At 41.1% G+C, this 288,358-nt stretch overlaps 1 protein-coding gene across 1 annotated transcript; it reads left to right on the top strand.

Moving 5' to 3' along the window:
• Positions 1-59,974: 59,974 nt before the first annotated feature.
• Positions 59,975-284,719, top strand: PLXND1 (plexin D1). The gene is made up of 36 exons (XM_072989488.2): positions 59,975-61,689; positions 113,583-113,759; positions 120,623-120,754; positions 121,305-121,405; positions 126,116-126,245; positions 141,312-141,486; positions 144,028-144,136; positions 145,998-146,100; positions 174,654-174,758; positions 178,510-178,599; positions 179,448-179,541; positions 183,108-183,271; positions 185,777-185,928; positions 189,842-189,941; positions 192,989-193,128; positions 194,926-195,093; positions 201,375-201,465; positions 203,420-203,686; positions 205,169-205,318; positions 216,483-216,597; positions 218,579-218,686; positions 219,756-219,868; positions 221,772-221,879; positions 228,736-228,866; positions 230,188-230,386; positions 246,080-246,226; positions 250,072-250,228; positions 251,911-252,014; positions 253,660-253,723; positions 263,117-263,151; positions 264,106-264,210; positions 265,604-265,767; positions 272,035-272,182; positions 277,991-278,131; positions 278,626-278,700; positions 282,242-284,719. Exons 1-36 carry the CDS (start codon positions 60,070-60,072, stop codon positions 282,356-282,358), a joined length of 6,099 nt encoding a protein of 2,032 aa, XP_072845589.2. The 5' UTR covers positions 59,975-60,069; the 3' UTR covers positions 282,359-284,719.
• Positions 284,720-288,358: the final 3,639 nt, after the last annotated feature.

Here is a 288,358-nt window from a genome sequence, read left to right as displayed (position 1 = left end):
CGTTGACCTTTTGCACGCTGTATTTTTGAGAGCTGGGAGACAAGTTTTGTTGAGTTTCAAACTTTCCTCTTTTTTGTTGAAGTTCTGCTGGTGCTTGTGGATTTCAATGGCTTCCTTGTGCAGTCTAACGTAATGATTGCTGGTGTTGTCCAGTATTTCAGTATTTTGAAATAGAATTTCATGTCCAGTTTGTTTTAGGGCATGTTCCGCTACTGCAGATTTTTCTGGTTGTTTTAGTCTGCAGTCTCTCATGTTCTTTGATTCTGGTAAACCTTGGTAACACCAATGGGAACACCTTGGTTCTGAAGTAATATTGTCACAGAGGTAGTATCCTATTTCCCCCAGTGAAAAGACAGCACTCGCTTTCTAGTTCTTAATCAAAACATTAATGGATACTGACAAACACTTTTTAGACTAAGGTAGTGTTTATCTAAAACCTTCTGCAAAAAGTAGTAAATGGTTCAATACTGCTTGAAGCATCATGTGAAATGTTAGGAATTGGCTTGTCCGGAGCACTAAAAATAACTTCAAAAAGTAGAATTTGAATTGGCCAGAAAATGACAGATTTTTTAAAAAACTTTTTTTGCAGTAGTTGGCAAGATTAGAAGGAGGAGGAAGAGGGTGGCTTCAAGGACGCAACTGTTAATTTGGGGTTAATGCTGCTTTCGGAACAGCAGGGCTTGTCTGTGGGGGCATTCTTACTTTTTTTACCCACCCAATGCGTACATCTGTAAACAGTCTATTATAACATATATTCTCATGCTTTCTGTAATAAACAATCTTCTTCCTTCCCTTCTCCCAAATGTTAAGAGGGATTGTTCATGCAACCCTCACATGCAGAATCCAGCCCATCATTTGCTTAAGTGCAACAATGTAAGTAAACATGAGTATTTAGGCTGGCAAATTACCCACCAATTGAAATATCCCACAGAAACCCATATTTCCTCCCTCTCTACTAATGTAAATGAGGCCTGATTGTAAACATCTCATGCCTAAATTATACCTTTGAGAATCAACGTAATGCAATTTTCCTTGTCTGAATGATTTCAGTAAAAGCCAGTCAGACAGAGGAGTGCAATTGTCCTGACTTCTTTCCCTCTCTCGCAATTGGGAGTTTGGGTCAGGGGCTGAATGTAAATGAGCACATCCTGTCTCATCGGGTGGCCTTGAAGGAAGCACTGAGAACAAGTAGTCCTGTAAGCAGATCTCTTAGTACCTCTCTCTACCTGCCCATTTTACTGCCAGAATCACTTCTCTATGAGAAGATTCAATGTCAGGCTTTGTGTTGTTTTTATCTGTTTTCTGTCTGACAAACACTCTCTGGACCCTAAAGAGCAAGGAGACATCAATGGCCACGGAGAGCATGAGGAAGAATTCTTCATCTTAGAAGGCAGTTATATTACTCCCTGGAATATAAGTTATATTACTCCCAGTTATATAAGACTCCCTGGAAAAGACCCTGATGTTGGGAAAGTGTGAAGTCAGGAGGAGAAGGGGACGACAGAGGACGAGATGGTTGGACAGTGTCATCAAAACGACCAACATGAATTTGACCCAACTCCGGGAGGCAGCGGAAGACAGGAAGGCCTGGCGTGCTCTGGTCCATGGGGTCACGAAGAGTCGGACACAACTTAATGACTAAACAAACAAACAAAAATATGAGTGAATACATGGCGTACATATAGGTGCAGATTAATTTGACAGCAAATTGTGTTTGTTGGAGTGCGTTTCTTTACTCCTCCACCAGGAGTTTGTTTATTTTAACATGGATGTTGAATTGATTCGTTTAAATTTACTCCCTCTGTGTGACCACCTCTGTCTGAGTTAATTTTTAAGGAGCCCTCCTGTTGGCCAACTCTCACAGCCACTTGTTCCTGCTGTTGTTCTCTTAAAAGTGTGTGTTGGGGGGGAGAGAAGCCTCACCATCAGGGATCCTCCTGCAGGAGCCCCCGCCACTCACTTGCTTGCCCACATCTTCTTCCAGTCCCGGGATGGGGGGGGACGGATGAGGCAAGATCAGTCCAAAGAGGTGTCTCTTTACCAAGCCAGCATGCAAACCCCAGAAATGCCAGCTCAAAGGCAGGCAGGCAGGCAGGCAGACAGGCAGGAAAGCAAAATGCCAAAGTCACCTCTCTCTTCCCCCTCTTCAGCCAGTCAGTTTCAGCCTGTGTCTCCTCCTTCACCCTGACTGTGTGTGTGTGTTTTGTTTGCACATTTGTCTATTGCTACCAGGCTCTCCTGCATGCATCAGTGCTCACAAGGCACCACTGTATGTCTGAAGGCTTTTCTAGCACCAGCTTGTTCGGTTGTTTCCTGTTGCACTTCTCTTCTCCGGGCATGCACACACGTCCGCCCACCTGCCTCTCTCTCTCGCCAGCCTTCAATTGGAGAGAGCGAGAGCATGCAACTGGTGAGGCAGTCCCTTCAAAAATGCCTGCTAAACATTTGTTCCAAACACAAACCGTGATTTAAACACCACATGACTGCCATGTGATTTGGAATTGATTTAATTCACTTTCATTTACACTGACACATATTTCAAATTATTGCTTTAATGTAAAGGAGCCCTTAGCTGGTATTGCATGCTGGAGGCAGCATTTTTCAAAAGACTGCAAAATGTTTGAAAGAGGAAAGGATGCTTGGAATATAAATATCCCTCCCACCCTGACCTGCAGTGTTATTCTTAAAACCTGCAGCTTTTAAAATGGAGATAGCATTGGGATAGCATTGTTTTGTTTAATTGTGTTTTTTACACTACTTTCAAAGCCAACAGCCTTCCCAAAGTGGTTCAGAATTTAAAGCATAAAACCAATTAAAATATAAAAGAGTAACCACACAATGTAATGCAGAGATAAAACAGCAGCAGTTAACATTATAAACTATCAACTGTACCCACTTAAGACCAGACTTGAATAGGCAAGGCTTTAAGGTTCACTTAAAAGGGCAAGAGAGCACTACGTATGTTTGTGTTGGTGCTTTTCGTACTCAACGCATCTGCAATCTTTGTAAAAACAACACTCTACCCCTAGACTGCTTTTGGGGACAGATGCCCAGCCCATAAGAAACAAGCATTTTCTCTGGTGTGTTGTTACATGTCATCACGTCACTTCAGACTTACAACAACACTATGCATTAATGGCCTCCCAATTAGTCTATCGTTAACAGGCCGGCTGAGGCCTTGCAAATTGTACATAATGGCTTTCTTTACGGAGACAATCCATTTCATATTAGGATTTTCCAATTGCCTTACAGCTTTTCCTAGCATTATGGTCTTTTCAAGTGAGGTTTGTCTTCTCATATAGCTAAAGTATGATAGCTCAGCATAGTTGTTTTAGCATGCAGGGAGAGTATGGCCTTGATTTGCTCTAGAACCCACTTACAGTATTTGTTTCTCTAGCATTCTGTGGAGACCACAAACCTCTTTTTCAAGATCACATTTGAATACACTGATATTTTTCCTGTTAGATTTACTCACTGTTCAGTTTTTACATCCACCATAGATGGGTGGGTCCTGGCGTCAGTGGGTTGGGAAGCTCCCTCTCCTTTGGGGGAGTAACTCTCCCCACGAAGAGTGAGGTTCGCAGCTTGGGTATCTGAGTGGACCCGGATCTCACCATGGAAACCCAGGTGGCATCTGTGGTCCGGGCAGCCCATTTCCATCTCTGGAGGATTGCCCAGATGCGTCCCTATCTAGACGTGAGAGCAACCACGACGCTGATTTATGCCCTTATAATCTCAAGAATAGACTACGGCAGTGCTCTCTACGTGGGGCTACCCTTGAAGCTGATGCGGAGGGTTCAACTGGTCCAGAATTCAGTGGCCAGATTAATAACCAGGGTGAAGAAATTTCAGCACATCTCCCCCACTCTGGCTGCCTTTCATTGGCTACCGGTTCATTTGTGCATCGACTTCAAGGTTATGATAATAACATTTAAAAACCTAAACGGTTTAGGACCTGGGTATCTATCAGAATGCCTGCTTCCAGCCAGTTCTGTCCGTAATACCCGTTCCTCACAGGCAGGGTGGTTGAGAGCCTTGACCCTGGAGGAGGCCTGGAGGGAAAGAACTAGAAACTGGGCCTTCTTGGTGGTTGCCCACCCGCCTATGGAACAGCCTGCTGACTGAGATTCATCTGCCACCCTTGTTGGACGGATTCAAAAGAGCATTGAAGACCTGGCTCTTCCACCAGGCTTTCCTAGAACACTAGGATCTTGCCCTCCCTTTTTACCATTCTTTTTGCTATCCTCTCCATCACCCTTTCCACCACCTTACTATTTTAATTTCTGATTTGTAATGTATTAACTTATTTTTATAGTGTTTTTAATTTTTTTCCCTCTCCTTATATTGTTGTTAGCTTTTCAGAGCGGCCTGGTTGCCAGATGGTGTGGGATATAAATTCAATCAATCAATCAATCAATCAATCAATCAATCAATCAATCAATCAATCAATCAATCAATCAATCAATCAATCAATCAATCAATCAATAGAATAGAATAGAATAGAATATTATCATATGAATGATCTTGCCCTTGGTCTCCAGTGATACCTCAGCTGAAATCCCAGTGGGGATAAGACTGTATAAGACTGATTATCTCATTAGCACTGGTGATAATTAGGAAATTGAACACCTCAAACTTCTGTCCCAAAGCTTTCACATAATGTCTTTCATTGTTGTGAACTCATAGAGGCCACTGGAAGGGAGAGGAAAACCTTTAATTCTACAAATCACAGCCTGCAGTAAAATCTTCCCAGTTATAGCAATTTTGGTTGTTGTGGGTTTTTCGGGCTCTTTGGCCGTGTTCTGACGGTTGTTCTTCCTAACGTTTCGCCAGTCTCTGTGGCCGGCATCTTCAGAGGACAGCACTCTGTGCTCTCTGTGGTGTCCTCTGATGATGCTGCTGGCCACAGAGACTGGCGAAACTTTAGGAAGAACAACCTGCAGAACATGGCCAAAGAGCCTGAAAAATCCACAACAACCATTAGATCCCGGCCGTGAAAGCCTTCATGAATACATATGGCAATTTTCTTCAGTTAAAAGCTCCCCCCCCCCCAATTCTGTGGCTCCTATGTCTTCTGAATGAAGGGATTACACAGGAGTCTCTGGAACTTTGGGACAAAAGTGAGAAATGTTTAATTTTCAACAAATCCTCACTGCTGATGATGTCATCAGTCTTACTCAGTATTAGTTATGTGAAAAAAAAATTAGCCATTCTTAGACTTGAGCTTCTGTCATTTCTTCACAGCTGCCCTTCTAAATCTCACTCTCCTTTGGATTTCTTGGTTGCAATCTCCATTTGGATCAGTGATTGAACCAATGCATAGAAAATCTTTTTACAAGTTTTCATTTTATCATTGTCTATATTAATGTAATTGTTCGGTCATCATTATTTATATCTTCTTAATATTCAACTGTAATCCTACTTAGTTTCGCAACCTTCACAAGTTATTTAAGATCACTGCTGTTTTCTGCTGGTCAACACCATTGGCATATCTTAAGTTACTAGTGTTTTTTCCATCAATTTCACTTATCTGAATCTAATTTAGCTCTCCTCTGAACAAAGTCGGTTAAACTTTATCCAGCTAATATTTTTTCCTACAAAAATGTTCTTTGTTCTTAAATGAATTAGTTAACACACACAAAATCGAACCTTAACAGGCTGCTTAACTTTACTTTTGTGGCTGCAAAATGCTTTGTAAAACACAGAGAGAGAGAGAGAGAGAGAGAGAGAGAGGAGGGGTAGTTATAGTTAGGACATTGTATACTCTGCATCAAAACCTAGAAACCAGATGCTGCCATCATAATAATACATGTACTGTACAAGTTAAATCCACCCATCCCCATTATTTATCAAAGAATTTAAGCTTTTGTTCTTACGGCACTGTTTCAAAATCAATGTTATTAAAAATTATTGTTCTTATTTTCCTTTCCTTCTGGTCCGGAAAGTGACACAATTCTTTAGCATGGAATCTACTGAACCTTTCAGACTGCTGACTATTTAAAAAAACCCACTGACAACAAGACTAAACTTCCTACTTTAGATTGAAAAGGAAACCTTGAAAATATGTGAGAAGCTGTCTGCTCAAAGGCACAATTCAAAGGCTCAGAAACCAAAAGGGAAGTGGGTTGTTGGTTTGTCATTGGAACGGAAAGTGACACAACACCTGTATCCTGGATGGCTTTGTGTCCGTCTTTCCATGGGGAGGGGGGAGCACTGTCCTTCTGTACATTCCTCCTTCCCCAACCTGTTAGAAATCCCAATAACAGATTTAAGGTGATAACAAATATTTTGTGATCAGGATAATTTGGTTTTTCTTTCCTTATTTAATGCCATTTTAATTACAACTTTATATAATAAAGTCTCTAAACTGTTAGCTAGCTCTGAAAGTCTGAACAACTAGATGCTAGTAGTGCTGTAATCACATATCTGCAATTAAATGACAGAGGAAAGAGGAACAGGATGTGGAGCTGACTTTTGCTTCCTGCTTCCTGTGCTCAATAGTCTTTGTCAGAAATTTGTCTTGATCTCTGTCCCACAATCTGACTCTAAACCAAAATATTCTGAGAATAACATAAACGGGATCACTTTCTCTATCCTGTTCCTTCTTCACGTCCTGGGCAGATCAGATGTGTTTTGCACTAAGGTGTAATCAGGGCTGTCGTGGCCTAGATTAATTTCTTCCCTAAAGAAGAATCTCACGTTTACTTACACATGTCTGCAACTCCTCTGGGCATTCAATGGAGAGAGAAGGCAGCGGTGAGAGAGGAGACTGCCAGAGAAAGCGGATGAGAAAATGACAGAGTTGAGGAATGATAATAGCAGGAATATATTAATTTTATTTTAAAAAAAACTTCCCCGTGGGTGTTGTAGGGATATAATGCCAGCTGACGGTGCCAGTCTGATGGCCCACGAGGATGAAACCACTCTCTACAGAGTAAAAATGCCACAGGGCCTTACTAGCAGACTGCTGCCAGTGAATATCAGCTGCAACTGCTGGTGTAAAGGGTGGTGGGGGAGGGCGGAAGAGTGTCTGCATAGTCTAAGGATGCAGCACAAGACAAAACTCAGCACCCTGCTTTCCATTTTCTAGTCTGACATCAGTGGCAGTGAGTGCTACCTACTGCTCTGACCGAGAGAAATGTTGCTGTATACACCAAGTTTATTTATTTATTATTTATTTATTTATTTAATTTATATGCCGCCCACTCTACCCAAAGGTCTCTGGGCGGCTTACAACAATTAAAATTCAATGCAATAAAATAAAATGATTAAAATACAGTTAAAATACAATTAAAATACAATTAAAAATACAATTAAAATTGCCATCATTAAGACCCACAGTTCTCCCAATATGCAATGAGAAGTAAACTGGGGAGCAGGCAGATACTACTTCCCTCTACCTTTTCATTGTGTCGTTCAGGACCAAACTAAATGGAATAAGTGCAGCCACATAAAACCATAGTTGTGGGGTCTGTTGCGAGCTGCATATAAGGAGTGCTCACCGCGCTTCTCCCCAACGGCTTTTTATCTACTAGAAGTCCCTTCCAATGTTAGAAGGCAGTGAGGAGGAAAGCACCCACAGGATAGGCTGCTTGGGGGCATGATGTGGGAGGGGAAGGGCTTGCCATTCTTCCCACATATGCTCCCTTTGCTATTAAAGGCCTTTGTATGGTTGAAGAAGGAGAACCATTATTCTATGATTCTACGATATTCAAAGTCATGGAACACCAAATGTAAAAAGTCAGACAAGAAATGTGGGGTTCTAAATTGCTCTTCTGAATTAATACTGGAATGGTCAAAGCACACAAGTAGAGAAGAACACACACAATTTATTTACATTTATTTATTTATTTATTTATTTATTCCATTTATATCCCGCCTATCTAGTCGGTTAGGACCACTCTAGGCGGCTTACAACCAAAATATACCACAATGTAGATAAAAACAATATCATATAAAGAAAAGCTTTCAACTTTCAACAACTAGAACAGACACAAGGGGAAAGGAGAGGAAGGAAAGATCAGGAGTTGATTGAGGGGAAGGCCTGCCGAAACATCAGTGTTTTTAGATCGGATCAAAGTACCATGCTCTCCACAGTAACAAATCAGATCCCAAGAGAAACCCAGAAGAATGATGTGAGGGCGACATTTGTCTCCTCCTATTGCTGGATCCTGCAGCCAAGAAGAATGGAAAAAGACCGGGGGCAGCAATGAATGACTTAGAAAGGGTAATCAAGGATGTGTCACTGGAGACTAAGACCAAGATCATCGACACTCTTGTACTCCTAGTCATCATGCATGGATGTGAAAGCTGGACAATGAAGGAAACTGAGAGGGGGGGGGAAATTGGTTCCTTTGAAATGTGGTGCTGGAGGAGAGCTTTGCAAATACCCTGGACTGCCAAAAAGACAAACAAGTGGGTCCTAGTTCAAATCAAGCCTGGAGGCTCTCCTTTTTTGGGCGCAGCATGAGAAGGCAAAATTTGCTGGAAAAGATGAAGGCAGCAGGAAAACGGGAAGACCAAATATGAAATGGATTGACTCCACAAAATCTTGTGTTTACAGGAGCTGAGCATGGTTGCTATGGTCAGGAAAGGTCACCGTAAGTGAAAAGTGACTTGATGGCATGTAAGAACAATTGCTGTCTAACAGCTAGTAATTCTGAAGCATATTGTCTCTGGACCTGGAGGTAGATATGGGCCTACATCAGTGGGCTTAAGTGCTTAAAACCCTGTGTGTACTATGGCCAATACAGTCTGCAGAGGTTTGGAGGTAGTATTATACAGCTGTCGTTAACTGCAGTGCACATGGTGTCGCCTGCATGTGTGTCCTCTCACAGTCTCTTTCAGGACTGCAGGTTTGCATAATGCTTCTGCCTATACAGTACTCTGGAACACATTTTGAAACAGCCTCGCCCTGCCAAATGTGACACTGCTATTTACCTTTTGGTGTGACAGCTGCAGATCCCGTTTTGAATAGTGCTCATGAAGAGTAACACACTTTTCTCTCCAGCAATGCCCCAAGCAATTCTTACATTTCGAAAACAAACAATTTAATATGTTTTTCAAATGAAATGATTTTTCATTTTTTCATGCATTCATGCAGCTCTTGAAAATAGAAAGGAAGGTAGTGGAGAGTAAAACATCCATTCAAAAAGGATAAAATTGACTAGATCGCAAGCCCCTTGCAATCTTGTCGAGTCAATTTCACATCTACTGAAGATTCCCTTAGGAGTGAGTGGTGTAATTCCAATTAGATCTTAGAAAAAAGAACCCAACAGTCTTCCAGTCCTCTTCAATAGAGGGCCCCTCTATTACATACATGCATTTATCAAGTTTTTACAGCTTGACCGCTGCAGAGACATCATCATCTGTATACAAAGGTTAGGAGTCTCAAGATTAATCACTGTGAATCTGCTTGCATTTATTTTCATTAGGATGGGGTGAATGTCTTTAAAACCCAAGGTGGAAAAAAGTAAAGTGGTAGAATTAAAGGTGGCCGAGCTACAGAGAGCAGTGAATTTCTAGATGGAAAATTCAAGGGAAGCTTGCATTAAAAAAAAGAAGGTGATTTCTGTTAGATTGATTTTCTCCTGTTTGATTTACTTACCCTCCCCCTTATACGTAGATACATAAGGAGCAAGGGGCGATTTCAAGAGTTATACCCTTCTGAGAAGTAAATGGGAAAACCCAGCATTTGCAAAAGTTCTGTGTATGCTCCAGAACACATAATGCTTTTCACTGCTTTAATCATGCTATTTCAAAAGTTCAGCATTGCAACTAGGTTGATTACCAGATTGATTTCTACATCAGAGTCAGCACAGAATTCAAGAGTCAAGGAGTGAGACAGAGTCACCCCAGTGGGAGACTCTAGTAACGGTATAATTTGCTCATACTTGTTATTATTTTAAGGTTTATTTAGTAGAAAATTGTTCCTCAATATATAGAGGATGGTGTGGTGTGCCCAGCCATGTGTTAATTCTATGTTGCATGTTCTAACACAGGATGTTTAGTGGGAAAATGGAAAAGCTGGTGACTGGGCATAGCTCATTTTCCTGTTTTTTAAATGTTGTGAGCTAACTGTTAGTAAAGAGGGTCATCTAATTGGCTGTAAGAATCTTTCTAAAAAATAGATCTGCTTTTGGTAAGAATGAATAATTCATGCAAAAAGGGTTTAAGACCTGACTGGATTTTTTTTTTTCAGAAAAAGAGGTAGTTCACCACCACCACTTTGGTGATCTTTTTTAAAAATATATGATCAAAATGAACAAAAGTATATTTTTAAAAATACATTTCCAGTCTCTTAAAATCTTTTGCAAAGTGCCATCACGTGCCGCTAACACCAACCCTAATAATCTGTTTAAAAAAAGAAACCTGCTTCATAATCACGTTTGTCCCTACTATGAAAGCATAGCATAAGTACTGGGATAGTTGTCGCTAGCATCAAATTATTCCATTATTACAGGTTGCTGAATGGATTAAAAGAGAAACATCTGCATGAGAACAAGAGGACAGATGCATGGAAGCGTCCGATAGCCTTTCTGCTCAAGGCAACTTGATTTTTGCCTCCAGAGATATTGGTGTGTGTGTGTGTGTGTGTGTGTGTGTGTGTGTGTGTGTGTGTGTGTGTGTGTGTGTGTGAGAGAGAGAGAGAGAGAGAGAGAGAGAGAGAGAGAGAGAGAGAGAGAGAGAGTCCACTGCTCTGTGATGCCAGCTTGCTTTGTGCTTACAATCTATTTCCACAAATAAAGATGGTTATGCAGGTTTCCAGCATCGACCAAACAGAGCTGCGCCCTAGCAATTTGCTGCCTTGTAGGAGTGCCTCTTTGCATCCCCCCCCCATGTTTTACTTTAGGTCTTAATCTTTTCATTTTAAGATTCATGAGAACCTCCTAACCCTGGCTCAGCTGCACCACTTCAGTCCAACCAAGAAAGGTCTCTGCATTCACAACATGAAGCAGCTTTTGCAATATCTCCGACTACTCCTCTTGGCTGCAAAGAGTTACAAGAAAGCAGTAACTGGTAAGTGGAGAAGCTAAGACTAAATGGACTATGTGAATATTGAACATTTGTGATTATTTCTCCACGTCTACAAGAGCTCTTCCTTCCAACCAGCTAAGGAGATGCAGAAAGCTGCCAATCAGTACAAACTGGCGTATCTTGCCAAATCCTCACTATTGACATTTCATGTAGCTGTATATTGGACAGTGCCAAACACACTTTGTTAATCAGTAATAACATTCAAGTGCAAAGCATTTGGGGACAGCAGAGTTGATTTTTCCCCCTCTCAAAAACCAGCATTCTCCAGTTTCTCCTGCCAAGGGCATTGATAGGAATAATGATTGCCAACGTAAGGCAAGATATACAATGGCTGGGCTCTCTACATCTCTACTTCTCTTGTTGACCAAATCACTTTTCATCCTTATACACAGATCTAATGTTAACCTAGCAATTTTTAAAAGAACCACCATCTAAATGCTAGTAAAATCAGTCATGATTTGAAGACCCATTTTAAAATCTATCATGCAATCTGAGGAATTCTCAGAACCAGAACACTTCCGACTTTTGCTATTGCTCCTAACTCTCCGGCACTCCTTTTGTTAGTGAGCTCAGCTAGCGAATGCTGAAAAGATTTTAGTCAAAATTCAATCACGAAGAAATAGAAAGGAGATATTTACCTGCTTGGGGAAAATCCTGAGGTTTGCAGAGATATAAAAAAAACTTCCAGCAAGTGTTGATGAGGAAGAGGAAGAGCTGGACTGGGCAAACACAGGGTCCATCATGTGCTGATATGGTACCCACATGCTTTATCGTTTCTATGAGTCACAAACAAGAGTGCCAGGCATGCAGTATGCATGTAAACAGTGAGGTGTTGGTACAGGACATCTGCCAGTAGAGAAAGCAGTATCAGGTCCAGATTTTGGAGAGCATGTGGGTAAGTCCACCCCAGAAGCTCTGCCTACCTATGGGACTCTACTGTCTCACTACCACTATCGCCAGCTGCCATTGCTCCTCCTCCTCATTTTAATCCGTGCTGCCATGTTGTTGTCGTCTGACAGACAAAAGCCAGGAAACAAGCAGACACAGCCAACTTTTATTATTTCTCCCTTCACCAACACAGTGGGCTTTTTTTTTTTGTTTAGTTTTGGTTTTTTGGCAGAGCAAGAGGCAGGTGAACAAGCAGGTTGCAATGCTGAAAACGATGAACAAGAGGTTTTGTCAGTGGGTTGTTGCTCGGCGTGGTCTTCCACAGATGCCCAAACGTGTCTGTTCTTCACACTGGCCCGGATAGAAAGAGCCCACTATTGTCCCCTACAAATGAGGAGCCCCACTTGTTGCTAATTAGCACTACAAAGGCTTTCTAATTTTCCTAAATGAAAAGAAAATTAGGAAACTAAAAATTCCAAAGGAAGGAAAGCCACCTGTTCCTGCCCCTTCCTCCCCCCCCCCCACCACCCAGCAGATGCTCCTGGGGAAGCAGAGTCACCTTTAAAACACATCTACAAAAAAATTAGAATATAAATACTTCTGCCATATTTTGTCTGAAATTGGCCCCTATGTTGAGACAGCAATAATACCACAGAACATCATTAATTCATAGCAGTAAGGCCTTGAGCATCCACACATTTCCTAATGTGTGACATGAACTCTCGGCAGTGCCCTTCAGCTACTCAGCATAGGTCAAACAAGCTATATTCTACGCAGGACAACATGACAAATGAAGAGTTAAATATGACAATACTCATGGCCACATTGCCTAATAAAAGTCTACCATGAAGTTTTGTTTGCATTAAAAAACTGAATGTGAAACACAAGTTTCCCTTATTTTCTCTGGTACCACAACAGAAAGGAATGTTATAATCCGGCCTTGCTCAGTCAGGATCCTTATGAAAATTGCTCCCCTGTTCCACACAATCTTTTTTTTCTTGATGACTTTGTACTCTGTACCACACTAGGTCACCACTTCATGAATCTGATGGAATGACCTCTGGCTTATGAAAGGTTAAGGCGATCGATTTTTAAATTTTTCTTTTCTTAATCTGTGAGGCGTTTTGGTTTGTTGTTTCTGCTGTGACAAACTAGTCCCTTCGGAGCCTATCACTGCTCCAAAACCTCTGCTGCTGTTTTTATTTAATCTCCATGGAAATTACTTCTGTCTAGTTGATAATCCCCCCTCATGGATTGCTGCCTTGTCGTGGCGAAGGGGCTTGAGTAACTCAGAGAAGCTATGGGCTATGCCGTGCAGGGACACCCAAGATGGACAGGACATAGTGGAGAGTTCTGACTAAACACAATCCACCTGTAGTAGGAAATGGCAATGCCACTCCAGTATCTTTGCCAAGAACGCCCCATGATCAGAAACAAAAGGCTAAAAGATATGACACTGGAAGATGGGCCCCTCAGGTCGAAAGGCGTCCAACGTGTTACTGAGGAAGAGCGGAGGACAAGTACAAGTAGCTCCAGAGCTAATGAGGTGGTTGGGCCAAAGCCGAAAGGACGCTCAGCTGTGGACGTGCCTGGAAGTGAAAGGAAAGTCCAATGCTGCAAAGAAAAATACCGCATAGGAACCTGGAATGTAAGATCTATGAACCTTGGGAAGCTGGATGTGGTCAAACAGGAGATGGCAAGAATAAATATCGACATCCTGGGCATTAGTGAACTAAAATGGACAGGAATGGGTGAATTCAACTCAGATGATGATCATGTCTTCTATTCTGGGCAAGAAGCCCACAGAAGGATTGGAGTAGCCCTCATAGTAAAAAAAAGAGTGGGAAAAGCTGTAATGGGATATAATCTCAAAAATGATAGAATGATGTCAATACGAATCCAAGGCAGACCTTTCAACATCACAGTAATCCAGGTTTATGCACCAACCACCAAAGCTGAGGAGACTGAAATTGATCAATTCTATGAAGACTTACAACACCTTCTAGAACTGACACCAAAGAAAGATGTTATTCTCATTCTAGGGGACTGGAATGCTAAAGTAGGGAGTCGAGAGATAAAAGGAACAACAAGGAAGTTTGGCCTTGGAGTTCAGAACAAAGCAGGGCAAAGGCTAATAGAGTTTTGTCAAGAGAACAAGCTGGTCATCAAACACTCTTTTCCAACAACACAAGAGGCGACTCTATACATGGAAATCACCAGATGGGCAATATCGAAATCAGATTGATTATATTCTCTGCAGCCAAAGATGGAGAAGCTCTTTACAGTCAGCAAAAACAAGACCCGGAGCTGACTGCAGCTCTGATCATCAGCTTCTCATATCAAAATTCAACCCTAAACTGAAGAGAGTAGGAATATCCACTGGGCTACTCAGATATAATCTAAACCAAATCCCTTATGAATACACAGTGGAAGTGAAGAACAGATTTGGTGGACAGAGTGCCTGAAGAACTTTGGATAGAGGCTCGTAACATTGTACAGGAGGCAGCAACAAAAACCATCCCAAAGAAAAGGAAATGCAAGAAAGCAAAGTGGCTGTCTAACGAGGCCTTACAAATAGCAGAGAGGAGAAGGGAAACAAAATGCAGGGGAGATAGGGAAAGTTACAGAAAATTGAATGCAGACTTCCAAAGAATAGCAAGGAGAGACAAGAGGGCCTTCTTAAATGAACAATGCAAAGAAACAGAGGAAAATAACAGAAAAGGAAAAACCAGAGATCTGTTTGGGAAAATTGGAGATATCAGAGGAACCTTTTGTGCAAGGATGGACATGATAAAGGACAAAAATTGAAGCGACCTAACAGAAGCAGAAGACATCGAGGAATTATACACAGAGGAATTATATCAGAAAGATTTGGATATCCCGGACAACCCAGGCAATGTAGTTGCTGACCTTGAGCCAGACATCCTGGAGAGTGAAGTCAAGTGGGCCTTAGAAAGCCTGGCTAACAACAAGGCCAGTGGAGGTGATGGCATTCCCAGTTGAACTATTTAAAATCTTGAAAGATGATGCTGTTAAAGTGCTACATTCAATATGCCAGCAAGTTTGGAAAACTCAACAGTGGCCAGAGGACTGGAAAAGATCAGTCTACATCCCAATCCCAAAGAAGGGCAGTGCCAAAGAATGCTCCAACTACCGCACAATTGCACTCATTTCACACGCTATCAAGGTTATGCTCAAAATCCTCCAAGGTAGGCTTCAGCAGTATGTGGACCAAGAACTCCCAGAAATACAAGCTGGATTCCGAAGGGGCAGAGGAACTAGAGACCAAATTGCTAACATGCGCTGGATTATGGAGAAAGCCAGAGAGTTCCAGAAAAATATCTACTTCTGCTTCATTGACTATGCAAAAGCCTTTGACTGTGTGGACCACAGCAAACTATGGCAAGTCCTTAAAGAAATGGGAGTGCCTGACCACCTTATCTATCTCCTGAGAAACCTATATGTGGGACAGGAAGCAACAGTTAGAACTGGATATGGAACAACTGATTGGTTCAAAATTGGGAAAGGAGTACAACAAGGCTGTATATTGTTCCCCGGCTTATTTAACTTATATGCAGAATACATCATGCAGAAGGCTGGACTGGAGGAATCCCAAACTGGAATTAAGATTATCGGAAGAAATATCAACAACCTCCGATATGCAGATGATACCACTCTGATGGCAGAAAGTGAGGGGGAACTAAAGAACTTTGTAATGAGGGTGAAAGAGGAGAGTGCAAAAAACGGTCTGAAACTCAACATCAAAAAAACTAAGATCATGGCCACTGGTCCCATCACCTCCTGGGAAATAGAAGGGGAAGATATGGAGGCAGTGACAGATTTTACTTTCTTGGGCTCCATGATCACTGCAGATGGAGACAGCAGCCCGGAAATTAAAAGACTCCTGCTTCTTGGGAGGAAAGTGATGACAAACCTCAACAGCATCTTAAAAAGCAGAGACATCACCTTGCCGACAAAGGTCCGAATAGTCAAAGCTATGGTTTTTCCAAAAGCTATAGAATTGAGAGTTGGACTAAAAAGAAGGCTGACTGCCGAAGAATTGATGCTTTTGAATTGTGGTGCTGGAGGAGACTCTTGAGAGTCCCCTGGACTGCAAGGAGAACAGACCTATCCATTTTGAAGGAAATCAACCCTGAGTACTCACTGGAAGGACAGATCCTGAAGCTGTGGTTCCAATACTACACAGAAACAAAGAGAAGGGACATGTGTACTGCAAGAGAGCTTTCTGAATTTTGGAGGACTGGTTGATAAAGCTTCACAAATAGAAACATAAATTCTGTGACAAAGAAAGGGACTTTATCCCTTAGGAATGTGAGCTAATCCTTAGCCTTTTGAGAGCCAGGTGTCTAGTGGCTAGAGCACAGGACTTGGGGCCGAAACGTCAGCTTTCTAATCTCATTCAGCTATGAAATTCACTAGGAGACCTTTGTCCATTCACTCTCTCAACCTACAATGATGTCCCAGGGTTATTGTGAGGACTGAGTTAATCAACATCATTGTGTTCATTTGCTTGTCTTATTTATATCTGAGCTTTGTCCCAACAACTCCAGGCAGCTCACATATATAAAAACAATTCAACTTTAAAGAAGTAACAGCCTTAAAGCATTGTTCAGCATAAACCAGTATTCTATTGCTTGTGCAATAGGAATAGTGTCCAGCAGATTGTTCTTGATTAGAGGGTTCATTTAAAAAAATCAGGGTGTGCTCAATTTGCACACAATGAGATGAAATTGTATGTGCCCTGAAACTAAAAAGAAAAAGAAAAAAAGAAACTCTTTAATCCATGGCAATCTGTCACCAATTAATCCCTGTTGCGCTGGTATAGCTATGCAACAGGATACTAGCCATGGTATCATTAAAGTATTCAGTGAATTTTTTAAAAAAATTAAAAGGAAACAAAGAAAGAATTGTAAAAGTACATGTTTCATTAAAACTACTTCCCTAGCAGGTCAGTGGCTGCCTGAAGAGAAACATCTCTATGCCTTCCTAAATTCAAATGAGGATGAACAAAATGCAAATATTAATAACTCCTCTTCTCTCTTAGGAAATCAGCATTTTTAAAAAGAAATTGGTCAAAACTCTCTCAAAAAGCAAGAAGAAACCCTTGAAGAAACCATTTGAAACTGTTTTAAATGATGGGTTTTTTTAAAAAGTTCTTTTGCCTTCATAGGTTAACATGAAATAGAAAGGTTCTAATGGCAGCAGACATAGAATCATAGAATAATCATAGAATAAATGAATTGGAAAGGGGCCTATAAGCCCATTGAGTCCAACTCCCTTCTCAGCGCAAGAATCGAAATCAAAGCAGATCTGACAAATGGTCTCTCGAATGCCTCCAGCAGTGAAGTGTTCACTACCTCACGAGGGAATTGGTTCCATTGTCATACTGCTCTAACAATTAAGGGGTTGTTCCTGATATTCATCTTAAATCTGGCTTCCTGTAGTTTAAACTCATTGTTCCATGTCCTGCACAGATCCTGCTCCTCCTCTGTGTGACTACCTTTCAAGTATTTGAAAAGTGTTATCATATTTCCCTATAGTCCTCTTCTCAGTACTTTCAGTCTTTCCTCATCGGGCTTGGTTTCCAGTCCCCTGATCATCGCCACTGCTCTCTTCTGAACTTGCTTCAGTTTGTTGACATTCTTTTTTCTGTGTGGTGTCCATAACTAGACCAAGTATTCTATATGAGACATAACTAGTGCTGAATAGAGAGGGACTAGTACCTCATGGGATTTGGAGACTATACATCCGTTAATGCATACTAAAATCTCATTTGCCTCTTTTGCAGCCACATCACACTGTTGGCTCATATTCAGCTTTTGATCTACAACAATCCCAAGATGCTTCTCACTCATAATATCACTGAGCCAAGTGTCCCCCATTTTGTAACTGTGGTCTTTTCCCGTAGGTGTAGAGCTTTGCACTTATCCCTGTTAAATTTATCCTGTTGTTTTCAGCCCAACATTCAACCCTATCAGGATCTTTTTGCCTTTTGTTCCTGTCTTCCAAGGTACATTCAGCCTTGGAAATTTGTTGCCTTTGAAATCCTTTGTTTTCAATATCTGAAGAAACCCTAAAACAGTGGTCCTCAACCTTGGGCCTCCAGATGTTCTTGGACTTCAACTCCCAGAAATCCTGGCTGTAGAGGTGGTGGTATAGGCTTCTGGGAGTTGTAGTCCAAGAACATCTGGAGGCCCAAGGTTGGGGACCACTGCCCTAAAATATTATTCTGGTTATTTTTGAACTAAATGTTTGTATTTCTCTTTCAGCAGAATAACACTAACCTTGGAAGCTTCTCACTTGTTTGCTGCCTGAAGTCTACTACTGGTACAAAATACCCTACCCACCGCTTGGGAGGCATTTTTTAAAAGCCTAGGAAAACAAGGGTTTTGTCACACTTTGTCACACTTGGTACAGGGTTAAGCCTTGTGGTATTTGGACAGTGGTAAAAATACCAGTATCATCAGTGAACACAAAGTGCAACAAATGCTCCCTATGCATGAGCCATAAGAGATGTTCTTGTTAATGTATCATGTTTTATAGCATTTAGTACAGTTAAGTACACAATAAAAACTGACTGAGGGTTGCTTTATGTTTAGATAAGCTGCATCAGCAGAATTCACATCTCTCAGATCAAAAGGAACAAGCCATTAACTGCTTCTGGACAGAACTCATTGAGGCCCTGACCAGTGTGGAATGGTTGCTTAGCATTACCATGACAGAAAGGGTGACTTATCCAGGATAGTTTTGGAAGAAGTAGCCATGTTGGTCTGTGCAAGCGTATCAGGCAAAATCCAAAGAAACAAAACAAACTAAAACAAGACAAAAACATGTGACACCTTAAAAACTTACCATTATATTTTAATGCAAGCTTTCGTGGACACGTCCACTTCATCAGACATTAAGAGACAGGATAATACATCACAGTGGTATTTATGACTAAGGCTGTGGCTACTTGGTCAAATACCACAGGATTTGCTCCACTTATAAAATGGGTGTTGTTTTTTTACTGACCACATGGTACAAAGGCTGATTTGAATTGATTCAGCACTTTTGCTCTCAAAGCAACTTTTTTAGAAGTGGGGCTTCTATTTTTTCAACTCAGAACATTTGAACAGGCTTTTCCCCATGTGCTATGTTCTTGTGAAGACAGGGGGCATGTTTATAAGTAGTGTTTTCGTGACATATGCAGTTGGGGTGTGATGTTTAGGACTGGGAGAAACACCCCCCTACATCCTTTCCTCTCATCCAATTGTCCTCTAAATTCTTAATTTTTTTAAAAAAAAATTGTATATATGTGATTAGTGCTAGATCAACCTACCCCCTTATTGCTGGGCCATTGTTATTATTATTTCTCATATTTATGCCCCCATCAGTTTCCCGTCTGATTGCAGATGCAGGACCAGAGGAAGAAAAGATTGGCAGAGGTGGGACCAGAGGAAGGAAAAAAGGGAGGCTGTGGGTTGGAATGTGAACTATATTGCATCCAGTGTGAAAGGGGAATTTCTGAATCGATCCACAGCCTCTGTCTGCGGACTGGCAGGCTGTGAATCAAATCCAGTATAACTGCACCTTAAGTATCTGGTTTGTATGTTTTGCTACCTCAAAGGAATGACCAAAAAAATTTACCACCTACAGTATTGTTCTTAATACTCTTTTTGGAGGCAGTTTCAAGGTTTAAACAACAAGCAGCCATGAAAATGGTCTGTTTCACCATCCTGATAAGAGAAGAGTCCTGTGGGGCAAGCAAGCTGGGCTGAGCAAAGAATGATGATCCTGTTCCCTGTTTAGGAATGGAACATTTTAATACATCCCTGTTCAGGACACATCAGCTGTGCATTACAGGTCTGTGGCTATATCGAGGTTCTTCTAGGGTTTCCCCATATTATCTCCGACCATTTTTAAAAAAAATACTAGGTGGCTTCAAAAAAGAAAAGAAAGGAAAAGAAAGCTTTTTGCAGTTTGAGGTTGGTAGCCTCTGCATCAAAACTCTTAGTAAGGCTCAGGCCTCTGCATGCATGAACTCTTACATATGTATATGCAATTAACTTCTGGATGGCAGTTCTAGTTTAGAAAAGAGAATCAGTCATAAAGAGCAGCAGCACTTCATCCTGGAAACTTCTTTCAGTTGTCATAGAGGCCTCAGCCTACAACAAAATGGATGACACCTAGTAATGCTATGTACACATTAAAGAGCCTCAGGAAAGGTCACCCATCATCACTAGAAACAGTCAAATGCCACAGTGGCAGACAGCTGGATCTTACAAGTAATGGCATGAAGTTGAAATTCATATATTTAAAGAACCAACGATGATCCAAGCTGACGTTTTTTTTTAATATTCATTGATGGTGTTGTTTGCCTTCTCTCATTAGAAGACAATGGGTAGCTGCTGGCAGAGGGCCCCTACCACTCCATTAAAAGGCAATGTGTGGTAATTTGAATTTTTTTTATTTGACAGGTTTTATTTTATAAGAAAAATGAGGGGAGAAACAAAGGGGAATACAGGAAGGGTGTGAATGAAACATGACAATGTTTAACTCCCCTGTAAACTTCAGTGAATGAGACACTATGAGGCCATCATTCAAGTGCAGCTGAGGAGCGTCCAGTTGTACAAACAATAAAGCCAAAGAGTCATTTAAACATTTACAAACTACAAGGGAGTCTTTGAGGACAGGGGTAAGGAACCTCTTACCCCTCAGCACCAAGTCCAGTCCACCAGAGGTCCCTCCGCTGTGGCATCATCATTCTGTGGTTTCCTAGCTTTTGTATAGGTTTCTAAGATATTCCAAGAGAAGAAACTTAAAACAATCTCTACTTCTCCTATCTAGATATAGGAACTTCTTTTTCAAATGTATTGTTTTTTTAAGGGAACACTTTGCATTACTTATTACTAGAGATGGGCATAACTCTTGATATGGAGGTTTGTGCCAGTTTGTATTCGTGGCACCACAAGTGCCACGCATTCCCTCCCTGGCCAAGGGTCCACTAACCTGTCAGAGTGCCCTCCTCTCCTCTTCCTCTTCAGCTGTTTGACCAGTTCCTGGCAGGAGCATGGGTTTGACTGTCCTGCCTCCTTGTCTGAGTGGGCTAACAGCCGAGGGGGCGGGGCAGGGAAACCCGTGTTCCTGTCAGAGACTGGTGGAATAGCCAAAGAGGAGAAGGAGAGGAGTTCTCACGAGCTGGTGAGTGGGGGATCCAGTTGGGGAGGTGGCAGAAGGGAAGCCTCTGAATCGAGAATCAAGCCCATCTCTGCTTATAACTCCAAGGCAACCAGATGGGCACGGTCTTTCTTGTTATTTTGTTAGCAAGAGTATTTTATTATGCTGTTTCTTATTAACCTCTTTCCTTAATCAGCTAGAAAGAACCGTGGAAATTGTCTCCACTTCCCTCTAGTAGCCAGCTTTGATACTGAATTCTGAAAATATATATTTTAATAAACGCATATGGCTCAAAACAAAACAATACAGCATTCATAAGATAATGGCGTAAAAGCCTGTGGCTGAAATCCATTTGCTTAGCAAAGTAAATTTCCATTAGAGTAGGCCTATTGCATCATTAGAAATTTATTGAGTCAACTTTAGTGAGTCAAATTCCATTGATTCAAGTGGGCCTACTCTGGCTGTAGGTTATTACACTAAGCCACAGGATTTCAGCCAGGCTGTACAAAATGTATTTAAATTGCTTTTCAAAATAACTTTTAAAAAACGGGAAAAATTATTTTTTTATACTTGTATTATTTTTTGGAATGTAACTTAATTATACTGCAGTTATGCCCCAAAATAATTTTTATAGGTAACTACAGTATTGTTAAGTAGTTGCTCCCAGTCTCTGTACCTCTTTTCTCCAGAGTCCTAGTGTGTCCTTCTATCCACTATACCACTAATTCATAGGATTGCTTTAAGCTGGAAGTGACTTTAGAGCATATAAGAAGAGTTTTAACCTAAAATATACTGGGACAAGAAAGATCAACAAATTTCAGCTTTTTACTGCCCCTTTTTCCTACGGTCACATTCAACATTGGAAAGTGGCCCCTGAAACCTTATATAAATTTGAATCTGGTCATCAAGCTGATATATTTTCCTCACCTTGATGGGGGGGGAGGGGCAGGAGGGGTATGTTGAAACTAAAAACAGTTCCTTTTGTATGGGAAGTACATGAAGGAGAATGGTTCTTCCTGTTGTGGTAAGCCAGAATTTCCCAAATTGTGTGAGTTGAGAAAAATAAATTAGCTGAAGCCCTCTTATGAGGCCAAAATAGCCATTTGGTGGTTTTCAAGCTACAGTGGGGTCTTGACTTGAGAACTTAATATGTATTGGAAGGCGGTTCTCAAGTCAAAAAGTTCTCAGGTCAAATCTGCATTTCCCATAGGAATGCATTGAAAACCATTTGATCCGTATCTGCTCTTTTCCGTCCATAGAAACCAATGGGAAGCTGCTATTCTGCCTTCGACCACTAGAGGGGGATATTTTGTTTCTTTTTTTTTCTTAGGTCAAGAAAGGTTCAGGGAAGGCTTGGAAAATACAGTCCAGGCAGTACAGTACCAGGCAGTCTGAAGACTGTCTCCCAATCCACTCTCTAAATGCTGGGAGGAGTGAGGAAGCAGACAGGCACCCTTTTCACTGGCCAACAGTTAACTGAAAGTTCAAATTTTGCACTTTCCCTGCCTCCCACATGTTTTTTTCAGTTCTTAACTCAAATCTAAGTATGTAAGTCAAGTCAATATTTTCCTATGAGAGCGGTTCTTAAGTCAAAATGTTCTTAACTCAAGCCGTTCTTAAGTCAAGACCCCACTGTACCAGTTAAGAGGCAGAGCTTAACACCAACATATTTCATAAGAACTGAGCTGAAGATCAGGTAATGTACAAATCTATATATGACTATGGGACGTGGTGGCACTGTGGGCTAAACCGCAGAAGCCTGTGCTGCAGGGTCAGAAGACCAAGCAGTCATAAGATCGAATCCACGTGACGGAGTGAGCTCCCGTCGCCTGTCCCAGCTCCCGCCAACCTAGCGGTTCGAAAGCATGCAAATGCGAGTAGATAAATAGGTACCATCTCGGTGGGAAAGTAAACAGCATTCCGTGTCTAAATCACACTGGCCATGTGACCACGGAAAGATTGTCTTCGGACAAACGCTGGCTCTATGGCTTGAAGAGCGGGATGAGCGCCGCCCCCTAGAGTCGGACACGACTGGACAAAAATTGTCAAGGGGAACCTTTACCTTTACCTTATATATGACTATGGCCTCTTCCAAATAGTTGTGATGTTGTACTTTATTTAACTGCTGTTAAAAATTACAGGGAACTGATCACAGAGCACTGGTTAAACTGCAGTACTGCAATCAAGACTCTGCTCAAGACCTAAGTTTAATTCCAATGGGTTCTGGTAGCTGACTCAAGGTTGCCGCAGCCTGTCATCCATCTGAGGTTGGTAAACTGAGTACTCAGCTTGCTGGCGAAGGGAGCAATGTGTAGCCTTCATAATTACATTGTAAACCACCCAGAGAGTGCTTTAAGTGCTATGGGGTGGTATATAAGCAGCACACTTTCCTTTTGCTTTAAGCATTCCTTTTCAGATTTACAGCTTTTGAAATTTCCTGATGCAACAGTGCCTCTTCTAATATGTGATCCATAGTATATATGCATTGAATACATATGCAGCACATGTGTAGCAAGCCCAGTGTATAAAAGAACCATTATTGAATACAGTTAGCAACCAAAATGGCCAGACCCCCTACTGGAAATCATGTAAACTATGTGTAATATACTGTGGCTAGTTGCAGCTAACTGACGAAGTATGAGGGAGTGTCTTAGTGGTGTGCCTGGCCCTGTGCCTAAACAACCGAAATGTGTCCCATCAATTAGCCAAAGTAAATGTAGCAAATTATGCAAACATCAGAAGATTCTGGCTATTGTTACTAGAAGTACCAGTAACTGGGGCCGGTCTTCATATAGTAGAAAAGCTACAAGTTCAAGGATTTTGGGAACACTGACTTGCTATTTCAGTTTCGTTTTAGATTAGCCAATCATAACTTTCAGCTCTTTTTATACATCAAACCAGGTCATAAGTATATTCAGAGAAACAGCTGTTTTCATATATAGGAGAGAAATATTGGGGGGGGGGAAATTGTCCCTTTTTGTATACCTGTTAAATCTGTGTCTATGGCACTGAATGCATTTGTTATTCATTGATCAGTTGTGTACGCAAGTCATTTTGTTACGTATACATCTGAGATCTTAACCTTATGACTCCTACATTTATAAGTATAATGCCATCTGGCAATGGCTCTTTAATACCTCTCCTATTAATATGCTGGCCGCAAATGTGAATAAATGTGTAAAGCTTGGGCTCCAGATATGACTTTAGCCATTGACTTAATCACAGAGGAGATGTCAAGGAAAAGATCAAGCCATTCAGATCTGTCAAAGAGAAATGCAACATGAGATGACACTCTACAAATGACATTACAATGTGGAACATCTACTACTGTGAATGTAAAACACATGCTGCTTGGGCTTCAAAAGGTCAAGGATTTATCTCAGAGATGGAGATAGTGGTGTCTCTAAGATTAGGAATGAAAACATTTCACATTTCATAGTATAAATAACAGAGGTGCATATATTTCTAACAAGAGGACAGCAAACACAAAAAGATACTAAACATTGTCCATTAATGTTTTGTACATGTCCGCAGCTTTAAAAAAAAAAAGGATTGGTGTAGTGGTTAAACTGCTGTACTGCAGCCAAAACTGTGCTCGTGACCTGGGGTTCAATCCCAGGTAGCGGCTCACAGTTGACTCAGCCTTCTATCCTTCTGAGGTTGATAAAATGAGTACCCAGCTTGCTGGGGAGGCAATGGGTAGCCTGCATAATTAAATTGTAAACTGCCCAGAGAGTGCTTGAAGCGCTATGGGGCGGTATATAAGCAGCACGCTTTGCTTTGCTTTGCTTTTAGAACATTAGAATACTTTAAGGCCATGAGAACACTGGAAGAGCTCTGCTGGATTAACCAAAGGTTCATCTTGTTCCATATCCTGCTTTCCACAATGATCAACTTGATACTTTCTGTGGTAGAGTCAACTCAAAGATGCAGGAATACAGGCATACTCCCATTCCTCAGTAGCCCCTGCCTCCTGCTCATTCAGTCGTCAGTAGGACAGAGCTGGCCTTGCAGAATTCAAATCCTGCCCTGATGCAGATTAACTGGGCAGCTTCAGGCGAGCTACTATAATTCAACCTGAGTTCCCTTGCTGCAGTATAAGGATAATTATGACCAACCTTCTGGAATTGTATTGAAGACAAACACAACCAGGACTTGCAAATTAAATGTGATACAAAAGTAAGTAGCAGAATAATATAAAGGCACTCACAAGAAATGAATGAGGGCCTCTTTCAGGTTTGCCATGTAGTTTATCGTCTTGCAGAGATGGGAGCATCTATAAGTAATTTAATGGGAAGAAATCAAACTTTGTAGTATCAAAAGCGAACCTTGGGCATCCATACATTATTTAATTATTCTTAGCTCTTAATATTAATGAATGAATGCCTGCCAAATCACTCCGCTAGGCAAGCCAGCAGGACAACGTAAAGAAATCAAGAAAGCCAAATTAGTCTGAAGTCATGGTGTACATGAAAAGCATTTAAACTTAAAAAAAATAAAATAAGGCAGCAGTGAAAGCTATAAAAGCCCAGCTTAAAAATTAATGCCTAGTTTGGTTCCTTTTTACATATCTGATTTCAAGTCACATACAATTTAATTTAAATAGATAGATAAAGAAATAAAGAAATACAATTGGAAAAATAGTCATCATGAGAAACATTTGGCTAATGGCTGGAGTTAGAAATTTTCTACGTATTTGCTGAAGAAATATGGAATGCTTGTACTTACAGTACAGCACACAGAGTACACTTCTATTTCTGCCTGCCTATTTAACTATCAAAACCAACTATTTCGCCAATGCATAACTGCATCTACCCATCCTAGAAACATTTATTAATGATGAGTAATCCCACTGGAGTAATTATGAAGTATTTTTAGCAAAGGCACCATGTAATGCAACTTGGCTGACAGCATGATCTGTGGACTTGAAGTGACAGTATTTATAGGGCCAAAGTGGAGTGTGCTCAGAGACAACATCGACAAAATCTAATGTTGCACCACTATAGATGTTTAGGTTGACATTCCAGTAAATGAGAGGTCCCATATCCTATGGAGATACTGCTAAGTTGTGGTGCATTCTTTCGTAGATGAAGGGTTTGAAAATGTTTTTGGAGGTTTAGCCGATATATTTGTAATAATGTTTTAGTTCACTGATGCGTCCTGAGGAGAAATCTGGCACCAATATTATATGCTTCAATATCTTTCCTTCAAGCACCTCAGGGTGGCAGACATAGTTTTTCCTTAATTTCATTTATTCTCACAACAACGTAGGCTTGGCCTAGGAACTATAAGTGCAGTCAGTTGGGCAGTTGTCTTTCTGTTTGGTCCATTGCAATGATGGGCTGGTTCACTACTTTTTCTGGCTTTTTTATTGTCACTAAACAAATAAACAAACAAACAAATAAATAAAATATATCATGTTTTATAGTGTTGCTAGGTGTTTTTGGTTGCTTATTTTTAATAATGTTTTTGTGTGTTTTTCCTATATAGTTTTTTTTAGTTCATTCTTTGAATGTTTATGTCTTCTTTTAAAATTATTTGGCTAGACCAAGTATAAGTCTATCAAATAAATATTAACTAGATTAAAGAAACTGAACTAGCACTATTGTGTCTTTCAGCTTCAAGATTCTGGCAAACATTATGCAAAGTTTTTCACTTTGACAGGATATCAAAGTCAAACATAAATGTTGTAACACAGTGATGGTGAACCTACGGCATGCGTGCCACAGCTCGCATGTAGAGCCTTCCCTGCGGGCACACGAGCCATAAGTCGACGGATTGCTATCCCCGGTAGCCAAACCTGAGGAGGCGGCTGCAGCCGCAGTGCTAGCACCCCGATAGGTGGCGGGCCAGGATCCGGAGCAGGTGGTGCTGGTGGGGTTGGGCACGATTGGAGGCGGATTTAGAGGCACTTCCATGCCCAAGATTCCCCCTTCCACCACCACTTCTGCACCCGCCACCCACTGGGTTGGTTCCCCCCCCCTCCAGTTTGGGCACTCGGGCTCAAACAGGTTAGCCATCACTGTTGTAACAGAATAAATGCTACAGATCAGTCAACTACAGCTAAATGTCTAACTTGTTAATGCAATGACATACAAATTATTTTGTCAGCCACTTATACTTTTGGCTGTAGCTTTGCCCTATATATATGTCTCCCCCCACCCCACTAGTATTTTCACTGACATCCTCCATTATGTTTTTTCATATTCTTTTGTCTGGTTTTCCCCATTCATTCTTTCAGCCACCTTGTTTCTGTGCTGTCTTCTCTCATGCCTGGGATCCTTTCTTACTCAGCATTCTGGTTATCCTCAAACCTGTGTGAAATTTCCATCACACACACTAATTGCCCTTTCATTTTCCTCACATAACATTATCCTATCAACTGTGCCATTCCTTCAGCAAACAGGATGTGGGCAAGTTTTTATGACACAATAGTAATTTGGGCAGCCAGTGTGTGAGTCTTTGGCACATTACCACAAAATCTCCCAGAACACTGAAGTGAAAGTGTAAATCACAAGAGGCAAGTTATACGTGTGCTTTTAATGCTTTTTATTAGAATGGATGCTTCCTTGTAGTCCTTTTGAGGAGATATACTGTGCAAAAGTCTTAGGCCACCATTAGCTTTGTTGTTTTAGCAATGGCATAATAACCATATGTAATTATTTCTCGGTCTCTTTATTAGAACACAACTAGAAAATACAGGAAATTTGTATGCAATACTTGAAAACAGGGAAAAATCAAAGAAAAAACAACTGCTATAGGCTAAGTTGGAAAGTTTTTCGTGTGACCTCCTCTTACACTTGAGCAATAGCAAGTACCTGGCTCTCATAAACCTAAACGGAATGGAACCCTAATTATTGTCATTCCTATATTTGTCCTACTATTTCATGTCAAAATGACTGCTGTGAAAAAGGTCTGTTACACCAGGTTTGTGCAAGACGTACTTGAGCATCACATACACATGTTGTATGAGTTTGATTCATTGGAAGCTTGCTAATAAGACAAACTTTCAATCACATCATTTCATTCCAAATGCTAAAGATCACAGAATCTGACAGACATACGTAAAATCATACTTTTGCATCAGCAAGGCCACTCTCAAAGGAAGATACTGGAATGGTGGAATCCAAGCTGTTATAAAGAAATTTGAAGAATCAGGAGAGGTCAAGGACAAAAAAGGGACTGGAAGGCCAAGAAAACTTCCAAATTCGATGAGAATATTCTCAGAGTTTCTTCTTTGAGAGACTGGAGGAAGTCCAGCAAGGACCTGGCTCAGGACCCGGCAGCGTTGTTGAGATGCCCTTCTACAATCCAAAGAAGCTTGATAAAGAATGTTCTTTCCAGAAGGGTAGCAGCCAAGAAACTACTTTCTCAGAAGGAGAACAGGGTGAAAAGACTAAGCTATGCTATGGCTCACAAAGATTGGAATGAAGATCAGTGGAAAAGAATATTATGGAGTGATGAATCCAAGTTCAAAATGTTTGGGCACAATCATCAATAATATATGCGAAGAAGAGTTGGTGAGAAATGGAAGAATGAGTTCCTACAGACCTCAGTGAAACATGGTGGAGAGTCTGTCCTGGTTTGGGGTTGCCTTTCTGCCAGTGGTGTTGGCGATATTGCCTGTATTGATGGGATCATGAATGCTGAAAAGTATTGACAGGTTTTAATTCGTTCCTTCTGGAAAGCACCTGATTGAGAATGGTTTTATTTTTCAGCACGAGAACAATCCCAGTCACACTGCTAATGCAGTGAAATCATATTTGGTGAGAAAAACAGCTGAGAAACCACTGGACTAGCCTTCACAGAATCCAGATATGAATATTATAGAGACAGTATGGGATCACCAGGAAAGAGAAAGAAATTAAAGACAACCTAATTGGATTCGGCCCTGGATACCTGAAGGACCGCCTCCTTCCATATGACCCTACCCAGCAGTTAAGATCTAGCCAGGGGGCCCTTTTGAAAGAGCCATCCCTCAAGGAGGTCAGAGGGATGGCCTGTAGACAAAGGGCCTTTTCGGCAGCTGCCCCCAGACTATGGAATGCCCTCCCAACTGAAATTCATCTGGCGCCGACGCTGATGACATTTCGGCGCCAGGTCAAAACCTTCCTGTTCCAGAAGGCTTTTAATTGAAATAACATCAACTGTGGGTCCTGATGGCAATCTTAATTTATTTTAATCATTTTATCTTTTATTGTATTTTAATTGAATTTTAATTGTTGTAAGCCGCCCAGAGACCTTTGGGTAGAGTGGGCAGCATATAAATAAATAAATAAATAAATAAATAAATAAATAAATAAATAAATAAATAAATAAATAAATAAATAAATAAATAAATAAATAAATAAATCTAAAGAACAGCTCTGGGAAGTGCTGAAAGAAGCCTCATATAATATACCAGAAGATTACTTCAAAAAAACCTCAGGACAGTCTTCCCAAAAGAGTTCAAGGTGTGCTTAGTGTCAAATAAGGTCACACCAAATACTGACTTTTGCCTGAAGAAGCCATTTTGTTCTGAAAATTGTGGTTTTTTTAAAATGTTGTGTACATGTTTCCTGAATTTTCTGTTTGTATCTTATTGGAGAGCCCAAAAAATAAATGTGGATGTTTATTAAAATTTTGCTAAAACAACAAAGCTGGGTGGGGGCCTAAGACTTTTGCACAGTCATAATCGAGGGCGGAGGGCGGGGAGCAGATCCCATGCCACTCAGTTACCAGATGCTTCTTCTCACTCTCTTTTCCAAATTCTGGGAAACACCTCAATAATCTACAAATCGCAATAATTGGTTTTTTAAAATGCCAAACTAATTAAATCCCCAATTGGCAAATTTTCTTTAGAAAGCAGTAAATTGCTTCTGGCACAAAATATCTATTGAGTGGCATCTTTCAAGGCAGATGTTGCCAAGTTACCCTACTACTCTTCCAACACACACACACACCCAAAAGTACTATGCAAGAAACAATAATCTGGTCTGAACAGAATGTTAGATGACAGTAGCATATTTAGTATCTCTCAGCCTTCCTAACTATGATCTCTTCTTATGAAGGGTCTGTTGGCTTCCTCTGAATAGAGTCAGCTCTGGGTCAGCAAAGAGATTCTTGAATGTTCAAAACAGAGATTGAGAGTTTATTGCTTTTTTTGTGGCCTTTCTTGCTCCCAACTAAATCCAGGGCTGTTCAGGCTGAAACTAACACTTGTACAGCCTGCTGTCTGCAGTTTCTTCTCTATTCCATTCTTAGACAGCATGCAGAGTTGTCTGCTTTACAGGGATGGGGACTTGAGTTGTGGGACTCGCTGTAAAGTCAGACTTAAAGTTGCACCAGTGACTCAACAAAGACTTGACTCAGATTTTTTCCCCCAATGGACAGGTTTTAATTCAAGACTTGGAATCCACACAACCCTCCCTTTTTTCTAATAGGCACTCAGATTTGGGGCTTGGGATTCAGGACTTCAGACCAAAGGCTTGGAATGGAACATGGACCCAAAGACTTGCCAACTCCCTGCTACTTTAACATCATGTTTCCGTAGCCCTGCTTTGCACAGAGATTTTGGTGCATTTTTGGTTGACCTACCCTGTTTCCCCGAAAATAAGACCGAACCTGAAAATAAGCCCTAGTATGATTAGGGCTTATTGTAATATAAGTAATATAAGCCCTACCCCAAAAATAAGCCCTAGTTAAGTGAAACCCTGCCCTCCACCATTGTGCAGGATTGTGCAGCAACCAGAAGATGACATGACTGTATTTGAATAAATGTAGATTGTTGTACATGAAGAAAAAAAAACATCCCCTGAAAATAAACTCTAATGTGTTTTTTGGAGCAAAAATTTTTTTGGGGGGGGAACACGGTAATAACAAGAATTTTAGAATTTTCCAATCCAAAGTGTTCCCTCCATATGTTTTGAACTACAAATCCTATCAGCCTTCTCAGCTTGACTAACAGACAGAGATGATGCAGTTTGAAATTATATAGATAGATAGATAGATAGATAGATAGATAGATAGATAGATAGATAGATAGATAGATAGATAGATAGATAGATAGATAGATAGATAGATAGATAGATAGATAGATATAGATATAGATATAGATATATAGATATATAGATATATAGATATATAGATATTTGTAAGGCTGGAGAAGGCTGCTTTATCATATCAAATCAAACACAAAATAGTTCATGGTTATGAATTTATGCTATTAGTTGTTTACAAAACCTTCACCAATACAAGACTGCCCAGGAAAAATATTTTCATGATAACGATCAATAACAGTGCCATTTTCCCAGCGGTTAACTGCTTCCTTTTAAATGTATGAGAGCACTGCATCCAGGAAGACATGGCTGTGACAGATTCTTGGCAAAAAACAGTTTGTAAGGCTGTAGGTTGCATCAGAAAAGGCTCATCTTTTAAATACAAGGACTTCTGAGGGAAAAACATGATTCTACTCAGAAATCTCCTCAGGGCCCCAATAAATCACCGTCTTGTTCAAAGAAGCACTCGCAGGCTGCCGCCGTAGCACGCCACTGGAACCACATGGATTCTACGTGACTCCTCTGCCCTTGGAGCTCACATCTGCGTGATTTGTTTGTAACAAAGCCCAAGACCATTCTCTGGAATCTGTTTAGATTGAAAACACTCTGGGATAAGCACCCCTGTCTAACACTTACCACTAAGTGCCTTGCATACTACTGGGGCTTTATAAATCATTAATATTGACAACTCATGAAATCTGCCTGATTTAGCTTTGAGTTATCACTCTAACGAAAATTAAGGCTAATAATGCACTAGAATCTCAGACAGCGTTTAGCTGAAGGGCTATAAATCAATCAATCAGACTGTTGCATCTCTTTTATTTCTGCATATCCAGTCTCGGGTAAGAAACTTGCTTTTTCATGAAGGAAAACATAAACAGCCATAAAGCATCTCACTTTTCCAAGTAAAATTCTAATATGTCAGAAGATGTCTAAGATTCTAGAAAAATGTCAGAAAAGATTCATAGGTACTATGTAATTTTTACCCCAGCTTTTGTGAAACAAGATGTAAACATGAACATATAGGTAAAGTTAAAGAAACAGGTATACAACCAAGGTCAGATAACTACTGTTCGTGACTGTGGTAGAAACAAGTCCCTTACTGTCAGTCTAACCACTAATATTGACAGAGAGCCATCTATTAATTAATTAGTTAATTAGTTAAATAAATTAATTAAAAAACATGGATTGGGCTTGATCCAGGCTTTTTCTTTAACTAATGACATTTTGATCTTCTACACATGAGTTATAGTACTTTCTCACAATTATTAGTTTCCATGGTTCAAAAGACAGGACTACATAGGATTTATACTAATAGTGACTTCCTGCCACTATATAGATATAGAAGATATCTCTTCAAGTTTCCTGATATTCACTATACTGGTGTTTCCAAACCTGAGGGCTGTAACCCCCAAAGCGGCTGCAACGTGTTTTCTAGGGAGTCATGGGTCTTCTTATATATATTATTGTTGTTGTTGTTGTTGTTTAGTCATTAAGTCATGTCCAACTCTTTGTGAGCCCATGGACCAGTCATACCAGGCCCTCCTGTCTTCCACTGCCTCCCAGAGTTTGGTCAAATTCATGCTGGTAGCTTCAATGACACCATCAAACTATCTCAACATCTGTCGTCTCCTTCTCTTTCCTTCACACGTTCCTGTATGTGGACAGTATGTGGACCGAGAACTCTCTGAAGTACAAGCGGGATTTCGAAGGGGCAGAGGAACTAGAGACCAAATTGCTAACATGCGCTGGATTATAGAGAAAGCCAGAGAGTTCCAGATAAACATCTAGTTCTGCTTCATTGACTATGCAAAAGCCTTTGACTGTGTCGACCACAACAAACTATGGCAAGTCCTTAAAGAAATGGGAGTGCCTGATCACCTTATCCATCTCCTGAAAAATCTATATGTGGGACAGGAAGCAACAGTTAGAACTGGATATGGAACAACTGATTGGTTCAAAATGGGAAAGGAGTATGACAAGGCTGTATATTGTCCCCCGGCTTATTTAACTTATATGCAGAATACATCATGCAGAAGGCTGGACTGGAGGAATCCCAAGATGGAATTAAGACTGCCAAAAGAAATATCAACAACCTCAGATATGCAGATGATACCAGTCTGATGGAATAAAGCGAGGAGGAATTAAGGAACCTTGTAATGAGGGCGAAAGAGGAGAGTGCAAAAAATGGTCTGATGCTCAACATCAAAAAAACTAAGATCATGGCCACTGGTCCCATCACCTCCTGGCAAATAGAAGGGGAAGATATGGAGGCAGTAACAGATTTTACTTTCTTGGGCTCCATGATCACTGCAGATGGAGACAGCAGCCACAAAAGTAAAAGACACCTTCTTCTTGGGAGGAAAGCAATGACAAACCTCAACAGCATCTTAAAAAGCAGAGACATCACCTTGCCGACAAAGGTCCGAATAGTCAAAGCTATGGTTTTTCCTGTAGTGATGTATGGAAGTGAGAGCTGGACCATAAAGAAAGCTGACCACCGAAGAATTGATGCCTTTGAATTGTGGTGTTGGAGGAGGATCTTGAGAGTCCCCTGGACTGCAAGGAGAACAAACCTATCCATTCTGAAGGAAATCAACCCTGAGTGCTCACTGGAAGGACAGATCCTGAAGCTGAGGCTCCAATACTTTGGCCATCTCATGAGAAGAGGAGACTCCCTGGAAAAGACGCTGATGTTAGGGAAGTGTGAAGACAAGAGAAGGGGACAACAGAGGGCGAGATGGTTGGACAGTGTCATCGAAGCTACGAACATGAATTTGACCCAACTCCGGGAGGCAGTGGAAGACAGGAGGGTCTGGCGTGTTCTGGTCTATGGGGTCACAAAGAGTCGGACAGGACTAAATGAGTAAACAACAACAACAAATCTTGTGGAGTGCCTCCGCCACCCCCTTCTTGAAGCAAACTGTTATACTCAAGCCACTGACATGCTGCCCTTTTCGACATCACTGAATGGATCCTCAGGGTTCAGGGAGAAAGAGGAGTGGCTGACTTTTCGCAGTGTGTTTGCTTAAGTCTCTCTATGACAGCCCTGTGGATTTTGCCCTCAGCTCTCTCAGTTCAATTTGAGAACTTTATCTCCCAGAGGATTTACCCATAGAGGCACATAACACCAGTGTACACAGAAGACAGGAAAATCTCAAGTCTGACATCCCTCAAAGCCATTTAAAGTCGGCCAGGTGAACTGGAAAAGCTGCCGAATTCCCACCCACCCAGGATGACCCGAGCCAGCCCTGTCCCTAGAAATTCTGCCACGCCATCCCAAACCGACTCGTTTCTCTCCATGCTTCCCTTGCAACAGGTAGGAAGGTGAGCAGGAAGGCAGGATGGACAAATGGGGCTCATCTGTCCCTCCCCACCCAGGTGCAAGGCAGTGCTTCACCAAGCGAGGACAGAGACCCAAGAGACCCTTTCCTTCCACCTGATCCACACTCGGTGCTTCCCAAGGGAGAAAGGTGAGACGTGGCAGGCAGAAAGAGCTGGATCGTCTGGCAGCGGGGGCACCAGACCCACTGCCAGCACCACGGCTGCAGCCGCCTTCACTCCAGTGCCCCCTACCACCCCCTTCTGTTCCTTCACCCCCACATCACCCGTTTTCGTTCTACCACCCCCCTGAAAAATGAAATCGGCCCCCGGGGGGGTGTTATCACCGACGTTAAGAACCACTGATTTAAAGGAAAGCATCCTTTAAGAGAAAGGTCATTGTCTACCTGTAGAACGATAGCAAAGAGGGGACCACCCTGTCCGTCAGTGGGAGGGAGTTCCAGAGTCTGGCAGCAGTGACAAAGAAAGCTTTCTTCCATGTCCCCACCAAATGCACCTGTGTGGGGTGGTGGGAATGAGAGAAAGATCTTTCCTTAAAACCAAGAGATACAGTCTTTTAGATAGCTCAGACCAAAGCTGTTTAGGGCTTTATAGGTTAAAACCAGGACTTTGAATTGTGCCCCCAAATGGATCAGCAGCAGACCTGAGTACAGTGGCAGGTCATTACAGTGACCCTCAGACCTCATCCAGGCAGGAGACAAACCACCCCTTTCCAATTACTGGAGGTATAATTTTGCCATACCAACATGGTGCCATGGGAGCACATTGTGGGATACAGGTACATTGATGTTACGGAGATGCCGTATAAGGGCCATGACATTGTAGGGTGTAGGCAGGCTCAGAGAAAAACAAGAAATGTATGCTTAGGATTGCAGCCTTATTCTGCAAGAAAGAAAATGACACATTGTCTGGTGTATGTTGGTTAATAGACATAGTCTAGAGGGGCAGGGTATAAATAAATAAATAAATAAATAAATAAATAAATAAATAAATAAATAAATAAATAAATAAATAAATAAATAAATAAATAAATAAATATTCTGTCCCTGATGTCTCTTAGAACATTTTTCTGGAAAAGCTGCTCTTTCCAACAAAAAAACAAAAGCATTGATACAATGATATTTGATATGGATCATTCTGTATATGAAGTTTGAATGTTTGACAATATTCTGAATCTGAAGTAATAATGATAATAATTGTATGCCATCGAGCCAATTCTGACTTATAGTGACCTTTTCTAGGTAGAGAGTGCTCAGAAATGGTTTACCATTCCCTTCTTCTGGGTGCACAGGACTGTGCAGTTAGAAAACCCTGAAAAGGGTTGCCGTAAAAGTTAAAATTGACTTGATGGCACATAATTTAATAATAATAATTTACCAAACCATAAATTCAAGGATTCCAGAGATGGAACTGTGACAGTTAAAGTGAAGTAAAGCTGCTATAACTACGGTATATAGTGTAGATAGATTTCCTAAGGACCCGACTGCATGTGACATCTACAGGGTGTAAGGGATCCTAATGGTATTCCTTTCTGGAAAGTAATATTGACAGGTAGTGGCTTCTGGCAGAAAAGAAGGCAAGTGGCTGTTTAACTATATCTTGCCTGGCATTTTTCTGTTGCAAGTCAACTGTTCTTGTACTCAGAATTTCAGGTGTAGCTTTTCAAAAGCAATAAAATGCACTTGGAAACTCATGATTAGATGGCAGCTTCGCAGAAGAAATGTTTGGTAGGGATAGGGCAGTAAACGCATGAAATGATGAAGCAGTGCACCCCCATCACTTGGTAACCAATATTCAGCCTTCCTGAAGGTGCTTTCAGATTTATAGTATCCACAATTGGGTGTCCCTTGTCCCTAATATGTGCACATTAAGTAGCTTCAGAAGCACTTGGGCTGAGAACAATGTAGAGCATGGAATGGATTTAAATCAAACTCAGCACTGGGGGCTGTTGTACAGAGATTAGGGCAGTGACAGTGGGGTTCAGAGCACCATGAGATCAGCATGAAGTGGGTCTGCCTAACCCCATCACCCCACAAATTTCACAAATCTTATTTATCTATTTTCCACAAAAATAACGGACTGTTCCATTTTCGGTTTTGGGTTGCTGTCTTTCTTTTCATTCCTAACATTAAAATTAGCTTTTTTAAAGGTGTGTGAAGTCATGTATTGATTGCTCAAATCATTTTAAATTTGGATGTGAAAATGGAAGCCTTTAATGACACAGCATTTAGAAAAAAAACATTTTCAGTGACTGCTTTTTAGGGCTTCCCTTCTCTTCCCTTTGAGGTCCACCGGAGTATTTTCTGAACAGGCATTTGGTTGTTGATGATAAGCAAGAGGTTGCTTTAGCAGATTTTATAAATGTACAAACCACCTTGAGCCTATTGGTTAGGGTCGGGAATACATTTTAGATTAATAAACAGTTCTGTTATGGGAAATTCCAAGGGGCTTTTGAATGCAAGATTCTCTCTCTCTCTCTCTCTCTCTCTATCTATCTGTCTCTGTGTGTGTGTGCGTGCGTGCTCATGCGTGCTAATCACTCAATGTGGAAAGGAGAAATGGGCAAAGTAAAAAAATTGTAGCTTTAGCCACTCCAAACATGCCTTTTAAACTCGCTTGCATGGGTTGGAGAGAGTTCTGTTCTCCCTGATTTAATGCGGCTCATGCTGGTTTTCTTTTCATGAGCATCTAGCAGGACAAAGTAGAGCCAAATTAGGCACTGTTGGTGGGGAGTCGGGAGTTGTTAGTGCTCAGGAGCATAAATGGCTTTCCCCTGCAGAGGTCTGCCCGCCCTTCTTCTGCAGAGCCCAAAATCCAGTGCATATGATCTATGCAAGCTTTGCTACACTCACAGGCTAAGCTGTGTTGCCTTGTCCTCTGGTAATTCAAATGGCAGATGGGGAGAAAGGGCAGACACGAGTGTTTCTGCAACTGGTGCACAGGGAAAGAAACAACAGAGCCCTGTGTGAAAGGCTCCCAGAAGCACTGAGAGGCTACTATAGGCCACACTGCCTTGCATGTTTGCTCCCCACGAAATTCATCATTTTTGCTTAATTTTCCTGTGAAGGCAAACCTGTATCAACCAGATGGGACAGAAGCATATGGACTTCGCTCCCCCTCCCCAGCTTTCCAGATAGCAATCCAGTTTTGTACATACTTATTTAGCATCCCTCCTACACAGAGACACATTAATAGTATTTAAATATGGGAAAGTGCCAGGCATTTCCAGGTAGAGCTTGCATATAAAAAAGGGAGTGGTTGGAGGAGAAAGAATGATGCAAATTTCTGTTTTAAGCTTACCGCATTGAAAACTTTTAGAGAGGATTCTGTTGCAGTTTCGTGTGAAGAAAGTATGATCTTTCTGTATTTAAAAGAGAAAGCTCAAGACATTCACCACATACTTGCCCCTTTCCCTATTAGCCGGGGAGCTAGATTGCCTTCCAACCTATGTGCAAATCAGGGTTTGATCCATTTCTGGATTCTGCAACTGAAATCTAGTTTTCTTGTCCTTTCACGCTGCCTTTGATGGATGTTAGTGCCAGCAAGTATCTTTCCCAGCTGTAGATTTGCTACACATTTTGGCACCTCCAAATAAACACCAGAATTGAAGTCCATGGAATGCCCTATAAACTAAGGATGGAAGCAAAGAAGGTGTGCCAGACAAATCATTTTAGAAAATTGAGAACTTCCATAGACTCAAAGCAAAGTGAACCCATGGTGAATTTCTGTTTTCAGATGCAAACACTGCTACCAGGCTGATAAGGCTTTGAGTACAGCCTTAGAATGGACTGCATGTCTTTAGTTTAAGAACCAGCCTAGCTAAGCAGAGAAGAGCTTATCACAAATGAGTGGCCACCAGCTGAACAGGACCACCTGCAGATCTTTATACTATCTTCAAGGTAATCATGGTAAACATATACTCAAGGTGAATGTATATAATATATTGACCTTATCTAAAGTAACTTTACTTTCACATGTTGTTTTAGTTTGCATTGTTTTGGGGTTTGCACTTTGCTTGTATTGGTTTGGATCCAGACTTAATATTCCTTAGGGAAAACCCAATGACATCAGTGGGAATTGAGTTAGTTGCTGCTCCACTGATTTTAACTAAGCCACCATAAGGATGATTGTCTGGATGTCACATACTGTATATCTATATCAGTGTCAAACTTAGTGTGTATATTTGGAAAAAATGCATGTTGAATGGATGTTAAAATCATTTCAATATATGCCGTATATTGTGAAAAAACAGCATTCATCTACATTAAACCATGGCTTCCTTGAACATGTCCCAACATGTCATCGGCCCCACCCACGTGGGTGGCCATACGTTAGACCTGGCTTTTTCCACCAATTGGAGCAAGTGTGGTCTGGTGGTGACTGACCTTGTGTCGGTCCCCTTGTCATGGTCAGAGCACCACCTAATAAAATATAACCTCTCAGTAGCACTCCCCCCTCGCAGGGAGCAAGGACCTATTTCTATGGTCCAACCTCGAAGGCTACTGGATCCTGTTGGATTCCAGGAGGCCATGAGAGGTGTTTCGGCTGACCTGGCTAGCGCTCCTGTCGAGGCTCTGGTTGACAGCTGGTCCATTGCTGCCACTAGGGCTATAGACACGATCGCGCCTAAATGCCCTCTCCGGCTCAGAGCTCGGCCTGCGCCCTGGTTTAACCAGGAGCTCCGAGCGATGAAGCGACATAGGAGAAGGCTAGAGCGTAGGTGGAGGAAGAACCCGACGGATTATAATTGGATTGCTGTCAGGGTCGCAACTAACCTTTACCTGACTAAGGTAAAGGCTGCATGTAGATCATTCTTTGCTAACTGGATAAGCGAAGCGTCCAACCAGCAGGCAGAGTTATTCCGTATAGTGCGCGACCTATCCGGAACTGGTTCAGGTGATAGGCCTCCCCCTAGTTTTTCCCCTGACCAGTTTGCAGCCTTTTTAAAATCTAAAGTGGAGACCATCCGCCGGGAGCTCTCTCTGTTTTTAAAAACAGTGAGTCGAGCAGAGATGTCCAGCGCTCCGTCTTGCCCGGTGACTTTCGATTCTTTTCAGCCTTTAACGCCTGATTCTGTCACCAGGGTGCTTGATCGCTGTCGAGCCACCACCTCCTCCTTGGTCCCTTGCCCGGCCTGGCTAATCAAAGCAGCCAGGCCGATAACAACAGAATGGGCCACAGTAATAATAAATGGGTCTTTCCTTGAGGGTAGATTTCCATCTGCCCTCAAGGAGAAACTCATTTGGCCCATAAGAAAGAAACCTAGTTTGGCGGCGGACGAAATTGGCAATTATAGGCCCGTTGCTAATGTTTATTCATGAGCAAAGTGGTCGACAGGGTGGTGGCCGATCAGCTTCAGGTTCACCTGGACGAAACAGATGCCCTGGATCCACTTCAGTCGGGCCTCAGGCCGCGCTACGGTATGGAGACGGCATTGGTCTCCCTGCAAGATGACCTGTTGAGGGAGGCCGACAGGGGCAAAATCTCTCTGCTGGTCCTCCTCGACATCTCGGCAGCCTTCGATACTGTCGACCACGGTATCCTCCTGGGGAGGCTCTCCGAGTTGGGAATTGGTGGCTTGGCACTCACCTGGCTCCGTTCCTTCTTGGGGGACCATCCCCAGAGAGTACAGCTTGGAGAGAGCGTCTCGCCTCGTGGAGTCTCAATTGCGGGGTTCCATAGGGGTCGATTACCTCCCCAATGCTGTTTAACATCTATATGAGGCAGCTGGGCGGGGTCATTAGGAGATGTGGGGCTTCGTGTCATCAATATGCCGATGACACCCAGCTCTACATCTCCTTTTCACCAACTGCAGGTGATGCTGTCCTTTCCCTTCAGCGCTGCCTGGGGGCCGTACTGCAATGGATGCAGGAGAATGGGCTGAGGCTGAACCCAGATAAGACGGAGGTTCTGAGGGTAGGTGCCCCCATGGTAGGTGGCTTGGGTGACTCTCTCACGTTTGGGGGGGCCACCTTGGCCGCGAAGAGTGGGGTCTGCAGCCTGGGCATATATTTGGACCCGACGCTCACCATGGAAACCCAGGTGGCGTCGGTAGTCTGCACCACATTTTTCCATCTTTGGTGGATTGCCCGGCTGCGACCCTATCTCGACACGGGGGTGCTCATTACCTTGGTACATGCGCTCGTAATCTCAAGATTAGATCACTGTAACGCGCTCTACGTGGGGCTGCCTTTGAGGCTGACACATAAGCTTCAGGTGGTGCAGAATGCGGCGGCCAGACTCCTTACAGGAGTGAGAAAATACCAACAGATCTCTCCAATGCTGGCCGCATTGCATTGGCTGCCCATCTGTTTCTGTGTCAACTTCAAAGTTTTAATGCTTACTTATAAGGCCCTAAACGGTTTAGGACCTTGATATTTGGTGGAACGCCTCCTCCCACCAAGGTCTACCCGGATCACCCACGCGAGTCTGGAGGTGAGGCTGAGGAGCCGAATGCCAAGAGAGGCCCAGAAGGAGAAGACACGAAACTGGGCCTTCTCAGCGGTGGCTCCTCGCCTCTGGAACAATCTCCCTCCGGAGATTCACGCAGCCCCCACGCTGGGCATCTTTAAAACCCAACTAAAAACATGGCTGTTTATTCAGGCCTTCCCTCCAGCCAATTCTTGATTTCTCTTTTACTTTTCCTTCTTTATTTTACTGTTGTTGTTTGATTATTATGTATTTGCCTATGCTTTTACTATCTGATTTTATATTGGAAGCCACCTAGAGTGGTCCGGTGGGCCAGATAGGCGAGGTATAAATCAAATAAATACATAAATACATAAATACATAAATACATAAATAAATAAATAAATAAATAAATAAATAAATAAATAAATAAATAAATACATACATACATACATACATACATACATACATACATACATACATACATACATACATACATACATACATACATACATACATACATACATACATTAAGCTTCACACCTTTCCTTTTTAAAAAGATGGGTTTTTTCCCTTTTTGATTTAACAAACTATGTAACTTAAATGCTGGACTTTGATCACTGAGTCCTACAATCGTGTAGGAAGCCCATATTTTTTTGCTCAGGATATTTATTGTTACTACAGTAATTTAATAAGCTGTAAAGAGAGCTAATGTGCTGTTGTGGATAGAATGACATACTAGGATTCAGGAGACCTGGATTTTAATTTCTCCTCAGCCATACAAACTCAGGTGGTGGGGAAGCACTGGTACAACCACTTCTTCAACATTTCACATACCTTAAAAATCCTATCAGTGTTGCCATAAGCTGGATGCAACTTGATGGCACACAACAGATAACATAAAGTATCAAAAAACAAAAAGTTCCTTACACAAATGAACCCACAGGTTCCTCTCTCTCTTTCTTTCTTCTCTTGCCTAAACATTTAAGTGGATTACTTGTTTTCTTGGTTTATAGTGCAATTTCTTCCCTTCTTTGTTCTTTTATCTCTTATAAATTATCACTTACAAGGGAATTATCCCTTGACATTCAAACTATGTAAGTCAGAAAGCTCTTATGTCTAATATTCCCCCGCACCAAGGAATACAAAGACATTGTTATTTACTTTGAATCCTTCCTTAGCCTGTAACAAGTTCCTGATAATTTTGTTGTGTTTGCTTTTTTGTACTGTGGCAGCAAACTGCATGGATATCTTCCATGGTTTTCCTTCTGCTCCTTATTTCTGTATTTTTTCCTGTGTAGCATGATGAGATCCAGAACCTACTGATTTATAGATATATTATTTATCCCACTGGTCTCCACCTGGTGGGTCATGACTCACTACTACATTGTATTGTACCCAGACAAAAGGAAGGCCACAGCAATGATATTACAGCCATGCCCTCTATTAAACTGCTTTAACTCTTACACACTAGAAAGGAACATTTTAGTCTCCCAGAGTCATGTTTTCTTCTAGAGTGCATGTCAAACTAGATCTACAGCCCATAGGCGGCTCATGTGCCATTTTGGGGCTCAACATTTTTGGGTGGTGCATCCCTTCCTGAAGTTACAAGATACCTATACAACATTGTCACCTGCACAGTTGTAAAAAATGTTCATCACCAGTCTCTTACCTGTTTTTCTATCTTTTTTTTAACTTTACAAACAGACCAAAAACAACAGGGCTGGAACAAAAAATAATGTCCCAACTCCTTGCCACAGGATGTGGTGATGGCATCTGGCCTAGATGCCTTTAAAGGGGGATTGGACAGATTTCTGGAGGAAAAGCCTGTTGCAGGTTACAAGCCATGATGAGGTAACTTTTTTGTCTCAGCCAGTAGACTGTCTTATGGGAAATTTTTCCAGTGGGATGTCATCCAGCAAAACAGAAAGGAAATGCTGCTATCTGTAAGTTGGCCTCAGTGAGGGAAAACTGAAATTACCAATTGGGAATAAACTGAAATCCATTAAGGTCAAGAAATAAGAAATCTACAATTTATTTTATTTTATCCAATTTTACTCTAACCTCTCTTTTTTGCACAGAGGGTTTAGATTAATTTTGCTACACATTAAAACATTCCTTTGGACAAGGAGCATTTTTATACCGTACAATGCACTAGAATTCTGATTGAGATCAGGAAATAGTCCACAACTCACACATGTGCGCCTTTTATCCTAAAACGTTAGGGTTGAAGACAAGGCAAATGGGAGGCGGATGGGATATTAATGCATTATTTGGCAGTTTCCAACTTCGGATTTCATCTCCTAAATTTGCTCTTCCTTTCATTTCAGAGATATCCTTCTAGAGCACCTCAGAAGGGTAGTTGAGTTTTATAACCCTACATACTCTGCAGTCTTTTGCATTTGGTTACATTAACTACCTCTATCCTCTAGGCTGGTCCTGGTTCTACAAATAATATTATATTGGAGAAATCATTTTTGAAAGCATTAACCTCACAGCAGTTTCTGATGAACAGTGAAAGTGAAATGTTAATTAAGGGTGCCCTACAAACCCCAGTCTTCCTCGACTTGTCTTAATTGCACTTGCTAATCAAAGATCAACTCAGGTCACAAAATTATGAAGTCCTACACTTAGCACAGTAAAAGTCTGCCTTTGCCAAAGTCTATATTAGGCTCAATGGCTTTAAAGTGTTGCATCTAGTTGTCCAGTATTAAAGGACAATACTAGATCAGTTTGGTCTAATTTGCTGCAGCTTGTCCAAGATAGGATATCTTAAAACTAAATCATACACAAGAAGGAAGTCCAAGCTCTTACTGAAAATCTCCAAAACATAAGAGAGGGGGGCAAATTTACAGCATCCCTAGGCACGTGGTTCTAATGCTGAACTGCTTTTACAATTAGGATGTTTTTCCAATTATTTATCTCAAATAAGGCCAGCATTCATTGAGCCAAAATAATTGCCTCTTATCCCTTTCCCACTGGAGAAGTTTTCCTTTCTCTGAAATCTTGTAACTGTAAGCTTCGCAACACACGTTGTTGTTGTTGTTGTTGTTGTTGTTGTTGTTGTTGTTGTTGGTGGTGGTGGTGGTGGTGGTGGTGGTGGTGGTTGTTGTTGTTGTTGTTGTTGTTGTTGTTGTTGTTGTTAATAAAGCGCCATGCAAACTATTGGTGCTATAAGAAAAGCATTAATTATTATTCACATCTGTTTTGGCATCTGTTAGTACCCAAAAATCTAATACTCTGTGTTAATCTGCCAGAAACCATGGGGCAGGCTGTCTTTGGATATGACATGCAAGATCACATGGAAAATGGAGTAAGGGGGGAAACATGGGGAGAAGGTATTGCAGGAGACAAAGGTAAAAGCAAAGAATACAGTAGTGACTTCTGCCCATAGTAGGTGCTTCTTCTACTTACAATATGCTATTTTAGGTCCTAATGATTGCCAACAAAGAAATAAGCAGGGCCTAAAATCACCTGTTCTACATTTGGGCATGGGATTAGTGTCCCAGTGCACAGATCCCTAGACACACAGCAGCAAATGATTGTGCTATGTACTTAACTGCTGATGTAGTGGGACAAGGTGGGGAGTAAAGCAGAAATGTATGTTAAGGCCCTAACATGTTGCTGAGAGGTGATGCTGGCTTTGTCAAATCAGACTTCAAAGGAATCACACTTAAATCCTGAAGACCAATCCCCAAGCAAAGCAAGTTAATTGTATAATCCTGGAAGTAAGAGAAGCTTATGCTACAACACTCAGATGCTCGCATGAAGGCTATCTTTAACATCTGTTTTTGGCCTCTGATTAAGCTTAGGAGAGAGCTCAGTTCACAAAATGTAAGAAGCACTACTTCGCTGTTTTCTTGCATTCAAAGTCATCATCATAGTTTAAATAAGTAATTAGTATCATCTACAGATTCAATAAGTCTACTGTCTGTTTCTAAATGACTTGCAGGAGGAGCTTTCCCCTGCACTGACTCCTCCAAAGTATGGTCAGATATGTCATTACAGTTTTGTATCATTACATTTATGACTTTCTTTTGCATGTGCACCAGACAGAGCAGCAGTACTATTTCCAGTTTACATGCAGTAGATAAGATTGCTACTAAACCATTTTACATTGATGAAGCACAGTGCTATGATGAGTGGAAGAAATGCACCCACATAGCAATGCTCTTGTGTTTTCAAAAAGCTACCACCAGTTAATCTTTACATTATCAAGACTGGACAAGAATGAAGAAACTGGTGCCACTAGGAATTTAAAAAGAGATGGGTAACTAAGTTGGGATCCTCTGATTACCTAGGAATCTTGCTTCCAACAATGTTCTATTGTTATTCTTGCTAAATAGATTACATGATTTAGAATGTTCTTCTGTAATTTATTTGAGAGCCCAAGATAGCTATTTCTTTCATAATAACATAAGAAGAGTCATTTTAATCAGTAAAAAGGCCTGCCTCAGCCATGATCTTGTTCCCACAAAGGCCTACCAGGCACCTACCAGAAGTTCACAAGCAGGATATAAGTAGAATCACACCCTCTCAGTCTTAATCCAAGCAACTGGTACCCAGAGTTATCATGCAAAATATGGTAAGAGGCATTGTTACTAACAGCCATTGTCAGCGTTATCCACCCAACTGCTCTCTCTCTCTCGCTCTCTCTCTCTCTCTCGCTCTCCACCTCAATAGCCACAATAGAGAACAGGAGTCAAATTAATTTGCATCTAACTGTGACATACTATATGGGGTAAATAAACACTAAGCAGGGAGCACAATGTTTATCTTTCAAGACACCTAGCATGGTATGTAATCACTCTGCACATTTAGAGAATTAGGAGGATGCATCTCGGAACATTACTCATCAAACATTTGACACAAATAGAGGGGTTACTTACCTGTAACTCTGGTTCTTTGAGTGGTCCTCTGTGAATTCACACTAATGGGTTAAATCTGTGCCTGTGCAGAGATCTCCAGAATATTTTTGAGCTTTATGCTAATTCTGCGAAGGACCGCCCCCACCCCGCGAGGTCCGCCTGCCCTCACATTTACCTGAAACAGCCCACTGCTGCATCAGTAGATACAAAAGTGACGGACAGAGGGGAGGACAGGCGGGAAGCGTGAATTCACAGAGGTCTACTCGAAGAACCAGAGTTATAGGTAAGTAACCTCTCTTTCTTCGTCGTGGTCTCTGTGAATGCACACTAATGGGTGACTAACCAGCTTACCTCAAAGGTGAAGGGACATCACTGGAAGATTTGAGATAGTACTGCTCTCCCAAAGGATGCATCACTTTTTGCTCTTAGGTTCAGTCCGTAATGTGATGCGAAAGTACACGTTGTAGACCATGTGGCAGCCTTACAAATGTCCGGGATAGGAACTCCACGGAGGAATGCTGCAGAAGTGGCTGTGGCTCTGGTAGAGTGAGCTCAAACACCAACGGATAAAGGCTTCTTGGCAAGTTGATATGCTAGGCTTATTATTGAGACAAGCCACTTAGATACTGTTTGCGATGAAATAAGGCATCCCTTATGAAGAGAATGCGGTGATACAAAGAGTCTTTTGGATTTGTGAAAAGAAGCCATCCTAGATATGTAGTAAGCTATAGCCCTTCTTGTATCCAAAGTGTGTAACAATTCTACCAAGTCTGTAGTGGGTGAGGGGGAGAATGTAGGCAGAATAATAGGCTGTGAAAGATGGTAGTGGGAGACCACCTTAGGCAGGAAGGAAATGTCTGGGAACAAGGTGACCTTGTTTGGATGGATTTGAAGGAATGGTGCATCAATTCTTAATGCTGCAAGTTTGGAAGCTCTACGTGCAGAGGTGATGGCAACAAGGAAGGGCGTTTTTAACTAAAGTAGATGTTCAGACGTGGTGGCAAGAGATTTGAAAGGAGGACAGGAGAGGTGGTGCAGGACCAGAGATACAGACCATTTTGGAGCAGGAGGACGCATATTGGCAATGCCTTGAAGAAACTGTTTTAGCATTGAATGTCAAAAAATCATAGCAGCATCAGAGTCCTGTGGTTGATGAACTATGAGCGCCGAGAGATAGACCTTTAGGGTTGACAGGGATAGCTGTTGATCAAAGAGATATGAGAGAAAATGAAGGACCATTCGTAAATTAGTTGGTCTAGTTGGTAAGTTATGATGATTTGTGAATTAAAAGAATGCCGACCATTTATAGGCATACAATTTTGTCATAGAAGGTTTGCGAGCATGTGTCAGAATGTCCTTCACTGAAGCATGTTTCTCCAGGCAGTCAGGCGAAGGGTTTGCAGATCTGTGTGGTAGGTTTGATGGTGGTATTGTGTGGTGAGGTGAGGGATGAGAGGTAGACGGACATGATTGGTGGTGATGGAATGCAGAGTGGTGAACCATGGTTGTCTTGGCCACCATGGGGCAATAAGTTTTGCATTGGTATGGCCCTGTATGATCTTGGCTATGGTTCATAGAACTAGAGGAATGGGTGGAAATAGATATATGAGATTCTTGGATCATTCTGCCATGATCTCCCAGAGATCTGTGACCAATGCCTGTTCTGGTAAAACAGGTCACACTTTGCATTGTGCTGAGTCATGAACATATCGATCTGGGGTTGTCCCCACCAATCTAGAAATATTGATTGGTCTAGAGACCATTCGTAAGTCTGAGTCAGTTTGCGGCTGAGTTGATCCGCTACCACATTCTCGTGAGTGGCGATGTACACTGCTATAGGGAAGATGTGTTGTTTCATGCACCACTCCCAGAACTGAACTGTTAAGTAGAGAAGTGGGAGGGAGTCATCACCTCCTTGCTTGTTTACATAGAACAACGTGGTTGTGTTGTCCGTTATCAGTTGGACAACACTGCACTGCAGGACTGGCTTGAATGCTCTGAACGCTTTGAACATGGCCAGTAATTCCAGGTTGTTTATGTGAAGACTGGCTTCTGTGCGAGACCAAACATTGTGAATGTAAAGGTTGTTGCAGTGCACACCCCATCCAATGTTGCTTGCATCTGTCGTAACCTGTATCATAGGTTGAAGAGGGGAGAAGGGCCGACCCATGAAGAGGTTGGATGGCTTGTCCCACCAGAGAAGTTGAACTGATAGTTCTGGTGTGACCTTGAGAAGTTTCAATTGATGGTCTGTCATAAGGTCAAATAGGGTGAGATACCAGGACTGAAGAGATCAGAGTTTTAGTCTGGCATGTGAAATGGTGGATGTTGTGGAGGCCATGAGGCCTAGGCATAGGCATCCTTCAGTCTTGAGAGACTATGGTAACATGCTCTGAATCGAGGAGTGTCCTCTCCAGAGCATGAAGCCCGGGTAAGGTAATATGGAGGATAGGCTGTTACCCAAGCAGCAGATCCCCCCTCTCCACATTGCTGAAATGGTCCAATGGAAAGGCAAGAGCCAATACAACTGGTTCCAGCAATGTCGCAGGAGTTGGCAGAACGACACGAGCTGCCTTCGGGACTCCAGTTCCGGATTTTGCCTCGAGGTTAACTCCTGAAGCCTTTTCCATGAGTGGATATAGCCACAAGGCAGTGGAGGTTTGAAATCAGAGTTTTCCTTCTCCTAGATGGGCTGCCTTCCATGGCTGACGAGCCCCACCTACCCGGCCTGCTCTTTAATAGTGCAAAAGTATGATCTGATCCTTAAAACTTTCCTGACTCCCCGGCTTATGCAAATCTAATTGGCTTTCCTATTTACCATATTAAAGGCAGATACAAAATTTGAGAATTTCGCGCGCCTAACGGTGCGCAGTCCTGGGACACATGAGGCCTAACATACACTGTTAACGAATGTGCAGTGACGTAAGCATTTGGATGAAACTTGGTGATGACGGAATGAAGTTTGGTAGCCCTCTCCCAAGGGAGGACTATCCTTGCCTTGGTGGCATCTGGAATGGTGCCTATGTATGTAATACATTGTGTTGGAACAAGAACTGATTTTTGTTTGTTGACTTTCAGACCCAGATCCACAAGGAAGGAGAGAGTAACTCGAACATCTATGATTGCTTGCTGACGAGAATGGGATACTATGAGCCAATCACCTATATATGGGAAGAAGGAGATTCCCATGGTATGAAGATGGGCTGCCACGGGTGCCATACATTTTGTGAAAACTCTTGGTGCTGTGGAAAGGCCGAATGGAAGGGCCTTGAATTCGTAGGCGTGTTGTCCTACGGCGAATCAGAGAAATTTGTGATGATGCTAATGTATGGAATGTGTGTTGCTTAGCTCTATATGTGAACCAATCGCTGTGTTGGAGAATAGGTAAGATTCGTTCTAGTGTAACCATGCAAAATTTTCTTGAAACTATGAAATAATTTAGATCTCGAAGATCGAGGATTGGTCTTAGCCCTCCATCTCTTTTTGGGATGGTAAAGTAGCAGGAGAAAAAACCTGTGTGATGATCTGCAGGCATGATTGGAAATATAGCATCTTTGGAGAGGAGGGATTGGATTTTGTTTAAAAGGGCCATGGATGGTGGTATTCGAATGAATCTTGAAGGTGGTTGGTGAGCAAATTCGATGACATATCTGGTGGCTATGATGGTAAGTACACACTTGTCCATTGTGATGGCTGTTCAGGATGGGAGACAGATTGATAGACGTGTCACTGGTGTGGTAAGAAGTTAAGTATTGCAGATCTGAGGGATGACGAAGTCAAAGGCTCTGCTTTTGCTTCCTGTCAGGATGACGGAAACAGGGTTTTGGCCGCTGACGTTGAACAGCATGTTTAAGTTAGTAAGAAGTGGTTGATTGAGTTGAGAATTTATTTCTATCATAGTATGGTTTTGACTGTTGGTATTGATAAGGACAGTGTCACTGAGAGCGCTGTGGTTTGTAATATTGTTGGGTGTTATATGACTGTGCTATTTTCTTTAATTGTGGCAGATTCTCAAGAATATCGTCTGTCTTGTCATCGAAGAGGCCAGTGCCACTGAAAGGTAAATCTTCGATTCTCATTCTGATGTCTTCTTGGATTTGGGCTGACCTGAGCCATGCTACCGCAGCAACCAATTGTCAGGAAGAGGAGTCAATGATATGTCTAGCTGTGATCCTTTCCTGTTGTGCACAGGCCATTGCTTCTTGATGAAACACTAGCCCATGTGTCTTATACTCTCCCGTGGCTGATTGAAGAGATGGGAGAACTTTATTCCATAGGTAGCGGTGGTATGCTCCCATTGCTGCAATGTAGTTAGCAGCCCAGAGGTAAAATGATGCAAAAGAGTAAACTCTGCATCCTACAATGTCCAGTTTTCTGCCTTCCTTATTATTGGGTATTTTGGATGACCTGTTGCAGTTTCTGCTTTAAGTAGCATTGACAATTAAAGAATTGGGTGGCGGATGCTTGAAAAGGAAAGTAGTGCTGTCTCCATGAGTCTTATAGTAATTTTCTACTTTTTGTGACATTTGAGGAATAGATGAAGGCTTTGTCCATGTTTGTTTAGCAAGTTCCATCAAGGAAGGAATGAAGCTCATAGTGGGTGGTAGAGAGTGATGGTCGTTAACGTCCTCGTAGACCTTTTCTGTTTGTGCTTGTGAAGGTTGTTGAACCTCTAGTTCCATTGCTTTTGCAATCCTGATGATCAATTACGAATATGAAGAAAAATCATCGGATGGGGAAGGTGGATCATGGATGTTACTATCAGAATCAGGTGTATTTAGATTAAGTGGGGATTCCTGAGTTTGGGTAGAATGAGAAGAATATGATAAAGATGAGTGTGAGGAGTGCCCTGGAGAAGTCAGGCAGCCTTGAGGTGGTGTCGATACTAAAGAGGTGTGATGAGGTTTAGGTAAGGTCTGTTGAGGTGGTACCAAGGTGGTCTGTGATACCAACAATGTCTGTTGTTTAGCGAGTTCCCCTTGTAAGCATTTGGTACCAGAAGATTTTGGTTGGGTCAATTTAGTTGACCATACCGAACGTTGAGGCACTGGATGCGCTGGTACCAATGTATGAGACCTCTTGGGTACAATGGGTTGAGCTTTAGATTGTTTATCATGATGTCTCTTACGTGAAGTGTGTTTTGGTACCGGAGAAGATGGTACTGAATCCGGTTCTGACAACGACCATGACTGAAAGCTTCTACGATACCGATGGTGATATTGAGGAGAAAAGGATGAACCAGAGGTGTCGGATTCAAAGTAGTAATAATGTCTTTGCCAACGATGGTCCTGATAATAGTCAAGCTCGGAAGGGTGGTACCAATGTAGTAGAATTAGCATAAAGCTTGAGAATATTCCTGAGATCTCTGCGCAGGTGCAGATTTAACCCATTAGTGTGCATTCACAGAGACCACGATGAAGAATTGACTACTTGTGTGGAATCCTTGACCCTTGCTCTCACGGGTGGATTTTTCTTGCTCCTTCTGAGAAGCCCAGCTTCTTCCTGTAAAATAAACAGCACAGTGGCAATTTCTGTGGGGCAAGGTAGGTGCTGGGGTCTCAAGCTGTTTGATTCTAAGAAAGTGAAAATGCTTGTGTATTTGGCTTGGTGATGCCATGGGGTTATTGTGCTGGACATCCAAGATATCAAAAATGATTCTTAAAGTTATAGGACTTCATATCACATCTTATACTCTGGGGAAATGGGGCTAATAATTCTTCTGTAACTCAGCTGGATATCATAAAGTTTAATTAACTTATACTTACAAATTCCTTTGGCACTTTCCAATAAAAGGTGTTAAACATAAGGTGTTATTATCTTGAAAACACTGATGTTTATTTCCTGCTCATTTGGACTGGAAACACAGAAATTGAACACATAAAATCCTAGCAATTATAAGACTTCCATCGTTTTTAAAAAGTTAAGAACTCTATTAGGAATATGATTAGCATGAACAATGAGATAGACAAGCAGACAGAGCAAAAAGGAAAGAAAATCTGTATTTAATTTAATACACATTTTCTCTGGACTTGAGCTGGCCACTGCTGTTATATATTAATTAGTGATCTGAAGAGAGAGAGAGAGAGAGAGGGCTACAGAGTGGGTGAAGCAAGCTGGCAGGTGTAGAAATAAGATTAGACAACGGCTGAGGTTTTCTCCCCCAACTCCTAAATGCGAGTCATCCAAAATTTCCATTAGCCTGACTTCCATTTTGTACATGTAAAATTAAGCCAGTAACATGAGATTGGGGACAGGCAGAGGGAAGTCTCAGGGGACTGAAAATAAGAGATGGAGTTTGCCAGCACTAGCTTGCTGGTCCTCTGTAAGCATGTGACTTTTTGGTACGATCAAAGCAGCAAGTCCAATGTGGAAAAGGCTTTCATAGAAAAAAGGGTGTTGCCTTACCTGGCATCCCTCAAGAGAATCTAGAAAGACAGTATAGGGGACAAAACATAGGGCAGTATAGATGCCAGTCTCCCAGTCTTCAAAACAACACAAGGACCACCACCAAAAATGACCTTCCCCCAATCTCTTTCCTTTGGTCTGTCATAATAATGGATAGAAAAATGTCCCTCCACTTTTGTTGTGTTCCAGGCTTTCAGTGGATACTACAGTCATCTTATTAACGTTTCAGTCCCATAGAGAACTAAAATACTGCATTAAGGATAAGAACTACTCTTGCCATCAACCACCAGCATTAATAACAAAAACAATAATAGAATTCACATTTTCATGATTCGAGACTGAGTCATAATTTTCAGATTAAGGGCCTTCAAGATTCATGTATAACAAAATCCAGACAAAAACGAAAAAAAGGTCATGGCACTTTGAAGACTAACAGATCATGTCAGGTTTTTCTTTTCTTTCTGTTATACATTCCGAAACAGAGTAACATGGTGGTGTTTGTTTTTTCAAAAGTGCTCAATGGTCATGTGACATCTGATAAAATGCTGGCAAATTCAAGGACACAGCAAGGTTTAGACTGAAAAATGATCCAGTTCTTTCTCATCAGATTGAATCAATCTAGTGAGAAGGCTTGATATTCCAACTAGTAGTCACCTCCCATTTTCTAAAGGGCAGCATTCTGGCCCATTGCCAGGAATTGCTTCTATAGAGACAGAAGCTCACAGAGAAAAAAAATTGCTCTAGAAAATCACAAAGCACTCTTCACACAGGACTGAACTATGAAGGGGCATGGAGTTAGTTCAGGGCAATTCTGGACCAAACCAGATGCTATATAGCAGGCATGTACAACAGTCCCATGATGTATGTTTTAAAAAACAAAAACAAATCAGATGCGGAAGCCTAATTTGATTCTTCAAAAACCCACCAGTTTATGAATTGGGCTATTGTGCTTTTGTATCTATTATCAAAGTACCAGAAAATGGCTTGATATTGCTGTACAATATTGTCCCTGCATTGCAACCGGAAAAAAGGATGTCAAGTTTTACATAGCAAAGGGCAATCTGAGTGTTAACACCAATGGCAGCAGTCAGGATGGTCTACGGATCACCCTTGTCAGTTCACAAAGTGCAACCATGCAAGGGGAAAATCCCAGAAGCTGACTCTTTAAAAAAAATCAGTTAGCCCTTCTCACCCAAACCCAAAGCTATTGTCAGGGTTGTTTTTCAAGAAGTGTATCCTGTAGACCAGGAGTCTCCAAACTACAGCCCATAGGCCACACCTAGCCTACCTTGCCATTTTATTCAGCCCCTTCCCTTCATCCCATGCAGGGGCAGCCAGGGGCGAGTGCATGCATGCATGCATGTGGGTTTGGGTGTGCGAGTGTGGGTGGGGGTCTGTGCGTGTTGGAAATATCTGGTGTGGCCCTCACGGTCAAAAGTTTGGAGACCCCTGCTGTAGACCATTTGGACTGCTGCCATTTCTATTGTCAATATTCAGACAGCCCTTTGCTATGTAAAACTTTGCATCCTTTTTCTTGCTGGCAGTGTAGGCATGGTATTGTGAAGCAATATTGGGTCATTTCCTGACATTTTGAATTGTGGAAACTGAAGCACAATATCCCACATTCATAAATTTGAGGTTTATTGAAGAAATGGTTTTTAAAACTAAAGCTTAATAGATACAAATTCCAGCAGAAACGTGCACTGTGTAGAATTACTCAGTGCTAAAGGATCCCAGAAGTTGAGTACATGATCTGCACTATAGTTATTGGGAGAAGACAGAAGCAAGAACAGCTAGAATGTGGCTGTAATCCTTCCGTGGTAAAATATTTTGAAGGTCTGTTTCTGAAATGGTGAAGCAAAGATGTGAACAAGTGCAACACATGCCACAGAGAAACAAACACTCCCTTCTACCTCTCAAGTAAATGAATGTTGCCATGCCCGCTCCACAGAACGTAGACTAGAAATCCACATTCCAAGTTCCAAACCCTTTCCAACCTGAGGAAGAAGAGCTGTATCAGACCAAAAGCTCTACAAACATGTGGTGTGTATGTTTTCCAAAAGATGTTCCCTCACCCGTAATAATAATAATAATAATAATAATAATAATAATAATAATAATAATAATAATAATAATAATAATAATAATAATAATAATAATAATAATAATGATGATGATGATGATGATGATGATGATGAAGAAGAAGAAGAAGAAGAAGAAGAAGAAGAAGAAGAAGAAGAAGAAGAAGAAGAAGAAGAAGAAGAAGAAGAAGAAGAAGAAGAAGAAGAAGAGGAGGAGGAGGAGGAGGAGGAGAAGATTTGGAATTTACCAAAGATTGTTACTGGAAACCAAGGTCAAAAACCATCCTTACGATGTAAAAGACAGCAAAGAAAGACAGGGACAAAAATTAGCTCATTTCAAATGTGGTAATGGAGGAGAGCCATACGGATACCACAACAGCTAAAAACACAAAAATATTTCAGCCCTTGCAGCTGTATTCCTTCCAAATTAAAAAAAAAAAGTTTATTTGATTTGTTTTAAATCTAGGAACTTTAAAGGTTGCTTGTTTCTGCACAGGGTAAATATTTTTTTCTTTTTAGAAATCATAACTTGAAAATCCCTCACCCAAACTTTCCCAAATTTAGCACAGAGCAAGAGCAGACTGTCCATTACATCTGTGCAAACTCTGGTACTGTTCAAAGTCCAGTACTGAAGGTAGATTTTTTTTTGTTTCGGCTGCCCCCTTGTAGAATGTTGACTTGCTCTGCCAGCAGAATTAACATAACATTTCTGATAGAGGGGCTGCTTAACCCTTTCCTTTCTGGAGAATCATGCCAGCTGGCATTTTTGAAGTTATTGAAAAGTAGCTGGGGAATTTTGAGGAAGGGGAAAGAAAAAAGATAAATGGCTCAGCAACTCCTTGCTCACCATTTCACCAATTAAATCTGCACCCCCCACAGATATTTTTATTTTTAAGATGTGGTCATGATTTTCAAATGTTGAAGTTTCTGTGATCATGGCCATTAAAAAAAAAACTACTATGAGCTGAAAGGTTAACCTTGTGTAATGTATTGTCTGATTATGTTTTCCTATACTAAATAAAGACCTGAAAAGTTACTCAAGGCATGTAATTTCTAGTTTTAAAAAAATGAATGTCTGGGATACTGTAGGCTTGAACAGCTGCTTAATCCTAGTACATTTATTTCCAAATCATTTTTCCAGAGGAATTGGTCAAGTTATTTGATTTGTCAAGAGTGTATCTAAATTATACATTTTTAGCACTTTGAGGCTAAGCCTCCATCTGAAAAAATTATGTGATTTGTAGTTCTGTTTAATACTTAAAATTCTCCCCTGTAGTTCAGAGTAGTACACTATAGCTATGTAGCAGAACATTTTAACAAATCCTAAGATTCCATGGGACGGAGCCACATCAGTTAAAGTGAGGTCAAACGGCTATAGCTGTGTATTGTAGGTACAACCTTTGGGAGAATCCAATTGTCTGCTTTTATGACTCTGTATATGGGCACCAACCAAAAGAAGTCATTGTGGTTCTTTCTGTTTATAACAAGCATTGGCAACACAGATGATTTTCTGCTTCTGCTCTGATGAGAATTGAATTTGCTAAATGTTCTGCTTCAGGAACATCCTCACAGCTTGTAATTTTCCCCATCTATCCACCAACTTTGTTATGAAATCTTTTACCCACTTGCCACATCTCCACCTCCAGACACCCTCCCTCTGCTTTCAAGTTCCCACTTCCTTCTTCCTGTACTATTGGGAGAGGGCTTTAAAAAAAGGAACGTGAAACATGTCCATGGAGAGATAAGCAGATGTAATAATAAAGGTACAGTAGTTGATTTGTTATACTCATGTCTTTGAAGGCTTTCCTGCTGTTGTGCATGTCCAGTAGTTCAATTCTGGTATTCTAAAAGATTTACATAATGTATATTCAAGTTGCTTTTGGACCATCATGCCAGGTTCTACCATGCTGTGCCCTTCTGGGTAGGTCTCATCTCTTTCCTTCATCTTTCTGCACGACTACTGTGGCATAATGCTTTTTCATTACATTACATTTTAGATCGGTTTTGAACCATCATCAGCACCTTGTTCTTCTACCATTCTGATATATACTTGATAATATATATTCATGGTAGGCCCCAGCATGCAGCATCACTCCATCCACTTTTGTCCTTCACTCTCATGGGGTGCCTTGGTTTACTTACTATTCTACCACATTGTCATATGTCTTCAAACACACAGCCACTGATTAACAGCAGGAGCTCACCATACACTGGAACAGACACTAGAAACTGGAATGCCGTAGGTGGAGGAAAGGAAAATATGAATCCAAAAGGTGAACGTTCACAGATGTGTTACATTCCAGCAGAATATAAACCCATTAACATCACAAAATATAATGCAAAGTCTATCTGCAGGGGAAAATGAGGATCATGTAAAAAAAGTGCAAGAAAGCAAACAATTGTCACTGCTCTGTTTAACACTTTCATTACAAAATTGTGTATTCTTGGTTTTGATATCAAGCTGGAAAATATCGGGACAATTTGTCCATCATTTAGATAAGAAGTACTCACTAGTAAGATCCAGCAGTATAAACGGTGAGAAAGAGACTGTCTTGGTTCCTGTTTTGTTTGCTGATGCATACTCTGATACCTGGAACAGAAGAACTTCACCTTACAAGTGAAGCAAATTAATTCTAAGTCTTGGAAGATGGTATAAACGAGTTGAGAACACAGAGAGGGGCAGGGGCGTAGTTAGGCCTGTGCTCACATGCTCCTAGTGCCTGGTGTCCATTGGTCTGGATGCAAGCCTTTTTCTTTATCTTAATTGACTTGTAGGACCCAATTTTCAGTGGGGATTATAGTTGAGGAAGGAACGATTAGTTAACTGTCCCCTTTGTAGCACACTCTCCATGTCAATTAGGCTTAGGAAAAAAAATATACGTTGGCAGCAATTGTATTTTTCCTAATTTTAGTCACCAAAAGGGAGGGAAATTTAAGTTGGGGATGAATATCTACTCTTCAATATTCACTAAGTCCAGTTTCTCTAAGTACAGCCTTGTATTCCTTTATGGTGGGGTTTCCTAGTCTGGTTTGCTTGTGCTTTCTTTCCTCTTTATGTATCTGTGAGGAGATCACCAGCACGTGAAAACAAAACTTCAGAAAATGCAAAACAAAGAGAGGGAGAGAGAGACATCCTTCCACCCACCCCTGCTGTCTCGCCCTTCCTCTGTCCCTCTTCCTGTTTCCTTTTGACTCTTCTAAACTATCCAGTCTTTCCTCCATTCACCCCAAGGTGCCTAATTCTTCCTCCGGTCCAGCTCCCCACGATCTTCTCCCTTCTCCACTCTCCTCTAACTTCTCTGCCTTACATTCTACCCTCCACCCCATAGCTGGCACAGAGAATCCCACAACAGAATTGTGCACCACTTTGTTTTTATTTATGAAGGTAAAGATTGATGACTAGGATAATTAACTGAAAGAGGCTTGCTTACATTTCAGAGTAGGATCTGTGTGGGAATTGGAAAATTAATTGCAAGTGACCCTTGATTTGTCCTTGGCTTGCTTTTGCATTAGCACTCAGTCAAATGTTTGAAACTCCATCTGGGTCCAAACATTGCCATTTTAAGGCGAGTCAGTGTGAGAAAGTGGTCCATGAAAAATATTACCAATATCTTTTTTGCATTTCTCATACTAGATTAATGGCATTTTTGGGAAAAAAAATATTAGTTTGGGATGTTTTGGGGCAGGATGTAAATTTAATTGAATAATCTAGTTTATGAGATTATTTGGATCAGAAATTAATTGGTTAGCTTTGCCTTCTGTGAAAATGAAAACAAATCTTGGTAATTATTTCTAGATATGTAATACATAGACATCTCATACGCAAATTATATGCAGACTTGATGGTGCTGAGGCCTCAATCTTTTAAACATCTGACAATAATACCCTCAGCAACCAGGGCAAGAATTTTAAAGGACATGAGCACCTTCAATCTGTGCCATGTTTATTGTTCATATCTGCATCCCACTAACACTGGTCTGAAAAACTGAGATCTGTGAGCATGTTGTTTTACAAACGTTATCCTCATACAGTAGTAGGAATAATAGGTGGATTAGGCTAAGAGAGTGGCTGCCAAGAAAGCTTTGGGGCAGATTCATGTATGTATTTGGGTCTTCCCCATCAAACTCTTGACTCTTTATCACAGCAGTATTAAAATTGTACAATAAAAGTTGTGACTACCAGGTTAACAAGTGTTTTAAAACTCATGATTGCACACCTTATGCTAGCAGGACTGACCCAAGACAAGGGTCAGGTAAGCAAATAAGTGGTACCCCTCCCGCATTTATCTGCAGAGTACCTTTAATCAGAAAAGTATTTTTAAACCATGAAATCCCACCAGTACCTCTCCTCACCTCGTTGATAAAAATACAATGACAACAAAATAAATAAAAACTGGATGCCCTTCCATGGTCCCCCAGACCTGTTGCCTGAGATAGAGGTGACCTGGCACTAACCAGATCTCGAGCACCTTCCAAAGAACTGCCCCAAAACGTGGTTCTTCCAAGTGCAGGAATTATGAGTGGGTGAAGGCGAAACCAACCTGGGCTGTACCACATCACACCTGGTGGTACAGGGAAGGCGGTCTCTGAGACCATTACCTTGGCAAGGCATAAAGGGTAGTCCAGTTCCTCACCTCCTGAAGTACCTTTCCAAGCGCCCTCCTCTCACTTTGGTGTCAATGACCGAAGAACAAGGGGGGGGCTGGACGAATGCTCTCCTCCCTCCTCTGACATGCTTGGCATACTTGTCCTCTTAATTTATTCCTGACCCCCAAACCCCAGACAGCCTGACCTTCTCTTCTTTGTTATCCTTTCTTGTAAAACCCTTTTTTTATGGGGAGGGCAACACTTCAAGAGGATTGAGAGTTAACTTGTTTTCATTGTGTGGGGCGAAGTGGGGGGGGGAGAAGAGAAGGGAAGGGCGAGAAAGCAGCGACACTGAGAAGGTCGGTTAGCATTGGCTTTGCCTTGAAATTAATGTTGTTTGGTGAGGTTTATTTTTACAACTGATTGCAATGTTGCTTTTATGGCTGGAGGAGAAAAGTTTTCTATCTCCTCGCCTCTCCCGTCTCCTCGTCCAAACGGCGCCCCCCCCCCCTTCGCCCGCTTTTGCACGACTGGAGTCCGACATTCTTCCTTCCCAACATCAAAAAACGCAAAACAGAAGAGTTATTTGTGAGGGAAGGAGCTGAGATCAAGAGCTGCTTCTTTGTGTTTTGGACTGGTGCGGCGGAGATTGCCTTCCAGCTTTTGAGGGGAAACGGCCTTAACTTAATCATATTCACATGACAAACCTTCTCCCAAATAAAGGAGAAGAGGGTGGGTGGTGGATGGGTGTGTGTGTGTATGGGGGGGGGGGGAAGGACCTCGGAGAAGTGGGAGAGCGGCAGCTTGTCCTCAGGCAGAGCGAGCGAGAGAGCGAGCAAGAGAGCGGGCGGAGTGTGTGTGTGTGGGGGGGAACGGAGAGACGAGACGCTGTCAGACTTAGGGGAGGGCGCAGCTTTTTTTTTCCCCCTCAGACGAGCAATTTTAACCCCATCCGAGACGCCGGTCCAGTAAAGAGGCAAAAGGCTGCCAGTTCGTTCTCAACAAAGGATCGGGACTTCCCTCCTGGCGTCACTGGGGAAGCTGAGGCGCGTTAAGTCCTCCTCAGGAAACAGGTTTTCCTCTCTCGCGCTTAGCTCGTTCGCGCTCTCTCTCTCTCTCCCCCCCCCCCCCCCAATCGGGTTTTTTTCTCCTCTCTCTTTTCCTTTTTGGTCCTTGCAAAGCGCCGCTCTGCCGAAGCACCTCATGCTCTGTGCAGCGCAGCCGCCCAGGAGGCAGGATGGTGGCGGCTCCGCGGGATCGGTGCGGCGGCGCTAGTCAGGTGCGGTGCCCGGGTGCCCGCCGTGCCTCCTTCTTTCTCCTGCTGCCGCTCCTCCTCCTGTTGCTGCTCCCGGAGGCCGGGCGCGGGTTGCGAGTGCAGCACAAGTTCGTCTCGCCCACCCTCACCAACAACTTCGCTCTGGATGGGTCCGGGGACAAGATCTACCTGGCGGCCGTCAACCGGCTCTACCAGCTCTCGGGCCCCAACCTGACCCTGGAGGTGGAAGAGCAGGTGGGCCCGAAGGAGGACAACCCCTTGTGCCACGCTCCGCAGCTGCCCCAGGCCACCTGCGAGCACGCCAAGAAGCCGACCGACAACTACAACAAGCTGCTGCAGCCGGACCCGGAGCAAGGCATCCTGGTGGTCTGCGGCTCGGTCTACCAAGGCTTCTGTCAGCTGCGCAGCATGGACAACATCTCGGTGGTGGCCGTCGCCTTCCCGCCGGGGAGCGGGGCCGGGGCCGGGGCCGAGGGGGGCGACCAGGTCACGGTCTTCCCCAGCATGCTGAACGTGGCGGCCAACCACGCCAACGCCTCCACCGTGGGCTTGGTGCTCAGGCAAGGCGGGCAGGACACGAGGCTGCTGGTGGCGGCCACTTACACGGGCTTGGGCAGCCCTTTCTTCCCGCGCAACGCCAGCCTGGAGGACCACCGCTTCGAGAACACGCCCGAGATCGCCATCCGCGCTCTCAACACCCGCGGGGACCTGGCCCGCCTCTTCACCTTCGACATCAACCCCTCCGACGACAACATCTTCAAGATCAAGCAGGGCGCCAAGGAGCGCCACAAGCTCAGCTTCGTCAGCGCCTTCCTCCACCGGGGAGCCCACCCGCCCCCGCCGCCGCCGCCCCCGGGCCCTGAGGGCGGAAAGGTCGCCTCAGGCGGACGGAGCCCCCCGCCGGGCTCTGACGGGTCCCGCCGGCCGTGGGTCGCCCCGAGGGCCAGGAATGGCCGCCTGTCGCCGCCGCCGCCGCCGCCGGGCGCCTTTCCCTTCTTGCCTCAGGACGTCCCGGCCCGGCGCCCTCGGGGCTCCTACGCCTACTTGGCCCTGAACAGCGAGGCGAATGCGCGGGAGAAAGAGAGCCATTCCCACAGCCTCTTGGCTCGCATCTGCTTGGGCGACCCGGCGGAGGCGACCACCCTCAACGGCAGCGGCGGCGGGGAGAGCAAGAAGCTGACCGAGTCCTACATCCAAATGGGGCTGCAGTGTCGCCAGCCCGGGCCCCGAGGGGGGACAACAACCTCGACCGCCGGCGGCGGCGGCGACCTTTTCAACCGGCTGGTGTCGGTGTTTCCCGCCCGCGCCGCCCTGCAGGTCACCTCCGCCAGCCCTGTCCCGCCTCAGCCCGAGGAGTTACTCTTCGGGGTCTTCGAGAAAGCCGCCTCCCCCGGGCATGGCTCGGGCGGCCGGCAGGCGCCTCAGCCCTCGGCGCTGTGCGTCTTCCGCTTCGCGGAGATCGAAGAGGCCATCCGGGTGGCCAGGAACTCGTGCTTCGTGGCGCCCGACGCCCGCCTGGTCACCGTGCTCGACAGCGTGGTGCAAGGCACCGGGCCGGCCTGCGAGAAGAGGAAGATCCAGGTAAGGGAGCAGGACCGGCGGAGGCCAATCTCAGGAAAGAGTAAAGGGCCCCCGGGCGTAGATTTTTCAGGCCCTGGGTCCAACCCATAAACGTGAGGTGTACCATGAAGACGGGGCCTCTGAGCATGTCTAGAGAGCTTCCTTAAGCAAGAGCCAGCATCTTCCACCGCTCTTGGGTTGGGTCTTTCACTTCTAGGAAGATGGGCATGTGAAGAGTTACTTGGGAGCACTTCTGTCTTTACCTATTATAACAAGGCAGGAGTCTACAGAAAGGACTGTATGCACGCACGCACACGTGATCCTGGGGTCTTCGTGTGTAATTAAGTGTAAATTTAGAACCAGAAGAAGAAGAAAGACAAGTTGCTTACCTTTGTGCGCCTAGTGCTGCTTTATGTAGGTTGCCATTGATGTATAGAATTCGCTGACACACAGTGTAAGGATAGTTACTGCTTTAGATGACTTTAGAAGGGAATTATTAGACATATTCACAAAGAAGATGGGCACCAATGACAGCTCCATGTTCAAGACTGGGAGCCTCCCTCTCAAGACCAAATAATGCAGGGTGAGGTGGGAGGGGGGGGTTAAAGAGGAAGAGGAGGCTTGTTGCCTTTAGGCCATGCTTTTGACCTTCCAGAAAAGCACCTGCCTGCTTTTGGAAACAGGGTGCTGGTTTTTCTGATGTCAGATTTTGGTTTACCCTAAGTGGGCAATTATTTTCTTAATGAACATTCCCCTTCCTTTTATGTGTTAGGAAATTAAGCCCTCTGGATTTACACTTTGTAACAGTCATACTGAGTGGTTGACATTGTTGCTCTTATGTGGAGAGCAAGATGTGGATTTCATTCTGGGTTCACTATCTTTTGGAAGACAAATGTCTGACCAAGAGAGTGAAAAAGACTTTAAAAAAAATAAAGAGAGAGAGAGATCTCTATGATAATTGGTGCAAGCCCTAGATATGGAATTTTTGCACTGCCTGGTTATCCATGAACAATTCAGAAATTAGTGTCACATGGAGTATTTGGGTATCCAAAGCAGCATGAAATTAAAAAGCACATAAGGTTGTTATTGTTATACCTTATCCTTCTGACTTAAAAATGATACATGGCATAGCTAAAAACAGCAAAGTGCAAACACAAACAAAGTGACCCATACAAACACATTAATAGAAACAGTGGCCTCTAATCCAGATTAGATGCCAAAGATCTGTTTGGATAAAAAAAAAGTCTGCCTACTGGCAGAAATACAATTGGGGAGGAGGGTTCTGGACTGGCCTCACATGATTAGGAATATCCAAAGGCTCTCTTGTGTTCCTGCCAAGTGTACCTCAAGGGATGCAGGACCAAGAGAAGAGCATCTGCCAAAGAATATAAAGCTCATGCAAGTGCATGAGGGAGAATTTGACTTTTCAAGTACCCGAGGCCCATAGAACATTATAGGTCATAACCAGCATGTTGAATCGTAGCCAGTAAAAACATTGGAATAAAAGGTTCAATGCCCCCCCCCCCAAGTCAACAGGGTGGGCACAATGCCCTAGAGCTGGCAAAGCTTCCAAAAACTTTTGGAAACCCATGTAGGACACATTACAGGAGTCCAGTCAGACTACCGGATCACTCTGGCCAGATCCACTATCTCCAGGAATGGCTGTCATTTGGTGCACCAGCCTTGAATATGCAAAGACACTCACAGTCACAACTGAAACGCAGGCATCTGTGTTCACAGGATACAGGAGTACACCCAAACTGTGTTCCTTGGGACTTCAGAAGTGCAACCCCATCCACCACAAACTCACTCCCTATTCCTTGGTTGACTCGCTGCCTTTCAACAGACCAGCAGAACCTCTCTCTTGTTTGGATTGTCATAAACATACTCCTTCTGTCCAGTTCTTGCCATAAATCATTCAACAAGGAGACCAAAGCAATCTTTGTGCCATAATAAGGTCAAAGAACAGGGCTGCAATAGATCTCTGACTGGCCCCCAATATGTAGGTGAGGAGAACCACTTTTTACTGGTTCTTTAGTACATCCTTCATATTGAAAACAGTGGCATTTTACATACCTGCTGACAGCATTCATTACATGAGTTAACTAAATCAGTATACAGGGTCCAAATATCCCTGAGGTTTAAAGAATTGATTGAGAGCAGGGGTTCCCAAACTTGGGTCCTGATATGTTCTTGGACTACAATTCCTAGAAATCCTGGTCCACACAGTTAATAGTGAATATGTCAGGAAATTTTAGTTCAACAACATTTGGGGACTCAAGTTTGGGAAACACTGATCTATAGCCAAGCATCTTTGATCTTTATTGTTTGATTCTGCCTGCCAATTCTGCAAAAGCTTCTGTGACTATGTACAGCGGCTTCTAATCGCTTTTTAAAAAAGTTATTATTGGCCACATTTGTGCCTCACTTGTTCCCCAGGGAGCTCAGGGTAGTATCCATATTTCTTTCCTTGTCCACTTCTATCTTCACAACACTTCTACAAGGTTGATTAAGTTGGAATCTGAATCTGGGTCTTCTACATCAGCATTATAATAATCATTGTACTACACTTCCTTTTTATGAAAATAGATCTCAGTGCATTTGTTGGAGCATGTCTTAAAAGGAACTGCGATATACTACTTACATCTTTTGTTTGCAATTTAGCCACACTGCAGTCCTGTTCAAACAGTATTTTCTCCAAAGACTTGTAGGTGTGAAAAGATTGCTTATGGACCTCAGGTTGTCATGCTCCCTTCCCCAATCCTAAGGATAGAAGTGAATAATAAGTTTGAAGAGCCCTTATTTATTTGAAGATGGAATCTTCACTAATCCTGCAACCATAAAGGAGGTTTTATCTCCTGGGTCAAGGTCATCCAACATCCGGGTCAAAAACACACCACTGAATCTCCTTGGGTTTGGTCATTTATTTCCTCTATTGAAGGGAAGAGAGAGCTGAGGGAGGAAAGTGAAAGGAAGTTTGCAGGTCCCAGGTATGGTGCAAGGAAGCAGATCCTATCTGAACATGGTCTCTCTTTTTTTGCTTCTTTTTATCTGAAGAATTCAGAAACTAAGTGTGATTTTCATATCTCCATCCATTAAATTTGTTGTCAATTCTCCTAAGGAATAGTTGATTCTCTTCAAGCCACTTTTTACATCAAGCAAGTACACATTGGCATGTACCCCCTTGTAACTCAATATGTTTGGGACGTCTCTCTCTCTCTCTCTCTGTGTGTGTGTCTAATGTATCTTACGGACTTCACAGAAACAGCTTGTGAAGGGCCACAGCACATTCTGGCCCCCGTTCCTACACATATGCTTTTTGTGTGTATGCTTGTGGAAATAAAAAGACATATACACTTGGTATGTTTACAGGCGTATTGTAGGTACAAAGTAAAAGTGCACTGTATGCCTTCAACACATGGAGTGTCTTTTAGGAAAAAAATAGGACCAGTATGGTGAGTATGATAACAATCCGTCCCCACAATGTTTATATTCACACAGGATCATCTACCAACCCTGCATACATTGTGAAAGTCAGCTGGATTTCTTTGCAGTTTTCTGCGAAGCCAAATGTGCAGTGGTTTTTACACACATACACAAAGAATTTGACCCTCCCCTCCAGTTATCAAGAAGTGCTTTCTTCCCATGTTCTCTGTCCCAAGTGGACTAGTGGTGACTCACGGTTTTGTTCCCCCTCCCCCCCCCCCCCACTTTCTGGTTATTTCTCATTGCACAGACGCCGAGGGAAGGCGGCTCTGAGAATGTGCGTTCCATTGCATTTGTTCCCTTCCCACATCCCCTGGCTTGCCTATTCCTGCAGAGAGACAGTGCTGGATGTGTAAAGTTCAGAGCAAAGAGACACAGGCTGCCTTGTTTTACTGCTTTCAGGGTGAAAGTCTGCTCTTGTCATAATTTGTTGAGATAAATATTAATGGCAGTTGAATATCCCTATTTGCCTTTCTAGAAAAGTAAAAATCCAGTGACAGTAGGATTGCCTTGTTTCCTTATCCTCTGAAAAGGGTACACAACACATTGCTACCAGGGATCATAAAACATCTGTTTGATTTCACAGGCAAGATAGACCATGGAAGTTTGTTCTCTCCTGTTTCTTCCTTCCTCAGGCAATGTCAGAGAAGTTTCCTCTGTTAACCGAATTCATTTGGTACGGCAGCGTGAGTGCTCTGCTCTAAAGTTTGTGGCCTTATTGTAATAATTTATAGATATGCTCTGGCAAGGATCAAGTATGAGGTTTAAGCACTCAGGGTCAAGGCATCTGATAATTAGATGGTGATTCAGTTAATTCCGTAAGAGTGAATATGCTAAATATGCAACCATATGCAATCACATGCTCCACTGTAAGTAATTTTTTTCAGGCTGCAGTCCACAATCAGAACTGAAAGAATGTTAATGTTGTAGAGAGGCGATTGAGACTGTCATTTCTAGTTTGTGAAGTTGTATTTCCAACGAATTCTGTACTTAACCAGTCATATTCCCAGAAAAAGCAAGCTAATTTGCATACACCTGGACCTCAGAGAAGCTTCTATGTGACACTTGGATAGTTGGATACATAGTCAATGTGAGTTCTTTACATAGTCACTTGGACACTTGGATACATAGTCAATTTTTTCCATTTCTAATTGCAGGTTATCTAGGACATGTGTTTGCAGCTTCTGATTCTACTCGGCATCTGAACTTTTGGTCAGAACTTCACTTTTTTGCAAGGTGCAACTCTGTTCAGAGTGTTGAAAGCAGCCTAAAGGGGAGGCAGCAGTTAAATGAAATGGGTCTGTGTGTGTTTGTGTTTCTGGACTATTTGACTTGTAACTTTGTAGTACAGTGATTGCTTCTGTAATAAATAATGAAAAATATACTAGTAAGATCGAGAGGGCCGTGTGCATATGAACTGCATGTGCACTCAGTTTTTAAGAAGAATTATTCTGTGAAGATATAAAACCATACTTTTCTTTAGGCTTCCAGTGTTTAAAAAAAATTGGAATTTGATGTCAAACTATTTAAAAATTAGAAATTAGAAGAACTAGCGGGAGCTTACTTCACAAGTATTCCAGACAATATTTTGAACTTGGAGGGATTTAAGCACCAGTGCGGATGGGTATTTTGTCCAGTCCTTCTAAAACAGAAATTCTGAGGGAAAATATGGGTGTCCTTAATCCAGTGTTTTTACAGAACTCCCCAAAGTTGCATGCCTCCATGAAATATGACTTGCCTGTTTTCTACTAATAGGAGGCACCCTGTGTTGATTTTTTAAAAGAAGTAGGCAAGTTGGAAGTGCAGCAAGCTAATGAAAGTATTCTGTCTTTCCTTCCTTAGTCTGCTGTATTGTCATGCACAGTTTCACAGAGGAAGTGTCTCTCTAATCCTCCCTGAGAAAAGCAAAGTGGGTTGATGAAGAAGAAACAGAGCACTTTCTCTGTTTTGCAAGTCTGCTTTGCTCCCACACTGGTTGTGGAGGAAGCAAAACTCTTCATCCATGGCCAGTATGGAAGTGGAGTGAATTAGCAGATGAAAGTTTGCTCTGTTCTTGCTTTACCAGCGTCTTTGGCTTCCGCACTGGTTGAAGCGAAGCCTTCCCTTCGTGGTGAATAAGGTATGCATGCAAGTTGATCTGCCTCTTCTTTTCTAATATTTAGTGATTGCGGAGAAAAGAATTCCATTTCTTTGTTTAACTTCTAATCTGCCTGTAATAGCACAACATTTGACAATGCTGGCAAAAATAAACAAACAACATGGCCGTACCACTCTTTTCCAATGCAGCTTGCTTACCCTAGAGACTAGGTGAATAGTTAGAAAGTAGGCTGTGTGTACTGATGGTATGGATCTTTTTTTCTATTGTTTTCATTTGGCTTTAGCTTTTATTCCCATTATTGTTTCCACGTATCATGTGTATAGGCTTCTCTTCCTTCGGGAATTTCTTTCTGGTGGAATATATTTCTCTGGATATTTTAGTTTGGAAGTTGTAGTTGGTACCCGTTTGTGTCAAAGCAATGTGTGCATATGTAACCTGTATAGACTCTTTGGTTCAGCCCAATGTTGGGGAAAGACTTGAGTTGAGAAAGAGGGAGAGAGCTAGAGAGGCAGGAGCTGCTGTTGCCCTGGAGGATGCTAAGGCTCTTACCACCTCAGTTTAGGTAGTGCAGTTTCTATGTTTTGTGCAGGAAGGGCATTGGAAGGAGAGGTGAATCCATATAGTGATCTTATGTATTTGCATTTGTATTTTATTTTAGGGTATTAGAGACTGTATGTTTGGGGCCGATTTCATTATGTTGTGGATATCCATCTTTGGTTGATAAATACTTGTATATTTGGGACTTTGCTCTTATTTAGCTTCAAGTAGACATTTCTGTTATTCCTTGTTATGCATAGTCAGCTTAGTATCCTTGTGCATCCATAGCCGTCACTTTCCTGGGATTAAAAAAAAGAATGAAAGTCTAAAGTAAAATTTAAAAGTAGCTTGGACTACTCAAATAAAAACAATACACACAGGTCAAAATGAGGATTTATTGTGAGTCAGAATAAATAGGTTATTGAGCATTATTGCAATAAGACAGGGAAAATATTATTAGAAAAGTAAGAAAGAAGTTAATGGAACAAGGAATGGTGCAGAATGTCAGTCCAAACAACCTTAGTGGGCATTGCATAAAGGCAAGTACTTGTTTAAGGGGTACTAGTGTATCGAGAGGCCTGGTATGATTTAGTGGCTCCATACACCCATCCTTTTAACATATTGTCAGCAGTATTTTGTTATTTTAATGATTTATTAATGTAAAATATTTTTACCCCACCTTTCTCCTTAAGAAGGAACCAAGGGGCTTATGTCATTAGAGGACAATATCTGAAGCTAAAAACAATAAGTATGCAAATACTAAAAAGGATCAAACAAAGACCACATTAAAAATGGTAAACAAAATCAACACCAGAAACACACTCAAAGGAGCAAGGTACAACAGTTCATTCAAAAACTCCAGTCAGGCAGCCAGTCACTAAAGGAAAGCTTGTCTAAGAGAAAAGTCTTTCTCTGCTTGCAGAAGGACAGCAAAGATGGGACCAGTTTGTGGGAGGGAGTTCCAAAGTCTGTGAGCAGTGACACAGAGGCTTTTTGGAAGCCACTCAGAGTGGTTGACCAGACCAGATGGGCGGGATATAAATCAAATAAATAAATAAAATAAATAAATTTTTCAACAGGGGTCTTACTGTTGCCTTCTGTTGTCAGGCTGGGATCTTACCCTGTTGCAAGGAGGCATTCACCACTTCTAGCCACTTGGCCATTCCCTTTCTGGCAGCTTTTATAAACCAGGAAAGGAAAGGGTCCAGCGGACATCTGGTAGCCTTCACCTCTCCAAGGGTCTTGACCACATCATCAGGCTGCAGAAACTGAAACTCATCCATCAACACAAAGCAAGCAAGAGCCAACCTTACAGTCACAAGGTCTATATCAGTTACAGCATCCAAGTCAGCTGTACAACTGTACAACTAAATTTGCAGATGGGATTAATTTTTGTACGGCATTGAAAATAGGTAACTGGGATCCACAATTATTGCAGCCTGTTTTCAATGCTGCTTGTAAACTGAAGTGATTCACAAACATGTTAACTGTTTAAAGTACTCTCAAGGATACAATTCTGATGGGGGATATTATCTAGGGTCTTTTTTTTTTAAGGGACTGATTTTGCTGCATTTTTGTCCCCTACTTCCTCTGAGGCACTATCAACAGCTTACACTTTTGTCTCTCCACTCTTTACTCTGCAAGTACTTTACTTAGTGAGATATGTTTGAGATGTAATGATTGGCACAGAGTCATGTAGTAAAGTACTGTAGCTGAGGAGATCTCTGACTGGAGTGGAGGTCTTCTGGTCTCTATCATCACTTCATCTTGACTGCCAAGTTGTTAAACTGCAGCTTATTTTCAGTTACCTAAATGGAAGTTACCTCATCTAGTATTAACTAACCACCTTTAATAACTCTTAGTTGCTTTAAGCTACACTTCAAATATTTGAATTATGGATTTTGCATGTACAGAACAATCTGCTTTTAGAATATCTGTTTGAGGGCTTTGATACACAATTGAATTTGCAGCCAGGATTATTATTTTTTTTATGTGGGAATCTACAATTGGTAACATTATCTTTTCAAAGAGCCAGCTGCTAGTGCAGAACTGGAAAAAGTATTCCCAACTACGCCTATGTCTATGTTGGCACAGTAGAGACATAAGAAGCTTAAGATGCCTGCAGACAGGCAATCACACCCTGCAAGGGATCCACTTGGAGTTTTGGTTTCGATGGTCTAGAAACTGAAGAGCAAAGAGAATCATAAGTCTGCTTTCTACAGTATATATCACGGTGTAGAGAAAAATACAGAAGCCACACCTCTTTTAGCACTACAGTGTCACTAATGATCAAAGCAGATATACTAGCCATGTGATTTGGAAATACATTTAAAACTGGCCACAAGCAGCTGCGTGGATTGAGAATGGGACCAGTGGGAGAGGTTATTTTCTTCATGCTTACATATATACATACAGAACTGTTTCACCCCTGGAAAGCTGGAATAACTTGGTTTTTTTAAAGTCAGGTCAGCAACAGCTTGGGGGAGGAGATAGGCTTTTATGTCCCTCATTCCTTGGGCTTGGGAGGGGCAGTGTTTGAGAAGAAAAACTGCAGGAATGAGAGACAGTTAAACACTTTTCTTCTGTGCATTTCTTGTCATGAAATTCACAGTACTTTGCTGTTGCTTTTTGTCCTTTTCTTTATAAGTAGGAGGAATGCTACTTGCAATTCTGTGACATGTGCTGTTGGGATCTGTATCTAAAGCAGTGAAATATAAGAAAATGGTTAAATGTGTGTGCATATATAAGCTTTTGTGATTAGTTGATTATCTTCAGGAGTATTTTAAAACTCCAGAATGACTAAAGGCATTCTTAAAGTACGTGGGCCATAAATTTTTAGTAGAACCTAGAGCCCCAAGGCTGCTATCCAAAGCGATTTGTTTGAAAGTAGGTTCCATGGATATTAAAGGGACATATTTCCAAGTCAATGTGTTTAGGCGTGGAGTGGAAGTTACTCTGAGGCCTTTGAAAATAACATGCGTAAAATTTAATAGATATAAAAACAGAGCTCTGTATCTCATCTGGTTGTCATAGCAATTAGAAATTATTTGATAATTACACAGTTTTGTATTGTATTCAGCACCTGGCAGAATCCTATGATTAAATATTGCAGAGTTGGAAAAGGTGCAGAAAAGAACAACCAAAATGATCAAGAGATTGGGCCAACAGCGTTAGGTGTCTTTTTTTCTTTCTTTCTTTTTTCCTTCCTTCCGTCCTTTAAAAACCAATGCTTTTAGTCATCTTTGGTAAAGATTGTAAAATTATGTGTGGTGTGGGAAAAGTATGTAAGGAGAAGTCTGTCTTCCTTTCTCATTGTATTAGAACCAAGGATGATTCATTAAAACGGAGTGTTGCAACATGAAGGGTAGACAAAAATATTTCTACACGCAGCACATAGTTAAACTAGGCTGCTATGAGATGTGCTAGGGGCCACCAACCTGGAAACCTTAAAAGGTGGATAAATGTTGGAGGACAAGACAGTCAGTGGCTAGTAGTCATATTTATATGCTCCCTCCAGGATTGGAGGTGTTCTGCCTGGAAAACCAGTTGTGAAGCAACAGTGGGTGAAAGTTGTTTCCTTAATATTCTAGAGGCACCCCCTTGGGCACTTTAGGACAGTATTCCCTGACATTGGGTTCCCAGATGTATAGATCTGTATGATTTTGTAGTATGTGTATGTGTGATGGCATCATTTTCCTAGCTCTAGATAGCCTTGTGGCTAACTCATACAGAAGAAGCTTTTGGAAATGTTCCAGTCTTGACTATTTTTTCTCTTTTTCTATGTCACCAACAAGGTAATTGCAGTGTCTGGGCTTGTGCAAATGTCAATTAATTTGTAGCTATATGAATCTATTCCCTCCTCTTCTGGTTACCATTACCTTCAATCAATACAGGTTTAATTTGTTTGCATATACCCTCTAGAAACATTTTTATTAATCCAAATTGTTTTTATTGAGCCAATCAGTACAACTAATTTTTAAATTGTCTAGATTTATGTCATATTTTAAGTTGCAATCTGTGGGTGCCCTATAAAATTTTAAAAACTAAATGTAAATAGGGGTTAAAATTTCCATTGATACAGCAAAGGGTAATTCCTATTAATTTCGTGGCACAGTGGTTAAACCGCTGTACTGCAGCCAAAACTGTGCTCACGACCTGGGATTCAATCCCAGGTAGCTGGCTCAAGGTTGACTCAGCCTTCTATCCTTCCGAGGTCGGTAAAATGAGTACCCAGCTTGTTGGGGGGGCAATGTGTAGCCTGCATAATTAAATTGTAAACCGCCCAGAGAGTGCTTGAAGCGCTATGGGGCGGTATATAAGCAGCACGCTTTGCTTTTTGCTTTTTAAGGCCCAGCCAGTGTAACATGTTGGAGCACATGTAATTATTGAAAAAAAGGAAAGTATGATACAGAGAAGCAGAAGTGACATACTTCTGGACTATTGAAGAAAGGGCATTGGAGTTCTCAGTGGATTCAGAAATATGATGCGGGTATGATAATCTCCAAATTTAACCACAACCACCACTCTAATGCTAACACTTAACTTGGAATACGTTGGAATTTTCATGGAATCAGAGAATACCTCACAGTCCATTCAAAGCAAGATTTGAGTTTTGGGTTAAAAAAAATCCAGTGAATCATTACTTCCAGTGGTCAGAGAGGAGTGCCAGTCCTTTGGTTGTTATGGAGCCAAAATTGCAGAAAGATGTGTCAGTGAGGGAACTTCAGAAGACCTTTCTCTTCAGGCAAACAATCCCTGAGGTGTTGCTTATGTTTTTTGGCATTGTATTCATGGATCCTTTTAGTATTGTATAGCCATTGTTACTTACTTAAATACTGTCTTTCAATTGTTGTAAGCCACCTTGGGTCATTTTTTAAGGAGAAAGGTGGGTTCAAATATTTTAAACCAATCGATCAATCAATCTGATTTTAAAAAGTGAAATGAAGGGATAAAACACAAATGGACCGATAAAGATTAAACATGCTGAATGTCCAATTCTGCAGAATTCTGACTGCTTCTTGAGGAAGGGAACTGGACGGAAGGGGAAGTGGAGCAACAAATTGTGAAGAATATGACTGTTTGAATGGAACCATAAACAGGAATACTATGTGCTGTAACATTTTGTTGCAAGCTCTTGTTTTATGTTTGTTGCCTGTACTACCAGGTAGGTGGAAACTGAAACGGAAAAGGAATAGTTAAATCCGGGAACGAAGGGACCTATAGGTGATGCTTGAAAATGAGAACTGGCAGCTGAAAGATTCAGAATTGAGGATAGGTTACGTTTTGCCTGTATTCCTCTTGACGATATGGGGAGGATATTCATGCAATGAATGAGCTGGTAGCTTTGTGAAAAGGGGAACTTTCTCCTGTATACTTGCTGCCAATTTTGCTTTCTGTGTAGGATTTCTTCTCTAGATTTACCTTAATAGGACAGGAGTGCTTTTGTGATTGTAGGGCCTTCTTAGAAGTTGCCATCTAGCTAGTTAGAGAACACCCATTTTCCTGCCTTTCTAATGCCAGGTGAAAATCATTTTCTTTTGTAGAATGGCCTATGGAATTAGTTTCTTTTGAAAAAGATGGAATGATCTGTCTTTTATTCCTTGCTTTTGTTGCATTTTTAAAATATGCTACATTACTGTGTTTTAAATTTCATTTTATTGTAAACTGCTCAAAGGGCTTTGTTATGAAACAGTACACAGTGGTGCCCCGCATAGTGACGTTAATCCGTTCCAGGATTAACGTCGCCATCCGGATTCGTCGCTATGCGGGGGGGGGACCCATAGGAATGCATTAAACTCCGTTTAATGCGTTCCTATTGGGGAAAAACTCACCGGTAAGCAAAGATTCCCCCATCCGGCTGCCATTTTTGCTGCCCGGTAAGCGAGGGCAGGGCGCGAAAATGCTGCAGGTGGCCATTTTCTGCACCCGGCGGCCATTTTGGAACCGCCAATCGGCTGTTTTCTAAACATCGCAATGCGAAGATCAGTAAGCGAAACGCTTACTGATCATCGCAATGCGATATTTAGCCTATCTAAACATTGCAATGCGATCGCATTAGCGATCGCAAAAAACACGTCGCTATGCAGATTCGTCGTTAAACGGTGCACTCGTTAGGCGAGGCACCACTTGTATATCAATTCAACAAATATGTAGGGACAGCTACATATACAATAGCTTAATAGGTGCAACATTATGAATTGGCATGGATGGTACAAGTATTTTGTGACTTTTGAAAACTACAGAACATATTTTTACTGAAATTCCATTATGGAAGTCCCATAGAAATACGAATTCCACCTATGTATCCCTCTGAATCTGTTGTTTGGAATTGCATGTATGAACCGCAGTTTAGTGGCTCGGCATGGTTCAACAGTTTGGCTGCACAGCTGTTCTGCAAGCTTCCCTTGCCTCGCCGCCTCCAGCAGGCACCAACACAGAGGCAGCAGTGTGTCTTCCCAGCCCTGCCTCCTCTCGTTCCTGCTCCTGAGTGGCCGCCCACTGAAGGAGGCAGGGCAAGGGAAGCCAGGGCACCTGCAAAACAGCTGTGCACCCAAGCAGCTGAACCACAATTTATGCCCATCTCTGTTCAAAATGAAATTTTTGATAACTTTGAGATAGTGTGAACTTCTGACAGACACCTGACAGACATGGATTTCCAAATAGATAAAGCATCCTCCTCGTCCAGAGAAATATTGTTCTGGCATTAGGACCATGGAGATGCTCTGCATGGTCAAATGACCCACTGGTGGCTTAATGAGCTTCTTAACTTCTCCGTCTATTCCCTGTTTCCCCACTTACTTTTGCTTCTGTACTTTTACGTGGCTCCAGTTGTGCTATTGGATGTTTTGCTGTGTTATCTCTGAGCAGCAGAGCACCAGGTCAGGCAGTGCATGAAAATTACCTACTGCCAAGCAGAGTCACTGGAGGTAACGGAAGCATTTTGGAAGAAGAGCTTTGAAGTTTACATCCTGTGCTACTTAGGGCTATTATAAAATATTCTTTCTCTGCATGCTCTGGTTTTCAAATCTGTTAAAACAGCCATATTATTATTACGAACCATGCCTTGGTGGGTGAAAAGCATCATGTTTTGAAAGTCATTTTATAATTTTGTACTGAAGATTGTGCAATGCTCTCTTTGGAGTATATACTAGTGCTGTTTGCTTTTGCCTATTATTTTAGATTTCATGAATTTGAATTCACATCTTTAGAAATCTTGACCATGTGCTATGGAAATTACCCTTCTGCCATCCATATAAAAGAGGACTTTTTATGCCTTTCCCAATTTTATTTTTAATAATCATAGTTGCCTGTGAACTCACATGCTGCTGTTATTTCTAACTCCTTAGGAAAAAGGGAGATGTAGTGTTCTGTTCCTTCATGCTAAAAATGTTGTAGCAGATTTCACCTTTGAAACTATTAATGTCTAAAATTCACTTTATGTCCTAAGTCCTGAACATACAAGAAAAAGAAGCTGTAATGCTATAGCATCCACCTTTCTATTGTTAAGTGCCACTTTTCAGCAGTTAGTGAGTATTGCTTTGCACACACAGAGTTCAGTTGATTAGGTGTTTTTCATCTACTATGTAGTACTACTGTAGCCTGGTTTATTTGGGCTTTCTTTGTTTGCTTGTTTACATTATTTAGAGCCAGTGTGGTGTAGTTTTCATCAGGTTAGATTAAGGCTAAGGCCGAGCAGGGCAAAGGGCATTCCTCCAGAGGTTACTGAATTGCAGCTACTATCCACAGTAGCCAAGAGACCCAGTGGGAAGGAGGAATGCTAAGAACTGCAGCAAAGAAGTATGGGGAGGGCTGTATTTTGTCTACCTCCAGTCTAGTTCCAATTCATCCATGTACAAGGATGCTCACTGACAGGGCACTCCTAGGTATGCCCACTTAGCTGTAACTTTCATTGAGCCCAGTGGGATATCCTTCTGGTAAATGAAGAGGATTGCAGCATGAATTGCCCAGGCCAAGGGATTATTGCTCATTCCACTCCATCCTATCTTTCAGATTTGCTCAGAAAGTAAAAGTGGTAGAACGAACCATGTACTCTGTACTGATAAAATGACCAGGGGGGAAATGGGGGGGGGGAGAGGAAGATGCTGTTCTCTGCATTATATCATGTGCAGATGACATTTATTTTAGAGGATTGACCATAGCTCTGAGACACAGCAACTGTTTTGCATTCAGAAAGCCCTAGCACAGGACTTGCCATCTGAAGGATCAGCTAGGTGATGGGGAAAATCTCTGCATGAGTATCTGGGAGCTGTTGCCAGGTAAAATAGAGAGTACTAAAATAGATTGACCCATGTCAGCCACCTAATTAATTGACAAAGATCAGTGGACTGATCTGTATCAGATCTGTGTCAAGTTAGGTTAAAGCAGGTAATTCTCAACTTGTGATTAGTGAGTGTTCTGAAATTGGGGGTGGCAGGAAGGAACTGTTTCACTCAAATGCAAGAAGAATGAACAGTTCGTTCTCTTGCTGAAAATCCTTCTTTTTGTTCTATACATGATAGGAAATGTGGGAGAAGTAGGGTACTCATCTTTGTATAACTTGCACAGAGAAATTCAAAGGACAAAACTTTGAATTTGGAGAGATAACTTATTTACCTTGTGTATTGTTAGTCTGTTTGCAGTTAGGCCACTAAGTGGCTAGGTAAGTACTTGAGAAGAAAGGAGTCAATGAGGATGTCTATTCAGAAGTAAATCCTGAGAAAGTAATTTGGACTTACTTGTAGGTGAGCATGTATAGGGCTATAGCACAGATTATCTAAAAGGTCAGTGGTTCTAGAATAAACTCAATGGGAGTTTACCAAGTCAACTCCTCCATAGGTTCTGTTGATTCAAATGCCCCTACTTGTTGCTTACTTACATTGCAATTACTTACTTACTTACTTACGTACTTACTTAAATTTGTATACTGCTCCCCATTAGTGCTGAAGCAGTACTCTGCATGCTTTACAATGGTAAACAAAACAAAACAAGATAAAACTAAAACTATTAAAAACCAATAAAACCAGATGGTGCTAAAGCAACAGAACAAAAAAAAAAAAGGTGGACAAAAGGCAGCCAGCTAGGTCAAGGTGGAAAGCCTCCCTGAAAAGACATGCCTCTAGTTCAGGGGTGGGCAATTCATTTCTATAGGGGGTCCACATGAAAAATCTGAACTCTGTTCGGTGGCCGAACCAACTTTACTTTAAAATAAAAGATAAGCAACTGATCAACTTTAGACAAAAAGCTATAAATTGTTTTGATGTTCAACTTGTTCAGTGAGAGAAATCCAGTCTGTCTTGGGCTTGAACAAGTGCTTGAACACCGGACTGGAGCGACGACCTCAGGCCGCACTTTGCCCAGGTCTGCTCTAGTTGCTTCCTGAATGTTAGAGTAGGGTGATTTGAATCCCTGGAATGTATGAAGGAGTTGACTCACTAAATCCCCATTGATTCAATGGGTCTAACTCTAGAGCAATTTCCTATACTAAGCAATGGGATTTTGGCCACTGGAAATTTGTAGTATATGAAACAAAAATTACATCTTTGGACAATGGTTCTGGTTTAGGAAATACCTTTATGACTAATTTTTAACTTTTTGTTCAAAAGTTTGGTGAAACTTTCCTTTTTTGGTTCAATAAAAGTATTGCCTAACCCATAATTCTGCTTTTATTTTTTTCAGTAGATTATTGTTGTGTCCATATAATTCAGAATTGCATGGTCTCCTTGATCTCTTAGCATTTTCAATAGTGTCTGTCCCACTGCATGGGAGCCTTGCTCCGTGTGCATGAGGGTGAGCGGGGCTTCATTCGAAATGGGAAGTAAACAAACCAGCTGCCCAGGCACAACCCCTACGAAGCTCTGGGCGAGTGTGCACATTCACAGCTTAGAGGGAACCTTGGTGTCCGGTATTTGTACTATTCCTGCATCTAAACAAAAACCTTCATGTTGATCTCACCAGTCTCCTTGTGGTTGGTTGTGTGTCAGTACACATCTAGTGAACATTCAACTTGCCAGAAGGTCATATTGCTTAGATTGGTTGCATTTCGGCGATGTGTCTAATGTGAAAGCAGCACATGGTCTGGCACTTGTACAGACATGATTTAATAGCACATAATACGATATTGTCCCTTGTACAGCATATTCTTTGGTAGAGGAAAATGTATTCCATTGATTTCATAAGTGAACTGGGATAGCTAAAGAAGAATATTGCCACTCCAAACTTTTCTACTTTTGTGGTTTCAGGACAGTGTTTTTGAACATATTTTACTATCCTAAGCCCACTCATCTGGGAATGAACTCAAGCAACCATAATGGTCTTGGCTTGTAGATAAACATTCATAGGATTGTACTTTGGATGCTCAAGTGAAAGGACATATAACAATGGCGGAATTTTATTAGCTTTGAATCTTTTGTCTCTTGTGGCTTCCTATCAGGCCTGGCCTCTAATTTGAAAATAGTGTTTTTGTGATTTGATGACTGGATAGCCAATAGTGACTTCTACAGTAATTAATTGTTAAATAAAGTATATTGCTTCACTAAATTATATAAACATTTTCAATATGTATACATTTGAGTTTGGAACTTGAACTTAACCCAAGAAAATGTTCCCAAAGTAAGAGTTGAATCCACATGAGAATGTAAAAGAGCATCTACTTACTGTCCAAATATACTTAAATGTACTCAGAACTGAAGAGTTTTGAAGAAAGAGTAGTACATTTAAATCCTAATTTATACTAATCTAGAAAATCAAAATTTGAAAGTATTTTTTATCTGTTTCCAGCTGAATTTCTATAAAAGAAAAGTCGAAATTTGTACTTAATGTGAGGTTAAAGCAATAATTCCTGTATAAAATTAGGCTGCACTGTTAAACATACTTACTGAGGAGTAAACTGTAACAAATTAGTGAGGTTTACATTTTAGTAAAGAGGGTTTGGATTGCTTTGTTAGTTTCATGTATTTAATTACGTTGCAGGGTTATGAAAATGTGGCAGACATAGTTTCTTATCATAATAAATGTTAGAGTACTTTCTTTTCAGACAAATAAATATTAGCAGCCCTTGTATAAAATGTATAATATTGAGTTATTCATTTGGTTAGATTAAATTGCAGCAGAAGAAAACTGTCTGAAGAAACATGTCCGTCTAGTTTACATGGGGAATATAAAAAGGAAAAACTAAATTGTAGTATGTGTTAATGAGGTCTGTCATAAAATACTGAGAGACTGTTTCAAAAGAGCTTGTGTTTTGAAACATAATTTCCCTCTATTCAGTTTCAGGAGATAGCCATAAAATTAAAAACATGAGATATTGTATTCTTGCAGAAACTTAAATCTGTGAGATTTATGTTATCTTTCCCTAAAAATGCTTTGAACACAGGGTCAACCAAACTCTGTTCAAAATATAATTCAGTCTGAATTATTGGCTTGCTTCTTGAGTTATTAAATTCCACAAACACTCCATTCAGTCTGATTTTGATGTAAAACCAAAAATTATTTTAAAATAAAATTGTTGTTGTTTAGCCGTTTAGTCGTGTCCAACTCTTCGTGGCCCCATGGACCAGAGCATGCTAGGTCCTCCTGTCTTCCATTGCCTCCTGGAGTCTGGTCAAAGTCATGTTGGTAGCTTCGATGACACTGTCCATCCATCTCATCCTCTGTCTTCCCCTTCTCCTCTTGCCCTCACACTTTCCCAAGGGTCATAGTAAACCTATTAGATTGTTGCGAGGTCTAATCTTCTCTGTCTCAAGTAAGTGGTTCAAATTTTATGCCTAGTATATTCATATTTATGGCACACACTTCTACATATGTGTGCTTAAAATGCATTGTAAGATTCTCAAGAATAGTAGATTATGCATAATATAAATTTGGAGCATTGTGAAGTGAAAGTATGAAAGTAATCTGTGAATATTTTCTGTCTAATTGGTTAAAAAAAGTAGTAATAAGTTTCAGAATAGGGATGAGGAACATCCACTGCTTGGGTCAAATTTACCATGAATTAATACTCTGTAATATGATATGAATTATGGGCAGAACATGAACACTAAACCAAAGTTGTCGAAAGGTACATTGTTAACCTTTCTGATACTTGTGTGACACCGGGAACACACCTACAGACATGTAGCTTCAGGTCAGTCTATTCTGAAATCCCTATTCCAAGGGAGAGCAGGTGGGAAAATTACCGAGCTACAATCCTAAAGTCATTTTACTCAGCCATTACTGTACTTTCCTTGCACAGGGAAGGCAAGGTGCAAATAAAACTGGGTGCACTCAGCTGTACCTCCAGTGATGCGTAAGTCTGGCAGGTCCTTGAAGTAATGCCTGGTCTGCTTTGCTTTTCTGGTTTTCATGTGGTGAAAGCAGATCAAAGCTGGATGCATTTGGGCAGCAGATTTGGTGATTGCTTGTTGTAGGGCTCATTTGCTTTTCCCAAGGTAGAAAAAAGTGGAGTGAATACATACATGCACCTAACAAGATGCTACATGGAGAAGCTCTAACAGGGACACAAATGTGCTGTTCTCCATCCTACCTATTTGCCTCTGAGTGGCTCAGGCAGCTATTTGGTGGTGGCGGTGGTAGTGGTAGTAGCAGTATTAGAGGAGAAGGCAAAAGAGGAGAAGCAGGCGTCTGTGCTTCTGCTAACCTTGAACAAATTCAATAGGTGGAGAAGGAGCAAAAGAGGAACTAGTAGAGAGGTGAGAGTCAGCAGCTACAGGGAACATGCCTTGTACCAGATGCTGGGTCTATAAAGTCAGCTATGTCTCTGCAGGGTTGTTGGATTTTTTAAAAAAAACTGGCCGCTATATTTGTGGCCAATAGCTGCTGCTTCCTCCTTTCCCCCTACACAGGGTTGCTGATGGTACTGCAACTGGGGACCCATTTTCACTTTCTGACCCTCCTGTAAAGAATCCGTGTCCTCGTGGTTACTAGGCCATGTGGTAGCAGCAGCATCCTCTAAAGCTGGAATTCATAAGTTCTCTGCCCTCATAGGCCAGGAGGAAGTGTGTCAGGCAGAGAAACAGGATCAGGTCTTGCAGAACCAGAACTACATAGTCCTCTATGGATGCTATCCAGTCCACAGATGGACCTGGGTGAGTTTGCTCCCCACTCCATGCCTGAAACATTACCCATCTCTGTTCTAGAAAGCATTTTATTTGTAGTTTAATTGATAGAAGAACATCAGTTTCAGTATTTGAATCATTTGCCAAACTCATGTCTAGTCATTTTGTGCAACAAGGAAATAAGAAGCTCAGTAGTACTGGGAATGTGCCAGATACAAAGGTATGTCAGACATCCAAGCAGTAATATGAAGCAGTGTTTGCTGAGCAATGGTTTCAACGTTACTATTTTACCAGCTGGGAATCAACAATTTGAAAATAATTGAAGAAATAAAAAAATCTCTTTGAAATGATCCCTCTCTTTGGGAGACTGATAGAATTTATTGACCTACTTGAGTAAGAAAGAGCAGCATTCATATCAAACATCTGCTTTAGAATGTTGTAGGATTCAGACTGCGTGGCTGTCTGGAATCTCGGGAACTTGGACTTCAGAATGAGCTCACCTGGAGCTGCAAAAGCTGGGTGTATTTCCAGTGAAAGCTGAAGTTGGGTGTTTTTCCAGTGTGAGAGACATATGGTTGAGAAAGGCTGATAATCTCTCTCCCCCCCCCCCCCAGTATTTGTATTCTGCCCATAGTTTACAGCCTGTTGTGAGAAAACTCATTTTAAAATATTTTTATCCCACTTTTCTCCTAAAACAGTGGTTCCCAAACTTTGGTCCTCAGATGTTCCTGGACTACAACTCACGTAAATCCTGGCCAGCACAACTAGTGGTGAAGGTTTCTGGGAATTTTAGTCCAAGAGCATCTGGGGGCCCAAGGTTGGGAACCACTGTCTTAAAAGGACTAATTTGTTGTATAACTGAATCTTAATTGGCAATGAAACCCTGTTGGAAGTAAGCCCAAAATAACTATTTTCATAAGACAAGAGAGTATGTGAATAAATTTCAGGGAAAGGTGATAAATTGTAAAACATAACCAGCTCTGGACTCATTCCCTTACTCTTAAATTGTTGTTAACTATTGGAGTATGTTCAGCATATGGGATATGTACATCCATTCTGACTCTTCTTTAACCTCCATCAGGCTGAGATCAAACAAAACAATAGATCTCGCTATCAGTGTATGTAGGAAAGGCAGGATCTCTGTGATGTTATGTGATCAGGAAGGCCACAGGTCATGCTTAGGGCAGTAGGGAGAAGAAGAATTGGTGGGGATGGAACATGTGAGGGTACACATGGGCAAGCAGGCTCGAGACGCACTTTAACATTTTGGAATTTGTGTACAAAGCCAAACCAGGATTAGAGAGCAAAGCTGCTCTATTCTATGAAACTCATCTGGTTTCCGATACATGCCATCAGGTTGGCTCTGACTGATGTAGACCGTATGTATGACTGACCTCCAAAATGTCCTGTTTGCAGCTTCTTTGCTCAGCTGTTGTGAAACCAAGGCTGTGGCTTCCCTTATGGAGTCAGTCTATCTCATACTTGGTCTTCCTCTTTTCTTGCTGCCATCAGCTTTTCTCAGCTGGCCTACTCTGGGCACAATTTTGATGGTACCAACTTCTTGTTTAGCACTGTCTGCTGCAACCACAGCATATATCAAGTTCTCAACCAAAGAATAATAACATATAATAGGCACAGGCTTGGTACAGCATGGTCTTGACATAGTAAGCTAAGAAGTCTTATCCCCCTGTTGTCAACAATATTTCAATTATATGCACGACATTACCTAACTTTTCTCGCTGTTGTAGGACAAAGATGACTTTTTGTACTAGCAGCATGGTGGGTTAAAGACACTGACTACAAAGGTAGAGTCTGAGCATTCTTTTTTCTTAAACAGCTCTGAATCTTTAACACAATGCAGTTTTCACTTGATGAAGAAAATTATAGTCCAGCTTCACATTTCAGACTTATTTGGTGCTAAATATACCAAGGAAAAGAGTCTTGTCCTCTCTTACTGAGAATACATGTATTTTCTTTTAAATAGCATAAGTAAATGTGATAGAAAATTTGGGTAGAAAAAGAATACCAGGCTTCATTTGGTAAAACTTTCAGTGCTCCATGGCATATGAGCATCCTCAGCAGCATCTGTTAAATGAATTGAACAGGCTATAGGAAAACAACTGAGCCTCCTCTGATAGTGTATTTTGAAGGGTACAGCTAGCAGTTCCTCCTCTGTGTCCATTTTCCTCTGAGTTCCCGTCACTGATGCCCTAGTGATGGCTATGCTTGGTTCTTCTTGATGTGGTCTTTCTCTCCTTCTCACTTGTCTTCTGTCAGCACATGTCACTGAGAGCACCTCTGGGGGATGTAGCATTTCAGTTATTATCATAATGATCTGCAGCCATGATTTACAATGGAACCACTATTTCATTGCAGCATTTGTTTGATCAGTAAACCAATACTGGACAGTGAAGGAACAGTAGCAGGGTACTGTATACTATATGTATACCTAGACCAGTTTTCTGCTTTGCTGCGTGTTGTCCCATTGCCAGCACTGAAGATAGGTTCTTAGATTCATCCTTAGTGAGGCATATTATGGACATTTTCTTGTTTTCATATACCAGGAGCACTATGTTTTTTTCTTCGTGTTCTTTTCGTACGGACATGGCAAACATTGTGTTAAAGGATTCCTGTATAATTCATCAGACGACAGTGTTGGCATTTGATATAACACATTACTCAGCCTGTAGTTTTAATTGTAAGAAGACATTTCAATGTGCAGTTGAGATCTCACGTGACCACTGCTGCATACGATCAGATCAAATAAACATTGCGAAGTCTTGCATATAAAACTGGCATATCAGGGAGAAAAATATGTAGTTTTCTGTATGGAGCAGCATGTAGCTTATCCACCTACTCACCCACCCACGCAGCACGTACCTGCAGTCTGATGTACCGTTCACTTACTGGCTTGAGCTGCTTTGTTATTTTGTCATTTTCTTGTATTTTGGGTGGCTGGCACTTAAAGAATATCATAGAACAACATTCCTTGCTTTACAGTTCTGTGTAGAAAAATGTGTTACGTATTTAAGTGTACATAATTCTGTACAGAAATAGACGTACAGTACCTAGAGATTTGTGCAAGGGGGGAATGTAGCTTGATAACACAGAATTCAACTTCCCAAGAATCTTCTCGTTTTAAAAGACAGAAGATAGTTTCAGTCCTTAGGACTGTTAAAGGAAGCTAGAAATGTTTGAAAGGCAATACTGCTAAAGGGGATCTGGGGAAGTGAAGGTTCCCAGGAGCAAAATTCTTGCCCCTCTTTAAAGAAGTAGTAGAAATAGAATAAGAACAATATAAGGTACAAAGTTCAGTCTGGATATATTTTGTAGAGATTGCAGAATTCATCTCTTCCTGGATATAACATTTTTATTTATTTTTATTTATTTTTAGCATCATTTCTTCAGTGATCAGAGAGGTATCTTCTTTGAAGGAAGGAATATGTTGTTCTTTCATTCCTTTGCATAATACTTCCAACTCTGCTTTGGGTGTCATTTCCTGCTTTCTGCACTAGTTGAGGGTAAGGAGTAGGTTTTTGTTATCACTCATTAAATGTGTTTTCAATAAATTCACATGCTTTTATTCCTCAATCCACCCACTACTAAAACTACAATATCTGTCATTAGGATGAAAAAAAGGATAAGAGCTAATATTTGCATATGAATTAATTTGGAATAAACTTCATATTATAGGAGACTTCCGAAGGAATCCAGATTCTGATCTGTTATGGTTGTTAGAGAAACATGCTGCCAAAAAATCTTGTAGCAAACATTATAAATCTTGCAGCCACAAATCTTGTGGTTTTGGCAGGTAATTTTTTTAACAGAAATGGTCCAGATTTTTGTTTAAAAAAATAATTGTAAGCAAATTCACACACTGCTAGTTTTAATGGAGAAAAATGTGTTTTTATTAAAACATTCACATTTTTAATGTTTTTTTAGCAGTTTAAGCAGATAGATAGTGTTCAATTATATTTTGGAAGCAGAACACCAAAGCTTTCAAACTTTACTCAGTGAATGAAACCAAAGAAACTTTCTGTTTATTGCAGGCAAAATCTACTGAAAAGCAAACATCTGGTTGTCTACCACGGAGATTATCTTATTTTCATGTTTGCATGTTTTACATTTCAAGCATAAATACTGTCTTGAATTGCTCTCTGCAAGGGAAATACCCTTTCAATTTCAGGAAACTTCATTTGAAATGAGTTTGTCTTGAATGATGGAAAAATTATTCAGTCAATTGTTAACCCCCAGTTTCTGATACCTCTGTTCTAAATTATCAAGGAATCCAAAGACTCCAAATGTGTACAAACTAGAAATAGAAATTGGGTGGGGGGGGGACTTCCAAATCCAAACAAAACTCAAATTATGAAATGTTAAATCCAATCCAGCTTCCTTAATACCATGTGAAGTGCTTGCTTGGCTACTTTCTGTTGAAATGTTACAATATTAAGATATTTTACTATTTCCTGTGTTTGTATTCATACTCTCTGTTAATATGACCAAGCATAAGAAGAACCCGTGCTTTTTAATTTTGGATACTGGTGTACGTGTGGACATGTCTATGCGTGTGGGCACCTGTGCTGGTACCGGCATCTCTGTATATATGCAATATCCAGAGGTATTGCAAAGTGACTGGGAATTTGATTTCACGCTGTGCCTACCAGGAGAAGAGCCATCCTACATAGCCATAGGCAAGTTACACAGTCCTAGAGCGCCCTCGGAAGAAGGAAGTGGTGAACCACTTCTGATTACTTAATACCTGGAAAAGCCTGGAAGGGGACACTGAAAGTTGAATTGACTCAATGGCATATAATTATTATCATCAATGAGTGGCTTGGGAAATAAAGGTATATGAGAAGAAAGTGTAACAAAGAGTGTAGTGTATTATGGCATAAATTTTCAGTGCTGCTTTTTTTTAATTAACATTTTTTCAATTAGCAGTTTTCAGTCCATCCCCTTAAAGGTCCCAAGGCTCCTGTGGGATCCCTTTCATCATGGGGAAATCGTTGGGAATGTGGGGAGTCTTTAATAATCAAAATTTGCCACCACTGGGTTAATTTTACCACTAGCTGTGAATTTTTGAAATTAAAGGCTTCTGTGCCTGTCCTGCAGATCCCAGTGTTTTTCCCACGATGAAATGAAGCCCAAGGGAGTCTCAGAACTTTGCAGGGAGGAATTGGAAATATTTAATTTCCAAAAAATGACTGCAGCTGATTATGTCATCAGCTTTACGTGGCATAAAGAGGCACAATAGTAATTCAACTATTGACTAGAGTTTATTTCATCATCTGGATTAAATATTATCCTAAATTGGAAGATGTATACACATATGCCAGGGAGGCTGTTTATGTTAACAGGTCAGAGAGAAACAAAATGTAAAAATTGTTACTAGGGACAATTGCTTTATTAACAATGACCATTCTGAAACACTTGCTGAACTACATCTTTCATTTGTGAGCTGATTAGCACTTGTAGTGTGTTGTCTTTGTTGCTTTTTTAAACGTGTTTCCCTGTTCAGTTGTGGGGGATTCAGCCGGACCACTTAATTCATTGTGTTTCTGATTGCAGTTTATCTTTGTCTACTTGTTGTTGTTTGGAACCGATCATGTTCACGTCAGTAACAAGTGTTCTGGGAGGTTGCGCTGTTATTTCACAGTGTACTGTATTTTAAAATATATATACAGCTGTTTTCGTGTGAGATTTATGGCCATTTATTCCTATGCGTGGAGACTAGGCGGTTTGGCCTGCAGATTTCAAAACATTTATGTCAGATGATGGCATATATGATAACATGCAAGAAGATGAACGAACTGTTGATGAAATGTCACTATTCAATCTTGCTGTAGTTTTGCCAGAGGGTTTTTTCCGGATCTGTCTTCTGTGAATGCATAAAAATCACTGCTGATGATTTTCAAGGTATCCTGCCTTCCCCTGTGTCACAGGTCACCCCAGAAACATGCTCTAATAGTTTCTGTAGCATTTTTAAGAGGCCTTATAAATGCAACTGCCCATTTAACAAAACTTTCCTAAGAGGAGAAACATTTAGATTACGGGTCTCCAAACTATGGCTCATGGGCCATATCCTGCCTGCCTTGTCATTTTATCTGGCCAGTTCACTTTAGCCCACCCATGGGGGGGTGCGTGAGTGCAGGGGACAGGTGGGGGCAGGCGGGCAGGGGTAGGCGGGCATGTGTGTCACTGAGTGTGGGTACGTTCCTGTTCCTTCAGCCCTCAAAAATGTTGAAAATATCCAGTGTGGCCCTCACGGTTAAAAGTTTAGAGACCCCTGGTTTAGATGTTAAGATTTCAATGTAAGGTAGACAGCCAGCTGTAATCATTATCACTTTAGCACCAGAGAAGCGATAGAAAGCTGCAAATCCTATTCCTGCTCTTCTAGAATTAACCCCCGTGAATACGTCTAAATAGGATTGCTCTTTAACCAGGCAATAGTAAAACTTTATGGATGTCAAGAACATTCTTTGAAATCATTGTCTGTGTATCTGTGCTATCTGAATTAAGGCAGGTAGCAACTCAAAAGAAAAAAGATATTTTGAGTTGTCATGGTCCACCAAGATATTCAACCCAAGTAAAGAAGGTCTAGCGTTTTGCTCTGGCTGGATCCATATGCCTCTAAGAGCATCATGAAAAAGTTTAGGAGGTCTCTGTACTTCATGACCAAGCTAAAAGTGTGATGTGTACCTAAGGAAGTTCTTGTTAGAGTCTTTTTACCTCAAAAATGTATAAACTGAAAACAAGATTAATTTGGTATGTTTAACATATATAGTCATTTTGATAACCACTTGTCAGTGAGATGGTCACTCTTTTCTATGATTTAATAAAATTAGTGTTCCTGTACTGTTACATAATTATGAAAATTCTAAAGTTTAGGATGTAGTCTGTAATATGTCTCTTCTCCATCCATAATTTTGTCCTGACTTTTGAATTCTGGCACATGGCACACACTAGATTTTAGGTTTTTTTAAAAATTGTTTCCGACTATTCCAAGAAGCATCTTTTTCTGTAAGCCTTCAAAAGACCAACAGAAATTCTGGAAAAGTGGACTTTTCATAACCTGTCTGCAAACTATAGGCACTGAATTTTACTTTTCTTATTATTTATATAGGTTTGTCCAGACTAAATTATTTACATTGAAATTAAAATTAGTGGGAAGTATTAGTCAAACTGATGTAGATCAGTGGTTCTTAACCTTTGTTACTCGGATGCTTTTGAACTGCAGCTCCCAGAAACCCCAGTCAGGACAGCTGGTGGTGAAGGCTTCTGGGAGTTGCAGTCCAAAACTCCTGAGTAACCCAAGGTTAAGAACCAGTGATGTAGATTACAAAAGATTCACCAGCTGTGTGTTGGATCCAGCTAGGTTAGTCTCACTTAGGTCCTTTAAATTTAATGGAATTCAGTCTTGCTTGCTTTTAGTGCACCCTAGGATTATCTAAGGCAAATTGATTAATATGACTCAATAAAGGAGATGTAGTCCAAATGAAGAAATTTTTAAATGCCATACTCCAAGGTTAATCCAAACATCAGTAATTTTCATAAAAGAACAAATAAAAAAGACAAAAATGTTCTGGCACCTCAAAAACTGTTATATTTTAATGTGAGTTTTTATGGACAAGTCCAATTCCTCAGACATAATAAGAAAGATACATAACTTGACAAATATTTATACATAACATCAGAATACAGAGATTGTGGTTGGTTGGTTGGTTGGTTGGTTGGTTGGTTGGTTGGTTGGTTGGTTGGTTGGTTGGTTGGTTGGTTGGTTGGTTGGTTGCAAGGAAGGAAGGAAGGAAGGAAGGAAGGAAGGAAGGAAGGAAGGAAGGAAGGAAGTGGGTATTTGACAGTGGTGTGATAGCCTCTTTGATATATCTGTAGAAGGAATATAGTTGTAATTACTCATTACTTTTAAAAAGTACTGAAAGAGTGAAAATGATTCCAGGATTTCCCAAGGTTGCCTAGCTCTGCTCTATACACACCCACATAGAAAGTAAACATGATAACAGTCCTGAGCACACGAGAATTGTAATTCATTGTTCTAAGCTCCCATTCCCTTCAGCAAAATGGGTGCAACAGCACTATGTTATATAATACAGCTTGCACAACCTACTGCATCTCAGACACAGCTCTGACTTGTGCACTGTTGGTGTTCTAATCCTAGGTTTTAGCTACATGTTTTGGCAAGGTAATTTTTTGAAATGTTTATAGGGAAGAAGATATAAAGATTTAAAATAAGGCTTTAGCTGCTAACTTCTGCTGCTAATTTTTGTTGTTAGATAAATGTATGACTGTCCAACCACAGCCACACTAAAATCCAGAATATCTGATTATTTTATGCAGTCATTTCTTACTAGAGAAGACAAGACAAATGGCTTTAATTGTACAACCTACCATGTTTCCCTGAAAATAAGACAGGGTCCTATATTAATTTTTGCTCCAAAAATGCATTGGGCCTTATTTTCAGGTATGTTTTTTTTTCATGTACAACAATCTACATTTATTCAAATACAGTCATGCCATCTTCTTCTGGTTGCTGCACAGTGGTGGAGGGAGGGGTTTCACTTAACTGGGGCTTATTTTTGGGGTAGGGCTTATATTACGAGCATCCTGAAAAAATCATACTAGGGCTTATTTTCAGGTTAGGTCTAATTTTTGGCGAAACAGGGTACTGTATAGTCTTAAGTTCCCCTAATGCCAGTCCTTATGTAGAAAAAGTGTCATTCTTCATGCTGAAGAATGTTCTGGTGTTCAGGTTGCAAGTACTGCTGCTCACCTAAATTCATCCCATCAGTGGTGATTTTTGGAAATTAAAGGTTCAGTTCCTGACCCACAGCCCCCAAGGGCTTCCCCAGGTTGAAACGGATCCCAAGGAGCCTCGGAACCTTAGGAGGGGAGAGGGAAAATTAAGAAACTTTTCATTTATGAGAAACAGCCACAGCTAATGTTGATGTCAGGCTAACATGGCATACAGTGGTGTCTCTACTTAAGAACGTCTCTACTTAAGAACAATCCAACTTAAGAACAGCTCCATTTGCTAAATTTTGCTTCTACTTGAGAACAGAAATCCAAGATAAGAACAGGAAAAAAAACCTTTCCTGCTCTTTTTTTAACCTTAGGTCATCTTAGGTTAAAAAAATTCTCCCCCTAGTGGTAGAGTACATATTAACCAGCTTTGCATTAGTTCCTATGGGAACTAATGCTTCAATGTATGAACACACCTCTACATAACAAAAAAACAGCCAGAACAGGTTAATTGGTTTTAAGTCCATTCCTATGGGAAATTTTGCTTCAACTTAAGAACGTTTCAACTTAAGAACACCATTCCAAAATGGATTAAGTTCTTAAGTAGAGGTTCCACTGTAGTTTCTATGGACGGAAAAGAGCAGATACGGATTAAATGGTTTTCAATGCATTCCTATGGGAAATGCAGATTCAACATAAGAACTTTTGAACTTGAGAACCACCTTCCAATACGGATTAAGTTCTTACGTAAGTAGAGACCCCACTGTAATTGGACACTACTAGATTTCAGCCAGTGTAATCATTGTCCCCTGTACCTGTTCCAGTCAGATTGATTCTCTGCAATAAATATATTTTTCTTTATTACCAAAGCTACTAATATATTTGAGATGTTCTGGGGGTTTTTTTGTTGTTGCTGCTCATTTGTTTCTGTCATCATGTAAGGTTGTATGGGTCAAGGAATGATTAAAGGAAGCACAACAATGTCAGTTGTCCACAGTGTTGATAAATGGCACAGTTTGGGCAGGGGTAAAATCCTGTCTTCTTTCCTGTAATTCTGTCTGCTGTGAAAGATTAGCCGGAAAAAGATGTGCAAAGATCCAGCACTTCACTAAACTAAACAGATACATGATTAAGTGCAAGCAAGAAGTAGTCCTAATGACTACAAAGATGTTATTTGAACATGGTTATTTTTCAGAACACAGCTGTACTTTATAGCCTCAGAAGCACTTTGAAGATCAGAGGGACAGTGTATTAGTAGCAGCATTAAGAATATATCCTCCAAGTATAAGAAGCCAAATTTACTGTCAGTCCGAAATTCTGTCCTCTGGGAAAGTTGGGATATTTTGAAGTCTGTTACTAAATCCAAAGCTAAACATAAATGAGAAACACAGCTTGAATGGTAAAAGAGGGATCCTCTTGGGAATAGAGCAGCTAAGAAAATATAGCCTGAATAATATAGTATAGTCTGAATAAATCAGATGACTTATTCCAAACAATTTCAAAAACGACATTTTTAGCTGAGCTTTCTAATTTGGTGGAATGCCCTTGCAAATAGGTGCTTTGACTTATGTCTTCTATCCCAGGAGAACATGGGCAGAAAAATAGCATTTTCTGAGAAGGGTGATTTTAGAGGACACAAAGGATTTTGTTGCTTAAACATATAATATTTTGGCTATAACATCCCCTTTAGAGACTGTTATTCGTTAATCCATCAGCCAGTTCATTGTTCAGGGATTTCATTTCATAATCTTGAATTATTTTATGTAACACAGTATGAAGAATAATCAGCCGGACCAAAGCAGTATAAAGGATGTGCATTGTCTGGAAAAGGAGACATTTTCACAACAGTTTTAGTTATTTGAGTATATTCTGTCTTAGTTACATGGAGATGACCTCCATCCCTCCTGTTCTTTTATAACACAAAACACCTGCCCTTATGCTATGCATAGGTTTAGAGGTGCTGAAAGTATAGACACTTATTACAACGGAACAGAATTATTTTTGAATTTAATAAACATGTGCAATCTTCCTTAACACAAGGAGACAACCCTGCCAAGCACGTCCCTTTTGACTATCAAACTGACATTTGTTTAACTTGTCCTGTTGCTTTCTTCTTTGAAAAGAAATGTTTTAATCCAGAAGAAATGCTGAGGCATCTTTAAATCCCTTAGACCAAAAAGTGCTGATACATTTGTAGTGAGTGTTATTGGCCATGCCAGTTCTGAACTCCCAAATGATGTGTGTATTGTTGACCATTTCATTTTTAAAAAGTGTTTTAAGAACATGCCATTCTAAGTTTCAATGGAACCATTTGTCCACCAGAGCTGTCACTGAAGTATTTCCAGAAGGCTAGCAGTGTTAGAACATTTCAGCAAAACTAAGTCTGGTGGTACCTTTTAAGACTAAAAAAAATAATTTTTGTTAGCTTCTGGGGCCTCCCTGGAAATGTTGAATTAAAACTGCAATCTGAAGCTACCTGTGAAATATTCACAAGTACTTTGATGTAACTGGACTGAAGTATCAGTTAAACTGGGAATCACTGGATTTAAGCTATTGTATTCCTTGGAATATTCTTCATCTTGACTCGTGGCATAATCTGCAATCTGTAAGAGTACTAGTTCAAAAATAACTGAAGAGAATATTTAATGTGATCAAGACTTTTCTTTGTGATGGTTGCTGTGGATTCATTCTTAGTTTTTTACTGAGAAAAAATAAGTGAGGAGGAGATATACAATAATGTAATGTTTAAAAATAGAGAAGGAATAGTTCTTTGTTTTCTTGTGTCAATTGTTCAAACTGTTGAAAAACTGGCACTTTTTTGGTTTAAAGTTAGCTTGTTTCCATTGACCGTAGTCAAGATTAACCGCAGTTTGTCTAGCCAACATGACAAGGGGCAGTTTTCAAAAAGGGAAGTGAAAATCGTCCAAATACTTCTTTGGCATTGCTGCAAGCGAATGGGAGAGAATGCTTTACATCTGAACGGTCCATAAGAAGTTGCTATTTTTCACAACATATACTGATCACCTAGAGCAGTGGTCTGGGAACAGGGGTAAATTACCCCAAATGGGGTAAAAATGAAAATGCTAGGGGTAATGGGCAGAGCCTACCTTGTAGGATTTTGAGCATAAGCTTGCTAGCATGTGAAATGAGTGCAATTGTACAGTAGTTGGAACATTCTTCGGCATTTCCCTTCTTTGGGATTGGGATGTAGACTGATCTTTTCCAATCCTCTGGCCACTGCTGAGGATTGGATAAAATGATGATGATAAAAAAAAATAGTACACTGGTCTTTGATATTGGGCTGTGGAACCAGGGTGGGTGACATGACCTTTAGTCTGGTTTGTTCCTTTTTGCACACCACACAGAGAATGATTAAAGTGGTAGGAAATGCCCTTCCAACTCTTTGTTTGCTGTCTCTAGCAAGCATGTCATTGCTAGCACCATTCTGGAAGCCATTGATGGTGATTAAATCCTCTGAGTTAGCAAAAAATTAATGCAACTTGCTAGGCACGTTGGACACTTTACTACTCCCTATAGCACCCCGTGGCTGGAGTGCAATGTGTTCCAGCAGAAATAGTGCACATCTTTATTAAATTTGGTGCATCCTGCTAGTTTGGTACATAGCCTGGCAGCCATTGATACTTATGATATATGCTGTGTAGATTCAATAATATTTTGAATTCAAATAATGTATGATTTCCTTCCTTTCAAATCAAGGGGGTAATGTCGGCATATATAAATTTTTTGGGGGGGTAAAAGGTAAAAAAGTTCCCTGACCCCTGACCTAGAGTCTGCAGCTGAAATAAAACAAAAGTGTTGATTGAGCTGGAGTTTCAGTTCTATTAGATTTGGAGGGAAATCTGCCTTGTCTCTTGAAGTACCCAATCAAGGACTTCAGTTCCCGCTCCTGGTTGGGCTTTAGTTAAAATGGATACACATCTCTAAAAACCATGCATCCTGTATTAATACTATAGGTTATGTTAGAAGTGTTTGTTGTATTTTTAGAATGTTATTTGATGTTATAATTTAGTATGATGCTTGACATTTACAGTTGGATATCACAAATTGTATGCCATAAAATGTTTAAAGTAAAGAGTTCTCAAATAAAAACAAAACATTGGCCAATATTCCCTTGGGAGCAAGTACAGCATAATGATTCACCCAAGGAGATGGCTTGTTGTAACACTAGTAGAAATCACCTGCTTGAAAGCAACCAGGCGTCTCCTTCCACAGGATGGTACTAAATACACACTTGCACATGCTTTGGAAAACCATTTCAGGGATTGCTGTGTGAGCCATAACAATTGTGTGAACCTGTTCAAAACTGAGAAAAGTCTCTCAATACAATTTGCAGCTCATTTATAACTTGAGTGCAAACAGGCCACCTAGCATAGAAGTAAACTTGATCCCTAGATAATTAATCAATGTTCATTTTCCAGAATTTACAATAGAAAATTGTTTGCTTTTCTGCCGACACAATATTTAAGGTTAATAGTGCAGAGTTAGACACATTTATCTTGTATCCTAGAATTGTGACATATAAAGTAAATACATCAAAAAGTATTCTCAGAGATGGCCTTATGTTATTTTGCAGGAACAATGATATTATGCAGTATTTGAACGCTGACCTTTGGCTTTTCTTTTATTAGGTATAGTGGATTAGGAACAATCTAATAAATGTTTTATGTGTGTATCAGTTACTGTATGCAAAATGTCATCCACAATATTTAAATGAAAAATAAATGTCCCTATTTATGTGGTTCTATGTGGCTATATAGAATGAGTATTGCAAACACAAACATTACAAATACACATACGCATGCGCGTGCGCACATGCACACACACACGGACACGCACACACCAAAACAATAACAAAACAGTGATATAACACAGCCCAGAACTGTGTGGAAACTCGTCAGAGGGAGATCCAATTGGAAATAAGGAGGTATTTCCTGATGTTGAGAACCATTAAGCAGTGGAACAGCTTGCCTCTCTCTTCAAGAGAAGATTGGACAGCCATATGTCTAGGATGGTATGAGGTTTCCTGCCTTGGGCAGGGGGTTGGACTAGAAGATCTCCAAGGTCCCTTCCAACCCTACAACGATAACAAAACTGGATGCTACAATTTGTACCTCTAGGGTCTTTTCATCGGCACCAGAGCTGGAATTACTTGTAAAAGCAAAAAAGAATGCAATTGTCTCTTTGAAGGCAAGTAAAAGCAAAGTCCCAATTATAGTTATCAAGTGTGGTAAGGCATCTACAACATAAGGGAATCAACTCCAAGTATACCATCTCTAAAGTCCTAAACCAAAGTGGCAAGGGTCTTATTAGCATCCATGGGAATAGCAGTTTCTGCCTCCCCAGTTCTCCCACTCTTTCAGGCTGAAATCTTGAAATCACAGCCCCTTCCTATGATTTCCCCACCCATTGGACCCATTAGTCCAGAGGGGTTACACTTAATTTTTAAAAGTGTTACCAACCTGATAAATCTTTCCTCCATGTTAGGCTTCTATGTGTATTATTTTCCTTATTCTAAGTTACTCAACTTATTTTATGACTTATTAAGAATTATGAAGGACCAGAAAAAAGGCATAGTATGTAATTAAGTTATTAAAAAGATTCCTATCAAACCTCTCCTGAAAAGATTTCTATATTACGAACAATTTTAACATAATGCAACTTTTGGTGGCCTACTAATATAGGAAAATAAATTGACTCAACACAGCTTTCTTCCATCAAGCCTTTGATCAAAATTTACTTTCCCGGAAGATCTGTAGTAACATGTAATCTATTTCCCCCTTAATACCAGTTAATACACTTCTACTTTTTGTATTAAAGTATGCTCAGAAAGTAGCTTTTGTAAAGAAGCATATATCATCCTTATTATGTGTCTGTTTTGCATGAGAGGAATATGTACAAAATCCTTTCAAAATATCAGATTAGCTCCCCCACCCCCCCGGATTTGTTCAACTTTGTATTTATGCACTTGCCTGGTAGCCATAGGAGAAAAAATAGCTGTAGAAGATTCAGGAAAATGCAAGAGATGCTACACAGAAACAAGTGAGTGAGCTGGCAAAAAAGCGATGGAGCAATCTGTTCTTTCACTATGCCAGTCATACAAATCAGGGAGACTGCCAGAGAAGGAAGGTCCCCTACAACCAGCTTTCAAATGCAGTAGGCTGTTCTGTCCCTCTTCTTCCAGCTCCCAGCAGGCTAGTAAATATAGTACATATTTTTGTAGACTAATAAATTTTGTACGTGTACTTGCAGGGCTGCATTATTTTGTTCACTAACATTTAAAATGTTTTAGTGTGCATATCATTTTATTTGGCTTTTACATTCTTTGTGGTCTTAGTTACTTATACCTCTGCACAGCCACATCCAGAAACAACTTCTGCTGAGTAGATGTTTTTGGTGGGAATCCCAACCCCACTGTCCCATGCCTCAATGTACCTCAACTTAAGTGCCTCGATTTAATCATTTCTGGTGCCTGAGTGACAGCATTTAGGACGTTCTTCAAAAAAATCTCTGCACACACTGTGTACTATAGTTTGCTTTCTGTTGTTTTTGTTGGCTTTCATTATGTTTTCTGGTTGTTTCACTCCTCCACACCCACCGTTGCCTTTGTGTAAGCCATTGGCTCATTCTTACTGCCTCTAAGGCCCTTTTAAAGAAGTGTACCACATGCAGAAGAAAGGTGCCCTCGCAGGTGGTTGCTCGAGTAAAAAAAAAATTTAATCTTGGGGAGACATCTCGCTTGCCATCCTGTTCTGTTTGTAAAAATTCATGAAACAGGGCCTTAAAACAGGCAGTCTAAATTGAGTCTTTTTATTTGGAAAGAATCCCTAAAAATCTGTAGAGGAGGCTGCCATCAGTTGGCCCCTGCGCAATGCTTCCAAGAGGATATGGAAGGAAACATTCTTCTCACAGGCTTTGGCCTCAGTCCCGTCTCTTGTTTCCTCATCACCATCTTCCATATCTGTAATATCAAAGCCCTTGGTGCTTTCGAATCTTCTGTGTTCTGTATTTCCTTTGGTTTCGACTTTGGCTAGGACACGACTATTCTTCCATGTCTCCCTTCCTTTCTGGTCTGCCTCTGATTCCGCCTAACCTTTGTTTGGTTTGGCAGCTTAGCTTCATTGAAATATTGTCTGTTGGATTTGTATCATCTTTGACTCTTCTCCTCCTTGTCTGCAATCTGTATTTTCTTCTGTCTTTGCCACTGCAGCCCATCACTGCCTCATACAGTGTTGTTACACTTGGTGAACCACATATACTGTACTTTACCACACATACTTTAATCACCATCCATCCATTAAGTGTATGGCATAGAGTGAAAACTCCCTTTCCCCAATAGGAGAATTTTGGTTAACTCATCTATCTTCGGATCTTCAAGAAGGGATTGCTTCAGAGAAAGGGTGGTTTCCCGCCCTTTCTTCCTGCCTTTTTGCACATATCATGGTCTCCCATGGTGGCGGGCAAGCCCTGGGAGACCTCCCTTGGGGTCCTGGCCGCCACGATCGGCACCTTTGGAGCTCTCAAAGGGCTTCCCCCCCGACATCGGAGAAATCCCTTTGAGAGCTCCAAAAGCAAAAAGGCAGGGAGAAAGGGTGGGAAATTGGAATTTCCAGCCCTTTCCTCCTGCCTTTTTGCCTTTTGAAATGCTGGAACAGATTAATTCTGTTCCCATGCATTTCAATGGGAAATGGTACTTCGACGTACGAATGTTGTTCCAAAACGGATTAAGTTCGTAAGTCGAGGTACCACTGTACTGTATTCCTATTGCAATTTAACTGTCCTGTTGTTGATACCTCAGTTTTGCTCTTCGGCATCATTTCTGTGATTTCAAGTATTTCTCTTTGGACTAGCAACTGCCCCCCCCCCCCGTATGTACCAATTACATGGCACTGGTAATACCTTTTTTGTCATCAAGTGGAACAATTGGATTCCAAATTAAAGCTACACAACTGTAATACAGTTTGCTCATTTCCACCTACTCCAGTTTAGGCTCATTTGCACATTCAGTTGGGAACACAAATGCAAGATATGACTTTTGTATCCAATTCTGATAAATCCATGTAGAGAATGTCTCTTCCCATCCTTGCCATGGGAGTTGTTCTTCAGTAGCCTTGTCCATTAATCTCAGTTACCTTCCTTTTTCGGATGGTTACTTCATTGTAAAAGTTTTCAAATTCATCCCGGATGGTCCCAAAAAGACTTTGATGCTTTTCAGCTCCTGGTTGTTCTCTTCAGTATCTAGGTGTCTGAGGTGGTTTCTGCCTTGGAGAAAAATGATCCAAGTTGCAACAGACAACATAACCACCATATAGTACATGAAGAAACAGAACGACATGTGTTTGTCTTTTCTGCTTTGCCAGCCATGTCAGCTGTAATACTCACACATCCCTCTTCATATATGCCCCATAGCCATTCACATGACTGGCTTAGACAATGGCTCAGGCCTCTTTTATCTAATTGCTCCCTTTCCTCTCATCCTTAGTTATCATCAGAGTGAGGGAAGAGCATGTCGGTACAACTCTGATCATCCCACGATGACCATACCGGTCTTGTTTATAGTTCTTCTGCCCTTGTCTGGCTGCCAATTCTATCATCATCCACTCAGGTGGGACTGCCTGACACCACATATTTTCTTATCCAAATTTAACTATAGGGAGGTGAAACTGCTATGTTGTCTTAGGTTTTCTGGGTGCTTATCTTATAAAACCTCATACTTACGTTATAAACCTGCTACTATGTTTAAATAAATTTGCTACTATATTTATATAAACTTTATTTAATTATAAACTTGCTACTACCTTTAAACTTACTACTTGCACCACCTATAAACTTACCTATAAACTTACTACTTGCACCACCTTTAAATGCAGTGCCCAATTTTTGTACCGATGAAGTTTTCATTAAAAGTTTAAAGAGAGGTATTCACAATTTGACTTGAAATTATTGTGACTTTGAAGGGAAATTAAGCACTCTTGTTAATGGAACAAAGGGCATGAAAAAATAAACAGGAGAAAATAAAAGGAATACTTTGAAGTCTGTTTGGCTAATAGAATTCTTTCATCTAGTGCAGTAGCTAGACAGAGCTGATGAAACAGCTATCCATTTTCCTCAGCTAATTCAACTGATATTACTTGATGTCATTGGCTGTTGTACAGTGCAATGCTCATTTGTAAGCACAATGATGATTCATTAGAGGTTGACAGAAGAGATTGGTTAATGATTTTACATAAGCACTTAGGTGTGTAGTCTTCTGACTTTGGTTTGAAATTGTAAGTTTCAATTTTAAGTGTGTGCTAATCAGTTGTTTCTTTTCATAGGAGAATATAGGACCTTTCCAGATACAAACATCTCTTTTCACTTGGATTCTATATGGATTTCAGTGCAGATCTTACTAGCATATTATGAATCACATTCCTAAAGAGCATAACATTATATGGTTTTCATTTCAGCAATGCACTAAACCTCAGTGCAGAGTTTGAACATGTAGCTTTTAGGGATATCAAATTATTTAAGAATGCCGAAAGGATAAATTTTGCTCTACTTGCAGTCTAGGAAACATGGTTTCTTAAAGCATTTTACAATGATTTGTCAAAATTTGGGATTTTAACTATGTATTCTCCTACTCAGAGTGATCCTGTAGATTATGACTGTCGCTTTAATAAAAGCAGTTCCCAAGGGGAAAAGAAAAAACAAAAGAACAAAAGAAGAGTAAAAATGCATTTGAGAACATGCTTGTAGTTTATTTGGACAGGAGGGGAGGTTCTCACTTAACACATTTGAAACATCTATACATTAGTGAAGGTTGATTTATAACGGCTGCCAGTAATATGTGTACTTAGAGAATGCAGGTTATGTTTACTAGAATCATTCCCTATCCTGAACCACTGACTAATCATTTTTTTGAATTAGAAAACCCCCCATCCCAAGGCTTTTTCGAAAAAAGTTACTGCCTGAATTTAATAATTTTCTGTTGTACTTACATCTAGCACAACTAACTAGTCAGTGTTATTTTTATTATAACGTGTCTTTTGTGTAGAAGCTATTGCAGCTATGGAGCACATGAAGAATGTAGCTCATGTAATTCACTTTTGTCCCATGGATCAACAAAAGCATCCTGCCCCCAGGATGAGATATCTCTAAGAACTCTCTACCAAGATATCTCTGAAGATTCTCAGTTATCCAGGAGAGGCCCAGCACAAGAGGGGCAATGGCTCAGGACCACAATTAGCAGTGTTCCTTCATTTGAAGGACAAAGGACAGTCATTTGATGACCAAGATGTACTCATTTTGGACCCAGAAGATAGGTGGTTTGAGAGAGGGTCAGGGAGGCCATACATGTGCATATAGAAAATCCCTCACTCAGCAGGGGTGGAGGCCTTAGATACAATCTGTCTCCTATTATGCTGCCCTTTCATGGTCCCTAGAAAGACTAGGACCACATACATCAGAAAGACCATTGATAACAACCCATGACAATGGCTGGAGAAGGACTGCAGAAGTAGGATTTTCCCTCACCCCAGTCCTTTGTGCTTCTAAAGAGACTGTTCAGACCAGGGGAAAGTAAAACCAGTGTGGAGGATATATCAGGGATCTTCTACCAACTCTCCTCAGACTGAAGAAGCTACTTAGATGAGTAGCAAAACATTTCAACCTAATAAGAAAGAAGTCCAGTTGCCGTGACTCAACTTCCAAATAATCTCTACCAAGATGTGTGAAGAGGGCTAGAAGGGACCTCCTCTGACTAACCTTCGTTACTGTGCTTTTGAGTTTTTTCCAGCAGGCAGGCGGGGGAAGCTTAATAATATAGCAATATTTGTATCTAATTCACATGTGAAAATGCTTACATATGATGTGTCACACCATGTACATACACATTTCAAGTTGGGCAAGACTTGTTTTAAGCTTACAAATTACAGGAAACAAAAAATCTGTTCAATTCATTGTTTTCCTGAATGTTGCTTCACCGCTCCTTTTCCTGTTTTTTCTTCTTCTTTCAGAAATAGACTTCCTGAAAACTTGCAGTCTTTCTTACAACAGTAACTCTGATTAAAGTATTTTTATCTTTTGTTCCATTTCAGAAAATAAAATGTATAGGTCATTGAGAGTTCTGCTGCCCCCACTTCCAGGAGCCCGTTGCCTAAGGAGTCCCCCAGAAAAAAATTCCACAGGTTCCAGCCTGATTTGGTCACTCATGACAGGTTTTATTAAAGGCACAGGGTTAGTCCCTGCTACTCCTTCCCCCACATTCCCAGGGAATTGAATTTCTGGCACTAACTCCCTCAGCATAATGAGTCCGGTTGGGGCCCCAGTGGACTCCGCTGGGGTCCCTGAAAGTTCAGGTTCAGAGAAGCAGACAAGAAATATGAGTCCTGATCTGGGGCACAGTTCTTTCAGGGAGGGCTGGTAAAGGCAACTGATAGGGACTGGGTGTCCTTCCCAGAGCCTCCTTTGCCGCGCCTGTTGCCATTTGTGTGGGTTCAGGTAGAGTGTCATCAGGCAGTGAGGAAGGCAAAGCTAGGCTGATGCCGGATCAGTTTGGGGGGGGGTGTTGCCAGAGCCTCAGGTCCCTAAGTCCTTACATGGCTGAACAGGCTGGGCAGGAGAACGTGGCTCATCCTCTATCCCTACTCGCACATCTGCAGAGGCACAGAAGAAGGGGTCCCAGTGCTCGAATTTTTCTCCCATGTCTCTCCTTCATCTGGCATGGTTGATGACAGCCTTGAGTCCTGCAACTCCTCCCTTGTTATTTCCACTGTGACACCCTTCTCCAGCTGTCCTGAATCCAATAGTGGACCTCACCCATCTGTGGTACAACATTCCTGCTGGCTAGGGGCCTGGGAGGCTCAATCTCTTCCGAGCTCCCCTGGACTTGTGAGGTGGAGCCAGATGGCCTGCTGGGGGCAACTAGAAGTCACTCCGGTCATAAAGAATATATTTTTTAAAAAATGTGGGTTCTATGTCTCCAGTATATCCATCAAAGAAAATGGGATTAAAAGATTTGAGTCAAATTGCCTTTCTTTTTTTACCAAAACAATAATATAATAGTAGTAACGGTACTGTTTTCACTCTCTTATTGCTCGTGCCAAGTTGTATGTATTTACAGTATATCACAGAAGATTACACTGTTATACAAGCTGTATATTCACTGCTTTACATTGCATCCAAATGTCATTTCTTCAATGTTGTCCCATGAAATGATATACTAAAATATTTATGAAATGTGAGGGGGTGTACTCACTTCTGTGATATACTGTACATATATACAAACATGCAGTTCTTTCTTCTGAACTGCGTCTTCTGTTCTCTAGACCCTATACAGCCATGCAGTAGAAGAAATGTGTTCACATCCCTAGGTGCTAACATGGGTTGTTGGAACATCACATTCCTAGGTAATCAGGTTCTTGGGAATTTTGTGGCCCTTTTGTCAGGGATGTAACAGTAGCCCAGTAGGGAGCACTGCGCTGCAACTCTTTTGCTGATCTTCTTTCTCAGCTTCATTAGCAAAGGGATGCTGCAAAATTCTGTAAGTTTAAGATCCTGAACTAGAAAAGCAGGTCAGTGACAAGTCCCAATAATCCGTTCCTCCTGTCATCATCTCCTCAGAGCTTCAAATATATTCCTTTCTTGTCTCCCTTTCCCTTCTTGGATAATAATGGATTATGGAGAAGAAGGCTTCTGCCCTAGAAAGGAATATGAACCATGAAAATGCTTTTTCATAAATGTTGAGGAGTGAAAAAGAAAACACCCTCAAATCAAGGTGAACAAAATAGAGATGACAACAGAAAATGAAAGTTTCTTATTAATGAATAATTGGATTATTATAGTCTGTACAGCTAGGGACGTGGTGGCGCTGTGGGCTAAACCGCAGAAGCCTGTGCTGCAGGGTCAGAAGACCGGCAGTCGTAAGATCGAATCCACACTATGGAGTGAGTGCCTGTTGCTTATCCCAGCTCCCGCTAACCTAGCGGTTCGAAGCATGCAAATGCAAGTAGATAAATAGGGACCACCTCGGTGGGAAGGTAACAGCGTTCCGTGTCTAAGTCGCACTGGCCATGTGACCACGGAAGATTGTCTTCAGACAAATGCTGGCTCTATGGCTTGGAAACGGGGATAAGCGCCGCCCCCTAGAGTCGAACATGACTAGACAAAAAATTGTCAAGGGAAACCTTTATCTTTATCTATAGTCTGTACAAGTTGATAACCACACAAGTTAATGTCATAATTTGTCACCCCTGGTATAGAACAATCCTATCAAACACCCAATATTAGTCATATAATCTTGGACAAAAGTTGAAAACAACCTGTACATCCTGTTACCACTTGAATACCAGCACTGGGCTGTTGTTGTTGTTTAGTCATTTAGTCATGTCCGACTCTTCATGACCCTATGGACCAGAGCACGCCAGGCCCTCCTGTCTTCCACTGCCTCCCAGAGTTGGGTCAAATTCATGTTGGTAGCAGCATTGGGCTAGCCTCATCAAAAAGGCAGTCTTTAGGAAAGTCTCAACTAAATAAATGGCATAGTAATATGGTGGAACTTGCAGTGGGGAAACTCACACCCTTTTACAAAATAAAAATAAAAAATGAAATGAATTCTGAGAAAATAATTACAACATAATTGTTGCTGTTGTTATATGCCATCATGTGGAACACAGCCTATAGCTACCATGATGTCAGGGTACGTGAAATTTTCAAATACAGTTGTGCCTCGCTTAACGATTGCCTCACTTAACGAGGAAATTGCTGTAGGATTAGGTTTTTGCAATCGCTTTTGCGATCGCAAAATAATGGTTTAAATGGGGTTTTTTTTGTTTAACGATGATCGGTTCCCTGCTTCGGGAACCGATTTTCGCTTTACGACGATCAGCAAACAGCTGATTGTTGGGTTTAAAAATGGCCGCTGGCTGAAGAAAATGGCCCCCCACTGTTTTTTAGGACGGATTTCTCGCTTTACAGGGACCGAAAATGGCCGCCATATGGATGATCTTCGCTGGACGAGCAGGTATTCAGTCCACTGGAACGCATTGAACAGTTTTTAGTGAGTTTCAATGGGTTTTTTTATTTCGTTTGACGATGTTTTCACTCTACAGCGATTTTGCTGGAACGAATTAACATCGTCAAGCGAGGCACCACTGTAACAGCTTTACCAGTGCCAGCCCCTGCCCCCCAGTGAGTATCCATGGCCAAGCAGGGATTTGAACCTGGATATCCTGAGGCCTAGTCTTTCACTCTGTCCACTAAACTGGTTCTCAAATATCCACAGATAAATCCACCAGAGAATCAATTAGATGTAAAGCCAAACAATTTTAAATGTATTTATTCTGCCTTATCTATTATCTCAATGTGTTGCCACTTTCATGCATTCCACATGGCAGTCTCTTACCCTTCTTACATTTTCTGTGCTATCTTATGGAGAAGTTAGAAGAGGAAGTCACTGTGCCTTACAGAAAAAAACTTTATCTGTATTGAAAAAGGCACAAGAATATAAACAGCTAAGAGAAGATGACATTTGAAGAAATATGCCAAAAGTCGTATCCCACATATTGTTATCTTTTATATTGTAGATTACTCATGCATTCCACTGCTGTACTTTGTTTTCCCTTGAAGTACATGGCTATTTGTTAAATTATATGCTTTGATTTGGGATAAACGAAAACTTTTCAAATGGATACAAGATTGGGATGTGTGCATTATGCCCCCAGCAGAGAACAGGTTTCCCTCTACTGAAAGTTTTTTCCCAGTGGACCTTTTCCCGTAGGTGTGAGTAGCTACCATTGAGATGGTGAGAGAGTAACATTGCATTGGACAACATTGTGGGGTGGAAACAAACTTGTACTTTGCCCCTAATTCCATATAGTTGAGGTTCAAAGACCTACGTATTTTATACCTTTCTTTGACATCCCTATAAATCATAGAACTTCTCTCTCTCTCTCTCTCCCCAACTCTCTGCCCATATATAAATGAAGACATGCACATATTATTATAGAGATGTTAGTTAAGATCAGGTTTTCTAGCTGTTGATATTTTTATGGAAATGCATTAAAGTTGCAAGCTGTACAGCCAGCGCCCTTCAAAGAATGTATCTAGACCTTCTAGTTCAGGAAACAGTTATTTTCACCAGTAATTGCCAAATTCAGAGCTACTAAATAGAAAAAAGCTGCTGTTTATTATTCTTCCAAAGGTCTTTCCTTACACACATTTTTGAAATAGTCAACGTGCAATTGTTTTCATTTTGTAGTTTGCTTTCTCCATATGCTTTGCCAAGGTAACATTCTTGTTACAGTGATGTTGTTGTTTTTTTCGAGCTATACATCCTCCATTGTTTTAGTCATTGCAGAAGAAAAGGGGTGCAATAATTTAATATGTGCCTCTTGAACTTAGTAAGGCACACACCAATACAAATCAGAAAGTCTGCCATTTCCTAGTAACTATCCTTTCATCTTTCGCACTGCAAGAGCCATTGGCCTGCCATTAAGGGCATTTTTCTCTATATATACCTGTTAAATGCTTTTCTTGTCTGGCTAACAGGTTTCTTCATGTCTGGTGTTTTATTTACACCGGTGTCTTTTGCTTGGTGTACCATCTCATTCATAAGATTCACATAACCTACCTTCAGAGAATAGTGAATGTAGACAAGAATCAACATACCCTTCATATCAGCAGAGGGCCTTTTGCACTCCGTAGTCTCGAACAAATTGCTCAGTCTGATGGTTGTTGTGGGTTTTTCAGGTTCTTTGGTCATGTTCTGAAGGTTGTTCTTCCTGACGTTTCGCCAGTCTCTGTGGCCAGCATCTTCAGAGGACTGGAGTAGGAACTCTGTCCGCGCTCTGTTGCTGTTTGTTGGATAGTTGTATATTTATAGCTGTGGGAACAGCTTTTGTCTTTTTTCAGGAGATAGGGTGATCAGCATGTTTTTTGTTGTGATAAGAGGGGAGAAATTATCTGTCACTGTGATTGATGGGTGTCGTTAGCTGGTCTTTTTTGTGCGGTGATCCATGGTCCTTGTGGCTGGGTAGAGTTCATTGACCTTTTACAGGCTGTATTTTTCAATATTGGGAGCCAGGCAGTGTTTCGTTTTAGGCCTTCCTTTTTGTTGAATGTGGCAAACAGCCCCGCCCGCACCTGTCCGTCACAGCTGAACAGGGGAGTAGGAGCCAATGAGAGGTCAGAAGGTGGAGCCAAGGGGGGAAGGGGCTGGATATAAAGGCTGGTGTATGGAGCCTGAGGGAGATTCTGTGAGTGAGAGACAGTGTGAAACTTAAAAGTGAACTTAGAGTGAGTTAGAGGTCTGTAAGAATGCTGAATGGAACAGAGAGTTGATAGCATTTTAAAGTTAAAGTAGAATTGACTTAGATACAAGTGATTAGCAACCTGTGATTCACCTATTGAGTAATATCCTATATGAACTTCCCTGATCTAATAAATAACTTAAGTTTTAAAAGCACACATGTCTCCTTGATTAAATGGTATTGAAGCAGCAATACCTGGTGGCAGCGAAGAAAGAAGAAGAGCGAGAACCTTGTGAAGACCTGATTGAATAGGGGCTTCAGAGGAGATTGCCACATAGAAGTTCTGTTGATGTTTATGAATTTCAATGGCTTCCTTGTGCAGTCTAACATAATGATTGCTGGTGTTGTCCAGTTCTTCAGTATTTTGAAATAGAATTTCATGTCCAGCTTGTTTTAGGGCATGTTCAGCTACTGCTGATTTTTCCAGTTGAGACTGGCGAAACATCAGGAAGAACAACCTTCAGAACACGGCCAAAGAACCCGAAAAACCCACAACAACCCTCAGATCCCGGCTGTGAAAGCCTTCAAGAATACATTGCTCAGTCTGATGTTTACCTTGTTTTTCCATCTATTTTGAAAGGAGTCAGGTTGTGTTTGCAAAGGCAAGAACCTTGGCTTGATAGACTAACTGTAAACTTTTATAGCCATTTTGCTCCTGTCTTTTGCTGGGGGATATACAAGGCAGGGGATATATAAGGGACGTGGTGGCGCTGTGGGCTAAACCGCAGAAGCCTGTGCTGCAGGGTCAGAAGACCAAGCAGTCGTAAGATCGAATCCACGCGACGGAGTGAGCGCCCGATGCTTGTCCCAGCTCCCGCCAACCTAGCAGTTCGAAAGCATGCAAATGCGAGTAGATAAATAGGTACCATCTCGGTGGGAAGGTAAACAGTGTTCCGTGTCTAAAATCACACTGGCCATGTGACCACGGAAAGATTGTCTTCGGACAAACGCTGGCTCTATGGCTTGAAGAGCGGGATGAGCGCCGCCCCCTAGAGTCGGACACGACTGGACAAAAAATTGTCAAGGGGAACCTTTACCTTTACCTTTATACAAGGCAGGATGAATACTAACTACATTGCATATAAATGTGGGAGTACAGTATTCTTTATTGCACTCACACAAACCAAGATTTGTTAGCCAACAACAAAGCCTAGTTTAAAGCTGGCTTACAGCTCTGGCTTGTCTGGACAGAATAAACCATAATCTGGTATTTGGGTGTAAAGTGAGTATTTCCCCTCTCATTATTTATCAACTTGCATAAAACAATAAGTGAAACAAATATAAATAGAATAAACGTATCAGACCTGGCTTCTTCACGTAGTGGTTGATTAAGCCAGGATTCTTGGCTTGGTACTATATGTTGGAGTTTTTAACAGCCTTGCATGCTGCCTCTAATATGTGTGGCTGGGAAGGACTTTTTTGGGTTGAGGGGACTGCCAATCAATCCAGCAGTAAGCCAGCATTCCCTCCTGCTTCTGACTTCAAGGAGAGCCCCAACTCTCTGCTCTGTCTCTCTTTTCCTCTGTTTAGTTTGTTGAAATCTTCTGCTGAAAGCAGTCCTGTTTGTCAGTTTGCTGTTCTGTAAGTAATGAATGTTTTTATTCCTTCTCTTGCTAATATCTCAGAGTGAATTACTGAGAGTGTAAGTGCCAGTTAATAAGAAAAGGGGTGGGTGACTCTGGGGAACTTGACGCCATTCTGCCCTTTGAATCCTTGCACTTCTGCTGCACAGCTAGAGTAAAATAACCCAAAATTCAAAATCCTGTAAACTATATGAGAATGCTGCATATCAGGTAGTTGAACCAGTAAAGTCCCATAACCAAGGTTCCTTATTAGCCACACATGCACAGCTTTCTTCCTCCTCCACACAGTGATTGTGTTCAACTCCTTTGGTTCCAGTTGCAATGGAACCCTGCATGCAATGGGAGCAGAGTTGTGTATGCATGCAGAGATGAAGTTGTGTGTGAGAGAAAGGTGGAGCCCCACCCAGCAGGGCTGAAAATTAGAGGGCATGTTGCCCAGAACAATGAGTGGAACCTGTCAGTTTAGTCTGGTACTGTACCTGGTTTGGTATCTGTATATTAAGGCATTAATTGTTAAGACTAGATGCTAAATCTTCAGCATGAATAACATGGTGAAAGAGAAATTAAAATATATAAATATTTGGCTAAATTAGGAAGAGATTATTGTGCATAATAAAGGAAATTGTGTTGCCGAGTTACAAAAAGAAATATAAATATTGAGTCAGTGATGGGGATGGCCTTTTTTTTGTCAACTTAAAGAATGTGGAACTGCAAAATATATTTTCCAGAGATCTTCACATTATCTATTCTGTTTGGTCTTTTGTAAACTCTGTCCTACCGTTAAGCTTTTTGGCATTTGTTCTAGTACAAAAGGTTTTTAAATTGGTCTTTTGCATCATGCCTTAGTGTGACTTACAGAGTCAGTTGACTCCTGGCCTAATGCCTAGTGGGATAAGGAAGAAATGAACATTTTTTTTCTCTTTGGATAAAGCACACACTATAGTTAGTATCATAGAATAATGGAATTGGAAGGGGCCTATCAGGCCATTGAGTCCAACCTCATGCTGAATGAAGGAAACCGAATCAAAGTATATCTGTCAGATGACTGTCTAATTCTCTCTTGAATGCTTCCAGCATCAGAGTGATCGCCACCTCCCAAGGTAATTATTTCCATTGTCATACTGCTCTAACAGGAAGCTTTTCTTGATTTAAATGTGACTTCCTGTAACTGAATCCCATTACATATTACATATCATCTTTATCATATCTCTCCTTGGTCATATTTTCTCAAGGCTAAATATGCCCAGTTCTTTCAGTCTTTCCTCATAAGGCTTAGTTTCCAGTCCCCCAATCATCTTTGTTGCCCTCCTCTAAACTGTTGCAGTTTGTTGGCATCCTTCTTAAATTGTGGTGTCTAGAAGTGGACACAGTACTCTAGATGAGGCCTAGGTAAAAGTAAAGGTAAAGATTCACCTTGACATTTATTCCAGCCGTGTCTGACTCTAGGAGGCAGTGCTCATCCCTGTTTCCAAGCTGTAGAGCCAGCGTTTGTCCATGCAGGCCTCTAGTTCTTACTGCATTGTTTTCAAGATGCTTGCAGAGTAACTACTGTATAATCTGCTCCAGAATTTTCTCAGGGATTGATGTCAGTCTGACTGGTCTGTAGTTCCCAGGTTCCTCTGTGTTTTCTTTTTGTTTGTTTGTTCTGTTTTGTTTTTGTTTTTATTTTTTGCTGTTTTTGAAGATTGGGACAACATTAGCCCTCCTCCAGTCATCTGGCAGTTCACCCATCCTCCATGATTTCAAGAGGATAACAGAGGTTTGTTTTTTACCCCATTTGTATTAATGCAGATGGTATCAATGAGACAACAAAGCTCACCTTTATTTTGTGCAGGAGTATATCTGACATGTACTGTGACTTCACCTCATTTTCTATTCTTTCTGTTCTTTTGTAACAACTTATATCCTCCAGTTGCTTTATTCCAGTCATGGGAGTCATTCTGCCAAGTTCCAATAATCCCTATCAAGTCATATTTACTCTCCTGAACTTAGATTTCTAGTTCTTTTGGTTTGTTTCCCATACTCCTGGCATTCGTGTATCGACACTTGATACTGTATGATGTGTGGCCTGTTTTCCTTTGTACATTTTTATGAAGATTGGAGGTGCCCAACCTGGGGTTTCCCTTGTTGTTGTCTTACAGTTGCCACACCATATTCCTTCTGGTTTGTCTAGTACAGGCAAGCAAGAGAATGCTTACAAAACTTAAACAGGTGATATTCTCTTAAAGTTCAGTCCTCTTTGTTGCCTAAGTCCTTGTTCGTGCTGCAGTTCTGTTTGGGTTTTATGATGCGTTAATGCTTCCATCCTTCCCTCCCTTCTTCCCCATAGCCATTCTGTCCATTGCCTCCTAGGCTGCAGCATCCTGCCTCCATGTTCCACTGTCATTTCCCTGTTCCCTGTTCAATTACAGTTAGCACCTCACTAGATATCGTGCTTACTGTTTGCCATGGTACTTGTGGTGTACCATCCCACTTGCGTTGTGTGTGTCACTGCTGGAACACTGTAGGAACAATACTTCTTTTAGGGTGGCTTAGTTTGGCTTGTTGGTTTCCTAGCATAAGTCCCATTTCCAGTAAGTTTGTAACTCTACATAGAACTACACAAATAACATTAAAAAGGTGTATATTTCCTGCTAAGTTCTTCAGTGGGTATCTGTACAATAATGCAGTACACATTCTGACCCCATTTCAAGCCCATTTCAAGCCTGCAGACATCATAAGTAGATTCCCTCTGGGTTGATTGGATACTTGGATCCACGCAAGAGTACAACTTAAGCATATTTCCTCAAAAATTTCATCAAGTTCAATTAACCCTGCTTCAGCATATGGCACCTTGCAGCATTGAAAGGGAAGAGGATTTAATGGATGCTTAAATGCAGTAGGATTGTATTGATATATTTAAAAAGTAGCCAACTGTTTCCAAACATGAAGGGCAGAATATTTACTCACGTCAGAAGACAACAAAAATGCCTGAGCTAGTCCTATAAATAAGACAGAAAACAGCAACAGACTTACACAAAATGACCCATTTAGCCCTTTCCAACTCTCTGTGTGGCATATTGCCCATGAGAACAAGTGCACTTGGTACTGATGAATTGATGTGTAAGGCTTCCTCTTCTTTCTGTGGCACCATGAATTTCCATGAAATCTGAAGTGTTGAAAGACAGATTTATAATGTCACTCTTTAACCAAGAGTATACTGTGAAGTTTTCCCATAACAGTTTTCCCATAAAACCAGAAAAATACTGCTCACTGTAGTTTAAATTTGTGGCTGAAATCACTCTACTGTTAATTACTGTTGCGTTTCTGATTTATTTCTGATATCACTATGCTTCATTTAGTAGAAGAGCAAGATAGAACTATTTTTATTATTATGATTTAGGAGGAAAAAGATGCAGTTTGCCCTGTGTGGCAATAGAATTAATGTATTTTGCTCATCACCTGTGGAAAATACTCCATTGATATAAAGGATCTATCCTATTATGTAGCTTCATAACTATCATCAGTAGCATCGGAACTTTCTTCCCTTCAGCGTTTGGCTGCAACCCCCCAGTGGCTGGAACTATACACCTTTGCAATAATTCAGAATAAAGGTATTTACTGTGGGTTAGCTGCAAAAAGGCATAAACCCAACTGCAACTCATACACTGTTTTTATATGTAGTAATGTGAGGATAAAGAAAGTTGACACTGAAGCTGCTTTCTCCATCCTCTTTCCATAGCAGTGGTGGCAGATGGGAGTTTTACTTGTATCATATTCATTCAAAAATAAGGAAATTCTGCCAGATCCCCAAGACTTCTTTTCTTTCTTTCTTTTAGTTCCTCCGTACTTGCCAGCGATAATCGGCGATGTGACAGCCAGGGGCAAAAACTGTGAACTAGTCATCTTTTTGCAGACTTCTCAATTTCTACTTGCTGCTGTCTGATGGGACTCCCTCTGCTCCTCTGTCTCCCATGCCTTGTAAAAGCCAGAGTAGAAAAATGTGGATTGGGCACCATTTCTAAACTGCAGTAGGGCTTGCATCATGTGCAGCTATAAGAGTGACTGCAGATTCCACCTGGTTTTTCTAGAGTGTATAGTCTCAGCCCATGATATCAGAACCCCTTGGCAGCTCCCCAGAGTAAGTTTTCAGAGTGCACTGAGTATTGCAGTACTTAAGGGCTGCGAGAGAGAAGTAATTGCCAATTTTACTGAAGTGGTAGGTTGTACATTATCCATTTATGACCATTTTTTTCCCTTATAGCAACTGCATCTGGTTATGTTTTCCCTCCTCTTGCAAAACAGCTCACAATATTCTTGTGGTAGATCTTTGAGTCAAAAAGAGGTACTATTAATTATTTCCTAACAGTCTGTGTCATAGAGTCATAGAATTGTATAGCTGGAAAGGAACCTAAGGATAACTTAATCCAGTCCGTGACAAAGCAGGAAATACACAGATGAAACCTCATTTACAGATGCCATCCAGCCTTTTCAAAAAACCTTCTGTAAAGGAGAGCCTACCTTCTTCCAAGATGGCAATTCAATTATAGGCGCACTCTTATTGTCAGAAAAAAAATCCCTGATGTTTAGTCAAAATCTCTTTTCTGGTTGTTTGAATCCAGTACTTTGGGTCCTTGCCATCTGGAATGGCAAGAAACAAGCTTGCTTCATTTTCCATGTGACAGCCCTTCAGATATAGATGGCTGTTCTATAACCTCTGTAAATATTTATATTTTATTATATCTACGGCCTCCACCCCTGTTGAGTGAGGGATTTTCTATATGCACGTGTATGGCCTCCTTAGACCAAGAAGATAGGTGGTTTGAGAGAGGAGTCAGTGAGGTCATACTTGTGCATAAAGAAAATCTTTCCCTCATTAGGGGTGGAGGCCTTAGATACAATCTGTCTCCTATTTATCATGCTTCCTTTTCATCCATCCCCAGAAAGATTAGGACCACGTACACCAGAAAGACCACTGTTAATGACTGTTAATGACCCATGACAATGGGTGGAGAAGGACTGCAGAAGTGGGATTTTCATTTACTCCCAGTCCTTTGTCCATCTAAGGAGCCTATTCAGAGGAAGTGAAACCAATGTATATACAGTGGTGCCTCGCTTAGCGATTGCTCCGTTGAGCGATGAAATCGCTTAGCGATGGGGGTTTGGTCATCGCCAGAGCGATCGCTTAGCGATGGCCCCTATGGGGAAAAATCGCTTTGCGATGATTGCGGGAAAGCGATCATGGCAAAGCGACCCTTTTTGCACAGCTGATCGGCGGTTCCAAAATGGCCGCCGGAAAAACAAAATGGCCACCCACTGTTTTGCCTCGCTTTAGAGGCACCAAAAATGGCCACCCCTATGGAGGATCTTCGCATAAGGTCAGTTTTTAAGCCCATAGGAACACATTAAACACGTTTTAATACGTTTCTATGGGCTTTTTAAAATTGCTTAGCAATTAAATCGCTTAGCAATGTTTTTCCTGGAATGGATTAACGTCGCTAAGCGAGGCACCACAGTATCAGGGATCTCCTACCAACTCTCCTCAGACTGAAGAAGCTACTTGGATGAGTAGCAAAACATTTCAACCTAATAAGAAAGAAGTCTAGTTGCAATGTCTCAACTTCCAGATAAGCTTCACTATATGTATTGGGGCTAGCTTAATATGCTGGTTCAGAAAACCAGCCACCAGGTAATAAATTGAGCACATCAGTGGCATGAAATATATTTTGGTCCATGTCAATGGAGAGATTACCCAATTACATTTCAGTGTGGGGTGCTGTTATTTAAAAAAGAAAAATTATGGGAATGAATATAATTTATTGCTCTATATGTTTAATATAATGATTGTGCTTCAGAGTCATATATCACTCTGTTAGATACAAATGAACATTTAATCTTTCTTAGTTATATGTAGAAGATTATGTCCTTCAGTCATTATCCTGAATTTACAACAAATAATAAAATAATGAAAATGTAAATATAAAGGATTTACAGTAAGCTGTAGTAAGCAGAGCACAGGGATACCAGGTCTGAAATAAAATTCACATACTGTAGGCTGAAAGCAGACACAGAGTCCCAGGAGAGATTCATGAATGTGCTCTTTTTTCCTTTTTAGTTGCAGCCAGAACAGTTGGACTGTGGTGCAGCACATCTCCAGCATCCTCTGTCTATCCTGCAACCTATCAAGGCAAGGCCAGTATTTACCTCGCCAGGCCTCACATCTGTGGCCGTCTCCAGTATCAATAATTACACCGTTGTATTTCTGGGAACAGCCAATGGAAGATTGCTGAAGGTATGAGTAGTAGGATACTAATCGGTTATTGAAGCATGTAAATAATAATAATGATTGTTTTTTCCCCACTGTGTATCCCCTTGCAATAAGTAGCAACACTGACATAATTTGGAAACTGTTAAAAAAGGTTTGCCATTATATAATTATCGTACATTTTTGTCTTTCTGTAGTTTTGTATTTTATCGACAGAATCTGTCTGGCACAATTCCTGAATGGGGAGCTCTATATTCCAGAAGGAGCTGTTTTGATTGTAACCCTTGAGTCCTCATCCCATGCCAGGTTCGATATAGGGGGTTATTTTATTATTCAGTTGTGACTCAAGCTTCCCAATTGTGGTGTTGCTGAGTAGCTGTCTTCCCAAAACACACACAACGGTGGCCTAATGCACAGCATCTCATCTGCGAAATCTGGGTAGGGAGAAGCTGTGCATTCCCGAGTCCTTACAATCATTTCAAAGAGGTCATAAACTCTTTTCTTAAGGGCACACAACTGGGTGCATAGATTTTAGCATCCTCCAGGAGCAGAAATCAACCCTGAGTGCTCACTGGAAGGACAGATCCTGAAGCTGAGGCTCCAATACTTTGGCCATCTCATGAGAGGAAAAGACTCCCTGAAAAAGACGCTGATGTTGGGAAAGTGTGAAGGCAAGAGGAGAAGGGGATGACAGAGGACGAGATGGTTGGACAGTGTCATCGAAGCAACCAACATGAATTTGACCCAACTCCGGGAGGCAGTGGAAGACAGGAGGGCCTGGCGTGCTCTGGTTCATGGGATCACAAAGAGTTGGACACGACTTAACAACTAAACAACAAGGAGCAGAATAAGGTTCCAATAGGTGCACCAGAAAAGATGCAGCAATCAGTGTGTGTCCTTAAAAAAAGAATCTCCAGCAAGTGGCTCTTCAGCTCTGAGCCAGTGAGGGCTGCAAAGCCAGGTGTGATTCAAAGCAGAAAGCTTTCAGCTAATAGCACAACAATCCTTTATTTCAGCTCAATCTCCTCTGTTCTTAACAGCACCTATATTTTTATTCCATTCAACCATGTGACCCCTGTGTTCTAGAGGTTACTTCAGTTGTGCTGAACCCAGCCATACTCTTACAGGGCAAGGATGCTGACACAAGTGAACTAACTCAGCATGCTCTTTAACTTATCCAAGCAGTTACAATAAAACACTATAGCTCTGTGCAATATAGGCATATGAGCATGGTATGCTGGGTTCAAACACTAGGTTCTTCCTGCACTTTCTATTCCTACCACTTGGTGGGGTGTATCCTTTTCTCTATAGCTTTACATAATGGTTCATCTCCGTGTCATTAGATATTGAACTGCTGAAATACTGTTGCTGACGTTTCTTTTGGCATTTATTTTCTTTCTGATCCCAAATTACATGTATTGTATGTTTATCAGACATTATACATAACATATCTAATGCATTTAAGTAGGTTGTGGTACATAAAATCTCATGCTGTCATATATTTATAGTTTTTGCCACAGAACATTAGGAAATGCTATAGGGCAGTCCCATTCTTTGTTGTTTGAATTACTAAAAGTGTGTTTTTTCAGAGCAAATATAAAAAGGCCTGAACGTTTCTGGTTGCTGAAGTTCTCTCAGTGCTTCTCATAAAATTAAAATGGCTAATTCATGCACTTTGACTAATAACATTTTGTAGAACTGTGTTTTTTTCTAAACCACAAAATCCCTAGGCACTTTCTTAGTATGTACAATAATATTTGATTAACTGAACATTTCTGCTAAAAGTTTCAGCTCAACCAAATTTTGGGTACATCTTCCTCCTGCCTGATTCAATATGCTCTCAGTGCTAACCTGTAGATAAACAATGAACCCTGAGCTTATCTGAAACATGAGTTTACTGACATACTGAAGTTCAAACTGTTCATTAATCAAAGTTCTTCTAGGCCCTAGGCATTTGCTTTCTGTGTTCGCTGCTGTCTTTTATCTCATAGAAAACAACAGGCATATTATGAGCCCTTTTGAAATATATTTTAAGTGTTTTAGTCTCTGTGTAACAGGAACTGCAAGATTAAGAAGTGCTTATTTTGTCATTAGCAACCTCACCATTTGTGAAAATTATTGTTTGTGATAGATCTTCTCAGCAACAGTCATGAATGAATCTTGCAGACATTTCAGCTACCATGATGGGCATGTTTGTTGCCTGCCCAGGACAAAAAACTGGATTATTTTAGTACCTGAGGAAGGTCAAAACATTACTCACAATTAGATATGGGGACGGATATAAAAATAAATCAGAATATTCATTAAATATCCCTAATTTGTCAGATATTTGTTGCTTCATCTTCTTGGTGTCCAAAGACCCAAACGAATATGAAGCAACAAATATAGCCCTTTTATATTTGTCCCTTCGTTCCTCAGAGGCATAAGCAGAGAGGGTTTTTTCCTTTGGACGGCTTGCTAAAGTGTGCCCGAAGGGAATCCCACCCCCAGGGCTGGGGGATGGCTTGATTCCCCTTTCCTCCTCTTCCTATGCCCACGCAGCATAAGAAGGGATCAAAGAGGGATCAAAGGGATCCCCTAGCTCATGGCTGTGAGATGGCATTAATCCCTGCTTTCCCTCCTCTTGCTATGCCCCACAGGCCATAGCAAGAGGATGGAAAGCAAAACAAATAACAAAAACAAAACCAATGAATGACAATTTGATTTGTTATTTGTCAGGTCACGGGGGGGGGCAATTGGGTTGCGCTTCGTCCCCATCTCTAATCACAATGCACAGTCTCCCTACAATAAAAAGAGTCTTGTCTTTCAGTCTCGTACTATCAACCTTTCATTTGCTGTTGCTTGGTAAATGCAACTCTGTGGGGATAATGCAGGTCTCCCATTGTTCCCCACATTGTCATAAGATAGCAAAGAGAACCGATGTCTATTCTCAGCAGCTTTTGTTTTTAACTATGGACTGACAGGGAGGTTGATGGTAGGGTTCATTTCAGATATTGTTTGTGCTGACCTCTCATAAACCTCTGTAGCCATCCACCCATTTGAGGATGGATAAAAGGCAGTGCTTCTTATCACTGTGCCTAGTTAGTTAAAGTGTGGAACTCATTGCCACAGGGTTTGCTGATCGCTTCTAATTTGGATGGCTTTATTGGATGAGATAAATATAATGGAAGTTAGAACCACCCAGTAGCTACTAACCAAGATAATTTTGTATTGTCTCCAGCATGAGAGGCACCTGCTGGTGGGGAACATGAGATGGAAGGCATTCGCACTCATCTCCTTCTAGTGGTCTTTCTATAGGCAACTGTATGACTGCTTTGTGAAAATAATGTTGGACTAGATAATTTTTTACTGATGTAGCATATGAATCTGCATTAAAATCTCTCAGAAACTGCACAGGAACAAACTGCACTTACCCACTAATAATATGGGTGATATGAGTCAAAGCATGCTTTTTAGCAAATATGCAGCACATTCGCTATGCATGCAGCGCCTGTTGAGTTGCTTTGCAGTGTGATAGACAGAAAGTGCAGGATTGGCCCAAGCCACACACTCTTCAGTGTTCTGGTTATTCAAGTGTTTATTCACTTCTACAGCTGTTCTACTTTGCAATTCATCCTATGGGCATAGGGGCTCTTCAGCGCGTGACTTACTTGATTGTGCTACTCATGAACAGCTACTTAAGTGATCCTAGTAGTAACTCTGGGCTTCGTTTGGAGGTAAATTAAGTTATCAGGGCAATGTGGATAAAGCTGTGCTGATGCAAGCCACCTGATTACATTGGGAAACAATAAAATCAGAGAATTAATGTCTGACAAATAAAAGGCCGGGAATTTTAATCTATTCATTTTAACAGAAAAAAACAAGAATATTATTTGAAAAGTTCTGCTTGCAGGCTTTCTTTCTTCAACAGGGGACAGCAAGTAGTTGCAGTAAGACATATGTAGTGTTCTATATCTGTTGATTTTCAACCACAGTTTATCACTATACTGTAATGAAAATATTTTTTTAATTTACTGTAGAATAAATGCATATATTTTGTATTGTTTTTTTAGTGTTATAATTTATTGTTGTTTTACTCAGTTTTATAATAACTTGATGGGATGCCTTGGATCCCTTATTTGGAAGAAAGGTGGGACAAAAATGAGAACAAGCAAATAATAATATTCTTTGTTGTAGTCTCCATATATGCACACAGTGGGTTCTGTATTTGCACGAACACAAACTTGGAAAGTTCCAGATCTTTCTGCATAGGCATTTTTTTCTTCCTAGCCTCTAATACTCACGGGCAGTCCACTCTCCTCAATCCTGTTTCATCTGCTGCAGCAACAACACTTTCAGACTGCTTTAGAGCTTCTATTTATCTAAACCTGTAAAAATTTACCTACCTTCTTTGTTTTTTCCTCCCTTCTTGCCTCTTGTCCTATCAATGATGATGATGATAATCATAATAAAATCATTATTATTTCAGAAATAATATCATCAGAGCTACAAAACCCAGCAATACAGTATTTGGAACTGCATATATACTACATTGATATTTAACAGATACTTAGGTTATTGGTTAAAACTTATATCTGTTTATATAATACCCGTCAATGTTTTTATAATTTTGATTGAAATAATAATAATAATAATAATAATAATAATAATAATAATAATAATAATAATAATAATAATAATAATAATAATAATAATAATAATAATAATAATAATAATAATAATAATAATAATAATAATGTTCACCATCCCCCTGTTCATCTTCTTCACTTACCTGCCTTTTTCATTAGCCTTAATGAAACACTGTTCTAGCTGTGACTCTACAGATTACCATGATTAGGGGAATGTCTTTTAATTTGAGCCTGTAAAACTGCAAGGAGTTCACTAAACTAATGCTCAAAAATTGCCAATCTTGTTCACAATCATTTCTGTGAGAAATACAAAGGGATTGTCAGGGTTGTTTTTCAACAAATGTGAATGGCAGTGAGCAGAAGAAAGTATCCTGTAGTAGAACAGAGGTCCCAACCCCCGGTCCATGGCCCAGTGCCAGTCCGTGGCCTGAGCTGGACCAGTCTGCAGAGACAGACCTCCCCCCCCACCCCTGCACACACTCCCCCCACACAGCTCATTTGCACCTGTGAGCATGCGCATGTGCCCACATGAACACTTTACCACCCTTTGCACATGTGCACGAGTGCCCCTGAGCGCTGCGCCATTCTTTGTGCATTTGCATGAGCCCATGCCTGCACGAGCACTGTGCTGCCTTTTTCACAGGCTCACGAGTGCACGTGCACCCGCTGAGAGCACGCATGCTTGTGTGCATGCGCAAAGGGCAGCACAAAGGTTGGGGACCGCTGCTGCAGAAGACCATCTTGACTGCTGCCATTGATGTTGGCAGAACTGAGGCTGCCCTTTGCTATGTAAAGCTTAGCATCCTTTTTCCTGCTGGCCGTGCAGGCACAATATTGTGCAGTATATACCACTTGTTGAAGAAACAAAAGTTTGGCATCGGCTGGTCAGAGTAGGCATGCAGTAGAACTGCTTCAATAGTAAACCTATTAAGTCGATGTCACCCCTTAAGGAAAGACATGACGAGAATCTGCTTTACGTCAGTCTGGAGATAATAACACATAATGTGGCATATTAGATCAGAATAAGATGAGAACAGAAGAGAATCGAATTTCTTTCCCTGTTTTCCAAATGTTCCTAGCCGGACAGTGGACACTCCCAGGTCCTCTGGTTTGAGATTTGCCTGGAGGCTCAGGTTGCAGCACAAAGTGCTGGGCCTCTGAAATCAAGAGTCAACAACACAAGGCAGTGAGTGCAGATACATTCCTCACACAACTTGTGTTCACACAGTAGCAACAGCTCTTCTTCCATTATCATATCAGAAAAGGCTGTCTTATCTGCCGAACATCCATTAGAGAAAGGCTCCTGGCTGCTCTTTGCTGCGGTAATTTGCTCAGATAGCGATAATCTAATTCTACTACACAGCTGCACAACCAGAAGCTTTTTTTTTTTTTAACCTCAGGGGCTCCTTCTTACTTGGCATGAAATACAGAATACTTGGTATGAGTTATAATTCAGGTTTCTCATCCAAGAAAAGACAGTAAAAGAGGCATGAGCAACGTACAGCTGGTTCCCCAAGCAGCAATTATGGCTTCCTATCACATAGGGAATTAATCTGATCTGGTAAATTATAAAGTATACCCCAGAAGGGCATTTCACACGGGCCATTATCTATGTCACATTCAAGAGATTCATTAATGGAAAAAGCAGTATGTAAAGTAACAGCAGTACTTCCAATACTGTGGAAAAGTGCTTGGTAAAAAGACAGATCTCCTTGGCCAAGACACGGTGACGCAATCATGTATTTTTTTTTTTGTTAAGCCTTGCCTAATTATGACACCACATGATCAAATAGTTCCAGGCTAAAAGCACTATGTTTCTTCCACAGTTTCTATCCGATGGCAGCTCCAGCTTAGGCAAAGGAGTGTTAGTCACCAACTCTGCCCTTTTCTCCTAGGCTTCCCACCTTGTCTATTGTTACTGTGATGAAGATTAAAGGAAGTAATCAAGTTAGTTTCTGCTTTCATTTCACAGATGTTAAATTGCATCGCTTCTACAAAATCTAGTCAATGCTATTCCTCTTCTAGTTCCCCAGGAAATGTTCTCTTTATGGAAATGGCTCGCTTTATATTGCTCTCTGTGTGCGTGTGCGTGCACGCATGCTGTAAAATATTATCTTGCAGTGTGAAATAATATAGGCCGACCAATTCATATTTGACTTTAAAGTTTCCAAAATAAATTACTCATTTTCTTCCCCCTTCTTTGTTCTCAAACAAAACAAAACAAAGTTGGTGACCTAATGAAATATATTGCTTCCCTGACAGATTAACCTGAACAGTTCTATGGAGGTGATAAGCAGAGAGTCAGTTACTGTGGCTTACAGTGAACCTGTCCACCCCATCATGCAATTTGATCCTTCTGACTCCAGCTACCTGTATCTCATGACTTCCCATCAGGTAACACATACTTTCTTAATACTATGAGTGGATCAAAAATACTGAAGAATGAAATATGAGGGAGATATGAAGTGGCACAAACTTGTAGAAGTTCACTGTTCCACATAAATTATCAGGTTTTGTTAGTATTCGAAGGGTTAGTGATATCTTTAATAGACCACTGGGGGGAAAAACATAATCATATTATGTTTCAACTCCACACCCATCTTCCTTAAGGTGGGCATTACAGAGCTGCAAGTGATGTAGAAGAAACATAAGAATTCCAGAATCCACAGCCAGCTGCCCAAGACCAGATTTGCTTCTTTAAAGCAAGTTTCAAAATGAGGACGGGACAATCAGCTCAGAGTAGCAAACTTTAAATTACAGCTCTGGCAGTGTAAATTAGAATGCCACTCCCAATCTTGCAAGGCACAGAATTGTCAAACAAGTTCTATACTAATTGAGGTCCAGTCAGTGATTCAATAAGAGCTGTTGTTTAACAGACTAATGCATTTCTGAACATGTTACTCTTTAAAATATATTGTTACCTTTGGTTTTCTTTCTTGTACAGATAGCCCGTGTGAAAGTAGCGGCATGTGATCAATATGCTACATGTACAGAGTGCTTGGCTGCAGCTGATGCTTACTGTGGATGGTGCTCCTTAGAGACCAGGTACAATATTTTCATTCACTACAGCCTGTTAGGATAGACTACTCTGGGCAGAAAAATACTGTCTAATATTAAGGGAAATTACCAGCCCTGTCATTTTCATCACTTTGCTTCTGTTCTTGTGACATTGTTACGGTTGTTGACACAGTCTTCAACAGTCATTTCTAATTTTTGCAGCCTATTTTAAACTAATAATTATCATGGCCGAAACCAATGCATTCAAAAGGAGTTTGAAAAATATTGTTTAGACAATTAACACTTTTTTCATAAGGATATTTTATAACTATAATCGTTTATGAAAAAGCATTTCATAAGCAATTAAAATGGTATATTGTGAAAGAAATAAGCAGTAACAGGCAGCATTCTGTTTGACAAGAATAAAAAAGCGGTACAATCTCTAATTAAAATCAGTATAGAAATGCTTTGTAATCCGTATTTCTATTATTCTACCATAAAACAGAAGATCCATTAAGAGATTTGTCAAGGCCTTTTTGAAGTAGCTTCATTTAAGTCAAAATGATCCTAGGAAAATTTCAGTGATAGCAGTGATTAACTGAAAATTTGGATGATAAAAAGACATTCCACTAGGAAATTTTAGGGGGCAACATGATACCTCACCTGCGAAAGATTATTGTTATGGGCTAAATATCCCAGAACTTCTTAGCCTGATATATACTGTACAGTGGTGCCTCCACTTACGAACCCCCCCACTTACAACCAGAAAAAGGCAGGGGAAAAAGGCGGGTAATTCAAATTTCTAACTGTAAGTGGTGATGAGGCTGCTTCTTTGTAGCTCTTTTGCCCCGGCAGTTAGAGAGTGTGTGTCAAGAAGCTACTTGGATGAGTAGCGAAATGTTTCAGCCTAATAGGAAAGAAGTCCAATTGCCATGACTCAACTTCCAGATAACCTCACCTGGATGACTGAGAATCTTCACAATGTCTTCTTTAGTTTCTGTCAGCCAGGATATTTCAGTCGCCCAGGTTAGCATATGCATACAGCTCCAGACGTACTTTTTCTGAGTTGTCTAGCAAACCAGTGAGCGAAATGATTACATCCTCCCCCCTACCAAATATTGGATCAGATTATTCATGCAGGGATCCAAAGGTTACTGCTTGCCAAAGGATTGCTTTGCCCAATGGTGTGTGTGTGTGGGTACTTTGGTATAGTCTACCAGTGATTTTAGAAGGTCATTGTAAATTATGCTTTTCTTACACAAGAACTCCTGTGATGGGAAAAGTGTGAAATTTACAGAGCTTGGAACTAATGAATTAAATAAGCAAAGTCCCTATAATTTCTTACCTTCTGGCGTAATAAGGGCAGAATAATGCTTCTTCTACAACTAATGTAACAACTGGCAATGTCGTTACTTTTTCGCATGTAATGAAGAGCATTTTCTCTTTACTTTTGTGAAGCTAAAAATGCTTTCTTGGAGCACTTAGCTGTAGGAAGAAGCCTTGAAAGTGATGTCATATTTGTAATGTCTTTTACTTGTTAGCAACCAAAGGATACTGTTGGATCTGCTATACTCCCTTTATTGCCATCAGAATCTTCCTCTGGAATTAAATCTCAAGTGTCCTAGTGGCGTTGGAGGAATTGGTATCAAAAAGAAAGGCCAAATAGCCCAATATTGGCTGCAGTGCAGTCAGAGTGTAACACATTCTAAGTATCACTCAGGCGCTTGGATCTCACTTTGGAGAAGGAGGAGAAAAATGTCTCACCCACCTCCACTTCCAATTGTCTCAGATCACACACATACCATGGGTTTTAATATTTCAAGGCTCTTTGTTTCTCTCCCATGATCTGTATTCTTTAACTACTTTGTAGGTGGTGAGAAGAAATTGGGTGGTTCACAGCAGCAAGTTGCTGACCTCTCTGGCTTTTTGTTCTCTGTATCTTCGCTGGCCTATGAGACAAAGGTTATAAAATAGGAAGAATGCCTTTCCCACTTGGCTAGGTGGCCTAAATGTTATTGCAGTATTATAGGTCCCACTTCAGACTTGTGGTCTTTTGGTAATTCCCCCTTTTAGTTAGTATTAGATTAAAAAAAACGTACAAAAGCAATGGCACCAGAAAAACATGTGTGAGAGGTATCCTAAATTCTCAGTGTTCACCGCATTCACAGCAACTTGTAATTTGCATAATAAAAACATTCTAAAATATCTTAAGGCAACAAAATATTTTTCCTTACAGTTGTGATATTCAGTTACATTCGGAAGTATAAGCGAAAGGAAAAAGAAAGAAACTGCCATCTCAACCATGTGAGAGACTAAATCCACCCTGCTATCCACATAGTCAAGAGCAGAAAAATGTCTGCATTGGTTGGAAATCAAGGAAAGGAAAGAGCAAACAAACAATGGAAGGAATGCAAATAAACAGGAAGAGGGGAGGGGCAAGCCAGAGGCAGGAAAAAGAACTTTGCTAATTGTTTTGTGGGCAAAGATAGTCAGCTTACTTTATGAAAGCTCCCTCCTCTCATTCAAACCCGGTGTTGCATGCAAGGTTGTTATTTTTCCCAACATTACAGCATCCACTGACTAATGTTTATAACCAGAAATAACAGTAACAGTAGCCCAGTCTATTCTTCCAGCCTTGCTACAGGTTCATAAAGTTATTTGTAATGAGACCTCATTTATCCTTTCAACTTAATCCATGACTGAAAATACATGTAAAACAAATTTATAATGTCCTTTGTTATATTCAGCTCCAACTCTTTAATTATGGTTATAACAAGGGCGGGGAACGTATCATAAACAGAGATGAGCATGAACCGCTGGTTCAGTGATCCAGTACAGTACATTTTCTGGCTAAACAGTTGATCTGCAATTTGGTGCCCTGCCCCTTCCAGCAGGCACCCATTCAACCACCGCATCTGGAGGAGATGCTGCTGTTGGATGTGTGCCCACTGGAGGGTCACCCATTTGTGCCCATCTCTCTACTCTCTACCTCAAACAGACAGGCCTTGCAGATGCATATAGCCAAGTCCAGTACATTCTACAGCTGAATAGCTTTTGGTAGGAATTGAAAATAATCTGATGACTCGACAGGTTTTCATCTGCTAAAACACCTCACCTTCAAACATTCAACTATCAAGTAGCAAATCAATACTGAAGGTGTCCAGCTTGGTCCAATTCAAATGCAATCAATTTGAATCCATGGTTGTGAGTAGAGATGGCGGGTGTTCGTATACGAATATCCCTGCACAGGTGGCGTTAACAAGGGTCCAGCCACATGGGGCCGGACGGTCCTCTCACTGATCCAAGGCGGAGGTGGACGGCACAATTCTACAAATAGCTCTGCACCATGCAATCCGTTCACCACTCTTCGACCTTGTAGCAAGACTTATCCTCCCGCCTCCTGCCAAGAGTGGTGAGCGAATCGCATGCTGTGGAGCCATTCGTAGAATTGTGCCGTCCGCATCTGCGGCGGATTGGTGAGTGGACTGTCTGGCCCCATGGATTGAACCTTCTTTAATGCCAACTGTGCGGGCATATTCGTATACAAATATGAACACCCCCATCTCTCGTTGTGAGCCATTTCTGCCATTTAAGATGGCTTTCCTGATTTCTGTTAAAAGAATCAGTAGGGTCAATGGGCCCTTAACTTTATCTAAATTGCAACTCACCTTTCTTGCCCATGCCAAAGATAAAGCAGTCTGATGACTAGACATCACTTTTTTTACCTGAAGATGTCTGTCACATCCACTTAGACCAAGTTGTGAACACTTTTCCTTGTTCTTTCTGAAACCTAAAGAAGATCAGGAAAATGTGCTGCATTTACCGGGCTACTCCTTCATGCAAGACAGTGCAGAAAATGTTTAGAAGACCGATTGCCAATTTACATTATTTGAATGGTGATCTCTGCAGCCATGCAGCTTCCCTTCCACATTGCCAGTACCCCTTACTTTTTAACTACGCTGTTTTGGCTTCACTGGTTAGTCCATTCCACATCTCTCTGAAAGAGACATGAGATCAATATCTTTCTGACTGGAGCTTTAGAAAGTTTTTTAGGGGAAGAATCCAGTTACGAGATTTCACGGATGATTAATGGAAGAACATCTCTTAGAGATGCAAAAGATGTCTCTCTTCTATAAGTATGGTTTTAAATGGATTGAAACCTCACACCAATGTTTAACATCCAAAGGTACAAACTATCACCAGGTTGCCATATTCTGGGAGTAATTTTGGGGGGCTGATGAAATGGAGTCTCTCCATCTCTCTTAGACTCAAAGACATTTCTTGTACTTCCATTTTATACTTAAAATACAGCAGCTTAAGTCTTAAACAAAATATTTATCTAAGAAACAAATCTAAACATAGTAAAGATAATTAAAGCAGAATAATCAATTTACTTTACTAGAATAAGTTTATTTTAAGAGAAAATCAGATAAACATAAATAGACCATTTGAAATAAAAGAAGAAAATTACATAGCTAGCTGGTATACAAGCTGTCTCCTCTGAGCTTGTTAAAAAGTTCAAAAGGTTAACTTCTATTTTCCCCCCACCAACGTAGGAGAAGCATAAATGATGAACTATTCCCTATTTTAATGTATTTCCTTTGATTTTTATCGAAACTAAAATTCTGATGTGGAGTTCACATTGATTACATAAAATAAGTGTTAATAACGTGGCAAATAAAACAGTTGCAGGTTTTTTTCAGGGAAGTATTAATACTTTTAATGATCAGGTACTGTAAGCATTTTTAATTATTTTAGGTGCTCTCTGCAGCATGAATGTGCCAATTCTGATGAGCCTTATTACTGGATAAGCGCAAATGAAGGAGTGCAGCAGTGCCCTTCAATGACCATCATAACCTCAGAAATAAACATTGACAGAGAGAATGAGGTAAGTCAGACGGGATTCACACTATATGTAGATCACATTTCCTAAGGATTTATTCCAAATAATGTTGATATGTTACCATGTTATCAAGAGCCAAGACAAAATTGGCCTCTGTAGTGTGAATATTTTGCTTTATTGGGTTTCTGTCATTTTCCTGAGTGAATGTGATCTTGTCGCCTGTCTCCTACCTCCCTTTCTGTGTCCTTGTTCAAAGAAGTAGACGGTAGACAAAATCCTCAGATAAAACTGGTTTATTGCCCAACATGTTATAAATGTCATTTGTAATTGGCTTGTCTGTTTCTAAATTCAACATCAAATTGTAAGTTAAAACCGGGTAACTCTCCATGATAAGACAATGGTGAAGAACTAGTAACTTCTTGAACCCACTTTGGTTTGGCGGCCAACATTTTTGATGTGTTGTCCATTAGCTCCAACCCTGAGGAGGGTAAACCGAGCCCCATTGAGGCTCCCTCTTTGGCAAGCCTGGGTTCTGCCTCTTCCAGTTCTGTCTCTTCCAGAGCCTGAAATGGCTGGGCCCACGGGATCTCCCAGGGCTCACTAGACATTTCTGCTGTTCCATTCTTTGTTCCTCTCTTTTTACTCAAGCTTTCCTTTCTCTGTCTCCTCTCCTCAGTCTCACCCCAGTAAGGTTGCTTTCTGTAGACCTGTCTTTCCATTCTCTCTCTGCGTACTCACGAGGTACTTGAAATTCCACCCACTCTTGGATCCTCCTGAATCTATTCTACTAGCTCTTTCTACGTTTTCTTCTCCACTCCCCAAAATGTCTCTGCCCCTCTCTCTTCCTCTTCCCCCTATTTATTTTCCCCCTTCCCCGCCTGATTAGTGCCCTCTTCTGTCTTTTCTCTTATTTCTAGTTGTTGTAACCCCCTTTCAATAACTCCTGTCTCTTCTGCTTCCTTCTTGGCCTGAGAGATGGACGGTACACCCTTATGAGCACTGTTGAGGTGACTCTCCACCTTACAGTGAAGCAGCAGGCTCATTTGCAGCCTTTAATCTAAGGAACCAAATAGTCATTCAGAAGAAGTTATGCCATTAAAGTTGTCCCTAACCTGAGACCCTCATTTGGTCCAGCAGGGAGGAACTGGCCTAAAATTCCATTCAGGGCAAGTCTAAAGGCAAAATAGAAAAGATGATGTTTCTAAAACAGCAGCCAGGAGAACAAACCACACACTGAGTCGGTTGCAGACAGGCTTATAACCTAACAACAATAGACGAAGTTGGTCTAGAAATGGCTGATTATATATAAGAGATCATTGTGTGTATTATATATATACACACACACACAGTGATCTCTTATATCAGGTCAAAAACTGGTAGCTGAGGAAGAGTGCATTTTCAAAAACTATCAGTTTAAAAATTCACTCTTCATCTGTAGTTTTCTTCAGCATCGAATCCTAAACAGATATATTTTTTAATGCTCAGAGACAACTGTGTTATCTGCTCCTCTTCAAAATTTCAAGAGAGTTACTCTGAACGTGATTTGGCAAATCCAAAGACCTATACTGATTGCTATTAATCTGTAGAAGATTTGTCTTCAGCTTCCTTCATTAAAATTGCTTTTGAGGTAGAGGATTAGCTTAAAATGAGAACCAGTATAAAAAACTGAACCATATTCCTTATAAACCTCTGATCCTTGGGCTATTAAGTCAACACAAATTAAAAATGTTAATATAATGTTAAAGTAAACCAGCAAGTCTCTGTGAATGCACACAAATGGGTTAAACTGTGCCTGCGCAGGAGTCTTTGGAATATTCTAGAGCTAAAATAACTGCAAGTGAAACGTCTCCCTGTATCGTGCATGCTCTGCCCGCTGGTACCTCAGTTCCTTTTTGCCACTGCTGCAATCAGACTATTTCAAATCGCTTGAGCCAATTCTTGCATAAAAAAATTGTGGTATTGACCTGCGGATTGTTTTTGATAACAATTAAACTGACCCGGACTGTCCTGACCTTCTATTCTCTCTGATTCTGTACTGTTATTACTGTGATTATTAGGAGTTGAACTTGGACTGTTCATTGTGTTGTTTTTGGATTACAATTTGGATTTGTATTATTGGGTTTACTTGATTCTATTTCTCGGACTGATATTTCGGCTTGACTAGGACTGCAATCAAACTATCTGTTAATGTCTCCTGTGAGTTCTTTCGATCATTACTATCTGTCAGGTACCCACCAAATTTTATAGCCTCTTCAGGCCCGTTCAAACAGTGTGCATCTTCAGGCCCGTTCAAACAGTGTGCATCGTGTGCGAATAAAATCCCGTTCACAGACGGCCACGACCACTGCCTCTTTTGTTTGCGGGAAAGACATCAGCCCAGGTCCTGTCAATAGTGTAAAAAGATGACTAAACCAGCCTTAAAACTATGTTTGCAACGACTACGCTCTCATCTGTGGGAAAAGTCATTGAGGCCGTCGGGTCCAACAACCATGGAGCCTACCTTTACATCTACTCCTCCGACTCCTCACCCCAACCCTGCTGCTTCGCCAGCACGGGCTACTCTATCCTCCCAAGGCATCTTCAAAACTTTCTAAGTCAAAGAAATCTTCGGCACCGAGCTCAGCATCTCTATCAAAGGCATCAGTCAAGGACCCTAAAAAGAAGAAAGAAGTTGTCAAAGAAAAGATGCCTAAGCATCCCAAGTTGGTGCAACATACCGAACCTTCTCTGGTTTGAGTAAGTCTGCTCTTGTTTATACTAGAGGAGCCTTCTAGGGAGATCTAGGATTTGACTTCGGAGGAAGAGGGTTTTTGTCCACAACCACGAACACAGGCATCGGTATCGGTGCCGAGCCTGTCTCTGACACAAGGCCATTCTGAGGTTGACATTATTTCCAGCCTGGCCTCAGCCCATTCGAGCCCTATAACTATTGGGTGGGCAGCAGTTGCTCAATTGTCAGAACCGGAGGAGTTGCCACAACATACTTCCCCTCAGAAACATCTGTCGAGGCGTCGGCAAATCTCTCCCGACTGACAGCTCCTTCGACATCGGGAGGTTACTTTGCCCCTGCATCCGTCATGCTTTGGCTGAATATGAAGAGCCGCTGTATGTTGAAATGGACCCACGTGTCAGCCAACATTGATATCAACAATACGACATCAATCCTGCATATGATACCGGGGACTATATTAGACCAAAGAGGGTTAGATACGTGTATGCGTCATCAGAATCATCATTATCGCCCTCACCTCGGCGTCGGCATTGAGCGTATCTCAAGCTTGACCCAATGGCTGCGAAACCTCCGTCCAAGCGACAACATCAGGACCAGCGTGCTTTTCAACCAGAAAAGTGCCCTAGAGCCCCGTTGGTACCTTTACCTCCGGTATCGCATCTTAAAGCACATACTCAGATCCATACATTCCCCCTGAGGTAGAAGTGGCTGCACCTCTTGCACGACCTACAACCTCCATGTCAAGATCCCACCACCACACACCTTCACCACCTCTATCCTTTGGTATAGAATTAAGGAGTTCCTCAGTGTTGTCTGAGTCCGAACAAGACCTCCAATCAGAGGTGTCCAAGGAATCGCACTCAAATACCCACTCCTGACTCGGATGCTGCTGAAATGCATCCTCCCTCTCCTTCTCAGGATTTCACGTCATACTTGCAATTAATCATGCATATGACTAAATCATTGGAATTGAATATAGATCTCCAACCCAAAAACACAAGCTAGTGTTTGAGGATATTAATCAAGAGAGATCACCTCCTCTGAGCTTAGCCTTCATACCGGTGATGCTAGACCTCATTAAAGAATCCCGGGTGCAAGCTCTTTCTTCTCTGCAGATCTCCAGAAGAGTGAAGAACCATTATAAAACACACAGCACTGATACACCCTTCCTCAATAAACACCCTGTACCAAACTCAATAGTTGTATAATCAAACCAGTCCAGAGCAGGAAACCGCTCTAAGGTCACCCCTACCAACAGGAAAGGCCACAAGCTAGATGTCGCCTATATTCCTTGGCATCATTCGTTAGGCGAGTTTCCAACTATCAAGCGGCGATGGGCGCTTATCAGAGGCAGCTGTGGAATAAAATTCTTCCAATTCTCCAAGCTGAGGAGTCTAGAACTACAGCACTAAACACTCACCTGGAAGCGATGACGCTAGCTAAACAACAACAACTAGCGTCGCGCTACACTGTTGATGCAACTTCAAAGGCCATGACATCGGCCATCGCTATGAGGAGGCATGCCTGGTTATGCTCATTGGGTATCAATGATTATGCCAAATCCTGAATTGAAGAACTCCCTTTTGACGATGTCGAACTGTTTAACGAAAAAACAGATGAGGTTATGGAAAATCTATACAAAATTAGGAAAACAGCTCGGTCTTATTATCTCCAACAACCTCAATTTCAACAACAGCAATGGCACAGTCCTTTCACTGCCCATTAGTCATACCAACAATCATGCCAACAACTTTACCAACAAACCTACCGTCAGTATAAACCTCAGGATAGATTAAATATTCCTCCTTCTTCTGTTGCCAAGACTTTCCAACCTCAGCCTTCTGATCAACATTGCCAAAATTTCCGTTGCCCTGCCAAGAAGGCCAAACAATTTCTTTGACTGTCCTCCACTGACTCTTCTGTCCAATCTATCTCACCTTCCCCGGCTAGCCCCCTTTTTCAATAAGTGGACCAACATCACCACAGACACTTGGGTGCTCACCATCATATGTTTGGGTTAACTGCTAGATGTCTTAGATCTTCCTCCACTTGGTCATCTCAAGATCACTTCCTATTCACCTGCTCGAGAGGAAGAAGTCTCTGTTCTTCTTCAGAAGCACGCCATTCACCACGTTTCTTCTCAAGAGGTACTGATGGCTTCTACTCCCAATACTTTACAGTTCCCAAAAAAGGATGGAGACTTACGACCAATTTTGGACCTCAGGTATCTCAACACTTACCTTCCTTAGAGGTGATTCCGCATGGTCACATTAGAAACCATCGTGCCACTTGCACTAGGTGATTGGTTCATTGTTATAGATGGCAGGAGGTTACTTCCGTGTTACCATCTATGAGCATCATTGCAAATATCTCAGATTTATTTTCATGGAATCGGTATACCAATTCTGCACCCTCCTATTCGGCCATGCCACCACCCCAAGCACTTTCACAAAGTGCCTACCTCCAGTAGCAGCCTACCTTCGTCTCAACAACATCATAGTTTTCCCATATATAGACGACTGGTTGATCGTTGCTGGCTCTTATGCCAAGGCACAAGAGGACACGGCTTTCACATTGCAAACACTGACAGAATTAGACCTTCAAGTCAACATTTCAAAGTCCCATCTCATACCGTCACAGACCATGGACTATATAGGCGCAGTTCTGGACTCCAACAGAGCCAGAATCTTTCTTCCAGCCAAAAGGATCCACAAATTACAGTGTGCTATTCATCCTTTTCGACCCAGTGCCAGAGTAACAGCACATCACACTCAACATCTCTTGGGTCTGATGGCTTCTACCACATCTGTGCTTCCACATGCATTGGCTGAAGATGAGCTCTTTGCAGGCGTGGTACATCTCCCAATTCAGTCCTCTGCTAGACAACCCTGCAAGGCTTCTCCAGGTCACCCCAGAATTGGCACGTCAACTAACATGGTGGACCTTTGTGCCTCATCTGCTGATTGGTCAACCTTTCAGGCCCCCTTAATTGACTGTTCAAGTTACAACAGATGTCAGTACAATAGGATGGGGCGCACACTGTGGCGTTCACAAGAGTCATGCCAAGTGGTCCAGCTTGGAGAAGCTGTTGCATATCAATCATCTGGAAATGTTGAGAGTTATCAAAGCCTTCAGAGCTTTCCATCCGTTACTTATCAGTCACAGAGCACAAGTGGTTACCACTTTGCACTACATAAACAAGCAGGGAGGCACTCATTCTTTGTCCCTTGTATACCTGTCGATCCACCTCTGGGAGTGGTGCTACAACCATCACTTATTTCCAATTGCCATCCATGTGGCGACAGAAAACAATAATGTGACTGATTGTCTGAGCCATCTGAGCTCTCAGATGCTCAAATGGACCCTCAGCAACTCGGTATTCAAACACATCTGCAACAGATGGGGCACACCGACCATCGACATTTTTCGCGATGCAGTTCAACACGAAGTGTGAACAGTTTTGCTCCCAAGCAGGCAGAGGCAGGGGATCCTGGGGAGATGCCTTTATGGTGCAGTGGGACGCTGTTCTCTTGTATCTCTTTCCACCCTTCCCACTCATCCAGCGGACAATAATCAAAATTCGCCAACTGAAGGCTGATGCCATTCTGGTGACACCATGGTGGCCTTGACAACCATGGTTCACCACCCTCAAGGCCATAACAACTGATTACCTGAGATTGCCTCCCCAACCATCTCTCCTGACTCAGGACAGAGGCAATATATATCACCCCTATGTTGAGTCTCTCCATCTCCCATTGTGGAGGATTCCCCAGCTATAAAGGAGGTGCTCGAGAAGGCTAGGAAACCATCAACCAAGTTGTTGTACTCCCACAAATTGGCTACCTTTACCAAATTTGCTGAACTAAGAAGTTTTTTTTACGGTTCCTCTCTGAAGACCCTTCTTACTTTTCTATGCCATTTGTTTGATTTGCATTTGGCGCATTCCACACTGAAAGTTTACATTTCAGCCATCTTCTCATATAAACTTGTAGATTTGGATGCTTCTCATTTGTTTTCTCACTCTACTGTAAAGAAATTCCTTCGAGGTCTCTGATATATTTGTCCTCCTGTGTGACCTCCAACTCCTCAATGGTCTCTTCAGATTGTCCTGAAGGTGCTCACACGCTCCCCATTCGAGCCAATGGCTACTGCTTCTATGAAATTATTGTCCTTAAAGACTTTGTTTTTGGTGACCATCACGTCTGCACAAAGGGCAAGTGAATTAGCCGCACGATGGGTTGATGAGTCTTATATTCAATTTTACCCAGAGAAAGTTTTTCTCTATCCTGATGTTTCATCCCTTCCCAAGATTATCTCAGAATTTCATGTTAATCAGCCTTTGATTCTCTCAACATTGTTTGCCAACCCTTCTTCAGATGTTGAGCACATGCTCCATTCCCTCAATGTTTGTCAGGCTGCGGCCTTTTATGTGTCAAGAACTAAAGACTTTCGCAAATCTCCCAGATTGTTTGTCTGTTTTCATGGACCTCGAAAAGCTCATCCAGCTTCTTCTCAATCAATTTCTAGATGGGTGGTTTCTGCCATTGCTTTAGCTAAGTGGTCCCCAACCTTGGGCCTCCAGATGTTCTTGGACTTCAACTCCCAGAAATCTTGGCCAGCTGAGGTGGTGGTGAAGGCTTCTGGGAGTTGCAGTTCAAGAATATCTGGTGGCCCAAGGTTGGGGACCACTGCTTTAGCCTATGACCTGGTTGGCAAGACTCCACCAGAGGTGCTTAAAGTGCATTCCACCAGAGCCATGGCTGCTTCCACTGCATGGCTGCATGGTGTTGAACTCTCTGACATCTGTTGCTCAGCAACCTGGGCTACACCACTGACCTTTGCTAGTCATTATGGCCTGGATGTCAGAGCAAGGAAAGAAGCAAGTTTCGGAAGGACTGTGCTGATTGTGGTTCTACTTTGATGGCCCTCCTTCCGGTAAGTGAGCTTGCTAGTCACCCATTTGTGTGCATTCACAGAGACCACGAAGAAGAAAGAGAGGTTACTTACCTGTAACCATAGTTCTTTGAGTGATCCTCTGTGAATCTACACATCCCGCCCAACCTCCCCACTATCCGTCATGACTGTTTTTGGCATTTAAATTTCAGAGCCATTACAGAGCGGATATTCGGAACTGAGGTACCGGGTGGGCGGAGAATGCGCAATACAGAGAGACGTTTCACTTGTTATTTTAGCACTAGAATATTCCAAGGAGTCCTGCACAGGCGCAGTTTAACCCATTTGTGTGGATTCACAGAGTACCACTCGAAGAACAATGGTTACAGGTAAGTAACCTCTCTTTCCTAGATTTTTGGTGAAAACCATATGAAGAAATGTTTGCCATTGAACATAACTACCTTGTCTTGCCCCTAAATTAGTTCTCATCAATAAAACAGACAATTGTTGTGGAAATCGTTGTTGCTATGTGCCATCAAGTCAGAACCAATGTATAGCGATCCTAATAGGGATTTCAAGGTGAGTGAGATATGTGAGGATTGGTTTTACCAGTTCCATATCCCCAGTAGACTTTCCATTTCTGAGTGGAAATTCAAACCTAGGTCTCTCAAGTCCTAATCCATCATGACAGCACACTGGGGTGGATAAATTCTGAGACTAGAATGTGTACCAGTGGAACTGGTTTATTTTTCATATTGCACCTGGCAAGCCATGCTTGGAAAGGCCTAGCGTTCCATGTTTTCTTCCCTAGCTGTATTAAGCAAGGACAGAGCACATGGCCCAAGAGTAGTGTCCCCTATTATAAAGGGTTTGATCCTTTATTCTTTTGTCCAGGGATCCTAGAGCTCTCTGGTGCAGTTGAGGGAGAGTAGCACAGAGCTAAGTTCCCAATGTCCTTACACTGAATATTCAAACTGTTCTAATCACTCGTATAGATTATGTTTTTAAAGTCTTCAATTTTTCCTTTTTGTATATAATAACATGTTTTTTGCAATAAACTGCTTTTAGTCCTTAACAAAAAGATAGTTTGTAAATTTTAAAATAACTAGGTAATCAATTGGTTCAAATGAATAAGTAAATTTAGAATATTTTGTTCAATGTTCAGTTTCAAAACCGCAATGTCCAAATTAAATCTTAAACTAGATTCAAGATGAGTTCCTTTTTCCACCTATGTCAGTAAAGAATCATGGAGTGCCATAGTATTTGAGGTTACAGATTTCCTCTGGCATCAAACTCTATCAGTTACATTGAAGCTCACTGACACAGTAGACTGTACACAAGGATCAAATCGGATCGGATGCTGTCATACTCCCGATGACCGGTATCTCTCTCTCTCTCTCTCTCTCTCTCTCTCTCTCTCTCTCTCTCTCTCTCTCTCTCTCACACACACACACACACACACACACACACACACACACACACACACACACACACACACACACACACACACACACACACACACACACACACACACACACACACACACAAAGGAAGGAAGCTAATTTGGAAAACTATGGAACAAAAAACTTTGAGGGAATGTACTCCTACGGTTTCTGACCTTTAAGAAATTACACTTATAGTGAGCTCTCTGTAGCATTTAGTTCAGCTGTGAGCATTTTTGCATATGCATATTCAGATGCTGTGTTATCAGATTTAGATTAGCTACTGCTTTTTCCTTCATTTGACACATTTTAGAAAGTAGCTTGTCAGTTATAAAAGTTTGTGCTAAAAGAAAGTTGACCCATAAAGAACTAAGGAGACTGATCCTATGTATATCTACTCAGCAGCATTGACACTGTGTCTTCATTTTTCATTTGATTTACCAAGTATTTACCAAATACTGGATGACTTTTAAATCTGCCCACATATAAAAAGGCCAGGTTTGAAGCTAGGCAGAAACATCCTTATGAGCTGATGCAGCTCAGTGGGTTGGGCAGACTGGGGGCCAGAGATTTCAGGCTAGCTGAAATCACCCAGAACAAACGTGGTTGGTGAGGCTATGTGTCCTGCCACTTGTGTGGCACTGGGCAAACTAATACAGTGGGGTCTCTACTTAAGAACTTAATCCGTATTGGAAGGTGGTTCTCAAGTTGAAAAGTTCTTATGTTGAATCTGCATTTCCCATAGGAATGCATTGAAAACCATTTAATCCATATCTGCTCTTTTCCGTCCATAGAAACTACAGTGGAACCTCTACTTAAGAACTTAATCCGTTTTGGAATGGTGTTCTTAAGTTGAAACGTTCTTAAGTTGAAGCAAAATTTCCCATAGGAATGGACTGAAAACCAATTAATCCGTTCTGGCTGGGTTTTTTTGTTATGTAGAGGTGCGTTCGTACATTGAAGCATTAGTTCCCATAGGAACTAATGCAAAGCTGGTTAATACGTACTCTACCACTAGGGGGAGAATTTTTTTTTAAACTAAGATGACCAAAGGTTAAAAAAAGAGCAGGAAAGGTTTTTTTTTCCTGTTCTTATCTTGGATTTCTGTTCTCAAGTAGAAGCAAAATTTAGCAAATGGAGCTGTTCTTAAGTTGGATTGTTCTTAAGTAGGGACGTTCTTAAGTAGAGACCCCACTGTAGAGGACTAATAGAGGCAGGACCAACAAAATACTTCTGAATACTTTATGCTTATAAAACTCTGGGATTGTCGTTTAGTCGTGTCCAACTCTTCGTGACCCCATGGACCAGAGCACACGGGGCCCTCCTATCTTCCACTGCCCCCCGGAGTTGTGTCAAATTCATTCTGGTGGCTTCGATGACACTGTCCAACCATCTTATCCTCTGTCGTCCCCTTCTCCTCTTGCCTTCACACTTTCCTACCATCAAGGTCTTTTCCAAGTCTTCTCTTCTCATGAGATGGCCAAAGTATTGGAGCCTCAGCTTCAGGATCTGTCCTTCAGGGACTGCTGCCTTGTCATGGCGAAGCGGCTTGAGTAACTCAGGGAAGCTATGGGCTATGCCATGCAGGGACACCCAAGACGGACAGGTCATAGTGGAGAGTTCCGACTAAACGCAATCCATCTGGAGTAGATATTGGCAATGCCACTCCAGTATCTTTGCCAAGAATGCCCCATGATCAGAAACAAAAGGCTAAAACTCTGGGATAGCCACCATAAATTGGAATCAATTAAATGGGACACACAGAATTATCCAGAAGTACAAGCAGGATTTCAAAGGGGCAGAGGAATTAGAGATCAAATTGCTAACATGCACTGTATTATGGAGAAAGCCAGAGAGTTCCGGAAAAACATCTACTTCTGCTTCATTGACTACGCAAAAGCCTTTGACTGTGTGGACCACAGCAAACTATGGCAAGTTCTTAAAGAAATGGGAGTGCCTGACCACCTTATCTATCTCATGAGAAATCTGTATATGGAACTGAAAGCAACAGTTAGAACTGGATATGGAACAACTGATTGGTTCACAAATTGGGAAAGGAGTACAACAAGGCTGCATATTGTCTCTCTTCTTTTTAAACTTATGTGCGGAATACATCATGGGAAAGGCAGGACTGGAGGAATCCCAAGCCGGAATTAAGATTGCCGGAAGAAATATCAACAACCTCCGATATGCAGATGATACCACTCTGATGGCAGAAATTGAGGAGGAATTGAAGAACCTTGTAATGAGGGTGAAAGAGGAGAGCTCAAAAAATGGTCTGAAGATCTGCATGAAAAAAACTAAGATCATGGCCACTGGTCCCATCAGCTCCCGGCAAATAGAAGGGGAAGATATGGTGGCAGTAACAGGTTTTACTTTCTTTGGCTCCCTGATCACTGCAGATCATGACAGCAGCCATAAAATTAAAAGACTCCTGTTTCTTAGGAGGAAAGAGATGACAAACCTAGACAGCATCTTAAAAAGCAGAGACATCACCTTGCCGACAAACGTCGGCATAGTCAAAAATATGGTTTTTTCCAGTAGCGATGTATGGAAGTGAGAGCTGGACCATAAGGAAGGCTGACTGCTGAAGAATTGATGCTTTTTAATTGTGTTGCTAGAGGAGACCCTTGAGAGTCCCCTGGACTGCAAGGAGATGAAACCTGTCCATTCTGAAGGAAATCAACCCTGAGTCCTCGCTCACTGGAAGGACAGATCCTGAAGTTGAAGCTTCAGTACTTTGGCCATCTCATGAGAAGAGAAGACTCCTTGGAAAAGACCCTGATGTTGGGAAAGTGTGAAGGCAAGAGGAGAAGGGGACGACAGAGGATGAGATGGGGACAGTGTCATTGAAGCTACCAACATGAATTTGACACAACTCCGGGAGAGAGTGGAAGACAGGAGGGCCTGGCGTACTCTGGTCCATGGGGTCACTAAGAGTCAGACATGATTTAATGATGAAACAATAGCAACAAATGGGACATAATTATTGGAAGATATCCATATATTTGAAGAAAATAACTGCCTGTTTTATGGATAATGTACACCAGCTGATTTTACTGCTCTGACAGTATATAAAAAATCAAGTTATGGAACCCCAAAGGAATAGCCGGATAATCTGATCTCCATGCAGTCTTTTTCTGTTGACGAGTAGGTTGTATAATGGACCCTTTCACACTGATTTGCCATCTTGTTTACCAGAAATCCTTCGTTTAAATCTGAGGAAACTGTTCCAGTTCTAAATTAGTGTCTGGTGTTAGTAATGGAATGGATTGAACAAAATGAGCTGAAGCTTAATCCAAGCAAAAGAGAAGTGCTCCTGCTAGCTATGAGGCAGATCATGGAATAGGGTTGCACCTATGCTAGATGTGGTTACACTCCCCCTGAATCTACAGGTTCATCACTTGAGTGTGCTCCTGTTTCTGAGCCTGGGTGCCCAGATTTCAATGGTAGTCAGAAGTGCATTTGCACACTTAAAATTAATGGGCCAGATACACCCATTGCTTGAGATGTCTGATCTAGCCATGGTGATATTAGATTAGGCATCCTTCAGTCTCAAGAGACTATGGTAACGTGCACTGTATGAAGGACTTGGAACAGCGTCTGGTGTGACAGAGAAGGCCAATTTGAGAGTGACAATCCTTTCCACACTGAAGACAAATCCACTCTGTCCCCTGTCCAGCTCCCTCGTTTTGCTGCTTTTGTAACTGCCTCTTTGCCTCAGCCTGCTGGACAACGGTCTCTTCAAATTGGGAGAGGCCGTGATGCAACGTCAGCCTCCAGGCTGAATGCTCAGATGTCAGGGTTTCCCATCTGTTGAGGTCTATTTCTAAGGCCTTCAGATCCTGCTTGCGGATGTCCTTGTATCGCAGCTGTGGTCTTCCTCTGGGGCAATTTCCCTGCACTAATTCTCCATACAGGAGATCTTTTGGAATCCAACCATCAGCCATTCTCATAACACGCCCAAGACAACATAGACATCACTGTTTCAGTAATGTATAAATGCTAAAAATTCCAGCTCGTTCTAGGACTACTCTATTTGGAACTTTGTGCTGCCAGGTGACAACGCATATGGAAGGTGTTCAGCTTCGTCTCCTGCTATGCACAAAGGGCCCAGGACTCACTGCAGTACAGGAGTGTGCTCAGGACACAGGCTCTATCGACCTGGATCTTGGTGTATGTCGTCAGCTTCTTATTGAGCCATACTCTCTTTGTGAGTCTTGAGAACATGGTAGGTGCTTTGCCAATTCGTTTATCCAGCTCGACATCTAGAGAGAGTGTGTCAGAGATCGTTGTGCCAAGCTACACAAAGTCATGAACAACTTCCAGTTCTTGCGTGGAGATAGTAACAGAGGGAGGTGAGTCCACGCCCTGGCCCATGACTTGTGTTTTCTTCAGGCTGATTGTTAGTCCAAAGTCCTGGCAGGCCTTGCTAAAATGATTCATGGGTTTTTGGAGGTCTTCAGCAGAATAGGCAACAATTGCTGCATCATTGGCGAACAGGAAGTCCCGCATGCATTTCAGTTGGACTTTGGTCTTTGCTTTCAGTCTGAGAGATTAAAGAGCTTTCCATCTGATCTATTCTGGAGATAGACACCTTCTGTTGCAGTTCCTAAAGCATGCTTCAGCATGACAGCAAAAAAGATCCTAAAAGGTGTTGGTGCGAAGACACAACCCTGTTTCACTCTGCTTTGCATGTCAAGAGGATCTGATGTTGAACCATCAAAAACTACAGAACCCTTCATTCCCTCATGAAAGAACCTGATGATATTAAGGAGTCGAGATGGACATCCAATCTTGGGAAGTATATTAAAAAGACCATCCATACTGACCAAATCAAAGGCCTTTGTGAGACCTATGAAGGCCACAAAGAGTGGCTGTTGTTGTTCCCTACATTTCTCCTGCAACTGTCTGAGAGAAAATACCACGTCAGTGGTGGATCTATTAGCATGAAATCCACACAGTGATAGATTCTGTCTGCAAGCACTTGGAGCCTCTTCAGCACAACACGGGCAAGCAGCTTCCCGAGAATGCTGAGAAGAGCATTGTAGTTATTGCAGTCACCCCTGTCTCCTTTTTACTTGTACAATGTGACTATGTTTGCATCCTTCATGGCGACCTATGGTATGCCTTACATTGCATCCCATGGGAGGTCACGCTGGCCTTCCACAAACAGCCAAAGACCTTTCTCTTAAAAAGTGGTTTTCTTCTGTAACTAACTATGTATGAGGGAACTTTAAAAACACAACTGTTACATATTTTCATTTTTAATGTATTTTTAAAATTTGTTTGAAATTATTTTCAAACAATAGAATGCTGATTTAATTGGTTTTAAATATTGTAATAGTTGTAATTTATTTGACTTTTAGTATTGTCTGTATTACCATTGTAAGCTGCCTTGGGTCATCTTGAGGAGAAAAGTGGCCAGGAGTTCATTTGCCTCTAAGGCCTCTACCCTGTTGGAGTGAGAAATTTTCTATGTGCACATGTAAAAAATCCCTCACTCAGCAGGACTGGAGGCCTTAGATGCAATCTGTCTCTTATTTATCATGCCGCCCTTTCATCTGTCCCCAGAAAGATCAGGACCACACACGCCAGAAAGACTGTTAATTCATGACTGTTAATGACCCATGACAATGGGTGGAGAAGGACTGGAGAAGTGGGATTATCCCTCACCCCCAGTCCTTTGTCCTTCTAACCTGCCTATTCAGACCAGGAGAAAGTAAAACCAATGTGGAAGATGTATCAGGCATCTCCTACCAGGTCTCCTCAGGCTGAAGAAGCTAGTGAAACATTTCAACCTAACAAGAAAAAAATTCCACTTTTTCTGGACTCAACCTCCAGAATATCAGTCAATGTTTTTACAATTTTGATTGACTGTGCCTGGTGTTTTTGAATAATAATAATAATAATTTTTAAAAATAAAATGAATTAAGTGACCACATTTTGCCATCTTGTTTCCTAACCACATTGGTCAATGAGATTTAAACTTCAACAAATCATCTACTTCCCCATTTTTATTATCATTATTTGGTCCACTTTTAGGGCATGATCATCCAAATAAATGGGAATATTCCAAGTCTGAATGGAATGGAGATGTCTTGTGATTATGGAAATAATATCCAGACGGTAGCTAAAGTTGCTGCACAATCTTGGAACCAATTTGTTTACTGCAATTTTCTTCCCAGAGAAAAATATCCACCCTTCCCATCCAATCAAGGTAAGCAACTAGCGAATATTTAATATTTAATTTCATATTTGTAATTTTATTGTATTCTAATTTTCTGTTGAAGAATTTACACGGTCCCTCTCTTAAGCAAAACCATTTACATTCAAAGCTCTTCTCCAATAAAGATTTTCTTTTTTATTAGTAAGTTTGTTGTTTTGAGGGAGTGTATAAACTCATATGCCCCATACAGAGAGCATAACAATAAATAATTATGTTTAACAACACAAATGGGGATAGAGGTTACTTTTACAGTCTTGTTTTTTACATTTATATTTTACATTTAGACTCTTGTTTTAGTACCAGCATATTTATTGATAATATTTGGGGTCATTTGTTTGAAAAAGTAAGAGATGTAATGCTAGCCCATTAACATTCATGTGCTCTTTTTAAGGTCTACCCCTGGTTTTTTGGGTAGAGCCATAGATTTCACATGAGCAGTAAGTTATTGGACAGGTGATATGTCATCATGCATTTCATATAACCTTTACAATTTAACAGTATACAGTTTCATCACTCATATTTGGGTTTTCAAGTAGTGCAAGAACACATTTCTGGTTATCTTGTTTTAAAAGAAAACATTGAAATAACAATGAAATGCCATTTAACTGACAGGTAGGAAAAACAACTTTTCCAACGATCACTATTCTTAGCAAGTTGGTTAGTATTGGTGACCAAAAAGATTTAATTTAAGTTTTAAAATTTGCTTTATAACATTATAGAAGTACATGACAGTTTATAGAATTATGTGGTTATAAATTAAAAAATAATAATTTATGAACATATATTCTGTTTCCTCCATTAACATGCCTGTAAAAAGCCAGTGACTGGAAGAGCATTTTAACACTTTTTGTTAAGTGGTATTTTGCTTTTACATTTCTCCCTTGAATTGCACAGAGCAACATGGTTTTAGTTATACACATTTTTTCCAACTTTATTGGAAAAACATTTCAATAAATAAACTTTTAAAATGTTAAATAAATACTGTCCTGCTATTCGTCTCCAGAAAGTGGCTTGAGAAAGGTGTGTCAGGCTTACCTAGGCCCTGACCCAAATTGCAGCATTGTTGAAGGGAGATGTGAATTTTAATATTTAAAAAACACAGAAACAGTTGAAGATTCCTTTGCACACAAGTCACACGACTTCAAGAAATACAAATGACCACTTCTTAACTAGCAGAGATTCATTGCTGAAATTTACACTCTTGGATTTATGATAGTGGAATTTTTCACCTGCATTTTAGCCAGGCTATGAGAGTGCTAGTTAAAATATTGATTTTAATAAGCCATTGATTTTTTTTAAAATGGAGCTGACTGTAGAGGGTATAGTGAGCCTGAGTTTAAATGTAGTAGCTTCAGTTGCTTCAATTTACTTGGTTTAGTTCAGTGAAATCATTTCTTTTAGAAATAAAAGATGGAACAGAAGGGCAAAGTGTGTTGATTCTGCCCATTTTAAACCTTCATCTATATGTGTCTTTGTAATTAACAGTACCAGGTTTGTATGGGAATAGCTTTATATGCTGGCATGAGTTGCTGCTGGACCACTCTAGTTCAGGGGGAAATCTCGAAACCTGTAGGTTGCAGAATCCTTGGGTCTCCTACTAGCATAGACATTTGTATAAGAAAAATTGTTTCTAAAATTGTGAAATGATATAGTAATGAAATAGTTTTTCAGAGATATATTAATGTTCATACCAAATGTCACCCACAAAATACTGGCCATGTCCAAAGGAAAACATTTCAGCTTTTCTTGCTCTGTAGAGCAGGGGTGGGTACGAGTTGTGGCCCTCCAGAGGCTGTTGGATTGTGATGCCAATCAGCCTGAGATAGCACAGCCTTTGGTGAGGAATACTCAGAATTGCAGTCCAGTATCATGTAGAGCAGTGATTTGAAACCTGGGGTACCTATATGAACCAGGACATTTAGGGGTATGGAAAAAAAAGAAAAAAGAAAAAAAAAGAGAAGAAGAATGGTGGGAAAAGGCACAAACATCACACAGAGTAAAACAAGATACAAGTAAGAAGTTATGAAATTAACTGAATGTTAAGAGGAATGGTGGAGCAGGCTTTAACCTAAAGAAAAGCCCCATTCCCCCGGTTTCTTATTTTGATGAACGGGGAGGAGTTGCCTCCCTAAACAAGGTGTTGTGAAGAGACACTGCTACAGTGCACATGCTTAGCAGTGCACCCATTACAGGCCCAGCTTTCAGTTTCCTCTGCATCATGAACATTAAAGTGCTGTTGCATTGGTACAGTGCATATATAAGCAAGCAATTTAGTCATATTAATTACAAACATTTCATTAATATAAACGGTACAATTTATGGAAATAGGCTGCAATTTCCCATTCCTGACTTGAGCAATTAATTTTTGTAAAGTTTGATGGGGTGGAGGAAAGTAGAGGAGAAACTCTGACAAGCTTTGTCTTATGGGAAAAAAAGAGTTTTAAGTGTTCTTCCCCCTCCAGGCATTTATCTTGTCTTGAAAAATATGAAAACAACTCTCTTGTGACTTGTTTTTTGTTTATATGTTTCCAGACCATGTGATTGTTCAAACTGCTGTTCGGGTCAACGGCAAAAATATTGTGTGGGCCAATTTCACTATCTATGATTGCAAGAGAACTGGAAACATTTATCCAAAGACGGCGTAAGTAAATTACAGTGGAGAGGAGATGGCAGGTGGCTTGACAAATAGTAGCTTGTCTGACTGTGAACTGCATCAGAATCTAGGGTTGGAAAATCCTTTTATTTCTCACCTTCTTTCTCTAAAAGTAGGGGAAATGCTGTGAATTAGGCAAACTTTTTTTAAAAAAACACGTGCATTGATCATATGGAGAAAAAAATATTCTAGAGGGTTAATTAAGCAAAACTACATTGTTATCAACCAGATATTTTGGGGACTGGGTGGGACTTGGCAGGAAAGATGGCACTGCTTGCCAAGGTTTGCAGAGAAAGGGTCTTAGAGCATTTCAGACCATCTGGACATTTTGATGGCTTTTGGCATTTTTTTCCATATACATGTCTAAAACATGAATAATGTTTTTAATCTGAAAGCTTGGTGTTTAACCCTCAGAGTTCTGCTTAATTCTCAGGAGAAAAGCAGCATATATTAGAGAACAGAAGTCAATTTCTGGAGGCTCAGCAAATATGTTGACCTCGGGTGCCACAGCTCATACAGGTCTGTGGAAACTACTTAGACTTTTAGAGATGCTGGTGGTGGCATGTGGGCAAAAAATCTCCAATCTACATTTCACAATTCAGTCTCCCCTCAAGTATAGCAGCCATTACATCAGATCACAAGTTATGGGGTGGCTTTTTATTTCTGCTCCATCCCCTCAATTTTATACCATCTAAACATGGAGAGGAATTCTGGAGAACCCAAACTTTGTCTGGTCTGTACCTTTCTGATGATCCAGTAAAGTTGTTACTCAGCCCAGTGTTACATTTCTATCCATGAATTGCCTAGCTACTTTTGTTTTTCAGTGAGAGATAGTTATAATAAGTGAAATTTAGGTGGAGTGAAAAAGTAATATTAAAGCTGAAAGAAGACCACACTGTTTTTCTATTACATGCATCGTGAGACACAAAACAAGACACTATTTATTCGCTAAGTCTAACCGTCAGGGACAGAAGTTGAGTAGGTTTGACTACCTCATTCAGAATATGTTCAGTTTATGGATTTCAAGAGTTGACACAAATTTCACAGAAACAATAAGAGACACTAGACATATTCTTCCCAAACTGCTTAATGCTTTGGCACTGCACAAGAGTAAATATTTCTTCTAGTTTTAGTAGCAGGGGTTCCATATAGCAACAGAGAGGGTGGTATATACTGTAAACCCAATAAGTAAGCTTGCAAATCTTTCTAATGCCATCGCAGTAGCTATCAATAAGTATAGACACACAGATACACAAAAAAAAACACTTAACAGTAACTTTACCTAGTTAATGTCATGTGACATGAACTGTAAAAGAAAGACACATATTTTATTTATTTACAATATTTTTTATTTACAATATTTTTTAGCCGCACCATTGCCAGTGGCTTCTTTATGATCCATTTTAACAATTTGGACAACTTTGCCATAAAGTTAGAACATTTCTTTGTCTATGAATAAAATAAGCAGTGGAGGAGGCAGCAGTGGGTGGTGTCAGGTATCTACACAAAGCACGTTTTATTGCCTGTCCTTTAAGGGCAAAATTACATCTGTGTACTTGTGAAAGCAGAGTGTTTCCTGTAAAAAAACTCTGAAACAATGGATAAGAAAAGTCACTCAGAAACAGATGTGATAGAGTGTAAGTAGATAGGCAAAAGAACTTCTAGGTTTCCCACCTCACATAAAAATAACAGAGAGGGATTACAAAAAATAAACAAAACCCAGTGTATTGTGAATTAATGGGTCATAAGGACATAATGAAGCATGTGCAAACTTATGCAGTTACAGAAAAGAGCCTGTAAATTACACTTGCATTAATTAGTAAGTGTAGGTACCTTTTGTATGTTTCAGATGTATCAGCTGCCTCTCAGCTAAATGGAAGTGTTACTGGTGTACTAGAAAATACAGCTGTGTCTCCAATGCGAGTGAATGTGAGGATTCCATACTGATGAATGTAAGCCACACAACACCTCTTAATTCATAATACTTGTAAATGTTAATGAAGCCTAATTTATTTCCATTTGGGAAAGTAACTGCTAATAGGGCCATTGACTTTGGTAACATCCTGGAAATGTCAGTATTGCAAATACTTTTCTGATAGAAAAATTTATGGTATATGTACAGTTGCCAACATTTAAGGTATATGTACAGAAGCGACCAACATGAATTTGACACAACTCCAGGAGGCAGTGGAAGATAGGAGGGCCTGGCGTGCTCTGGTCCATGGGGTCACGAAGAGTCGGACACGACTAAACAACAACGACAGTTGCTAGGAAAGCTTTGGGGACCTCATTCATTGGATACAGATTGCTTTTTGTCCCTCATATCACAGTTGGTGATGAAAGGACCAGCAAAGGACTCTGTTGGTCCTTTCATATTCTGGCCTCTATATCCCTACATATACGTGACTGTCTTCAGTGAGAGAAGCTAAATGGACATTTGGTAAGGGTGAACAGTTATGATAACCTACATAGAAAACTGAATTCCTTTTGAAAGTAATGTCTGATCTTGGAGGTCTTTTGTTCATATATTTTTAACCTGATTTTTTTGTTTTGATTAAATCTAGAATGCCTTGTCCTTCTAAGACTCGTATTCCATCTGTGAAAAATAAATATATACTACCTGGTGCTTAAACCTGTATGTGATGTCCACTAATGAAAAGCAACATTCACACAAGCATGCACACGCGCGTGCGCGCGCGCGCGCAAACACACACGCACACACACACACACACACACACACGCACACACACACACACACACACACACACACACACACACACTTGTTCAGGTAAAGAATATTTAGAAATCGGGGCTTAAATAAACCCTAATAATTATTTTGCACAAGTAGCCCACTTTCCTAATCTTTTCTGCACACAGTTTTAATCCCTTGACACTTTATTATCATTCAAAATTGGACCAGTATTTTTATTTCCATGTGCTTTGCAACGCTTGGATTTGAGCAATAAATTAATTCTAGACAAGCTGTGTATGTGTATATATATATATGTGTGTGTGTGTGTGTGTAGTTTTACTGGTCTATTATAAAATGATAGCGGACAAGCTAATAATAGTAAATTCACTAGTTTGAAACAAGAAATCACCTTTATCCAAAATGCTTATCCTAATACCAGGGAAACATGGCATAGTATTACTTCTTACATTTAAATTGGAGTTCATTTAAATAAATTGGACATTTAGCAATCATTTTAATAGGCATTTACATTTCAAATTGAATCCTCTTTTGGCACTCTGGTTCTAAAAATGTAGCCTTTTTCCGAATGTATTCAGCCTGTCCTTACACGTTCCTTGTGTCACACTTTCCACGTTCACTTTCCAGACCCTCTTGCACCTTTAGCACTCCCTCCCTCCCAATTTCAGTTTGTCTCAGTCATATAGACGTGCAAACTATTCTAAAATATTCAATAAGAAAAATGACTTCAGTAAATTCATCAAAGTTGTGGGATCACAGAATGACAGATTTGGAAAGAATCACAAGGGTAATTTTTTCCCCCAATCCATTTTTGATGTAGGAAATCTATAGCTAAAGCATCCTTGATAGATCACCAGCTAACCTTCCTTTAAAACTTGCCAGTGAAGAGTCCGACGCCTTGCACATTCATCAGTTCTACTGGCAGACAGCTCTTAGAATCAGTATAAGAAGTAGCCATGTGATGCATGCTTAGAAGAAAGATTCATAGCTGGGTAGTATCTTTATTTGACCATTTAAAGGTTAGAAATCCTTAGGTCTTCTTTTTTTTAATACTTCAGTAAATATGTTGCCCAACCTAGAACTTTGCTTCTGTGAATGGATAGAACACAGCTACGTTTTGGATTTGCTGTTGAAAATATGATGTGCCTTCTGGAAGAAATTCTGCTGCCATGGCAAGAGGTTTGTGTATGAGATGGAACTCCAGTGGGGATTCCATCTCTTCTGGCTGCTAGGTATGACAGGCAATTTGGCTCTAATTGTTTTTTTTAACCTTGTGCACAACCTAAGTGTATTTTCCTATTTTGCTAAAGACTGACACCAGCTCTGTGGCTTTCTGCTCCAAGCCTACAGCTGAGATCTGTAGCCTTGTCTAAGGCAATGGGCAATTCTAGGGGGAGTAAGGAGCAGAGAGCTTGCAAATTTATATCTTTGTAATCTCTTTCTCACATGAATCTAAAACCCCATTTTGCTGCCCCAGCAGTTTGACTTCATGTGCTGTGGTCCTTACATCTGGCCCCATTTTTGGACTGTTTGCTCCAACTCCATGGTTCTATACCATCTTTGCCTGATGAAACATACATCAACATTCAAAAGCTCATATTATTTCTAACTTTTTAGTGATCAGGGGACGTGGTGGCGCTGCGGGCTAAACCGCAGAAGCGTGTGCTGCAGGGTCAGAAGACCAGCAGTCATAAAATCGAATCCACGTGACGGAGTGAGCTCCCGTCGCTTGTCCCAGCTCCTGTCAACCTAGCGGTTCGAAAGCATGCAAATGCAAGTAGATAAATAGAGACCACCCCGGTGGGAAGGTAACAGCGTTCCGTGTCTAAGTCGCACTGGCCATGTGACCACAGAAAGATTGTCTTCGGACAAATGCTGGCTCTATGACTTGGAAACGGGAATGAGCACTGTTACATATACAGCACTGATGTTACCTGTCTGTCATGGGTTTGGAGGGAAAGTTCCATCCTATGGGGAGTGGAAGGCGGGACATCAGGAGGAGGGGCTGTACTGTATAAATATGTGATGCCTGTGTGGTGAGAGAGAGATGCTGAGACAAACACTGTGAGACACTGGGTTGTGACGAAGCAGCAGCTGGGAAGAAGAAGCTGTTGTGGGAGTCTGTGTGTCAGACAGGGTACTACTGTGTGTCAGAGTACCAACCTGATAGGTTCAGGTGTCTGTTGGTCAGCCAGAACTGATAGGTTCAGGGTCTGTGCTTTAAGTTAAGGGTTCTGTGTGAACCAAACTGTATGCTTGTATGAGTGAGAATAAGCCACGTTACTTTATCCTATTCACCTGATTGTTTATTTTTTCCTTGTGTGTATTTAAATAAACCTTATTCTTTTTATTGTTTAAAAATCCATCCCTGGTCTGTGTGACTTCTTATAGGGAATGGTTGGTGGCAGCTTAGTGTAACTGTGTGACATATCCCAGTAGGTCTGGGTTTGTCACATTGATTGGTGTCCAGCGTGTGGGATACGACTGGTCCAGTTGTCCAGAGGTCCAGCAAAGCCTTGGCAAGTGTGCCCAGAGCAAGGGGGGTCTAGTCAGGGACAGTCTGAGGCGCGTAGGTAATCTTCTAGGTGTACCTCACGGGGAGGTGCGCTAGTAGAAGAACGTGCCAACTGGGGAGACTTAGATTAAGGTGCTCTGAGGCAGCCTAGTTTTGGCGGGAAAACGCTGAGGCAAAACTGCGTAGCAACAGCGAGCTAGCTTGCCAGCTGAGAGGCCCAGCAGAGGGGGGTAGGCTCTGACTCGATACTGTTGCAACTTTAGTGCTGAAGAACAGCAGCAATCTCTAGGGAGAGCTGGTTCTGAGGCAAAAAGGAAAAAAGTGGTCGTTTTATTTTGAGGTTTGACTTTTTAAAGCAGCCTGTTCTGAGGGGGGATTATGCCCTTGACTCGAAGCCAGATAGCAGACATGAGTGAAGTGAAAGACCCCCAGATTGACCAAGGTTCTGAGGATGAATTTGGCTCAGTGCAGGGTGACAGCACAGGAGAGCAGAACCCAGAACTCAGAAAATTGATCCTAGCCCAACAGCATGAACTGAGGGTGAGAGAAATGGAGGAAAGGTTAGAGAGAGAAAGAATGGAGGAAAGAGAGAAACAAAGGCAATTTGAATTAGAGAGAGAGAGAGAGAGAATGGAGAGAGAGGAAAGATTGGAGAGAGAGAGAATGGCGTTTGAATTAAGAAAACTGGAACTGATGAACCAGAACAATAATAATAATAGGGATTCTGAGGGAGGCCAATTGTCTAAGGCTGACCTGAAGAAATTCCCTGTGTACCACAAGGGAGATTGTCCTGAGGTGTTCTTTTCCTTAGTGGAAAGAGCGTTTGTGGACTTCTCAGTGAGGGAAACTGAGAAGATGACCATCATGCGATCTTTAATCAGTGGTAGCCTGGCTGAGGTTTATGCCGAGATGCCTGAGGAACTGATGAAAGATTTTGCAGAGTTTAAAAAATTGGTGTTTGCCAGACATGGGATAAATGCGGAGCAGCTGAGACAAAGATTCAGGTCCCTCACCAAAAAACCAGAACAGACTTTTACCCAAGTGGGGGCCCAATTGGTGAGGCTGCTTGAGAAATGGCTATCGCAGGAGGGAACAGAGACCTATGAGCAGCTTAAAGATTTGATAGCACTGGAACAGTTCTATTCAGTCCTGCAGGGGGAATTGAAATTCCAGGTGAGGGAGAGGAAACCGAAATCTGTGGCAGCAGCCGCAGAGATCGCAGATTTTATTTCCCAAATAAGAAAGCCCTTGGGTGAGGGGAAATCTGTAGGTAAACCCAAAGAAACCTACAGCAAGTACTCTCAGGGACCAGGGAAAAGCCAGCAAGGGGGAGGGGCCCATGGTGAAGGGAAGCCCTCAGACATGAAACTAAGACCTCAGGTTTTGGAGGGAAAACCAAAACAAGATGAGAGAGAATCAAAATACACCAGAAAATGTTATTTCTGTCAGGGAAAGGGTCATCTAATCTCAGAATGTGAGAAATTAAAGCAGCTAAAAGGAATGGGGCCTCAGGAGTCTAGTGGAACCAAGCCAAAAGCTGTGTTCTGTGTCCAGAAAGAGCAAGGCTCAGGGTCACAGAGGGAGCCTGTTGCCATGACTACTCAGTCTGGAACAGCTACCTCTGCTGATCAGGCTGAGGAAAATGGTCCTCTTATAGAGGTAAAGCGCTGCTTGCTGATAAAAACAGATTCTCAGTTGTTTGAGACAGCAGGGGTGGACGTAGGAATACTTGACCGTCAGTATAGGGGGCTGCGGGACACTTGTTCCCAGGTAACCCTGTGCCATCCAGATATCATCCCTAGGGAGTTTATAATCCCAAATGAGAGCATGAAGGTGGCAGGGATTGAGGGGCAGATAATCTCACTGCCAGTAGCAGAGGTACCTGTCAACTTTCAAGGCTGGAGGGGAGTTTGGCGGCTAGCGATTTCATCGACTCTGCCAGCAGCCGTGCTCGTGGGAAATGACCTGGCTGAACATGTGAAACGGGTGCTAGTGATTACACGCTCACAAGCCACCACAGGGACAGTTCAGGGGGGTAATGATGAGCCAGAGACGGAAGCAGAGGGGAGTTCAGAAGCTGTGGTGGAAACCTTAACCACAGACAGCAGATTTGGACAGGAGCAAAAGGCAGACGCCACTCTCCAAAAGTGTTTTGAACAGGTGACTGACGCCCAGCTAACATCTGAAACCCCAGTGAGATTTCTGGAGAAAAAGGGGATTTTATATAGAGAAACCCTGAGGAATATCTCAAAAGGGGGAGATGGGATCAGAAGTCAGCTGGTGGTACCTGAAAAGTATCGCCCCATGATCTTACAAAGGGGTCACTCTGACATGTTTGCTGCACACTTAGGGGTGAAAGGGCCCCTTGATTTGATCAAACAAAATTGGGAGCAGATCACCCAGGATGACCCACAAGACGTTGTGACTTACATAGACACCTTGATGAATGACCTAAAGCGAAATCTAGAGCTGGCAGCAGAAAACCTGCAAGCTCAGAAGGTCAGACAGAAAACATGGTATGACCACAAAGCTAGAGAGAGACACTTTGACCCAGGGGAGGAAGTGCTTTGGCTTAGGCCCTGCAGAGAGAATAAACTGCAGCTCAAATGGGCAGGACCATATAGGGTCATTTTCAAGATGTCAGACCTGAACTACCTAATAGAGCAGGAGGAGAACCAAGCAAGGAGGGTGGTTCATGTGAATGCCCTAAAACCCTACTACAGAGGGGAACAGAGGGTTTTATTCGCGATAAAAGCAGCTGAGAGTGAGGAAGCTGAATTACCCTTCTGGGAGGGTAGAGGGGAAGTAAAATACAACCCAGAGGAGGTAAAGATCAGTCCGGCACTCACCCAAGACCAGCAGCAAGAACTAAAAATGCTGCTTAGTAAATACCAACAGGTGTTTTCCAACAAGCCGGGGATAGTGAAGGGAGTGATGCATCGGATCCACACAGGGGATGCACCCCCGCAGGCAGTATCCCCATACCGAGTAACGGGACCCTATAGGGACAAGGTGCGGAAGGAGCTGGACGAGATGCTTAGGGAGAACATAATCGTCCCCTCTTCTAGTCCTTGGTCCTCTCCGATAGTCCTTGTGGACAAGCCTGATGGGAGCATTAGGTTTTGTGTTGATTACAGGAAATTAAACCGTGTAACCACTCCTGATGCCTACCCAATGCCCAGGCTAGACAACCTGATTGAAACCATAGGGGGTTGTCGGTTCATCTCATCATTGGACCTGGTAAAGGGATATTGGCAATTAAGAATTGATCCCAGGGATCAAGAAAAGACTGCCTTTTGCAGCCCTTTTGGTCTCTATGAGTTTCGAGTCCTGAGCTTTGGTCTCAGAAATGCACCAGCCACATTCCAAAGGCTGATGGACCAGACCTTGGCAGGGCTCAGTGACTTTACAGTGGCCTACATTGACGACATAGGGATCTTCAGTAATACCTGGGAAGATCACCTGATACACCTGGAGTTAGTGCTGCAGAGGTTAAGTGCAGCAGGGCTAACAGTAAAGGCCAGCAAGTGTCAGCTGGGTAGCCCAGAAATAAAATACTTGGGTCACATGGTAGGGGGAGGAGTGATAAAACCCCTGGAGGCCAAAATAGAAGCTGTTCGTGATTGGCCCAGACCCAACACCAAGAAAAAAGTCAAATCATTTCTTGGATTGGTGGGCTACTACAGAAAGTTCATCCCGAGGTTTAGCGAGATTGCGGCTCCGCTGACCGATCTGACGAGGAAGACGGCTGATGACCGCATCCCGTGGACCAGCGACTGTGAGGCGGCGTTCCAGAGGTTGAAGGAGGCGTTAATCAACTATCCTGTCCTGCGTGCTCCAGACTTCGACCGGGAGTTCATAATCTACACCGATGCGTCTAACAGCGGGGTAGGAGCAGTTCTGTGCCAGGAGGATGAGAATGGTGACCAGCATCCAGTGTCCTACCTGAGTAGGAAACTTCAAAAAGGTGAGAGACATTTGGCAACCGTGGAGAAGGAGTGTTTGGCCATAGTCTACGCGATCCAGAAGGCCAAGCCTTACATCTGGGGAAGACATTTTGTTCTGTGCACTGACCATTCACCATTGCAATGGTTAAAGACAATGAAAACCCACAATAGCAAACTTATGAGGTGGGCTTTAAACCTACAGGACTATGACTTTGAAGTGAAGGTGGTCAGAGGGTCAGTGAACTGTGTTGCTGACGCCTTATCAAGAAGACCTGAAGAATGAAGACGGCGAAAGAACATGGACTATGTGTATATAATGATGACAAAAAGTAAAATGTACCTGTTTTTGATTTGGTTTGTATGAATAAAGGTAAATGGATGTAATGTATATGGTAAATGGTTTAACTTAGAATGTAAGTATGAGTAAGTATAATATGGTATGTATAAATGTTGTTGTGTATTTTACCTAGGTTGTTTTTTGGTGAAAAGCACCTTAGCTTTCCCCCTACAAAACAACTTATAAAGAGGGGAGGTGTTACATATACAGCACTGATGTTACCTGTCTGTCATGGGTTTGGAGGGAAAGTTCCATCCTATGGGGAGTGGAAGGCGGGACATCAGGAGGAGGGGCTGTACTGTATAAATATGTGATGCCTGTGTGGTGAGAGAGAGATGCTGAGACAAACACTGTGAGACACTGGGTTGTGACGAAGCAGCAGCTGGGAAGAAGAAGCTGTTGTGGGAGTCTGTGTGTCAGACAGGGTACTACTGTGTGTCAGAGTACCAACCTGATAGGTTCAGGTGTCTGTTGGTCAGCCAGAACTGATAGGTTCAGGGTCTGTGCTTTAAGTTAAGGGTTCTGTGTGAACCAAACTGTATGCTTGTATGAGTGAGAATAAGCCACGTTACTTTATCCTATTCACCTGATTGTTTATTTTTTCCTTGTGTGTATTTAAATAAACCTTATTCTTTTTATTGTTTAAAAATCCATCCCTGGTCTGTGTGACTTCTTAAAGGGAATGGTTGGTGGCAGCTTAGTGTAACTGTGTGACATATCCCAGTAGGTCTGGGTTTGTCACAAGCACCACCCCCTAGAGTCGAACACGACTTGACAAGAAATTGTCAAGGGGAACCTTTACCTTTACCTTTAGTGATCTTAACATTTGTTTTGCCATAAGAACTTTTCTTCTTACTGTCAAGAAGTCCTTTCTCATGTATAGTCAAAATCTCCATTCTTATAAATTGAATCTGTTCATTCCAGTCCTACCATGTGGATCAGCACGAAACGTGCTCCATTTTCTTCATCAAACCTTTCAACAGTTGTATCTTCTCAAAATTTAACACACCATTCTCTCTCAACTATTCCTTATAGGGCTTGGTTTCTTGATTGCCCTCCTCTGGACATGTTCCAGCTTGTCAATATTTTCTTTAATTATTCAGAATGGGGCACAGTATTCCAGGTACAGTGGGGTCTTGACTTACGAATGGCCTGAGTTACGAACATTTTGACTTACGAACCGCTCTCACAGGAAAATATTGACTTGACTTACATACTTAGATTTGAGTTAAGAACTGAAAAAAACCACGTGGGAGGCAGGGAAAGTGCAAAATTTGAACTTTCAGTTAACTGTTGGCCAGTGAAAAGGGTGCCTGTCTGCTTCTTCACTCCTCCCAGCGTTTAGAGAGTGGATTGGGAGACAGTCTTCGGACTGCCTGGTACTGTACTGCCTGGACTGTATTTTCCCTGCCTTCCCTGAACCTTTCTTGACCTAAGAAAAAAAGAAACAAAATATCCCCCTCTAGTGGTCGAAGGCTGAATAGCAGCTTCCCATTAGTTTCTATGGACGGAAAAGAGCAGATACGGATCAAATGGTTTTCAATGCATTCCTATGGGAAATGCAGATTTGACCTGAGAACTTTTTGACTTGAGAACCGCCTTCCAATATGGATTAAGTTCTCAAGTCAAGCCCCCACTGTACGTTCTGACCACAACAGTATAGAGTGGTGTAATTATTCCTTTTATCTGACCACTACTTCTATTGAACCTTAAATATTGTTAATTTTTGTTCTGTTGATTCATGTTTCTTCTGTAGCCTACTAAAACACTAGATCCTTCTTGCATGTACCCACTGCCAAAGCACATGTCAGCCATCCTTCATTTAATTTTCAATTTTTTCCTGCCTACGTATAGAAATTGACTTTTTTCCTGATGAAATTTGTTTTGCTTGTTGTGACATAGTTTTGTAGTCTGTTAACATCATTTTAAAACAGAACCCACCATTTACAGTGTGGTTTCATCTGAAGAATTTATGAGCATCCTTTCTACTCCTTCATTGGAGATATTTGTAAAAATGTTGAATAACACTGGGCCGGAACCCACCAGCATCCCAATTAGATCCAGGATGACAAGGAATTCAGCACTCTTTCAATATGGCTCATCAGCCAAGTATAAGTTCACCTGATGGTCTAGCCCACGTTTTTCCAGCTTGATAACAGAATATAATTTGCCCACCTCCAGTCATCAGGAACTTCATCTGTTCTTCAACAATTTCAGAGTAAAGCTCTGAGACTCCATCTGTTAGTTCTTTTAGTACCCTTGGCTGCAGTTCATGTGGCCTTGGAGATCTGAATTAATTTAAAGTGGTTAAGTGTTCCCATGACACTTCTTCATCTACTTTGAGCAGGATTTCTTCTCTCTGCCTCCCACTTATGCAAGGTTGAGCAAGGTTGAGCACTTTTTTTTTTACTTTTGCAAAAAGAGGCAAGCAAAGTAAGTGTTAAGCAGTTCTACTTTCTCTGCTTCCCACTAACTAGCATTTCTGTTCACTTTGTTCACTGCAGTTTCCTACCTCGCTCTTCTTCCTCTTGCTCTGAGCAAAGCCTAAAAAAGCTTTTTTAAAAATCATTTCTAAGCTCTTTGGGAAGCCTGAGGTCATTCTAAACTTCAGTCCTCTTGACTACCTTTCTACAAATATTGGCTACTCATTTGTGCTACCCCTTTATTATTTATCTCCCCCTCTGTTTCTTATATATTCTCTTAAAATCACAGCTTATCTCAAAGCTCTCAATGCAGCCAGCCACGGTTCTTTAGATTCCTCCTGTTATTCTTTCTAGGGATATGGTGGTGCTGCGAGTTAAACCACAAAGCCTCTGGGCTGCAGGGTCAAAATCCATGTGATGGAGTGAGTTCCCGTCGCTTGTCCCACCTCTTGCCATCCTAGCAGTTCGAAAGCGTGTAAAATTCAAGTAGACAAATAGGTACCACCACGGTGGGAAGATAACGCTGTTTTGTATCTAGTTGCGCTGGCCACGTGACCACGGAAACTGTCTACGGACAAATGCTGGCTCTACAGCTTGGAAACAGGGATGAGTCGGACATGACTGGACGAATTGTCAAGGGGAACCTTCACCTTTTTACTATTCTTATTTCTAATGGGAATGGTTTGTGATGACTTCGTTATTCCACCCACCCACCCCCATAAGAGACTACCATCCATTGTGAACTCTTGTGCCTCCTTGTCAGGGGCTGAACTCAATGATCTATAGGGTTCCTTCCAGGTCTGCAGTTTTGCAGTTCTAAAATTATTTCTAACCACACTGCATCTCCCAATATTTCCTAAAGTTTATTAAAATCAGCTTTCCTAAAATCCAGAATGTTTTCCTACTCTCAGTTTTCCCTCTGTACAGTATTCTGTTAACAGATGCAAACAGCGTATAGTAATTTCCTCCAAAATCCCCATGACTTCCATTGCACTGGGCAATTCTTTGTTAGTGGGGAGGAGATCTAGGGGAGCTGATGTCTGTGTCATTTCCAACTTCTAGACAGCGAAGTTGGAAATGACACAAAAAAAAGCAAGTGAAGAATTCATTGGACTTACCTTTTGACAAAGCTGCATTTCTAACAAATGTGAGGGTATTTGAAGAATTCTATTTCTACTGTGTGGTATGATGATTTAGAAGGGCATCAAACAAGAGGTCAGTCAGGCTTGAATGTGTGTGGCACCCACCCAGCCAACTGTTGCTTCTCTCTCCTTCTATCTCTACCCAAATGTTTTCCATCAACATTCCATGTTACAAATGATGGATACATCACAGTTGTATTCATCCTTTACATAGAATGCTTCTCTCCCCACCACTTGTTGAGTCTAGTCCTTTGGAACAAATTATACCTTTAAGTTATTCCAGTCTTACATTTCCTCTCACCAGGACTCAGTAATGCCTGTTAAATTATAGATGTCTTCCAACATTAAGAGTTCAAGTACATCTTGTTTATTTCAGTTTCTAAGTGCATAATCATAAAGACATTTGAAACAATGGTTGATTTGCTCCAGCTGTTTCCTTTCCCCCTCCCATCCACTGGTGAGTTTTTGTACCACCATTCCAGTTGCTGGTGGATCATTGTTCTTCTTTGTGGCTTCTGCGAATCACACCCTGGGTGATCTGTGCCTGCTCAGATCCTCAGCGGAAAGTTCTAGAGCTTCTGCCATAGCAAAAAACACATTAGAATAAGGCCTGTCCCCCCTTGTATAAATATCTTGGCACCAAGGCTCCCCTTTCAGTTTCTTTCAACTGCTGCGTTGAGAGCCTCATAGTTCTGCTTCTGTGAGTAAAAGAGAAAGAGAGTGTCTTCTTGATTCCTTTCTGTTATCAATCCTTTTTCCTTTAATTTTTTAGATCAAATTCATAATCATCAGAGATTTTTTCTTTTCTACTTCTCTCGGCCTCTGGCCACAGCTCCCCCATCATCGTTTTTTCTCCTCTAATTATTTTTACTATTCATGGCCCCTTTGGGCCCATTTAAACACTGTGTGGTCTGTGATAACAAAATACCACTCTCCAACAGCCATGCCAAGTGTCTTTTTTGCTTAGGAGAGGCACATCTGCAAGCATTGTAAGAACATCAAGCGCGGAGTCCTGCGTTCTCACTTATCCAGATTAAAACTCTGTCTTGGGGAACAATCCCTTCAACCAACCAAAATGGCCCAGCCTCCTTATAAGGCCACCTCACAAACCAAAGCAATGGAGAAGGTTCTTTCTGAAGCTAAGAAACAACGTCCATCAACCACACCATCCCACTCGGACGCTCCGTCTACTTTGTCTAAAATTTCCATAAATTGAAGCGCTCAATACCGAATACTCAATATCGAAGCCCTCCACTAAATGTCAAATGCCCACCAAAGCCTGTTTGGTTTCGGAGCCTTCTCTGCCTAAAAGACCCAGACATCATAAATCTAAAGCTGTGATCGTTTCTCAGCAGCATCAACAAACCACCAAATCAATCTCTATTGGTTCGCCTTCTGACGATGATGGAATCCCCTCTCATCAACCCTGCTCTCAATCACCGGAATGGGATGACAGAGTCAATCAATTAACATCTTATTCTCCCAGTCCTCAACACTCTGTTCTTTTGAACAACCCTTCTGTAGTTGCTTAACCTGATAGGGTTGATTCTGAACAACAACTAGAGACCATACCTTATTCGGTAACATCTGATCGTCCACCACAACCTCGTCAGAGATATCAGCCCCAACAGTTCCTGGAGCCGTCTATTTCATCACGCATGGCTCAGACCCGCATTCAGCACTTTCACTGGGTTGCCATTAAACCAGTGCTTGACCAGACAAACCACAACTGCCAATCAGCCAGTTGCTCTATCCAGCCAGCTGTACCTTCTTATGGCGGGCCTCAATCTCGACAGCTATCGGTGTTGAAACAGCCATATCACTGTGACCCACATCAACTCCAAGCTGTTCCTTACCTGGCACCTAAAAGAACCAAGATGGTCGAACAATTTTCTTCTACACACGAGGCTTTTACAGCTCCAGCTTCCCGATATTTTCCTGCTAATGCAGATGAGGGAAATCATTCCTCTCGCTTGGCATCTCCAGCATCTATATACTCCACTGCTTTACCAGCTTGTCAACAACCTCCATTTTGACATGACCGAGACACAGGCTCTGAGATGGATGATCCTCAAGATCCATCCTGGTCCATGGACACTCGTTCTTTCCCTCTATCAACAAACAATTTCTGTTGCCCGATAGAACCAAGCCATTGAACTCAACATCACTATGACCCCGAGTTCGACACCAATGTTCAACCATATCAAACGATGTCCATGGACACCCGGATGACATCTCTCGATATAAAAAATCCTTGACACCGACAAATGCCCATGGACACGCCACCTCCATCGACATCAAGCCATAAACGTCAATACTATGACACTCAACCTATCAACACTGAAGTCAATCGACAATCCATCGACTCCCAATATGATCCCAATTATTCCAATCACGGATGCAAACCTCAGATGCCGTCAGTATTACTTACCTCACCAGAATCTGACCTTGTTGATGCCAAGCCACCATCACCAGTGGGAGACTTTTAAACTTACGCCCAACATGATCCATATGGCTAAATCTCTCAATCTCCAAATCCACCGTCCTTTGACAGAACCAGCCGATCATCTATACGACCCAATCTCTAAAGATACAACTACTCCAGCACACATCTCGATGCTTCCATCTCTACTCAGCACCGCTCAAAGATAAAACTAGCCTCTTCCCATACCATGTCTAAACGAATAACCTCTACGGAGTCCATGATGCTGGAGCTCTATTTCTTCAAATACAACCAGCTCCAAACTCTATTTTTGTTGAAGCCTCACAATCCAGATCTCGACATCGACAAAACCTCGTACCACCAAATAAAGACAGTAGAAGGACTGACTCAATGGGAAGATGGCTTTATTCAGCAGCAGCGTTCACCATGCATGCCGCTAACTATCAGGGAGCCATGGTTCCATATCAACGGTTCCTTTGGGACAATATGTCAACCTTTGTCGAACCTTTACCAGAAGATAAAAAAGTACTTGCCCAAACCTTTCAACAAGAAGGCTTTTCCATTGCCAAAAAAGAGAGGCTTTCTGCAAGATACATGGTAGACACTACAGCAAAGCCAATGGCGACTTCAGTAGCCTTCCAATTTTTCTCTTGGCTAAGGACAGCTGGCCTGACTGAGGATGCCCACGTACGTATCGAAGACCTTCCATTTGACGGGGCAGGCCTCTTTAATGCTAGAACTGATGATATTTTGGAAAATGCACAAAAGAAAAGATCAGCAGCTAGACGTAGGAGAGTTTACCAATCTTACCAACAATGCCCAAAACAAAATCAACTCACATCAAAAATTCCAATGTGATCCTCCAAAACAAACATCTTATATACCGTATTTCAGAAATCAAAGAAATAAACCCTGCCAACAACCCACGTACGTGCCAACAACCCATTACTAGGCATAATGACTGCAAGCCCAAACATCATGTTTGACGCTCCCATGACCAAGATCGCACACCACTCCACCCATCCTGCTCTCTGGAAACACCTACCTGTCTGGGAATCCATCACTACAGATGCCTGGGTACTGTCCATCATTTGCGACAGCTACCGCATCCAATTCTTCCAACTTCCTCCAGTAACACATGTCATCACTCCACCATCTCCAACCCTAGAAGAGGAAATAAAAAAGTTACTCCTCAAAGATGCCATACAGCCCGCCTCACAATACAACAAAGGGATTTTCTCTCGCTATTTCACCATACTCAAACAGGATGGAGGTCTTCACCCTATCTTAGACCTATAAGAGTTAAACAAATACATCATTACCACAAAATTCAGTATGGTTACCCTCGAATCAGTTCTCCCTTTACTCCACAAAAACGACTGGTTCACTGTTATAGATCTCAAAGACGCATACTTCCAAAATTCCTTCAATTTCAACTAGGATCACAAGCCTATCAATTCAAAAGGCTTCCTCTCAGCCTTGCAACAGCTCCAAAAGTATTCACCAAGTGCATGGCACTAGTAGCTGCTTACCTCAGGTTGCAAAAAATTCTCATATTTCCATATATCGATGATTGGCTCCTTGTAGCTCATTCCTGTGGCAAGGCCCAATGAGACACTCACTTCACCTTTACCCTCCTTTGTGATCTCGGTCTCACTGTCAACGAAAAAAAAAATCTAATTTGAAACCTACAAAGATTATTCATTATATAGGCGCATGCATAGATTCCACACAAGCTCGTGCTTTTTCCCCTCCAGACAAGAGAGAAAAGCTCATTGTATTACTTCAAGTCTTCACGCATCATCTATGGTACCCGCCTTGACTGTGCAACTTGTACTAAGCCCCATGGCCTCTATGACCACGTGCAACACGTACGTCTCGAGATATCAGTCATGGTTTCTCACCCTCTTTGACCTGCTCACAGACCCTCCTCACAGTCTTTTAAGAGTCACCCTAGAACCCGCCTCCCAACTTCAGTGGTGGCATTTTCCTCCCAACCCATCTGTCGGGTGGCTGTTCCAACAACCATGACCACAAATACAGGTCACCACCAACGCCAGCCTCACAGGCTGGGGAGCTCACTGCAAATCTCACAAAATCTACACCAAGTGGTCTTCCAGAGATAAATCGCTTCACATCAACGAATTAGAGCTGTTGGCAGTTATAAAAGCTTGCAAAGCTTTCAGAAATCTCCTCGCTGGCAAGATGGTACAAATTGCCACCGACAACACCACGGCGATGTACTACATCTAAAACAAGGTGGCACCCACTCTCTAAGTCTCCTCTATTTAACAGTCGACCTCTGGGAATGGTGCCTAGCACATCATATCTGCCTCATGGCTTTACACATTGCCGGCCTCGACAACGACTTGACCGATCTACTCAGCCGCACGAACTCTCCAGATCACGAATGGGAGTTAGACCAATCAGTCTTTATTTGCCTATGTGAACGATGGGGCAAACCAACTCTTGACCTCTTCACCTCCCGTGTAAATCAGAAGTGCAAATGATACTTCTCCTGAGCTGGCATTGGTAAACACTCCCAAGGAGATGCATTCGTCGGCCAATGGCCCAAGACCCTCACTTACCTTTTCCCGCTGTTCCCACTTCTCCAAAAGGTCGCGGTTCACCTACAAGACAAACCCAATGCCATTGTTATAGCCCCTTGGTGGCTGAGACAACCCTTCACAATCTCTCATCAGATGTCCACCACCTCCCTCACTTGCCTCACTTCCTCACGCAGAACACCGTACTCCTCCCAGACTTACCTGTTCTGTACCTGGCAGTGTGGAGGATTCCGCCTTGCTAATGAACGTCCTCTGTCAACCGAAGAAGCCCTCCATTAGAAAGGCTTGCCTGTATAAATGGAACAAATTCAAATCTTTCACTGAAGCTTCTTCATTGCCTTCTATCAACCCATCACTTGCTACTGTTCTGTGTTTTTTCTTCATCTCAAATCTAGCGGCCTTTCCCTCTCTTCTTTGAGAGTTTACCTCTCCGCCATAGTTTCTTATCAGCCCCCTCTCCGGCAGCTGATTGCTTCAAGCATCCAACATTGAAACACTTTCTTAAGGGTTTATCTCATATCTATCCAGATACCCACCCGCCTTCCCCGCAATGATCACTAACACTATTACTGCAACAACTTACTAAAGCTCCTTTCAAACATTTAGCTTCAACTGATTTATGGCTACTTACCTTTAAAACAGTTTTCCTCATCGCCATCACCTCAGCTCGACAAGCTAATGATTTAGCGGCCTTATGTCACAACTATCCTTATTTACATTTTTTTCTGGACAAAGTCAAACTATCCATGGATATTTCTTTCCTCCCCAAAGTCATATCTGAATTCCATCTCTCTCAGCCGTTTATCCTTCCTTCCTTCTTTCCGTCACTGTCCACAACTCAAGAAAGAATCCTCCATACTTTAGTCGTTAGGTGATCCCTTGCCTTTTACGTCCAACACACCCAACCTTTCAGGCATTCACCTCAACTTTTCATAAGTTACCAACCACCTACTAAAGGTCACCAGGTGACGTCTCAAACTATATCTAGATGGGTCACTTCAACTATTCACCTTGTGTATCAGCTGGCATGCAAACCTGTCCCAAAGGTGATTCACCCTCACTCCACCAGAGCAGTGACAACCTCTACAGCATTCCTACGTGGTGTACCACTTCCTGACATCTGCGCCTCTGTCATCTGGGCACAGCCGTCCACTTTCATCCAGCATTATAGACTTGATATCCGGCAAAAGTCTGATACGGCTTTTGGACCATGCTGTTCTAGCCTCTACCTTGGCATGACACCCTGCTTCTGGGTAAGACAGCTTTTTAGTCACCCAAGGTGTGATTCACAGGGGCCATGAAGAACAACAACAGTTTATCCACCTGTAATTGTAGTTCTTCGAGTAGACTTCTGTGAGTCATACATCCCACCCGTCCTCCCTATTGTCATGCCATCCTGCTTAATATAGCGGTAGTTGACACAACTGAAAGGGGAGCCTTGGCGCCAATGTACTTATATGAGGGAGAGGGCCCTTATTCTAATGTGTTTTTTGCTACTGCAGAAGCTCTAGAACTTTCTGATGAGGCTCCGCCCAGGCGCGGATCACCCAGGGTGTGAATCACAGAGATCCACTCGAAGAACTACAATTACAAGTGGGCAACCTGTTGATACTCTTGCTCTAATAAATGGTATCTCCCTATCTCCTCTGGAATACTGACTCCTTCACCAGCAGGTTGGTCATGCCCTACTTAATAAAGTCTTCTTCTGAGGATGAATCCAAGGATGACCTGCTTCAGCAGGTGAAAACCAAGGTCAGGAAAGATCTTGAGGCACCGATTGGCAGCCCTCTTTTAGATGTACAGGAGATTGGGGTAGCACATGGTTTTGCTAGGGAGGACACAGCCCTTCCTGGAGATAATTAATGAAGCTTAATGAAAGACATCACCATGCCGACAAAGGTCTGCATAGTCAAAGATGTGGTTTTTCCAGTAGTGATGTATGGAAGTGAGAGCTGGACCATAAAGAAGGCTGACCGCCAAAGAATTGTTGCTTTTTAATTGTGTTGCTAGAGGAGACTCTGGAGAGTCCCCTGGACTGCAAGGAGATGAAACTTATCCATTCTGAAGGAAATCAACCCTGAGTGTTCACTGGAAGGACAGATCCTGAAACTGAGGCTCCAATATTTTGGCCATCTTATGAGAAGAGAAGACTCCCTGGAAAAGCCCCTGATGTTGGGAAAGTGTGAAGGCAAGAGGAGAAGAGGACATCAGAGGACATGATAGTTATCAAAGCTACCAACATGAATTTGACCCAACTCTGGGAGGCAGTGGAAGACAGGAGGGCCTGGCATACTCTGGTCCATGGGGTCACAAAGAGTTAGACATGATTTAATGATGAAACAACAGCAACAAATGGGACATAATTATTGGAAGATATCCATATATTTGAAGAAAATAACTGCCTGTTTTATGGATAATATACACCAGCTGATTTTACTGCTCTGACAGTATATAAAAAATCAAGTTATGGAAACCCAAAGGAGTAGCCGGATAATCTGATCTCCATGCAGTCTTTTTCTGTTGACGAGTAGGTTGTATAATGGACCCTTTCACACCAATTTGCCATCTTGTTTACCAGAAATCCTTCATTTAAATCTGAGGAAACTGTTCCAGTTCTAAATTAGTGTCTGGTGTTAGTAATGGAATGGATTGAACAAAATGAGCTGAAGCTTAATCCAAGCAAAAGAGAAGTGGTCCTGCTAGCTATGAGGCAGATCATGGAATAGGGTTGCACCTATGCTAGATGTGGTTACACTCCCCCTGAATCTACAGGTTCATCACTTGAGTGTGCTCCTGTTTCTGAGCTTGGGTGCCCAGATTTCAATGGTGGTCAGGAGTGCATTTGCACACTTAAAATTAATGGGCCAGGTACACCCATTGCTTGAGATGTCTGATCTAGCCATTAGATTAGGCATCCTTCAGTCTCAAGAGACTATGGTAACGTGCACTGTATGAAGGACTTGGAACAGCGTCTGGTGTGGCAGAGAAGGCCAGTTTGAGGGTGACAATCCTTTCCACACTGAAGACAAATCCAATCTGTCCCCTGTCCAGCTACCTGATTTTGCTGCTTTCGTAACTGCCTCTTTGCCTCAGCCTGCTGGACAAGGGTCTCTTCAAATTAGGAGAGGCCGTGATGCAACGCCAGCCTCCAGGCTAAACGCTCAGATGTTAAGGTTTCTCATTTGTTGAGGTCCATTCCTAAGGCCTTCAGATCTCGCTTGCAGATATCCTTGTATCGCAGCCATGGTCTCCCTCTGGGGCGATTTCCCTGTACTAATTCTCTATACAGGAGATCTTTTGGAATCCAACCATCAGCCATTCTCACAACATGCCCAAGCCAATGTAGACATTGCTGTTTCAGTAATGTATACATGCTAAAAAAATTCCAGCTTGTTCTAGGACTACTCTATTTGGAACTTTGTGCTGCCAGGTGATACCAAAAATGCATCGGAGACAATGCATATGGAAGGTGTTCAGCTTCCTCTCCTGCTATGCACAAAGGGCCCAGGACCTGCTGCAGTACAGGAGTGTGCTCAGGACACAGGCTCTATAGACCTTGATCTTGGTGTATGTCGTCAGCTTCTTATTGAGCCATACTCTCTTTGTGAGTCTTGAGAACATGGTAGCTGCTTTGCCAATGCGTTTATCCAGCTCGACATCTAGGGAGAGAGTATTAGAGATAGTTGAGCCAAGGCACACAAAGTCATGAACAACCTCCAATTCTTGCATGGAGATAGTAACAGAGGGAGGTAAGTCCACGCCCTGGCCCATGACTTGTGTTTTCTTCAGGCTGATTGTTAGTCCAAAGTCCTGGCAGGCCTTGCTAAAATGATTCATGGGTTTTTGGAGGTCTTCAGCAGAATGGGCAACAATGGCTGCATCATCGGCGAAGAGGAAGTCCCGCATGCATTTCAGTTGGACTTTGGTCTTTGCTTTCAGTCTGAGAGATTAAAGAGCTTTCCATCTGATCTATTCCGGAGATAGACACCTTCTGTTGCAGTTCCAAAAGCATGCTTCAGCATGACAGCAAAAAAGATCCTAAAAGGTGTTGGTGCAAAGACACAGCCCTGTTTCACTCTGCTTTGCATGTCAAAGGGATCTGATGTTGAACCATCAAAAACTACAGAACCCTTCATTCCCTCATGAAAGGACCTCCAGGAGCAGAAATCAACCCTGAGTGCTCACTGGAAGGACAGATCCTGAAGCTGGGGCTCCAATACTTTGGCCGTCTCATGAGAAGAGAAGACTCCCTGGAAAAGACCCTGATGTTGGGAAAGTGTGAAGGCAGGATGAGAAGGGGACGACATAGGATGAGATGGTTGGACAGTGTCATCAAAGCTACCAATATGAATTTGACACAACTCCGGGAGGCAGTGGAATACAGGAGAGCCTGGCATGCTCTGGTCCATGGGGTCACGAAGAGTCGGACATGACTTAACGACTAAACAACAACAACAAATGAAGTACTTTCTATCCCTATAAAATGCCAACAATTTTGGCATTAGAAGAGAAAACAAAATCATGGTCTATCTCAAAGTCAGAGTACAGAAACAAGGTATCCATATTTTTAGCAAACCGTCTCTAAATTTGTTAGAGCAGTGGTTCCCAACCTTGGGTTCCAAAATGTTTTTGGACTAAAACTCCCAGAAGTTTTCCCCAATATCTATGTTGACCAGGATTTCTGGGACTTGTCCAAGAATATCTGGAAACCCAAGTATATCTGGGAACCACCACAGTAGATGTAGAACATACATTGGACAAGAAGATAGTTATTCTGCTACTGTTGATAAGGTGGATGGATGCGTTAGACACCCTTTTTATAGTTCTAATTGCCAGACACACAGGGCAGAGTGGAAGAAGATTTCTTTATTTTTTAATAACAGATGACAGAAGCTAGGTAACCAGTTTTGAAGCCAAAGTGTTCTTGCACAGAGGCCAAATGTCTCTGCATTTTACAGAGGCCAAACCTCTAATTAAAGCTTTAAAGGAAAATGCTTTGTATAAGAGAAAAACCCTTATTGTTAGTGACCACTTGAAGAGCACTCCATATAGCTGGGCAGTCTGCTTTTATTTTAAACAAAGAAAATGTTCCTATATCTAGAGCAGAATGTCTCCTCTTTCATACTAGCTATATTCAAAGGAAAAATAATGGTTGAAGTAAAATGACTTGCATTTACAAAGCTGTAGTGCAAAGGGGATCACAAGTTATCTCCATAATGGCACAAAGCCTGATTTGTATGTCTGACTGGTTTCTTGAAAATCTGAATACACAGAGGAAGGAGGTGGCGTTTCTGATTTCCCAAAATCATCTTTCCCATGAAAGCAGAAGCATATGCTATGGCCTTTGGCCTGTTGCATTGCACATAGGCTCCTTTAGGAAAAGTGCAGCATTTTCAGTGGCCCCTTGACCACAGCTTCACCTTTGTAGACCTTTAAAATCCATGCACTGTCAGCAAATATGCTGCCTAATCTGTTAAGGATTAAACTAAGCAGATAAATCCAAGGACATCCAAGAGGGATCATCTTCAAAAAGGCTTGGCAAGCCTAATCTAGAAACCTCTGTACTCACTTTTTATATACCTTGGCAATCTTCTTGAGTCAGTTTACCTTTTAAATTAAATACTCCAAGAGTCACAAGGAATATTCGTTGCAGTGAAGGTAACAAAACGAGGTGGGCAAAAAGGCTTGAATATTTGCATTAATCTGAAATTCATGTACTCTAATGGCTTTGGCTAACAGATGTTTCTTTTTGTAGAAAAAATAAAGCAAGATTTCAAATGATGTTTCAATGCCATGAACCGAATTTTAATAGACAAATAAATCAGCAGACGTTGACATTAGAAAGCATGAACATAAAAACTCCTGCGTTCATAAATGTGATATGGGAGGCATCTCCTGTTGAAAAATGTAACATGGGAATGTTAGGGGGTGCGCGAATAAAGGTAACATGGGACATAACACTTGTCAGCGTTCACAGACATCTGTGTGCTGCTTTGTGTTCCATTTTATATCACTGACATTGGAAATATGAGTCCTAGTAGTGGCTTGATCCTTGAGGCAGGAGGCTCCCTTGAGTGGAGTTCCATTGATGGGGTGTTCCTGCAGAATACCCCATCGATGGGGTGTTCTGGGGTGTTCACATTTTTAAATACATTTAAAATGTGCCAAACCATTTAAAATGTATCTGATGAAGTGAATTTCAGTTTAGAAAAAGTTTGTTTCTACCTCTGGCTTCCTTTTGCTGCAAACTACTCCCCTTTAAAGTTACAGGCTGGTGTTTTGATTTCTGCATCAAGAACAATGCAGTGTAGAAACTCTTGATTTCATATGAAAAGCTATAGTGAGTGCCCAGATACAGTTAGATGCTGTCCTGGCACTTCTTGCTGGCCCATAATGTCTGTGAACTATGCTGAAAATATGATGCTTGCCAGCTGGATTCTCTTCCCCCTATTTGACACTGGCTTATTTGTGAATTTGAATGCATCACTTGTCTTTTACCCCATTTCAGTGTCCCCAGTTTTTTTTTACCTATGCAGCTGCAAGAATTAATGCTTTTTTAAAAAAGAAAGCTGCATCCTAGCTAAAGATCAAAGGCACTATTTAAATTCATAGTTATAACAGATTTCTAAAGGATTAAACACCAAATGTGAAAAGATCTCTCTCTTTTTTGTCTCAGGTACATTCAGGCAAACTATACCTGCTGTGCAGATGAATGTACCAGGTTCATCCAACTAGAATGTGTTTGCTGGGGTGATTAAACATCAGGATGTGTGGGCTGCAATGTTCAGTTGCTTTCCTTAGATTGCAGACAAAAGGCAGGAGTACTGAAAAAGAGGTAGCAGAGAACCAGGATTTAGTAGTTTAACCCTTAACATGGCTTTGTCCTGAGCATTGTGTGCATGTTAATATTCTATCAAGGACTTCTGATTCGCAGAACCTTTTGTTGCCTGCCAGTGTTAGGTGGGGAGGGAGAGACTGTTTTGGTGGTCTTTCAGGATCTGCATTGCCCAGGGCTGCAAACATTTACCTCCCTTTAAATTCATGGCCACTTCAAAGGACAAAGTGTGCAGCGATCCCTTTCATTTTCATACCTGCTTTACCAAGAAAAAATATGGATGTGGACTAGGATGGGGATGTTTTAGTCCTCGTAGATTGGGTTTTGATGCAAAATCCATACAGAACTAGACCTGCAAGGTAGGCCTTCTGCAACTTTGTCACCCTAACAGTTCTTTAAAGTTTCACCGAACTTCAGCCATTTGCCATGTACATTTTTTGAAAAGCAAATGTACAGCCTTTTTTCCCCAGTCCGGTTTGGTGGTGAAAATGAAATTTCTTGGGTGAATAAGAGACTGGAATTCCCACAAGCTGTTAGATGTACATTAAATCCCAACCTGAACTAATCTACCCTAAAACTCACCTACAGTACAATACATTGGAATTATCATTGGGGTAAGAAAATACCCCATGAAACATATAATATCTTATCCCTCTGCATAGAGGGATAAGATATTATGGTTGTTGTTGTTTTAGAAACATGCGAGACAGACCATGTTCTTGCTGTTCAGCATGGAAACTCATTTTCCGGCTTGTTTGCTGTGGATAGGGAGTGAGTTGCATTTGTTCATTGGATATGACATTGACAATCTTTATTTCTAGGTTGTGCAAACAAACAAACAAGGCAACAAAGCAAAAGGCTGAAGGAAGGTGCTCTGTTTTCAAACCTAAGCTTAAGAGTTGCTTACTCCCTTTTTTGCTATCAAGACTTACCTCCACAAAGCCAAGTAGATACTTGCTCCAAATCTAGCTGATGACCAGTCCAAGTCTCTGGAAGTGACTTGTGCGCCTTTGATTGTTCCCCTGCCTTCCTTCCCCATACCTGTCCTGAGAAGGGGGCAACCCTGCTTAGCCTCCCTTCCCACTTCAAAGAGTGTAAAACAGATCATGCTGTCCTTTGTCCAGTGATTTTTCCTAATGGGTGGCTTATTTTTCATAATAGCTCCACACCACACCCTGGCAGCAGTGACGGTTGCTCTGAAAATTATATTACATAAGAATTTGGAATATTGATCAAATAGTAATATGTTAACTCAGTATAGGTAAATGAAATTATTAAAGCAAAACAGAACACAGTAAAACAACTGATCAGAACAGGAGCAGCATCAGAGTTTAAAACGTGAACAGAGTCAACAAAAGAATCTGTTAAACACTGCAGGAGTTTGCCGGATACCTTGCAGTTGTGGCCAGGTATACATTGGAACCACAAAACGAAGCATCCACACCAGAATCAAAGAACATGAGGGACACTGCAGACTAAAACAACCAGAAAAATCTGCAGTAGCTGAACATGCCATAAAACAAACTGGACATGAAATTCTGTTTCAAAATACTGAAATACTGGACAACACCAGCAATCATTACGTCAGACTGCACAGGGAAGCCATTGAAATCCACAAGCATAAACAAAACTTCAACCGGAAGGAGGAATGTCTGAAACTCAACAAAACCTGGCTCCCAGCTCTCAAAAACACAGAGTGCAAAAGGTCAACGAATTCCACCCAGCCACAAGGTCAGGGGATTACTGCACACAAAAGATCAGCTAATGACACCCATCAACCACAGGGACAGATAATCTCCCCTCCTCATCAAAACAATACATCCACAACAAAACACATTAATCAACCATCTCCTGATTAGGACAATAGCCTACCTCACAAACTAGCCTTCTCACAGCCATAAATACTCCACCCACTCTCAAGCCTACCCAGAGCACAGTTTGCTGTCCTCTGAAGATGCCGGCCACAGAGACTGGCGAAACGTTAGGAAGAACCACTTTCAGAACACGGCCAAGAAGCCCGAAAAACCCACAACAACCAATCTGTTAAACACTTGGTGGAATAACGAAGGGATTGCTTGAAAGCCACAAGAGAAGGAATCAAGCAGAGTCTTCCAAGTTCTGATGTTTAATAAATTGTTCCCATCTTTACAGTTCTGCTGTGTTTGGAGGAGCTTTTACTACTCCACAAGCAGTAACTTCCTCTTTCCCTCAACGCTAGTAAGCAACAGCTCTGTCGGTAGGGCTGTTTTCAGCTTCACTGAAGAGAAGGGTATAGCTTACAGTGGAGCTTCTTGTGTTGACATTAAAACAAAACTCTGAAGTCTTTCAGATTGCAGTAAATGTATTTGTTCAATTCAAGTGAAAAACTTTCATTGTTAGAATAACAAGAAGGCAATACAATTTTATGTTACGCTATCTGTGCACAATACTTTCAGCTTTGCTGACAGCTCCAGAATCCTACCACATTTTGCAATATTCAAGTTTGCTGCTTTTTCATGCTAAGAGAGTAGCAATTAATTTTTGCTCATTTGCCAAAGGCTAACAACATTTTATGTGGGTTACGGAACTGGAGAATGAACATAGGTGGCTTTGAAAGATCACCTTCAGGCCCTCCATTTCTTTCTTTCCTCCCCCCCCCCTTTTCAAATTATACCTTCGAAAAAGGTTTTCACTTCCATCTGTTCTGTTCTTTTCCCAGCCGCCTGCCCCTTCCTGTTTTGAGTAAGGATGGAAGGGATAAAATGGTGGTGCAGAAATTATTATTAGGAAGATGGACAATCAGGAGACAAACATGGGTGTGAAAGTGTTATGAATATTCGCGGCCTTGGAGGCAGCCACAAGGGAAAGAAACAGCTGAGAAGTTCTATTGCAGCAGGCAGGGGAATGGATTATGAGGCAGTGAATCTATCTGTTCCTTGTTTGTTTCCCTAGCAATCTGAGCTTGATGCTTTGACATGCAAGGACTCTTCTGTATTCAGTTCCCTGCTGAGTTTGGTTTCACTCTTTCGCACATATTATGGAGACTCATGAATCAAAATCTCCCCACTTCCTTTTTGCTGATCTGCTACTCATTTACACATACTTGATATTTAGTCTATACATAGCACCAGCCCTGGTAGTTATGTGTTAAGATCAGTGTCCTGATAAAGTCTGAGACATGCTTTCCCCTATTAAACAAGCACTTTAAGATAATTGAGACGCTTTGCAAGGAAAGTCTGGGAAGAGGCGCTTGGTGCATGAAGAGTTCCTGGCATAATTTGCTTTTGCAACAGAGAAGTGGTCTACTGTTTATTTTTTAAAGTGTTACATAGTCCATTTCTTAAGTTAACTTGCTCTAGTATAAATCAGGCATCAGTCAATGAGAGTAAGCAAGAGAACCATCTTTCCAGCACCGTAAGATACAGTAGCAAGATTCTCTCTGTTAGGTAAAGGTAAAAGTCCCCCTTGACATTTAGTCCAGTCGTGTCTGACTCGAGGGCGCAGTGCTCATCCCCATTTCCAAGCTGCAGAGCCAGCGTTTCTCCATAGACAATCTTCCGTGGTCACGTGGCCAGCACAACTAGACACGGGACACCGTTACCTTCCCACCGTGGTGGTACCTATTTATCTACTTGCATTCGCATGTTTTCGAACTGCTAGGTTGGCAGGAGCTGGGAGAAGCGATGGGAGCTCACTCCATCATGTGGATTCAATCTTGCGACTGCTGGTCTTCCGACCTTGCAGCCCAGAGGCTTATGTGGTTTAACCTGCAGCGCTATCACGTCTCTCTGTTACTCTAACATAATTATTGTGACCAAAACAAAGGGTTTTTTAAAAAAACTCTAAAATTGCAAAATTTTTACTTTAATTTCTGTTTTTCTAAAAACAAAATTCACCCACAGAACTGCATACATTGGTTGTATTTGTCTGAAAACATATGAAGAACTAGGGCAGCAATGGTGAACATATGGCACACGTGCCACAGCTGACACACAGAGCCCTCCCTGTGGGCACCCGAGCCACAAGTCACCATCAAGAAATACAGTGGTGCCCTCGCGTTACGACGTTAATTCGTTCCAGCAAAATCGCTGTAGAATGAAAATGTCATAAAGCGAAAATAAAAAAGCCATTGAAACGCATTAAAACCTGGTTAATGCGTTCCAATCGGCTAAGAACTCACCGTCCAGCGAAGATCCTCCTTAGGGGCGGCTATTTTCGGTTGCCTGTGCAGCGAAAAATGGCTCCTAAACAGAGCGGGGAGCCATTTTGAGCACCCAGTCGCCATTTTGAAAACCCGACGATCAGCTGTTTTGATCGTCGGGAAGCAAAAATCGGTTCCCGAAACAGGGAACTTATCGCGCAGCGAAATTCCCCCATTCAAAACGTTGTTTTGTGATCGTTTTTGCAATTGCAAAAACCTGGTCGTAATGCGGATTCATCGTTAAACGGAGCGCCCGTCTTGCGAGGCACCACTGTACTTACTTGTCCTCCGATCCCGGATTTTGGCACTTCCCTCTGCTGGTGCAGTGGTCCAGTGGAGGGGTGCAATGGCAACCATTACCAGTCTAGCCCAATGGGGGATTGGAGGGCCAGTAAGTATTTCTTTGCTAATACCGCCCATAGAAAAAAAACACACAAGCATTTAACACTTGCAGTGCAGGAGCAGGGTTGTTTAGCTAAACTAAAACCTCAGTATTCAGGTTTTAATTGCAGTGTTGGCACTTTGAAATAAACAAGTTGATTTTATGTTGCAATTTGGGCACTCGGGCTCAAAAAGGTTCAACAGCACTGAACTAAGGTGATGTAGTGGTTGGAGTGTTGAACTACAGCTCAGAAGATCTGGGTTCAAATCCCCGTTCATCCATGAAACGCATTGTGCAACTTTAGGCGAGAATGAATCTCTCAGCTTGACCTACTGTACTTCATAGTTTTTGTGAAGATAAAATAGGAAGAGGGGAGCCACATGGAGGAAACGCAGGGTATAAAAGGAATAAAATAAATATTAATAGTGGCGGTCATAGAGAATGTTTGGTTTCCTTTTAATTAATGAGCAAATTAATTTCACCATGGAATGTCTCAGTTGCTTGAAAATAACATAGTTGAATCTGTAAATGTTGTGTTTATCCATAGGATAGATTAGGAATATGAACGAACAATAAACGAACAATATCAACCTAATACATTTTTAGGCTCTGCAAAGAAAACGCCAGCTTATACTGATTCTGCACTTGTCATGTACTCATTGTTCAGTTTCAAAGTGGTCTCCAATATAAACCATGTTGAATATATAAACCTTTGCTGGAAATATGGAGCTGAAATACTTCCAATTCTATTACTGGGGCTGTGGTTCTTAAGGGCACTTACTAAAGAATTCCTTATAAATCCCACTGGCTATAATGGGACATTCTACCAGTAATCACACATAGGATTGAGTTGTAAACCTGCAAGCCAGAGAATTGCCTGCAAGGAAATGTTGTAAGTTGAATAATTTTTAAAAATGACCTAAAAGGCTTGTTTTCAGAATTCCATTATGTTTGCCAAGTGTTGGAAAAGTTCCATATTAACCATATTAATTGCCACTTGTCTTGTTTGTTTCTTGACACACAGAACAGTACTGATTGTCCACAGATTGTGCCTGCCTCTGTTGCACCTGTATCAACAGGGGTTTCCCAGGACATTACCATCATGTTGAGGAATGCCGCTTTTATAAAGGTAACTAAATAGATGGGCACTACAGGTTGATTCTGCATTTGCCTCAAGAGTAAAAAAGTAAAAACTATTAATGAAGTATGAAGCTCAGATCATAACTGAAAGGAGGGTGATCTCTGACCTGCCTTCCTCGCCTTCCAGTGACAGCCGAAATCGCCATCGCAGGGAGGACCTTAATTGAAAGCAGTCACTTTGGCAAGTGACTGGGTGGGCTAACATAGGAAGAAGGAAATGTGCTGTGTGCCTTCTATGCAGACATTCACTAGGGATCTGTTACACGTAACGCAAGAACCTTCGTGACGTTTGTACAGTACATGGATTTATAATACTGTTAAACTTTCATTAGAACAGAATGTTTGGTGGGGTGGGGGGAGAGAGAAATCAACGTACACTTGAAGATACTTTTTTTCCATATTTCACTCAGTGAATTTTGCAGGTGTGCAGCAGCTCTCACAGGAGACTATACTCTTAGACCACTTTATTTGCAATACTATGAGTCCCATGCCTCTGAAGGTAAAAAAGCAACAGACAGCAAAATCTATGTTAGAAATTAAATCAAAACCAGAAATGTGGTCTTAATTCCTCTCTGATCAGCAGTCAGATTCTGGGGTTGGCGGTGTATATTTTTGCCTTCAAGAAAAACTGTATTCTGTGCATCTTCCTATTCTGTTCAGACAAATAGTCTTAGAATTATAGTTTCTGGAATGTGTTTGAGGTACACATTTGAGTATTTATAGTTGGTGGAAGGCTAATAAGGAATGGCATAGAAGAATATTTATATTAGTATCTTATATTTCTGCTGTTAAGTATCTGAAAACAGCCATTATTTGAACCTGTACCAGTGCAGTCCTCTAACCAGTTCTAAATTTCAGGATACTTTAGCAACATGAGGATATTAACCAAACACTCTGTTCCCAGCTGTGCAGTGCAGTCCTCAAGCAGTTTAAGGGGTTAGAGATGGGCATGGACCCACCACTTTGGCCATTCGTGCTGGTTCATCCTTTGAACAAAGAGTTGTTCGTCTCTTCCCAGTCCCACCTTCTCTGGCAGGTGCCCACTCAGAGGCAGTGCTGGTGAGAGAGGAGGCAAGGAAGCTGGGGTGCTGCCTCTTGAGTGGGCACCTGCTGGGGGAGGCTGTTGCGGGCACACTGAAGCCTCTACTATCTCAGGCCTCCAGGAGGTGCTCACGCTTCTACTCAGTTGCTGCCACCAATACATCAATTCAGTATCAAGTATTTAAGGAGACAAGTGTTGTTTTGAAACTAAAACTTGTTTATTTGATCAATAAATAAAATAGGTAAATCACAAGTTGATAATCGATATCTCTCACTCAATGACACACAGACCCTTCTCTCACTGACTTTTTGGCTCACAGGCCCACAGACTCACTAATCTCTCACAAATCCTTCAATCTCTCCAAAAACCCCTTCACATCCCATTTATATCCCAGCTCCTCCCCCTTTAACACCACCTTCTGTCACCTCATTGGCTGCTGTTCCACTGCTCAGCTGTGATGGACAGGTGAGGGCAGGGCTGAACGCTACAGAGGCGAGTCTGGGAGCCACTGAACACATGGTTTTTTTCTCCAAAGGACGAACCAGCAGTTCCTGCCCATCTGTATTAGGGATAGATAGGGAAGATAGATTGATAGATCCCACTTTAAATTTCTTCTCTTTTAGATTCCTGGAATAGATAGACTACCATTGATTTCTGTGCTTCACTTTTTTGTTTAAAAAAGGCAAATGAATTAATAAAAAGGAAATATTTTGATAAAAGCTAATATTTGGGGGTGGGAATCCGTATTTCACAGCGGGTCGTGCTTTTAAACAACTGTGTATGATTGCAAGCCTAATTTACATGTGGGCTTGTCAGAGAAACAGTTTCCCTGCTTAAAACTGGGCATGCACAGAGCTTTCCTTTTTGTTCAGAGCGAAGCAGTGTTTAAAAGGCTTCTTAAATAGCCTTTATTGACAGTTTCTGAAGTGTAGCAGTAACCAACAGAGGAACTTAACAAGTCATAGACAAAGGCTCAGTTTGCTTGCATCACAAGCAAAGAAAACTCTTTGTACTGTGGCTTTATTAAAGTTGCTTCCCTAAGGTCTGGCACTGGTAAATAAGGATATGCTGCTACATTGTCAGCAAAAAAAGAAGAGGGAAAAAGCCTTGCTTCCTCTGGGGTGCAGCAAGGTGATTACAGAGGAAGAAATTTTCTGTGTAACTTGATAAGAAGTGGAATAAACAGGAAAGCTACTGAAGAACCTCAGTTCCCAAATGAAAACTCCAGACAACCACCTTAGTCTGGCTTCCTCTCAGCCTGCCTTTAAATGCTAGAGAAGATCAGCAACATGTGGTTTCTCCGGGATAAAAACACATCTCATGATTGCTTTGTACATGTTCGGAAATGCTTGTGAGCAAAGGTCATTGGCTGCAATAACACATGTACTAAGCTCTTGGATGAACACTCGTTTCGTTTTCCCCATTTCAATTAATATGCAATACTCTTGCTTGCAAATTACTTATTTCCCACGTTGAATGTCACCATGCTATCCCTGACTGGGATGAGGGAATGTGTCCCCATTGATTGTGCTGGACCTCTCAGCGGCTTTCGATACAATCTAGCATGTTATCCTTCTGGCCCGACTTGGAGGTACTGGAGGTTCCAGTCTTTCTTGGAGAAGAGAATTCAGAAGGTGGGGCTGGGGGAGTCCTATTTGACACCCTGACCACTGGCCTGCAGGGTCCCTGGTCGGTTGAAGAACAGATCAAAGAATAAGGGTGCACCCTGTGCTGGATGGGATTACAGTACTGTACATCTGAAAACTCAGGTCCGCTATTTGGCAGTTGCTCCTGGATTTGTCTCTCAGCCTGGATGCCCAGGTTTCGGAGGTGGTCAGGAGTGCATTTGCACAGTTAAAACTAGTGCACCATCTACACCCGTTCCTGAACTGCTCTGATCTGGCCATGGTGACACATGCCTTAGTTACATCCCAGCTAGATTACTGTAACATGCTCTACATGCGGCCGCCTATGGAAAGTATCAGGAAACTTCAGCCAATCCAGAATTAGCAGTAAGATAGCTAACTCAAGCTGATTACGGGGATCACATAACCCCTCTATTACAGACTGTCTTTTAATTATGTAAGCCATATTTATATATTCATTGTTTTTAGCTTTAAATATTGTCTTTTAATGATGTTAACTGCCTTGGATCCTTCTTAAGGAGAAAGGTAGGGCAATGAATGAATGAATGAATGAATGAATGAATAAATAAATAAATAAATAAATAAATAAATAAATAAATTCTACATACCTATTTTGTTAACTCCATAAGATGGCCTAAGCTGCCCTATGGCTTGGCTGGGAATTTATAGCCTTTTTATCTTAAACCTTCAAACTGGAAGACCACCTTAAGGTCATGTGTCTCTACAAATGAGATACGGCTCTTCCCAAAGATTAATATTGTCTGTTTCCAGATCTGTAACAATGTGGTCTTCTTTTAAACTTACTTTTCAAGCTTCCATCAAGCTTTTTAAGATTATCAAAGTACACTGGTCAGTTATGTTTACTAAAGCAGCAAAGAAGCTTGTGGTGACTCCCTTAGATTTCTTGTTACTTACGTTATTGTAATTCATGAAATATTCAGTAACTGGAAACAGAACTAGTTATCAGATACACGTGTCATAACACAAGATTCGTCTATAACATAATAAAATACATTGCCACACAAATTCTTTCCTGTCTTCTCATTATCTAGGATATGCCTTTGGAATGTCACTTTGAAACTGACAGGATATTTGAGGCTCGATGGGAGAACACATCTACTATTCAATGTAGCAATGTACTGGTAAGTTCCATACCATTGGATATTTTGCACCTCTTTTAAAGTCTGCATGACATATAGCTCAGTGAGTTAAAATGGGTGTTTGATTCCTCACTGTACCTCCTAGGAAGGGAGTCATCCTATGTAGCCTTGGGCAGGCTGCACAGTCCCTGAGCACCCCCAAAAGAGGGGAATGATAAACCACTTCTAAGTATTCTGTATCTAGGAAACCTTAGAAAGCATTATCATAAGTCTGAATCAGCTTGACAGCATGTAATTATTATTACTATGTTACTTACAGATATTAATGATGGGACATTTACCATGTATATGCTGTTTTATTGTTTGACTCAAACTGCATTAGAATTTGGTTTCATAAACCCCAATGTTATTGTCACTGTGTTTATTCCCAAGACATTCTCTTTCTAATATAAGAAGAAGGCAAGGGTGGTTCATTTGCTCAACAGTGAAACTCCTGCTAAAAGGAAGTTTCACTGTTGAAAGTGCTGACTGTTGTCATAGCTTCTGTCTTCTAACTACCTGTTGAGAATGAGGAACATTTTTTAAAAATAAAAGTGGGTCACACTTCCCTGATTTTTTACACAGAACCTTTGAAACATAAAGTCCTGTGTGAATTTTGCTTCCACAAAAGCTTGGTTCTCTTATCACTAAAATATGATTTTAAAAGGATAGGACAGAACTTTTTGTTTGCCCCATCCCCCTGAAGAATGTCAATCTCATATACCAAAACACAGCTTGTTATAATATAAAAAATGTTCTTGTGATGAAAGCTATAAAACAAATGTATATTCTGCCATTATACTTTGGTCTTCAGTTATTGGGATGACTCTTCCTTTGTTTTCTTCATGCAGCTTTATACTTCAAACAAAAGACACCTCTTTCCAGTAAACCTTCAACTGAAGGAAAAACCTGGTAGATTTATTGACAGTCCCCAGATGATGACAGGTTTGTTTTAAATATGTTCTTCACCATTTTTTCTAAATGAAAGGATAAAATTTCCTTAAAATGAGGTTACACATGCTTACTGAGTTGGTGTTTTTCACCAAGTCTCTTGTGGTATGTTGGGGACAGCAATTTTTCTTGTATAATTAGAGAAATGTTTTATATTTCCAGTGATACAATTCATTCATTTATTCATTTATTCATTTATTCATTCATTCATTCATTCATTCATTCATTCATTCATTCATTCATTCATTCATTCATTCATTCATTCATTCATTCATTCAGTTTTTATACTGCCAATCTAGTAAATTGCTATTCTGGGCGGCGTACAACAAAAATTAAAGCTAAATTGCAAAACAAATTTGTATGTACATAATTTGTATAAACAAATTATATGCAAAATTCAGAAGAAGCTCCTAATCCAAATGGGGAGGTCAACTCTGCCTTCATGAAAACAGGTGTCACTTGGATGTGCTATTTCAGATATGCATGCAAGTACAGTCGTGCCCCACTTAACGTTTACCCCGCATTACGATGAATCTGCTTCACAACAATGTTTTTGCGATCGCAAAATGATGTTTTAAATGGGTTTTTTTCACTTTGCAAAGATCGGTTCCCTGCTTCACATTACGACCTATTCTTCACATTAAAACAGCTGATCATCGGGGTTTCAAAATGGCCACCGGGTGCTCAAAATGTCTCCCCGCTGTGCTTAGGGACGGCTTCCTCGCTATACAGGCACCGAAAATGGCCCCCATATGGAAGATCTTTGCCTCAACCTTAAGTAAAAGGAAATAATGCTTACTTGTTTTTAAAATTCTTTAAGACTACTAGCTTATGTTTAAGACAGACTAATAGGAACCTATGGCCCCTAAACCAGAGATAATAATTTGAATGAATTTAAATTAGTTGTGAATAACTAGTCCTATGAACATAGAGTTCCTTTCACATCAAATGCTATTTTTTTAGTCTGACAGTAAAACAGGGCTAACAAGAATTTTGACTGGAACTGAACTTATTAGTAGAAGTTGTGCAGTGGACATTAGCATAGAGTGAATTTTCATGATACTTTAGTCATGTGGTTGTAGCTGTTATTATGCTTTATCATGACATGCTTTATCTCTTACCACTGTGGATAATATGTAAAATTTCTGACCAGCATGTTCAATCATCCACTCTCACAATACAAATTCCAGCTGAACAAGAATCATTTGCATGGCTATTATCAATACCACATAAGCAAACGTTGTACATATTTCCAGAGAAGTATTTTATTTATGTATTTATTTTATTTATTTATTAGATTTCTACCCCCCCCCCCAGACAGCGTCTACTCTGGGCAGCATACAAATGTCATAAAATATCATAAAATACAATAGAAACATCATGATCATTAAACAATTAAATCAATAATATGGCATGTTCAAGATGGGAAATGATAGAACAAAAAGCTAGAGTTCAACAATTGACAGAAGGGAAGGCCTGCCTAAAGAGCCAAGTCTTTAAATGGCTCTTAAAAACACCCAGCGAGGGTGCCAGGCAGATCTCTGTTGGAAGGCTGTTCCATAGTCAAGGGGCCACTGCTGAGAAGGCTCGGTTTCTTGTTCTTTCTTTCTGGACCTCTCTCGGCATTAGGCCCCTCAATCGTCCCTCCTGGCTGTGCCGAGTAATTCAGGTAGATCTAGGTGGGAGAAGATGATCTGCCAAATATCGAGATCCCAAACAGTTTAGGGCTTTATACGTCATCATTAACACCTTGAAGTCAATGCGGAAATGAATGGGCAACCAATGTAAGGCAGCTAGAGTGGGAGAGATATGTTGGTGTTTTCTCACCACACTAAGGAGTCTGGCCGCCGTGTTCTACACCATTTGAAGCTTCCGCATCAATCTCAAAGGTAGCCCCACGTAGAGCCCATTGCAGTGGTCTAGTCTCGAGATTACGAACATATGGACAAGAGTGGTGAGGGACCCCCCCATCAAGGTAGGGTCGCAGCTGGGCGATCCGCCACAGATGGAAATAGGCAGAGCGGGCCACAGACGGCGCCTGGGTTTCCATGGTAAGCACCTGGTCCAAATGTATCCCCAAGCTGCGGACCCCACTCTGTGCAGTGAGAGTCACCCCCCAAAAAGAGAGGGAGTTTCCCAGACCGCCAATGGAGGGGCCACCCACCCTCAAGACTTTGTCCAGATTCAGCCCCAACCCATTCAGCTGCATCCATTGCAGTACAGCCTCCAAACAGCGCTGAAGGGACAGAACGGCATCCACTGAAGTAGGTGAAAAGGAGATGTAGAGCTGGGTGTCATCAGCATACTGATGGCACGAAGCCCACACCCCCTGATGACCCCACTCAGTAGCCTCATATAGATATTAAACAGCATTGGGGAGATGATCGACCTCTGTGGAACCCCACAATTGAGACTCCACGGGGCCGAGACACTCTCCCCAATCTGTACTCTCTGGGGATGGTCCTCCAGGAAGGAGCGGAGCCAGGCAAGTGCCAGGCCACCGATTCCCAACTTGGAGATTCTCCCCAGGAGGATACTGTGGTCGATGGTATCTAAGGCAGCTGAGATATCGAGGAGGACCAACAAGGACATGTTGCCCCGTCAGCCTCCCTCAACAGCTCATCCAACAGTGCGACCAGTGTCGTTTCTGTACCGTGGCGCGGCCTGAAGCCCAACTGAAATGGATCCAGGGCATTATTCAGAGATATTTGGGAAGAATAAGTGTACTACTGGGTCATCTGGTTCTTTGATGGCTTTGGAAAGGAACAGACATATTTCTGGAGACTCTACATGGATAGCAGCCCAAAGCTTATAGGAAGGAAGTTCAGAAGGAATACTTTGCTGATCACAGGTTTCTGAAGGCAATCAAGAACTTAACTTTCTATAACATGTCACTGTTTCATATAGAATGCCTAACTGCACCTTAGCTTAGATTCAGAAGGATCTCATTGTAACAGTTTGGCTGAAGCTTCATTCTGTATTATGCTTCCCTCATTTATTCATCCACATTTCCCTTTGTCTGTCCCCATTTGATAGCAGCTCTCTGCATCGTTGTTCAGGGCCAAAATATTCAAATCTGCGATTAGATGCTTGTGATTTCATGTATTAATGAGAAGGTAATAAGACAGTGAAACAAGGGCAGGCAGAAATAGGAAAACTAAACAGATGCCTACTTGAGGGAAGAATGGTGAAATGCCAGGCGTTGTAACAGCCATTGTTAGCTGCTGAAAACTGATACTTCTGCTAACTGTATGGAGTCAGCTGCCCAGAGCCGCCTCTCATGTTATATCTAGAATCAGAAAAATGTGGTGCAAATTGACAAAAGGATTTTTTTTAAAAAAAAGTCTTATATCATGTTGCAATGGAAATGGATGCCCAGAACTTCTGGGAAATCTTTAGGAACACATCCAAAATTCCTCCATTGTTGTTATGTACAAACACTAATGTTGCTCTTGAGATGTTGATGTTACAGTGCCAAAGGGGGACGGGTAGGGGGCACTTACATACAGAACATCCTGTGTGCTTCAATCTTAGGATATGTTGTCTTTTTTTTTCCCCAGTGGAGATTTACAATTGTGCAACTGGAAGTGCTGACTGTTCTCAGTGCCTTGGGAGAGAAGATCTGGGTCATCAGTGCACTTGGAGTGAGAGTAGTTCTAGTTGCAGACTAAACACGGAGTCTGTTCAGAGCCCAGGAATGTGCCCTCCTCCTGAGATTAGGAAGGTAAGACTTGGGCACAATACAGAAAGATGAACTCTGTTCAGCATTATTTTGCCACAGCCAACTTAAAAACCGAGAAGGCTTGATACTTCAGAAAATCTTATAGAGAAACACAATTTCCGGGCAACACTGAGAAAACTGGTGCCATTATAGGGACGTGGTGGTGCTGTGGGCTAAACCGCAGAAGCTTGTGCTGCAGGGTCAGAAGACCAGCAGTCGTAAGATCGAATCCACACGACGAAGTGAGCTCCCGTCGCTTTGTCCCAGCTCCTCGCCAACCTAGCAGTTCGAAAGCATGTAAATGCGAGTAGATAAATAGGTACCATCTCGGTGGGAAGGTAAAATGGTGTTTCCTAGTCACGATGGCCATGTGAAAACAGAAAGCTGTCTTCAGACAGGCGCTGGCTCTATGGCTTGAAAAGTGGGATGAGCGCCGCTCCCTAAAGTCGGACACGAATGGACTGAAAATGTCAAGGGGAACCTTTACCTTTACTATAGGGATAGTGAGACAGAGATGTGCATTTTGATTTCTGCAACAGATACATTAGATGAACTATAAATGATACAATCAAGTATTCATAATGCAAGTGGAGAATACTGGTGAATTCTCTGGCTGAAGTTGAAAATCCTGCACACAAAAATCAGATAGGATAAATCCTGAATCCTGAGATTTAAGATGGCGATGTGAACATTTTCATGACATTACCAAAACCCTAGCTCCATTAACTTTGCTGTTGTTCAATATAACCTATGTTTCCTTTTTGCTGTTTTAAGAAAGAGCTAAATTTATACATACAGACCTTTCGGAGATAAAACTTAATCCAAGTAGAAGTTAAGCCTTTTGCTTTCAGTGGAAGAATTAAAATTTGGAATTAAGAGTCAACCAGGAGGCTCTACGTCTACACCAGAATCTAAAAAGTACATTTGAAAATATCAAAGGACCACTTCACAAAAGACAAATTGATGATGTGTGCATTGCTTCAGCACAGGAAATTGAGTGTACTCCATGGAGCATTCATATTCTTGTTCCAGCATTTATCTCCCAAAACATGCAGTGAAACATTTGCAGATTCTTTCCATTCATCGCAGTCCAGAGGTGAGATGTAAAGTTGGGCACAAACCTTGGTTCGGAGGTTCATGCAGGTTAGTACATGTGGTACAGAGGTGTTGTGTGTTCCCTTCCCCCGCCTCCCTGGCTGGATCCTCCACTCACCAGCCAGCATACTCTCCTCTCCTGCTGCTTTTTGGCTGTTCAACCAGTCTCTGGCAGGAGCACAGGCTTCCCTACCCTGCCTCCTTGGCTGATCATCTACTTAGACAAGGAGGGATGACAGGAAAATCTGTGCTCCTACCAGGATTGGTTGAACAGCCAAAGAGGAGGAGGAGAGGTGTGTACTTCAACTGATGAGTAAGTCACTGGAGAGGGAGGTGAGGGAAGGGAATACACATTACCTGTGGTGCTATGTGTACAGATTGGCACAAATGTCCGAACCGAGGTTCATGCCCGTCTCTAGTGGGATACATACCGTTTCCTTCACATGAGTCTTGTGCAGAGCAGACATAGATAAAAAGAGAGAAATAAATCTAGTGGCCAATGTAGAGAAAATTGGTAATGAATTTGAGGCTGGAGAGGTTGGAGTGAGTAAAAATCTAATCCATTTATAATCCAGTGGCTTTTTATTGCTAATATTTGCGGTCTGTTCCAATTTCTCAGAGGTGTTAAAGAACCTGTCTCAGCTTCACTGCATAGGAAACCTAGCCTCCTGCTGCCTGTCAAACACAACAACTCAAAACAAACCACAAGAATAAAGGTTACAGTGTGTGTCACAGGATTCAGATGCTGTTTCCCTTCGGCGGAAGTCATGTTCAGTTGGCAGCAACTACAAGCAAGACAGAAGGGCCTGGCGTGCTCTGGTCCGCGGGGTCACGAAGAGTCAGACACGACTTAACGACTAAACAACAACAGCAATCAAATACTGGGCTGCAGCTCCTCTAACTGTACTGTTAGGGAAAGAAGGAATGAAAATCGGCTTTTCCTTTGCACTTTTCACTACCCTTGTTTGTTTATTTCTTTGTTGTAGTTTAAAAGGCCTTGTCTAAATGCAGGGCATTGAAAACATTGAGAAGTTCCATTACAGCAAGACTTACAGATCAGAGTTTAAATTAAAAACATCTCGGCAATAATCAGTCTTCTCTCTGAATTTGTGTTAGGCCAGTATATAAACAGGCAAGATACTGATGATCCAGTTAGGACCGTTCGCATTTCTATTGGTTGTTGTGGGTTTTTCTGTTCAAATTGTTTTTTTCAGTGGTGTATGAAATTGTATCTGTATGGGATGAAAGGCATCTCAGAATTAAATTGGTCATAAACATGAAGTAGGATAAACATCCTCAGCATATGGCTTCTTTTTTTTCCTTCTCCTGTAGAAGCAACATAAAGCTGGTGCTTACATACAGGTAAGAATCTTCTATTTTACACATGCTCACCAAGTTCCCTTTGAATTGCAGATTGAACCCCTGAGTGGACCCCTGGAAGGAGGAACTCTGGTTACCATACGAGGAAGAAATCTAGGTCGTAGATTCAGTGATGTGGTTAATGCTGTCAGAATTGGCAATGTGAAATGCTCTCCACTCCAGAACAGATATATAGTCTCTGAGGAGTGAGTATCTCGAGTGACATGGAAGGTTTCTGATTATCTATATCTCCCTTTTCAGTTGAATGATCCTTTCTGGTGGGCTTTCTCCAAGGATCAAGAATTTGATGGCTTTGTATTACTACATGAACTCATGTCATCCGCTAGCCTCCTAGTTGCTGACAGTAGTTGTCTTTGCAAAGAGTTTGGAAGCCAGATAATAGCTGTACTTGCTTTGTGACCCAGTGAGCAAACTGACTGTGGGTCTGCTCACTTCCAAAGCCAGTACTTTTTGCTTTTGCTTTTGTTTTTTGCTTGATAGTATTGGCTGAAATCCTGTTACACAACTCCACTGAGCACAAATGGTCAGGGTGTCATCATCCAGAGACATTAAATTAATTCCAAAATTAGTCCCTCCCAGGTGCCCAACAGCTAAGAAGTTCCCCATTGATGGGATCCAGATTGGTTTTATCACTTATAGCAGCTTTTATTAAAGGCATAGAGACAACCCCTACTACCTTCCCCCCACATTCTCAAGAGGTTGGGTTTCTGGCACTAACTCCCTGGGTACAATGTGTCAGACTGGGGACTTCATTGGGGTGCCTAAAAGTCCAGGTATGGAGAAGTGGGTGGAAAGTATGGCTCCTGTTCTGGGATGGGGTCCTTTTAAGGAAAGCTGGTATAGGCAGATGATGGGGACTGGAGCTTCCTTTGCTGCAGTTTCTGCTTACATCCACAGTGCTGAAGCTGGGTTAGGGTAAGCTCTGTGGCTCCTATCAGGCAGCAAGGATGCAAAGGTTGGGGGTGGCACTGGCTCTGTTGGGGGCTGCGTTGCCAGAGCCAGAGGTCCCCAACTTCCTCATCTGAATGAGCTGGGTGGAAGGGGATGGTGGGTTCACTGTTTGCACCTCTGCAAAGGCACAGAAGTTATGGCCCAGTGCTCAACTGGCCTTTTCCCACTGGGCCCTCCTCCAGCTTGCCATGTCAGGTGGTGGCCCTTTTTCCACCTGCAATAGTGCATCCCAATTGTGTAGGGGCCCATGGGATTTAATCTCTTCCGGGCTCCCCTGAGCTTCTGGGGCAGGTCCAGATGGCCTGTTAGGGGCACTCAAGGAGATCCCTTTGCACACACACACCTTTATATTCCAAGGCTCTGTAGGGATGTTGTTTGCCCTGCAGAAGCCTTTGGGATCCTCAGTACAGGGAATTGAAGAACTTTTAATAACAGAAAATTACTGCCAGATCTCTGGTGGTGGAGCACCACTGGCAATATTCTGGTATTAAAGGCTTCCCTCAATCCTGAAGCTCCCAAAGGCTTTCCCAGTGCTCCCGAGTGAGTCTTGGAACTTGAAAGGAAGGTAGAAAATTTTAAATTAAATTAAAACAAAGATTAACATTGCTGGGGGTGTGTGCCATCATCACCATTTATGCAGCAGAGTTGTGCCAACTGGATTTCAGCCATTTGAACTCCTCCTTAAATTCAACCAATTTCTAATTAAATTTCAACTTAATTTCCAGGAATTTAATTTATAGTAATAAGTAATATAGGTTAAAAAAATGAGTATCTACATACTAGAATTCTAAGGTTGTTTATGTAGCGAATATCCTCTGTAGATTCTGGGTGGCTACATTTAGGTGGAAAATTACTTTACACCCTATTTGTTTGTTTTCCATTTCCAGGAGGGGAAGTTAACCATGAGATAATTTTTTCCTGTGGAGGGGCATTGAAAGGATATTCACTTACTGGCCTAATAGTTAGCTCTCTGTCCCAACAAACTGATCTGCACAAAATTCTAAGCTCCCTCCTGTCTTCTACAGGTGACCTAGCAGTCAAGAGTGACAAGTATAATCAAAACTTGCACAGCTGCTACTCATGCTATAGCCATTTGGAAAACAACTAGGAAACTTCTTCTACAGTGTCAAACCTTTCAGTAGCTTCACATTCTTGCCTCCCCCCACTCCCATAAGTTACTTTATTCTCATTGCTGGACGGCTTGATGTACAGTACCAGCAGGGGCAATTGTCTGCACCCTGCTTTGGAATGAAATCATGCACAAACACTTAAGAGAAACCCATTAAGATAATTTCTTATGAAAACGGTACCAAGAAGCCATGAACCATGGCTGCCAAAATCGGCAGATCAAGCAATCTAGAATGCAGGTGGCTCAAGGCGTACTGCTCATACAAGTAACATAGCACTATATAATTTGGAAGAAATAGAAATTATCCACCATAAATAGCTGAGGGAAATAGCTAGGCATAAAGAAGATTTCTTCTTGTAGAAAGACTTGAGTTATACCTGGGGAGAAAGGTAGAAATGTGCAGATAACTTGTAATTACTTTTTATTTAAGGGTATTACTGCACCTGTTGCTTTTTCATGTAACTGTATGACAGAACATATTGTGAGTAAAATGTAAACTTTGTACCAGATTCTGCTCCTGATTTTCATATTAGTTCTGGGTTTCTTTGAATTAAATATACTGTTTCATTAAGTATTCACTAGCAGAAATCCAGTAGTAAGTCACAACTAGGGTAGGTTTATTGAATCAGTAAGGATTTAGAGAATCAACACCTAAGTAGTTACACTCATACTCCAGTTGTGACTTACTATTGGATTTCAGTCACTGTATCACAGTGTTCATTGTATCATTTTGGTAAGTATTGTAGAATGTCCTTCGTGCTCGCTTCTTCTTGTTACGGCTTCTTTTAATGCAATAGAAAAGATTTTGAAATGGGCTTTTACACCAAAAGTGATGCTGTTGCCTTTGTTGGGTGGTGGAGCAGGGCTACATCCCAACTTGCCCAGTACTGGCTGCTGCATTATTCGACACAAATGTTTGTCTGCCAAGCTTTCATCATCCTATATGATGTGGAACTACAGAGTTAACCTTTGTTACTCGGATGCTTTTGAACTGCAACTCCCAGAAACCCCAGCTAGCACAGTTGGTGGTGAAGGCTTGTGGGAGTTGCAGTCCAAAACTCCTGAGTAACCCAAGGTTAAGAACCAGTGATCTAGGCAATGCTTTTTGCTCAGCATTGTTGATATTTACCAATATGCTTCAAGGAACACTTTCTAGTTCTAAATAGAAAATGAATACTGTATTAGGACGAGTGGCACAGACAACAAAATTTGGATGACAAGAAAAGGAGGCACAAATTAAAATGTCAAAGTTTAATTAATTAAAGCATTACAAAGGTTGCTAGTTGCAAGCATACTTTGTACACCTTAAATCAAATTACCAGTGCTGTTTAGTCACATGGCTAAATGAAGTGACAACAAAAACTTCTTGTTATTTGAATATTCTGTGTGTTGTTTTTGGCAAGCTACATTTCACAGTAAACAAGAGAATGAAGAAGAAAAATGAGTTCTTCACAAGTGTTGTGTTCCAAGATACGGATTATGCTGTTGATACCGTGAATTGATAATAAGATTTTTAAAATACCTGTCCGTCACTGTAACTATAAAGAACATAAAGTATAGGCATGAAACTTCCTGTTTTGCCCTAATCTGGGTGGGGTGGGCTGCAGGCCATGCTGCCTCAAGGAATTTTGGAAACTGCAGTCCAAAAAAGTACAGTATTGCTTTTCCAAACAGTAATTAATACATTACTGTCAGGTTCAATGCATACTGAACAGGGAAGAGTTAGTGAAGAGGTTGTACCAAGATAAACTCTGTACAACTTTTAGTATGTGGCTTATTACGTATCATGTATTTGCTGTAAGGCCATTCCTCTTGTGAACATTTAGGGAAGAAGAGTCATATCTTAATGCTAGAAATATTAGGGAGAGGCCACATCTTAATGCTGGATCGCATCTTTTGCATGGAGAGTCTCTGTCAGGAAGCTGCCTGTAATCCTGGAGAAGCCACCACACCTGTCAATAGTGCTTACTATCCAGCCATATTTTAGTTCTCAGTAGTAGTCTCTTTTTTTCCCACAGAATTGTATGCTGGGCTGGAGAAGCTTTAACAGAATTTACTGATGTGGTGACAGTTAATCTGAGCAAGGAAGGGAAATCCAGGGAGCGATACTCTTATGTAGTAAGTGTTTTCTCATTCTTTTCTGAGTTGTTAATCTTGAATTTGTTGTTGGGAAAAACCCTGTTGACTTTGATCAATGTGCCAATGGAATGAGTTATAATTTTTAGCCATTATGCATATATTACCTATTAAGCACTAGAAAAAGAAATGTGGATTGGTGGCCTATCTAGATACTCTGCATTCCAAACAAACTCAAAATGGGATACTAACACTTACAAGTGTCTGCTGTACTGGCTTGAAAATAATCATGTTTTCTAAGTATCTTCAAAATAGACAAAGATTAAGGTAAGATAATTTAATCTTCTTATGCTTAGAAAAAGCTCTTCCTGTGCTTATTAGAATAGATACACTAAGTCATTCAGAATGACATGATGCACTATATCAAATTATCGCTCACATAAATGGGATCTGCCATCTTATCTCGTATGGTGACTGATATTGATGACACTTGTGGAAATTGCTTAGTCAGGAAACACCTCAATCATTTATGCTGAGCACAGAAGCAAAAAAATAAAAGTCTGTGACTTCAGTTGGTGTATTTCCATTAATGACAAAAACAGCCTTTGTTCAAACCAGGACTTCTCCATAAAGGAAAAAATAAGCAAAGCAATTCCCATTAATTCCAAGATAAATGAAACATTTTCCATACATGATTTAGTTTTAGACCACCATTTGCCTCTTGGCAACTATGAAACTAGGCAGACTACTAAGGCTACCTTATGTAGTAATTGTTTGACAATCATTATGGTGTATACTGTTAGAATATATAGTTGTACAACCTAGCATGTATATATGCATATATAAGAATAATTGATATGTGTTATTTATATACTAGGAGACTGTAACCAGTCGGATTCTGTATAATTTTAGCCAGTGGGTATTTGAAGGGGCTAACTGCCAGATAGAAGAATAAGAAGGGACAGTTAGGATAAGTTTTATTCTCTTTATTCTGCTTGTTCTATTTGTCTGTTGTTAAGGAAACTATTATGAAATTGTTATAAATCTGTCGAGCACAAATCTATACCTGGTAAAATAATCAAGTACTGTTAATTTTTTTCCCAACACGTTACAAACATTTTTAAAGCTTTATGATGGCTAAATGAATATTCCTTCAACTGCTGACATGCACACACATGTTCATATATGAATACCAAGGGAGAATCTATTCATGAACTGTATGGGTATTTTAAAAAATATTTATGCTTGATCCACTGCATGTGTAAATTCTCAGAAATTTCAACACACACAAGTTTCTCTGTGCACTTCAGGACCCCCTGCTTAGACTTCCACACTGTAGAAAAAGGATGAAGTAAACATTCTTACGGAATTAAATGCATGTAAAGCAATATCTGGGTTCATTGATTTCCTTGATTGCCAAGAATGAGAAAATTCTGGGAGACAAAAAATGTTCATTAGTTATGATATAGCCCTAAAACATTATTATTTCACATAAAAATCCAATGTTGTGTTGGGCAAAAAGGCTACATTCTTTATTCACAATACAATTTGCAGGTAACATTTTCTCAAGGAATTAAAAATGTACAAAACCTGACCTTAACAAAAGTAACATTCAATAATGCAGGCAGGAAATAGGTTGCAAACTACCAGATTTATCCTATTGCATTTTGCTTTGCAGAACAAATTCCAGTTTAGAAATGAATTTAGTTGGAAATTTTATCACCTTTCCTGCTACCAAAATCCCAATCTAAATCTGCTTTTACTTCTTGCCAGTGGCTGCTTTTCAGTTTAAAAATAAAACATAGAACATTCTGTTCATTACATCTATATTGGTCCTTTAAAACCACTCAGTATAAAATAACATATATAAATGTGAACATTGTGTAAGATACTTTAAGATAAAAAACAGTGCATTTTTAAAAGGACCTAAAAACATTGTCCTTGTGCCATTCTTTTTCTGTAAAAAGGATCCTCCAAAGTTTTAGTGTTACAATACATTATACTCTCTAGTATTAAATGGTGCTATGCAATTCCAGCAGAACACAATGAATATATTTCTTACGTTCTGGATATAAAAAGAAGTCCTATGGCATACCACATCCCTTCAAGCATATTTCTTCAAAATTATAAGGAACCTCATCCAAGCTATCTATCGTGGATATTGTTGATCAGAAATAAAGGCACTAAAAATCGACCAGTATGAAAACTCTAAAAAGAGTACAGTATGACATGCAAACAGAGATTTTAACTTTCAAATAGGTTGCAGGTCAAAAAATTCAAGTTTAAAAAAATGTAAGCATCTGGAGGATCATTCTGTAAAAAACAACCATTGGCAACAGTCACTGCTGGTTTTTCTTTGGTATCCTTTAGCGTGTAAAAGGCCTTAATTCTGAATAATAAAAATAGTGGGATCAAACATGGAATAGAATAAAACACGAAACCGCAAAATAAAAAAGTACAGTAAATAGCACATTACTTACATTACTTCTGTAGAATTTTTTAAAAATCAACCAATTAAAATGATTTAAAAGATTCTAAAATATTTTAAAAAAAACACAAAGGTGCCTGGTGCAAAAATGGCAACCAAGTAAATACAATGTAAGTTTTCGTAGAGATAATATTTCACAATTAAAGCACCATCTCCTTGATGAAACAAGCCATCCCACAGCAGCACCTCTGCTTACCCAAGTCATCTTTGATTTTCTTGGCCAACCTTCTCATCTCTGAAGCCCCTCCGAATTCAGATATAAAAAAAAGAGGTAGAATTAGCATTATCATACCAATGAGAATTTACTCCAAATCCTTTGTATATCTTCTTGTTTTATGCATTGTGTGAGTAGTCTTAGAACTCTGTAGGAGCTTGTCATCGCTACTAAATCACTGGGACTACCTTCCAACTAAATCTGGCTGGAAGTATTTTCTTCATTTGTAAACTTTGCCCCTCAGGTTTCTTCCTACAGAATTTTTGTGGAACTTTGGATATGCAAAATCTCTGCCGCTTGCTTTTATTACTGAACTGTGATGTTGCTGTGCACTAAGAGATCTGCGAAAATGTCTTACCTTGACATTGCCTCCATTTGTCTTCTCAGCTTCCAGTCGTGAAGTTTATGTCTCCATCTACTGGACCTAAAGCAGGTGGTACCAAAGTAACAATCACAGGGCACAATCTCAGTGTGGGGTCTGAACTCCGAGTTTTGGTTAATGGCACAAAGGAATGCACAGACATCAGGTTAGTCCTGCCTCAGATGGATGAGTTCCCTTGTAGATAATGTGTTAAAGAGCATGTGTTAATGATGGATGCTATAAAAGCCAGCAGTGTTTATGACTAGATGATGGTTGTTGCCTCATTTCTGCTTCTGCCACCTCTTTTCTTTCACCCTTTACTTCCCATCCAGCGTGCCGCCGGGTAAGGGACTGAATATTCTTATCAAAGATCTGAATGGATTGCTTGCTTTTGAAATTAGGCTCAAGGGACCATCTGGCTCCAGGATGGCCTGTGTCCCACTTTGGTTGTTAGAGGTCATTTACCTGGTAAATGGAATGTGGTAAATTTTACCACATTCCCTAAATTGATACCCTTCTCCCCTAAAACTCTTTCTGAGTAACAGCTGAGAAGCTGTCATCCTGGGACTGCAACATTGCTATTGCTTTCCTAAAGGCCTTCTTTCCAACAAGCATCTTTCCCTTCTGCACCTTCTCGAGGACAACAGAATGGATGAACCCTTCCCATTGCAGATAGAACATGTCATAACTTCAGTTCAGCGAATATCTAGTCAATGATGTAAAACCCAGGACAACTTGCAATTAGAGCCAAAAACCTTTTAGTACTGGGCAGAAGTGACTGGGTCAATTTCCAGTATTTCAAAAATCAAACTTCTAAAGAATCACCTGTGGCCTCTGTTTACCCTAATACACAGGATAGCCATTATACTCCTTCTGGTCTTCTGCTTTTTTTGTCCTTTTGCCTGAAAATATATATATTGTTTTCTATATTATTAACTAGAAGAAGACTAGAGAAGATTAAGTTGCCTGGCTTCCTCACAGTGTTCTTAAATGCACACAAGTGAGTTTCATTTTAATAGGTGCTTAACCTTTCATTACCTTGGCACTGTGTCACAGGGGCTCCTTCACAAGCCTTGTCCTACCTTTCTGGCCATAGCTAACCTCCCTGACAGTCCTACTGGAGCTGATTACATGTGAAGCTTAGGTTTTAAAAAGGCTGGGGAGATATATGGTCCATGTACCAGCCTGCTTTAGCTTGCAGTGACTTATTTAGAAAATTGGGAAGAAATGAACTTATCTGTTCCGAACATATTGCTCAGTGATTCTGATTTCTGCTATAGTGGCTGGAATCCTTTTTCTTTGCATAGTAAGTGACACTAGAGTTGGCCTATTGAATCGGTGAGGATTCGGTGAGTCAGCTCCTCTGTAATATGATTCAAATGGGCCTACTCTAGTAAAGTAAGTCATGACTAGAATAGGCCCATTTGAATTGGTGGAAAATACATAGGAGCTGACTCAACAAGTTTCAATGTATCTACTCTAGTGTGATGTACTATGTAAAGCAACAGGATTTCAGCAATATTAGAGAGAATAAATTTATATTTATGGTATTCATGCCATTCATAATTCTGTAAAACTCTGTCATTTATATGGTTTATATTAGAGATGGGTGTACATAACGAGGGTCCAACCCCCTGGGGCCGGACCACCCACTCACCTTCCACTGTTGCTGCGCGCTCCATGCTCCCTTCATATTGTTCCAGAGCTCACGGTCTGCCAGCCACTCCTGGCAGGAGGCGGGAGGATGAGCCTCACTGCAAGGTTGAAGAGTGGCTTGTAGACCGCGAGCTTTGAATCAATAGGAAGGGAGCATGGAGCGCGCAGCAACAGTGGAAGGTGAGTGGACTCTCAGTTTGTTCACCATCTCTAGTTTATATGCAACCTGGAGTCTCATTGTAGACAGCAGGAATCAAATGTTGTCAGCGCACTGTATTCAGCAGCTTTCTGCATTTCTTCTTTTTAGTCGCACTGATACGACAATCACTTGCACCATGCCAAGTGTAGAAGCTACCACCACTGCAAGCATCTGTGTTCAGTTTGAAAATAAGTCATGCATTGGTGAAAACAACAACTTCAACTATGAGAAAAATCCTAGTATAATGGATATCAACCCAAAAAAGAGCCAAATCAGGTAAGATCCTCTTTTTTTGTTGTTGTTGCTTTCTGGAAAGGTCAGCAGGACACCTATATTTAAATCTGTTGTGATGGTCCCACAAAGACACAAGTGGCAGAAGGTGACCTGGATTAGGGGTGGAGTTTCCTTTGTGTCTGCATGTTGCTTTGAGGCTTGGATTATACGCAAGTTGCTGTGAAAAACAGAGCTGATGAGTAAGGCAAAACACTTGTTCACGCTAAACCCAGTTTTTCATGTACCAAAGTGCAAACTAATAATAAGGGGGAGAAATGCTAATGCAGTATCATCAAAAGATGTTGAAATTCCGGCTGAAGTTCATATAAGAATGCATACTTTTCCTACGGGCTTTGACTATTGATACAGTTTGCAATTTTTGCTCAATAGAAGCTGCAGAGCCAACAGATCCATTCTTAAAATATATTACTTTTGATTTCATTTTTTCCCTGAAGCCCTTAGAGCTCCTGTTCCTTTTTTGAATTTCTCCGTGAAATCACTCCTTGCTTAGAACTGACTTAAAGTGTGAACAAAGACATTTGAGAAATCAGCAGGTGTACCTTGAGCCCAGGTTTCTCAGATAATGTATTCTGCCACCAAAGCCAAGTGCCCTTATCTTATGCAATTCTCTTAATGGAAGTCATTGAATTATGATCACAAAGACCAGAACCAAATAGCAATATGTGGTGAAAAGCTTTACAAGGAACAATAGTTAAAACATTCAGTTTTCAGCGCTTGATATGAAGTTCTTACAGTCTTATGATTGTTAGGAAGGACAGAACTGGGTCAAATATGCGTTAAGCCAACGAAAGCAAGTTTCAGCTTGAAAACAGTGTTCTCATATGCTGTGGTATGTAAATGGCACTGTTACTGTAAGGCAACCAAAAAGGGCCGTCTACTGTTAAGAAATGAGTACACCAGAATTCCACATGAGAATCTCTGCATGTTCCATTTTGTTACCACACAGCTGTTTCTCTTCATTGTGGTGCCATAGTTTTGTTTCTCAGATAGATAATTGGATCTATCATGATTTTTCTACAATGATCAAATGCCATTCAGAGCAAAATTTCTTCAAGGAAGCCATGCACCCCAAAGAGTTTCATAGATGTGGCATGAGCTACAGAAAGCCTATGAATATGCATAAGGGCAGCATGCTGAGGCTTTAGAGAGGCCTTAAATGACTTGTGAAGGCGATGTGCCTAAGAGTCCTGTGTGCTAACACTCTGCTTTCGAGTGTCTTTTGGAGGCAAGGGGGATAAATCACTATCTTACTAAATTCCCTGATGAGCCACCTGATGTTGCAATATAATTAAAGCAAGTGGAACATGAAATGGTTGAAGTAATGAAAGGCCACATGCAGAGTAAGTCTGGATTTAGTTTTTGGTAACCAATGGAAACAAGCCGTTTCCCTTTCCTCCTCTCAGCTTTGGTGACATGTGCTTAGAGTTATCTCATTATTTTCTTTAATTGATTTCACGTTGATGGTGCCACATTTAGCATTCCTTAGGCAGCTTGTCCAAGAAAGAAGGGGGGAGACTCTCTACCCAGACTTTTTAGTTTTTAATGACAAGTATTGAAAACTTTAAGGTTCACGTTAGATGAATCCCACTAATTTTTGGCTTTCATTGGTGACAAAATATATTAAAAGGGTGCCATTTAAGCTAAGTGGTAAAGTAGGCATTTGTTTGCTTTACAGAGTGACGAAAAGCTCAAAAGTAATTTTGTCACTGCAAGAACTGATGAAATGAAAGCTACTGACTTATATCCAAACTGCAAGAAGGCACGTGGTTGCTGCTAACCCACGTCTTCCTGTCACTCCCCTCCCTTCCCAGTAACATGTAGTTTTTTAAAAAGTACATGCAATGCAATGTAATCTCATCTGGGAAGCAAAACTATGGAAGATACGGGTGGGTAATAATAATGTAACAACATGTTGTCTACTTTTGCTTTTTTTCCCCAGTTACACTTTACTAGGGAGTTGTGACACCCATATGCCTCCCTGTATCAAGTAGTTTGAAATTTAGCTTTCACAGTTTAATGGATGACTTCCAGAACTACTATGGACAGGTAGTAGGAAAAGCACAAAATTCTCACTGGCTAACCCTCCCTCACAAAGCTTACTTTTCTGTTTCCTTTGATCTGGCCAGGGTTATGAACACTTCCCTCTTCACTCACTTTATTATCCTGTCCACTTATGTTCACTGAGAGCTCGAGGTTCCCATTTTTTTACATCTTTCTTTCTTTGCAATTTCGTCTTGAAAGCAATGTATCAGAATCCTGAAGCGTTTTCATTTGGGAACACTACAACAGGCAGTGTATGCTTTTCCTTAGGAAAAGTTTGAGTAATAAAACTGGAGAACTCTGAGATAGCAGAATGAGGCCTTTCATGCTCAGGAGCTTACAGTGGTGAAAGAGAATGTGTGTCTGCCTGCCAGAGCCATAGTTTGAAAGCTAGAATGTCTACATATGAGGCACTGGAAGCCGGTAATTTTCATTTGTGTGACTGTGTTGTCCAGGTGTTGGCCCTGACATGGGATTGCTCACTGGGACTTCAAACAGCTACGTAGGAGAAGGAGCTGAGGTTTCTCTCAATATACACTCACTATGCTTTGTTCTATAACTTCTTAAAGAAGTCTCTGTGAAATGGTACCTTAGTTGTTGGTGGTACACCTCTTTGTGGATGAGATTCCATGTTTTAAAGCAAAGAGCACTCAGATTTATTGCATCCCATTCCCAATTAATAATTCGATTATGGGAGTTGTAGTCTTATTATTTATCACGAGAGTTGTAGTCTCTCTAGATGTCCTGTGTGGGTGCAGTGGACAGAGTAACAGATTAGTGCTCGGGAGGCGTAGGTTCAAACCCTGCTCAGCCATGGAAGCTCACTGGCCGTGTGGAACTGGTAAAGCCCTTCCTTAATATCTCAATTTCCTTTATAAGTCCCATTAGGGTTTTTGTAAATTGGTTCTGGCTTGATGGCACATAATAAAAACATCTATTGAGAAGAAAACACCATACTGAGGAAGAGAGTTTAGGAGCCTTCTAAATCCTACTGCTTCTTTCAGAATGAGTTACTGAAATAATGAATTACTAATTTTAAGTCAGTGAGTTAAATGTTGCCACTTTTAAAAGTTAACAGCATCACTCTTTAATTCCTAACATTTAATATAAGAAACAAATTTTCAAACTTGTTTGACTTCACTCATGTGGAGTGGCCATAGTTTGACCTAATTTGAAAGCCAAATAATGTTGCTTCCAGGCTGTAGTACATCAAATCAATGCTACAACTGCATTATATTTTGATTTAGACATACATTTTAAAATATGTTTTGTACATATATGTAGCATACCCATGTACATGCAAAAAATGTGTACTTTGTGTCACACTGTGTTTTATTACGAAATCACACATAATAATATTTATTTTATTTAAAATATTTTTACTCCACCTTTCTCCTAAACAAGGACCCAAAGCAGGTTTCATCATTTTTAAACAAGTAATATTAAAAGCTAAAAACAGTTGGTAAATCTGCATGTCTTGCATCCAGGTTCAGTAGATTCAGTCTCTGCTATCTCAAAAGTTTTTAAAAACATGGTGTAAATTAGCAGAGTTTTGACCCAGTCTAGGCAGTCCAGTTAAATCATACACAGACAGCTTCTTCTGACACCGAGCATAGTTACAATACAGTGGTGCCGCGACTTATGAACGTCCTAACTTAACAACCATTTTGAGTTACGACCAGCTCTGGCTGCAAAATTTTCCTTCTACAGTGGTGCCTCGCATAACGATGTTAATTGGTTCCAGAAAAAAAACGTTATGTGAAAACATCGTTATGTGAAGCACCATTTCCCATAGGAATGCACTGAAAACCGGTTAATCCATTCCAATTGGAACGGATTATCCATTTTTTTCCCTCCCCCCCGCGGCTTGGATCTGATCCATGGCGGCTACCTCAGCCATGGCTGGACTCCCTAGGGGGACGGTGGTGGGATTGGGATACCTTTCAGGCATCCCGGGCTTGGATCCCACCAACCGCCGGTTACCCTTTAAGCGGCGGAGACAGGCCGGGGGGGTGGACCGGGGAGCTTGAAGCCTCTCCGCGCCGACTACCCCAGCCATTCTCGGACTTCCAGAAGTCTGAGAACGGCCTGGGTAAGCAGCGCGGGGAGGCTTCAAGCTTCCCGATCCACCCTCCAGCCTGTCCCCGCCGCTTAAAGCCTCCTTGCGCTGCCTAGCCCGGCCGTTCTCGGACACCTAGGTGTCCGAGAACGGCCTGGGTAGGCGGCGCGGGGAGGCTACCGGCATCGGAGACAGGCTGGGGGGTGGACCGGGGAGCTTGAAGCCTCTCCGCGCCGCCTACCCCGGCCGTTCTCGGACTTCCAGAAGTCTGAGAACGGCCTGGGTAAGCAGCGCGGGGAGGCTTCAAGCTTCCCGATCCACCCTCCAGCCTGTCCCCGCCGCTTAAAGCCTCCTTGCGCTGCCTAGCCCGGCCGTTCTCGGACACCTAGGTGTCCGAGAACGGCCTGGGTAGGCGGCGCGGGGAGGCTACCGGCATCGGGGACAGGGTGGGGGTGGATCGGAAAGGCTTGAAGCCTACCCGCGCCGCTTACCCAGGCCGTTCTCGGACTTCCAGGCATCCGAGAACGGCCAGGGTAGGCGGCGTGGGGAGGCTGCTGGTGGCGGGGACAGGGTGGGGGGGTGTCCGCAAGGCTTCCAGGCAAAGGCCTGGAAGCCTTTGACACCCCGGTACCCTTCCCCCGCCGCCGCTGAGAGCCTTCTGAGCTCTCAAAGGGCTTTCTCCAATATCGGAGGGGGCCCTTTGAGAGCTCGGAAGGGAATTGTCGGCAGGGGACGGCGGCTTCGGGGTCCTTCCGACGCCGCAGCCCACTGCCGACATTTTCCCCCAGCTGAGCGGCGGGGCTTCAAAGCTCCCGCCGCTCAGCTGGGGGAAAATGGTGCCTATGGGGAAAAATCGCAAAGCGATGGCAAAAAAGCCATCGCTATGCGATTTTTTCGTTAAACGGGGCGCTCGTTAAGCGAGGCACCACTGTACCTGCAACCAGAGCTTCAAGTTATGACCGGAAAAAATGTGGGGGAAAAGGCAGGGAATTTAAATTACTAACCATTGGTCAGCGAAGAGGCTGCTTCTTTGTAGCTCTTTTGCCCCAACAGTTAGAGAGTGTGCGTTGGAGGAGGCTTTGGACTGCCTGGTGCTGCTTGCTGCTTCTGAGTGAGTCCATACAGGGTTTTGCAGGGTGGGTTTGGGCTGGGGAGGGGTTATGTTTCTGTGCTGTGATTTTGTGTGTGTGTGTTTTGGTATGTGTTTGTTTTTCAGTCCGTTCTGATGGGGCTTGCATTTTTTTTTTGTGGTGATTTTTTTTCCCCAGCCCCAACGCATTCCGATGGGGATTGCATTGGTTTTTTTTTTTTTTTAGTAATTTTTTTTCCGGCCCTGACCCGTTCCGGTGGGGCTTGCTTTGTTTGTTTGTTTGTTTGTTTGTTTGTTTCTTGAGTGGGTTTTTTTCCGGCCCTGACATGTTCCAATAGGGCTTGCGTTGTTGTTGTATGTTTTTTTTGTTTGGGTGATTTTTTTCCTTGGCCCCAATACATTCCAATGGGGCTTGCTTTGTTTTTGTTTTGTTTTTAGTTATTTCTTTCCGGCTCCAACACGTTCCGATGGGGCTTGCTTTGTTGTTGTTGTTTGGGGGGGGGGGTTGAAATTTTTTTCCCGTTCGGAATGGATTAATTGTGTTCCAATGCATTCCTATGAAAAATGGTGCTTCGACGTACGACCATTTGGAGTTACGACCATCTTCTGGAACATATTAAGTTTGTAAATCGAGGCACCACTGTATATACAGAAGTTTTAGCAGTACAAACCAGCAGCATGACAGCATGACATTCATTAGAAGAGATCCTACATCTTCTCCACATGTCCACGCAGTTATACACATGCACATTTGCATATAGCCAGTCAGTAAGGACATTGCATCACCCCAGACACTACTTCATTTAATACACATACTGCATGACTCAGCATTTTGCACACCTGTCAAATATGGCTGCTGATTATCATAGGCCTTGTTCTGCCTCAGTGTGAAAATTATCCTTGACAAAACAGTTGTGTCAAAGTCCCTTGAGAATGATTGCTAGTCATCATGGCATCAGTTGATACTGTAGTAAATCCTTTATTCAGAGTTGGTTCACTTACCATATTTCATTAATGATATATGCTCTATTCCTTGTCTGATGGCTTTCTGTTCTGTTTGTTGTCATTTGAAAGTGGAGGCCGAATCATTACTGTGGAAGGAAATGGCTTTTTGATGGCTCAGAATGTATCTATGGTAGTTCACACTATTGGGAAAGAACAAACGGTAAGTCTAAGTCCAAGTATCATAAGAAAGGAAAGAACGAAATGGTTAGAAAAGCAAAGTAGAATAGAATAGAAGATGGGTAAAGGATGCACTACTGCGATTCCTAGATTATGATTATCTTAATCCATTTCAATGTGACTTCAGACTTGACTATGGGAAGGAGACAGCTTTGGTCACTTTGGTAGATGACCTGCACCAGAAACTGGATGTTGGAGTACAGACAGACAGACATACAGACAGACAGAATTGTCAAATAATACAGTGGTACCTCGCTAGACGACAACCTCGTAAAACGACAAATCCACATGAAGATGAGGTTTTGCAGTCACTATAGTGATTTGCAAAACAGTCATTCCTATGGGGGATTTTCGCTGGATGGTGATTCGGTTCGTGCTTCGCGGCCCTTTTGTTCACAAGACAACAATTTTTACAGCTGATCAACGGCTCTGCAAAATGGCTTCCCTGTGTTTTCAGGACCCATGCTTCGCAGGATAGCCATTTTAACAGCTGATCGGCGCTCTCAAAATGGCTTCCCTATGGGCGATCTTCGTGGGATGAGGACTATTTTCCCCATTGGAATGCATTAAATGGGTTTCAATGGGGAATCGCATTTCACATGACGATGATTTCACTAAACAGTGATTTCTATGGAAAGGATTATCATCGTCATGCGGGGCATCACTGTATATGAATTGATCTTAAGAACCATTTGTTTTAATGGAACATAAGCCTGCTTGTTGAGGTGGGAGATTCATAGCCATTTCCAACTTTCATGTCAATCTGATGTCGGCATTTTTGTTTCTTGTGAAATGTTTTATGTACAATGGGTAGTTTATAGGTTTTAGTTTGGCATTTCAGTTTGTGCTCCGTTGGAATGTACCTCTCCCCTACTTAAAACTACTTTGACTGGCATTCATTGCTCATGCTTAGAGTTTGGCCTAGTACAACATGGAGAATCACGTGGGCATTTTCCTACAGGTCAGATTATGTATTAAAATGTCTGCCCTGCCCTTTATCCAAAGGCACAGGTTTGGTATACCATTGTTATAATTTTTCTTATGGTTCTCAGCAACTCAGTGGTCTTAGGAGGACAAGATTCTCCTGAGACATATTTAGTGTCTGCTGGATGTATTCTATGGTCTAAGGCTCCATGTTCTTTGAAACCATTTCAGTTATTATTTCTGTCCAAAAAAACAAATATTTTCCCAGTGAATTTTGATTTCTCAACTCTGAACATTTTTCTTTGGTTAACACTTTTGTGATTAGAAATTTTGGTTATTTTCCTTTTCAAGAGTGTTTTCTTCTTTTTCCCTCCAAGGATTCTGCAGTTTTCATGATGGTGTACAATGATCATTGGTGTTCCAAAAACAGTCTGTGTAGGGGTGGAGGAGGCTTATGCAGAGTGACGGGCTGCCTTTGTCTACCTGTAACCACTTTTAAACTTACCTTAAGAGGATGCCCAGCAAAGTTTTGCCATTCATTTTTGGAACATTCATTTATCATTTTTCTGCACTGCGCACTGATGCATGCCTGAAGAAGGGATTTTTAATCTATGAAAGCTTGTATTGTTTGATTTTTTTAGTGGTCTAATAGAAGTATCCCTTTTTAAAACATTTCTTGTGTAATGACCATACAGCTTCCTTTGTTTGTTTGGTTGGGGTTTTTTTAATGATCAGAAAGATGCAAAGTTTGTAAAACTGAGTTTCCATTCAAACTTTCCAACCAAGAAGGATTCTGAATGATCTGCTTTTAAGTAAGTTAGTGGATGCTTGTGTATCCTCTTTTACAGCTCCTAAATCAGCATGGTGTAATGTCACAGAAATCTTCTTCTACTCAGGCAGAACATTGATGCCCTCTGTTAACTGATTCAAGTCTTTTGTTGCTGCCTTTTAATGATTTTTGTTCATCTGTATCTGTATCTGTATTTGATATACATGCTTTCTCCTGCTTTCAGAACTGTAAGGTTCACTCCGACACTATGATTACCTGCCCCTCTCCAGCTGCCTCCAACCTCACTGGGAGCAAGCCAACATCTGTGGATTTTTACATCAATGGACGGCTGTATACTGATGACAGCCTTTTTCTCTTCGAACACCCTGAGGAGGCCATACATATTAGCAAGTTCCTCTTGGAATACTATCCCGATCCCCAGTTCTTCACAGCGAAAAAGGAAAAATGGATCAAACATCATCCTGGAGAGCCCTTGACACTAGTCATACATGTAAGGATGCAATACATATGAAGCATGCTCTGTGTGTATATTGGAATTTTCTTTGGAATTAAAATAATTTTTTTGTTGAGACCTTTTCAATGTCCCTTAAGGACATATTGGTAGACTGACCAATGAGTAATTAAGGGAGAGAAATGACTGTATAAGAAATAATGTTTTAAAAACCTCATGATAGTGAAACTCCCCAGATTAAAAAAAAACAGGCAAACAGTTATTTGAGCCTTCTTAAATGTAATTGATGTGATGCTGAAATGAAAGAAAAACCAATTTTCTGTATCTGATAAACAAGTTTCACAGTTATGTAAAAATTTGCACAGGCTAGTGATGTGAGGCCAAGTTACACATTTTCTGAACAAGGCAGATAGAAAAAAAGTATTTGACATTTGTATTCCTGTTTCTTGTGCATTCATATTATGCCAGCCATTCATATAATATAAAGACTGGGTGCTTGGTTCTGTGTCTTGTTCTGTTTCTTGGGCTAGTCAGATCAGTTTTTTTAAAAGCGGAGGAAAGAAGAGCAATACTTATTCGTGAAATTCTTTATAGTTTCCAATGGAGGGACTATATATATGGAGTAGAACTGAATGAGGAGGAATACCTAGCCTTGACTGGGACCTCACAAAATTTCAGCTAGCTATGACAGTTCAGAGGCAGCTAGCTGCTGTATATATAATGACATGTACAGATTAAGAGATACTTATGAGAAGGAGGACCTGACTCATAGTCCATGAAATACCCATAAAATTTAGATATGTGGTTGAAAACTGCCCACATCACTCTTTCAAAAGCCCAAGAATAGGAGAAACAACGGACAAAAGAATAAAGAACATTTGGTGGGAGGAAAGGAGGTTGAAAAATCATGCTTAAAAAGAACCCCCTTGCACTATTCTGGCAGTTTCTTGTTACATAAAGAAGGAAATGTAGCCAAAGTAGAACTTGAATGACTTGGACAAGAAACAGTGCTGTATGGAGGCTTTAATGTACAGTAGACTGTACTTGCGGAGTACTTCAAAAGCATTGTATAATGCACTCAGCAGTGAGCAATTGGAGCACCTTCTCACTTCTTACTCATCCAGTTTTGTATTTGGACTTATGAGTATTTTTAATCAGATATCATTTGGTGTACTAAACCAGGAGAAGATGAAAGGCACTGTTCCCAAGCATTTAAGGCTTTTTGGCTCTGTTGCTTTCCATCCCGGGAGTTGGGAAGGAGCTGGAAACACTTCTTGTTTTTCTCTTCATCTCCATCACATCCAAAATAGGAAAGCAGGGAATGCAAAGAGGGTGGTTTATTTCCTGTCTGCCTTGGAAGAATACAGGATGCCTGCTGGATGCTTTGGCGTCAATAACATTATTTCAGAAATGTTGGGACTATTTAAGCTTTCTAGAATTGGCCAGTATAAAGAGACTAAGGTCTGTTGATGGGCACATCACTTGTTCTTGTTCTTGTTTTCCCCCTCCCCTCATGATTAGAAAGAGCCTGACAACCTTGGACTGGAAAGCAATGAATATGAAGTTAAAATTGGCCTTATTTCCTGTGAAATCCAAATAGTTTCAGACAAAGTTATTCACTGTTCAGTCAATGAATCTTTGAGCACCTCGGAAAGACAACTCCCTGTTACGGTAAGCAGAAGAAACACAAAAGCATTTGCTATGTATTTGATCTGTTTTATATCTCATTCCATTCTTGTGGCATCATAAAACTTGGCTTTAGTCACAGTGCCCAGGAGTTTCAACCCCCCCCCCTTTTTTTTAAGAAGATAAAGAACAAGTTTTAATGTTTAAGAAAATTATGTTTGTTTGTTTGTTTGTTTATTCTATTTGTACCCCACCTATCCGGTCAATACGACCACTCTTTAATTATCATTAAAGGTCAGAACTTTTCAGGATAGCAGGGTTAGTCAGTTTCAGCAAAAAGAATAAAGAGTTTTGGTTGTTCTGGTTTTTCAGGCTCTTTGGCTGTGTTCTGAAGGTTGTTCTTCCTGACGTTTCGCCAGTCTCTGTGGCCGGTATCTTCAGAGGACAGCACTCTGTGCTCTGGTGTAGTTGGCTTGGGAGTGCAGTATTTATGGCTGTGAGATAGGCTTTTGTCTTTTCCTGTAGATGGGTGATTAGTGTGTATTGTTGTGCTAAGGGGAGTTTTGTTGATAATGCAGTTAGATAGGAGTTTCTGTAAGTTTCCTGGTTGTAGAAAAGACTTCCCTTTATTTAAGTTAAGGACGAATTGTGTATACTCGGTGTGTTGTTCTAGATCAGTTGTGTCATTCTTAGAACTCTGTCCAGATTTGGGGAAAACTTCTAAGACCAGGCAGTGGCTAGTTTCTAGCCAGCCCTCATAGCAATGAGCAACACATAGGTAATTGCAAAATCTATAAGTTTTCAAGCTGACATTTGCTTGTGAAGTGGGACTTCCTGTTTTTCTCAGTGCAGCTCCCATAGCACCCTGTAAATCTGCACTACAAGATTGGAAGTCGTTTTTGAGAAGATTTAGAGGTGGACATGTGGGCAGTTGCAGGGAGAAGAGAACATTTTTATTCCCCTTAGCACAATCTTATAGTTTACTACTGCTTATTTGCATAGAATTTGCAACCTGCCATTGGATTCAATGTGTTTGGCAATTTTTCTGTTCTTTACAGGCTTTATCTATTTCAGTCTTTCTACTATTTTTAGTCTTACTTACTTACTCACTTACTTACTTACTCACTTACTTATATTTTTATCCCACCCAATTAGTAGCTAGGCTACTACTCTGGCCAGCTAACAAAATGACACATAGTCATAAACAACAATAAATATGATAAAAACAATAAAACAACAGTGAAAAATAATGACAGGCAGGTGGCAGAAGGGATACATAAGATTACATAATTAGTGGCTAACTATTGAAAGGCTTGGGGAAAACAACCAGGTCTTCAGTGACCTCCTAAAACCCAGGAGGGATGGGACCAGTTGTACCTCTGGTGGCAGGGAGTTCCAAAGTGAAGTGGCAACCACAGAGAACGCCCAGTTTCGAGTGATTGATTTCTGGGCCTCCCTTGAGGTGGCCACTTGGAGCTTCCCAATATGAGATTTAAAGCTATAAGGAACTTCGTGTCAAGATAGGGCTGAAGGTGTGCGATCCGCCTCAGCTGGTAAAAAGTGGACTTGGCCATGGCTGAGATCTGGTTCTCCATTGGGAGGGCCTGGTCCAACAGCACACGAACCTGATATCGGTTACAAACCTGATCCTTCAGGGAGAGTGTGACCCCATCAAGACTAGGCAGACTACCACTGAGTTGATCAGGGGTCCCTCCTAACACCAGGACCTCTGTCTTATCTGGATTCAGTTTCAACCTGTTAGTCCTTGCCCAATCCATAATGACAGCCAGGCAATGCTCCAGGGTTCAGAAAGCTTCCACTGCTGAGGAGAAGGAGAGATAGAGTTGTGTGTCATCTGCATTCTGATGACAGCAAACTCAGAAACTCCAGATGATCCCTCCCAGCGGTCCCATATAGATGTTGAACAGGATAGGGGAGATGATGGACCCTACATTGCAGTACCCAAGGGGGCGAAACAGCCTCCCTCAACTGAACCCTCTGGTACCAGCCTCGAGGAAGGATCAAAACTATCACTGTCATCCAAGAACATCTGCAACTTCAACCTTATAATGTACTGCTCTTAGTGTTACGTATGTTGCCATGAAGGGCAGTCTTAAAATTAATGGACCAGTAAAGAAGAATGTCGGTGGGTTTTAGCTGGGAATGCAAGTAATATGTTCATTGAACAGTTGTCTCCTTTTCCATGAGAAATGGATAGCAGCAGCTATCCTTTATATGAGCGAAGTCAAAGAGATATGCTGAGGAATACCACGGGTGGGTTTGCACTTGCTCCATGTGTCTTCTGATCTTATTATCTGGGGTGTTATCATATTTAGCCCCTTCTGAACTGTGACTCAGACTGAAGCCTATTTGCTATACCCTGGGTAATGTTTCTTTGTCAGTGTAAAATGTGATTCTCCATGAGACAGAACCTTGGCAAGAAGCAAAGGGAGAGGGAGAAGGAGAGAATGAAGAAAGACATAGGTTACCTTTCAGGCCATGAGTAACTAAAGCACACTGATGACAGGCATATAGTATCATGTCCAATTAAGAAGTAACTGGTTCTGCCAAGGATAAGTATATTAAATAAAAGCAAAGTTGCATAGAGGATTTGGTCTCTTCCCAAGTGACAGAAAGATGGTGTTAAATTATCGGCACAATCTATCATCTACTGTAATTTTTTTTTACTTTAAAAATGCTTGGTCTTCATCTGCTTTTGTATAATCAGTATGGTAATTCTCAGCACTTTAATGTGAACTGGCATTCTTGCTGTAGCGCTCAGTAGGGCAGCTAAGGGCTAAGCAGATGTGAGGGATTATATTATAATCAAGAGACATGTATGGGGGTTGTTGTACATTCTAGCCAGCTCCTGCCTTCGAAAAATCAGTTATCAGGGTTGACTTCCTAGGGTCAATTTACATGTGAGACTAAATGGGTCATTGGGAACTTCGTCAGATGTTAGAATTTTCATATTGTATTTTAAATACATTTATTTAAATGTCCCCTTCCAATTTTCATCAGACGTACAGCAGGTTGGCGGGGAGGGCTTCATTCTCCAGCTATTAACCTGATTAATATCTGCTCACCCTTCGCGGTGACGAGGCTTAGGGACAAATCTCCCAGAGTGCCTGCAGAAACTTTTCTAACCTAACAGCCACGGGAGAGGTGGGGGTTATCATTGATAGTGGAAGGATGAAACCTTTCCATTGCGGGGGCTGTGAACCTGGTGAAAAAAGAGGGGGTAAGGATTCTCCCCATGCATGTTGTCCAAGTGAGGATCTTGCTGTTGAATTTTTAAAAACATATGGGGGGGGGGAGAATACACTTACTGTCATCTCCAGTTTTACCTTTCCCTGCCTGTCAGGTTGATGGAAGTGGTTGTGTAGCCCTCGAAAAGTTGTATTCTCAGGTCTCAGTCTCCCACCCTGGGAGGTTTTCATCCTCTGTCAAAACTTTCTTTGATGTGATGATTTCCATTTGTGGTTTTATGAGCTTTTATTACCATTTTACCAGACTGTGTCTCTAATTCTACTGCTTTCTCTGTAGTTTCTTTTATTTTCTGGAATAGTGTTTGGTTTCTCAGGAGTAACTTTAAAGCTGTTCACAGTCCAAGACAGGTGGAGATATTCTCTCCAAGGCTGGACAACCTACAGTTTTCTCTCTTTTTTGCCTGCTCCCCGAACCCCGGTGATTCTTTTTTCCAGTAAATGTGTTAATATTAAATTGACAGCCATATGTAGTTTTTTTTAACTGAGGGAGAAGTTGTCTCTTAGGACCTTAGAAACCTGTAGACAAACCATGCCTAGAACTAGAGTATTTCACAAATGGGGAACAGAATATTCACAGGAAACCAGTGCTTCTAAATACTGCATTGGAGAAGTTAGTGCTCTTTAGTTGTTTTCAGTCTTTATAAACAAAATTCCGTTCCAGAGAAAGACAGAAGCAGGAATATCAGGACCCTGAATTTCCTGACCCGTTGTTAAAGAGGGCTATAAAATGAGAAAATTCCATCTTCAGTAGGAACTTTTGAAAAAAAAGGATGATTTTTTAAAAAAATCAAGGGGGTTTGTGACCTGATTTTATAGACTATGCAGGAAACAACAAATTGCCTTATCCTGAAAAGTGGGTATCAGTTACATTAGTCGCTTGTCATTTTAGCAGCCTGTTTATCTCCAGGCTAGATGTACACATCAAGGATGTATTGCAGTGTTGTTGATAAACTTGAGTGATTTCTAAAGGCTTTGGCAGGTCATAATGTGAGCCAGGCATATGACCCAGGGGCTCCGTATTTTGGAACAATGTATGCCTTATCCCAGAGCACATAAACACATAGCTGCTGTTCCTTGAAAGAGGTTTCCTTGCAGAAAATGCACAATCTAAGTAGGAGAGATGTTTTTCAGACAGACTACTTCACCAGAGCTTGGAAATGTAACTTTTAAAACTAGAGCTCCTAGAATTCTCAAACAGCACAGCCAGGGATTCTGAGAGCTGCCATCCAAAAGGAAAAGGGAAAATTAATGTTTACAAAATCTTATTCTCACACACTGAAGCCAAGGCTGAATTACATCACTTTTCTGAAGAAAAGAAAAGAAAAGCATGCTACGTATATATCGCACCCTACGTTCAAAACACTCTCTGGGCTGTTTTCAATTTTAGTTATGCCCCTCCCCAGCAAGCTGGATATTCAGTTTACCAGCGTCACAAAGATGGAAGGCTGAGTGAACCTCAAGCTGGCTACCTGGGATTGAACCCAGAATTTTGGCTGGAGTACTGCAGTTTAACCACTATACCACAAGGCTACTGCCAAAATTGCTTGCTCTTCACACAGTTTCAATTATTTGTTGGCCCTTCGCAATTCACTTCAAAGAGGGTACAAGCTCCTTACACCTTAAAAGATTTCCATGGGCTTGCTTCACCCTATCCTTTCCCCATCGTTTCCAAAAATATCCCTATTGATTGTTGTGGGTTTTTCAGGCTCTTTGGCCATGTTCTGAAAGTTGTTCTTCCTGACATTTCACCAGTCTCTGTGGCCGGCATCTTCAGAGGAACAAGAGTAGGAACTCTGTCCATGCTCTGTTGAGTTCCTACTCCTGTTCCTCTGAAGATACCGGCCACAGAGACTGGTGAAACATCAGGAAGAACAACCTTCAGAACACAGCCTAAGAGCCCGAAAAACCCACAACAGCCATCAGGTCCCGTCCATGAAAGCCTTCGAGAATACAATATCCCTATTCATTATTTTCAGTTTATCAGCTCTAACCTTCTCAGGCTTCCTGCTGTATTAAATATTCTTTTCCCTTGTGTTTGGAATTCATTCAAAGAATATTTGGGTGAAACCATCACCAGATCCCTGTGGAAAAAGCTATGTTTGCCATGAACCCATCAATTTAATCTCTTCAGGACAAGCTACATGTTGGGATTATTTTACATGCTTTCTAATGAGCCCCTCCTTTTCTGAGGGGAAAAAAACACAGTAAAGTGGAGTCAGAATTGCATTGTGGAATAGGAGGTAACTCAATCTTCCAAATCTCCATTTTCCTGCAGAAAAATTCCACTGCCACTCTAGCCACCATTTCCCCTGAAGATGCTCTATGTTCAGCTTCAAGGACAGAATTAGTTCAGGTGGATTTGGGCAAGGAGAAAGGGATTAACCTAATGTCAAAACACCTTCGTCTAAACCCTAATCTAGATTGAGGCTTTATATATCTGCTTCTTCTCCAGGAATTGTTCAGTGCTGATTGCTGCCCAATGTCAGTTTTTTTAATCTTTAGTCTTCATATCTAAATGACAATCTTAAAATGCATGTGATTATATTCACATTTTTTCATCTCTCACTATACTTGCCTTTCTTGCCCCTCTTTTATTGTCCTTTTCTTCTCTCCTCCACCATGAAAATTTAGATTCCAACCTTGATAAAAGCATGTTTGTTTTTGCATATGATATCTAGCTACCTACATGATTGATGCTAACAATAATAATAATAGTTACAGTAATCCAAAAGATGGACTACAGTGTAGAATTTGGAATTTTGCACTTTACAGTAATATCAGTTCAGGGTAAGCTGGCAAGAACTTCTTAAAAATCAAGCGTATGAAACTGAAACTTTTCACTGCAGTTTCCTTAGACAAAGCATGTGAAACCTCAAGATACTGGCTGCTACATTCCCACCATTATTTTATGTTGAAAACTTTGGCAAAGTTTGTTACGAGTTTAAGAATATTTGCATAATTGTGTTCTGTATCTAATTGTGTTCTGTATCTAAAGTCTTTAATTTTTTAGATTTAAAATTAGTGTACATTTCTTTTTCTGCTCTAAGTGAAAAGTCTTTAAAAATGGGACATGTGAATTATATGTTTGTTTATAAAAGAAAAGACTTTAAAAAGTAGGGACTCAATAGGCGTTTCTCTTGACAAATATGACAGGGTTATCATGTCACAAAATAACATTTTGAAGCACATGGCAAATATCAGAACCAGCTGATTTGTGACAACATTTGAAAGGAAATAAATTGCACCAGGGAAGTTCCCAATGACAGTTCTGATGAATTAGTTTACACACAGCTAAATTGTATTTGTAAACACAGAGCCTAACATCTTGGATAGGGACGGGAGGCATTTTACTGTCACAAGGCACATGGGACTATGTTGAATGACACTTCTAGTTGCATGGATGTCTTAGGATCAAATATCCTTTATTTTATTTTTGGTTGGTTGCTATGATGTGGAATTTCTGGCTGTTCCTAGTAATCTCTGCTGAGGTTATCATCTATTCACAGAGTCTTGTAGTCAAGTTACAATTGAATTTGCAAAGAACTGGTACCATCCCCCTTTCACCATCTCTCCCTCCTTCTCTTTATTTCTCTCTTTCTCCCTCACTCCTTCCCTTTCTCTCTCTCTCCCTCCCTTCCTCCCTCATTTCTATCTCTTCGAAAAAGTGTAATTGACATTTGGATATATTCTTAGTTCTTTGGGCAATTTATTCCTCCATTGGTTATATGTTTAAGCTTCCCATCACTAGATTTTCCCCTGAACAGCAGTTAAGTTCCATAATATAGAGATGATGAAGAAGGAGGTAGCCTATAATGGCATTGAAAGATGTCAGGAATTTGTGTATTTTATTTCATTTTATTTTATATACTACTTTCTCCTAATGAAGATACCCAAGGAAGCTTAGAAAACAAATTCTGAAACAGCTAAAAATGTAATACTGTACCCTGTTTCCCCGAAAATAAGACCTAACCTGAAAATAAGCCCTAGTATGATTTTTCATGATGCTCGTAATACAGTGGTGCCCCGCATAGCAAGGTTAATCCGTTCCGGATTAACCTTCGCTATGGGAAAACATCGCTATGCGGAACGGGGAAATCCAAATGGGCACAAAACTCACAGTTCAGCGAAGTTTCCCCATAGCGGCAGCCATTTTCGCACCCTCGGTAAGCGAGGGCAGGGCGCGAAAACACTGCACGTGGCCATTTTGGGTCATCCGGCGGCCATTTTGGAACCACCGAACAGCTGATCGCCCGACATCGCAATGCAGTTTCTGCCCATTGGGACCGTCGGTATGCCTTCGCATTAGCGATCCCAAAAAAGGGATCGCTATGCGAATTCGTCGTTATACGGTGTGCTCATTAAGCGAGGCACCACTGTATAAGCCCTTGTTGTTGTTTAGTTGTTAAGTCATGTCCAACTCTTCGTGACCCCATGGACCAGAGCACGCCAGGCCCTCCTGGCATTGAATAGGAATACCGTTGTCGTCTAGTAGTTTAGTCGTCTCCGACTCTTCGTGACCCCATGGACCAGAGCATGCCAGGCCCTCCTAGCTTCCACTGCCTCCTGTAGTTGTGTCAAATTATAGGAATATACTAGCACCATATTCTGAGTTCTCTCCTACAGAAGAACTGAAATCACTGCAAAAAAAGGTCCTTCAAGTCCATCCCAGGAAGATAAGCCAGAAGGCTACTGTGAAGAATGAGCCAGAAGACTACTGCGAAAGCTGCTAGAGATCCTGCAGACCAACAAGAACACATTTTAATCATTCCTCCCTTGAAGGCTTTGAGTTACAGTGAGTTGAAACTTCTCTCCATGACAATGGAACTGCAGAGAATTCATCCACCCTCAATCGTTGTACAGAAAAAAATAGACTCAGACTGTGCCTTGCACAAGTAAGGCCAGATACCTCTTTGGACAGACCTATAGTTGTCAAAGAAGATGTGAAGTTCTGAGTCACTCCTGATAAGGCTGTCTCCGAATAGACATTGGAATCCTTTGCCACAAGTTGAGGAATCTGTGGCAAACAATCCCTGAAATGTACTTGGCTCGCTCTGGATAGGATACTGTTGTGTAGCACAATGGGTGATATACTAACAATCCCTATACATTCCTACGTACCCACCTTCAGATACACACTCAAACCCACCAAACTGGTGGAATGTGACACGCAGTGAAAAGATGGAATCCCAGTAGGCCACCTGCTCCCTGTCCCTCAGGTCTTGCTGGCTGCTGCTGCTGCACAGAGGACCCATGTGGGCAGAGCAGAGAAAGGTAACCTTGACACACACACACACACACACACACTTTATCCAGCCTGGTCTCTTGTTCCCAAACCTTCTCGACTCTCCAAGCTGTCACTAATTCATCAGCAGTTTCTAATCCCAATGTTTTCCTCAGTCCATTTTAAAACAGCTAAATAACTGCAGTAGCTACTGGCAAATTATTTTTGTGTTCAGGGGAATTGTAGAGCTGTATGCTCAATGAAAGGCTCAGGTGTTTTCCTGGCTGCATTGTAGAAAAGCATATATATCACACACACAGTCACTTGTGGAACTGCTGGATAGCTCAGTGGTTTAGGTCTCTGGCTGCAAAGCCAGAGGTTGGGAGTACGATTTCTCTCTTTGCCTCCTTGACAGGGGCTGCAGACGATGATCCATAGGGTCTCTTCCAGCTTTGCAGTTCTAACATGATGATGATGACGATAGAAGGTATGCCACTCCCCACCATTGGCAGTCTAGTCACAAGGCATCTATGACATCATACCCATTATAAGAAGGTGTGATTTTGATTTGGGCCACAGGCAACATTCCCTATAATTTTCTGCCAGCGCCGGATGGGGATCCCGCCCCACCGGGCACATGGTTCTGTTCGCAAGCAAAACCAAATGGGCAGCAACACTGGCTGAGGGTGCAGGGCACTGATGCAGCACTGCACAGACATGCACCCACATAGCTTAGAGAGAATGTTGGCTATGAGCAATGCCTCTAGGGATGTATAAATAGAATATTTAGAACCTCTTGACATTGTCTGACAAAATAGAAATGCTCTGAGTGATGCAGGTGATATAGAATGAGAATTGTCATAACTTTCTAAACTTGACTTTATTCATATCCACGTTTTCCAGTTACAGACTGCTTTTCACACCCCCCATCTAATTAATACACAAAATTTTATTCATAATTAATTCATAAAACTATATTCACAATTTAAAATGCTATGTGTGTTTTCGTTCTGTTCCATATCAGATGTCTGAAAGATGTAAAATGCGAATTATGTTACAAAACACAGTTTGAGTATTGTTGTGCATTACAGATGTTATTGTATTGCTCAAGGAGAAAGCTGGCACTGTAATCTTGTTGCAAAAATGAATCAATTGGCTCTGAATAATTCTCCCTCAGGGCAACTGAGTGAGGGCTGTATTTGCTACTTAAAAGACCTTCGAAGTCATGCATTAGGGATGTAAATCTTTGCTTATTTCATTCTCATGGATGAGATAAAAAAATTCAAATTTTCTCCTGTTGGGTAAGAGTATGACAGCTTTTCCTTCCTTTTTAGCATTTCAGCACTTCTGTTGCAAAAAAATTGTGGAGGTGCTTTTCTTCTTAACAGTGATTTGTTTTAAAAAACCATATCATTCGCATAAACCTTGTTAGCGTTCTTTTAGCGCAAATCACAGGTTAGCAGAGTAATTCGCAGTCCAGGCAGTCCAGAAATAACTCACACACACTCCAGCAGCATTTCCTCCACCAACGTGTATTTACAGAGTATAGTATTTACAGCAGTCTGGCAGCATAACGTGTAACAGCCATCTCAAGCAGGAAGGATACATTGTCTGTACAACTCACACCTATATACATATACAGGACCAATCAGATTACATGTTGCATCATCCATGAGTTGCATCATCCATGAGTTGCATCAGCACTGCTGAGTCATCATGCCTCAGTTTTAACACATCTGTTCATTATGGCTTCTCATTAATATACTCCATTCTGCTCAGGCCTGTAATTTTACTTGACAAATCTTACATCTATTGCAGAATACAAGACTTTTAAATAAACTGCAAGTTTTTGACTCATCAAACACAGGGGTTTGTGGGGTGGTCTAATTCTGTTGGAAGCAAAAAAAGTCGTGGTCTTTTAATTCTTGTGTAGAAGCAAAATCTTATAGTGACTGACTGCCTTCCCTTTAAACTGGTGTGTGTGTGTGTGTGTGTGTGTTCAGAAGGCATAGTATGTTTATGTATTTTTACATCAATTTCTATTATAATTTTCAGTTTAAAATACCAAAGTAGATTATAAGTTAACATATGTTGTGTCTTTGAGATAACCTCTAAATTTAATGCTTCCCCTGAATTTTTACTCTGTCCTGCTGTTTTCTGTTGGGGACATATATATTTCACTTTCATTCATGGACATGACATTGAGTAGACCAGATAGGTGGGGTATAAATCAAATAAATAAATAATGAAATGAAATGAAAGGGCACTGATGCTTTTTAGAATAAGCTTAGTGGACGGAGCACACCTGAGCAAGTTCTTAACAGTGATTTTTTTGAGAGCAAGAATATAAACTATAGTCTTCCAGACTTAAGTTTAAACAGTCCAGGCTAGCAGATTTCATAGAAGTTCTACTTCTACATTAATACCCATATGATTACTACCTATATGTGTGGAGACCATCATACTTCAACCCATGCTCTTTCATACATGGGTGCATAATACAGCAGATTTGACAACTACCAGCAGACCTAACAATGCCAATAAAAATAAGTCTTGCTACTAAACTACAGGATTGTGATTTACTGAGTATTACAGGTCCAGAAATGATATAATTTGCTAAGCTCATTTGTCTGTGCAGAGCATCCCTCCCCTGATTTCTGTACTGCATTTATCTTGTCATTAAATAATCTGGTGATGGTTCCTTCCTGTTCTTTCTTAGATCCAAGTTGGGAAATTCAATCAAACAATTGCTATGTTGCACCTTGGAGGAAGCGAGACGGCTATCACTGTTTCCATTGTCATCTGTAGTATCTTACTTCTGCTCTCAGTCGTAGGTAAGAGGCAAAGTCTTACTTTTCGTTGATGGCTTCCTATAAGCAAGCATTTTCTAAACACAAGAGATTCCAAAGATTTAGTTATATAATCCTCTTTTCAGCTAGAAATAAATACTGTATAAGCTTTCAAAATGAATATTTCCATAGTTTGAAAGTTGGACTCAAGAAGATTACTGTCTATAATACTGAAATGGAACAAAGCTAAACACCGAAACACAAAGAATGAAGCAGAACCAGTCTTAGGTATTTTGGTGCTCTGGCAAAGTATTGGACTTATGATTTTTTCTTCTTCCTCCATGTAGCTCTGAAACTTGGGAGTCCATTTGAGCAATCCCAATTCAGTCTTTTTTATCTCATGTTCTGCAAGCTATGCTGCACCCTTGCTAGTATTTTCCACATACACAAAAATACAGTACCCTGTGAAGTCTGTTCTGCTTACTGGCCCAAAATATGTATCTACTTTTACTAGACTGTTCCTGATGCTACTGGAATTGCTTCTTTTCTTGTTGTCTTGAGTACTGGAATTGCTACCTGATGCTACTGGAATTGCTACTTTTCTTGTTGTCTTAAGTAAAGTTTGAAAGCTTTCCATTGATTTTATAGTGCTATGCAAGTATACTGTAAATACAGGTGAAAATCATATTGGATATCTACATGTGTGCAAGACAAGCTGTGGAAATTATTGTGGCTAATGGTGGCTAATTCGATGTAGTGCTAAGCACATGCCAGGTGCATGCTGGTTGTGCAATTAGACACACAATCAGACAGGTGACTGACATGCTAGCAGCACCTCAACAATTAGCTACAGCACCTTCTCACAGTTCTTATGCTTGTGTACATATCCAATGGATGATGGTCATAATTTATTATGTTTTCACTTGGCAGCATTCTGATAGTAAGAATCAAATTACAAATTCCTACTTACACTGTTTTTATTTCAATGCATTTTGTTTCATTCCCTGCACACAATTGTGTTACATGCTACTATGGGCTGATACCAAGTTTACTGCACGAGCCTAATAAAAATGTCTGATTTCTTGCTGTACTAAAAATTAGTATAGTAACAGGGTCTACAAGAGCTTAAACTATGTTCTCAGAGTAACTAAAGTACTCTGGGAACATAGGGTTTGGCTAAAGTCACTGATGCAATTCATATGTAACATTAAAGCAGGACTATGTGACTTCTTGGGATGAGAAGGACTCCCTCTTGCCATAGTTACTGCCAACATTCGGTGGAATTTGCAGCTGGTCTCTCACATCAGAAGATGATAGTGTATCCTTCTGTTCCACAGAGCAGTGTGTCACAGGTTTCTACTGGAGAAAAGGAAGGGTGATACAGTACAAGTATGTCTTTTGACAGTTCTCTCCAGAAAGGTGGATGACAGGGATACAGCTAGGACTGTCTTCATGCACACTTGCATGCCCTTACTTTGAGATCCTTACCAGATGCTCTGATTTCCCCTCTCAAGGTAGGCTCTAGGGAGTTGCAAAGGGTGGCCGTTAGGGAGAAGATAGGTTTAAGGACAGTGTAATGATAATAAACTAAGAAAACAAAAGGAAGCATCTGATATTACTGACTTCATAATTATCCACACACCTCATTACTCTGTGCTTATTTGGTAATGTAAGTTGGACAGACAGACAGACAGACAGACAGACAGACAGACAACACTCACAGATATGCTGCCATCCATGCAAAAAATTTTATTTGACATCCAAAACAGAGTTCCTCAAGTATTACAATAGAACCTGCTTTTCTGCTCAGGAAAATTGAACCTTCTTGATCCTCTAGGAATATTCCCTTTCCATTTGGTTCATGAATAGCAGTTCTCACTGCTGCAAAGAACACCTTTTGCTCCCTTTCTAAATAAATAACATTAAAGCCAGTGCTGTTTCAGTTATTAAACTGCATAACTATCTCTGTCATGACTTTTTACTCTTTTGGATATGTGCCCCTTCCCCCCCCCATCTATTTCTCCAGCCCTTTTTGTGTTTTGCACCAAGAGCCGCAGAGCAGAGCGTTACTGGCAGAAAACTCTGTTGCAGATGGAAGAGATGGAATCCCAGATTCGGGAAGAAATACGCAAAGGTAAATAGCTGTGCTTTGACTCTTCGGAATTAGTGACCATAGGCAGCAAATATTTTTTTCCTTCTGTCACACTCTGGAGAAGTTTGCAATCCTGAGATGCCCTTCAGAGTTATTCTTATAGAGAGGAGCCTTGTGGCACAGTGGTTAAACTGCTGTACTGCAGCCAAAACTGTACTCACAACCAGGGGTTCAATCCCAGGTAGCCGGCTCAAGGTTCACTCAGCCTTTTCTCCTTCCGAGGTCAGTAAAATGAGTACTCAGCTTGCGGGGGGGGGGGGGGGGGACAATCTTTAGCCTGCATTATTAACTTGTAAGTCGCCCAGAGTGTGCTTGAAGCGCTATGGGGCGGTAAATAAGCAGCACACTTTGCTCTTTTGCTTTTAACAATGCCCCCAAACAGCGCTGTCCATGGCTCCAAACCCTGGGACTGAGATCAAATCTCTTAGGAATTGCAAAATGGTATTGGTGTTGTGTTGTTAAGAAAAGGGAAGTTGAAGCCTTGAACTGTGACTTAAATTCCAGTTTGATGAAATTTGCGAATGAATGCTCTAACCCAGTGGGCTAACCTCAGCCTGCTGGATTAAAGTCAGGAAAGTTAATTAAAGGTTGCCTCATGGAGTTGCAAGAAAATTCAAGCTTCTACTTTAGTGACATTGTGAGTTATAAAGTGATGAGCAAGGCGCACTAGGTCTGCTCCTGTCTGTGGCCTCCATCTCCCCTTACAGTATAATCTTACTAAAGCTATAACTTGATGGCTGAGAGAAAGCTTTGGATTTTCATCTCTTATCTAACAAATAGGTTTTGATGATGCTTTAGGATCAACTGATCCCAAGCTTAACACATTATTTCATCTAGAAACTAATTGGGGGGGGGGGAGGAAATGACTTATAAAGTTTCATCCCATAAGCTTTCACAAAATTCACAACTATTTTATCCTGAAAAACTTAGGATGAAGCATTCATTTTAAAAAGGAGGTAGGCGTACTGCCATACTGCTGTGACATAAAAGAACAGTGTATGTGTTAATTAACATGAAAGTCACTGTTGTACTTCTGGTTTCTTGGAATAAGGTTTTGCTGAACTTCAGACAGATATGACAGACCTGACGAAGGAGTTGAATCGCAGCCAAGGGATTCCATTCCTGGAATATAAGTACTTTGTGACTCGGACTTTCTTTCCCAAAGTAAGGAGGTGTGGCAAACTGTGGAGACCTAATGGTATCTGGTTTCTCCTAGCTGTACACTTGCCGTTCTATTTTTCCTTTGCCTTTTTTTTTTTGCTCCATATTTATAGTGTAATTTAGACATTTTTCCAATAATTTTGAAGCAAGACATTAAACAAGCCTGCAAAAGCCATCCTCCATCATCTGCTCTGACGTATTTATTTATTTATTTATTTATTTTTGGACATCTAAAGGGAAATGATCCATGAGAAAAACAGGGCTACATGATTAGGGAAGATGGAACTGAAACGGTACCTGCGTCCAAAGTAGTAACAGACTTAGGTTCAAGCATGCTTTCACTTTGGGTCATGTGCTTTTTCTTAGGTGTTCAGTAGGAAGACAGTTGTTCTTGCACTAATTCAGAAACTCTGTAACAGAAGACAGCTTCATATTCAAACATTTGCTAAGTCAAATCATATCTGGACACCATATCCAACGATGCCTACTTTCAGATCTACATGTCCCAGATCCATGAATATAATAACAGAGCTGCTTTATTTCCATTTTGTTTATGGTTTTTTAAGATTACATCAAACACACTGTATGGATTTGCTTGTTTTTATTTTTATTTTTTTGCATTAATCTATTGGTTTAATTGCACCACTGCATCATTGAACCAGCTGTGATTCACTGATGTAGGAGAGAAGTGTTTTTCATGTTTGCTTTCCTTCCTTCCTTCCTTCCTTCCTTCCTTCCTTCCTTCCTTCCTTCCTTTCTTTTTGTTTAGATATTCCATTAACTTAGTTTTTGTCAAGAATATGTCAATGCACAATGGTAGACTCTGTACTCCATGCATCCGCTATATATGGCAAATAGCACAAAAATACAGACCAGAGTCCTGTTACCAGTTTATGCTTCTCTAAGGCAAACTGCATAAATTTTGATGGCAAATTGCTGTTCATTATTTAGCTGCTGGTTGTATTTTAGGGCACAAGCCCCATTGCTTTATCGGGTCCACCCCAAAATGCAGCAATTTGGAGCCTAGGCTTGCATGATTTCCCACATGAAAGCATACAGAATAGGGTTTTCACCAAAGATTCTGGTAATATGAGCTTTTATTTTTATAAAGGAAATACCTAGCTCTTTCAGTTGTGGCAAAACAGTAAACTTCATGCATGACGTCTGGCTTTAAAAACCCAAACTGGTGTTGGAAATTGTTTGCAATAGTCATAGCTTTTAGCAGAGCTTTTATATCTTGAAAGCTCCCTGTGTTTTGCCTGTGATTCCTGCTCCCTAGATCTTACCTTTCTTATTCCAAGCACCTGTGCCATCTATTTAGCATTTACAATGCTTCCATATACTTCTTAGTACACCTGAATTTTAGAACCAGAATAATGGAAGAATGTATAAAAATGACATGCAACTTTGTTCTTCTCACATTTATTCTGGGAGCAAAATTTGCATTTTCTTGAAGGTAACACAAAATCTTTGGCAGCTGTGAAACAATAAGGGAAAGAAAAAGTTTTCCACTTTTGCCTTAGAAGAGTGAAATACACAAACATCTGTAAGCTACTGATTGTGGTTTAGTCTTGAATAATCCTATATTTACAGGAGAATCATGGATGACAGATCGGCCAGTTCATAAACTCGATACTATGAATGCCTTGTTTTTTTCTGGTTCATTCATTTTGCAAAATTCTTTTATTTGTTCATTCAGAAGCCTCTTGCTAAGAGTGTAAAGCCTCCATAAAATATTGCTTCTTACTTGTAACTGGTCTCGAGTCCTTATGACACCTCTTCTTACTATTCTTTAATAAAATGCTTTCTTGGCATGGTACTTGAAGACATAAAGAAGTCAGTCATGCCTCCTTTTGCCAAATAACAAAACATCCTTTGATTTTTTTCTCTCTCTGTGTTGTTTCAGTGTTCCTCACTCTATGAGGAGCGTTACATTCTGCCTTCCCAGCAGCTCAATTCCCAGATGGGGTCACAGGTCCAAGAAACTCACCCATTGTTGTTGGGGGAATGGAAGGTAAACAACTCTTTGGTAAATCCAGTTAAGAAGGCAGTTGCAGTGTTGTTTGGGTAATACTTTATTGTATTAGTTAAGGAATGCATCGGAAGTAAGGCAATTCCATACTGATGGAAAGAAGGCACTAGTCTGACAAAGTTTGGCTCCATGGCAGTAAAAATGATTAGCTAAATTTCCTTAAAATAAGTAAACTAGTAACTGCTGGGTGTTGAAATGGGCTATTAGATAGACATTGCTTCATTCAGTCTTCAGTTTGCAACTCAAGATGTCATGTATTTATCACATTTAGTACCAGTAATTTATTTTTTATTCTGTAAGCCAAGGATCTTTGTTCATAATGTCTAGAGACATTGTTTTCAGTAGAAGAGCTGGACCTCTCTTAGGAATAAATTGCTGCTACTATCATTGTATTAGATACCAGAGCTTGGAAGATAGCTAGAAAAGAGAAGGAAACTGTTGCATACATCATTGCTTTGACCACTAAACTGGCCATGAGCTTTGTCATTACATGCTACGCTGGAGTAATGCATTATGTTACACATTTTGCATGTTTTGCCATATAGTGTCCTTAAACGTCTTTGAGGTTAATCTCCCTTTGAACTATTTTTTCTTTCTGTTTTAAAAAACTTAGTTCTTTCTCTTTTTCAAAAATCAAAATGCAAACCACAAGGTGACACACATGATTTATCTCAGTGAATGTTAAGTGCTCCAGAAGAACTCTAGAAAAATGATGTAATTTCCCCAGAATTCTCTATAAAGTTATAGTGAAAGGCTGTGGTTTCACAGAAGTGTTCTAACAACACTACAAATCTATGAAGTACTCGGTGAAGTCACGTCATTAATACTTCCAGGAGGCCTCCCAGAGTCCTTACAGTTGATCATATAAGCCAGGTGTGTCTCTGTGTGGTCTTTATTTTTTGTTTTTTTATGGTTTTTAAAATAAAGAGAAAATTAAATAGACATTTTAAAAAGAATGGAAGCTCAATTTGGTTTGAGGTGGGGAAAGAGTAGAATAAATAACATATAAAACCTGTTCTTGTCACTGAAGAAAGAAATCTTCATGACAGTCATTAGTTTGGGAGCTGGGGGAAGAGCACTGGGGTTGGTGGAGACCAACATAAAGATCCATCTCCACTATCACATTCCCAGATACTATGCATAAGTTTGAAAGCTGGAAAAAGAAGAAAACTGATGGGGTGGGGGTGGGGAAATAGTTTATTCAGAATAGAGTGCTAGAGAACAACAGCCACAGGCTGCTAAAAAGACAAATAAATGGGTTGTAGATCCAATCCAAAACTCTTTAATCTCTATAGATTGAGAGCGAAGACCAAAGTCCAGCTGAAATGCATGCGGGACTTCCTCTTCGCAGATGATGGAGCTGTTGTTGCCTATTCTGCCGAAGACCTCCAACAATTTATGAATCGTTTTAGTAAGGCTTGCCAAGATTTTGGATTAAAAATCAGTCTGAAGAAAACACAAGTCATGGGCCAGGGTGTGGACTCACCTCCCTCTGTTACCATCTCTATACAAGAATTGGAGGTTGTTCATGATTTCGTGTACTTTGGCTCAATGATCTCTGACACTCTCTTTCTAGATGTCAAGCTTGATAAACACATTGGCAAAGCAGCTACCATGTTCTCTAGACTCACAAAGAGGGTATGGCTTAACAAGAAGCTGACGGCATATACCAAGATCCAGGTCTATAGAGCCTGTGTCCTGAGTACACTCCCGTACTGCAGTGAGCCCGGGACCCTTTGTGCATGGCAGGAGAGGAAGCTGAACACCTTCCATATGTGTTGTTGCCAACACATTTTTGGCATGATCTGGCAGGTCAAAGTTCCAAATAGTGTAGTCCTGGAATGAGCTGGAATTTTTAGCATGTTCAGATTAGGCAAACTTCAGTCTCGAGGGACTATTGTACTGTGTCCTCTTCAGAGCATGAAGCCTGGGTAAAATAATATGGAGGATAGGCTGTTACCCAAGCAGCACTGAAATAGTCCAATGGAAAGGCAAGAGCCAATACAACTGGTTCTAACGATGTCACAGGAGTTGCAAGAACGGCATGAACTGCGTCCGGGACTCCAACTCCGAATTTTGCCTCGAGGTTCATTCCTGAAGCATTTTCCATCAGTGGATATAGCCACAAGGCAGTGGCAGTTTGAAATTGGAATTTTCCTTCTCCTAGATGGGCTGCCTTCCAAGGCTGAGGAGCCACAGCTACCCATGTTAGCATGTATACATTACTGAAACAGTGACATCTATGTTGGCTCAGGCATGTTGAGAGAATGGCTGACAGTCAGGTTCCAAAAGATCTCCTGTATGGAGAATTAGTGCAGGGAAAGCGCCTCAGAAGGAGACCACAGCTGTGATACAAGGATATCTACAAGCAGGATCTGAAGGCCTTAGGAATGGACCTCAACAGATGGGAAACCCTGATTTCTGAGTGTTCAGCCTGGAGGCAGGCGGTGCTTCATGACCTCTCCCATTTTGAAGAGACACTTGTCCAGCAGTCTGAGGCAAAGAAGCAGTCCTGAAACCAGCCAAATCAGGAAGCTGGACAGGGGACAGATTGCATTTGTAACCAGTGTGGAAGGGATTGTCACTCTGAGAATTGGCCTTCTCAGCCACACTAGATGCTGTTCCAAGACCTCTATTCAGAGCACGTTACCATAGTCTCTCAAGATTGAAGAATGCCTACTAGATTCAATCACACCTGAACTCCCATTAGATTCTAAAAGGAATAAACTGAAACTGTTGAACTTTGGCCATATCATAAAATGACAAAAGACTCCCTGGAAAAGACATCAGTACTAGCAAAAATAGAAGGTAGTAGGGAAAGAAGTAAACCTAACATGGGATAGATTAATGTAATAAAAGAAAACCAGGGCTTTCAGTTTGCAAGACCTAAGCAGGCCTGTTAATGATAGGTCCTTTTGGAGGGAATTAATTTCTAGCGATATCAGAAGTTACAAGTGCCTTAATAGCTGCGAGCACCAAAAAAGAAATATTTCCAGGTACCAAATTACTTTGCAACACTTTCCCCTTCAAGCTCTGTCAGATATAATTGAAAGTATTCTGCCCCAGCAGAAAATTCTTCTGCTGTTAAATTTCTTTCAGGAAGAAGGAAAAGAATACTATGCGCACAGCTGAGCAGTGGTCATTGTTTAGTCGTGTCCGACTCTTCATGACCCCATGGACCAGAGAACGCCAGGCCCTCCTATCTTCCACCGCCTCCCAGAGTTGTGTCAAATTCATGTTGGTTGCTTCGATGACACTGTCCAACTATCTCATCCTCTGTCGTCCCCTTCTCCTCTTGCCTTCACACTTTCCCAACATCAAGGTCTTTTCCAAGGAGTCTTCTCTTCTCAAGAGATGGCCAAAGTATTGGAGCCTCAGTTTCAGGATCTGTCCTTCCAGTGAACATTCAGGGTTGATTTCCTTCAAAATGGATAGGTTTGTTCTCCTTGCAGTCCAGGGGACTCTCCAGAGTCTCCTCTAGCAACACAATTCAAAGGCATCAATTCTTCGGTGGTCAGCTTTCTTTATGGTCCAGCTCTCACTTCCATACATCACTACTGGAAAAACCGTAGCTTTGACTATTCAGACTTTTGTTGGCAAGGTGATGTCTCTGCTTTTTAAGATGCTGTCTAGGTTTGTCATCGCTTTCCTCCCAAGAAGCAGGCATCTTTTAATTTCGTGGCTGCTGCCACCATCTACAGTGATCATGGAGCCCAAGAAATTAAAATCTGTCACTGCCTCCATATCTTCCCCTTCTATTTCCCAGGAGGTGATGGGACCAGTGGCCATGATCTTAGTTTTTTTGATGTTGAGTTTCAGACTGTTTTTTGCGCTCTCCTCTTTCACCCTCATTACAAGGTTCTTTAGTTCCTCCTCACTTTCTGCCATCAGAGTGGTGTCATCTGCATATCGGAAGTTGTTGATATTTCTTCTGGCAGTCTTAATTCCGGCTTGGGATTCCTCCAGTCCAGCCTTCTGCATGATGTATTCTGCATATGAGTTAAATAAGCCGGGGGACAATATACAGCCTTGCCGTACTCCTTTCCCATTTTTGAACCAATCAGTTGTTCCATATCCAGTTCTAACTGTTGCTTCCTGTCCCACATATAGGTTTCTCAGGAGATAGATAAGGTGGTCAGGCACTCCCATTTCTTTAAGGACTTGCCATAGTTTGTTGTGGTCCACACAGTCAAAGGCTTTTGCATAGTCAATGAAGCAGAAGTAGATGTTTTTCTGGAACTCTCTGGCTTTCTCCATAATCCAGCGCATGTTAGCAATTTCTAGTTCCTCTGCCCCTTCGAAATCCAGCTTGTACTTCTAGGAGTTCTCGGTCCACATATTGCTGAAGCCAACCTTATAGGATTTTGAGCATAACCTTGCTAGCGTGTGAAATGAGTGCAATTGTACGGTAGTTGAAGCATTCTTTGGCACTGCCCTTCATTGGGATAGGGATATAAACTGATCTTTTCCAGTCCTCTGGCCACTGTTGAGTTTTCCAAACTTGCTGGCATATTGAATGTAGCACCTTAACAGCATCATCTTTCAAGATTTTAAATAGTTCCACTGGAATGCCATCACCTCCACTGGCCTTGTTGTTAGCCATGCTTTCTAAGGCCCACTTGACTTCACTCTCCAGGATGTCTGGCTCAAGGTCAGCAACTACATTGTCTGGGTTGTCCGGGATATCCAAATCTTTCTGATATAATTCCTCTGTGTATTCTTGCCACCTCTTCTTGACGTCTTCTGCTTCTGTTAGGTCCCTACCATTTCTGTCTTTTATCATGTCCATCGTTGCACAAAATGTTTGTCTAATATCTCCAATTTTCCTGAACAGATCTCTGGTTTTTCCTTTCCTGTTATTTTCCTCTATTTCTTTGCATTGTTCATTTAAGAAGGCCCTCTTGTCTCTCCTTGCTATTCTTTGGAAGTCTGCATTCAATTTTCTGTAACTTTCCCTATCTCCCCTGCATTTTGTTTCCCTTCTCCTCTCTTCTATTTCTAAGGCCTCGCTGGACAGCCACTTTGCTTTCTTGCATTTCCTTTTCTTTGGGATGGTTTTTGTTGCTGCCTCCTGTACAATGTTACGAGCCTGTATCCAAAGTTCTTCAGGCAGTCTGTCCACCAAATCTAGTTCCTTAAATCTGTTCTTCACTTCCACTGTGTATTCATAAGGGATTTGGTTTAGATTATATCTGAGTAGCCCAGTGGATTTTCCTACTCTCTTCAGTTTAAGCTTGAATTTTGCTATGAGAAGCTGATGATCAGAGCCACAATCAGCTCCAGGTCTTGTTTTTGCTGACTGTATAGAGCTTCTCCACCTTTGGCTGCAGAGAATATAATCAATCTGATTTCGATATTGCCCATCTGGTGATGTCCATGTATAGAGTCGCCTCTTGTGTTGTTGGAAAAGAGTGTTTGTGATGACCAGCTTGTTCTCTTGACAAAACTCTATCCTTGCCCTGCTTCGTTTTGAACTCCAAGGCCAATATTTCCTGTTGTTCCTTTTATCTCTTGACTCCATACTTTAGCATTCCAGTCCCCTAGAATGAGAAGAACATCTTTCTTTGGGAAGGTGTTGTAAATCTTCATAAAACTGTTCAATTTCAGTCTCCTCAGCAATGGTGGTTGGTGCATAAACTTGGATTGTTGTGATGTTGAAAGGTCTGCCTTGTATTCGTATTGACATCATTCTATCATTTTTGAGATTGTATCCCATTACAGCTTTTCCCACTCTTTTGTTGACTATGAAGGCTACTCCATTCCTTCTACGGGATTCTTGCCCACAATAGTAGATATGATAATTATCTGAGCTGAATTCGCCCATTCCTGTCCATTTTAGTTCACTGATGCCCAGGATGTTGATGTTTATTCTTGCCATCTCCTGTTTGACCACCTCCAGCTTCCCAAGGTTCATAGATCTTACATTCCACGTTTTCCTATGCAGTATTTTTCTTTGCAGCATTGGACTCTCCTTTCACTTCCAGGCACGTCCACAGATGAGCGTCCTTTCGGCTTTGGCCCAACCACTTCATTAGCTGTGGAGCTACTTGTACTTGTCTCCACTCTTCCTCAGTAGCATGCTGGACACCTTTCGACCTCAGGGGCCCATCTTCCAGTATCATATCTCTTAGCCTTTTGTTTCTGATCATGGGGCATTCTTGGTAAAGATACTGGAATGGCATTGCCATTTCCTACTCCAGGTGGATTGTGTTTAGTCGGAACTCTCCACTATGACCTGTCCATCTTGGGTGGCCCTGCATGGCATAGCCCCTAGCTTCTGTGAGTTACTCAAGCCCCTTCGCCATGACAAGGCAGCAATCCATGAAGGGGGAGCAGTGGTACTCTGTTGCTATAATGTCACGAGGAAAGACAGATAGACTTGCTTTAAATAGTTGTCACCCTTAGCTTTGGAAAGGTTTGTCCCAGTTCAATCCAGTTGATTGTGGCTTTCTGAAAAGGAAGAGGTTTAACGCAGCAGAGAACTTCTAGTCTGGAGTGGCTTGAGGGTCAAGCATCAGATGAATCAGCCTCAAAGAGGAATGAAATATTTCCCTTTGCTTATATGTGACCAGTATATTAGTGTTTTCAGTGCAATTTCTATTTGTTGCCTGTTTCAATCTGTGTATTGAACAAACTTCTATCTATGACCCATATCTTCAGAGCCTTCTGGAGTGGGAGTGGGATGAGAGGAGAAGGAATGGTAGCTGTAATAATGATAATATCTGCACCTTATTAACCAATGTTCAAAACAAAATACACAATAAAACTAAATTTAGCGTAATATGAAGAGATGAAACCAAGAGCTATGGTCTTATCCAAATTCTTAATTTTGCTTTAGATTCCTGAAAACTGTAGACCCAATATGGAAGAAGGAATTGCCTTGTTCTCCACCTTACTCAACAACAAGCACTTTCTCATCGTCTTTGTCCATGCTCTTGAGCAGCAGAAAGATTTTGCTGTTAGAGACAGGTAAGACAACCTTCGCATTTTAAGACCAGCCCAAAGCTGGCTGCATACTTCTTTCGCCTTAAAACCTGGAAGGACTCTGTATTGTTTTTGAACATCTGAAAATGCTTCTTCCTTGATAAACATAAGTTTTGCTTGATTTTGTCTGAGAAAGTGGTCTCTATTTTTATGAATTGGATATCTGTGCTTATCAAGGATTGAATGCTTCCAGATGCTGTTTAAAAAGCCCTAATCCATCCCATGCTTTAAAGGAAGTAGCTAACCTGCTCAGGTTTTGTAAAGTCTGAGGGAAGTTAGAGATGATAGTAAATGAGTTGTTGATTGTTGCTTCTTGAAATAATGCACAGAGGAAATCTTAGATGAAAGGCCATGGGCCACACTGACCCACTCACTGCTAGGATTTCCAGAATTTGAGAACTTCTGCCATCCATAGAGGTTGTGTGCTTAGGACCTTCCAGTTCCTGAAAGAGTAAGGAAAAGGGAAGTTGTTGCTAAATTACACCTTAGAGACATTGTGATGACTCTGCCAAGCCACACCTCTTAACAGAAGAAGATAAGGGATTTCCTCTTCATATATTTCAAGAAACCCAAAATAGGAGAGCAGGAAAGAATGTTATGTTTGGTCTTCTTGGAGAACAGTTTTCTTTTCACTTCTCTTGACCTATCTCTTTCCCATTATTCTTGAGGCCCCCTAAGTGTCATTTATATCTCTTCCTGTGTCACTACCTTGGTGTTAAGAGTTAATAGGACAATATTAAAGTTCTCTGAAGTGCATTCTGTAAACATCAACAAGAGAAATGATGTTTTCTTTGACTGACAGATGAGAAATGCCCTGGTTTAAAGAAAAGGCAACTAGGAATGTCTAAAGGGGCAAAGAGAGGAACAGAATGAAAATGGCTGCCTGAGAGTTTTATGGCTAGAGTATTACAGACCCGAGAGGGAGTAAGCCTTGCATCTAAGGCTCTGCATATAAAAAAATACCATAGCTACTCAAACACCATGTCTTAATGTTCCTTCCTTTCTTTTTTAAAATTTATGCTGTTTTTCAACTTGCAGGTGTTAACCTTCTCTATTATTACACAAATTGCCAGAATAGGTTTTTTTTTTCCCTTTGAGCGACTGGCATCCATTTCTATCAAAGGGTGGCATAATACAATGTGATTATGCACAGCTGTGATACAAATGGCTTGAAACTTTAACAGTTTTCAGAGGCTTTGTGAAAACAATTTGGAATGTTACCATGGTTTTAATTTCTGTTCATGTTGGTTGATGAATCCCGCCTTGTTCCATCCATCTCAGTATCCTTCATTAACTCTTCCTTCAGATGCAACCTAGCCTCTCTGCTTACCATTGCATTGCATGGAAAACTAGAGTACTACACCAGCATTATGAAGGACCTCTTGGTGGATCTCATTGATGCTTCTGCTTCTAAAAACCCTAAGCTTATGCTGAGGAGGACAGAATCTGTGGTTGAGAAGATGCTGACCAACTGGATGTCCATCTGCATGTACAGCTTTCTCAGAGTAAGAAAGTGAAATAAAATTTTAAACTTATGTGGTTGTGGCAGATAACCCAAACATGAATATAGCAGAGATGGGCCCAGAAGGTTGGTCTTGAACCACACAACCACCTCCTCTGATATTCCCTAATATCCAGTAAAGGTGAAGCAAGACAAATATTCCCAACTTCTAATCAAAACTAGAAGATGACACCTACAGTATTTCTGAGTGTCAACTCTTCCTTTGGAAATTGTGCTCAAATGATAATACTTCTCCAAGTGTGATTGGCCTAATTGATAAGCACAAAAGAGAGTTAAATTAAAATTGTCAGATAGGTTAACCAGGAGGAGGTTGTTTGATGGTTTTTGCACAGCCTTCTGATAAATTCACTGATCTCTAGTCAACACACTTAAATTTCATTCTTGCTCTGTCTGAGAGTTTTTAGAGACTGGCAGTTCAGAATAAAAACTAAGTTACATTGTTCTCTCACGTAATTCTTATGAGAACTCATTGACACAGATCACACTAATGGGATAATAACTAGCCCAGGATGACCCAGTAAACCTCATAACTGAGAAAGGATTTCAGAGTGCTAAATGTGTGTAGAAAGAACTGTTACATAAACTGCTGTAGCAGCCTTGAAACATCATTGAATTTGATATCTGAAAGATAGAAATTCTTTAAGGCTTAACTCCAGCTTTATTGTTAAAAGAGATACTCTGTTTTCCCAAAAATAAGACCTAACCCGAAAATAAGCCCTAGTATGATTTTTCAGGATGCTCATAATATAAGCCCCCCCACAAAATAAGCCCTAGTTAAGAGAAACCCCGCCCTTCACCATTGTGCAGCAAGTAGAAGATGACATGACTGTATTTGAATAAATGTAGATTGTTGTACATGAGAAAATCCAACATCTCTGAAAATAAGCCCTACAACATTTTTTGGAGCAAAAATTAATATAAGACCCTGTCTTACATTCGGGGAAGCACAGTAATACTTCCATATTAAGCAGAACATTGTTCTACTTATATAATACAATATATTATGGGCATATAAAGAAAGGCCCTTTGTGCATAGTACTCTATTACCAAAATTCTTTTTCCTGATCTTAGAAGGATAGAAAACATTTTCTAGGAAAAAATGTTCCTGTCTGTGCTGCTGTGTAATTTATGTGTTTGAATGTTGAGTGTCTGGTTAGATTTCATTTCAAAATCAGTTTTGTAATAACATTGTAATGAACCTATTGGTTTGGCCATATTTCTTTCTAAGGGATTTTGTTTGTTCGTAGACAATTGCTAGACTGGTAACTTTTTTGTTAGCTAGCCATTGCCTAACAACAACAACAACTTGAATACAAAAGCTGCACCTGTTTATGCAAATCTGATAATTGGCCACACTTGCAAATACTCTCTGCATAATGTTGGCTTGCAAAGTACTTGAAGTTTTAGAGTTTGGTTTTGAGAACTAGGTTTAAATTTTTTAAAAAAAAAACTGTCACTTGAATTTTAAAAGAAATTGTGATGATGGTTTTCCAAATGTTCACTGTCTAGCACTGCCCCCTGCAGATTCTTCTATCTGTATCTTTGGAATCAAGACATACAGTATAATCTTACGCACTTCTATTTAACACCACATTCCATTAGGTTCACTGAACTTTATTCCTAGGTAAGAATAGAAAGCAAAAGTTACTTAGTTCGGATTATAATACAAAACAACTTAAATCATTAGCCCAAAGAAAGTTATCCTTCAGTTCCCACACTTAGCTGGATTTTGTGATGGAATTTTCTAGTAAAAAATATGTAAAGAAATGTAGATTTGGGAAACTGCTTGCAAAAAGGTAAATCAGGGAAATTGTCTAAAATATATACAGTGGTGCCTTGCTTAACGAGCGCACCGTACAATGATGAAATCGCATAGCGATCCCTTTTTTGGGATCACTAATGCGATTGCTCAACGTTTTTTTAATAGGGCAAAATTCGCTTTGCGAAGACCGGTAAGCGTTTCGCTTACCAATCTTTGCAAAACGAAGCCCGACGATCAGCTGTTAGGTGGCCAAAAATGGCCGCCGGAAGCCCGGAAATGGCCCAAAGTGGCCGCGCGCAGTGTTTTCGCGCCCTCGTTAAGTGAGGGGAGGGCGCGAAAATGGCTGCCGGCCATTAAGAAGCATCGCTGAACGGTGAGTATTCGGCCCATTTCGAACGCATTAAACCATGTTTAATGCGTTCCAATGGAATTCCTTGCCCTGTTCAACGATGCTTCAGCATAGCAAAGGTTAATCCGGAATGGATTAACCTCGCTATGCGAGGCACTACTGTATATGCTAATTTCAGTTGGCATAAAAATGGATCTTTTAAAAAATTGCATGCTGATGCAAAAATGGGAAGAATGCACTTGTGCTTAAAAATGTCAAAGTTACAGAAAGCAAATATCTTTCATGCTCCTAAAAATTATGTATAGGATTTGCAGTCTAATTGTACACGTGGAGCCAGTTCCTGTGCATTTGGTAAAGAAATTTATTCATGGAAGGTACATATTTTTCATGGATCAGCTTTTAATCAAAAATAAACTTGAAAGATGCTGTTTGTGATTGACCAAAATGTTGAACAAAAGATCATTATGAATTGTTTGGAATTCTCTTAAAGAGAAAAATACTTGCAGCATTTCACTAGACATAGTCTGAAATACTCCAGAAATTTAAATAAAATCAGATTGTTCCTGTTTGGTTGATATGGGTATTCAGCAAAGCTGGAAAGGTGGAAAGTAGGAGAAAAGGTGTTGTGTGTTCTTTAAGTGTAAGAGTATATTGCTAAAATGTGCTGATCATGCATATCCTTGCCCTCCCCCCTGAAGAAAATATATATCTGTTGTGGGATTACACAAGATGGACTCTGATACAACCAAAATTAACTTCCTAATTTCTTCTGAAATAAGACAATATTCAAGAAAATCTTTCTGGTGGCAGGAAGAGAAGAGGGAAAGGAAGTGAGCTTTATCTTGGGGGACTTCTGAGTAGGATGGTTTACAAAAGAGATTAACTGCATATCCAGTTTTCATGTGGTTTACATGTCCCTCTGAATTCTCTTTTCCTTATGACACCTTAATCCCTGCAGAAGTGGAGGTGGGGAGTGTTATTTGTATATACGGACACTCTGAAGACCACAGCAAGTCTCTCCTTGACTGCTCTGTGAACAGGAGAGTTCTCTCAGAAGAAGAACTCACTCCAGATAGCTAAAGTGAGAGACAAAGCGTGTGTAGTTTAAGAGTTAAACACAGATTGAGATTCTTAAATGTTAATCTAAAACATGAAGCTAGCTTGTAAACAATTTGTTCACCCTGCCCCTATCTTCTAAACCTGGCATTATCCTGGCTAAGAGAAAGATAAAAGACAGATGTTATAAGCATAAATTGATTATCCATGTGGACTATAATAATGCTGTAATTCTGTGGTATTTTGTGGAACAGCCGATGACTGGCTGAATCTGGCGAAAGCCTGCAAATAAACTAATCAACTTGGAAGATGGGTGGTTTTGACAAGGGTGAGTCACTGCCACCTCTCCATCTGTGGCTGGTTGTTTCTGCAACCTAGTTCTTGTTCAGGTCGCTATGGAAAGAACAGTGAAAGAACTGAGCAGCAGGGATGGTATTATTTTATATTTTGTATATTTACATATGCAATTACACATCCGTTTTCACTAGCATTCAGTTTTGAATCAAAGAAAGAGATCGCAGTAATTACATGCATTAAGGTCTTGGTGTACATAGCCTATTTTGATCTTGATTATGAAGGCATGTCTCAATGAAAACAACATGGAAATAGCTATCCTGGAGTTGCGGACTTGATGTTGTGAATTGTGATCTATGGAACAATCTGAGATTAATAGGTGATCAGTGGAACTCAACTTCAACTGAAGTAGGCAGCTTTTCAATCCTTCTGTCTGAGGTAACAGGCATTATCTCATACACAGAAAGAACTGGATTATACTGAATTATATAACCACTGCAATTTTTAACCTGAATGTCACAAATCTGGTATACTGTAGTTCCTATCTTGGAATTGTTGTAAGTTTTATGTCAACTTTCAAATCATCTAGAATTTTTTCCCCCACTCTGTTGGGGTCTCTGAATTTTCTCACCAGTGGAAAACAAAATGTTAATCAAGCACAACATGAAAAGGAGAAAGAGGAAATTATCTCTTGAACTGACTTGAATGGACGCAGGGAAGCTGTGATTCCCCCTGCCCTTGCCCTCTTTTGGAAAGAAACATCTCTGAAGTGCATCTTTGTTCGTGGGTGGGGGCAGTCCTCTGAAGAAACATCTCTGAAGTGCAAAACAGTTCAACCTTGGGAGAACTGCAAAGTTGCATGGAACTATGTGGGTGCTCTGAAGCAATTAAGCTTCATACCATTATCATATATCTTTGAAAAACAGTACAGTGTCAGAAGAAAACCTTTTCTATCCACAGATTTGGAAGAGGAGCCCCACTGGAGGCTCTGATTTTAAAATAAATTGATTTTAATTGATTAAACAAACAAACAAACAAACAAACAAACAAACAAATAAATAAATAAATAAATAAATAAATAAATAAATAAATAAATAAATAAATAAATAAATATCCTGCCCTTTCTGCAGTGAGCTCACGGCCTTCTGTATAGCTCTCCTGATTGCCACTTTCTCCTCATGATAACCCAATGAGGCAAGTCAGGCTAAGAAACAGTAACAGGAGTTGACACGTTCAGTATATAAATCGGGGTCCAATGGAATCCATGAATGCTCTGAAACCTTGTCTTCTGTTCTAGTTCACTGTTGTGTGTTGTCCTTATCAGCCAGCACCTGCATTTGTCACCATATGACTATTTGTGGAGGAGTATATTCCTAGTGTGCAGGCACTTTCCAAAAGAAACTGCAGGTTTATGTGATCAGCCTAAATTCCTGAAAATCAAATTTCTCCTGTTTTTCATCAAGGTGCTGTACTGAAAAAAAGACCCTTGCTATTCATTATGCAGATTGTCTTTGAATCATTCTAGTGTTAAGGCAAAGTGATGTCATCACCTTGCCGATATCACCTTGACGACAAAGGTCCACATAGTCAGAGCTATGGTTTTTCCAGTAGCGATGTATGGAAGTGAGAGCTGGACCATAAAGAAGGCTGACTGCCAAAGAATTGATGCTTTTGAATTGTGGTGCTGGAGGAGGCTCTTGAGAGTCCTCTGGACGGCAAGGAGAACAAACCTATCCATTTTGAAGGAAATCAACTCTGAGTGCTCACTAGAAGGACAGATGTTGAAGCTGGGGCTCCAATACTTTGCCCATCTCATGAGAAGACAGGACTCCCTGGAAAAGTCCTTGATATCGAAAAAGTGTGAAGGCAAGAGGAGATTGGGACGGCAGAGGATGAGATGGTTGGACAGTGTCACCGAAGCTACCAGCATGATTTTGACCCAAATCTGAGAGGCAGTGGAAGACTGTGGTCCATGGGGTCACGAAGAGTTGGACACAACTAAACGACTAAACAACAACAAAAGTGTTATGGCCATCCAGATGTTGAGCATTTATTTTCCCACTTCACATCCATATTCCTTGATGGATCATGCAAAAAGATAGAATAGGAAACTGAACATGTTTACTAAGCTTGTCTGATATGTTGCTCCCTAACAGGAAGCCAGTCTTTAAGTTTATATCATCTTTTCCCAGAATGTTTTCAAGAAGAAGGCATTATTAATGAAAAGATAATTTCAAAAGCTTATTTACGGTATTCCAGCCAACCAAAGCTGCACAGCTCTCTCTTTTTGGTGTTCAGTGATCCATTTGTTTGTGGTCACTGTTGAGAAGTTTCTTTTAAATCTGGGGATAATTACTACTCAGAACATTTCTGCTCACACATAAATTTTATGATGGTATCCCAGAATTCATTAAACAATTTCTTTGAATCCCAGAAAATAAACCATAAATAGTTGCATGTTTGTCCATTTTTTATGCGCACTTGAAGAATAAAAAGAGAGGGAGAGTATGTGTTCTCTTAAAATTCTTCAGGTTTTTGTGCCTCTGTAATAAAAATGAAAGCATCAAAGACTCACAGTTTTGTTCACAGGTACATTACAAATTTCTGAAATAATAATGCCATACCTAAAATTCAGGATTATGGCTGCCATCGCAGTGAATATAAGATGTGATAGAATCTTTCATCAAAAGAACCAGGAGTATGTGTTTTTTTTTCCTCCTGAAAATGTGAAGGCATTGGGAGATACACAGAGAGGTTAGATAAACAAGAAGAAAATACTGTAAGAGCCAGAATTTATTCTTAGCCACAAAGTTTTGTAAAAGTGGAACTAGTGTCCTAAAGTCCTAAAGAGACCTCTGGGTAGAGTGGGCGGCATATAAATTCAATCAATCAATCAATCAATCAATCAATCAATCAATCAATCAATCAATCAATAAAGTTAAGAGCATTAAACCTGGGTTCACCAACAGAATATTTATACAAAAGCCTGTTACTTTGAATCCTACAAAATAGTCAAAACATTTTCAATATGCCTCTCTACAAAACAAGCCCACTCACGAAGGCGGCTTTTGATGAAGAAATTTAGTAGCCTCCTTTTAGTACTGGATCCTGGGATGTCTGTGACGATGGCACTGTTTTTAGTTCTTGAATTATCCCCATTAATCACAACATCTATTTGAAACAGCTGCTGCAAAAGGTCCTTAACAATTGTGCAATGGAAAAATTCCAGCTGCTTGTATTTGTCCTCATAAGCTAGCATTACACGATTTAAACATTTGTTTTACATTAATGCTGTGCCGAACAATTCATCCATTTTTGCAGCAGAAGAACAAGCCATCTTGCAGTGGAAATGTTCAGAATGTCAGGGCCTAAGCAAAGGGGCAGCTTCAGTGGTGAGCAGGAATAGTTGGTTCAATTTATATACAGTAGTTCCTTTGCAAAAAGTGGTAGGATCAGCTCTGAGATGTTTTTAAAAACACTCCTTCCTCCAAGTGAAGCTTGACTAATCCAGGAGTGGAGAGGACACAGAACTCCCTATTGTTGTCAGACTATAGTAGTGCCCTGCATGACGATGATAATCTGTTCCATAGGAATCGCTGTCTTGTGAAAACATCGTCTTGCGAAAACCATTTCCCCATTGGAATGCATTGAAACCCATTTAATGTGTTCCAATGAGGAAAAATTGTTGTTTTGCGAAGATCGCCCATAGGGAAGCCATTTTGCAAAGCACCGATCAGTTGCTAAAATGGCTGTCCTGCGAAGCATCGGTCCTGAAAACACCCATTTTGCGATGCGCTGATCAGTGCCAGAATCGTCGTCTTGCGAGAAACGGTTTGCGAGGCACAGACCCACACATCGTCCAGTGAAAACTGCTCATTGGAAACACTGTTTTGCGAATTGCTATAGTGATCGCAAAACCTCATCGTCATGCGGATTTGTCGTTTTGCGAGGTTGTCGTTGTCTAGTGGGGCACCACTGTACTTCTAATGCATTTGTTCTTACCCTTGGACATATTAGATTAGACTGGGCTAGACCCTCTTGCTTAGGGTTATTGAATTCTTCACTCTGCAAAATGGCATCTCGAGACCAGTGGTTCCCAACTTTGGGTAGCCCAGGTATTCTTGGAGTTCATCTCTCAGAAGCTTTCACCACTAGCCATTCAGGAACACCTGGATTACCGAAGATTTGGAACCACTGATCCAGACCATCACAAATGCACACAGCAGCATGGGGCATTTGGGAATGCTGCAAAACCATGTTATAGGAGCATACAGGGGAGTAGTGAGAGGACACAGCTGGGATGTACCCAGCTTGTTTCTGCCAAGCTATGGTAAAATTATTTCCTTATGCCTCTTGTGTTTTGAGATGCTAAGGAACAAGAGGCCCTTAAGCAGCACAGTAAATGTTTTACTTAATGTTTTGGCTACCTCATTTGGCAGAAAGTTTGAGCCTAGGGAATCAGTTTATATCTAACTGCCATTTGTAAAATTGAGTAACAGTAAATTTTACTGTTGCTTTTTTGTGTTCAAACTGGAAAATAGCAGTTTTTCATAGAATAGTTTGCCTGTCTTTCGTCCATTCTGTCAGGAAGTGTTTGTACAAGCTGTATGACTGTCCACTGAGACAGGTTGCCATCTATCTTTCAGCAATCAGCTTTCACTCAAGAAATATCAACCAGCCATTATAGCATTGCATTCTTCCAGATGGAGCATTTGCTTTCAGTAATGTATCTGCTTCTGCTTCGTCCATAGGATGTTCATCTTGTCTCATTTAGTAAAGTGATAGCTTCCATGACTTGGTGTGGTTTATTATTAAGCTCCTTTTGTTTATCGGGGTGGAGCTTAGCACTGTGCTGCTTTCCAGTGGGAGTTAATTTATAAGGTCAGACCCTCCCAACTGGAAACTTTCATTTAGAAAGAAAGAGAATGAGAAAGAGAGAGGGACCCAGATAAGAAACTCCAGCAAGAAGTAGATTGTTTACATTTTTTTAAAAAAAAATCATAATTTCCTGTAGGGAAGCCATTTTCAGAGAAATGGCACCTTAAATAGCATTTTGGATATGAATACTAATACGCCTTGTGTTCCTTTGCATCCAGGCAGAACCAAACGAAAGAAAGAAGAGGGTGAACATTTCACCCCATCTAAAAGAACACTGTGGGTGCTGGGGGAATAGCTGATGGGGAAAACATACATTTTCACAGTCTTTGTGGAGTGCGAGAGCTCTTTCTGTCATTTTGCTGAAGGAACCCCCAGCCATTCAGTCCATGAGCTGCCAAAGCCAGCTCTGTGTTAATAATCTTCTGTTGCTGGAAGAAAAAAAAATTTTGTTCTCTTTTCAGTTAGCTGGGTTGATTGCAATGCTATAGAGTTATGCTAGTATTATAGGCATATACTAAATCATGGCTTTCACATCATAAGTGCCACAACTCCTTGTGATCCTCTGCTGACACTGTTATCAGTGTTCATCCTTATATGGAATTTTAGGCTTGAGGCTAAGGCCTCAGTGATTCCTTTGCTTTTATCCAGGTTTGAATGAAGGCATTAGCCCAGATATTCCCTACAGAACAAGCTATTCTTCCCTCCCAAAGTTGCTGAAACCTCTTATCTAGATTGTGTTCTTGGATTTGAACTGGAATTCATATGACTATCCCACAAAAACAAAAATGTAGTGAGCATATGCTTTAAGGTATAACACTCTATGCTTTCATGAATTTCAATAAGTCAGCTATGGATATTCATTTTGATCATACAGATCACCACACTAAAAAAAATGACAAATTACTTGTACTCATACTACAGTAAGCCCAAGGTAACCTTCACTAGGAGAAGATAAATTGCAGTACTGATCATTCTTTTTTCCTGTCTTTTTTTTTTTTTTTTGGTCGAACTGGGTGAAATGCAATTTATGTAAATGACTATTTAAAAGTAAAAAAGCAGGCATGATCTGAACTAGAGGCTGCTGCTGTTTACTTCTTAAAGCCATTCACACAATTGCTAATTCCATAAATATCTTTGTTTAGTTTAACCATTAGAGAGCAGATCTACATCATTGGATTTTCCCCACGTCAGAGTATTTTTTTTTTGTTTTGTTCTGATTTCCACATAAAATGCACACATAGCTTACTTGTAAATGTGTTCAGAGTTTTGACTCATGACTAAGATATCAAATAGTGTAAATACATTTGGAGAAGCTAAAAGAAAAAAGGATTGATTTTTTTCCCCTAATGAATTAGGACCTGAAAGCATTCTAAAGAACAACGGAACATACTTTTGTCATTGTCCATCACATCAAATTATGGATCAGTCAGTTTGATATGATTTATGAATTGATAAACCATGGTGAGCAACTAGTCATGAAATCTAGATTAGAATGAGTACTTCAATGCAGAATTGAGAAACATTGTTTCTGCTAACTGCTATTTAAGGTAATGTGCATTAATGCCAAACTGTAGTTGCAGCAGTTATTCCCAGAAGTCTAAAAATACTTCCACTATAAAGATGAGGAAACAAAATGAGCAAAATGGATAATAAAAGCAGACAAGAGTTCCTAAATTATGGGTTTGTCTGTACAATTGGAAGATTGAGCAATAGTTTAGCTTCTAAACTCTGATTTGACATGATGTCTTAGCTGAACCAGAAAAGTAAATGACAATGGCTGAAATCCTGTTGTTTGACATAATGTCACACTAGAATAATCCCATTTAATCGGCAATTTGATGAGTTAACTTCTCCATAAATGCCATTGATTCCAATGGGCCTACTCTAGTTGCAACTTGCTTTAGCATAATAAATTCTAACTAGAGTAGGCCCATTTAAGTCATTGGAATTTATAGAGGCACTGACTCACCAAATTGACTACCTTAGTGTGACAACTATGCTAAGCAAAAGGATTTCAGTCAGTGTTACCAGGAACTTACTGTGGATTCTCAAGCTGCTGTTGCTATAGGAACATTTGTATTTCTCTCGTAGAAGCTTCTCTCCTAAGTAAATGATGGATTTGGGGAAGGGGGGCAATAAGACCATGGCATTGAGGAAGTTAAGTCCCATTCACCCTGCTGCTTCCCTATCTCCATACTTTCTATTTAAAGGCTCAAATTCTCTTACCTAGTATGCTGGTGTAGCACAAACATTGGGAAGCAAATTGCCCCAAGTTATGAAATCAGTTGTACAATTCAGTATGCATCTGATAATGTCTGCAGTGATTTTTTACCCTGGGGCAATTTCCCTCCAAAAGTTATACCATTCGTGTTGCAGTACAAAAGGATTTTGGCCAATGTCATGTCTATTTTGACCCCAAATAAAGTACTTTAATATTCTCCTGAGCTGGCTGCAGTGATTGTATGAAGAAGAATCAGCTGATTCCTGATATCACTCCAGTTAAGCACTAATAAATGGTCCCTCCCCGATTAAATTATAAGCAGTCACTTTTTAACCCTTTGTTGAGGGAGTAGTTCCTGGTTCTTCTAACAGAATGTCTTCCATTGCCTTGTGTCCCCTAGAGCAGTGGTCCCCAACCTTGGGCCTCCAGATGTTCTTGGACTTCAACTCCCAGAAATCCTGGCCAGCAGAGGTGGCGGTGAAGGCTTCTGGGAGTTGTAGTCCAAGAATATCTGGAGGCCCAAGGTTGGGGACCACTGCCCTAGAGGGCCGAATGGAGACTCCATCACCTGGACCCCAGACAAGAGAGGACCAGCACCAGGTGGCCAGGAGAAACTAGAAGAGGATATAACACATTAAGAGGATGAGTCAGGGGCAGGTTATAAAGGAGGAAGAGGAGGAGGAGAAAGAAGAGGGGGGTGACAGTGCGCCACACTTGACCAGAGTGGCAGATGAAGATGGGGAGAATGAAGGAGGAGCTTTTCCCCATCTTTTGCACTACTGGAGAAGTAGACTATAGCTGGAGCTGAATACAGGGGACTTGGTGGAGGTCCCAGTGGCCAAGAGGAGAGGATGCAGCAGTTTGGAGCTCCTATCTTTAATTCTACAGGATCTTTGCCTCCAGTAAGGCCCACGGCCCCCATCCTGACCCAGTGGAGGCACTGGAGAGGCAAGCACCAAAAGGAGTATCTGAGGTGGCAATAGGAGGGGCCAGGGAAACTCAAGTATTATTGACTACCTGGCAATGCAAATGTTTACTGAAGGATGTATGGTGGTTCAGGGCTGTCTTAAAGACCTGACAGCCCCAACAAACTATGAGTAACCCGACTTCAGTAGCCAGAAGTCAGGCTTGGCAGAGACTGGACTTGACTGAGGACCTGGTGAGGTTAACAGAACTCCACAGTGGACTGATGGGACAGGGTACAGCTGATGGTCCCTGTTCCCCAAGATTGACAAAGTCAAGTTCAAGCAGTTCTGGGAGTTTGTAGTCTATGGAAACCATGGCAGAGGAAGGACTCTCCGCCACCCTCAGTTTTGGGGAGGAGGGTCAGCGGTGCTCACACTCTCCCTTAAGAGAACCAACAGAAAACCAGTGTTGTCCTCTAAGCACTCCACATCATGGTAGTAGCAGCATTTCATTCTGTCTTTCCAATGTATGCTCATATATGAGGCATGATCACAAACCAGCCTTTGTGATTCTAAATGTGAAACCTGGGAGAATGTTATCCAGAGTTTTTCTGCATCGATTTACGCGAAGTACAAAACTTTAGCATTATGCCTGAATATTATGTTAAAATCCAGCTTAACTGCAAATATATCAACAGAATGTAGGGAGGGAAATCCGCTATGCCTGTGACAAAGATGGATAGTTTGTCAAAGAGACGGAATATGAACCTAGTAAAATGGGTTTAAGACACTGTGCACTTTGCTTGCCTTCATAAAGTAAGCAATATTCTGTAGGAAATGCCTGTCAATTGGAATAGTTTCTCGTGTGCCTTTAGGCCTTTTGCATCTGTCTATCTATAACAGTCTCCCAAGAGGGTACAGTAACTGTAATATTATATCAGATTTGCTACAAGAGTAACATGTAAGTGTACCCTCCACATTGATTTTTTAAAAAATAGCTTAGCAAAGCCATATATATATAAAAACACAGCTTCATTTACCCTGTATGGAACAGTGCAAAGGATGCCAGCCTTGATTTTGGTTTTCATTAATGCAAAGTTATTTTGGTGCCCAAGATTATTTCCAAATCCCCATAATACTGCAGGCACAAATCATAAAACATCTAATTTTAAAAACTTACAATAGGGAATGAAATGTGTTCTATTCATGTATTTTAAAAAAAAAAACCTCTATTTTTCCACCTTAACAATTTTTCTGCAACAGAAAACTTGGCCCCAGGATGGATTGTCTCACTTCCAAACCAGTTTCCCCACAATATTTTTAAAATAAATTCCATGTTCGCTTCCTCTGTTGTCTCTAACTGTCCATTTCCGTTCCCATCTTCTAAATGTATTATCTTTGTGTATCTGCAAATTTTTACAACAATCCATGGTTTCTGGAATACAGAGCCAAGAGATACAAAACAAAAGAGTAGTGGGTCAAAGATGGGCCTTTCTTGCATAATCATCCCTGCTGTAAAGTCTTTACCATTAACACTGCAGCAGCAGGAGCAGCAGAAATGCCCATTTAACTATTACTTCTTAGTGTGGCGCACTTAAACTTGGGGGTGGGGGAGGAATCAGTCACATACTCTACTTAATCATGCACGATATATGTTATGCAAAGGCAATAAATATCAGGTCTGTCAGTGTGGCCTTCTCACAGAAGACTTTTAATGGCTTTCAAAACAACTTTATGATTCAGATATAATTTGTCTTTCTCTGAGATTTTGACACCATATGGTAGATATTCCCCTTGGGTTATAGAATTTGATATATTTGAGAATGGCTACAAATTTCAATTTAGTCCCAGTTCTCACAACTGACTTTGATTTTTGCAAAGATCTGGAATATGAATCTAACATGTAACCATTCTAGTATGCACCACTAGATTTCATAAGGGGGGCAAAGATTTTAACAGCTTCTGTCACATCTACATTCTCTCCAAGTTCACCACCAAAATTGATTATGAAATCCTGAACAAACTGCATAAGGGGAAAGGCCATTAAAAACAGTGGGACAATAGGTCCCTTCAGATAAAAAGTTTCCAGAGCAGGGAAGAGCAACTTACATAGGTCCACAGGACAATCTTCTGCCTTTGGAACCATCAAAGTATATTTTTGTCCTAATTAATCTTAAATGGATGTGATTTCCAGATATGCAAAGGAATGAAATAACAGAACATTAAAAAAAGAAACAACATACAGTAGTTGATTTCCAGTATTTTGGCACGAAATGGGAGGGGCCTAATTAAAAGTTAAATGTGATTCCTGGAGAGTTCCTTGAGTGGCACAGGGAGGTTGCATGACAAAAGCCTCATCTGCAAATAGTATTATTATTACATTTACTATTGCTTGATAGAAATCAAAAACAGGAGGCAATTCAAAAGTGTGCATACCACTCTCTTTTTTCTCCTTTAATTTCTTGGTTGCAAGAAAATGCTTCCTATATTTCTGTTTCCACTAATATGTGAATATCCAGAACAACACAGGCTTACTTATTATTATAAAATGAGCAACAGTGCTCTTTATCACTATTAGAGTTTTGGATCTTCTATTTGCTTGAACAGAGTCTGCTCCCTTCTTCCTTTTTTAATCCAGCGGCAGCTCTGCTTTTTAAACAGGTATTTAAACGTGATTTGTGTCAAAAAAAAAAAAAGAGCAAAGGAATAACTGTGAAACGTCATCATAAACTGGATGACCACAACAGATCCTGCATCCTTTGGTCATTTGGCAGAGTGCTGACATATCTTTCAAAGAACAGCCTAAGTATGGTTAAAGTTTTTGTCTTAAGAAATGCTGGTTGTGACAAATTAAGTCTTGGCATTATGACACAGATGGTGTGTAAACCCATCTGTAGCTATGTGGTACCATCTAAAGTGCAGCAAAGCTGAAACTGGTATTGTACTAGCTACCATAGTGATGGGATAGCATTAATAATATTAATATCAATCAAGTGAAGAAATCAGAGTGAACAGATGCTGGCCACTTGGATTTCTAAAACATTTCTATAATAATTGTATTTCCTTTGCCTGGAGCGATTATAAATTCAGAAGTATTCATGTGCATGCATGCATGAGGGAGAGAAATAAATTGAATTACAAAAATAGTAAATTGATATAAGTGTGTCTTAGCTGAAAAAAAGATGACTATTAAGCAGCTTGGTATCTAAGGATTTGTGACTTTGTGAATTAAAAAGATACAGTGACGTGAGTTTTCAATTACTTGAAAGCAAAACAGTGAATTTAAGCTGGGAAATTGCCTGTAGAATCTTTGAAAAAATGTCTTCAGAACATTCCTTAAATGGTTATCCAGCTACAGTAGCATCAGTATTGAAGTACAACTATACAAAATAAGTATGGAATCAATATCTGTTTAAGTTTTATTCTATAAAATGGGCAGTGCTCCCTATTTGCTCAGTATAGTAGCCACTGGGCTAGTTGGCATCTGGCTGCAGAGCCAGAAGTTGGGAATTCAATTTCCCACTGTGCCTCCTTGGGAGGGATTGGAGTCAATGATCCATAGGGTCCCTTCCAGCTCTGCAGTTCAAAGATATGACAAAGATATGTTATGAATCCACAAAAAAAAAAAAAACTGACAAAAGATTGAAATCTGGTAGTAAGTTGCAAATAGATTAGGGCCATTAAATTAACAGCACCTTCAAAAGAGTTGACTCACCTAACCCCCACTGAATCAGTGAGCCTACTCTAGTTGCATCTTACCACCAGGTTTCAACCAAAGGATCCCAACCATTTTTTGTGAGTTATAATAATACATTTTGGTGAGTTATAATAATACACCATGCAATTGTTCTGCCATTTTCTTGAGTTGAATAGTTTTAATGGTATTCTTTTAAAGTTCCTGAAGTGCGTTTCTGATTTTGTTATTGCTTCTACTTGTACTTCCAGCTCTGACTAGTAGTTTCTCAGATAATATTCTTGATTGTGTGACATGGTATGCCCGTGTGCCCCCTTGTTTTTTAATTGTTTGAAAACTGTCTTAGATTGTTAGGATTTTAAGATAACGTTGCTTGTAACATTCACCTCTTCCAGTATGGTAAAATCTGTAATTGGCATTGCGGATGATTCAGTAAGTGTATGGACAGGATTGCAAGAAATCTTCCTTGGTTCCTAATAATCAAATTATATCCTTTCTTTTTTTTTTCATCTACCAGGAAACAGTAGGGGAGCCTTTTTTCCTGCTGCTGTGTGCCATCAAGCAACAAATCAATAAAGGATCCATAGATGCCATCACTGGAAAAGCCAGGTATACACTCAATGAAGAATGGCTGTTGAGAGAGAACATTGAAGCAAAGCCAAGGGTAAGATATTCCTGTGCTTCACTAAAAGGAATTTGGTAAAAGGAATGTCTGTATCTGAACCTTAATATTAATATCTACCACCTTTAAAAATGGAATCACCTTTGATGAGTGCCGTTGTCCTGGATCTACATCAGCTCTAGATGTAGTTGGGATCACGTGTCTTGTTTCTGAACAGCCACAGCTAAGGTTACGTATTCCCCAATAGGCACAATGGCTAAGGTTGTGACAAAGGGAGAGGAATGCAGAGATGGAACATTGGATAAATATCCCTGTATCCATTCAGTCAGTGAGCTTCAGTGCAGCTGGCAGGCATTTTGCTGAGCTTTCTTTCCAGGGACAGTATAAGTTGGTTGACCTTTTAAGAATGAATCCAGTCTTCAGTCTCCCATGAGTACTTGGGACTGTGATGAGCACAGAAATATGGAAAAGGGAAACTATCCTTCAGCTTGGTTGACGTTCCAGGCGTTAGATCAAAAATGGGTAGGTATATTATGAATAAGTTAAAGGAACAGTTGTGATTCACAAGTTAAGATACACATAGAATTATGTACGCTAACTACATAGGTTTAAATCTAGATTCTACTTGAAGAGAGTAGACCTATTGAATGAGTTACTGAATGGTATCTCAAAACTGGTGTAAATCAAGCTGAGTCAACTCTGGTTAGAAGCACCAGTTGCATTCAGGCTGCTGTTTCCTTATGAATTGTGCATATCAGGTATCTGTGCTTTCAGAAGAGCAATCAAGAATACCTGAGCGGTCATATGTCATACTTCCAACAAAAGTGCATGTGGCTATATATCTAATTTTAAAACATCTGGTCACTAATACTTGCAAGGCAGAGAATATATCAGGCCTACTGAGAATTCCATCTGATTGGCTGACATCCAGGATATGCTGAAAAAATAAATATTCTAGGATCATTTGCTACCCTGTTTCCCCCAAAATAAGACCTAACCTGAAAATAAGCCCTACTATGATTTTTCAGGATGCTTGTAATATAAGCAGTACCCCCAAAATAAGTCCCATTTAAGTCAAACCCCGCCCTCCACCATTGTGCATAAAACATCCCCTGAAAATGGAGCAAAAAATAATATAAGACCCTGTCTTATTTTTGGGGAAACACAGTATATAACAATGAATTGGGTACAAAGAAAATGGAATGTCTCATTTTTACAGCTTCTGGCAAAATAGTAACTCTGCTGCTCGATGAAATGGTTGCTGGTTGTAAAGCTGAGTCCATGGTGTGAAGGCTTTTGTACTTCGTGTTACAGGAATTGTGCTGAAAAGTGATGCTATAAAATGCTTCATGTGGGACTATCTCATTCTAAGAATGTAAAGTCTGGGGAATGTGTTAGCTTCAGCCTGACAGTAAGTGCAATAGACAGACCTTTCAGAGTTCAGACCAAATTCTGCTTTTGATTACATTGCATAAATCAAGGGGGGCTCTCCTAGAATCAGTGGGGTCACTCAGGAACTGTGATGGTATAAATGAGAACAGGTTTTTGGCACTGTATTCTTTGCTGTGTTGCCCCAGATTCCTGTTACTGACTGATCTATAATTTATAATGCTAAAATAAGGAGTTTAGCTCAGTGAGTTAGGTATCTGGCTGCAGAACCAGAGATTGGGTGTTTCACTCCTGACTGTGCCTCCTTTGAGAAGAGCCAGCCTGTGTGGCCTTGGGCAAGCTGCACAGTTCCACACTGCCACCAGGAAAAAAAAAGGAATAGTAAACTACTTCTGAGTATTCTCTCCCTGGAAAACCCTGAAAAAAGGTCTCCATAAATCAGAATTGATTTGATGGCACATGATTATATTATTATTTAAAGAAGTTAATCAGTCAGTATCTTTGCAGAGATAATTTCATAGGAACAAATCAAAAAAAGTGCCACAGGCTCTTTTTCACAAGCAGCTCAAATGAAGGTGAATGCACAATTCCTGGATGATGATAAATCAAGTCTGTGCAGAGATGTAATCAGCAGGCCAGGAAGTGTTGATAAAGTAATTCTCTATGTAGATTTTGTATCTACTTTATGCTTTTAAATTCTGTCCCAGACCATGCACAAATCATATGCTGATCACAGCGATGTGTATAGCTCAGCTGTTAAGGAGTGCTTGTCACTGTAGCTACACTTTGTCTTGGTAGCTACAATGGCACCCTGCATTACCCTTGCATCCTTCTGCCCTGTCTACCTATTGCAGGTACATTCAAACCAACGACGATAATAGGGCTGTACAAAATGCTATCGTAAAGCCATATGGACATGTTATCCTCTCCAAATACACTGCTTCTCCATGTATATTGTTTTAAATATGTACAGTTGGGGCCCCTAATCCATTTAGTCCAAAGCCATCTACAGTGGGGTCTTGACTTAAGAACGGCTTGAGTTAAGAACATTTTGACTTAAGAACCGCTCTCATAGGAAAATATTGACTTGACTTAAGTACTTAGATTTGAGTTAAGAACTGAAAAAAACCCACGTGGGAGGCAGGGAAAGTGCAAAAAGTGAACTTTCAGTTAACTGTTGGCCAGTGAAAAGGGTGCCTGTCTGCTTCCTCACTCCTCCCAGCGTTTAGAGAGTGGATTGGGAGACAGTCTTCGGACTGCCTGGGACTGTACTGCCTGGACTGTATTTTCCCTGCCTTCCCTGAACCTTTCTTGACCTAAGAAAAAAAGAAACAAAATATCCCCCTCTAGTGGTCGAAGGCGGAATAGCAGCTTCCCATTAGTTTCTATGGACGGAAAAGAGCAGATACGGATCAAATGGTTTTCAATGCATTTCTATGGGAAATGCAGATTTGACCTGAGAACTTTTTGACTTGAGAACCGCCTTCCAATACGGATTAAGTTCTCAAGTCAAGACCCCACTGTACTGTATTGTAGGATCTGCAGAAAAATCTTTCCTGGGTTTGCATAAATTAGAGATTCTTGTAAGTAGAAATGCCAGGAGTTGAAAATGGGACATTGTTTATACAAGAGTATATGCAAGGGATGAGGAACATGTAGCCCTACAAATTTTCTTGGATTGCAGCTGTCTGCATTCCTCTGTATTGCGTTTGCTGGCTAGAAGCAATAAGAGTTGCTATCCAACAGCATCTGGATGGGGACACATTTCCCATCCCTGCATTCACAGAAATCTGGAGTCACTAATTCTGTTGTGCTGGTGGGCATCTGGTAACACAAAAATTGGATGTAAACCTATAAGGAATCTCCCATTTTATCATCCCCCATTTGCAGTTTGAAGTGGTACAACTGAGGCACTGGCTTAACATCTCAGCTACTTGTATTTGTAAGAAGTAGGCTTGTTGATCAGGCAGACAAGCTCAGTTGATTCGTTTCTCTCCTCGTTCAGAGAACAGGATCAGAGAAGATCTTATAGTAGATGCTTTTATTGTTTAGACCTCCTTTATGATGTATGACGCTGAGATTTTTAATAGTTCATCATCACAGTAAGCCAGTGTAAGTCTATTAGCTGCCATTGTGCTACATCCATATTCACTGGTGTTAAATTTCAATTTTATTTCCTATAAAAGTGATTTTATAGAAGGAAATGACAACAGTTATTTTTCCTGCCTTCTGCTTGAGATGGTTCTTGTATTTCAGTTAAGTTCATGCACATGACAATTAAGGAGAATCTACACAATTATTCTTCATGCTTTCATAGTGCTTTGAATAAAATAATCAGCTTCACTGAGCGGAATTGTAAATCAGCACTTTTCATGAGCTTTAAAATTTGTCTCTTTTTAAAGGCTGTGTATCAAGATTTTTTTAGTTTGTTACAGGCCTTTTATGCCTTGCAGTTTGAACATACCACCCATACTCTAACCAGCCATCTTTCTCCTCAGAATCTGAATGTGTCTTTCCAAGGATGTGGAATGGACTCCCTGACTGTTCGTGTTATGGACACGGACACTCTCAGCCAAGTTAAAGAGAAAATACTTGAAGCCTTTTGTAAGAATATTCCTTATTCCCAGTGGCCGAGGGTAGAAGATGTTGATCTAGGTAAAGATCCCTTTTTCTGTTAAGGAAATGAATACTCATCATACATGGTCATAAAGCTCAAGCATAGAGTGACTGCACTCATGAGTTTATATTTGGCAGTCCCCTCTGGATTAAGTAGTGCCTAACAAGCTTATTGGTGAGGACAGTTTTTTGTTTTAATGGAGTGTCATTCCGGTCCCCCCCCCCCCAGATCTCAGATTTCCAATTAACACAGGTTAAAGTTCATGTCCCCATTGTCTTCATTAGGGCTGTTCCTTTGCACAATGGATTGGAGCCATCCAGAGTGACCTGGTTGCCAGATGGTGCGGGGTGTAAATCCAATAGAATAAATAAATAAATAAATAAATAAATAAATAAATAAATAAATAAATAAATAAATAAATAAATAAATAAATAAATAAATAAATAAATAAATCCCTCTTATGCAAGTAGTTGCCAAAGAGGAACTATTTGGTACATCCTCTGGGACTAACAATCATCCATTGTACTCATTTCTTCAGAATTACAGCCTGTCACTAAGGTAAAGCTCCCAAACTGATGAATGAATCCTACTCCCCAGAAATGAAAAGTGACATGAGGGAAAATGGAGTAGGGTGAGAATTATTGATTAGATAATTATCACAAGTCATGGAATGGCCCAGTTGCTCAGTCTGGCACAAAATCTTAGTACTCCAAACATACCCTCCACAAATCTGCCCTATTGTTTTTGATCATCTACAACTAAGAGCTTCTGGATGGGCTGGGATGTTTGTTAAGGCACTTAGTATTAGGTACCTGGAACGAAAAATAAGGTTTTTCGTAGCAGGAAAGCTAAGGAATGCATCTTCCAAATATAAAATTAGGGAGCAGGACAGTAAATATAGTGACACTCATGGAGACATCAGAGATTTACCTTCAGAGAGCACAGAAAACAAGATCATAATACTAAGGCAATTTCTATTATCCACTGATGGAAATGGGCATTAGCTAAAGACCAGAAAAGGATGTTTATAAGCAGACAGTGGGATGTGATTTTTATAAGTAAATTTAGATTTGTTTACATTATCATTCTCAAGCTATGTTCTACCAATTGAAACCCAGTGAACTCACTGTTGCTTGAGGCAGTGGCATCCAACCTTAGATCCCCAGTTGTTTTTGGTCTAAAATCCTTGGAGCTTTCACCACTAGCTGTGCCGGCCAGGATTTCTGGGAGTTCTAGTCCAAGAACATCTGGGAACTCAGGTTTGGGAACCAATATCCTAAGGTGTTCACCAACAACTTCTTTGTAAAGGAGAATTAATTTGCTTTTTAAAAATAGAGATAATTGAATCCAGGAAATTAAATGCATTCTTTAATTCTACAGCCATGTTTCCTTTTTTACACATGGTAGACATCTGTAAACTCTGCCTGAATTAGTGTATGATGTATAATATGAAAATGCATAATATCAGAATACAATGCTGTGGTTGTAATGTTTTCACCTAGTTGACATAACGTGAAATGATTTTTCATACTGGTACTCAGAGTTCTCTATATTTGAAATGTGTGGCTCAAGCATGCCTTTTAAGTGCAGTAGAGCTTGCCACTGACACACCTGTGTCCCTTGTTAAATATGGCATATAAACAAGAGGAATCACTTGCGTTCTTGTTAGCACAGGCTTTGTTCAAGCAGGCTTTCCATTTGATCCACTTTCTTTACTTAGAATGGTTTGCCACAAGCACTGAAAGTTACATCCTTCGGGACCTTGATGACACTTCAGTGATGGAAGATGGCAGGAAGAAACTGAACACATTAGCACATTATAAGGTAAAAAGTGTGAATGCTCCAAGAACTTCCCTTCCTTTGGGTCTGACATTCCTTGGGGACCTAACACGATTTGCTTTCTAAGCAGGATTAGCAGAAGCAAGCAGGAAGATTGCCATAACTCCATGAGACCTTCTGGGGAACAGACATCTGCCCTGGCGAGAAACTCGTTAATATTGCAACACATCGAGACTAATTAAATGCTCTTCATGCAAAACAAGTTATTGCTAGGGAAAAAAAGCCTTTTCCCAGTGGCTGCAATCCATCCTAATTAATATCATACCATTCCTCTTTCTTGTTGACAGTGATGTCAGAGTTCCCATTGGTTTCTTACGGGAGCATGGTTTACCCACAAATGGTCTTTTTTTTCTTTCTGTTTCATTAAAAAAAGAATGCCATTTAAAGTGGGAGAAGATCACTGAAGCCTATATTCAAAGTAATTTCATGTGCCTGTATTAATTTAATGCAAAGAGTCATGAAAGCAACTTCATTCAAATTATATCAAGTTAAAACTGTGTTTGGCCATTATGATTGGCCAAGCATATGCCTGGTTGGATGCTTGATTGGACCTAGGTATGAGATTGATCAGTGGGAGTGTTTTGGAAGAATTCCTATCAAGGGGGCACATGCAAAATGTTGTCATAATGAAAAATTCATGGCATCTTGCAGGAAGAATCTGCAAGCAGAATATTAAGTTTGTTCCTTCTGCTGTTCATGAATCTTTCATGAAAAATCTATGCAGATTTTATCATTCTGATCTGATGTTTCCCAGCCTGCTTACAGAAGAATAATATAAATGTGAAATGATTCTTAAGAGTACAAACCTGTGCGTTCGTATTCAGGACTAAGACTCACTGTGTTCAGTGCACCTTACTCCTTATCATGTTGGAGACTGCAGCCGTAACAACACACTTTAGCCAGCATTATTGTCATATTCTTTTGGTTTGTTTCTTTTTCACTCTGTACTTATCTACATAAAATTTCTGTTGAAACAAAGAATGACTGGTCCTTGTGTATTGTAGATATCTCAGTAAATTTGATGCAGCATGCAAAGAAAGAGAGTGGAAATCATGAGATTAGACCATGATATGGTCAATTACAGCTTTTGTCCAGTTATTAATGTTTATAATCAATATGGTGCTATTGGATGCATTCAGAGCTTTTTTTAAAGTCTAGTAAGGGGAAAGAGGCCCAACCCTAGCTCTGTTAAATTGTTCCAAAGTATTTGAATTGCTCCTGATAGTTTTATGGTAATTTTATTGATTGACCCTAAGATCTGCTGATACAGACTGGGTTATAAAATATTTTAATTAATAAATAAGAGATTCAGTGCATGGTTTCTTGTCATTTGTGGAAATGTTTGAATTTCTGTAGCAAGAGAGAAGTGCTTTTGCATAGCATCCTCCCTACCCCAGTAGTACTGTACAGCAGTGGTTATCATATGATCTGGAAAATTTTATCTACTTATCACAGCAATTATGCAAGAATCTGCAAGTAGGTATGCAGCCTAAGTGTTGCAAATAGAAACTGTTGTTCTCCCACTAATATTTGGAGAATTGAGAGATATAAATATCCCCTTCATTCATTATTACTTAAGTGTCACAATATAATAAGCTGTTTATTCCTAATTTTGTACCTTTCCTCGCAGATCCCTGATGGTGCATCCCTAGCTATGAGCTTAACAGATAAGAAAGATACCACGCTAAGCAGAGGTAAATTGCTACTCTTTCTTTCACCTGCACACATGATTTATGGGACAGGAGAGAAGTTAAATCAGAGTAGGAATGTGCCTTGGAGATCACTGTCCAAAGATCAAACTACATGCGACTCTCAATTGTCTGTGGCTTATCTGAAATGCTGTTGTTATTTAATGTGTTTTGTTTTACAACATGCTGTCATGAAGGTTACATTTGGACCAGGGGGAAAAAAGCAACTGACAGTATGATTCTAGCAAATAGACATCCTGAGAAGAAAAGGTTACCAACCTCCTCCCCTTATGTCAGTTTGATGTTTTTGTTGCCAGCTTCCATGTCTGCACTTCGTAAGACTCCATTTTTATAACAAGTTAAAAGGCGCCTGTTCCTGATATGAACCCCTGGGTGGCTTCCATTGCTCCCATTCCTCCATTGTGAGACCTGGCCCTTTATTCTAATTCTCTGCTTCCTGTTCTTTGACCGGTTTCGTGACATACGAGGACTTCCCTTCTCATCATACAATGTTTGCTCAGGGGTCTTTAGTGGGAGACGTTGTTGAAAAGCTTTTGAAGACCCAGGCATATAACATCAGCTAGATCCTGCCTACATGTTTATTGCCACTTTCAAAGATAATGAGGCAGGATGTGGCTTTGGTTCATTCTCAGCTGGGCTTTCCCTGCTGATATCATTAGGAACTGTGATTTGCTTGTTTGTAATTTGTCGTTAAAAATCTAGAATGTCCTCACTGTTGGCCTCAATTCCTCATTTTCCCATCCTGGAAATCAAGTCAGGCAGAGTTCTTTTCTGCACTTAGGTGGAAAGAATTTACTAAGTTTTTCTGAAAACCCCTTATTCACCTTTAGTACTCCTTTAATTCCATGGTCCAACCACCACCTCCTGCCTGACTTCATGTGCCTAACGTATTTACAGATTTTTAAATTATTAATATCATGGGTCTTGACACTGCATCCTTCATTTTGCAATCCTACTTGTCTGCTTGCATTTCCTTTCTGCAAGTTGTGTTCAGTCTGCCTTTGAATTGTGGTGCTGGAGGAGGCTCTTGAGAATCCCCTGGACTGCAAGGAGAACAAACCTATCAGTTCTAAAGGAAATCAACCCTGAGTGCTCACTGGAAGGACAGATCCTGAAGCTGAGGCTCCAGTACTTTGGCCATCTAATGAGAAGAAAAGACTCCCTGGAAAAGACCCTGATGTTGGGAAAGTGTGATGGCAAGAGGAGAAGGGGACGACCGAGGATGAGATGGCTGGACAGTGTCTGCGAAGCAACCAACATGAACCTGACACAACTCCGGGAGGCAGTAGAAGACAGGAGGGCCTGGCGTGCTCTGGTCCATGGGGTCACGAAGAGTCGGACACGACTAAACGACTAAACACACACACAACACAAGTTGTGTTCCACTTTCTCCATCTCATTTAGACAATACTTTTAGTTTCTGGAAAAAAGTTTTTCCCCCATCCCTGATAGATTTCCCATAAACACACTCTGTTTACTAGCCATGCTGGTAACTTCTTGGATTTTACAGAGGTTTTCTGGTTTGAATGTGATTGTAGTGGAGTTCCCTGACACCTTTCTGCTTATAAATTATACAACTTAGGTCTCAGTGACATGTTGTACTACTCTTACATTTGCATTGGTTTAGCACACTTGAAATTGAATTAAAAATCTTCAAATATGCAACATAGAACTAATTTTTTATATTTTTTGGTTGGGAACTGGGAGTATTTAAGCACCTATGTGGGGTTGTGTATTTCAAACTGATTCTGATCTTGCATATTTTTTTACTTGTTTGGCATGTGTGATCTTGTGTGCCAGAGTAAATATTGTCTGTCGTGGTCTTCAGGGTTTGCTGAATTTTGTGTGCCAAGTGGAACGGGTTTTGGACTGCAGGATATCCTGTTCCCTTTATCAGTTTCTGTTGTAGGGCTGTATCAATCTAGTACTATGCTACTTCATAACTTCTATTGAAAACATAAATATTTTTAAAAAACACAGTTTAGGCTAGACATGGTGATTCCTAATGGTCAGAGAAAATGACTTTTAGAGTAGTTGTGGGTTGTGTTATAGGCTGCTGATGCTGCTTTTGCTAAATAAAATTTGTTGAGTCAGCTGTCTCAAGGCAGGCAAGCTCCATCTCAAGAAAGGAACAAGGTATGGTTTAGATCAGGGTTATCCAAACTTTTCAGCAGGAGGGCCACATCATATATGCTCCACATTTTTGAAGGTACACACACAGCCACACTCACACCCACCCACCTGCATTCATGTACTCCTGCATGCATGCTGGCATGCACTCCCGCATGTACGCACTCCCGCATGCACGTAGATGTGTGTGTACTGGGCTGAATGAAAAGGCAAAGGCGGGCCAGATGTGGTCCATGGGCCATAGTTTGGAAACCTCTGGTTTAGGTGAAGAATTTTTCCTGGTTACAAAAACAAAACAGAAAAAACTTGGAAAACCAGGACCCAGAGTGCTGAAGTGCTAATATACAGTACCACACAACTTACACATACCAGTACAAAAACTGTGTGATGTTAAATCAATTTCTAAAAATACTAACTGGCTCCCAATTTAATTCAACAATATAATGTGCCCTTAGCTGATATCAATGCATTCAGCATCACATGTAGAAAGTAAAGCATACAAACTACCGTATTTCTCGCACCATAAGACGCACTTTTCCCCCCAAAAAAAACATTGAGGGAAAAGTGTGTGCGTCTTATGGAGCGAAATTCCCAGATTATTTTTTCCTGTTTTCTTCGCCTAAAAATTTGGTGCGTCTTATGGAGAGGTGCGTCTTATGGAGTGAAAAATACGGTATCTTCCATGAGATAATTTTTTAAAAATATTATATTTCTCTTCTACCTTTTTCCGAGGAACTCAAAGTAGTATGTATTCTCACAACCATCCTATGTAATGCAGTAGCTAATCACTAGCCCAATATCACCCACTGAGCTTGATGGCTCAGTGGAGATGTGAAGCTTTATCCTTCTACAACACTTACCATGACATAACAAATTCATGCCCATCCTCTTAAATCTTAGGGTGATTCATCTTTTAATATGACTGTTAATTGTTGTATAACAGAAAATTAAATGATGAATTATGAGATTTTCTAGCTAAAAAGTCCAGGGATGAGGCATAGAAGATCCAGTAGTAATACCCATCCTATGGAGATCTCAGGCCACTATATAATACCATTATTAAGCCATCATTATTGGATCTCACTATTATGGAATATTATCAGCCAATGTCCAGTCTTCCTTTTTTCAGCAAGAATTCTAGAGTGTAAACTGAATTTCCTTATATATTAGATTAAACTGAGTATTTAGTTCTTTCTGATTAGGATGCAAGTCCAGTTTGGGGAATAAAACAGTTTTTTTTAGCAAATATAGAGTTTGTTTCCCTGTTGGTTCTGCTAATTCTGCTTCATTTAGTACCATCAACAATGATATGGGCCTCCTGTCAAAGTGGTTAAACTGCTGTATTGCAGTCAAGACTCTGCTCATGACTTGAGTTAGATCCAGTGGGCTCAGGTAATGGCTCAAGTTTCACTCAGCCTTCCCTCCTGCCGAGTTCAGTAAATTGAATACCCAGCTTGCGCGGAGAGGGCAATGTGTAGCCTGCATAATTAACTCTAAACCACCCAAGGCGCTTTTAAGCACTATGGGGTAATATATAAGGAACATACTTTGCTTGGCCATTCTAGGATCCATACCTAGTGGAGGATCTGGGGGCATCATTCTGTGGTGCTTCAGGTCCTGTTCGGCACAATAATCTTCAAAAGCAGTGCTGAGAGATTCTTGTTAAGCTGCCTAATCATTGGCTCTAGTGGCTTTTCAGGCCCCTAATTTATCCCCAATGGTTTATAACATCTACATGAAGACAGGGAAAGAATTGTGGTTTGGGTACTACCTGTATGTATGCAACAATGAGTTAAATCTCTGCTTTTCAACTTTTGCCAAAAAGTCTGGAACTACTGAACTATTGACTAGATGTGACAATGGATTGCACGGGGTCTCCAATTTTTGAGGTTTAGTCCTTTTCTGTGGTAGCACTTCAGATATTAAATTTCTTCCCAGTGGAGATTAGCTTAACTTCTCCCCTGATTATTTTTATGCAAGGAAAAAATGTTTATTTTTCTTGGCTTTTAATAAGTTTATTCTGAGTTTTTCACTCTTTTTGGTTTGAATGATCTTGCTTTGATAGTTGCTTTTAACTTTGGCTTTGTAGAAAGTTGTTTTGTAAAGTCCCTTGGAGGTGCCTAGCAGGATCAAGAGGCAAGATGAAAAAATGTTGAGGATGATGTGTGGTGTGTTTCTCCTGGAAAAGTAGAAGTTACATAAAAAAATGAGTGGGCTTTTCCTACTTGGGGATGGAAGGAACTAACATGGTATGAAATACTACAGAAGTGTTGTGTACTGCCTTGAATTCTTTTTAAGGAGAAAGGCAGGATAAAAAATTTTTAAATAAATTAATTTTGTCAGACTTGGATTTTAGTTCTGAGAATGCACCAAACCTTCTCGACCTTTTCAAGCTCCATTTTGGATTTCAGTAGTTAACAACTCTTTCTTAGAAAAGCATATGTTGCAATAAATCCTCCAGTCAGTAAGACAGAGGTGGTGAATGTACATTTTCCGGATGTTGTTGGACCGTCAATGGTTTGGGGCCATAATGGTAGTGAGAGAGCATGGGAATGCCACATGTCACCCATCCCTACTATAAGGAACAGCAGTGTTCCTCAGGCATGTTACCATGTGAGGCTTCCAGTGGTTTTTAGTGGTTCTTGCTTCCATTGAATTTGTAGACCTTGCTGGAAGGCTAATACAGCATGTGCTATCAATGTCTCTCTCCCACTTTTTGTTCTAAAATGATATTGTTTCAGCGTTTACATATTTACCGCAAGAGACACTTGAGAGACAGTTTAAGCCTCATCTGTGAAGATGCGCTTCATCTTTCCATCCAAGGTGGAAGCGCCTCTGATGCTATGAGACATTTTCATAGCTCTGATGTAACCTCCTCGTCATGACATTGTTTTGTTGTGACTAGAACTTAGCAAAATTCTCATCTCCATGACAGTGACAGTGATTAAACCACAGTAATTTATACCATTCATCTGAAAGCCTTTTGCCTCCTCTACAAAACTGAGTAGGATTGATGGCCAGACAGAGACAGAAAAGAAGAGCAGACACTGAGTGCCCTGTTTGCTGCAATGCATGACGTTCTCTGAATGACGGCCAGCAATCTGAATTGGGGGAAGAATGGGTGTCCAAGCAATGCCCAACACAGCAAAGGGTATTTTGGCAGAGCTCTGCATTGGCCCCAGGCCTGGAGCCATCCATAAATATAATACAGCATCGGTTATCAGACTGGATGTTATGAGGTCATCCTCCTCACTGACGCTAAATAGGGTTGGTTGCTGACCTTTGGACTTGAATAGCTGTCTTTTCTATTGCAATGCATCAGCTGCCAATCTCCACCTACTTCAGTCACCGGGCAGAATTGCTTTTAACTGTGTAAGTGGCCTACAAGAAGGAGATCAGGTTTCCAGCAATCACTGTGGCTCTTTGAGATAGAAATTGCTGAATAAAGTCCTTCAGAGTTGGAAATGAAAAATTCAAAGGTTACCAGCAAAGAGGAACTCAGAGCTATTTTGCTTTTTTTTCTCTCTGAGAAATAAAGTCTTGAAAAAGTTCTCTGGAAAAGAAAATGGATTTTTCTTACAGTGTAATCCTATACAGAGCTATACAGAAGTAAGACCAATTGATTTCAGTGAGACTCAGAGCATGGTTACACTATGAACATGAATTGGTAGCTGGATTGGGGGGGTTGAAATTGGTTAAAGTCATGTGGTACATGGTGTTCGGGTCAGTGTGTGCATCTTCTTGGAAAACGTTAAATCTGTTTTTCAGCTGTTGTATATCGGTTGAGGGGGCTACATGGGCTTTTAAAATCCTTGCAGTTCAGGCTTTGTCTTGCACCACTGTCTATTTCATAATTTCCCAGCTATTCCATAGGAAGCAGAGAGAAGCAGCATTTGGAAAAAGAAGCAGAGCGAAAGAGAGAGAGCTGCCAGGGACTGGAAGGAGAAAAAAACCAGTGCTCCTGAAAATATTCTGGCCCTTTTCGGCTCCAAAGAACACCAACCCAGGATAAACTGTGGATGTCTCACAGGTTAACGTCTCTTGACCTGGCAGGAGACACCACAGAAATCATGGGTCCATCTTGGGTGCATGGCTTTGCAGTGGTGCAAAAACATAGATCCAAGACACAGATCCTTATAGAGCCACATGACTTTTCATGGATCTACCCCAAACCACTGTCCAATTTATGGGCAGAGATGGGGCCTATGATCAATGTTTTTGCACCACAGCAAAGCCATGTGCTGATAGATCCATGATCTCTGTGGTGTAGTGTGTTGGTATTAACATCCTCATCATCACCTGCAGAGCTGGAAGGGACCCTATGGTTCATGGAGCCCAACCCCTATCAAGGAGGCACAGTGGGGAATCAAATGGCCTGATGCCTAAGCCACTGTGGTTTGGAGCAGATCCAACTTAAAATAATGAGGATCCATGCCTTGGATCCCTGTTTTTCTGCCACTGCAAAGCAATAAGCTGAAGGACCCATAATTTCTGTGGGTACGAATGGGATCTATAATTTTATAGTGGTTTGAGACAGATTCAATGTAAAAATCATGTGGACTTATGAGGATCCACACCTCAGATCCATGTTTTTGTCCCAGTGCAAAGACAGTTCTTCTTTCCCTCAGACAGTTGCAGGAGGAATGTAGGGAACAACAACAGCCACTCTTCATGGCCTTCATAGATCTTACAAACGCATTTGACTTGGTTAGCAGGGATGGCCTTTTAAAAATACTTCCTGAGATTGGATGTCCATCCTGACTCTTTAACATCATCAGGTCCTTTCATGAGTAAATGAAGGGCACTGTAGTTTTTGATGGCTCAACATCAGATCCCTTTGACATCCGAAGTGGAGTGAAACAGGGCTGTCATGCTGAAGCACGCTTTTGGAACTGCAACAGAAGGTGTCTATCTCTGGACTAGATCAGATGAGAAGCTCTTTAATCTCTCTAGATTGAGGGCAAAGACCAAAGTCCAACTGAAATGCATGGGGGACTTCCTCTTCACCGATGATGCAGCCATTATTGCTCACTCTGCTGAAGACCTCCAACAACTCATGAACCATTTTAGCAAGGCCTGCCAAGACTTTGGACTTACAATCAGCCTGAAGAAAAGACAAGTCATGGGCCAGGGCATGGACTCATCTCCCTTTATTACCATCTCTACACGAGAATTGGAGGTGATTCATGATTTTGTGTACCTTGGCTCAACAATCTCTTGCACACTCTCTCTAGACATCGAGCTGGATAAACACATTGGCAAAGCAGCTACCATATTCTCTAGACTCACAAAGAGAGTATGGCTGAATAAGAAGCTGACAGCATATACCAAAATCCAGGTCTATAGAGCCTGTGTCCTGAGTACACTCCCGTACTGCAGTGAGTCCTGGACCCTTTGTGCATGGCAGGAGAGGAAGCTGAACACTCAGGCATGTTGTGAGAATGGTTGATGGTGGGATTCCAAAAGATCTCCTGTATGTAGAATAAGTGCAGGGAAAGCTCCCCAGAGGGAGACCACAGCTGTGATACAATGATATCTGCAAGCGTGATCTGACTGCCTTAGGAATGGACCTCAACAGATGGGAAACCTTGACATCTGAGCATACAGCATGGCCTCTCCGATTTTGAAGAGACCCTTGTCCAGCAGGCTGAGGCAAAGAGGCAGTCCAGAAACCAGCAAAATCAGGGAGCCGGACAAGGGACAGATTGTACAGTGGGGTCTCTACTCAAGAACTTAATCCATATTGGAAGGTGGTTCTCAAGTGGAAAAGTTCTTATTTAGAATCTGCATTTCCCATAGGAATGCATTGAAAACCATTTAATCCGTATCTGCTCTTTTCCGTCCATAGAAACTAATGGGAAGCTGCTATTCCGCCTTTTACCACTAGAGGGGGAAATTTTTTCTTTTTTTCCCCCCTTAGGTCAGGGAACAGTGTTAAAAGCACTTCTGACGAAGCTAATTTTGAAGCAATGGACTGAAAACCAATTAATCCCTTCTGGCTGTTTTTTTGTTATGTAGAGGTGCGTTTGTACATTGAAGCATTAGTTCCCATAAGAACTAATGCAAAGCTAGTTAATACGTACTCTACCACTAGGGGGAGAATTTTTTTTTAACCTAAGATGACCTAAGGTTAAAAAAAGAGCAAGAAAGGTTTTTTTCCTGTTCTTATCTTGGATTTTTGTTCTCAAGTAGAAGCAAAATTTAGCAAACGGAGCTGTTCTTAAGTGGAATTGTTCTTAAGTAGGGACGTTCTTAAGTAGAGACCCCACTGTATCTGTCTTCAGTGTGGAAGGAATTGTCACTCTCAAATTGGCCTTCTCTAGCCACACTAGATGCTGTTTCAAGACCTCTATTCGGAGCATGTTACCATAGTCTCTCGAAACTGAAGGATGCCTACCTACCAGTATAAGAAATGTTTGACATTTCTACTTTATTACCCATTTTAATTCATTGTATAAGCAAGAGTCCTTGACAAGCCTACATAGTGAAAATGGTTAGATTGTTCACATCTCTTTTGTATCCTTTGTGGTAAAAATGTGTCCAGAAACTGGTAAACATAAGGGACAGGAATGGGAGAATAATCTTATGTACTTACTTATATACTCACAATGTACTTATATACTTACAATGACAATACATTTATTTGATTTACTTCAGTCATGGATTCTTACTACATTGTTATGGCTCACAGCTATGGATTTTCAAACTCATTTAAAAAAAGTTTTTCTTGCATACATTAGTTTCCTTAAACACACACACACATGGTTTGGGAGAGGGAAAGAGATTTATGTAATTAAGTTGTAAGTTATGAGTTCAAGGGAAGGGATTTGATTAATCAGGTCAGATTCACTCTCAGAGTCTGTTGAAATGAGTTCACAAAAGAGTTGACAAAATGGTCAGTGATGAATTGCTGCTGGGGTCAGAAATTGCTAGGCATGTGTGAACTCTAGCCATTGAAGAACGGGACCAGAAGCCCAAATCTCCTTCATTCCCAGCTCAGCTCAACCATTACATCAAGTCCTCAAATTAGAAACATGGATTTTGCTACCAGACCCCAAGTAAATGTCATCTTGGTTAGTTAATGTTTCATTGGTTAGAGTTACTGAGTGCAGTTAGTATATCATGTCTTATTATTACATATTACCAGAGAAATGCCCAAGAATTTTCTCCTAGAAAAGTACTTGCTGTGCAAAGTAGCACATTGATCCATTTCCTTTCCTTTATTTCCTCCCATCTTTTTTTTTTCAGTGAAAGATTTGGATACTGAAAAGTACTTTCATTTGGTAAGTATCCTGTTCCAAGAACTGTCCAGGATAATGACTCTCCCACTGTGGGTGGGCCCTGGATATTTTTTTCCTTAGGGAGATCTTTTCTCCCCTATTTCCTCTGTAGGAAATATCTATTTGGGAATTGGACCCACACACCAAGAAAGCATGTGAGGGACAAGGTATAGGAGATTTAAGGAAAATCTCATCAACATATACACATAAATCACAAAGAGCTATATACCGAGCTGTGGAAATAATTGCTTCAGCAGAATAGCTTGATGGGTGGGAAGCAGGTCTGGTCCAATGAAATTGCTAAATCTGTTTGTTATGAAACAAGCCCCTTCCTCCCCCACAGTGTAGCAGCGCATAATGAAAGGGCAGCACTACTCACACATAGTTTATTGTCAAAGGCAAAATCTAGGAATGCTTTCCATATGTACAATGTATATGCAGACTGATGCATTTGTCAGCCAGCCAGTTTGCTGGCCTCGGATCAGACCCCCCCCCCAAAGGAGGAGGTGCGGTTCAGACTCTTGTGGTTGCTTGCGTAATAAGGTAATAATTGAACCCACGTTCTGTTTTGTAGGAAGAAGTGCAGAACTCAATATTTTTTTAATCTTAATTTTCATCATAATGCTGCATATATATCTTGACATATGTTACCTTCAGGATGGCTGCCAGAAGAGAAAGGAACATTTTGTCTGGTGGTATTTCAGACAGCTGAATTTGCTGTAAACTTAAGCTATAGCAATAGTCCTTCATTAGGGAGAAAAGAGAGGAAGGAACTAAACAGCACACCTGGCAATTTATTTTTAATGTTGTTTCAGTGTATATAATGTGAATGCTTATAAAATGCAGTAATGTTCTCTCTGTCCCTCTCTTTAATTGTTGTTGTAGCAGCATTTATTTAAAGAAAAAAAATGTTTTTACTACTGTATATATATAATCTTCTCTTTTGCAATTGTTCAGGTCCTTCCCACAGATGAGCTGAATGAAAACAAAAAGTCTCATCGACAGAGTCATAGGAAAAAAGTCCTTCCCGAAATCTACCTGACCAGATTGCTCTCCACAAAGGTAAATGTGAAAGCTGAGCTAGGTGTGAACCATGGCAGCCCACAAACCCAGCCCACTTTGAATCAACCAGCGCTCCCAGTCACTATGCCTAGAATCCAGTTCTGTTGGATTCTGCTACTTTGGACAGAATCTTCAAAGCCTGCTGTCTCCTACGGGCCCCAGTGCAACCCCCAAACCTGGTCTGGTTGCTGGAAGACCCTCTGCAGCAGGTTTTTTGGCACCAAAGAGGGCTGCCACAGGAGAGAGGAAGGCAGTCCCAATTATACTGGCACTGTATAGGAAAGGGCAATGTTTGATTTTGGCCTTTGACTGAAAAGGTCTCATTTAATAGTCTACTAACTCTGCCTTCCTGGTGGATAGATAAAACAGCTGGCAAAAATCAGATCCATCAAGAAACACCTATCCCACTTTTTATATTTGTGATCTTTTCTTCACACTCAGAGGCCAGCATTCTGTCTCATTACATAACTGCAGAAATGGGATCACATAAGCATCCTTCCACCAATTCTGGCAGTCTTCCCTTTGCATGCCAAGTCTCAGACTGCTTGTGAGATTGGTCGCATGGTTGCTCATGCAGCAGAGGACTTCTCACAGTGAGGAAATGCTTATTCGTTTGACCTTTTTCACTGAATTAGGATACTTCCTGGAAGATAGTACAATTCACTGATTAAAAAATGAAAATAATATTTGTAGTGTGACCTTACAAACGTTCACTTGAAAAATAAGCCCCACTGTGTTTAATGGAGCTTATATATGTATTTATGCATAAAATCGCTATTTTTATCTGCAAACAAAAGTGGATTTCCTCCTTTATTTCTTAAATGGGAACGCTGTAGGAAATGTGATAATGTTTCTTCAAGATCTGTGTTTCATACTCATTAGAACTGTGTTGTTCATGCTAGAGGCTCAAGTATAGCACTGGTGAAATATCTAGAAGTGTTTGTTTCGGTGGTGATAACTGCCCTGTCTACAATGAGAAACTCCACTTTACAGCATCAACACTGATTTGAACACAAAGCTTGGCCTTGAGCCAGCCTGTAACACCAGTGCTTTGTGATTCATAATTGGAGAAGAGATCAGAAGAGTTACCATCGGTCTGTAGCTTTTCCCACTGTTTACCACACAGAACAATCACAGATGTGCTCTTGAATTTGAACAACAGAGGAGAATCTCAGTGCCAAAAGAGATTAAATGCAAACTAAAGCTAATTATATCACTGTGCACAAAATTAACCCCTCTCCCGCTCCAGGCTCTACATTGCCTCCTCCTTTTCTCAGTCATTTCATGACAAGATTTCTTCAACATAGTTTGAAAAAGAAATGATCTTATCTTAAATAATGTATCATCAAAATAGTTGCTTTCTTAGGCCACATCTAATATTCTCATTCTTCAGGGCACACTACAAAAATTCCTGGATGATTTATTCAAGGCCGTTTTGAGCATCCGAGACGAGAAGCCACCTGTGGCTATCAAGTATTTCTTTGATTTCTTGGAAGAGCAAGCAGAGAAACGGGGCATTTCTGACCCAGACACATTGCACATTTGGAAAACCAACAGGTGAGGAAAAGAATTTCCATTCCTTCGGCTTTGCACAAATACTCACTTTAAGAAAAGCTGGTGATTCAGAAGAAACATGGGTTGTGTTATGATTAATTACTAGACTTATTAATATGGGTATGCAGTGGGGGCTAAGAGGCTTGTGACTCCAGACTGAGAAAGATGTTAAGCTACAAGGAAAGGGTAGTCAAACTGAAGGAAAAACAGATAACAAAATCATTTTTAGTGTATTAAGTCTGAAAAGTTTGTCTTGAAACAAACAAGCACAAAAGGAGAATCCTGATGTAATTCTAAGTACACTTATGCTTCAGCAAACCTTGTTGATTTCAGTGGTAGTTCTCAGGAGAGAGAATATGCAGAAAAAGAATTGGAGGAAAATGGCCCAGGAGCAGGAAATAGCTTTAGGACTGCTCAGCAGTGAAAAGTATATGCTCCTCGGAGAATATTAAAGAGCTGGCTTTCAAGTTGTCACAAGGGAAACAGCCATTCCAGCTCCGTGTTCAGAAATAAATCAAAACTGAGTGTCAGCATGTTCATATAAATATAGGTTACTGCAGATGTTCATATAAAGGCATACCATTCTATAGGTTACTTGCATCTGAGGAGAACTGTTGACAGGCTTATTAAAGGTGAAGAGAAAATGCTTGTTGCCATATAGGTTATTTTATCCCATTCGGCTGTTAATTTGTTGTATCTGCCTTAAGCAAAGAGATACAGTTTCTTCTTTGCGGCCTCTGTGAATGCACACAAGTGGGTTAGACTGTGCCTGCGCAGGACTCCTGAGAACCTTCTAGAAATTTAAAACATGTGATTAGTAGGACGTTTCCCCATGGTGCGCATACTCCGCCCACCCGTGATACCTCAGTTCCTTCTTTCTGCCACTGAGATCAGACTCTTTCACAACGTCTAGAGCTGTTTTGAATTGTTATCTGTCTCACGTTTTTTTGATCCTGGTCTGGCTTCCTGACTACTGTTTTCGTTTTCTGGAGTACTTTGACCTTTGGACTAGATTTGTTTACGATCATGATTGTCAGATTTGGATTGGCTACCCTTTTGTGATTTCTGGGTTACTGACCTTTGGACTGATTACTGTTTCTGATTTGACTTACGGACTTTATCGTTATTTTCAGCTTCTAATCTATTTCGGCTTTTGACTTAGACTGCCAATTGTTGACGTTTCCCACGAGTTTTTCTCCTTTTTCTGTTGTGAGGGGTTCTTTGGTATCGTCAATCTCTGAATAGGATCCACTTTCAGAAGTTTCCAGGGAATCGCCTTCAAATCTGCCAACTCCTGATTCAGATGTTGCTGATCTCCATCCTCCATCTCCATCTGAGGACTTTGCATTGTACTCACAGTTAATTCTCCATGTGGCTAAATCCTTGGAGCCTGATATAGAGCAATCTCCTCCTCCCAAGCAGGACCTCATTTTTGACAACATAAACCAAGATAAGCCCCCCCCCCTTGAGTTTGGCTTTTATTCCAACTATGTTGGACCTCATAAAAGAATCATGGAATCAACCATCTACGTCTCTTCAGATTTCTAGGTGTGTTGAAAATCATTACAGAACGCATGACAGTGACACTACTTTCCTCACTAAACATCCTGCACCTAATTCTATCATAGTACAATCCAATCAATCACAGCCTGGAAACTGCTTGGAGGTTACATCCACCAAAAGAGAAGGATGGAAACTGGATGTCCTGGGTCATCAGCTCTACTCTCTGGCCTCATTTGTCATGAGAGTTTAAAATTATCAGGCAGCTACGGGGGCTTATCAGAGGCAGTTATGGAACAAGGTTCTGCCAGTTCTCCAAGTTGCTCCTGAGGAGACCACGACTGCTGCTCTCAATGCTCACCTGGAAGCAACAACGTTGACTAAACAACAACGTTTAGCATCCCGTCACATTGCTGATGCAGCATCAGCTATTGCCCTCAGGAAGCACACTTGGCTGTGTTCAGTGGGAATCAATGATGATGCTAGGTCCTGCACTGAAGAACTCCCATTTGATGGTGTCAGTCTATTTAATGACAAAATGGATGAGGTCATGAACAATTTACATAAGATCCAGAAGACAGCTTGTTCTTATTCTGTCCTGCAGCCACAATACCAATGTTACCAGCGGCGCAGACCTTTCAGTGCCCAGCAATTTTATCAGCAACCTTCCCATCAGGCCTATTGCTCTTACAGACCTCCTGCTCAAGAGAGGCCCAATCCTCCTCCAGCTTCTGCTGCTACCACTACTTTCACATCACAGGTCCCTGTCCAACATTGCCAAACCTTCTTTCATCCTACAAAGAAAAGTAAACAGTACCTTTGACTGTTCTATTCCGAACCATCTGCCCAACCTTTCCCATTATCCCCAACTAGCCCCTTTCTTTAACAAGTGGTCTGTCATCACCAAAGATACGTGGGTGCTCGCCATCATACATTATGGTTACCTCTTGGAGTTCACAGATATTCCTCCTGTCAGCCACCTCCAACTCACAGCTTACTCACCTGCTCTAGAAGACGAGATATCTGTTCTTCTTCGGAAGCATGCTATTCAACGCATTCTTCCTCAAGAGATTCTAGGCAGTTTCTATTCCTGCTATTTCACGGTTCTCAAAAAGGACGGTGGTCTTTGGCCGATCCTAGATCTCAGAGTACTCAATACTTACCTTCATCCAAGACGTTTCCGTATGATCACCCTGGAATCTGTCATTTCACTTCTCTCTGGGCAATTGGTTCGTTGTTATAGAGCTACAGGATGCTTATTTTCATATTTCCATCCACCAGCATCATTGCAAATATCTCAGTTTCTTTTTCATGGGGTCAGCTTACCAGTTCTGCGCCCTACCATTCGGGCTTGCCACTGCCCAAGAACGTTTGAAAAGTGTTTGGCCCCTGTAGCAGCCTATCTTCATCTTCACAACATCACAGTTTTTCCGTACATAGATGATTGGTTGATTGTCGCTGGTTCCTAGAGCAAAGCGCTAGAAGATACCAACTTTGCCCCTTCAGACTCTGTCAGACCTAGGCCTACAGATCAACTTTGCAAAGTCTCATCTCCAACCGTCTCAGACCATGGACTATATTGGTGCGCACCTAGATTCCGTCAGAGCCAGGGTCTTCCTTCCAACTGAGAGGATTCACAAATTAAATTGAGCTGTTCATCAATTTCAACCTTATGCCAAGTTTTCTGCTCACCACACATAACATCTCTTAGGTCTCATGGCTTCAACCACATCTGTTCTTCCTCATGCTCTGTTGAAGATGTGTTCTCTACAGGAGTACCTGTCCACGTTCGATCCTCTATTGGACAACCCTGTCAAACTCCAGAGCTCGCAAGTCAACTGACACTGTGGATGTTCATGCCTCACCTTTTAGTTGGCCAACCTTTTACGCCTCTCCAGCTGACAGTCCAAATCACAATGGACATCAGCCCAATAGGCTGGAGGTGCATTGTGGCACTCACAAGATCCATGCTCTATGGTCCAGTGCGGAGAAGTCATTGCACATCACCATCTAGAGATGTTGGCGTTTATCAAGGCTTTCCGTGTTTTCTTTCCTCTCATGGTTGGTCACAGAGTACAACATGACCACTCTGTATTACATCAACAAACAAGGGGGAACCCACTCTTTGTCTCTTCTGTATTTAGCAATCCAACTTTGGGAATGGTGCTACGATCACCATATTTTTCCAGTGTCCATTCACGTGTCTACAGAGGACAACGATGTGGCAGATCATCTGAGCCGTCTTACCACTCAGACTCACGAGTGGATTCTCGACAACTCAGTATTCTCTCATATCTGCTATCGGTGGGAAATGGTAGCCATCAACATATTTGCCACCCAGCCCAATTCAAACTGCAGCAGGTATTGCTCTCATGCAGGGAGAGGCATGGACTCTTTGGGCAATGCCTTCATGGTGAGCTGGGATGATGTCCTCATCTTTTTCCTCCCATTAAGCTCATTCAGTGAACGATCGTCAGGATCTGTCAGTTGCGATCCAATGCCATCTTGATAGCCCCATGGTGGCCTTGTCAACCGTGGTTCACCACCTTCAGAACCATCACCTCCAAGTTTCTGAGACTACCTCTCCAACCATTCCTCCTGACTCAGGACAGGGGCAAGATCTGTCATCCCGACCTGGAGTCGCTTCACCTGACGGTGTGGAGGATTCTCCCAGTGTAAAAGAAGTATTAGACAGAGCTAGAAAACCTTCTACAAAATTGCTATGCACTTATAAATGATCTGTTTTCACCAAATTTACTGCTTCCAGAAGTCTTCTGGCTGTTCTAGTTTCATTGGATACACTTTTGTCCATTATCTGTTTGATCAAAGTCTGGCCCACTCGACGTTAAAAGTGTATATTTCCACTATTGTTTCTTATCAGCCTGTAGGTTCAGAAGTTTCCTGCTTATTTTCACGCCTGACTTTAAAGACGTTCCTTGGGGGCTTGTGTAACATTTGCCCGCCTGTCAGCCCCCACTGCGGGCCCTTGCTTGCCCACCTTTTGAGCCCATGGCTTCTGCTCATCTTAAACTTCTCTTGATTAAGACTTTGTTTTTTGTGGCTATTACTTCTGCATGGAGAGCAAGCAAGTTGGCTGCCCTTCAGCTGATGCCCCTTATATGCAGTTGTCTTATATCCTGATGTGTCTTTTCTCCCTAAAGTGATTTTGAGTTTCCGCGTTAATCAACCACTAATTCTCCCAATGTTGTTTCCTAATCCTTCTTCTGATGTTGAGCACATGCTCCATTCTTTAGATGTTCGTCGTGCCTTGTCTTTTTACATTTCCAGAACTAAGGACTTCAGTACTTCTCCTAAACTATTTGTCTGCTTCTTTGGACCACAGAAAGACACTCTGGCCTCTCCACAGATGGTTTCCAGGTGAATCGTTTCTACTACCACCTTGGGCTATGAGCTGGCTGGCAAGGTGCCACCAGAGGCGTTTAGGGCACAATCCACAAGAGCTATGGCTATTTCGACTGCCTGGTCACATGGCATTGAGGTCCCTGACATTTGTTGAGCGGCCACATGGTCTATACCATTGACCTTTGTGATGCACTGGACATCAGGGCCAAAAAGGAAGCAAGTTTTGGAAGGGCTGTGCTGACTTCAGTGTTGGCGTGACGGCCCTCCTTCCGGCAAGTGAGCTTGCTAGTCATACATTTGTGTGCATTCACAGAAGCCACAAAGAAGAAAGAGAGGTTACTTACCTGTAACCATAGTTCTTTGAGTGATCCTCTGTGAATCTACACATCCCGCCCATCCTCCCTGCTGCCCGTCACTTAGTGTCTTGAGCTTTGTTTTGGTCAGAGTCTTGACAGCGGCAGACATTTTCGGAACGGAGGTATTATGGGCCGGCGGAGCATGTGCACCATGGGAAACATCCTACTAATCACATGTTTTTAAGCTCAAGAAGATTCTGAGGAGTCCTGCACAGGTGCAGTCTAACCCATTTGTGTGAATTCATAGAGGACCAATCGAAGAGCTATGGTTACAGGTAAGTAACCTCTCTAATTGTAATAAATCTCAGCTAGGATAGTTGAAACCACATTTTTTGGCAAATGCAGAAGCAGTATTGGCTGAAAAATCAAGAGATTAATGAACTGTGAACTCCTTCTCAACATGTTTCGTGTCTGCTTTCTGAACAGTAAGCAGTCTGCTTTGCCATTCATTGTCTGTGCTTTAACAAAGACCTAAACCAGATAGAAAGGTGTGAAAGTGGAATTTTAGCCTAGTTGAGGCATCCTTTCTTTTGGGTGGGTTCAAGATTCATGCTCCAGCTTTGCCTTTCCACTCCCACATCCCTGTGTTGTGAGGGAAGGTCTATAAAAGAATGAATGACAAGACATTCTGGAGGTCGCCCATTTATCAGTGAGTGGGTCCAAGCAAATTGACGGCAGGTGACAGCAACAAAGAAACTGTAACTGCACCTGGGTGGATGCAGGTAGAGTGAATGCCGAATTTGTGTGGAGGTTTGTAACTGTTTTCTCTTAAATTTGGTTATAGCTTCGTTTCAGAACTCCTCTGTCAACAGGGGGTAGGATAGGAGTAGAATGGAAAAGTCTGGAGCATGCATCCCCAGCTTAGAAAATTAATTAATTAAAAATAGTGCTGATGACTATCATGTCAGCTGAGAAGCACCATGTATCCAGAGGCCGGTGTTTATATTTCATTGCCCCCTTAGGTTATTACGATTTATTTCCATTGTCCTATAAGGTAGATGTAGAGAACTAATAATAACTGTGTCTGTTAATTTTATCTTTATCTCTGCAGCCTACCTCTGAGGTTTTGGGTCAACATTTTGAAGAATCCTCAGTTTGTATTTGACATTGACAAAACTGACCATATAGATGCCTGTCTTTCTGTCATAGCCCAGGCCTTCATTGATGCCTGTTCCATCTCTGATCTGCAGTTGGGCAAGGTACATAACTGGTAAAAGGGATGATAAATCTTCATTTGCTAGTCTCAGCACACATTTCTTCTGTCTGTCTAGCAATTAGTGTCATCCCAACCTAGAACATGAAACAGAGATGGAGGTTGTTAATGTGCACGTCAAAGAAATAAGTGAAGCAACAATCATAAAACTGATATTTTAAGGACATTTAAGCATATTTTTACATGTTCTTCAAGGTTTTTTTAATTGACTGTGAAATGCCAGCGATGTTATCAATGCAGTATCGGTGATGGCACCAACCTCTGATAATAAACAGCCCGTAAATAGTCCCACTATCATCAGATTAATGATCATTCAAGAGTTTTGTAAAGACCAGTTGATTCTTTCTTTCCTTGTCTTATAGAAATTGAGTGGAGGCAGTTATCATTCAGAGCTCAGCACACCCCCTGGTGCCTGAATTCTGCTGTGGGATAAAGAGTCATGGAGCAACACTGTCATGTCCAGTCTTTAACTGGAAGTCTCAACCTCCAGGATTGAGTCATCAGGTTGAGATGGCAGGGTTACTGCTTATGAGCCAGTTTCCAAGAGGGTCACTGCTTAGCATAGTAAACATAGGTCGGCCCCCTTTTCAGCTTCTTGCAGGGCCTGTGGTAAGACAGAAAGTCTAACTTGAGAAATTCAGGGTTGTGGTTGTTCCCCAACCCATCATATAAACAATATAAGAGCTCCTTCTAGCTTTTGCACAAATTGCAGAGTCATCGCATCAATATTTCTGGAAGACTTTGCTGACCAAGTGGTTAGCTCGACTCCTAATTTAAATGCTCTAAATTGCAGTTCTGGTACTCCAAGATGCTCTGAGATTTATTTTATTTATTTATTTATTTTACTGCTTGAGTACTGTCAGGATAAGGAGCAGGAAGCACTGCAGGTTTGTTTCTTTTTGTGTGTGTATGTGTGGTGTATAGCCTTATGCAAGCTATGTGGTCCCAGAATGCCCCCCAGAAGAAGGCACTGATAAACTACTTCTGTGTACTCTATACCTAGAAAACCCTGGAAAGGATTGCCACGAAGACTTGATTGAATAGCTCACAACTATATTATTATAGAAAGAAGTAATGCAACAAGGAGAGTTGGAGGATTTAGTACCTTCCTCCCTTCTAAGACTGTACTCTGAATAAGGGCTCAATCCTAGTTGGGACCAAGGCTGTTAGTCAAGTTTCTTTGGCTATTTTTTCATTTTGCACAGCCTGAGAACACAGATCCTTGGAGAAATGACAGAAGTTGAAAATGCCACTCTGTAGGAACGTGTTTGAAACAAGTAATAGAAAGTTATTGAGGAAAACACAATTTTGAAAAAGCTTTCATTATGTACCATTGGTTACTAGCTAGTCTCTATTTGGTAGAGAGTAGTACAATTTGTGGTAGCATCACAATTTCAGCAATCCCTAGAAGTCACAAATGTATCAAGATCCTTCACCATGTGGCTTTCAACCTGTTTTGAGACAGACATAGTTTTGGTCACCTTATGGGTTATTTACACAAAGTGTATTTAGGAAAATATGTCCTTTTGGTTCTGGTGGACCTCTCTGTATCTTAGTACCATCAACCAGAAAATCGTTCTCAGCCAGCTGTTAACAGTTATAGAGTGTTTTCCCCCCTAGATGATAGTTTGAGAAGGTGGCTTTGAAGGGCTCCTGTTCAGAACATCTTGGTTCCTCTGTTAACATCTACATCAGACTTAACGAAGTGTGGCATTCCAGATACTGTTGGACTTTAGCTCCCATTAACCAGTATTATATCACCTGTATTTGCTTCCTATTTGCTTCTGAGCCCAATTATTGCTGAAGCTGCTTTGAATTTTTTTATTAAATGCAACATAAAAATGCTATAATTAACTAATTCCTTCAAGGCAATGCCCTAAATTGTCTAGAACAATGTAGTTGTATCTGAAGTATATCTTCCCACATGAACCTATCATTGCACTACAGTGATATATGCCTTTTTAGATGTATCGGCCCCTCGTAACAAATAGAGGATGAGAATATGGGACTGAGCCTTTTGTATGGCAGAGTCTACATAATAACCACAGTCGTGAGCATGGTTAAGCCATGGAATTGCAGGAACCTTGGCTTACTGAGAACAAGACATATGCTGGCACCTGCTATTTGTAGCCCATAAATCAGAGTTCCCATCGTTCCCTGGCTTAATATCTTGTACCTGTTGTTCTACCTGTTATCTGGGTACTGCAATGGAGAAGACACAGTCCCTCGCTTCCTTTTCAGTTTTCTTTGAGTTTAAAAAAACCAGAGAAGGAAAACAAGCAGTGGAGCAAAATAGAAAATACTTTGCAGCTTGCACCAGCACACAACTCATGGCAGCTGAAGTAAGGCTTGAGTGGACACCTGGGTTAGAACGTCACCCAAATCCTCTCAGTGGAACGTGCTGTCCTGGAAAACCCAGCAGTGTAACCCAGTGCAACCTAGTATTTGTGAGTTTAAGCTATGGGCCCCGTTTAGACATTATTTTTCAACTGGTTTTGTTTAGTTTCACCTTCAAGTGTTTTGGGTTTTTGTTTTTTTTTTTGTTTTGTTTTTTGTTTTGTTTTGTCATTTTCTACATTGAAAAATGTTCAGTAAATGGGCCATTTCTGGCTGAAAGGTTGATACAGGGTTTTTTCCACTCTGTTGGAATGAAAGTTACTACAGTTTTAGGCAAGAGTTGTTCAGGGGAAGACATGATGAAACCAAAATTTAATTCCATTATGACGTTTAATATTTTATCCCTGTTTGATTATTCTAAAACCACGTTAAGAACAACCCGATTTTGAAAACAAAATCATCTGTTCATCTGTTACCAACTTTACATTCTTTCACTAAGGCAAAGCAGAGGCAATCTTGTTACATTAGTTCTAGTTCTCTTTGTTCAGACAACTGGACAGATAAGGGAGGGAATATTTTCTCCACTATCTTCTTGCTTCTTGTCCATCTAGCTGGATATTGTAAGATGTGTTCTAATGCAGTCCAGGAAGTTTCCTGACCCCAGGAAGCCTAATACTGATTTATGAGATAGATCCTTAGTGCTGCAACTGTCAGTTACAACAAAGGCATGCTTGGCATTATTCCATCTATAGCTAAAGAGTTCTGTCTGTCAGAATTGAAGTGTTTACCCCCCTCTTCCTAGATCAGTTGGGTATATTATTAGTTTATAAAACCCAAGCTGGAGAAGATATAAGAGTCTGGGCTCCTAAATCTCTTTTCTGTATCATTTGGGCACCCGTTATGAAGGATAGTTCTTTGTAATAGAAAGGGTGGGATAAGAAACACCTCTTCCCGTACATACTAAATGTGGCACTAAAAGCAGACTGCACCTTAATTAAAGGCAGTGATTAACAATATAGACATGGATGTAATCAACATTCAGGCCAGCCTTTGTTATGAAATCTGGCATCCTTTCTCCTGCTGGCAATGTGGGCATGATAGTGCAAGCCAATGTTGGATGATATTCTGGTGTTTTGAATCACAGGAGCAATATCCAACATTCATGAACCAGAAGGTTTTTGAGGGATTGTATTCCGGTTTAGCTCAGCAGGCCGGCCTCCAATATGGGCAGGATGAAGTTGTGTATTTCAGATTGGAGAGAGGGAAAATGCAGCTCTATTGTGGGAGCCAATGTAGAGGATATATCAAGATTAAGAGCACAGGCTATTTTGCAGGTGCCCTATTCTGTTCCTGCAAAAAAAAAAAAAAAAAAATCCCAGAGCATAACTCAAAGCAAAAGCAATGCCCATCTCTTAAGTAGAAAATTCGCTCTCGCTCTCTTTTTCTCTGTGTGTATAATCCTTAAGGTTCTCATGAGTTTGATGTTGACTCTTGAAACTTCCCAGCATAAATAAGTTTTATTAGGGAATGTCATAAATCACATCCCTCTCAGTGCTGGCATGGATACAACATGACTGAAGCAAAGCTGCAGTGTGGAGGGGCCTTTGTGAATCACTACAGCTGAGCATTCCACGCACACACACACCCTGGAAAGAACGAGGGGTCTCTTCATCAGAAAAGATTAATTCAGGGCAAAGTTCTAATGAGAGGTGTGAGTCTTGTGTGTGTTCGAGTCTGTCTGAGCATTTTTTTTTCATCTGTTGGGAAATACCTACAATTTTTAACTTGTCAAACTGTTAGGGTAGAGTAGGTCAGCTGGGGTCAGACAGCAGATGGAAATGTTTTCAGAAGTACAATTGCATAAAAGAAGGCATTGTTGAGTAAAGTGAAGAAAATAAATCCCCAGCATCAAAATATGCTTTTTGCTGCATGCAGTAGGCCACTACTTGTGTGGGTCCCTTTTTGTTTTCTTTCCCTGCTTTAAAAGCCACTTATTTCAGCAGAGTCCCTCAGTAGGCTTCTCTAGAGGATCCTCTGCCTTTATTTATTGGGGACTAAAAGTCATCCACTGTTTTAAAAAAACCCAGTCATTACCCTGTTTCCTTGAAAATAAGCCCTAACCTGAAAATAAGCCCTAGTATGATTTTTCAGGATGCTCAGAACATACCATATTTTTCTGTGTACACGACCCCCCAATGTGTAAAACGACCCGTAATTTTGACCCTTGATGGAGGCGGAGGAGAAATTAATGAGCAACTGCTCCTCCAGCTCCGTCTCCTCCTGCTGCTGTCTTCGCTGCCCACCCAGTCACCTTCTCCAGTGCAACTGCTGGGGCTCAGCTCCAGCTCATGTCACTGCCTTGTCCCTTGCCCTAAGGAGACAATCACTGGAGGAGGTGATCCAGCAGTGGCAGCAGGAAGAGGAGCCTGAGCATGTGTGACTGCTCTTTCGCCTCTACCTCCTGCTGCCTCCATCACCAGAGGGGACAAGGCACCAACATTGTCAGTCCTACTAGAGATGGTGATCGGGCAGGCAGGGGGGGCAGCAGCAAGAGGCACCCAAGTGCATGTGAATGCTCCTTCACATCCGTCTCCTCCTCCTCCTCCTTCTCCTGCTGCCTCAGGGCCACCACAGGGGATGAGCCGTGAGCCCTGGAAGAGGCAATTGGGCGGCGGCAGCAAGAGGCACCTGAGCACGAGCGTGACTGCCTCCTTCCGTGTATAAAACAACACTCAACTTTTCCTCTAATTGTTTTAGGGAAAAGTGTCAATTTATACACAGAAAAATACGGTAAGCCCTACCCCAAAAATAAGCCCCAGTTAAGTTAAACCCCACCCTCCACCCTTGTGCAGCAACCCGGAGAAGATGACATGACTGTATTTGAATAAATGTAGATTGTTGTACATGAAAAAAATAAATAAAACATCCCCTGAAAATAAGCCATAATGCTTTTTTGGAGCAAAAATTAATATAAGACCCTGTCTTATTTTCAGGGGAATATGGTAGGAAAAGTAGTGGCTTGAGCTAAGAAGCAAGCATTGGGACTGATGTAGCAGCTTAACATTTGAAGTGGACAGGTTCATTTTTAATTTGCCAGCTCTTATCTAGGGCAGTGCTAATGTCCTTTCTTCTGTTGGTACAGTTGGTGTGTGTCAATGGGAAGCACTTTTGGGGCTGAAGGCTGCATTCTAGTAAAGTGCTTTGTGGCAGAGGCGAGATGAGACCCCTCCATGGAGGAGATACAGTCATGGCTAAAGTGGGCATGCCCACGCCACACATTCTTGTACAGATGTGCACTTGTCCATCAACATCTACAAATAAGACGTGCATGAACACACACACACACACACATTCTCACACAATGTATACATCTGTGCATTCACATACAAATTCCCACAAGTGAACACTTGTTTGTACAATGCCTTATTAACAGATTCACTCTGGTGTTTTTTTTAAGGACTCACCTACTAATAAACTATTATATGCCAAGGAAATTCCTGAGTACAGAAAAATAGTGCAGAAGTATTACAAACAGATCCATGACATGCCACCTCTCAGTGAACAGGAAATGAATGCACACCTAGCAGAGGAATCCAGGGTAAGAAATCTGCTTTTCCAATGTATCATTAACATAATTTTTCTATATCATTCATACCAGCAGTTTATGACACAAGCAGAAGCAGCACAGTATCCGGAATTTGGGAACAAAGTAATTTAATCTCATCAGACTTACAGAACATTAATTTCCGATCTATATAACATATTTTTAAAGTCCTGTAGACAAAAGATATTAAGGGATAATATAGGAAATTATACGAGGTATTAAACTAATGCTCTTGTGAGATAACTACATATAAATCAATCAACTCTCTGACCTTGGTTACACTAGACTTTCATTTCCCCTCCCAACTCGGAAGTTACGTATGTCATATATTAATTAACCTTAGGAGAGAACCAGAGTTCAAATATGCTGATGTTGGCTTAGAGTGCAATCTAATTCAAGTACCATTTTAGTGCAATTGATTTCTGTCATATAGAATGGGTGTCATGTCTTGTTTGCTGATTAATATTCTGCTTTATTTTTTTATGAAGAAATATCGCAATGAGTTTAACACCAATGTTGCCATGACTGAAATTTACAAATACGCCAAGAGATACCGCAGTCAGGTATGTAAATACTAACAGGCAAAGACATAATAGAAAGACCATTAAAGCTGCTAACAAGAAGAACCAGCAGAGCTGAAGCTATTGGTAACATTGTAGGCCAGAATATATTGGCTAAACATGGAGCAGCAGCAGGGCAATCAGTGTAAGCATGCGTTTTCCGGACATGTGTCTTTTCTCAAATTGAGAGATTGATAATGCAACTGGTTACACAGCAGGAAGCCTGCCAGAGCAGGATGGATACTTAAGTAGCTGCCATTTTGCCCCATGTTCAGGCAAGAGGATAGAGGCCGTATGGATATAGATACAAATAGATGCCACAACTATTTGGTCAGAATCTCTATTTTGGATTTACAGCCAGGAAACTATAGTTGCCTACACTGTACTAGGGAATTGCCACCAATTAACAAGTTACTGCTTGTGTTCCTAGCCATATGCTAGTTTAGATTGGAAACTTGTTAATTAGTGGCAGTTCACCAAACCAATTTATGAAATTACTCCTATGCTGGCACATTAGGCTCTGGCCATTTCATCAAGCTAAAAAATCTCATTGTGATCTTAGATAATGATGATGACATTTTCTAGGAAAGCAATAAAACATGGATGTAAACCCAGCAAAATTGTAGCTAAGATCAGTCTTCCAAGTCAAGAAGTGCCAAAGCATTTAAATATGCACTGATTTAAAACAACAGTATCCTAAATATATTCTCTGAGATAAGTAATGCAAATTAGTAATTGGGGCGGGACCAAGGTATAACTTGCAGGTTTTCTACTAGAATATTAGTTTTTTAAAATGCTACTATTATATAAAATCACATAATGATCAGTGTAGCAGCTTGCTGCTATTCAGTTGCTTTGTTGTAAGAATCTATACATTTACTTACTTATAATCTGAGAATTGTGGATGAAATTTAGCCACTGTACAAATGTTAATCATCTTAGTCCAATAAATCATAATTTATCATAGCAAAAAGAAAAAATGATTCCCAGCTGTCCTGTCCTCTCTTTCTACCTCTTTTCTTTCGTACATCTTAATGCAATCATTCTAGAGTTTGGTAAACTACAATTTCTGGTTACATTCAAACAAGGAACATATGGTTTAAGCTCTTAACTACAATGCAGACTTTCAAACAAGAATCAATGTGTGCTCTATCACGTACATTTGTATCAAAACACTGGAATGTCGTTTACAACATTCCATTTATTTCTCTGTACTACTGAGTTTCAGCTGCCAGTAGTATTATTGTCGCATTGTGCCTTTATTACATTTGCAGAGCATTAATTATTTATGTGTTAATAATTAATAAAATAAAGATGGGACATTTTAGAAAGTATTGAAGGGGTAAAACAGTGAATGGTGAAAAATGTTACTAAAAGATGGAGGGATATAAGCTTAAATGGGTGGTGATTTAAGATGCTGAGTGGTATGGAGTGATGAGACATGAAAAAAAGTGACTGAAATCCTGTTGCACAGCTTTGTACTACATGGCCATCATTTGCCATAACCGTTTCCCAGGAATTAAAAGTTATTTTTTGTGGTCTCTGCGATTCACATTGATGGGTTTTTCTGTGCCTGTGCAGACATCTTCAGAATCTACCAGAGCTGTCAGCCCCAACCATACACATAACACATGCCTCCTCCACCCAACAGTTATCCAATGGAGACAGATCTGATAACAAAACAGAATGGAACAGTTCACTAATTACAGCTCAACAAACTAAAGCTGACAGCTTGGAGAATCACCTACAATTAAAATGGTCCTGGTTGAGGCCAGTAAACTGTTGACAAGAAGAGCTTAGAGATACAGATGGAACTAGTTTGTTATATTTGCAAAGTCTCACACAAACATACACATCTTTCTTACAGTTCTTTAAAGATAAGGTAGTTCCCTTGACAGAAATAAAGTCCCATATCAACCAGCCTTTAGTGCTACCGACCTTTTTCCCATCCCCATTTACAGAGTTGGAAAGATCACAGCACACTTTAGATGTACATAGCCTTCAATGTGTCAAGAATAATTAGGATTAGGCATCCTTCAGTCTCAAGAGACTATGGTAACATGCTCTGAATAGAGGTCTTGAAACAGCATCTAGTGTGGCTGAAAGGCCAATTCAAGAGTGACTGTCCCTTCCACACCGGATACAAATACAATCTGTCCCCTGTCCAGCTCCCTGATTTGGCTGGTTTTGGGACTGCCTCTTAGCCTGCTGAACAAGTGCCTCTTCAAATTGGCAGAGGCCATGCTACACCACCTGCCTCCAGGCTGAACACTCAGATGTCAAGGTTTCCCATCTGTTGAGGTCCATTCCTAAGGCCTTCCGATTCTGCTGCAGATATCCTTGTATCGTAGCTGTGGTCTCCCTCTGGGGTGCTTTCCCTGCACTAATTCTCCATACAGGAGATCTTTTGGAATCCGACCATCAGCCAAGAACAAAGGCATTTCAGAAAACTAATAAACTGTGCCTATGTAATCAAGATAAACAACAGGACATCCAAGTATCCTCCTGAGGAATAATGAAGTTAAATGCCATTACATTGTCTTAACAATAAGCAAAGAAACCATTGCCTGATTCCTTAAAGAGACATTCTACTGGGGTGCTTGCTACCTCCATAGCTTTTCTGAAAGTAGTTCACATGACAGACGTCTGTAAGGCAGCCACATGGTCCCAGCCTATGTCTGTTAAACGTTACTGAGTAGATCTCAGAGCAAAGCTGCATGCGTCATTTGTGTCAACACATATCTTCAGTGTTGGCATGACATCCCACTGGCCAGTGAGTTTGTTCATCATCTATTAGTATGAGTCAGATACCATGAAGAAGGGCAGGTTACTTACCTTTTAACTATTGTTCTTCAAATGGTCATCTGTGAATTCACACAACCCACACAACCTCCCATCTGTGGGCCATGCATTGTATCGTGTTCAGTGGCAGACATGGGAACTGAGATAACCATTGGGTGGAGGAGCATTCACTACATGTAAGCATAGGGAGAACAGCTCTTTAGGTTCTGGAAGATTCCAAGGATGTCTGGGCAGGTGCAGAAGAGCTCATTAGTGTGAATTCACAGATGACTACTCCAAGAACTACAGTTACAGGTAACTTACAAAGTTGAAAAAAATCAGGGCAAGGCCGTATGTAACCTGCCTTTTTTTGATCCTCCCACTCCAAAAGGTTCCAGATGCAGCAATTTTTGGAAATTAAAGATTTCACACACCCCTCATCTTGCAGCTACCAAAGACTTCCCCAGAACCAAAGGTATCCCAAAGAAGGCACAGAATCTTGAAGGGGTGCAGAATCAGAACATTCTAATTCCCAATAAATGGCCACCACTGAAAATATCATCAGCCTTACACAGCATAAAGCTGCACAACAGGATGTCAGCCAGTGATTCATTGTTTCTTAGGCTTCGGTTCTTCTAGGGGAAAAAAACAAACTCAGAATGGGATTTACTTCTGAGTAAGTTTACATAGGATTGCACTGTCAGAATGGAAAATCTTAAGTTAATGGTAACCTTTTAAAAATGTGAATCCTTAATGTTTTTAGATCGTGAATGCGTTGGACACGAATCCCACAACAAAGCGCACACAGCTGCAGCACAAATTTGAACAAGTGATTGCACTTATGGAAGACAATATTTACGAATGCTGCAGTGAAGCGTAGGTGGCAACCTGGACTTTCTTCCATGTCTAGAAGTGACCTTCTCTACAGTGCACTGTCTTTTAGGGAACACCCTTTCAAAGTATCTGTGTATCAGTATGTAGCCTGTTGTATATATATGGTGACTAACAAACCAGCTTGATGGTTCAGTCGTGTCAATCTTCTTAGACCATCTGGTGAAGTGAGGGTTGTCCGCTAAACAGCTTGAAATCCCTGATGTGATCTGCACTTCATGGCATCTGTAATTTATTTGATCTTTGAGACAGAGGCACAGTTTTTGGGCCGCCAAATGTAGTAGCTTCTTCTGAAGAGCTCCTACTCCTATTCAAAGCAGTTGTCTTTCCCTTTATTTTCCCAGAGAGACTCCTGTAAAGCAGAGATCAGGATATGGAAACAATGCTGAGGTGTTTAAGAGAAAAGCAGAAACACTTCGGGGAGGAATGAATGAATATTTCAAAAGGCTCTCGGAGCAACTCCCCCTAAGAGTACCCCTTTCCTTCTGTGTACTTTAAATATCAGGGAACCCATTTAATGTACACAGTCTGCTGCATTAGATGTATTTTGTGCCTTTTATTTTTGTACTGTACATGTAAACATAAGTACACCTTCATCCAAGATTGGAAAGAGGTGGGGAATCCACAGAGTAGTAGACAATGCAGTTCCTTCCTAAGTAGTCATGACATGTGAAAGCACTTTACCCCCACAACGGAAATGGCTATTACCTTGCTGGAGGGATTGTTATTGTGTAGCAGACAATGTCGGAAAAGAACAAATCAGTGCAGCTGTTCCCACTTCTCAAAACTTCCCAGATGTTTGCGCAGACTAAGCTCCAGCCGACAGATTCCCCTCTAAACACCCATCTGGCTCAAGAATACTTTTCCCTGAAAGGAAAAGAATATACACATTGCAAGGGTCAAAGGAATGGACTTCCTTCCCTTTCTTCTGCCCCCCTCCCCGCCCCGCTCCCCCACTTCAGAGGGAATGTATAGACCTGAGCTTTTGGCTTAGCATAAATCTACTGTTGGCTTAACACAAGACCACTGGAAGTTTCCCAAAAGTAGAAAAAAATGGACTACTCTTGCTTCAACTTCTACCATACGGTAACACTTTTGCACAGTATCCTAGATTTCTCTAAATCATTTTGACCTAAATATGATTCCCCTTAACTTTTCCCTGTATGCCTTTACACTGATTACAATAGGAAGTGCTATTCTCTCTCCGCTGTGAGAAAGAACTGCAGCCATCTTAGTCCTCTCTCCGAGAACCCCCTTTAGTATTTTAGGTAGCAGCCTGATGGCAATGGCTGTTGCACAGAAGAACCTGATCCTGGACGATGAAGTCACCTGATGCCACTGAGAATGCCAAGGCTTGTAAACTGACAAATAATGCTTTAAAATACTACACTACCTCACCAAAGGCAAGTTCTAAAGGGGAGTCTGCTGGAGTTTTGGAGGCTAAAATTTGATCACTTGGGTAGACAGTAAACTTTTTTTTCCAATCAAAATTTTGTTATAGTTAGCGATGCTTTGTCAAATATATCTTTCAAAAATGCATAGTGTAGTAAATTATATGGGGAACTGATATGTCATGGTTAATTTTATATATCAATATAATGAAAAATACAAATTTTATCCTGTGCAAAAAAATAGAAGAGGAATATAAAACATGAAGAAAGGAACTACAAAGGATTACACCCACTGAGGAAATCTTGTTTGCTTAGTAAGTGGCTGCAGAAGAGAAACTTTTAGGAATGTAGCTGGGCTACATTTAACTTTCAGAGATTTTTTTTTCTTCAAAAAATCTTATTATTATTTTTTAAACTGTGAAGAGCTGCCAGTTACACACCTACTCACAGAGGGCCAACTCAGGAATGTGTAAGAAAGACTCTTGGGCCATCAGCTGGGGAAAGGGGGAGTTGAAGGAAAACAAAGATAAGAGTTCAGATTTTGCTAGCCCAAAATAGGCGGATGGCTGTAATTTGGGAGATCATCAGCCCAGTTTCAGTGTGGAAAAGTCATTGTCTTGATAGTCCCTTCAGCAGAAGGGACTGATCTTTCTATTCTGAGTATGTGTGTATATGTGTGTTCCAAGTGATGTGCTTGGCACACAGGTCTTATGGCATATGCTTTATTATTTAATTCTTCGTCCAAATATTTGCTACAACCATTGAAAAGAAATAAGTTCTCTACGAAGCAGAAGCTGAGGGTTGGTGCTATTGCCCTGAAACCCAACTCCACTGTAATATATTTTTAACCTTGTCCAGTTATTTGTGGGTGAATTTGATTGTTTTTCTTACCTGCTGTTTAATGGAAGTGGTGGAATCTTTTGGAGGAAATATCTTTGTAATAAAACAAGGTGATCAAATTTGTGTGGGGTGTTTCTGTTGAAAAAAATCTTTGGAAGAGAAGAAAAAGTAAATGAGTACATAGTTTGTCCAGATGTAAATGCCATTGAAGTAGCTAAGCCCCAAACTGGGCAAACTTCAGGCTTCTGGGACCTACTTGGTTTTTTAATAGAATGCTGAGATCACCAATCCGAGCAGGTGCAAAAGACATACAACTACAATTACAGAACTCCGAACCAAGTTCACAAGTGTTCCCACACAGAAATCTGCTCCAGGTTAGAAGACATAGTTTAATTTGAGGAACAGGGATAGAAAAAGCATTTTGAAGTTACTATTGTTAACCGGTGGGGAGTCAGAAATCTTTGCCAATGTTTTGTAAATCACCCACAGATCTCCTGGTAGATCACAACCCACCTTCTGCCATCCCAAATCTCCTGTGTTACTTACTATCTTGCACTTCCGTAGGAACAGCTGGTACAAATACTCAGCAATAATAGAGGAGGCATATGGCCAGACTTTGAAATGGAAGAGGCTTTTGCCTAGACAAAATTAAGAGAAGCTTTTCATGCTGAAAAGTGATAAAGTTGGGAAGCCCTATCAAACTCATTTTAATAAGAACATTCAATTCAGCATTCATTAAAAAAAACCTTATTTCTACCTCTTTCCCAATACATTCTTAAGCCATATTTTCTTCTATAATGAGAATAAATTGTCACTATTTAAAACACAGGAAACCAAATGTTTGGGCCTTTTGAGTGATTGACTGACTGACTGACTGGATATTACCCAAAAGCAACTCCTCACTTTAGAGAACAAATTGGAGGCTAAGATTCATGATGATTTTAAATATTTCTGGTGATTCAGTTGTCACCTGACTCTTTTGTCAGTGCACAAGCATTTCTCTCTGTTTGGATCACTGGAGCAAAAGCTGCCATAGTCTTACCTCTTTCATCTACAGCATCCTGATAGATTTAATCTATGGGAATTTACTTGGCGGTAAAATGACCTAGGATAGTGAGCTTAACATTTCCAGTGATGACTTCACAGATATAACTTCTGTTGAAAAACTCTCCCTGTGCAGTCTTGGCCAGAGCCAGGGAGCACTGTCTTCAACTTCTATGTAACTGGTATTTGATGGCCTAGCACCTTAGTTGCACAGATGATACATTAATTTAGCTTTAATGGTGTAGGGTTGGTGTTCAAAGAACTTGAGACTATTGCTATTTAAAAAAAACTATCACCCACACTCTGGGTTTGCTACTTCTCTTCACTGGTGAGAAATCAAATTTGCTACATCAAGATTTAATCTGAAGATTCTCAGTCATCCAGTTGAGGTTCTCTGGAAGTTGAGTCATGGCAACTGGACTTCTTTCTTGTTAGGTTGAAATGTTTCACTACTCATCCAAGTAGCGTCTTCAGTCTGAGGAAAGTTGGTAGGAGATCCCTGATATATCCTCCAGGTTGGTTTCACTTCCCCCTGGTCTGAATAGTCTCGTTAGATGGACATCCAAGACTTGGATGAGTAGTGAAACGTTTCAACCTAACAAGAAAGATTCAACTTCCAGATAACCAAGAGTTAATCATTTCCTTATAACATACATCTTGCTTATTAATGGCCTCCAACCAGAGAGATTCAGAAATCTCATGATTACACAGTAGAGACTCAGAGTTGTGGCGAACTACCCTGATGGAAAAGTTCCGTAGATGGTTGCCTCTTACAAATGCTGAAAATTCAACCTACTTTTTTGGAAACTGGTTTCCTTTCATTAATTATGTAAACCCTAACTCTATTGCATAATATCTTTGGTTTTATGTGTTAATCTGTGGAACAACCTCTTGAACTAATGACTTAATTTTCTCCTTCCTCTCTTTACCTTGATTTTGACTGTTGTTCTCTACATACACTAAATCATGTTTTATTTTTCCAAACATCCAACTTCTGCCTTGACTTAATCTAAGCCTGTGCAAATGTGTTCTTTCTCTCAGGGTGGAACAGAACTTGGAGAATAAACCCATTTTTAAATTGGATAAAGAATATCTCACAAGAACTCTACTCTGGAGCCAAATCAAACTCCACTACCTCACTTAGTTTTGATAAATATGCATTCTGTTTAACTAGCATTTCCCTCCCCTTACCTGCCTTTCTCCCTGACAAGCAGCAAAAGTGTCCCTGGAATTCAAACTAGACATTAAGAGGAATGTCCTCCAATTAACCCATTGCCTCAGAGCTGTATGCCTCAACAATCACTTTTGCAAATTAAACCCCGCCTTACCTCCCAAACACCAATCACAAAGTAAAGCATGCAAACATACACAGATGAGAAAAATCACAGGCTGTGTCTCATGTCTGTCAGAACTCAAGAGAGCACACCACTTGTTCAGAAGTGTGCTAAGTGCATCATCTAGTTTGATCCTTAAGAGAGTCTGATGTTGAGAAGGAAAACATACAAAACACTGGTGATCCACCATGCACCTTATAGTATCTCCAGCTTCTCAATGAAGGAATGCCTGAAGTAACAGAGTCCAATGCCCTGGTTTCTGCACCACTTCATGAATGTGACTAAAGAGCTTTCCTCACCCCCTAAAGATCCCACTTCCAGGCTATAAGACAGTCCTTTGATCTTTGATTCACACAGAAGAGAATTTTAATTTGGGAGTGTTTCTATAGAGGGGAAGCGGGGCAGAGATGGTGGATTGTCCACACTGTGCCATATTTGTCAGGTTTGCCTTTGGCAATTTATGCTCGCTTAGTTTCTTGATCTCTTGGCCTTTGTTCCCCAAGGCTCCCTCATCTGCCTGTCCTTTCTGTTTCTGCCAACAACTGACATCACCTTCCTTCCCTATCTGAGCTTTCCAGCCTGAATTTCTCTACAGTTATGCATTTTTAATGTCTCAGGTGCATATCATTTGCTCTCTTTCGGCCCTTGTTACTTACAGCCTGCTCAGTCCTATTTTCTCTGGGCGCTCGGAGTTGTGGCTAGCCTCTGCAAGCATTTTGATATCAACTCTTCCCCTTTTTTACAACAACACACAGACCCTCTTCTCTTTTTTTAACCACCAGACATGTTTGTCACTGCTTTCTTGTCTTCAGCCTCCTGTCTACTAAGGCCTCCCTCCCAACCAACCAACATACACTATCAGCAAAGAACTGAAGTCCTACTTCCTTATCTAGCTGTTTGATAGTGTCATCAATGCCACAAATCCGTGCCCCTAATGAATTACTGTCTTTCTAGAACTGACTGGTGTCAGAATTTACCATCTGCAATTTATACAGTATACAGAAATGATATTCCAGAAATCCCACAACTGTAGCATCTGTCAAAAAAACAAGCTAGCGCTCAAAGGGAAGGTAGGGACCTGCTTTGTTCATGTGGCAATTACAGCTCTCATTTGAATGACTGGATTTGTGGGGGAAAGCCTCCATCTCCGTTCTTGAGTCACGATGGCTCACAGAATATCACAGGCCAAGCACCTCAAAATAGGAACAGGAGGGGGACGGGTAAGGAAATGATCCAGGGAGACTTGATGTGCTGTGACAACGGCCAGATGTAAAGGCAGGCAAGTTGCCATACCTTTAATCCTCTGTACAAAACAGACGATATTGCCAAATGGCATGTATTCCATTAGGAGACCTGCACCTCCTGAGACTCTGTTTCACA

The sequence above is a fragment of the Pogona vitticeps genome, chromosome 2 (genome assembly GCF_051106095.1).
Source record: "Pogona vitticeps strain Pit_001003342236 chromosome 2, PviZW2.1, whole genome shotgun sequence".
NCBI classification, from domain to species: Eukaryota; Metazoa; Chordata; class Lepidosauria; order Squamata; family Agamidae; genus Pogona; species Pogona vitticeps.
The sequence above is the reverse complement of the archived record's forward strand: the minus strand, read 5'-3'. Positions and strand labels throughout refer to the sequence as shown.

Bases quoted from the DNA above. Each gene is read 5' to 3' on its own strand.
- PLXND1 (XM_072989488.2), top strand. From the start codon at position 60,070: ATGGTGGCGGCTCCGCGGGATCGGTGCGGCGGCGCTAGTCAGGTGCGG. The intron at 174,759-178,509 runs GTAACTAAATAG...CTCATTATCTAG, and splicing joins GGAATGCCGCTTTTATAAAG to GATATGCCTTTGGAATGTCA. The intron at 250,229-251,910 runs GTAAAGATCCCT...TTCTTTACTTAG, and splicing joins GGTAGAAGATGTTGATCTAG to AATGGTTTGCCACAAGCACT.